General features: G+C 44.7%; 4 protein-coding genes and 1 long non-coding RNA gene across 9 annotated transcripts; 2 read left to right on the plus strand and 3 right to left on the minus strand.

Moving 5' to 3' along the window:
• Positions 1-50,373: 50,373 nt before the first annotated feature.
• Positions 50,374-75,467, minus strand: LOC146348309 (uncharacterized). Of its 2 annotated transcripts, XR_014789924.1 has the most exons (4): positions 75,173-75,463; positions 64,404-64,523; positions 57,135-57,228; positions 50,503-51,566 (listed from the first exon to the last, which is right to left on the minus strand). It is a non-coding gene; the product is annotated as an uncharacterized LOC146348309 (long non-coding RNA). The 2 variants fall into 2 exon arrangements; XR_014789923.1 differs by lacking the exon at positions 64,404-64,523 and having other exon boundaries at positions 50,374-51,566; positions 75,173-75,467.
• A 76-nt stretch (positions 75,468-75,543) lies between these two features.
• KCNA10 (potassium voltage-gated channel subfamily A member 10) lies at positions 75,544-91,340 on the plus strand. Of its 3 annotated transcripts, XM_084848296.1 has the most exons (3): positions 75,544-75,588; positions 84,912-84,993; positions 89,531-91,340. In XM_084848296.1, the coding sequence occupies exon 3, from the start codon at positions 89,608-89,610 to the stop codon at positions 91,153-91,155; it is 1,548 nt and encodes a 515-aa protein (XP_084704422.1). In that variant the 5' UTR covers positions 75,544-75,588; positions 84,912-84,993; positions 89,531-89,607; the 3' UTR covers positions 91,156-91,340. The 3 variants fall into 3 exon arrangements, with proteins under 3 accessions (XP_084704422.1, XP_084704423.1, XP_084704425.1); XM_084848297.1 differs by lacking the exon at positions 84,912-84,993; XM_084848299.1 differs by lacking the exons at positions 75,544-75,588; positions 84,912-84,993 and adding an exon at positions 88,862-88,975 and having other exon boundaries at positions 89,531-91,333.
• An 8,949-nt stretch (positions 91,341-100,289) lies between these two features.
• Positions 100,290-156,297, plus strand: LOC146348311 (adhesion G protein-coupled receptor E3-like). Of its 2 annotated transcripts, none has more exons than XM_084852826.1 (20): positions 100,290-100,654; positions 108,541-108,576; positions 109,986-110,045; positions 117,616-117,759; positions 126,534-126,686; positions 128,240-128,323; positions 130,680-130,823; positions 131,979-132,055; positions 133,895-133,978; positions 136,853-137,030; positions 144,251-144,370; positions 145,226-145,422; positions 145,925-146,095; positions 146,951-147,145; positions 148,162-148,397; positions 149,772-149,838; positions 151,422-151,513; positions 152,539-152,707; positions 154,342-154,440; positions 156,088-156,295. In XM_084852826.1, exons 2-20 carry the CDS (start codon positions 108,555-108,557, stop codon positions 156,169-156,171), a joined length of 2,376 nt encoding a protein of 791 aa, XP_084708952.1. In that variant the 5' UTR covers positions 100,290-100,654; positions 108,541-108,554; the 3' UTR covers positions 156,172-156,295. The 2 variants fall into 2 exon arrangements, with proteins under 2 accessions (XP_084708952.1, XP_084708950.1); XM_084852824.1 differs by lacking the exon at positions 100,290-100,654 and adding an exon at positions 107,324-107,406 and having other exon boundaries at positions 156,088-156,297.
• A 3,424-nt stretch (positions 156,298-159,721) lies between these two features.
• On the minus strand, positions 159,722-170,466 carry LOC146348312 (embryonic pepsinogen-like). Its single transcript, XM_084851650.1, has 9 exons — positions 170,411-170,466; positions 169,472-169,628; positions 168,906-169,023; positions 167,807-167,925; positions 165,775-165,974; positions 165,237-165,350; positions 164,392-164,536; positions 161,871-161,969; positions 159,722-159,859 (listed from the first exon to the last, which is right to left on the minus strand). The coding sequence occupies exons 1-9, from the start codon at positions 170,464-170,466 to the stop codon at positions 159,722-159,724; spliced, it is 1,146 nt and encodes a 381-aa protein (XP_084707776.1).
• A 10,019-nt stretch (positions 170,467-180,485) lies between these two features.
• On the minus strand, positions 180,486-193,126 carry PROK1 (prokineticin 1). Its single transcript, XM_084848300.1, has 3 exons — positions 193,055-193,126; positions 183,640-183,765; positions 180,486-180,659 (listed from the first exon to the last, which is right to left on the minus strand). Exons 1-3 carry the CDS (start codon positions 193,124-193,126, stop codon positions 180,540-180,542), a joined length of 318 nt encoding a protein of 105 aa, XP_084704426.1. The 3' UTR covers positions 180,486-180,539.
• Between the last annotated feature and the right edge of the window lie 30,670 nt (positions 193,127-223,796).

The raw sequence follows: 223,796 nt of genomic DNA on the forward strand, positions 1-223,796 counted from the left end.
GTCTTTGCACAAAAGGTTCCCTTGAGATCTCTGATTTTCTTGAAGAGATCTCTAGTCTTTCCCATTCTATTGTTTGCCTCGATTTCTTTGCATTGTTCATTTAAGAAGGCCTTCTTGTCTCTCCTTGCTATTCTCTGGAACTCTGCATTCAGTTGGATATATCTTCCCCTTTCTCCCTTGCTTTTCGCTTCCCTTCTTTCCTCAGCTACTTGTCAAGCCTCATCAGACAGCCACTTGGCTTTCTTGCATTTCTTTTTCTTTGGGATGGATTTCGTTGCTGCCTCCTGAACAATGTTACGGACCTCTGTCCATAGTTCCTCAGGTACTCTGTCTATCAGGTCTAATCCCTGAAATCTATTCCTCACCTCCACTGTATATTCATAAGGGATATGATTTAGGTCATACCGGAATGGTTTAGTGGTTTTCCCTACGTTCTTCAATTTAAGCCGAAATTTTGCAACAAGAAGCTCATGATCTGAGCCACAGTCAGCTCCAGGTCTTGTTTTGACTGACTGTATAGAGCTTCTTCATCTTTGGCTGCAAAGGACATAATCAATCTGATTTCGATATTGACCATCTGGTGATGTCCATGTGTAGAGTCGCCTCTTGTGCTGTTGGAAAAGAGTGTTTGCTATGATCAGCGTGTTCTCTTGGCAAAACTCTATTAGCTTTTGTCCTGCTTCATTTTGTACACCAAGGCCATGCTTGCCTGTTATCCCAGTGATTTCTTGACTTCCTACTTTAGCATTCCAATCCCCTATGATGAAGAGGACATCTTTTTTTGGTGTTAGTTCCAGAAGGTGTTGTAGGTCTTCACAGAACCGATCAAGCTCAGCTTCTTCGGCCTCAGTGGTTGGGGCATAGACTTGAATTACTGTGATGTTGAATGGTTTGCCTTGGATTCGTACTGAGATCACTCTATCATTTTTGAGATTGTACCCCAGTACTGCTTTTCCCACCCTTTTGTTGACTATGAGTGCTACTCCTGTTTAAAAGAGTAGTATATTGCTTTTTGTTGTAGATTTTGTTGTTGTTGTTTATTCAGTCAGTCGCTTCCGACTCTTCGTGACTTCATGGACCAGCCCATTCCAGAGCTTCCTGTCAGCCATCACCACCCCCAGCTCCCCCAAGGTCGAGCCCATCACCTCCAGGATATCATCCATCCACCTTGCCCTTGGTCGGCCCCTCTTCCTCTTCCTTTTGCCTTCCACTTTCCCTAGCATCAGCATCTTCTCCAGGGTATCGTGTCTTCTCATGATGTGGCCAAAGTACTTCAGTTTTGCCTTTAACTTCATTCTCTCAAGTGAACAGACTGGCTTTATTTCCTGGAGTATGGACTGGTTTGATCTTCTTGCAGTCCAAGGCACTCTCAGAATTTTCCTCCAGCATCACAGTTCAAAAGCATCGATCTTCCTTCACTCAGCCTTCCTTATGGTCCAGCTCTCACAGCCATCCATTACTACGGGGAATACCATTGCTTTAACTATGCAGATCTTTGTTGTCAGTGTGATGTCTCTGCTCTTAACTATTTTATCAAGATTTGTCATTGCTGTCCTCCCAAGAAGTAAACGTCTTCTGATTTCCTGGCTGCAGTCAGCGTCTGCAGTCATCTTTGCGCCTAGAAAGACAAAGTCTGTCACTGCCTCCACTTTATCTCCCTCTATTTGCCAGTTATCAATCAAGCTGGTTGCCATAATCTTGGTTTTTTTTTGAGGTTTAACTGCAACCCAGCTTTTGCACTTTCTTCTTTCACCTTCGTCATCAGGTTCCTCAGCTCCTCCTCACTTTCAGCCATCAAAGTGGTATCATCTGCATATCAGAGATTGTTAATGTTTCTTTCAGCGATTTTAACTCCAGCCTTGGCTTCATCAAGGCCAGCACATTGCATGATGTGTTCTGCGTACAGGTTGAATAGGTAGGGTGAGAGTATACAACCCTGCCGTACTCCTTTCCCAATCTTAAACCAGTCCGTTGTTCCGTGGTCTGTTCTTACCGTTGCTACTTGGTCATTATACAGATTCCTCAGGAGGCAGACAAGATGACTTGGTAACCCCATAACACCAAGAACTTGCCACAATTTGTTATGATCCACACAGTCAAAGGCTTTAGAATAGTCAATAAAACAGAAATAGATGTTTTTCTGAAACTCCCTGGCTTTCTCCATTATCCAGCGGATATTGGCAATTTGGTCTCTAGTTCCTCTGCCTTTTCTAAACCCAGCTTGTACATCTGGCAATTCTCATTCCATGAATTGCTGGAGTCTACCTTGCAAGATCTTGAGCATTACCTTACTGGCATGTGAAATAAGTGCCACTGTTTGATAGTCTGAACATCCTTTGCTGCTTCCCTTTTTTGGTATGGGGATATAGGTTGATTTTTTCCAATCTGTTGGCCATTCTTGTGTTTTCCAAATTTGCTGGCATATGGCATTGTAGATTTGCAAAGTACTATATATAAAACACACACACACAAATACACACACGTGCATAGATGTGTAAAATATGGGATAGGTAGACTGCCAGGAGTCAGGCTACTCCCAGTGGAGTCTGGTGGCTCCAATGTCAGTGGGGCAATAAATCTGCTTTGGGTTTCAGTCAGAACCAATCAGAACTCTAAAGGGGCTATCCAAGGTGCTTCCCCAAACTTTTCCACCCATCATGGTGACTGGGATCATTAAGACCATGGGACACACTGAAGAAATTTAAGCAGTGTCTGATTTTCTACTGGAGAAAGCAGCTGTTGCTTATTCCCAGGAGCACATGATTCCATGTACAGTTGGGAATAAACATGGGCTGAACTTCTGCTACGCCATTCAAACAGGAGGACACACATTTTATATCACGAAGAAGCACACAGAAAACTTAGCTTTCAGTGGCACCTAATACTAAGCACACCACAAAAGCCTTCTTAACGCATTCAGCAGAGCTCCAGATGGTGGAGGCTCCAGGTTTCAGTCAGAACTCTGAAGGAGCAAAGCACTTTGGATAGCTCCTTTAGAGTTCTGACTGGTTCTGCCTGAAACCCCACTGATATTGGAGTCACCAGCCACCACTGGCTCCAGAGGGCCTTGTTTTTTGCCTTTCTGCCTTTCTTGTACCTTTGTTATTTTAGGAAGGGGTTAAGTATGTTGTGCTGCACTGCAGCCTGCCACTGCAGTCAGCGACGTTCAGGAACCCTCCTCCCTTTGCTCTCATCAATACCAGTCCTGCCACCTGCTCAGCATAATGCAAAGTCATGGCTTGCAAATGAGATGCTCCCTTCCCATAAAAAGAGAAGTGCAATAAATAAGATTTCACAATACCACTGGGGTGAGTTAGCATCGATAAGATTGTTTACGCCATTCACTCTCTTTAGTGCTTTCCTCATTGGCCAAAATAGGCTGTTGCTTCTTAGGTCCCATCTGATGAATCTGGAGAAGAGAGATTTCTTCATGCTGTGGTGAATGGTCACTGTGAATGGTCACTGTGTTTATTTGCTTATGTTGTACATTATTTTGTTCATTTTAATATGCATTAAATGAATTGTTGTAGACTGTACTTCTGCATGTCTTCACCACTTTAACCTGCTGTTTACATTCTCTCTCCCCGCCGCCTTACAGCCATGCATCTCTCTCTCACAAATGAGGATAACACACAGTTCATGCAGCTGATGAAGGGGACTCTTTGTCTTTAGGGAGCTACAGGACTCTGTTGGTTTTGCTGCAACAGATTCATATGGCTACCCCTCTGGAAGTTGTACTTTTAAGAGTTGCACGGAAAGAACGTTTCCAGCACTTGTGGCTTTTTATTAAGTTCTACCACAGCATGTTCCATTCCTTTCTAGTGGTGGGAAAAGGCACCGATGGTAGAATAATCCCATCTGTTCAACTCTGAAAAGTACAGGAGCTGACAAGCACTTCAACATCTGGGCTTCCAGCTCCCCTTGTCTGTGGGTAATGCAGGCTTAAGCATGGATACCTCTCTTACTGGAAACAACCAGAAGACTTGTGGCACCTTAGAGATGGACACACTTATTCTGGTATAAGTTTTTGTGGACTATAGCCCACATCATCAGATGCTTGGAGTATTATGGGGTATCTTTTACTTAAAAAATGGATCAATTGCTCATTCTAAGTTTGCCTATGATTAGCTGAGCAGGATTTGCATAACACAAGCAGGATTTAGGAATGTGATCTCCCCCTATGCCAGAGGGAGGCTCATCTGACTACAGAGAATTTGCTTGTGCACCATTTCACATCTGTGTCCTTGTTCCTGGCCTCCACTAGGAGGTGAATGCCACACCCTCTGCATCCCATCCCTCTGCTAGGTGTGATATGGATTGGATTACAGAGCTGCAGATTCTTGTGGATGTTTTCTTTTGGGATTCATGCCCTAAACACACACATTTACTGTTGGCATGTTACTTTTTGGCTTTCCACATTTCCAGTCATCTGTTAAAATGGCATTGTGCCCAGTCACACTTTTGAAAGTTGCAGTGGAAACTCTCCAAATATACACAGTCATTCAGACCAGCAAGGAAAAAACAGGAAAAGACAGAAGGTCATGTGTCTTGGTGGATTTGGAGCCTGGCATATGGGGGACAGAAGTACATTTGCAACTGGAGTTTGGATATATCTTATGGCATAGCCTAGGAGGCAAAAAGTAAGAAATACAATTCACATATAGCTTTACCAAAATGATACCCAGAACACAAGATATGGACTTGATATAGAAATATATCTTGTTATTTTCAGTATTATTTCCAGTCCCTTCCTAAGAAACCCATATATTCTGTTTGCCTTTTTATTTGTCATAACTTGCTTCCCCCACTCCTTTTTTCCTTGTGTGTCAAGTCTTTTAGATTGTAAACCTGATGGCAGGGACTGTCTTACTACTGGACTTTCTAAGCTGGGGGGGTGGGCTAAAGAGTGGGGTAAAAAAATGCTTTCAATAAATTAATCCCACCTCCACCCCAGAAACCCATCCACATTGATTCCAAGGTCTCCATCATAAATAGCAACAGCCAATTCAAACTTTCAGTCACTGAGGAGGGATACATTTCTTTCAAAGATATATCCCATCTCAATTTTCACATGAAGAGCGGCTTGTTTGTGAAAGGCAGCATATATGGCTTAAGAACATTAGAAGAGCCATGCTGGAGCAGACCAAAGGTCCATGTCATCCAGCATGCTGTTCACTCAGTGACCAACTGTGAACTCCCCAAGTAGGACAAGAGTGTAATAGCACCCTCCTGGTTGTGTTCCCCAGCAACTGTTGTACAGAAGCATATAACTTCTGATACTGGAGATAGGATACAGCCATCAGAACTTGTAGCCACTGATAGCCTTCTCCTCCACGAATTTGTTTAACCCAGTTTTAAAGCCATCCAAATTGGTGGTCATCACTACAAATTGTGGTAGTGAATTCTATAGTTTAACTATGCCTCATGTGAAGAAGTACTTCTTTTTATCCTGTCCTATAGTTTAACTATGCCTCATGTGAAGAAGTACTTCTTTTTATCCTGTCCTGAATCTTCCACTAATCAGTTTCATGGGATGACCCCAGGTTCGACTATTATAAGAGAGGGAGAAAAATGTCACCATGTCCACCCTCTCCACACCATGCATAATTTTGTACAGTTCTATGATGTCTCCCCTCACTTCCTTTTCTCTCAGCTAAACAGTCCCAGACACTGTAACATATCTTCATAGGGGAGTTGCTCCAGCCCCTTAATGGTGTTACATTGGCAATCACACCCCATGTCAGAACTTACTAGTATATAGAGAAATCTTGAAAGAAAACCTAAATCCAGAGCCAAATAGATTGTAAATCAGTGGTGGGCAACTTGTGGTCCTCCAGATGTTTTGGCCTACAAGTTCCATCATCCCTCACCATTGGCTATGCTGGCTAAGGCCTAAGACATTTTAACCAAAACATCTGGAGGGTCACAGGTTGCCCATCCCTGCTGTAAATAAAAAGGTTCTTTCTCTTTCAGTGTCTACTCCTCTCCCCAAGCTTCTAGGATAATACAATCTTTCTGCAGGTTTTCACAAGTCTTTTTCAAAATCATGGCAAATTCCTATATGAAATGACCAGATGCACCCTCCTTGGATGAATGTGTGGTTTGGAACCCAAGCTATCCAGCGGATTTTGCACTTCTCCAAAAACTGTGATGCAGTTCTTGGCACTTTAAATATAGTATGTGTGTGTGTGTATTTAAAATGGAATTATGACTGAACACATGCAAAAATGACATGGACTAGAAACAGACCATCCCAACTGACATGTTTGCTGTTCCCTTTCTTTTCCAAGCCAGGAACAAACATGTCAGATCTTTCAGTAATGTATCTGTATCGCAATGTCACACATTGCAGACTTAATTGTTTCAATATTTGTAAACTGTTTTGAAGACTTGACAGTGGATATACAGGTTTCAAATAAAATAAGCATTGAATAAATAACTATGTATTCCAATCTTAATATTTAAAATAATATCTATATTAAAAATAAATAAATAATCAGTCCCACTTCAAACCATTGGGGAACTCCACTGACTGAGCTGATATGGCACTTCATGTACACCGGTCTCTCACACTGACCACAGTAAAGTGAGAAGGGGACATGGTTGGCTCTGAAGATGCTGGGAAACACAGTAGGCAGTGGCATACACAGGATATTGACAACTGGATGTGTTTCCCTGGCACATGACCACTGCGTATTTACAAGCAGACATCTCCTCTCATGCTTTTTATGGTGTCTGGCAAACAGTGATGTGTGCATTTTCACAAGGCATCTCTGTCCAGGCATATAGGAGAAAGTTGTTTCACTTTGGTTTTGACCAGATTTTACTCAGTTTGCACCCCGCGGAACTGAACGTGGACCCAAACTCAATCTGCAGTTGAATTTAGCAAAACCACAACAATAAATGTGTTAAAAAATGTGTACATTAGAAAAATGCACATGAGAAAATGTGTACTTTTGAAAAATGTGCACAAATTTGCTTTAACCAATGGGAGAAAATGTGTACATTTCAAAGATGGGTACAATTGATGCATACATCTGGAAAAAAATACGCATAAAAATATGCACCATAAACAATGCTCACCATCTGATACAAACATAGAATCATAGAATAGTAGGGTTGGAAGGGGCCTATAAGACCACTGAGTCCAACCCCTGACATGAGTCGGAACAAGCTTCGAGGTAGAATTCAGAGATCCTTGACAAGAGTTTTGCTGATGTGCACATTCCTATCTCTGCCATGAAGTGGGAATCTGCCCTTTACTCCTCTGGTCCGTGAGAACTGAGTCATGTTTGTCTGCGCTGTTTCTTTGCAACCAGTTGCTAATTCATGAAGGCTTCCCCACTTACATGATTATGATACTATTTCAAAAGGTATGGGGATGGAAGCCCTTATTACAGTCTTCCTGAATGCACAAATGCATTCAATATTCTCTTAAATGTGGTATCCTGCCAATATCCCACTCCTGAGCAATACTGTTTCCTAATAGCAGCTTCTTTTTTGCTGTGTGGATAATGCAAGGTGGATTATGTGGTATGGGAGATGCCACATAAGTGATGGGGTGAAGTTGTCTGGCCTGAAAAAAACATAGTGAAGAAATAATTAAGCCCTGAGGGAATCCAAGCTGCAGCAAGCATATATAGATGTAATCCAAGCAATATGCATGGCTCTTCTGAGCTGAATACCTGCTCAAACAGGCAAGGCAGATCTGATTGTCTGCAATGCAGCTTTCAGACTCTGCTGCGGAGTATCACATCAAGAAATAAGAACAAGTTCAGAAGGCAGGGGAAGCAACAGAGGAGTCAACATGCTTTCTCTCCATATGCATAGTGGCATAGACTTTTTTCCTACAATTTTAGCCATAAGAAGCCATTATTTCGTACAGCTTCCAGTCATGCTCATATGTGGCTGGTTCATGGCATATAAATGTTTAAAAAGTGCTTTCTGGATCGAGGGGATACATGTACAATTAAAATCTGCTTGCTGCTCACCCCTCTGAGCAACTTGAACTTGGCTGTTTCACTTGAAGCCAGCATGGTGAAGGCAGACATGATGGAAAAAGAGGACTCCAAGGACATCTCTCAACTGCAGCATGAGGCTAGCTTCCTCCTGGCTTTGCAACTGAAAGAATAGATGTTCATCCCAGTGTAGTAAAAATGTAACCTAAAAGCCATTGTATGTGTCTTAAGCAGCACATAGTACTGTAAGAGCTGCGCATGCCTGGAATGAGCAGACAGTAACCCTAAGATAAGGTTGCTAAGCAAACCGCTGGCAACCAATCAAAAGTAACACGCTGGCTGAGGAATGCAAGCTAAGTGATAAAACTGTAGCGCGGAGGTTGCCCAGGGTCGACTCTGCTTTGAGCGTGAGCTCCTTTGTCGAACTGTTTGCAAACAATAAAATCGAGTTGGACCCAGCCTGAAGTTGACTCTCCTCTTTGGGGCAAATTGGACTAGCCTCCAGGGGGCGAAACTAGCATTTTGTGCAACAAACTGGCGAGTCAGTCAAGAGTCCCTTGGACCACCCTGGGGTCAAACGACAGAACCGGCGAAGGTGCCTGTGGGGCGCGCCGGACCGCCTTTGAGGTCTGCCACGGCACCAGAGAACGGGGGTCGGGACACCCAGGAGGTTAAAGGCGTGGACTCCATTGATTGAGTCAACCAGGCTGAATGGGTCTGAAGAGACGGCACTAGGGTGCTGGGCAGAGTAAGTACTTGATTTCCCTTCTGTCTTTCTGTTTGAGTTGCCTTCGGAGCGTCTGAGGTTTGTCAGACTCTGTGTGAACGTCTGAGGTTTGTCAGACTCCGTGTCAGTGTCGGAGGTTTGTCAGGCTCCGTGTATGGTTTCAAATAGAGGTAGGCACAATGGAGGCGGGTAGCTCCCGTTTAGAAAGCTCTGCCACTCCCTTGGGATGCATGCTAAAGAACTTTAGCAAAGTCAAGCGTCTGAGGTTTGTCAGACTCCGTGTACTAAGATGTCGAAAGGCAAGCTGGTTACACTGTCAATTGGACTGGCCAGCATTTGGAATTAGTTGGCCAGACATAGGATCCTTTGGTGTAAATCTTGTAAATGCTGTATATAAAAATGTGGTGAATAATGGGCAATGGGATCAATTCGCCTATATTGATGGGTGGTTGAATTGGTGCGGAAAGAATCCCCCTTAGTTACAGAAGTGTAAATGTGTAAATGTGTTACTGGCAAAGGACCACAGGGGCAAGAGACCCCGGGTGGTGTCTGAATCAAGTAGTAAGAGATAAATTTGCCTCAGGGAAGGTGAGGTTATCAGCATTTGGATGAGTGCCAACCAAAATCCACTGAAGGTGAGAAAAGGTTGAATATAAAGTTCAATATTGTAAAGTCATGATGGTATGCTCCGAGGTGAAGCCCAAAGCCCCTGTTCCCCCCGATTCAAGCCCCACGGAAGGAGCTTGAAGACTGGGAGACCCTGCCCAAGGTGCCCTGAGCTCCCCCCGGTCTGATTTGGCCTGTTAGGTTGGGAGGAGAGGTTGTTGGGGGGAGGGAGGGGGCCCTCCAGAGACAGTTTGTCTGCCACCGTATCCAAGTTTGTTAGAAGAAGCAAAAGCAGTTGAAAAAGTTGCAACTTCTGAAGAAAGAGATTTGTTTGACGACTTAAAGACTGTGGCAAAATCAAGAAACAAAGACAGAGCAAGTTCTTAAAATATCAGGGTCTGTGTAAGCTTATCTCTGTCAGCCTGCTCAGAGCAGAGCCAAGGGGGACTTGCCTAACCCCCCTTCGCCGCGGCTGGTTTAGCCTTAGCAAGCAGAGAGGCTGGAAGGTGTCTGTGAGGACCTGACAAAAGAGTGAGATTTGCAAAAAAAAAAAAAAAAAAAAGCATCACAGCTGGAAAGCTGAGCAGCACTGCTCTGTTCTTATCTGTGGAGGAATCTAGAAGAGGTGTAAGGTTACACCTTCCCCATTCGAACTGATGAAGAGACACAGAGCTTTTGTTAAAACGCATCCCTTCTTTATGGCCCAAAGCCTTCTTTGTTAGAGGCACTCTGCACATGGACTGGAACTTTGGCCAGTTAAAGACTTGCCGTAAAAAGTACTGTGAGGCTTGTCATAGCCTTAAACTCCCGTTGTTGTAGATTGTGTGTTTGTTTGTGATCAGCTCAGTGTACAGTTTGATTTGTGATTTCAACACTCAGATAAAAAGCTGCATTTGACTGAAAGAACTGGGTATATTTAGCCTTGAAAAGAGAAGACTGAGAGGAGATCTGATAGCACTCTTCAAGTACTTAAAAGGTTGTCCCAGAGAGGAAGGCCAGGATCTCTTCTCAATAATCCCAGAGTGCAGGACACGGAATAATGGGCTCAAGTGACAGGAAGCTGGATTCCGGCTGAACATCAGGAGAAACGTCCTAACTGTTAGAGCAATACGACAATGGAACCAATTACCTGGGGAGGTGGTGGGCTCTCCCACCCTGGAGGCATTCAAGACGAGGCTAGACAGCCATCTGTCAGGGATGCTCTGATTTGGATTCCTGCAGTAAGCAAGGGGTTGGACTCGATGGCCTTGTAAGCCCCTTCCAACCCTACTATTCTATGATTCTATGATTTCCAAGGCTTTGATTTCATTTACCCTAATGAAGCATACAGACACAAATTTCTAGAGATTCATAGACTACAAAGGAAACAGCCTTCAAAAAGTTCAAAGAGAAACTACGAAAGTTAGTTTCCCTTTAAAAAGGGGGCAGCAAATTCTCTTAACTTAAGAGGTGAGAGAGAGAGAGTCCCCCACTCTCCCGTGATACTTCTAAGCCCAGCTGTGTTTCTGAAGCCTAAGAAAGTTCCTGCCCCATGTGTTCCAGCTCTTTCTCAAAATCTGAACTGTTCTGACGTTCCATTTGCTCAGAGGCAAACCTGACACTCTGCCAAAACTCATGCAGTGTGGAGTTGCCGATGCAAAAATGGTGGCTTGGAACTCTTTCCACATATGAGAACGCCCTTCCCTTAATTTTGATGGGCCCTGACCATGCAGTCAGAGGAGCAGTATAATGGTTAGATCTGCTCCACCATGCCCTACTATACAAAACAAATGTTTTCCAGTCATGGTGTTAGATTTTAATGATATGAAAAAGGTATAAAAGAAGGCAGAAGAAAGTAGCAGACAAAAAGGCTTAAAAAAAGAAAGAAAGCTTATTCCAAATTTGTGTCGTTGAAATTAGTAAGATCTAAGCAAGCAAGTCTCTGTCGAAGCAATGGCAAACAGCCTAACTTGCAGAGAAAACAAAGAGTTAAAACTGGTGCATGGCACAGAGAATTTAAAACATGATTTGCAGAACAGGCAAGCCAAAAGATAAGTGTGCCTGTTACAAGAGGGAGGCTATAGTAGCCATAAAAAGGGGTGAAGCCCCCATATGAAGCTTTAACAAAAATATTACCCACTAGAAGTGGACAATTAAAATAAAAAAAGGCTTTTCTTAAATTGAAGCAAGCCTTAATATCACTGCCTGCTTTAGCCTTATCAGACCCCAGATCATGAAGTTTTTAGAGCTATGGTGCACATGAGAGCACATAAAAAAGTGCCATTCCTGGAAAAAGGAAAAGGCAATGCTGGCAGCCACCATGGGCGGAGATATAAACAGCAGCTTGAGAGCACAGAAGCGACCAGAGGGGGGGGGGGGGGCAGAAAAGGAAAGGGCCGACCGAGGCTCAATAAATGTGCGTATTGCCGAGAGAAGAGACATTAAAAGAAAGATTGTCCAGAGCTGAAAGAAAAAAGAAAAGAGACTCACCCTGAAGGCTGCCAAATGCTGGCAGGGTCCTCCAGTGGGGGGGAGTCTAGCTGAAGGGCTACCACCCTACGAACAAATGCTCGGGAGAATCCCAAGGTAAAAGTAAGGGTTGGTGGCGAGGACTGTAAAGCCCTAGTAGATACTGGAGCCACATTTTCTATGATCCCTGTGTAAGCCCCTCCTCACGAAGACTGGAAATAACATACTGGAACATGCCTTTGTAGTTTCATCTGCATACCTGGTTGCCCTCATGGAGCGGGACTTGTTAACAAAACTGCAAGCTAAAATCTTCTTCAGTGATAATCAGATTGTAGTACAGCTGCCAGCAATGCAGGGCTCAAATTATCAAATGGCCTTTCAAGCAATCAAGATTGTGTCAGAGGCCAAAGAGACTGAGATTTTAGAGAATGTTGATCCATGTGTGTGGGCAGACAGAACCCCTGCCCAAGCAAATGCATGACACCAGTTAAAATCTTCTTTAAAAAGGGAGAGCCCTGTGTGCGTGAGGCAGTATCCTCTGAAAAAAGCCACCTGTGCAGGCTTGAAGCCGCTCATTGAAAAGTTCAAAAATTATGGTTAGCTAATAAAGGGATCGTCCCCCTTTAACACCCCAATTTTAGGTGCGCCCGAGGCAAATAGCACCTCCTTCAGGTTAGACCAAGACCTGAGAACAGTGGCTGATTGCCCTTTGTGCCTCAAAAATGATTCAAAGATGTTTGAGCCCCCAGCTCAAATGAGAAGTCGCCCATGTGCTTACTATCCTTTTCAGAGATTTCAAATTGACTTTTCAGAGTTGCCCCAGACTCATGGCTATCGGTACCTGCTAGTAATGATAAAAGCAATTGACTGCACCGCTCAGACAGTAGCCAAGTTCCTGCTAAAAAGTAATCCCTAAGCTCTTGTTACCTAAAGAGAGTGAATCAAATCAGGGGCCCCATTTTGTTGGACAAGTGACGCAAGTAGTGGCCCAGGCATAACAAACTAACTAGAAGCTACACCCCCCTTGGAAACCTCAATCTACAAGTCAAGTTGAGAAGATGAACCGCACCTTAAAGACAATGCTCATTAGAATTTGTTGAAAGATTAAGTTGAAAGGCCACAGGCCTTGCCAATCACCTTGACTCGAGTATGGTGCGCCCCCAAGGGAAGTATTAAATTGACACCTTTTAAACGTTCCATAAGTGCCCACCTCGAATATTACCTATGGCTGATAGCTTAAATGTGAATTTAAAAGTAAAAGTTTTAAGATTCAAGGTTATGTTACTGCTTTGCAGTCTGTTTTGTTTTCACAGGTTTGCGACACCGCACCAATCCTGGCCTTTAGATGCTCCAGTGCATAATCTCAATCCCAGCGATTGGGTGCTAATCCAGTCCTAGAAAGATGAACCACCTACCAAGAAGCAGAAGGGTCTGTTTCAGATCCTACTTACCACTCCCATTGCTATGAAAGTCGCCAAAGAAAAGAAGTGGATTCATCACACTGAATAAAGGCATCACCTGCACCAGAGAGGGTCACACCGGAAGCTGACCCACCTGAAGGTCACCGTTGGAATAATGAACCCCTGAAAGGACTCAAGTAGCTCTACAGAAAGAGGGTGCTCTCGTCTCAAGGGTTCCTGATGAACGGAACAATACTGAGTTCCAAAAGTTCAAAAAAAAAAGTGTTTTTGTTGTCAGCATTCTAGTAGCTAGAACAAAGGCGTCCCAGGCCTCACTTGCTGTTTAGAGAAAACCGTCAATGCCACAGCAATAATAGTTTGCGCCTTTAAGTGCGTAGTCCACCGCTGGACCAAAGAGAGTATAAATTTGAGAAAAGCCTTTTGAGGGGGGAATTGTAGTAAAAATGTAACCTAAAAGCCATTGTATGTGTCTTAAGCAGCACATAGTACTGTAAGAGCTGCGCATGCCTGGAATGAGCAGACAGTAACCCTAAGATAAGGTTGCTAAGCAAACTGCTGGCAACCAATCAAAAGTAACACGCTGGCTGAGGAATGCAAGCTAAGTGATAAAACTGTAGCGCGGAGGTTGCCCAGGGTCGACTCTGCTTTGAGCGTGAGCTCCTTTGTCGAACTGTTTGCAAACAATAAAATCGAGTTGGACCCAGCCTGAAGTTGACTCTCCTCTTTGGGGCAAATTGGACTAGCCTCCAGGGGGCGAAACTAGCATTTTGTGCAACACCAGCAAGTAAGACTCTGGCTTAGCCCCTCCCTCAAGGCTGCCCTCCCTCTTTTGTTATTCACAGTTTTTTAAAAAAGCTTGAATTATCATGGTACAAGAAAAGATCTTGTATTTCAAAAAAAAAGTCACCAATGGGGGCTTTCCCACCAATGCAAAGAGCAGCTTCAGAAGAGGGATTTTTGGCAGCACTGCAGCAAGGGAGGGAGGAGTTAAATTCTCTCCCCACCCTGTGGTGTCTGCTAAAATCCCAATAATGGTAAAACTTCCCAGAGGCTATTTACATTTTTAAATGCGAAGATGTGCATGAGGTGCATGTTTACTTGGAAGTGAGTTCCACTGATTTCAGTGGGACTTACTCTCTACTAAGTGTGCATAGGATTGTAGCCTTACTGTCTAGACTAGTTTGACCCTTGTTGTTGTTGTTGTTCAGTCGTTCAGTCGTGTCCGACTCTTCGTGACCCCATGGACCATAGCACGCCAGGCCTTCCTGTCCTGCGCTCTCTCCCGGAGCGTGCTCAAGTCCATATTCATTGCATCAGTGATGCTATCTAGCCATCTCATCCTTTGCCGTCCCCTTCTCCTTTTGTCTTCAGTCTTTCCCAGCATCGAGGTCTTTTCCAGAGAGTTTTCTCTTTGCATTAGGTGGCCAAAATATTTGAGCTTCAGCTTCAGTATCTGTCCTTCCAATGAGCAGTCAGGGTTGATTTCCTTTAGTATGGACTGATCTGACCTCCTTGCAGTCCAGGGGACTCGTAAGAGTCTTCTCCAGCACCACAGTTCGAAAGCATCAATTCTTCGGCGCTCAGCCTTCCTTATAGTCCAGCTCTCACAGCCATACATTACTACTGGGAAAACCATAGCTTTGATTAGATGGACCTTTGTCAGCAAGGTGATGTCTCTGCTTCTTACTATGCTGTCTAGGTTTGCCATAGCTTTCCTCCCAAGGAGCAAGCGTCTTTTAATTTCATGGCTACAGTCACCGTCTGCAGTGATCTTGGAGCCCAAGAAAGTAAAATCTGTCACTGCTGCCATTTCTTCCCCTTCCATATGCCAGGAAGTGATGGGGCCAGATGCCATGATCTTAGTTTTTTTAATGTTGAGTTTCAAACCAGCTTTTGCACTCTCCTCTTTCACCCTCAACAAGAGGCTGTTTAGATCCTTTTCGCTTTCTGCCATTAGGGTGGTATCATCTGCGTATCAGAGGTTGTTGATAATTCTCCCGGCGATCTTAATTCCGACCTGTGATTCATCCAACCCGGTGTTTCTCATGATGTACTCTGCATATAAGTTAAATAAGCAGGGCGACAGTATACAGCCTTGTCATACTCCTTTCCCAATTTGGAACCAATCGGTTGTTCCATGTCTGGTTCTTACTGTTACTTCTTGACCCTCGTACAGGTTACTCAGGAGACAGGTAAGGTGGTCTGGTACCCCCATCTCTTTCAGAATTTGCCAGAGTTTGTTGTGATCCACACAATCAAAGGCTTTAGTGTAGTCAATGAAGCAGAAATAGACATTTTTCTGGAATTCTCTTGCTTTCTCCATGATCCAGCAAACGTTGGCGATTTGATCTCTAGTTCCTCTGCCTCTTTGAAGCCCAGCTTGTACTTCCGGTAGTTCTCGGTTCGCATACTGCTGAAGCCTAGCTTGTAGGATTTTGAGCATCACCTTGCTGGCATGTGAAATGAGCGCAATTGTACGGTAGTTTAAATGCTCTTTGGCATTATCCTTCTTTGGAATTGGAATGTAAACTGACCTTTTCCAGTCTTGTGGCCACTGTTGAGTGTTCCAAATTTGTTGGCATATTGAGTGCAGCACTTTAACAGCATCATCTTTTAGGATTTTAAATAGCTCAGCTGGAATACTGTCATCTCCACTAGCTTTGTTGTTACTAATGCTTCCTAAGGCCCACTTGACTTCACTCTCTAGGATGTCTGGCTCAAGTTCAGTGACCACACTATCATAGCTATCAGGGACATTCAGATCTTTCGTGTATAGTTCTTCTGTGTATTCTTTCCACCTCTTCTTAATCTCATCTGCTTCTGTTAGGTCCCGGCCTTCTTTGTCCTTTATCATACCTGTCTTTGCACAAAACGTTCCCTTGAGATCTCTGATTTTCTTGAAGAGATCTCTAGTCTTTCCCATTCTGTTGTTTTCCTCGATTTCTTTGCATTGTTAGGCAAGCCTTAGTCCATCCACCCACATGTGTAATAGATATGATAATACTGGCCTATCTTGCAGAGTTGTGATAAGAATTGTGGAGATAATGTGAAGCTCTTTGAACACTACACACACACACACACACACACACTATTCTCACCACTTTACGTAGCACATCTCTATATCGGCTAGAGGGCTGTTGTGCCACTCTGGCAGGGGGAGTACAGGGTCAGGTCAGGGTTTTGCTCTTCTGCCTATAGAACCTGCAAAGCAAACATGCAGCTGCCTTTGTGTGTCATAAGGGATATGGCCAGCAGGGCAGAGCCATCAGGCATAAGATCTTTGTCTCTAGCAGTCCAAATCACTGCTTGTACATCTGTGGCTGATGCTAAAACATCGCATCAAGCTGGTGTCCAGATTCCATAGGTGTTTGATAGCAGTGTAGGAACACTGGTAGAGTCACTGGTGCCTCTTTTGTTTGCAGCACACTTCAGTTGAGAGCAAGTAACATTTTAGAACAGAAGACTATACACATTGCCATCCTGTATTAAAACAACAGTCCATTTAGCTCAGCAATCATTCCCCAACAGTGGCTCACAGCATCAGCAGTCTCTGATATTCTCATGTGGGAACTTCTATGTTATACAGTTCTAGCAACGGGAGGACTAATATACTCCACATACTTTCTGTTTGAAAACATACAGATTCTTTTTGGTGCTCCTTCCAGTCTTTCATCTGTATTGACAAGAAGTCCCCCCAAAAGCACATGGAACAAATATTTACCAAATGCGTTTGAGCAGTTGAAAAGTAGTCTGTAGTGCAGAGCAGGACTGAGTGCACTTTGCTGTGTTTTAAGGCTAGGCACTTCCTGAGTTCTGGCTGTTCTGTCATCCCATCTCAGTCCAAAGCAGCGATGACTGTGAGCAAACCATTTGGTTTATGCCAAATTTATCCTTTGTAAACATTCTGTATTAATGTATAGAAAAAGAGAAAGGTTCTGATAGATCGTAGGAGATGTTATAGCCCCCCCCCAGAGCCCTTTTCTCATTGATCCAAGTGAGCACAAATAATCTGTGAAGTGCATCATCATCCAAAAGCTATTGTTGTCTTTCTCCACCCCCACCCCACCCCACCCCACCCACTGATCTGTTCAATTTAGGGCCAAAATAGATGTTACCACAAACAAATATGAACAAAAATACAATGACAATAAATACAGGCCTCAGCAAGAAACTATTTATGCCAATCCACTGTCATGAGCAATCAAACAACCAATCAAGAGGTCATTTATTGGAATAGAAGGAAGGGACTGCCTGTAATCAATTCTGATACAAACTATAAGAATAGCGGTTGATGGATATATGATCCAGCTTGCCAATGGCAACTTTCAGGGTTAATTATATAGGAAAGTAAAGGCCAGACAAGATGTTCCATAAGAACATAAGAAGGGCCATGCTGGATCAGACCAAGGATCCATCTAGTTCAGCATTCTGCTGCTCACACAAGTGCTGTGCTGAAAATTTATTTCATCCTTTTTTACCATTCTCATTCAATTTGATAGAAAAGAAATGGCTTTCGAAAACAAATTCGAAGGAGAAGAAAACTTTGGAGAAATTCTCATGGGTTGGGTTTGGGTTTCTTGTGCTTATCTTATTTATGAGGGGGCTGAGGAGTGTGTGCAAGTTCATTGTACAATCATATGTCTGGCAGCCCGTAGCCTCCTTGGCTTCCTACACTTCTATTAAAGCCCTGGGGAAGACATCATGATGAGGTAATTCCTCCCACAGGGTTTTTTCAGATCAGGAAGCACAGGCAGCCTGGGAGACTGCAGAGCAAGAAAGAGATGTATAATAGAAAGATAAAACTCACACAGTGCCCTCAGCCACCTCACAGTGATTAGGTAAGCTCAAGAACACCACCAAAATAAATTCAAAGTAAATTATAAAATTTTCCCCAGATTTTCTTCACCATTTTTTTGTGATGGCCTCTTCCTCCCTCCCCCCACACATTGTAGCCCCTTCCCTGAGGATTATTTTTGTAATCAAAATCAACCTCCCCAAGCTGAACCAAGTGAGTGAGACTTATTTCAAAGTAAAAACAAATAGGACTAGCCGGCAAATTATTATTGTTGTTGTTGTATGTATGTATCAGAATTACTAGCCTTGTATATATCAGTACCATATAGGGAGTGTTTCAGACATGTGTTGCCCACCAAAAGCGGATAATAAAGAATTGAAATGGCTCATCTTACTGGTAAAACAAGGCAACCAAGTCTTCACGAGAAACCAGAAGATTGGAAATAGCACCTCTCAAAATGTAGCCTTCTCTCTCACACAAATACTCAATCAACAAATATTTATTTGGCATAATTACAATACAAGTAGAGTTAGTACGTCTTCAGGTCCTCACTCATGGTGGGAAGGAAAGTCTACATCCCAGTTCACTCATAGAATCATAGAATAGTAGGGTTGGAAGGGGCCTACAAGGCCATCGAGTCCAACCCGCTGCTCAATGCAGGAATCCAAGTCAGAGCATCCCTGACAGATGGCTGTCCAGCCTCATCTTGAACGCCTCCAGTGTGGGAGAGCCCACCACCTCCCTAGGGAATTGGTTCTATTGTCATATTGCTCTAACAGTCAGGAAGTTTTTCCTGATGTTCAGCCGGAATCTGGCTTCCTGTAACTTGAGCCCATTCTTCCGAGTCCTGCACTCTGGGATGATCGAGAAGAGATCCTGGCCTTCCTCTCTGTGACAACTTTTCAAGTACTTGAAGAGCACTATCCTATCTCCCCTCAGTCTTCTCTTCTCAAGGCTAAACATGCCCAGTTCTTTCAGTCTCTCTTCATAGGGCTTTGTTTCCAGTCCCTGGATCATCTTTGTTGCCCTCCTCTGAAACTTCTCCAGTTCGTCTGCATCCTTCTTAAAGTGTGGTGCCCAGAAATGGACACAGTGCTCCAGGTGAGGCCTAACTAGTACTGAGTAGAGGGGAACTAGTACTTCACGGGATTTGGAAGCTATACTTCTATTAACGCAGCCCAAAATAGCATTCGCCTTTTTTGCAGCCACATCACATTGTTGGCTCATATTCAGCTTGTGATCTACAACAATTCCAAGATCCTTCTTGCTTGTAGTGTTGTTGAGCCATGTATCCCCCATCTTGTAACTGTGCATTTGGTTTCTTTTCCTAGGTGCAGAACTTGGCATTTATCCCTATTAAATGTCATTCTGTGGTTTTCTGCCCAGCACTCCAGTCTACCAAGTTCACTTTGAATTTTGTTTCTGTCTTCCAAAGTATTAGCTACCCTGCCCAATTTTGTGTCATCTGCAAATTTGATCAGCATTCCCTGCACCTCCTCCTCCAGGTCATTAATAAAAATGTTGAAGAGCACTGGGCCCAGGACTGAGCCCTGCTGTACCCCGCTCATTCCCTCTCCCCAGTTTGAGAAGATCCCATTGATAAGCACTCTTTGAGTCCGATTCTGTAGCCTACTGTGGATCCACCAGATGGTTGTTTCATCTAGCCCACTTTGAGCTAGTTTGCTCATCAGGATATCACGGGGCACTTTGTCGAAAGCTTTGCTGAAGTCGAGGTAGCTTTGCTGAAGTTGAGGTAGTCATCACCCAAGTTTGAGGGGGGGCAGGGGAAGCATCCGGGGAGGACACTTTTGAGCAGAAAAAGATGGCCAGAGGTTCTGCTACTCCTCTACCCAAATTTGTTGCTTCCTGCAGCTGCTTTTCCTTTCAAAACAAACAAGGAAACAAATGCATAGCCAACTGTTAAACACATCTAGCTTGGTCCATACTTCCCTATATAATGAACATTGTCAGTTGCCATTGGCAATCTCGAATCATTCTTCCACTGCTGTTCTTAGAAATAAACAGTACCAGGATTGAATGATACATAAACCCTTCCTTCCATTCCCATCTATGATCTCTTGATTGGCTGCATTATTGCTCCCGACAGTGAATTGGCATTGATGGAGATGTTTCTTTCTCATGTACTGCAGTTTATTTTAACTGTATTTTGCATTGTGTTTATATAAAGCAAAACTAAGGATATATTAAGATAACCTGGTTTCAGGATCCCATCACCACCTCCACCTCCCACAAATCTGTACTGAACTGAAGTTGTTATCCTCTGCTGGGATTCGAATGGAACTTAGCTTGTTGGAAGGGATCCAGCTCGTAACAAATTCCACTACCAGTGCTTATTGGACAAACTCTGGAAGACCTCCCCAACAACCCCTCCCCCACTGACTTGTCTAATGAGCATTAGCTATAGATACCATTGTGAACCATCTTTAAACCATCTGTGACTACTTGATTCCCACCATGCAGCAACTACAGAAGTTAGTGCATATTTATTAAAATGGGTTGTTTGAATCTGTACCAGTTAATATTTTATATTGCATTTTTGCCCAGTTTTGAAGCATCCTCCAAATGTACTTATCTAGCTGGTATAATAGCGCCTCATGTTTTGCACAATTATGCTAGGAAATAATGGAAATTGCAGTATTGGAAGTTACCACAAATAAATGTTAAAGAATAAGTGTTGTCTAGGTGATAGGGAAACATTCATTTTGAAATCAATATGAATGTGACTGAACGTGGTATTAGGCTCATGTTAAGACCTATTCCATGGCAGTGACAGCGGCGAATAAATTATATTTCTCTGCCCCCACTGCATCCACACACTGTCATCCTGTGGTGAAGGTGTTATTACATCCTAGACCTCAGAGTCATGAGTTGGAACCCTTGGAGATGAAATGCTGTGATGAGTTTGCAAAACACTGATAAAAATCACTCACATTCGCTCCGGCTTGGACTCCACATTAACAGCAGGTTCTGTGGTGAGAACCGAAGCATTTCCTTGTCCAGTTTTGATGGATGAGGTCCATTTTGTTTGGCCTGAGGATGTGGACAAGTTGCTTGGAAGGGTGAGGCCAATCATTTGCTTGTATTAATCTTGGCTGCCAAATGCTGCCAAAAGGCAACTGGCCAGATGGTTGGTAGAGACTGTAAATGCTTCCCTGAAAGAAGGCTGTATTCCTATATTTTTAAAGAGAGCAGCTGTATGACCTTTGTTGAGGTCATACAACAAAGTCCATCATTGGATCCCACCACTCTGTCCATCATCAGATCCCACCATCCTAGATAATTATCAGCCAGTTTCCGATCTCTCTTTCTTGAATACTATCCTGGCTGGTGGCGACAACTCAACTCAAGGCCTGCTTGGATGGAGGTGATTATTTGGATCCTTTCTGATCTGGGTTCAGGCCCAGTAGTGGGATTGAAACAGCCTTGGTTGTCTTGGTGGATGACCTAAATTGGGAGCTAGACAGGGGAAGTGCATCCCTGTGGGTTCTACTGGACCACTCGACAGCATTTGATAGCATTGACAGTGGTATCCTTCTGGGATGTTTGGCTGGGATGGGACTTGGAGCACCATTTTGCAGTGTTTCTGGGCCTATTTGGCTGAACACTCCCAGAAGGTGATGCTGGGAGATTGTTGCTTGGCCTCATTGGCTGTTGGCCTATAGTTCCTCAGGGCTCTACTTTATCCCCTTTGCTTTTTAACATCTACATGAAGTCTCTGGAAGAAGTCATCTGGAGCTCTGAGGTTGGGTCTCATCATGATCTCTCCTTTTCAACTGATGACAAAAGAGGTGGTGGAAGTCCTGACCTGGCATCTGGGCATGATGAGCCACTGGACGTGGGGAACATACTGAGACTCAATCCAGAAAAGACAAGAGGTTCTGGGGGTCAGGAAACCATCTAACCTGGGAGTGGGGCTATAGCCTGTATTGGATGAAGTTGCACTTCCCCTGAGGGACCAGGGTTGCAGCTTGAGGGTGCTCCTAGATTCAGCAATGCACTTGGATTTTCAGGTGGCTGCTGTCTGAGGCCACAGGGATACATGCCTTGGTCAGTTCCCATGTAGATTACTGCAATGCAATCTATGTGGGATGGCCTTGAAGAGTGTTCAGAAACTGCAGCTGTAAAACCGTAAAGGAGTTGATTAGAAAGATGCTGTGAATCTCCACTGGCCCTCTCCTCCACAGGAAACTGTCGTAGAAACAGTGTCCTCACTGCTTGGGAAGCAATGATGTAGGAGTAAATTTTGGAGTGCAGGTGCTCATCCTGACAGTCTCCATAGCCACACCCCCAAGGAGAGTCCAAAAATTCAGGCAGCTGTGTTGTTCTGGCCATATCAACAAACCAGTTCTAGCAGTTTCCATCACCAGGGGCAGGTCTTTTGTAAAATTAATGGGTCTAAATTGCTCATTCAAGACCAAGCCACCCCAAAAGACTTTTCATTGCAACAGGGAACAATATATTGTTGCTGGGAACAACCATCCCCCCTGCCCTTGCCAGCTGCTGTAAGAATTGCAGCTAAGCTGCCTGTGAGCCCTGGCCCCGCTATGCCACTGTTGGGAAACAGGAGCACAATAACATCTAAAACCAAGGTGCCCCTTGCCACATGTCAAACAAACTGTGGAGAGCATGAGTGTATGTCCATGCACACCCTGATTTCCAAGCTGGAAGATTCGCCGGAGGCCTACCTCAATAACAGCTGTCCAGTTTCTGAATGTATAGCTGACCAAAGATTCAACCCATCCCATTTGAAAGCTGGCATCAAAGATGAAAAGCCTTTGTGCAGGACACATGGATTGCAAAGAGCAGCCGAGACTCTCTGAACACAATCACGCCGGTAAGCAAGACAAAGGCCGACTACCCTCCCATGACTTGCCATGTGAGCAGGCAGAAAGAGATGGACATGGGATGGAATCTGGGAGGGACCATGCAGCAGCAGCAGCGGGAGCTGGTGGCTCCAATGTCAGTGGGGCAGTGAATCTGCTCCGGGTTTTAGTCAGAACCGGTCAAAAATCCAAAGGAGCTATCCAAGGTGCGAAGCCCGGAGCAGAATCCTGCCCCACTGACATCGGAACCACCAGCCTCTATTAGACAGCAGCTTCCTCCAAGGATGCAGTAAGAGCTGACCACTGGGGGGGACTCAGGCCTGAGTCAAGATACTGTCATCAGAGCTGTGGATGAAAGGAGAAGGCACAGCTGTAGCTTCTCCCCTGCCTCCCTGAGATATCCAGAAGGATTTCCCTGGAAGATTTCTACCACACACACACACACACACACACACACACAACATATTGGGGCTGGGGAGGGGAGCTGGGGAAGTAGCAAGGGTTATATTGAATCATTAGTATGTACAGTAGGTTGACCACTGGGGCATTGCCAAAAGAAAAGAAAAGAGAAAAGAAAGAAAAGAAAAGAAAAGAAAAGGAAGAGAAAATGTGACTCGAAACTCTAAGAGCATTTCACAAAGCTTTTATTGCATGCTCGTGATTGGTCACTCATGGAAGTTTGCAGGTCCTTTACACAATGTTATCAACCTCCAGGGCATCTCCCACACTTTCTGACCTTTATCCTGCTTTTAAAAAGATGAGAGATAACCCAATGACAGAGGTTAATCCAATATATATCAGCAGTGTGTGTAATTGCGCAGTTCCAGTATAACCACAGCACCATCTAGTGGCTGTAAAATGAAACATATAGAACTTGCTGAGAAAGGAATTCTCTGATTCAAAGCATGTGTTCACCCGTGTAAGGGAACCGATCTTAATCCTGCAAAGAATCTGGGAGCAGAAGCTCTGGTAAGGATGTGGGATTTTAGCCTCATGTGGTGAAGCTCTAAGTCAACCCTGCTGTCTAATGTACCAAGTCATCTTGTTAATTACCATGAGAGCTGAGCTGGAATCAGTGGTGCAGCTAGGTAACTTTAGACTCTGGACTTCATAGTCGGGGGGGGGGGCTTTAGGGGCCATGTGTACAACCTCAGTTGTGAAGCACACAGCTAACATTTATCTTTCCTTCCCCTCCAGCTGCCTTTCCAGGCTTTAAAACTGCTTCTACATCCCTGCTATGTTAGAACAACAACAAAACTGTTTGCCCACCCTGATTTAAAAAACCACCACCACACTCTGAGCACTTGCAGTTTTGCAATTTAAATTCACTTAAATCATAGCATCATTGGGACTAGAGGAATAAACTGGAATTTGCTTCTGCACCAGCTGCTTTCTGGGTATTCATTTGGGAGCCCACTGGGATGCAGGACCCTGGTCCCTGGCCCCATGGTCTAGCCCTAGCTGCACCCCTGGCTGGGGTAAAACTCTCTTGAGTAGGTATTTAGCACTTCATGGCATTTGCCCTGGCCAAGGGTTCTTGTTGCTTTGTAGTCTGAATACAATGTATTCACTGAGAATGCTCTTTTGTTCTACAAATTCCATCTTCTGCCAATCAGTAAACTACAACAGCAGACTCACTGTTTATGTTGTGAACGAAATCTAGGCTGCTGAGCTGATGTATCTCTTTGTAAATTTGCCCATAAATAGGTTGCACCTATCTCTACCCCCTATTGCTTGTAAATGGATGGGCCTTTCCCAGATATCCCCACATCAGTAGTGTTATTATCCATCTATGAGTGGGAATCTATAAATCCTTTAGTGCATGGATAAACAACCAGTCTTTAGAAAAGCTGTCTTCAGAAAATTGATCATATGTTTTCCTCTTTCTCCATTTGTTTTGTCTTTCTGAGGTCTCTTGATGATCTATAAGAGGCTACTTCTAATCTAGACGAAGAAGAGCTAATGTAACAATAAAATGAAACAGAATTCCAGAACAGCTTTAAGTGCTTGGAAGACGAGCTGCTCAAGGTAATGGGGCTAATATTCATCTTTCTTCTTCTGTCTTTATTTATTTTATTTTTTTGGATTAGTGGATTACTTTATGAAGCTGCAGCCAACACCTTAAATATACCCTATAATAGGGGTGGGCAGAAGGTAGATCTGGATCTACTGGTAGAGCTCTGGGTGATTTACAGTAGATCCGCAATGATTTTCTGATTCCCAGTTGTTTAACAATGATATATAGATTCACTTAATGAAGTTGCAGAATTACAGGGCTGAAAAAGATTGTGAAGCCTTCTAGTTTAATTTCCTGGGCAATTCAGGATCCTTAGTGTACAACTTCCCTAAAAACCTGAACAGAAAAAAGACCACCAGATTCAAGCTGGGTCCAAGGATCTCTTAAGGAAACTGAGCTGGCAACGGCATTTGAACTCCTTCCTGCAGGACCAGCACCAGTGGGTCGGCATCACAGGCTGCCTGCTGAGGCCCACAGCCTTGCCAACCTATGGAGCTCCCTGGCACTGTTGCTCCTCCTTACTGTCACTGCCTCTGAGCATATAAGCCAAGACAAGAGTGAGGAGGCTCCCTCTGGGCCATTATGCAGATTTTGCAGGAGTTTTGCAAAGTGTATTATAGTCCTCAGACTCTGGGCCATCTCAGCTCTGCCATTTGCCACGACTGTCTCAACCGCCTCCTCTTGAAGAAGCGTCCACAAAGAATATCTGTAATTTTAGGCAGAGAGCAGTTTTGCCACAGCAGCTGGCTCTCTTTGGCATGGACTCTTGAGTCTGCACTGCATTATTTCTAAGGAAGGGGTGAACACTTTGAGCACATGTACACCCGACACTTTAGTCAGCTTAGTCAATCTTTCACTGATTTCCTAGAATTCTGTCTGAGATATTTCCTCCTTGTCTTTGGTGAAGTATGAAAGCCAACTTCATATTGATGATTCCTCCTGCTAGAATGGCCCTTCTCCCAGTGATGAGTCCAGTTCCTTGGAATTCATTCTGTGCTTTCTCAGCATTGCCCTAACTGCCCATATTTTATTTTATTTTGTGCCAATTTCACATTGCTCAATAAGCCTTACATATTCCATATAACAACAACAACAACTCTGTCTTTTGTCCTTCCTAGAGATGTGTGAGAAACTTGCTCCATTGAGGGTTTTCTTCTTTTTTACAGATTGACCCAATTCACACCTCCTGGACCTGAACGCAGACCCAAACACAATTTGCAGTCAGGAATCCTGAACTTGCGATGCATTCTGCAAAACAAAATGAAAAAGATATGTTTGGCAACATGCACATGTTTGAGAAATGCACAAAGAAAAATGTGTACATTCCCAAGGTGTGCACAAACACACTTTAGTCAAGGGATCCAGAAATTCTTTCAGCCTGAGGGCCAAATTCCATTTCAGAGAAGCTCACAGGGGCTGCATTCCAGTGGTGGGCGGAGCTGAAGGCAAAAGGGGGTGGGGTCAAAACACCAAAAAATGCCAGTATATTGTAGCTTAAAGCTCTTACTGCCAGTAAGTGGAGAGGCATCTCTTAGGAGAGAGATGCCTTAGTAGATGCCTTAGGAGAGGCATAGCATCTTAGGGAAAGGCATTCCAACTTTTTGGGGGCGGGGGAAGCTGCACAAAAACTGGGAAACCACCAAACCATCCATGGTCAGGGCAAAGTGGGTGGGGACAGGAGAAGGGAGGTGGCCAGCTGGGGAACCCCAGAGGGCCAGATGGGGAGCCTGGGCCTGAAGTTGTGCACCCCTGCGCGAGGCAATGGACTCATGTGTCCCAAAATGCATACAGTTAAAAATGCATGCAGAAATGTGCACATTAATGCATCTATTACAAAAATGTGTACACATTTCTGTAGGTATTTAAAAAGAACAATAATCATGTGGAAATGGGATGAAACAAGTGTGACCTTCAAAAAACCAGCCATCTTGGTGAGGCCGAGATTGACAGATCTGTCTATCCCAAGTCTTCCCCTTTCCATGTTGGGCCAATGCAGCCTCTTATACCCTGACCCAGTATGGGCCAAGGATGTGCATGACAACCCCCCCCCCTCCGTGTTTGTGTCTCTCTGGGCTGGGGCCTTGAGGCTTCCATGAAGGCTGTCATTTTGGGGTGTGTTGCATCAAAGCAGTTGGAGTGAGCTTGCTGGGAGCCTAGCCCATCTGAGGAGAAGAAACTGGAGCCATACACATTTTTATTAAAGAGAAGGCTGAGAATTGTTTAAACACAATGATCGGACACCTGAGGAAGAAGCAACATGTCCTAATCTACACTGTCAAAACAGTGAGAGGCCCCAAGTCTAAATACCTCAAATATGAAGGTAGGAAGCAAGGCTGTCATACCTGGTAATAAGCAAATGGTGTCTCTGATGGCCTACATTCACACATATTGTTACATGCTCCCTGCTTTGCTGAGCAGTGAAGAGGTTTCAGGAGTAGCTCTGTTGGGTTTAGTTGGCAATTCTAAACACATTTACAAGGGAGCAGGCCCCATTGAACACAGAGGGACTTACTTCTGAGTAAAACATGCATGGTTACGGCACAACCCTACACTTGAAGATCCACCAGCTGAGAGGCCAGAGGGTTGGTGGAAGCCCCACTATGCTGGTGAGGGGCTGTCACCATGACAGATACGCCAGTTGACTGTGCAGCTGGTGGGCCTATTCGACCAACAAAGAGATCCCAGTGGGACGAATAAAATGGGGCAGAGTCCTGGGCAGGATGTGGGTGGCACAGGGGAGGCGCACACTTAGGCTGCATCCTACACCCCTGCCATCCATGGCTAAATGCCATCAGTGGCACAACTTTACACCAGACCTGGAGCAAATGATTTCCCAGAGATTGACTTCCATGGGAGGAAAACAAAAACAAGAGAACAGCCACACCCATATTGATAACCATTCAGCCCACCCTGCCATACGGTGTAACTCAGCAACCAATCACAGCACACAGTCACCAGTATGCAATGCAGGTAGTACAGCCTGCCCCAACCTGGTGCCCTCCAGAGGTGTTGGGCTACAATTCCCATCACCCCCAGCCAGCCATGCTGGGAGTTGTAGTCCAACACATCTGGAGGATGCCAGCTTGGGGGAGGCTGATGTAGCGCATCCCCTAGAAGCCCAGCTTGGTGCTGGGCATCCTGCCCCAGTTGCTTCTGGGAAGTAGGTTCAGAGGTTCTGTGCATCCACCGCCTTCTCTGCTTCAAAGGTAGTATAACGTGCCATCCGAAATGTTCTCCATGTGCGGCATGTGCTGCCAGACATATCACCATATCCCGTCTTGTAGATAATCTAAACTTCATCCATCGTCTTGTCTCCAGTGGGAAGTTCAGATCTGGTTTCTCTGAGGGATGCTGGTCACGCCAGGGAGTTTATCTAGTGATTCTGTTGAGCAAGATTACCCAGGATTCTAGTGCAGGAATCCTCCATGCTAAATAAAGTCACCATTGCCAAGATAAAAGGAAAGGCATGAATAATTCAAGCCTCAGTCTTTTTTATCCAGCCAGCCCCGCTGTAAATATTTTAATAGTTCTGTGCTAAGGCATGATTAGTTCTGTGCTAAAGCACAGATACACAATCTGGAAGTGAATGAAGGTGAAGGCGTCTTCAGCCACAACAGGGTGGAAGCACAGCTGCTTTCATTAGCTTCTTTCACATCCCTATAGTGGGTTTTGGGGGGCCAGGGGTGGTTCTGAAAAGAATGAATTTCAGATAAATTATATCAATGTCAACTCTTTTACCACATTACTCCATTTATATTACACCTGTCCCTTGATTTGCCCATGCTATTTTTCTGGGGAGAGGAAGAAAGAAATAGCAAGACATGAGGATGCAGCTGGAATTATATCTGTCAAGAACTTGCATCAGTTTTCTAATGGACTTTTCTACATGAGGCATTTGTTGTGCACTCGTCATTCCCTACTCACAGTTGTTTATGGGTTCTTTATATGATGTCATGATCCTCCAGTTTTGCTTCTGTTTGTAAACAGCATTTTCTGCAATTTTTTTTAGAGCAGGGAAAATGGGGCATTATTTTTGATGGCAGAAGAAATAGCCATTTCCTCTTGTGTATTTGTGCTACACAATTTGTCCATTATACCACAGTTCCATCTAGAGGTTATGCAGCAGCAAAGCAGAAACGGAAATGCTCAGTGCTCAGTGTAGTGTAGTGCTCAGATCTCAATTCTGCGAGGAAACAAGAATCATTGAATCATAGGGTTGGAAGGGGCCTACAAGGCCATTGAGTCCAACCCCCTGCTCAGTGCAGGAAGCCTGATTCCCAGGTGGTCTCCCATCCAAGTACTAACCAGGGCTGACCCTTCTTACCTTCTGAGATCAGATGAGATTACCTCTCTCTGCAGAACTAATAGGGATGTTAGAGAATTCTACCACGGATCCCAGAGAGGCTGAATTCCAGTGAATTCAGCCCCCTGGAATCTGTGGCGGAATGGAGCAACCCGCCCCACCACCCTGCGAAAGCCCTGCGAAACGAAGCCTACCTGGTTGTGGCTCTGGCTGCAGCGGCAGCTCTGGCAGCAGCTCCAGCGGCGGATGAAATGGCTGTGGCAGCAGCGGCAGCAGCTCCGGCCACGGCCAGGCTGCTGAGGCCACAAATGGTGGCGGTAGTAGCGGTCGCCATTTGTGTCCCTACGCCAGCCCGTGATAGGCTACATATATATTTACGTAGCCTATCACGGCTAAAGCAGGGATGCAAATGGTGTAGGGGACACCATTTGCGTCCCTGCTTTAGCCATGATAGGCTACGTAAATATATATGTAGCCTATCATGGGCCGGCGTAGGGACACAAATGGCGTCCCCTATGCAGGACGACATTTGCGTCCGCAGCATCCCGGCAGCAGCTGAAGGCCCTGTTGCGAGTTGGCCCGGCCGGTGGCTCTGCAGACTGGCTGCGGAGCAGAGCCGGCTGGGCAGGATTCCGGGGGAGGAACGGATCGCCTCCCATTCCCGTTGAGGATTCCGGGGGGAGGAACGGATCACCTCCCCCCACCTGCGGAACCCAGCGGAGCCAGGTAAATGGGGTTTCATACACCCCTAAGAACTAAGCAGCAGCAGCAGCTGTGCTACAATCCTGCCAATGGTGAGCCCTGCCTGTGAGAAACCATTGAGAATTTCTCCTCCACAGGAGAAATTTGGGGAAATTGTTTCCCCAGTTTCTCTGCCCACAAAAAGGGTGGAGAAGAATTTTCAGAGGCCATTTGCTCACAGCTCTAGTTCTGACAGCTAAGAGAGCCATCCTAAATTTTGAGGGGAGAGATGTGGTGGATGATTCACAACATCCAAAGTCCTGTTGGCTCATACCAGCTCGAGTGAGAGGTGGGAAGCAGTGGGGGGGGGGAGGTGACTTTGGATCCAGATCTGTGACTTTGGATTGCTCTGTCTGTCCTTTGCATTGTGGTGAATGAGCACAGCAAAGGGAGAGTAGAAGAAGTGCATGCACGAGTCTAGGAGGGTACCTTTCTCCTTCTCTCAGGAGATCAGGATAATTCTTTTTACTACACTTTCTTTCACTTGCCCCAAACCAACAGCAGCACAATAAGAATGAACAAAAGTTATCTCTTCACTCAAGTAGCTTGATGTTTTGATAGCATCCTCCACATCCACAACCACTTCATATACAGTATATCTACACAGGATTCACATACATCTGCTAGTTACTATTACCACCTCATGTCTCAAAAGCGTTGGAATCCAGTGACACATAGTCTTCTCTGTGATCAAAATATGACTACATCCGCCCTTTGCAAAATCTGGAAAAGAAATGTAAGAATTGCAAATGTTCAGTACATCTGTGCATCTCCTCCCCTCCAAAATCAACATCCATAAAAGCACTGCATAAAAAGCATTTAGACAGTCTCAAAGCTAAGAAATGACAAAATATCATTTCAAAACCTTATCGAGCCATGTTCTGAAGAAGTTTTGGCTTGAAAAAGGAAACTAGGTATATTTCCATTTAATGCCACCAGCACATTTGACATCTGTCCCCAATGTAATTCAGGAAGAGTGTGTGCAATTAGGAAGTGTAAGACGTTACTATGTAATTATAGAGTACAAAACAGACATGTCCAAAGAATGGACATTAGATTCAGAACAGAGATCGGCACCCGTACAGGAATCACCAGCTTGTGGAGTGGGGGAGTGAATAACAGAAATAGGATTACTAAATGTTCTGCAGAGCATGGCTATAGCAACGTATCCTCAAACTATGATGTAATATGCAAAATGGAGGCAAACACAGACCCAGTGCCCACAAACATGGGAGACAGTGTACAACTGACATCTTTTCTGTAATGATGCTGTAACATTACAGTGATGCAGGAGTGTGAAAATGGGCACCGGCTAGAATTCTCACATCTACACAACTGGTAAGGGCAGAGGAGCCCTAATGTTCAAAACAGCCTGGCTATAGTAGTTATAGGACAATTTGACTTGTGAATTGTTTTCTGGCCTTCAGAATTATCCATATTTTGTTTTTGTTTTTAACGCCCCCCCCCAATCATTCTTTTATCTTGATCTAACATGGCTGGTAGCCATAAAACCTGACACAATGTTGCTGCAAGGGTAGTTATAATACCTTGTTGAAAGTATTTCCTAGGAGTAAGTAAATTCTACAATAAAAATGGTCTCACATCCTACTGCTGAACTTTATCTCCAAAAGCCTTTGCTTTATGAGCATCTGTAGACAGCCAATGTTGAAGTCTGCTAAATATTCACTCATGTTTGCGGCAATCCTCTACCCACTTACATGGGAGTAACCCCCCACTAAATGCAATGGGACATACTTCTGAGTAAACTTGTATAGGCTTGCATTATTCATTTAATACAGAAATCCAGGGGTAGTTTGCTACTGCTTCCCCCTCCCCTCCACAACTCTAAATAGTGTGGCCAGGTATCCTACTTTACTGTCAGAGGACAGCCCTCTATTTGAAGGCCTCCTCTATTTGAAGGGCTGTTCATTCCAAGTCCAGTTTAAAGTTCAAGAACCGTGAGAAAGGAGAACAAGGGCCTTGAAGTTGCCCATCAACAGTTAGTGCCTGGGCATCACACAGCTCACCTGGGGTGCTTCCTGACAAACACCTTCTGTTCTGATGGATAGCTCAAGAAGTCCTGTGCCTGGCAGCACCTTTGGTCACAGTCTTTCCCCAGTGTCGTAAGATGTATTGTATTTCTATTTACATTAGGGCAATTCTTTCTAAATTTACATCTCTTTGTATAAATTAGCATATGCAGATTTATGCAAATCTATGCCCTCATTTTTCTTCTGTTTCATGATGTATTTCTTCTTTTTGGTGAAGATATGAACATACGAAGAGCTATGCTGGATCAGACGAAAGGCCCAGATTTCTAGTCCAGATTTCTGTTTGCAAAGAGGCCAACGAGTTGTGTGCGGGAAGCCCACAAACAAGTCAGAATTGCAACCGTTCATGTTCTCCAGGTACTGGCAATGTGTAAGTGATGTGTAAGTGGCCACCCTAGTTCCAGAGATCTGTTAAAGACACACCTTCTGCACTATCTATATCTGCAAAGACCTAGCATGCAGGTATGCCCACACCATGGTCCTGATAAAAATCATCCCTCCATTGTGGTGGTTATCAGCCATAAAAAAGAAAAGAAAAAAGCTACAATGGCAAGTGACACATTTAGCATCATGTGTACTTTGGCTCTTTAAAAGCATTGTCTGCCTCCAGCCTGAACTGCAGGGAGAGTGGAAATGTGTCATACAGCAGCCTTCCTCCCCGCTCCGTCCTCTTGCGGCTAGACAGCCACAATTGGCTGTCTAGCCAAAAAAGCAGGGCAGGAGAAGAGCGGAGGGAACGATCCCCGCCGTGCTTCTCCTGCCCTGCTTTGGATAGGCGGTCACCTCTGAGTTTGGAGGCAGCCACCTATCTAGATAGGATTGCTCCCTTAATCTCTGAGCATGTGCAGATGTACTCATGCTATGTAAAGAAAAGAACATAACCTCATGGGATGTGGCAATGGGGTGTGTTCTCTTGCCAAGGCTTCAGACCACCACACAGCTGTATTGCTTTGGGAATAAACCAGACTTTGAGAGAGAATTGAAGTGTCATGTTTTCAATTCCTCCACAATTACAACAACAAAAATATTATTGCTGAGAAAATTCATTTCCCTGCAGCTGCTGTCAGGATTGCATGGAAGTTCAGAGGGTACAGGAAAGTCTGAAGTGGGTGGTGGTGGTAGATGATGTCAGCATGCATGCTAATTAAAAAGTGCCAGTACTGCATCCCTGTGAACACCGCTACACCACTGCTGACATGCAGGGTGTTTCCCTTACCCCCAATGTCAGCTTCAAAGCAGCTCTTGGACAAGCTCCTACCAAATGAAACCAATGGAAGATCAAGTGAAGCCTTTGATGAAAGACACTGTCCTCTTTATTTCAAATGTGTACCCTTCCCAGTGAAAGCTCGGGATGAAACAATGCAACCCAATGGAATCAGGTAAAATGAATCCAACATGCCTTCTTGCATCCCAGGCTGAGGTCCCATTGTTCTCATTTGTCATCATTAGTCATGCTGCTATGTAACAAACCAGAACATCTCTGACAGATCAGGATGTGATGGGTCATAACAATGATTCACCGCAGTAGGAGAATTCACAGGAGATTGGGTTTTATTTTGAGCGCTGAAGTTGGGGAAGAAATATTATTTAACACAATTCTTTAAATGTCACCTCTTGGGGATCGCCTGAGATGACAGCCCAAGAGTTACGCTGTTTATTCATGATGGTGATATAACTGATAAGGGAAATTAGGTTAAATTCCTATGCAGTCATTCCCATCCGAATGTGACAATGAGGTGTCAGGCTTAGATGCCTGCAGTAAGGTCATGCCCAGCCTAATGACTGCATGTTTTTCTCCTGCCCCAGTTTCTGCACTTTCAATGTGGCTGCATTTGACTTTATTTGGTGTAAGTGAAAACAACAACGTATGAGCAGTGTGGAGACTCCAGAGGGACGGTGCTGACCTATGTTTAGTTTCCTTGGCAGGAACAGATCACCGGAGCCTCACAGCGTTTCTGTAATATTTTAATTTATTTACAAACAGGTTGAGCATAAGTAGAGGTACAGCTTAACACACTACCACCAGCAGCAGAACCCACTGCTCCCATATCAGATCTCAAGAGAGAGGCACCTCTGCACCTCCAGATGTTCTAAGAGCTCGAAAACCCAGCTCAGCCCTTTGGGCTTTTTTCTCCATCTCTCTCGAGAAGCTGACTCAAGCTGCAGTTTCGTTTGTGCCTTTTCTCACACACAGACTGAGATTGCATCTTCCTTAGCTGGGGCCGAGGGAGAAAGGTATGCTCCCATTCAGAACAGAGTCTTCCAGCTACGCCCTTGCATTGAGAGAGTATCTAGTGCAGGGATGGGAGACCTGTGGCCCTTGTTGGACTACAACTCCCATCATCCCTGACCATTGGCCATGCTGGTGGAGAATGATGGGATCTGGAGTAGAGCATGTCTGGAGGGCCACACACACTCCATCCCTATTCTAGTGGCCATTTAGTCAGCTATTCCCCCCACCCCCACAAAATGAAGGTATATCCAGTGGAGGCTGGTGACTCCAGTGTCAGTGGGGTTTCAGTCAGAACCAGTCAGAACTCTAAAGGACCTATCCAAGGTGCAGAGCACCACTGACATTGGAGCCACCAGCCTCCACTGGGTATAACCAGACCTAGCCAGCAGGTCTGACCAATTTTAAGATGACCGTCTGGCTTCCTTAACCCTCTCCTGTCCACAACACCATTATGCTATGCTTTTCTTTCCCAAAGGTCATCCTGCCATTTATGCATGGGACTGTTTGCTCAGGGACACTTTAAAAGTTCATATGATACTCTTTCCCATAAATTTAAGGCAGGTAACAACATGCAACATGCAACAGGTAACAACATTTCCCCTTCATGGATCACTGCCTTGTTGTGGCGAAGGGGCTTGCATAACTCAGTGAAGCCATAAGCTATGCCGTGCAGGGCCACCCAAGACCGACCGGTCATGGCGGAGAGTTCTGACAAAATGTGGTCCACTGGAGAAGGAAATGGCAACCCACTCCAGTATTCTTGCCAAGAAAACCCCATGGAACGTATCACAAGGCTAAAAGAGATGACGCCGGAAGATGAGCCCCTCAGGTCGGAAGGTGTCCAATATACTACTGGGGAAGAGCAGAGGGTATTTCCAAGAAGCGCCAGAAAGAGTGAAGCGGCTGGGCCAAAGCCGAAAGGACACTCAGCTGTGGATGTGTCTGGTGGTGAAAAGAAAATCCGATGCTGTAAAGAACAATATTGTTTAGGAACCTGGAATGTCAGATCAATGAATCAAGGTAAGCTGGAGGTGGTCAAACATGAGATGGCAAGATTGAACATCGACATCTGGGGAATCAGCGAACTAAAATGGACAAGCATGGGCGAATTTAATTCAGGTGACCATCATATCTACTACTGTGGGCAAGAATCCCTTAGAAGAAATGGAGTAGCACTCATAGTCAACAAAAGGGTGGGAAAAGCAGTACTGGGGTACAATCTCAAAAACGATAGAATGATCTCAGTACGAATCCAAGGCAAACCATTCAACATCACAGTAATTCAAGTCTATGCCCCAACCACTGAGGCCGAAGAAGCTGAGGTTGATCGGTTCTATGAAGACCTACAACACCTTCTAGAACTAACACCACAAAAAGATGTCCTTTTCATCATAGGGGATTGGAATGCTAAAGTAGGAAGTCAGGAAATAACCAGGATAACAGGCAAGCATGGCCTTGGTGTACAAAATGAAGCAGGACAAAGGCTAATAGAGTTTTGCAAAGAGAACATGCTGATCATAGCAAACACTCTTTTCCAACAGCACAAGAGGCGACTCTACACATGGACATCACCAGATGGTCAATATCGAAATCAGATTGATTATGTCCTTTGCAGTCAAAGATGGAGAAGCTCTATACAGTCAGTCAAAACAAGACCTGGAGCGGACTGTGGCTCAGATCATGAGCTTCGTATTGCAAAATTTTGGCTTAAATTGAAGAACATAGGGAAAACCACTAAACCATTCCGGTATGACCTAAATCATATCCCTTATGAATATACAGTGGAGGTGAGGAATAGATTTAAGGGATTAGACCTGATAGACAGAGTGCCTGAGGAACTATGGACAGAGGTCCGTAACATTGTTCAGGAGGCAGCAACGAAATCCATCCCAAAGAAAAAGAAATGCAAGAAAGCCAAGTGGCTGTCTGATGAGGCTTGACAAGTAGCTGAGGAAAGAAGGGAAGCGAAAAGCAAGGGAGAAAGGGGAAGATATATCCAACTGAATGCAGAGTTCCAGAGAATAGCAAGGAGAGACAAGAAGACCTTGTTAAATTAACAATGCAAAGAAATCGAGGAAAACAACAGAATGGGAAAGACTAGAGATCTTTTCAAGAAAATTGGAGATCTCAAGGGAACATTTTGTGCAAAGATGGGCATGATAAAGGACAAAGAAGGCAGGGACCTAACAGAAGCAGATGAGATTAAGAAGAGGTGGAAAGAATACACAGAATAACTATACAGGAAAGATCTGAATGTCCCTGAAAGCCATGATAGTGCGGTCACTGAACTTGAGCCGGACATCCTCGAGAGTGAAGTCAAGTGGGCCTTAGGAAGCATTAGTAACAACAAAGCTAGCGGAGATGACAGTATTCCAGCTGAGCTATTTAAAATCCTAAAAGATGATGCTGTGAAAGTGCTGCACTCAATATGCCAACAAATTTGGAACACTCAACAGTGGCCACAAGACTGGAAAAGGTCAGTTTACATTCCAATTCCAAAGAAGGGCAATGCCAAAGAGTGTTCAAACTACTGTACCGTTGCTCTCATTTTGCATGTCAGCAAGGTGATGCTCAAAATCCTACAAGCTAGGCTTCAGCAGTATGTGAACCGAGAACTACCAGAAGTACAAGCTGGGTTCCAAAGAGGCAGAGGAACTAGAGATCAAATCGCCAACATTCGCTGGATCATGGGGAAAGCAAGAGAATTCCAGAAAAACATCTATTTCTGCTTCATTGACTACGCTAAAGCCTTTGATTGTGTGGATCACAACAAACTGTGGCAAATTCTGAAAGAGATGGGAGTACCAGACTACCTTACCTGTCTCCTGAGAAACCTGTACGAGGGTCAAGAAGCAACAATAAGAACCAGACATGGAACAACCGATTGGTTCCAAATTGGGAAAGGAGTACGACAAGGCTGTATATTGTCGCCCTGCTTATTTAATTTATATGCAGAGTACATCATGAGAAACTCCGGGTTGGATGAATCACAGGTCGGAATTAAGATTGCCAGGAGAATTATCAACAACCTCAGATATGCAGACGATACCACCCGAACGGCAGAAAGCGAAGAGGATCTAAAGAGCCTCTTGTTGAGGGTGAAAGAGGAGAGTGCAAAAGCTGGTTTGAAACTCAACATTAAAAAAACGAAGATCATGGCATCTGGCCCCATCACTTCCTTGCATATAGACGGGGAAGAAATGGCAGCAGTGACAGATTTTATTTTCTTGGGCTCCAAGATCACCACAAACGGTGACTGTAGCCATGAAATTAAAAGATGCTTGCTCCCTGGGAGGAAAGCTATGGCACACCTAGACAGAATAGTAAAAAGCAGAGACATCACCTTGCTGACAAAGGTCCGCATAATGAGAGCTATGGTTTTCCCAGTAGCAATGTATGGCTGTGAGAGTAGGGATGTACGAAACTCCCCTTACCTGGCTCCTCCGGGTTCCGCTGGGGGGGGGAGGTGCTCCGTCCCTCCCTTCGGAATCCTGGCCGGGGGGGAGGTGCTCTGCACCTCCCCCCCAGAATCCTGGCCGACCGGCTCCGCTCCATGGGGATTTACGTAAATATTTACGTAGACTAAGACAGCCAAAAATAAGGAACACAAATGGCGGCGGTCGTAGCTGACGCCATTTGCGTCCCTGTAGTCAGCCATGATAGGCTACGTAAAGTCTTACGTGGCCTATCACGTCTGGCTTAAAAAACAAAAAAAACCACGCGCGTACGCAAATGGCGGCAGCTACGGCCGCCGCCATTTGTTTTCCTTATTTTTGGCCGTCTTAGTCTACGTAAATATTTACGTAGACTAAGATGGCGAAAATAAGGGGGAACGCAAATAGCGTCTGCTACGCCATTTGCGTTCCCCTTATTTTCGCCGTCTTAGTCTACGTAAATATTTACTTAGACTAAGACGGCCAAAAATAAGGAACACAAATGGCAGCAGACATAGCTGCTGCCATTTGCGTATGCGGATTTTTTTTTTTTGAGCCAGATGTGATAGGCTACATAAGTGTTTACGTAGCCTATCACGTCTTGTAAAAAAAAAAAACCCTGAGAAGACTGAAAATGGCGGCGGCAGCAGCCGGTCGGAAGACCAGTCACCGGAGCCGCTGTCGGAGCCGCCGCCGCCTGGAAGATCCACCCCAGGTAAGTCTCGTCCTGGGGGGATCCGCGGGGGTGGCGGGGGGTGGCAGGCCGTTCCGCCACAGATTTCGAGGGGCTGAATGCACTGGCATTCGGCCTCACCGAGATCCGTGGCGGAATTCTCTGCCATCCCTATGTGAGAGTAGGAATGGGGGAGAATTTCTCCCCGAAACTTTGGGGGGCCGAGCGCCAACGCATTCGGTCCTCGGAAGGTTGTTCGGGGAGAACTTCTCCGCCCCCCCCCCCCCCGTGATGGGACTTACCTTTCACGAATGTCCCTCCCGGCGGCGGGTCCCGGCGGCGGTTCAGCAGGTCTTCGTCAGGGGCGGGGGCGGCAGCCGGTCTTTTGACCGGCTGCCGCCACCACCATTACAAGCAAAGTAAAAAAAAAAACCCGCCCCTGTGATAGGCTACGTAACGATTAACATTGCCTATCATGGCTAGATTTGCAAAGTCAGCCGTGATAGGCTACGTTAATCGTTACGTAGCCTATCACGGGTGACTTAAAAAAAAAAGCGCGTACGGCTAATGGCGGCCCCCATAGGGAGCCGCCATTCGCGTTCCTTATTTGGTCCCTGTAGTCTACGTAAAGGTTTACGTAGACTACGGCAAAAATAAGGGCAACGCAAATAGTCTACGTAAATCTTTACGTAGACTACAGGGACCAAATAAGGAATGCGAATGGCGGCTCCCTATGGGGGCTGCCATTTGCGTACGCGCTTTTTTTTTTCAAAGTCACCCGTGATAGGCTACGTGACGATTAACGTAGCCTATCACGGCTGACTTTGCAGATCTAGCCGTGATAGGCTACGTTAATCGTTACGTAGCCTATCACAGGGGCGGTTTTTTGTTTTTGTTTTCTTTTGAAGTTCGCGGCCGGGGAGACGGGGCGCTTCTCCCCGGCCTGAATTTCGGCCGGGCGAGGCGGGAAGCCTCCCCCCCAGCCTGAATTTTGGCCGGGCGAGGAGGGAAGCCTCCCCCCCCGGCCTGAACTTCGGGGGGGAGCAGCGAAGCGCCTCCCCCCCACCACGAAGCAAGCTGTGAGACCAGGTAAGTGACTTTCGTGCACCCCTATGTGAGAGCTGGACTATAAGGAAGGCTGAGCGCCGAAGAATTGATGCTTTCGAACTGTGGTGCTGGAGAAGACTCTTACGAGTCCCCTAGACTGCAAGGAGGTCAGATCAGTCAATCTTAAAGGAAATCAACCCTGAGAGCTCCTTGGAAGGACAGATACTGAAGCTGAAGCTCAAATATTTTGGCCACCTAATGCGAAGAGAAAACTCCCTGGAAAAGACCCTGATGCTGGGAAAGATTGAAGGCAAAAGGAGAAGGGGACGGCAGAGGATGAGATGGCTAGATAGCATCACCGATGCAATGAATATGAACTTGAGCACGCTCCGGGAGAGAGTGGAGGACAGGAAGGCCTGGCATGCTATGGTCCATGGGGTCACAAAGAGTCGGACATGACTTAATGACTGAACAACAACAACAAGAACAACATGCAAAAATATATGGCACAGTCCAAGGAAAATTAAGCACATTTCACTTCTATTGGCTTCACTTGGAATGTTAAGTACGCACCCTGCTAATCCTGAAAAACCTGGGAAAATAAATACCGACATGGAGATGACATACACTGACAGTAAAATACACACATGATAATCACACTCTGAATTTATCACAAAATGCGTGGTTAGATCCAAAAGAGAAGATTTTTCCTGTTTGCTAAATACTTGCTGGCCTCTGTGGCAAACATCTTACAGAAGGAGGCCCATAAAACTACTGCTGTAATTAAGAAGATGTTGCTTCTCACCCTTATTCAGACTTCCCCAGCCTGATGCCCTCCAAATGTGTCAGACTACAAATCCCATCATCCATATATATATATATATATATATATGGAGCCACCTTCCCTAACCTGGTCTGTCCAGATGTGTTGGACTACAACTCCCATTAACCCAAGCCAGGATGTCATGGCTTGGGTCAATGGGAGTTGTAGTCCAACACATCTGGAGGGCACCTGATTGGGGAAGGCTGATATGGAGAGGTGTCTTCCCTTGGATATATATGTGGGATCCTGGTCCTTCAAGAGCTTTTGCCACTGCATTGAACTGTTCCCAGAAGCTGAACAGTAACCAGTGAGCATATCTGCACAGGATATCCTGGGCTCCCAATTAGATGCTGTAAAGGAAGGCGGGACCCCCGGGCTCTACTAGCCCACTCCGGTCCCCTGCCACCAACTCTCTAAGCCAGCCCTGCCAGACCCAAGAGGACTCCCCAACTTCCTCCCCACTTGGTGGAGGAGACAGTAGCCACTGAATTTAGCACTGACCCAGGAAAGAAATACCAGCAATAGTTTCAGGTAGATATTTATTTACAATTAGGGGTGAGGGAATGGGAAGAGAAACCAGACAAAAGTGCAATTTAGAATTCCTCCAAGTACCAATTCCCCATTTGGAAACCCAACATAGACTAAAACAATAAAAGACTACATAACCCTAGTCTACTCACACCTCCGAGTAGGATCCTTTGTTAATGCCAGCACTCCAACACCTTCCACTCAGACCAGATGGAAACCAAAGGACAAAGAAGGATGGCTGCTGGTCTCTTTTTATCCTATTCCTTACCCAGTTCCTAGCTCTTTCATCCCCCCTCCCTTCCCTCAGGGAGGATGAGCTGGGCTTTTCACATGTCTTCAGCTGCGCTGGCCCCTTGGCAGGCTGAGCTGGTTTATGACCTTGAGTCCCTGATAAGGCCTCTGTCCTGGTGCCTTCCATCCTGGCATGGCCCACATCTCTTCCTCCCTCCAAGTGGCCTGACCTGTAAATCTTCTTGCAGGATCCCACTCCTTCCTACATAAACCACTAAAACACAATCTAAAACTATGCAAAGTAAAATTAACTCTTTCCCACCACATCTTTGGCCTCGTGAGGCCTCTTCCTTGACAGATGCCCCAACATGAAGCTGGAGATCCAGAAGCACCACCTGACCTCCCATTGCTCCAGGTGTGAGATTTTGCATGCCGCCATTTTTCCTTCCAAAAATAGAGCATTATTCAGACAGTGCACAGCCTATAATATTGGCCAGGTGGAGAGGCAGGGAAAGGGGGTGTAGTTGCAGCGATTGGAGGCACTTCCCTCTTTGTTCTGAAAAAGACAGATATGTGATAACCCTTCTGTGCATATTTCATCTTCATCAACATCTTTGAGGCAGAAACACAGAAAGGAGCCCAAGAGACAAAGGGCAGAATCCAACGGGGTGCTTACGCCTCCACTGATTCTCTTGCACCCTGCCACAAGTGGCGCCCCCTGTTTGCGGAATGAAGATTTAGTGCTTCCAAGGCAACTGGAAATGAGGTAAAACGCTCATTTCTGGAACAAGGCAGGTCATTGGAGTGCACATATGGGAGCTCTGCTGACTTGTCCCAACTGAGAAACGAGTAGTTCTGCTCATTTCAGGGATTCCTTTGGGAAGCGCTAAATCTCCGATGTGCAAACCGTGGGTCCCGCTTGTGCTATGGAATCTGTGTGTCGCAAGAGAATCGGCGGGGGCTTAAGCACCCTGTTGGATTCTGCCTAAGGATACCCAAATATATGTAGCCCCAGCCAAAATTCTCATTTATAAAAGTATTCAATCTCAGACACTGTCTTCAGGTACAAAAAATACTTAGGGTGGATCCTGATTAAGTCATACTTACAGTAGACCCATTGAATTCATGGGGCATAAGTTAATCATGACTAAATTACATTCCACTGATTGGGTCCATTCTAAGTATGACTAAGTCTACATCCAATCCTTTGAAAAGGGAATGAGACAATATTAACAAAAATCACAATATATACTATGATCTTTCTTTGAATTTTTAAACCAGGAGATAGTATTTGTGACTGAATACAATTGTAGCTGATTTTTTTTTTAACTAAATACATTTGTGCATCTTTGTCTTTGGGTCCACCCCCACCTTTTGGGGGTTTTGAAAGTGTTCTTCCAACAGGCTTTTGCAGTGGCTGTCTAAATCCACCCTATTTGGGGCTAGTTTTTTTTCCCTGTGACACACTGACTGGTATCATTGCAGCTTGTGCTGGGTCATTGTTTCCTTGCTTGCTCCATGTCACTGGATGAATTGCAGTGGAGGAATTTACATAGGATTGTGTAGGAATGGAATAGTTCTCACGATTTTTTTTTAAAAAACAACAACCACCCTTACATGCACTACTAAAAGCATAAGCATTGATCTTTCTCTCCCCATCAACAGATGTGCCACTAGAGGTCGCCACACTCCCATCAGAAAGCACACGCGAGCCTAAGGATGTAGGAAAGTCATTTACCTTTTCACCGATCTTCTTCGCAGTGGGGGGGAGCCGCTCCGTCCCTCCCCCCTGAGTCCTGCCCAGCCAGCTGTGCTCCACAGGGATTCCGCGGAGCCGCCGGTCGGCTCCGCCAGCAGCCGAACATCTGGCCACTGGGTAGCAGGGACGCAAATGCCTGTATTCAAACATGATAGGCTACGTAAAGACTTAAGTAGTCTATCACGTCTGGGTTAAAAAAAAACAAAAAGTGTACGCAAATGGCGGTGGCTATGGCCGCCGCCATTTGCGTTCCTTATTTTTCACCATCTTAGTCTATGTAAATATTTACGTAGACTATTACGACGAAAATAAAGGGGAACGCAAATAGCGTAATGGGCGCTATTTGCGTTCCTTTTTGATTCGCCGTTTTAGCCTATGTAAATATTTACGTAGACTAAGACGGTGAAAAATAAGGAACACAAATGGCGGCAGCCGTAGCCGCTGCCATTTGCATACGCATTTTTTTTTTTAACCCAGACGTGATAGGCTACATAAGTCTTTACGTAGCCTATCACGTCTATGTAAAAAACAAACAAACACACAAACGGCCAGACTGCAAATGGTGGTGGCGGCAGCCGGTCGGAAGACCAGCTGCCGCCGCCGCTGCCGCCACCGCTGCCGCCGCCGCTGCTGCCGCCGCTGCCGCCGGAGCTGCCGCCGTCCGGAACATCCGGCCCAGGTAAGTCTCGTCCCAGGGGGGGATCTGTGGGGGGGGCAGGGGGCAGGCCGTTCCACCACGGATTTCGGGGGGCTGAATGCACTGGCATTCGGCCTCACCGAGATTCATGGCAGAATTCTCTGACATCCCTATGCGAACCAGTATCCGGTATGAGCCAGAAGCATTCAGTTTTGATTAATCACATTAACGCCAGAAGCATTCAGTTTTGATTAATCACATTAACGCCAACATCCTCTTTTGTGACTGGTTGGCTTTTTTTTCTTTTTAGAGGAGGGCCTTAACACCACAGTTCATTCTGAACTTTGAGATTATTATTTTTTAAGGTTCATATGAAAATCTTTGTTCATATTTCTCCTAATACACACATTTTGTACGCAATTGTGCCTAAACCACGTGTGTGTTTTTGCAAGCAGTTTCCCTAATGTAATACTTTTATGTTATTTTCACTAATATATGAATTTTTTAATTGGAGAACTCCACTGCAAATCTATGAGATACTTCTAGGGATGGCAGGGGGTGGGGTGGGATTACCAACAGGTAGCACCTCTGTTTATTTTGTTAATCTATTTCAAGGTGTTTTATGCAATATAAATATTTCCAGGGCAGCAGTCAAAATGATATAACAGTAGAATCATATAACAATAAAATCTCCTTCACTGGAGGTATTTAAACAAAGGCTGGAGAACCATCTGTCAGGGATGTTGTAGTGGCAGATTCCTGCACTGGACAGGAACTTGGATTAGATAAGGAGTAGGAAGAAAGTCAACCTCCAGATGTTTCTGATGTCAACTTCCAGCTTTCCTGACCATTGGCCATGCTGGCAGGGGCCTCTGGGAATTGAAGTCCAAAACATCTGGAGATCTACCTTCTGCCTGCCCCTGGACTAAATGACCTCCAAGATCCCTTCCAACTCCAAAATTCTTTGATTCTTAATAAGAAGGCCCTCTCCTTCATCGTCACCTACCACACCTCAGATGTGGGGAAACCCAAAAGAGGACCTCTGAAGATGACTGCACAGCATGGGAAAGTTGATGTGGGAGTAGGCATTCCTTCAGGGGCCTGGCTCCCAAACTGTGGAGGCCTTGAAGAACTGAGCACCAGCACTTTGAACTGTGCTTGGAAATGGATTGAGAGTTTTGTTTTGAGTATTGCTGAGGTATTTCCCCAATAAACATTTCAGGTGAGTAGCCTGACCCTAGCAACTGTGTTATCCTTCCATGTGCTTCTTGGAAGACTTCCTCAAGCACCTGTAGGCCCTGACCAGCCAAAACAGGAAAGGTGTCTCCCTTCTAGAAGTCTGATCAGCATTATATGGGATCTTAGGACACAAACTGTGTCATAAGGATGTGTTAGAATATCCCCACCCCCTTCCCCAAGCTCCTGGCCCACCATTCTTCTGGACTTGGACTCAGCAGGAGAAACACTTTTGTGGGGAGGAACTGTGGGGTGGAAACAGGGCCAGCGCATATTGCTGCCTGAGCTGAAGAACAAGATGGTGTCCCCTCCCATTCCACATATAAAAGACAACTGGTCTGACAGTTGAATCTTTCTTCAGCACCGGCAGTGGGACAGTATCTTCCATCACACCTGAAGGAAGCAGGCTACCTAAGGGGGTGCAGGGTAGGTCATGTGGCCCACAGCTCTCACCACCTGTGATGTTGCTGCTGCCTCCCAGCATCTGCCACCTGAGGCAACTGCCTTAGTCTGCCTAATGGCAGGGCTGGCCCTGGGTGGAAAGTGGAGATTTACAGACGGTGCACACTTCAACAAAGGTCCTAATAAGGAAACTTATCCCACTTTTTACAGTAAATGTTATCTGGCATAGCCAAAGGCTATAGCAACAATATCAGAGTATAAACATATAAAAATCAAGTCATGTATTACCACTAATGATTAGTATCACTGTGCAAAAACAACATTATTACATAATCCCCACATCATCTAACAGTAAGACTATGAGAACAGGTTACAGTAAATGCTCAGATTACAACGAGGCAGGTATCAGCATTGCAGTCAATCAAGTTCCTTTAATAATAATTTTAAAAGGTGCCCCTGTGGTGCCTCAAATGCAACTGTAAACAAAGCCCCCCTTGTTGCTATATATATTGCATTTCAATGGACTTTGATCTAGCATAAAGTAGGCAGAATATTTTTTAAACTCTAAACAAGAATTCTAGCAAATACTTTAAAATTTCTTGGGCTCTTTCAAGCTAATAAACTATGTGGGAGGTTCTCTACTACTTAGCGTGGAAACATCACCCACCACCACTGTACACAGGGATACAAAGGAAAAAAGAAAACATTTATCCCACAACAGAAGTGATGTTGAGGGGTGATTTAAAGCAAAGGGGCGGTGGGCAGGAGGAAAATGAATGTTGACTGTGGTGGAAACAGAAGGTGGTGGATGGAATGGCATTTCTGGAAGAGGGCCTGGCTGACTGGCTGGCTGGTGGGAATCCTGAACAGGAGTGCTCCACACTGAAACATTTTGCTGCAGGTCCCACTTGTCATGTTTTAATATTGGCTTGTAAGGGTGGAATAGAAATATTACTCTCTGTCCCCCATCCACATAAGCAGATCAGAAATATATAGTATGGTCAAAAGCCACTGGCCTTTTTTTTTTTGAGGAGGAGGAGGAATCATGATTCTTTTGGCATTGAACAGATTATATGAGATCTCCATCACCTGGAAATCTCAGCCTGCAACTTCTTCCTGGGACATTTTCCTCAAATCATTTTTCTAAATAAAACCTGTAAGGAGGAAAAGAGACTTTTGCATTCCTGGTACGGAATTGCTTGATGACAGCCAGGCAGCTCGACACTAAGTTTTTTATGCAGGAAACCAGAGAGACGTGGCAAGACCACAAGAAGTTTACAAGGTGGTCCTTCAAGCAAGAACAGTGTAATTATTAATGACACCATATCAACTTGGGGAGAGTCACAGCTGGGTCCAGTATTAATTACTATATTTTGAAATGAAGCAGAGGATGGAGAGGAGGAGAGGAGATTTAGTTTCCCTGGTGATACCAAGCAGAGTGGATAGCATAGCAGATCTTTCAGACTGAGAATCATTACTGAAATACAGCTTCAGAGAGATTGGCTGTCACTACTAAAATAAGGTCCAGTAAGGATAAAGGCTAAGTGAGGTGGAGGGGGAAACAGCAAACCATCATAGTGGCAGGATGTTAAACAGGGGTGGGGAATATGTGGCTCTCCAGACACTGGTGGACTACAACTCCCATCAGCACCAGCCAGCATAGCCAAATGTGAGGAATGGGAGTTGCAATCCAACAGGCGGAGGGCAACACAGTCCCTGTTTTAGAGAAAGGGGCTATATTAGTTAATGGGGGCAATCCATGCTGTTTTGGCAGTAGAATTTAATGGGACATGGATCATACCCACAGTGCATATTTAAAATTCTCCACAATTGTCCCTTTAAAGCTGCGGCAAGTCCAAACTGGTTGACAGTGAACTGTGTTCGGGAACAGAAAATGGCATAACTGGTTCCTTAGTAAAATAGCCTTGAACACAAGGCCATTGATGATTCTCAAACTATGTTTGTTCATTTGTATTTCATTCAGTACTTCAGATGTTCAAGGGTTTCTGCCCTGGCATTTAAAAAACTGGTTCTGGGGCTGTGCCCTCGCTCAGGTTAAGCCCGGGTAACTGTCCCAGGGAAGGTGAAACAATTAGCTAAATGAACTTTGAAAATCTATCCCCCCTATCAGTACAGGGGGCTGATCTGTCCTGACCATTCTTCCTCCATGATCCGTTTGCACTGCTGACCCCAGTCCACGCTTGAATAACTGATTTTAGTTTCTAGCACTGATAGCATGACAGTGGCAGGCATAATACAAGGATGGTGAGGGAGCAGCACTATTAGACTGACTTGCCATCACAGCCCATCATGGCAGGCCTGGCCCTGCACAGCCATCAAGACAGGCAGCCAAAAAATGCCTAGCAAAGGCAAGCTTCTCTTCCAGACCAGTTCCTCCCTCTGGCTGTTTTTGTGTGTTTAAAGGTGGTGGCTCCAATGTCAGTGGGGCAGTGAATCCTCTCCAGGTTTCAGTCAGAACCATTCAGAACTCTAAAAGAGCACCTTAGACAGCTCCTTTAGAGTTCTGACTGGTTCTGACTGAAACTCAGCCCACTGACATTGGAGCCACCAGACTCTATTGGTGTGTGTGTGTGTGTGTGCGTGCGTGTGTGTGTGTGTGTGCGCGCATCTATGTCTGTCTGTCTGTTTGTCTGTCTGTCTGTATGACTAAACATATCCCATTTTCCTTCTGCTGATGACAGACAAAGAAAAGAAACAATCTAGGCAATGACATAAACACCACTGCCCCTGGGGTAACCCCATGCCTAAAGACCTGTCAGGAGGGGGAAATCCCATCTCTTCTCCAAGGTTCGGTGAAATCCAGTTTACCCATAGTAATGCAGCTTTACAAATTGTTCCACCAAAGTGACTAGCTCACAGCAGTTTCTACTAGCCCATCAGCCCACGAAGTCATTTGCGTCCTCACCAGAAAAGAAAGACACTCACCTGGTTGCCTGATTCTTAGAGCATCTCTACACCAGCCTAACATCCCGCATTTAAAACGGAGCATTCTGCTTCCGTTTTCAATGCAGGATCACAACGGACTCCCTTTACATGTGCTTCCTTCCCCCGCTTCCCGCCTCCTTTTCCCCCTTATCTGAGTCTTCGATATGTTTCATTATACAGCCACTTATTGCAAGATTTCCTCTTTTCACAGAAGGAACTCAAGCGGAAGTCATGCACTGTAGTTTGATAGCTCATTATCACCGATCTTTTTAACAATGGAATAAAGGTCATTCAGGGCGGGAGACGGCCCGGAGGGTAACAATGTCAGCTAAAGGACCTGCAAAAATCCGTGAGCAACCAATCGCAATAGCAGGATAAAAGCTCTGTGTGAAGAAGCCCTTAATCCCGGGGGGGGGGGGGACTAGATGTGTGGCTGCATGGAATCTACCGATCAAAAGGCTGTGTCCTTCCTGATCCTGAGGGCACTCAGTGTTGCTTCCCGGGCAGATTCCTGGGCACCCAGCCCCCATTGGCCTTCCTGAAGGTGTGGCCCTTCTGGAGTGTTGGGCTGCAAGTCCCATCGTTCCCAGCCAGCCTGGTTAAAAGCTGGGACTTGTCCAAAGGTCTTGCTGGCTGGGAATGATGGGAGTTGTGGTCCAACACAACTGGAGGGCAGCAGCTTGAGGGAAGGCTGCCCTCCATCACTGTCTGATTTCCATTCCGTTTCCACGGTGTTGCTGTGAGACAGCTGTCAGTTCACTACAACAGTAGCCTGCCGTTAAAATGCTACACTTGAGACAATAGTAGCTTCCCCTCCTTGCCTGTTGCATTGCAATTGCTACCTGTAGTCATCACAGCTCCTTCAAGAGAAAGTTTCTTCAGTGCTGGCTCAAGACATTTTGCTGCTTGAAGCAGACCCCAAATGGTGCTTTCTTTGCTAGGGGCAACATTTTTAAAAGCCTTGTGGCACCATTCAGGCACCATTTCCTGTCTTCAGCTCTGCCTTTCCCCTTCACCCTATAGCCTGGCAGGGCCAGCAGCTCTAGATTTCTTAATCTTTGATTCTTTAAAAAGGTCTCAAGTTCCAGTTAGGCTGCTCACTGACTCATTGTCCAAAAAGAGGCAAAAGAGAGGAGACAGATGTACGTATGCAAATTTTATGCAAATCTCCATGTATAGGTGCAAATTTGGAAATAGTTACTATAACCTAAGTAGAAGTACAGTACATCTCACCCTAGCGAGGAAGACTGTGACCTGTGTATCTGTTCCATCTGCTGTCCAGGTGCTAACTCTTGATGGGAAACTTCAGGGCCCCTGCTCTCCCTCAGGGTTTTTCATCATGAAACCAGACTTGGACTGGCACTTCAAATGGATGACTGTCCTCTGTAAAGTAGGACGTATGGCCACTCGGGTTTGTAGGGGTCTCTCTTCAGGATGCAAAATCAGGACAGTCTCATTCAATTATCTCTCCCCATACCTGGCTGCTAAAGAGAAAGAAAGTGGTTCTAAACCAATTCCCAGTGCTTTTCACTTCCAGATGACAGTGGTGTAGTGGAGCCAGGAGGGCTCACAGGGATGCAGTGCCAGAAGTGTTTTATTAGCAGGGATACTATCATCTGCCACCCTCCCCCCCTCCCCCAAATTCCTCCTCTGAGCTTAGCTCCAGTCCTCACAGTAGCTGATTTTTCCCAGCAACAATATATATTTTCCCTGTTGTAATGCAAAGTATTTTGGGGTGGCCTGGCCTCAAATGGGCAATTAAAACCCATTAGCTTTACAAAAGACCTACTTCTGGTGGAGATGAAAACTGCTAAAACTGGTTTGTTGATATGGATCAAAACAGCTGCTTGAATTTTTGGACTCTTCCTGGAGGCGTGGCTCAGGGGACTGTCACGATGAGTGCCTGCACTTCAAAATTTACCACTACACCACTGCTGGTAGACTGGCAGGGAAAGAGAATCCCGTCACTCCAAACCTACAGGCTTTCTCCTTGTGTATGATGGAAGGACAGCCCTTCCCCCTTAGAGCCAATTTGCACTGGGGTTTAGAAAGTGAAGGATTAGTCATCTATGCAACTTTTCCAGGCCTCAGAGAGAAATCTAGGCTCCTGGTCACAGATCTATCGGGTAAATGTTACAGCCCCCACATTATCCTTCCGAGTGGACACTTTAGAAGGTCAATCCATGAGCCCAGAGTGCTACACTGACAATTATTCAAGATCAGTATTGGAAAGAATAATAGTTTCAGTATTTTCGTGGGTATCAGAGAACACACATGGCCTCTCTGAACATAGTTCCGACATGTTGATGTGCTATGAATAATAGGGTGGGGCAATTCCCACTTGCCAGAGCCGAGGACACATGATGACCATGTGGAGGTTGAGAGAAAGAGTAGCAGGAACCATTCAAACTGTTCCTGAAGACATTCATTGGTTGCCTGAATAGCACTAGAGAAGGAGGCAGGCATACACACACATTCATACACAAAGACACTCCTACGCACGCCACCTGTTTTGTGAATGGCCACTGTGTTAATAAGTTAATCATCACCACCTGTATTATTTCCCTCTGACCTCATGGCTTACGATTGCCACCACCACCACCCATGTGTATATATACTTGTAACTCAACATAACCTCAGGTGCTTCCACAAAATCTTATGCCATAGTAGGTTTATTAGACTTTGTTGTTTATACGCACAGATCATGCAATAATTAATTCTGTTCACCTTTTCATGGCTAGGAAATGAATCTAAGATCAAACATTTGAAACAGCTTTCCCTTTATACAAAATTCTCAGATTTTTACAGCATCTGGATCCGGCAAATTCTGTGCTAGTCCTAATTTGACCTGGGGCTAAGGAGAGCAAACAGCTCTCGTTCTAAGTTGCCATCCTTCTTTGGCTCTGCTCATGCAGAAATGAAAGAGGTGAACTTTTTCTTGGCATGGCAGTAAAGAAATGAGGGAAGTTTCACCAGCTTCATTGCTGTTGTCGTTAGGCTACTGGAAAAGGCACAGGAGCTGGGCCAGAAAAGACAGTGACAGCACTACTCTCCCCTCTCTATGACCCTGCAAGTGAGCACCTTCCTAGTAGAGGACTGACTAACCTAACCTCTGAGGTCAGCCGCTACTTGCCTGGCTGAAAAACACAACTCATGGCTATTGGCAACCATCTCTTACCAGCACCTGCAGCCTGCCCTCTTTGCCAGATGGCAGGCAGGACACTGGCACAGCCAGTAAACAGGGAGAACATCATCCTAGGAGGCTTTTGTTTCCATCCAAAGGCTCTCCTTTCACATTTTGTGGATTTTGCCCTCCTCTCTCCGTGGCATTTGGGGGGCAACTACTGACTGGAGACCTGTTAACAAACACAATTGGGGCATGGATGGCAGATGACTTAATCAGCACAGAAGATGCTGAAAATTCCTGCCGATGCCCCGTGCTTGCCATTGCATATGATACATTATTTCAACCCCATTCTGGTTCTTCATTCTATTATTGCTAGAAATGACTCCCTTTTGCCCTGCTTGGTTTCAAAGCAATACCTCACTCCCCATCCCAAGAAAAAAGAAATAAGTAAATCAATTCTTGATCACGATTGATGTGATGATCTGTTGTGATCACCCGGTATCAGTCTTCCCGGATCTGTTGTGATCTGTTGTGTTGTGATCACCCAGTATCAGTCTTTCCCAGTGCTTTTCCACAAAGCTGTAAGGGAATAACAAGCCATTGGGGTAAAGTCTGCATAGATGCATTTTGTGAGTTAACAACAACAACCAGGATTCCTTCCAGATTTCATCAATTATTGGTTTGGTGGTGGTGTGGTCACAAAACTAACTTAAAACAGCACTAGGATGGAAAATACTGAGGGCAGTGATCAAAACTATTTGAAGGAAAAATGGTTTGGGGGCAAGTTTCTACTGGCGTTCTCTCTGCTTGAGGTACTTTGAAGAGACTCCAGGAAGGTTGGTTGATTAACTTTTACAGATACTGATAACCTGGTACAGTTCATGGGGTCATTTGTATTTATGGCACAGTTGAGCAATAGGTCTGCCACAGAAGTATAGACAGTGACAAGGGGCCAATTAGCTGTTGGGGAGGGGCGCGTAAGCACACACCTATATGCTGGACTATAGCCATGGGCCATAATACAGAGCACAGTTGATTGCGATGGGCTAAAGTAAACTTAAGACTCTATTTGATTGTAGCCAAGTGTGTGCAACAGAGAGATTGTTTTAGGTTTTCTGTACCATACACCCTCATCTGAAACATGCTGTTTAGAAGAAAGCATGCTGAAATCACTAGAACTAATTGTGTCCAATTCTTGAATAGAATCTAGAGGAAACAAGTGGGATCCACAACAAACCATTGCAACACCAAGTGTTCCTCTTGAGGGTTCCAGCCAGCCAGCCAGCCAGCCAGCCAGCCAGCCAGCCAGCCAGCCAGCCCCTTTTCCAGGATACTCTGTTCCATTCCTACCTCCTTGTTTTCCATTTCCCATTCGAAAAGTGAGTCACCATTCTGTGGCCACTGAGCATGTTCGATCCTCATTTGTGCAATTTTGGATCTTCCCCCTGCCACCTTTGAGTTGTTTTCTGAAGATTTTTTTTGTACTTCTGCAAACTTTGGTTTTTCCCTGAGTCTGCTCATGCCTCCTTCTTGTATGTGGGTGATGCTGATTTTAGCTACTTATGGGCCAACACTGAGAGAATGAATTATAACTGAGTCCCACTGAAATCAGTAGCACTTAATCATGCTACTATAATCCTGATACACTTACTCTGAGAGGAAAGTGGCAACCCTGTGCACACTTTCCTGGGAATACGTCCCATGGAAGTCATTGGGATTGAATTCCATGAAGATGTGCTTGAGATCCAGCTGCGCATCTCACTGGAAATCAGCGGTACTTACTTTCAACTAAATATACATAGGATTGAGTTGTTAGGGTCAGGCTTGTCTTACCTATTTTTTTATACCTATAGGAATCTGGGGTGATGAATTCACTGAAAGTATAAAGACTAATCAATATATCAAGGGTCAGGATAATTTCCCTACCTAGGTGCAGTGGTACATTTTGAAGTGCAGGCACTCATCATGACAATCCCCATAGCCAGGCCCCCAAGGAGAGTCCGAAACTGTCAGCAGCTGCATTGATCCATCTCTCTCTTTGTCTCGCTCTCCCTATATATTATATATGTCTTTTCTAGGTCTTTTGTAAAGCGAGTGGGTCTTAATTACTCACTCAGAAGCAAGCCACCCTAAAATATTTTACATTATTATAACAGGGATAGTTCACAACAATATACTGGGTGGAATCCAATGGAGCGCTTACGCTCCCATCAATTCTCTTGCACCCCATGGATCTTGCTGTGCAACTGGTGGATCCCACCGATTCTGTTGCACAGCCAGGACCTACCACTTGTGCAACAGAGACTTGGCACTTCCCAGAGGATGACCAGTTAGACTGAAAGAACTGGGCATGTTTAGCCTTGAGAAGAGAAGACTGAGGGGAGATATGATAGCGCTCTTCAAGTACTTGAAAGGTTGTCACAGAGAGGAAGGCCAGGATCTCTTCTCGATCATCCCAGAGTGCAGGACACGGAATAATGGGCTCAAGTTGCAGGAGGCCAGATTCCGGCTGAACATCAGGAAAAACTTCCTGAGTGTCAGAGCAATACGGCAATGGAACCAATTACCTGGGGAGGTGGTGGGCTCCTCCACACTGGAGGCCTTCAAGACGAGGCTGGACAGCCATCTGTCAGGGATGCTCTGACTTGGATTCCTGCATTGAGCAGGGGGTTGGACTCGATGGCCTTGTAGGCCCCTTCCAACCCTACTATTCTATGATTCTATGACCTGAAACGAGTGGAAATGCCCATTTCTGGATCAGGGTAGGCTGGCAGAGCTCCCTCATGCCAGCTCCGCTGAACTGCCCCATTCCAGAACCATGCATTTTTGACCATGTCCAGTTGCCCCTGAAGTGCTAAATCTTCTTCCTGCAAGCGGTGGGCACCACTTGCGGACGGGAATTGGCAGAAGCATACGTGACCCACTGGGTTCTGCCCATTGTTTCTGGGAAAATTCATTCCATGCCCCCAGCTACTATCAGGATTGCAGCTAAGCTCAGAAGAAACAGGCAATTCTGAGGGTGATGGGGGTGACAGATGACATAATGGTCCCTGCTAATCAAACGGTTCCAGCACTTTGACCCTGTGAGTCCTGGCTCCACTATACCACTGCCTTGATTGAGATTTTATACAGATATACAATTTATTTCCCGACATGGGCTGAATACAGTGGAGGCTGGTGGCTCCGATGTCACTGGAGTGGTGAATCCACTCCGGGTTTCAGTCAGAACCAGTCAGAACCCTAAAGGAGCTATCCAAGGTGCTCCTTGGATAGCTCCTTTAGAGTTCTGAGTAGTTCTGACTGAAACCCAGAGTAGACTCACCAGCCCACTGGCATTGGAACCACCATCCTCCACCGGCTGAATCCACAAGTGATCAGTTTAATATTGCATTCATTGTGCTTCCTATTGAATCCCCTTGACTTCAGTAGGATTCACCAGGTGTTGGTGCAATTATACTGGTTTAAGTAATTTGTGGATCACATCGCCTGTCACTTAAGCACACAAGAACACCCAGCCTCTGTTTGAGGCTGCAACGTTTGGAGAACAATTCCTTTTAAAGCCTATGACAACAAGAAGATAAGATTTCACCCATGTATAGGATTTCTGAATCTGAGTCTTAGCCAAGGAAAACCCTTTCGAATGCTTATCTTTGTATCAGAGAGAACAAGCAAGACACCTATTACATCTGGGACAATTGGGGATCTTAGCCGTTCCTGTGCTCTTTGCTGCCCCTCAAAAGACCAGCTGAGTTATATTCAAAGTGAGTTGCTGAATATTGCATCTACTTTGTTAAGAAGAGCTTATTTGGGAGGAATGATGTGGCAGAAATGTAAAAAGATTATAACAGACAATGCACAATAGGTGTAGTAAAACAATCCCTCATGGGAGTAATGTAATTATTTTAAATGGAATGAATGCGGGAGTGGCTTTCAGTCTACTTCTTAGGTTTAACTTTTCTAGATTCAATATCATACAAATGCAGTGAACCCCAATTTACGAAAATCCACTGTTTTAAATAGCCTTTCTTTTCAGATGTAGATGATCTCAGTGTTGGTGTTTATTGCTTCCTTTGCTTTACGAGGCTTTCAATAACTTGCATTTAATTTAAAATGGTTGGCATTTACCAAATGATTGCTATTCACTCTTGTTCAGGTAAGGAAGGAAAGAGGTAGGATAACTTTTGCTGTCTTGTGGTTCAAAAAGACCTGGGAGGGTCTTAAAATTTCCTTGTATCTCAGTGTGTTCTTTAAGACCAGAGATATGAACTTCTGTAGTCTCAGATGCCACTCTGTTGCCCTCTGTATGCATTACAAGCCAGTGATGTATTTTGCTATACATTTTGCTGAACGTCTTATAGATCTGACTCTATAAGTAAGATAGGGTCACCCAGCTGTAAGGGTCTGGCTGCAACATTATATGAGACAGAGAGAGAGAGAGAGAGAGAGAGAGAGAGAGAGAGAGAACTAACCATCTCATCCAACTTTTGGAAACCAATTTCTTTTCCTTGTCTTTATATCATTGAAATTGTGGACAGTGGCTTTCCTAGGTTTCCTGCAGTAAGAATAGACGAATCTGTCATTGTCGGTTTCTCTCAGTTTATCATTTTTCTGATCTTAAGTTCAGTCTATTTGGGACTTTCAGAATTTCCCCAGTCTTAAGTTCAGTTCATCCCAAACTTTGAGAATTAATGCCTACACATGAACATTCATAGGCATTATTGTGTGCATTTCTCCTACTGCATGCATTTTTGGACACTTTTTTGCCTAATATACAGATATTTTTGCAAGCAATTTCCCTAATAGAATGCATTTCTAAAGATTATTTGCCCTAATATATGCATTTTTGTATGCATTACTTGATTGGATAATTCCACTGCAAAATTCGGAAAAGTGCACCTTTGGAAGGATAACTGAGTTTCGCTTTCAGTTCAGGCCAACCAGCTGCCCGTTGGAAGTGCACACGCACAAGCAGGAAATGAGTGCAATATCATAAGCATGAGGACATGTTTATCTAGGGACTCCCAATCATCCCTTACAGGATGAGAATTTGCCCAATGCTCCGTGATTGCACATTGCAGAGGAAAAGCAGTAACGACGTGTGGACTGTATTTCAGAGACGCTTGTCTGCTGTGACAGGTTTTCCTGAAAATCAAAGTGTTCCTCAGAGCACGGTTTGAAAACCCCTACCCTTGTGTCATCTTGGCTTTAAAATAAGCTGAGCTACTTCCTCCCCGTTCCCCAAATCAGGAAATAAGATCCAAACAAAATGTGACTTTTTCACATAGATAGGTGTGGGTGGGGGAAATGGACCATGTGTAGGGTAGGGGGGGTGTAACTCTTTGTCTCCCAATCTGGAATGCGGGGGGTGTTGTCCCCTACTTTGTCTGCATTGGAGAAAATGCTGCATTGGAAGAAAAGCAATGCAGGTAGTAGTGTGGGGGTGGGGTGGGGGTCCTGATCCAGATTGGGGCCAAAGTGGAGGGGCCAAGGTGACTCAATCCTCCATGCCATGATTCTGATATCCACACCCCCCCTCTCCAAGGCTGGCTATTGGTTAAAGAAAAAAAACAGTATGCAAACCCAAACTATGTGATAAAATTTGCATCTATTTTTGCCCTAAGTTCTGAATCATCCCGAATCAGCCTGAATTTACCCACTCCTCTTGAGCTCCCAAACCTGCTCCCTCCCACTGACCCAGCTTCCACAATCCTCCAAACCCCCTCTGACTGGGTTCCACCCCACTAACTGGGTTGCAGTGGCAGCAGCAAAACCATGGCAAACTGCAGGGAGAGGGAAGGGAGGGAGGTCTCCCTCCCACCCTCAGATAATAGCTGGTGTGCCTACTGTGCAGCGGTGCCTAAGGCCACACTGAAGTATCCCCTGGGAAACATAGTACAATGTCAGCAGCCCTTAGAATTACGTTTCCCAGGGGCTACTTTTGCCCTGTGACCTGGTGACTCTCTTTTCCTCCTCCACGCATCTTTCCACCACTGCCAAACGACTGCTGGCAATTGGGGTGAAAGAGGAGGGGTTTGGGGATGAGTGGGTGTGTTGGAAGGAGGCTGGCTGGCTGGGAGGGAGAGAGAGAGGGAACCAGTTTGGGGGCTGGCTGAGAGGAGTGTGGGGGGAATTTGGGGGTCATAATACTTTCCTGTAGTTGAGATATTACAAGTCCCTCGAAGCCCAGAAGTATCACTTTGGTGTCATCACTAACTCGGTTGCATTTGGTCAGCCTCGATATCTGTGAAAATCATGCTCCAAATCAATTACTGTTTTAAAGCCCTCTGAATATGAATTCTTGCAATAGAAGGATTTTGAGAAGCAAACACATGGAATATACAAGGAATCCTAAATGCGTAGAGTGTCAGTGCCCATGTTTCACCAAAAGAAATGAAAACACCTCCATTGGCTAGGTCTGATGTCACGTGGTACAGCAATTAGAACAGTAATTAGGCTTTCAGGTGTCATAGAACAGAAAATGACAAAAGCTCAGAGTGTGCTGCCTTAGAAGTGTACTGGGGATACATTAACGTTCATCAGCCAGTTCACTCTCTGGTTTTTGGGTGTGTGGGGATGTTCTCTTCAGTTAGAAATGTTCATCCAAACGACATGAGCTCCAGAGAAGTTTTATTGATATCACTGGACTGTGTGTCCTGATAAGAAAATATATTACTTGTAATGACTGTTAGCATCCTGATAATGCTCTCCTGTTTTACCATTTTTCTTTCCGAATTCTGCTGCCCCCAACACTCCGCCTCTCTGCCTCCCTCAAAACATCATCTCTTCAGGGCAAAGTATTGAGAGTAGTCTCCTTTTCGTGTTTTCTGGAGTGTGAGGATCCCGATGAATGGAAACCGTGTGGTTGCGGTTTAAACGCCTATGGTGCAGTGCCCACAGTGGCAATAGGCAGTACTGGGAATGCTTCCTGCTGTGGACTTAGCCACATTAGAAGGGAGGACAACTGGCTCCCCACCCATTTAGAGGTACCATGCGCCAAGCTTTTAAGCAGGGGTGGCTCCAGGACTTGAGGGGGAGGGGGTGGGGGCCGAGAAAGGCCCCCTCCTTGTTTAGTCCCATCTTCTCTTCATCACTGTTGCAGTTGCCCATTTGGTTGCCTTGATCTTCTGGGCCCAGTCTGCACCACTGCCCAGAGGAAGGGGGAAAGGCAGAGGCAGGATGCTGCTCTTGCTCCTGCCACTGCTCACTTCCTTTCCTTGAACAGGACAGCTGAACAACAGACAGCAACAGCAAAGATGAGGAATAGCAGGATCAGGGAGCTCTGGGGGTGGGCATCAAGCCCCCGGTTGGGTCATGGGACACGACAGATGCCCACGGCAGATGCCCAACACATCCAAAGGGCACCAGGTTGGGGAAGGCTGTTTGAGATATTGAGGAACCTGAGAATGTATTTCTACAACAAAGATGGCAGGTGGCCTACTTTACAGAGGACAGTCCTCTATTTGAAGGTGTCCCCTATTTAATGGGCTGCCCAGTCTAAGTCTGGTGTAAAGTTGAAGAACCCTAAGAAGGGAGAGCAGCAGAGGCCTTGAAGTTGACCATTGAGAGTTAGCACCTGGTGAGCAGACTGAGGAGGCACACAGGTCACCTGGTCAGTCTTCCTCACTGCAGTGAGATGGATTGTATTTCTGTTTACATTATAGTTATTATTTCTGAATGTGCATTTATACATATACATCAGCATATGCAAACGTTATGCAGATCGGTGTCCTCTTTTGTCCCCTTTTTTGGCACAGTGTAAGTGGCCACCCTCGGCAACGATAGCAGCGTAGCCATCGGTGTGTGCGCGTGTGCCTCTAATAGTCTATCAATAATTATTTGCTTAATATATTTAACCCTCCCTTTTAATAAAGTTATTAAAGCTTAAAGTTATTAAAGCTTACAAATGAAAAACAAAAACACCCACAGAATTGCAAACTAAAAAACTGTAAAAGCAATAAAACCATAACAAAGCAGCAGAGTGAAGAGCAGATGCCCAAGAAAACACCTCAAACAGCTATCAAATTAAATATAACACCCTGTAATTACTTATTAAAAGGCCTGGGCAAATAAAACTGTTTTGTCTTGGCACCTAAAACTGATGGGAGTAGATGCCAGCTGGTGCACAGAACTGGGGAACGTGTTCCAGACATGGGATGCCACCCAACCCCCATTCACCATCTGCCAAGCTCAATGGTTTAAGATGACCTTAATGAATAGGCAGGCCTTAAGAGTCAATGCTGCCAGATGTCAGGTGGTCAATGTAATATTTTCTGGTTAATAGCCAACATTACATCCATAGAAACATAATCTCAAGTGATGAGAAATAAGATTCCAAAATCCATATAGTGTAATACCTTTATTAGGCCAACTCAGAGATCACAAAAAATGTGCAAGCTTTTGAGATCTCCAGATCTCTCCATCAGCCAAAATGTTACAAAAAGCAGGTTGACCGGGGTGGGGGTGGAGAATAGAGTCTGCCTTTGTTTTTTGTATGACTTGGAGAAATATGATGGTATTCAATAAGACTGATGAAGAACTGTACCCCACGTGCTCTGTATATTAAAATAGTCAAAACAGTTTTTAAAAGTCTGTTATGTGCCACTCTGGTACCTCATGATCATGTCTCAAGCCATGCCACGCAGGCCACTGCAAGCAGTGAGAAAGCAGTCATTCTTTGTACTTCAGAAAAGAGATAGCAATGTTGTAGGGCAAGCAAGCTTCCTCCCCCCCCCCCCAACCCAAAGAGATTTGTGCCCATGGAATTCATACATAGTGCATAGAGCAATGTAATTGTTTATGAGACTAGCCCCTCCGTATGCCAAACCGGTGAGCAGGCTAGAGGCCTAGCACCCGCCAGATATATTGGACTGCCCCATGATCCTGCAGCCAGGTGGCTGGGGATTATAGGAATTGTAGTCCAACATATCTGGAGGGCACTAGATTGGGTAAGGCTGAATTAAAGTATCATCCTCTTAATACAAATGATGCCACTAGGTGGCTCCCTTCCCTTAATAGGGTATCACTCTGGAGCTAGGGATGGCGGAGAATTCCGCCACGGATCTCGGTGAAGCCGAATGCCAGTGCATTCGGCACCCCGAAACCCAGGGCAGAACGAAGCCCCCCCGCCCCCGGCCCCATGAAAGGCGTGCAAAACGGATCACTTACCTGCTGCCATTCGCTTCACCATTTTAGCCGTGATAAGCTATGTAAATACTTACATAGCCTATCACGGCTAATGCAGGGAAGCCATTTGCATCCCTGCGGAGGCGGTGATAGGCTACGTAAATATTTATGTCTAAAAAAGGGAACGCAAATGGCAGCCACCGTAGCTGCCGCCATTTGCGTTCCCTTTTTTTTTTTTGCCGTGATAGGCTACGTAAATATTTATGTAGCCTATCACGGCAAAAAAAGGGACGCAAATGGTGGCGGCTACGGCGGCCACCATTTGTGTCCCTGCGCAGCCCAGCAGCGGCCGGATGTCGCTGCGGGCTGCCCCGGCTGGCGGCTCTGCGGAGTCGCTGTGGAGCAGAGCCTGCCGTCGAGGATTTCGGGGGGAGGGACAGAGCGCCTCCCCCCCCACCGCGGATGTACGAAATGAAACAGGTAAGTTGTTTCGTACATCCCTATCTGGAGCTCTGCTCTGGAGCTCCGCAGGATCTTCAGACCATCAGCATTTAGTCTCAGCCTGACTAAAAGCATACACTGACTCATTTGAATCAAACCTTTCCTACAGCTACATATTGTCATGGTGTTTCTTTGTTAACCAATTTCTAAAAATGCCTTAAAAAAAAAAAAAAAGAACACAGATCCCAAAGTGGTATTGTTGATCTGATTCAATAGACAGCAGGAATCTGGCAGGGGACTTGACATCCTACCCCCAAGGCCGGGGGGACAGAATTCATTCATGCCAGGCTGACTAAATGTCCAATGGGCTCACATAGGTTCAAGTGGTTCCTCCTAGCCACACTTCAGCACAAGACTTTTTCCTGTCTGGACTGGAGTTCAAATACCTCCGCTAGGGTCAACACTGGGAAACATCTGGCTGCACCACTGAGACACCAATTTCTGTTGTCATCTCTTCCCCCTTCATGGTGCTGCCTGAAGCAGGTCACTTAATGCTGATCTATGGCATGGCAGAGCTGGTCCAGGCCAGCACCAGCATTTGGTATCCTTGGGCAGCTGCTGTGGACCCAGCATTCCAGCAAGGCCCCTGCTGATGCCTGTGCTGGAATAAGAGGGTGGGGGGTGTAATCTGGTTTGGCACTCTGGACAGTGTGGCACAGTTGAGTCTCGCCATATCCATTTCCCACAATTCCCCTTAAGTAACATCGCCTTGGGCTTTGTGGGAAATTAAAATGGCAGCTGTCACCCAGTGCTGCTTGTAGCACTGCATAGAGAACTGCTGCTGCCTGCCACCCACTGAAACATGAAGCCCACCCTCCCTTTAGGTCTGGAGGTGGCTCTGGCCAGACTCTTGTCATCATCTCACCTCCATTAGGGAATTATCCCACAAAACCTGGATACCTTCTCAGAAGGCACTGCCTGTGCCAGAAACAGAGGAGTGAAGAAGAAGAAGGGCTATGTTCACAGCTATGCAGAAACCTTGGCCAACTCTGACCAACTCTTGACCAGCTCAGCAGTAACTTCTGCAGAACAAATTCCCCCTTTCTTGCTGGTGAGATATATGTAAGGAGATTCCTGTGTGTGACAGAGTATCTCAAATGGGCAGAGATGGTATGAAACAAAACCTAGTCCAAGAAACCTTGTTTACAGATCTGCCACATGTAATGATATATTGCTGATAAATAACTTTGAGAAGTGCACTAAAATATTTGCAATAAAACAGGGTTTTTCCAGGGCAAGCCCACATGTCATTGTGAAACCACATGTAGTCCCGCTTAACTGATATCAGCCTCCAATGGCTGCTGGTTTTTAGCTGCTTTTTATATGTCAAAATTCTGCCTTTTATTTTTGATCCGTGATCTCTCTCATTATTAAATTACAGGCTGACCCAGTTAATTCAAGGTTGATTAATACGCACTGACTGTCTGGTTATCAGAAATATTTTATCTGTCTCATGGTGTGTACCAAGTTATTTTTTCATCTGATTTTTATTTATAAAGCAAAACTCTGAATACGGTATGCAGACTGCAGAAGGATTAAATAGGTTTGGCTGTCACTGCTCACACAACAAGACAATTTTCAGTGCCCGGGACTTCAGGTTGAAGCGGTTTGGGCAAGCATTGCCAATACTGGGTGAGAATCTGAGTCACAGTACGATTCTTCTACACTGTGTTCTGGCAGTGCAAGAAGACTAAGAGCCAGTTCAGTTGTTCATAAAGGTCAAATGTTTCTAATCATGCAGGAGCTGCAATCCTGCCTGAGTTCCCTCCTCTGATATTGTACCGCTCATATGAATTGATTCATAGGTTACAAGGGATATACCGGCCAATGCTGATGGTGAGTCAGGTTATGCTCTTGTAGGTTGTCTCCTGCTGAACCTTGGCTATTGATTCAAGCTCCACACAGATATTGGTAATGGAAGACAGGTTTATTAAACAGGGTTATATACAGCTTTCTGTCAGGCCTCTCAGCACAGGCCTGCAACAGGATTTCTCCTAGACCGAGGAAAAAGAGAGAAGTGACCCTCTGGAGGCTACATTGTACCTAAATCAGGGATGGGCAACTTGTGTCCCTCTAGATTTTTGGCCTACAACTCCCATCAACCCGTCATTGTTGGCTGTGCTGGCTAGGGCTGATGGGAGTTGTAGGCTAAAATATCTGGAGGGCCACAAATTGCCCACCCTGACTTAACGACCGTTAATTCACTGTGCCTGGCTACAGTTAGGATTGGGTGAATCTATCAGTTTCACTTTCTCCCACGTTTGCTTTTTAAAATCTCAAGTTTGTTCTCTCCCAGATATGAAGAACTTTGATAAATTCTTTTTTTAAAAAAAAACCCAAGTTGAAATTTTCACCTATTTGCATCAGTCAAATTCAAATGGTACAACTCTTCCCAGCACAGAGAGGGCCATGGTGTACTTGCCTGCCATATAGTTGTAAAAGATGAGGAGCTTGCCAGAAAAAAAGAGGCAGCAACCCTAATGAAGCACTGACATGACTGAATACACAGGGATTCAAACCCAGACTTTAAAGAGAAAGGCACTCAGAGCCCTGGACCTGGATGGACAAATCTTCAGTCTCCCTTTCTCCCACATTTAATTTCTTTAAAAAAAAATCTCAAGTTGTTTTTGGCCAGAATATGGTGAACATTGTGGATTTCAGTAAATGCTTATCAAAACTGAACTGAAACGAACTTCTCACCCATCCCTAGCTACAGCACACGTATGATGTAGGTAAAGCCTCAGACTACCTTGCACAGTTGCAAGTATTGTGACAGTTGCACATGATTTAGCTTCAGATGCCATCTTTAGTGCTGGATGGGCAGAGAACAAAAAACTAAATGTATCCCTATGCTGGCACTGAATCATATACATGTCCATGTGCCCCTTCTTTCATGAGCACACCCTTCCTTGTACACTGCCACTTAGGACATGCACATATAAGACTGGCCAAAACATTTTGCTGCCTTGAAAGACAAAATGGCTGTCTCCCTCCCCAACTGCACATATAGAACAGGGCTGGCAGTTAAATCTCACTGAAATTCTCATCCTGAGACACTGTCCTCCACTATACCTGGGGGCAACAGGCTATCTTAGGGGGCACAGGGCAGGCCGTGTGGTACAGACAGCATTGCCCTCCAAGTCTTCACGCCCACTTCACAAACCCTAGCATCTGCTGCCTGAGGCAACAGCCTCATTCTGCTTAATGGCAGGGCTGGACCTGCGTACATGTGCTCTACAGCAGGATGGGCAGGTTTGGAGTATCCAGGGGCCGATTTCCCACCCGCAGAACACACCAAAGGCCACACTGCTGAAATTGCCACTGTCCAATTGCCACTGGAATTTAGCAGCTACTCAGCAGAGGCAGAGAAGCTGCTTTTCACCTTAAAACAGGTGCGCAGGGAGTGCGCACCTTACTTTCACACCTAATTGTGCTCCCAAAAGCCCCAGGGGAATGCAGATTTGCTTTAAAACAAGATGCGCACTTCCACGTACCTAGCTTCAATGCGAAAAAGCAGCATTTTTGTTGCCACCGCCACCACTGCATCACCAGCACTTGGCAGCAAAGTGTTGGCAGTGACCTAGGGGCTGCAGGAGCTGCAAAGAAGGCCAGGGGCCACATGTGGTCCATTTGTTCCCCATCCCTGCTCTACAGACATCTGGCACACAGAAGGCCTGCATTCCCCAGTTGTGCTATGTAACAGACACTTAGATGGGGATATAGGGAGCATTCTGAAAAGCAGAGATCTTTCCCCGTAGGATTCCCCCCCCCATTTCACATAAAGATACTTACAGTGGGAAGGTAGACATGAAGAATGGATATGGCTTTGCATGTTTCACATTTTTCCTCATCAATTCTATCGATTGGCCTAGGATCTGTCTGCAGTGAGCTGAAGCATCCTGCATGTGTACACTGCGGGAGAAATAATGGAACAGCCAGGATTGCTAGATCTCAACCCAAGGATCCTGTTGGTACTTTAAAAGTTTTCAGAGAGTGGCACAGGAAGAAACCACTACATCTCCCATCTTGTTTCTCCACTGGTCCTTTCGCCTACACTAAGCTCTTATCTGGGCTGGCCCTAACATCAGGCAGAGTGAAGTGGCAGATGTCAGGGATGGGGAATGTCGGCAATATATTGGAGGACAGAACTACACATGCCACACAGCCTGCCCTACTCCCCCCTAAGCTAGCCTGTTGCCCTTGGGTACAGCCTTTTGTTGCGCCCATTTGATGGCGTGCCCCATCAAGTGCTGAAGTAAGATTCACTTGCTAGTTTGGTTAGTTTCTGTACATGGAAATTGGGGGATCTTGTCTGTCATCTCAAGTAGCAAAATGTCTTGGCATGGCCTTGGCTCTTCTCTCTGCATGAGATTCAATGCAGTTATGAAGGTATACCAAATATTTATTATCATTTATTTATTACATTTCTATACCGCCCCAACAGCCAAAGCTGTCTGGGTGGTTCGCAACAATTAAAACCATAAAATACAACATGATAAAATATGATCATTTTTTTTGAAGTTTAACTCTATAGTATAAAATAAAAATAAAAACCAAAATATGATAGTGCCTTTGTTCAACTTACTTCTTCTGAACATTTAGAAGCAATCACACTGTAAAGACCTCTGAAGTTCCCCTAACTCCCATAACAGCCATAAACAAACACAAATCAACAGTGCACAAGTCAACAGTGCAACAGTGTGTGTGTGAGTGTGAGTGTGTGTGTATAAGAGTGTGTCTTATTCCTTGCTCTGTTGCATCAGACCAAGTTTCCATCTCTGTGGAGGCTAGTGGCTCTGATGTCAGTGGGGCAGTAAATCTGCTCTGGGTGTCAGTCAGAACCAGTCAGAACTCTAAGGGAACTATCCTAGGTGCCTCACACCAGTTCTGAGTGGTCCTGACTGAAACCCAGAGTGGATTCACCACCCCACTGACATCAGAGCCACCAGCCTCCACTGATCCACCTAGCTGAGGATTGGGTCTTGACCAGAGGGAGGACTGCAAGCAAGATATGAAGGAGGAAGCTGCTTCTTGTTGTTTGCCCCCAGTACTTGGTAGTCAGAGATATACTTCTCCTGTACACAGAGGTTTCATTCATGGCTATCATGGCTAATAAGTATTGGTGGGCCAATCCTCCATGGACTTTGTCTAATACTCCTTCGAAGCTAGCTAAACTAGCGTCCCTCACCATACCTTGTAGTAATGAATTCCGTATGCGTTGCAGGAAGTGCTTCCTTATGCATGACTTGAACTTGCTACCAATCAATTAATTGCTACCAATCAATTGCAGCAGACGTGAAGCTGGGTACCCCTGTCTTTCGTGATTCCTTCTTGTGTCGTGAGAGACTCTAGGAGTTCCTTTGTGTCATCCAAGCAAACGCTGCACAGTGGTTGACTTGCTGACACAGAGTAGCAGTGACCTAATCGACTACAAAGCCATAGTCTTTAAACTGCTGACATGCTTGGCGCTACCCACTGTAGGTTTACTGAGAGATGATCATTGTCCTTTCGACAATGAGGTATAATCTGTTTTGCTTCTTCACGCAACAGAAGCTCTCTCAAGGACAAGATAACATGCACACTCTTCTGTCAAACATCTTTGTTGCTTGTGTCCTGGAACGGAAGAAGTGTAATTATATTCAAAGAATTTTCAGTAACTAAACTGAAGCTCAAAATGGGATGGGATGAGGAAAGCAGCAAAATCTATCCTAGCATGGAGCTTACATTCCTTCCAGATTTTTTTTTTTTTTTTAGCAAATTCCAATTAATGCCTGTGCTTAACTTCAGATGCTCACCCAATTCTCTTTCTCCCCAAAATAGTATGGTCAACAAATGTTGAAAAATACAGCCAGAGGCCAAAACTCCTCACTGACTGCTTCAAACAAGAAGCAAGAGTCAATACAGTAAAAAAATAAGAATGTTCATGGATGAAGTTTCTTTAAGGCAACAACCATTTGTTCCAAATAAGATCTGACGTGCTCTAGCAAGTGGCACTGCATCTTTGCTGCTGGTGGCCTTCTGGTCAGTGTCAGGGATGTGCATGCATGACCGAAGGCTGGGCAGAGCTCCTATTTTTTTTCTGTAGACATACTCAGATTGGGTTCAGAGCACACAGGAACCCAACTGATGTCAGCCCATATGCCTCATTGATGAGAGAGAGAAATGCTAACAGTGGCACTGGCAGCTGATAGAAATACATCTATACAGCACTCACACTTCTCTGTTTTCCTTTCTGGGGCTTCCCGCTCCACCCCAGTCCAATGGACAACTACATATAGCAAGACTACCAGAGGTTTGAGTGTGTGCGTGTGCATGTGCGTGTGCATGTGCGTGTGTATATATATATATATATATATATGTGTGTGTGTATATATATGTGTGTGTGTGTGTATATATTCATTCATTCATTCATTCTGCTTCTTGATTTAGTTCATTTGATTTTTTAAAACACATACGGGAAAAAACTCATTAATATAAGAGAGGAAGTAGAGGGTTAGGGAGTGGGGGATGAGGGAAGGGTTAGAGTATTGGTCACATAGTTTTGAAGTTGGCATACACATACAGCATTCTGCATGTCAGTGCACTGTCCTATTTTCAGGTGAGTATCAACATGTGCCTATCTGTGACAGGTCATATGCTCAAAATTGGACAGAGCTGTCGAGTCCTCAGTCTATTGGTGCACTAAAGGTGGTGGTCAGTCGTTCTGGTGTTCCAAGCTGAGTCTCTTGCCACAATCGGCACTCAGAAGAACTTCCATGTCCATCTGATAGGCCCCAACCAGCACAGCTACAATTCAATAGCACGAGGGTATCCACAAAGCAGAGTGGTTTTTCCATGACCAGGTTGAAATGGATACAATCATTTGAAGAGGAAAGGGCTCTTATTGGACAGCACCATATCACATTACCAAGGACCCAACGTCTACTCTACAGAGCAAACACAGTCTGCAAGCTTCCTTCATTGCAGTCCGAAGGGTGTCAGATACATTCAATTTTGCTGGATTAAAAGAATGCCAGAAGTTAACAAACGTTAGCAAATGAAGAATAAATCTTCACATACACATACTGGGGGGGGGGGGGTCATAGAATCATAGCATCATAGAATAGTAGGGTTGGAAGGGGCCTACAAGGCCATCGAGTCCAACCCCCTGCTCAATGCAGGAATCCAAGTCAGAGCATCCCTGACAGATCGCTGTCCAGCCTCATCTTGAACGCCTCCAGTGTGGGAGAGCCCATACCTCCCTAGGTAATTGGTTCCATTGTCGTATTGCTCTAACAGTCAGGAAGTTTTTCCTGATGTTCAGCCGGAATCTGGCTTCCTGTAACTTGAGCCCATTATTCCGTGTACTGCACTCTGGGATGATCGAGAAGAGATCCTGGCCTTCCTCTCTGTGACAACCTTTCAAGGACTTGAAGAGTGCTCTCATATCTCCCCTCAGTCTTCTCTTCTCAAGGCTAAACATGCCCAGTTCTTTAAGTCTATCCTCGTAGGGCTTTGTTTCCAGTCCCCTGATCATCTTCATTGCCCTCCTCTGAACCCTCTCCAGTTTGTCTGCATCCTTCTTAAAGTGTGGTGCCCAGAACTGGACACAGTATTCCAGATGAGGCCTAACCAGTGCCGAGTAGAGGGGAACTAGTACTTCACAGGATTTGGAAGCTATGCTTCTATTAATGCAGCCCAAAATAGTATTTGCCTTTTTTACAGCCACATCATGTTGTTGGCTCGTATTCAGCTTGTGATCGACAACAATTCCAAGATCCTTCTCACTTGTAGTGTTGTTGAGCCATGCATCCCCCATCTTGTAACTGTGCATTTGGTTTCTTTTTCCTAGGTGCAGAACTTGGCATTTATCCCTATTAAATGTCATTCTGTTGTTTTCTGCCCAGCACTCCAGTCTACCAAGTTCACTTTGAATTTTGTTTCTGTCTTCCAAAGTATTAGCTATCCCGCCCAATTTTGTGTCATCTGCAAATTTGATCAGCATTCCCTGCACCTCCTCCTCCTCCTCCAAGTAATTAATAAAAATGTTGAAGAGCACTGGGCCCAGGACTGAGCCCTGCGGTACCCCACTTGTTACCTCTCCCCAGTTGGAGAAGGTCCCATTGATAAGCACTTTTTGAGTCCGATTCTGTAGCCAACTGTGGATCCACCGGAACGTTGTTTCATCTAGCCCACTTTGAGCTAGTTTGCTCATCAGGATATCATGGGGCACTTTGTCGAAAGCTTTGCTGAAGTCAAGGTATATGATGTCTACAGCATTCCCACGGTCCACAAGGGAGGTTACTTAATCAAAAAATGAGATCAGATTCATCTGGCAGGACTTGTTTTTGACAAATCCATGTTGGCTTGGAGTAATCACTGCATTGTTTTCAAGGTGCTTCCAGATGGATTGCTTTATCATCTGCTCCAGAATTTTCCCAGGGATTGATGTCAGACTGACTGGTCTGTAGTTCCCAGGTTCCTCCTTTTTACCCTTTTTGAAGATAGGGACAACATTAGCCCTCCTCCAGTCATCTGGCACTTCCCCCGTCCTCCATGATTTCTCAAAGAGAATAGACAGCAGTTCTGAGAGTTCTTCTGCCAGTTCCTTTATTACTCTAGGATGCAGTTCATCTGGCCCTGGAGATTTGAACTCGTTCAAAGTAATTAGGTGTTCCTTGACCATATGCCTATCGATCTCAAGCTGCAAGCCTGCCCCTTCAGCCTGTACTTCGCCTTTCCCAGGGGGGTCATAGACCCTCTTTTGGGAGAAGACTGAGCCAAAGTAGGAATTGAGCACCTCTGCCTTTTCTTTGTCATCTGTTTTTGTTTTGCCATCCTTATTTAATAGCTGAACAACCATTTCTTTCCTCTGCCTTTTACTATGCATGTAGCTGAAGAAAGACTTTTTGTTTTTAGCATCCCTCGCTAACCTCAGCTCGTTCTCAGCTTTAGCCTTCCTGACGCCATCCCTGCAATTCTGTGCTACCTGCCTGTACTCTTCCTTTGTTACTTGGCCTTCTTTCCACTTCCTATATGTGTCCTTTTTTGTTTTCAGGTCATCTCTAAGCTTTTTGTGAAGCCACATTGGCTTCTTCTGTTGTCTTCCACCTTTTCTTCTTGTTGGAATTGTTTGTAATTGTGCCTTGAGAATTTCCTTTTTTAAAAGCTCCCACCCATCTTGGACTCCTTTTCTCGTTAGCGTCGCTTGCCATGGGACCTTCCTGACCATTGTTCTGAGTTTTTTTAAATCAGCTTTCCTAAAATCCAGGGTACGCGTTTGACTATACTTGGCTTTGCTTCCCTTAGAACCAAGAACTCAGGTACAAAATGGTCGCTTTCCCCCAGAGTTCCTGTAACTGCTACTTTATCCACTAAGTCATCTCTGTTGGTTAGGATCAAGTCAAGGATAGCCAATCCTCTAGTTCCTTCCTCTACTTTCTATAGGAGGAAATTATCCACCACACAAGTCAGGAATTTCCTGGAGGGGCCATGTTTTGCAGAATTTGTCTCCCAACAAATATTGGGGAAATTGAAGTCCCCCATTACTACTACATCATGCTGCCTTGAAACATTGGCTATTTGCTTTTCAAAAGTTTCATCCTCGTCTTCTCCTTGGTTGGGTGGCCGGTAGTAGACTCCGACCACCAGGTTCCTTTTATTCTTTGCTCCATTTATTGTGATCCAGATGCTCTCGATGGGTCTACCAAACTCATCCTCCTGTATTTCTGTGCAGAGATATGTATTTTTCACATACAGTGCAACCCCACCTCCCTTTCTGTTCCTCCTGTTCTTTTTGAACAAGTTATATCCTTCAATTGCTGTATTTCAGTCATGAGAGTCATCCCACCAAGTCTCAGTTATGTCTATCAAGTCATAATTTCCCTCCTGTATTAAGAGTTCAAGTTCGTTCTGTTTGTTTCCCATACTCTGGGCATTAGTATATAGACATCGAAGACCATGTGCTTCATAGTCTGGCTTTCTTCCTACATGTTTCTGAAGACTATTATTGGGCGCTATCAGAGCTGTTCTCTCCGTTGCAGTGCATGCACCTACGTCCATTGTTACCCCGAACATTACATCTCCCTTCCCCGTAGGATTCAGTTTAAAGCCCTCCTGATGAAGTTCTTCATGCTGTGGCCAAACACATTCTTCCCATCCTTTGTGAGGTGCAACCCGTCCCTTGCCAACAGTCCATCTTCCAGAAAGTATAGCCCATGGTCCCAGAATCCAAATCTCTCTCGTTGGCACCACCTTCGTAGCCAGTAATTCACCCAGAGTATTTTTCGTTCCCTTTCTATCCCTCTTCTAACTACTGGAAGGATGGATGAGAAAACTATCTGAGCCCCAAAGTTCTTGAGTTTCCTTCCCAAAGCTTCAAAGTCTGACGTGATTTCTTCGTAGCTCCACTTGGCGGTATCATTTGTTCCCACATGGATGAGAAGAAAGGGATACCTGTCAGTGGGCTTTATGAGTGCAGGCAACCTTTCAGTCACGTCTCTAATTCGTCCTACCAGGAGACAACATACCTGGTGAGTCCACGGGTCTTCACGACATACTTGGGTCTCGATCCCACGCAGCAAGGAGTCTCCCACTACTACCACTCTTCTCTTCTTGTTGTTGTAGGCCTGGGTTTCATCACCTCTGTTTGACTGACCTTCAGCCTCTTGCTCACTCTCATGTAGGTTCCCCTGTGATTCTTCCTCTGCAGGCTGTCCTCCAGTCTCATCCGCAAGTACCTGGAATCGGTTCCACAGCTCCACTGCTTCCACTAGTGCAGAGTGGTGTCTAGTTCTTCTTCTCCTAACTGTCACCCTTTTCCAAGGAGTATCCTCTACTCCATTTTTCTTCACCTCAGCATTTCCCACTGCCTTATCTTGCTGTTGCTCTTCAAGCTTCTGGTCTTCCCTTTGCTGCTGTAGTTCCCCCATTCTGTCCAAGAACTCTTCGTGTTCTCTTATTCCCCAGAGGGTCGACAGTCACCGCTCCAGTCCACTTACTTTTTCTTCCAGCAGCGTGATCAACTTGCACTTGTTGCAGGTGTAGGCCATATTGTTCTCAGGCAAGAAAACAAACACTGCACACACCTTGCAAGTCACCACCACTGGAGAGTCCTGTCCTTCCATTGCCTCTTTTCCCTTTTTGTGTCTAGCTTTGTGATTGTTCTAGACTAGCCTGTGCCTGCTCCTCTACTCAGTAGAGGTTAAAAGCAGAGTCCCACTGGTGTGGAAGTGTGTTACAAGACAAATAAATGAAAAAAAGTTAGTTAAAAAATAAAATAAAATGAAAAAATGAAAAAAAATGTTAGGGGCCTCCCCCTTGACCTCCCCTGCAGAACTGCCCTGGCCAACTCCTGTTTGTTCCCCCTGTCTGCTAGCTCTGGTCACTTGCTCTCCGGTCGCTTGCTTACTTCTGTAGTCCCTGGACCAGCTGGAGCAGCTTGCTCTGCTCTGCTCTGCTCAGCTGGGAGGCGGGAAACAGACTGAAGCTTCCCGCCCACTCAGCTGCTGGGAGTACTCAGGCCACCCCCCCCCAATTCAGTTGGAGCTCTCAGAAGCACCTGGTGAGCTCACAGCCACTCAGAAGGATAAGGGGGAGCCCCCTGGGCTTCCTGCAGCCTCCTTACCTCTTAGCCTCTGTCTCCTTTGTCTCCTTTGTCTCTTCTACCACTGCAACTCCCCTGGCCAACTCCTGTTTGCTCACCCTGGTCGCTCGCTCTGGTTGCTCGCTCTCTGGGAGCTTGCTTGCTTCTGTAGTCCCTGGACCAGCTGGAGCAGCTTGTTCTGCTCTGCTCTGCTCTGCTCAGCTAGGAGGTGGGAAACAGACTGAGGCTGGGAGGCGGGAAACAGGTGCTCCATTAACTGCACCTATCTGCATAGGAGTAAGATTGTAGCCTGAGGATGCAGAACCTCTTTCAGCCCTACGGCCAAACTCCATTTAGGAGACGCTCTCAGGGGCTGCATTCCTGTGGTAGGTGGACTGAAGGCAAAAGGGGTGGGGCCAAAACCCCCACATAGCACCCTATTGTAGCTTAAAGCTCTTCCTGCCAGTATCTAAGCCTTAGGAGAGGCATTTTAACCATTTAGAACCAGGAGAAATGCTCAAAACCTGGGAAACCACCAAACAGTCAGTGGCTGGGGTAGCAGCAACGTTAAGCAGAAGAAACAACCAACCATACAATAAAAACAACGCAACAGCAAATCACACAATAACGACCCCCACAAAAACAAAACAAAAAGCAGAAGTGGAGAATAAAAAGAACAACATGCATCCCACACCGACATTCAGGCCTCTCCGAATAGCCAGGCCTTAACTTGGTGTCTGAAATTCATTGCTGAGGCTAGGTGGGTCTCCCTAGGAAAAGCGTCACCCAAGATTGGCATCACAACACTAGTCATGAATGTACTTCTGCATTCCTGCCTCTACCCCCCGCTTTTTTCCCTTTTCCCTCCCTGCTCATTTTGCATTTTCTGAAAATCAATAAAAGCAGTTTGCAAAAAAGAAATAAAGGAAGCAAGCTCCTGTTTCTTATAGATACCAATTGTACTTTACTTCGTCAAGGAATCCAAAAAGAACTTCGATGCTGAACAAAGCATTCAGGGAGGAAGGTGGCCCTTAAGATATTACAGCCAAAAGATATATAGATCTTAATGGTTTCATTAGTGAAATGGTCTGTTGTAGCTGTGAAAATGCTGATGAGTATGAGCACAGCGAAAAGCAGCATTCTATAATTAGTATTCCTCATTAAAACACCCATTATTGCCACTGCATTATTGTTTCATAAGTTCTGTAAATTCTGGTAACGTATCCAATTTTTGTGACCATTTTATCACCATACGGTAGAAGACCTGCCATGAATATGAAATATGCAAAGCCTACAATACACGATTGATATATTCTGATAGCTTGTGTTACTTGGTGGGGTTTTAGAAGCAGAGCATCAGTATACAGAAACCCATTCCTTTTTATTTTATTTTTTTGCTTTGACATTGCAACAAACATGTCTAACTTGTGGAGCTCACTGCTACAGGAAGTATTGGGGCAAAGAACTTAACATGATTAAGAGAAAATAAATACTGGCTAAGTAGATAAATGGTGAGCTAATCCAAATCCACAGCTTCATTATAGAAGCTTGTCCATTCATTCATTCATTCATTCATTTATTTATAGGATATAAGCCCTCACAATGTTATGACTTGAGCCATGCATGCTGAATGAAAGGCAATCAAAAGCTGTTCTTGGAAGCAGATTATTCCACCATCTACCCACAGGGTTTCTTCTCAACTTTTTCTGAGACAGCCAGCACTGGCTATGGTCTGAGCCAGGATCCTGGATTAAAATGAGCTGCTGTTGGATCCAGAGTGGCTATGGTTACCTCAAAGTGAGTGTAAGCGCACCGCAGTTAATGGAGCATGCCATCCTTGGGGTCTCAGGCAAGGGGCTGGTGCAGCATCTAATTGAGTGTCTTTTCAGATCGTGTTCATTCATCTTTGCTTTTGTTCTTCTTGCTTAAAGCAGGTCTTTAGGTTGAAGTGCCTTTTAGAAATGGAAAGCCAGTGAGCACAGGTTCCTGCCTGGTAGCCTCTCCATTGTGAAATACTGAGTAGCATCAGGGATTATCTGCAAATATCTGAGCAAAGGGCCTCAGAGGGTAACATCCAACCTAAGTCCTACTTAGAGAAGACCCATTGAAATGAATGGGACTGAAGTTAGTCATGACTAACTTAAGTCCTCTTCATTTTAATGGGTCTACTCTAAGTGGGACTTAGGTTGGATTTTACCAAGAGTGACCCAGTGTCATTTTGAAGGCCACTTCACACATTACGCTGCTCAGGTGTACCTGCAAAGGGTTTACTGTTGGCTAATGTGTTAGGTGCCACTGTTCCTCTGAATAGGGTTGCCAGGTCTTCTTCACTTTTAAGGCTCTGAACTTAGCACCAGGATAGGAGGATGCAGCCACCGGGCCTGACACGTATTACTCATCTCAGTGCCAACTGAGCCAAAGCATAAATATGTGCAGCTGCATTTCTTCACATGTGTTACCTTTACCTCTTGCTTTCCTCTTCCCTCCCATCCATTTGTTGTCTCCATCAGCAAAGTAAGTGTAAGTGCCTTGGGGCAGGGATCTCATTTTGTTGTTGTTGTTGTTTGCTTGGGATACTCTTCTTAAAGTGTAATGTATGTTAATGCTGCTATATATACTGATGATGCTACATGACAATTTGTGTCGTATTAGTGGCTAAGAAGGGTGCAAACAATAAGCTGGTTCAAATCTTATTTTAGCAACTCACTAGGTAACCTTAGGCAAGCTACAATATCCTCAGCTTTAGTCTCCACCTGCCATATCTGGATAATAATACACCTTATCTATCCTGCTGGGTTGTTGTGACCCTTTTTTATTTATATGCCACCAGATCCTGCTTAAGTCAATTCTCAGTTACAGAGATGCAAAGACCTTTGTACACTTAAAATCTCTGATAAAATGCTGATTAAAATGCTGATGATTCTATAAGCAGCAGGGAGATGATATTAAAGGAATGGAATAAGAGACGAGATTACTCATGGAGGATATTTGGTCTTACCTGCCACTTTCACCTAGCCAGCCTTCTTCTTCATCAACATCTTTTGATGGCAAGTTTGCTGGGTCCTGAGCAGTAACTGTACTTCTCCACTTCCCTTCCTAAAGCCAGCCAGGCAATACAATAAAAGTCTTCTTTTAATGGAAAAACAGAGTACGGGGGTGGGGTGGGGATTCTGGACTCCAGCGCCATGTGTTACCACATCCTCCTAGTACAAGCTGTCTGGATGAAACGTTAACAAAATAGAGGGAGAGAGCCTTGTCAGTTACCCTGTCTGTTCACTCTTTTTATCCTGTCCAGAAAAACTTCTCAAGGGCAGAAGTGAACTAACTTTTTCCCCCCCTCTACATTTTTTCTTCTTATTAAATTGTTTCATAGGATAGATGCATAGAGCTTTGGTGGGACTCAACCTTGTGCTGGTAAGTCCTGAGGCTAAGTATGTTTCAGAGGATTACTTTAAAAAACAACTCGCTACTCATCTTGACTAAGCAACTGGAGGAGGGGGAAAGAGAAGATGCATTGCTGCATCTGTTCTGTGCTTTTTGTTGTTGCTTCTGCTTTTTTTCATTTACCGTGAGCGTAACAGTCATTGACAAAACCCCAAACCTCCTTGTCTAAAGCTTAACCAGTTTTATGTAACTGCATTTTGAGATGGGACAAGGGCAGGGCGGGGGGGAGGGAGAAAGCACAGCATAAATAAACTCATTTACAAATAGAACATGATGGAAAAATCACCCTAACTCCTAAAATGACCTTTAATTTTTTCCAGTGGAGAATTTAAGATGTAGAATATTAGTTAATCAGATTTTCGAAGCAGATGTTAGGTGATTTATAGAGACAAGTAAATGAGACAACGTTCTATTTAAAAGCATCACTAAAAACTAAGTAACATATTGCACGTTTCCATGTTTCTTTGCAGCTTTGGAAAGACATTGTAACTTTGGGGGTTGGACTCGATGGCCTTGTAGGACCCTTCCAACCCTACTATTCTATGATTCTATGATTTCTGAAAGGGATGCCAACAAATACTATCAAATAGACTATGGGTAGGATCAGGAGGCTTCCAGGAGCCTTAGCTTTGTCTGGTTTTTGTATTTAGCCATGAGTAAAGCTTTACAGTAAAGGAGTGCATTTCCTTACTTTAGTAACAGGGAACATGTAGTGAAAAATAAGAGCACTGATCCATGCTGATACTCTGATAATCTGCCCAGCAGCTGCAAATGGCACAGGAGGATGATCCATTGAGATGCTCTCCTCTGGAAACCCCACTGATATGAATGGGAGTCACTCAAGAGCATGGTTGCTTCCCCACTAGAGTCCTCTAATGCTGCTGAGGTATTGCTTTTCTACAATTACCTGGAAGCAGAAGGAAAATGGAGGTTCCACACAGCACTTAATGCAGCGCTGTTTTATCCAGCAATATCCATCCCTATTGCCAATAATGTTCCTGTAATGTATACTCAACATGTAAATCCCATTCAGCAAAGCGTCCGGTGATGTTAATTAAGAATGTTCTCCTTGTAGTTTCTTCCCTACAAAGAAGAACCTGCAAGGTTCCTTGGGGGTTGGACTCGATGGCCTTGTAGGCCCCTTCCAACCCTACTATTCTATGATTCCCATGTTATTGCTTCCTGTTCAGGGCAGTTAGAGGGGTTCATGATGATTTGCCCCTTAATTAATCAGCTTCTAATCCCTATATGTGTGTGCAGTTAATTACTGGTTTCTTTGCATTATTTGAAATTGTGCTATTTTGCTATACACGAAACAAAGAAAAATAATGTAATGAAACCACTAATTAAAACATGTGTATACCATAGGGAACAAGGTGATTAATTGATTAATTAAGGGGAAATTCATCACTAATGCACTAAACAGAAATAAATAAATGGGCAGAACCTGGAAACAGGAAGCTTTTAATTAAAGGCATTTTGTTCAGTCGTTCAGTTGTGTCCGACTCTTCGTGACCCCATTGACCACAGCACGCCAGACCTTCCTGTCCTGCGCTTTCTCCCAGAGTGTGCTCAAGTCCATGTTCATTGCATCGGTGATGCTATCTAGCCATCTCATCCTCCGCCGTCCCCTTCTCCTTTTGCCTTCAATCTTTCCCAGCATCAGGGCCTTTTCCAGTGACTTTTCGCATTAGGTGGCCAAAATATTTGAGCTTCAGCTTCAGTATCTGTACTTCCAATGAGCAGTCAGGGTTGATTTCCTTTAGGGTGGACTGATTTGACCTCCTTGCAGTCCAGGGGACTTGTAAGAGGCTTCCCCAGCACCACAGTTCGAAAGCATCAATTCTTTGGCGCTCAGCCTTCCTCATAGTCCAGCTCTCACAGCCATACATTGCTATTGGGAAAACCATAGCTTTGATTATACGAACCTTTGTCGGCAAGGTGATGTCTCTGCTTCTTACTATGCTGTCTAGTTGTGCCATAGCTTTCCTCCCCAGGAGCAAGCATCTTTTAATTTCATGCCTACAGTCACCGTCTGAGGTGATCCTGGAGCCCAAGAAAATAAAATCTGTCCCTGCTTCCATTTCTTCCCCTTCTATATGCCAGGAAGTGATGGGGCCAGATGCCATGATCTTAGTTTTTCTCCCGGCAATCTTAATTCCAACCTGTGATTCATCCAACCCAGCGTTTCTCATGATGTACTCTGCATATAAAATTAAATAAGCAGGGCAACAATATACTAGGGATGTACAAAATTGGCCTTACCTGGCTCTGCCGGGTTCCGCTGGGGGGGGGAGGTGCTCCGTCCCTCCCCCCAGAATCCTCGTTCCGCGCCTCCCCCCCGGAATCCTGGCCAGCCGGCTCCGCTCCGTGGGGATTCCGCGGAGCCGCCAGCCGGCTCCGCCAGCAGCCGGACATCCAGCCGCTGGCTAGTAGGGATACAAATGGCAGCGGCCATAGCCGCCACCTTTTGCGTCCCTGTAGTCAGCCGTGATAGGCTACGTAAATCTTTACGTAGCCTATAACGTCTGACTTTAAAAAACAAACAAACGTGTGTATGCAAATGGCGGCGGCTACGGCCGCCGCTATTTGCGTTCCCCCTTATTTTCTCTGTCTTAGTCTATGTAAATATTTACGTAGACTAAGACGGGCCAAAATAAGGAACGCAAATGGTGGCGGCCGTAGCCTCTGCTATTTGCGTACGCGCGTTGTTTTTTTAAAGTCAGACGTGAAAACTATCACATCGTTTGTTTGTTTTTTAACACTGGAAATGGCGGCGGCGGTGGCCAGTCAGAAGACCGGCCACCGCAGCTGCCGCCACCGAACCGCCGCCAGAGCCGCCACCGGAGCCGCCACCGGAGCCGCTGCCACCCGGAAGATCCGCCCCAGGTAAGTCTCGTCCCGGGGAGGATCCGCGGGGGTGGCGGGGGGGTGGCAGGCCGTTCCGCCACGGAGTTCGGGGGGCCGAATGCACTGGCATTTGGCCTTACCAAGATCTGTGGCGGAATTCTCTGCCATCCCTACAATATACAGCCTTGTCGTACTCCTTTCCCAATTTGGAACCAATCGGTTGTTCCATGTCTGGTTCTTACTGTTGCTTCTTGACCCTCGTACAGGTTTCTCAGGAGACACAGGTAAGGTGGTCTGGTACTCCCATCTCTTTAAGAATTTGCCACAGTTTGTTGTGATCCACACAATCAAAGGATTTAGCATAGTCAATGAAGCAGAAATAGACGTTTTTCTGGAATTCTCTTGCTTTCTCCATGATCCAGCAAATGTTGGCGATTTGATCTCTAGTTCCCCTGCCTCTTTGGAACCCAGCTTGTACTTCCGGTAGTTCTCAGTTCACATGCTGCTGAAGCCTAGCTTGTAGGATTTTGAGCATAACCTTGCTGGCATGTGAAATGAGCACAACTATGCGGTAGTTTGAACACTCTTTGGCGTTGCCCTTCTTTGGAATTGGAATGTAAACTGACCTTTTCCAGTCTTGTGGCCACTGTTGAGTGTTCCAAATTTGTTGGCATATTGAGTGCAGCACTTTAACAGCATCATCTTTTAGGATTTTAAGTAGCTCAGCTGGAAGACTGTCATCTCCGCTAGATTTGTTGTTAGTAATGCTTCCTAAGGCCCACTTGACCTCACTCTCTACTAGGATGTCCGGCTCAAGTTCAGTGACTGCACTATCATGGTTATCAGGGACATTAAGATCTTTCGTGTATAGTTCTTCTGTGTATTCTTTCCACCTCTTCTTAATCTCATCTGCTTCTGTTAGGTCCCTGTCTTCTTTGTCCTTTATCATGCCCGTCTTGGCACAAAACGTTCCCTTGAGATCTCCGATTTTCTTGAAGAGATCTCTAGTCTTTCCCATTCTATTGTTTTCTTCGAGCTTCTCCATCTTTGGCTGCAAAGGACATAATCAATCTGATTTTGATATTGACCATCTGGTGATGTCCATGTGTAGAGTCGCCTCTTGTGCTGTTGGAAAAGAATGTTTGCTATGATCAGCGTGTTCTCTTGGCAAAACTCTATTAGCCTTTGTCCTGCTTCATTTTGTACACCAAGGCCATGCTTGCCTGTTATCCTGGTTATTTCTTGATTTCCTACTTTAGCATTCCAATCCCCTATGATGAAGAGGACATCTTTTTTTGGTGTTAGTTCTAGAAGGTGTTGTAGCTCTTCATAAAACCAATCAACCTCAGCTTCTTCAGCATCCATGGTTGGGGCATAGACTTGAATTACTTTGATGTTGAATGGTTTGCCTTGGATTCGTACTGAGATCATTCTATCATTTTTGAGATTGTACCCCAGTACTGCTTTCCCCACCCTTTTATTGACTATGAGTGCTACTCCATTTCTTCTAAGGGATTCTTGCCCACAGTAGTAGATATGATGGTCACCTGAATTAAATTCGCCCATGCTTGTGCATTTTAGTTCGCTGATTCCCAAGATGTCGATGTTCAATCTTGCCATCTCATGTTTGACCACCTCCAGCTTACCTTGATTCATTGATCTGACATTCCAGGTTCCTAAACAATATTGTTCTTTACAGCATCGGATTTTCTTTTCACCACCAGACACATCCACAGCTGAGTGTCCTTTCGGCTTTGGCCCAGCCGCTTCACTCTTTCTGGCGCTTCTTGGAAATTCCCTCTGCTCTTCCCCAGTAGTATACTGGACACCTTCCGACCTGAGGGGCTCATCTTCTGGCGTCATCTCTTTTAGCCTTGTGATACGTTCCATGGGGTTTTCTTGGCAAGAATACTGGAGTGGGTTGCCATTTCCTTCTCCAGTGGACCACATTTTGTCAGAACTCTCTGCCATGACCTGTCCATCTCGGGTGGCCCTGCATGGCATAGCTTATGGCTTCACTGAGTTATGCAAGCCCCTTCGCCACAACAAGGCAGTGATCCATGAAGGGGAACTAAAGGCATACTAGCCTGTAATTGCTTCAGTAGCACTTTGCATGTGCCCACAGACAGGGCTAGGGTGGAAGCAACCCACGACTGTGCTCTTGAAATAGCTTCCATTCATTTCAATGGGGCTTGAGCAAGGTAACTTCCTAGTATTGTGGCTGGGGGAAAACACAAGATGGTACCTTCCCTCTACCACCCCTAGCCATGTACTGCTTCCAGTGTTGCACTAGAACAGGGAAGACTGAGCTTTCAAAAAGCACTGAGAATAGGCTGATTTGATCTCCTGCCTCCCCTGTTTTGCAGTGAAGCAAGGCATCAGAGAGGTTACATTTGTTGTGAAGGATGAGCAAGAGGAAAGCCACATCCACTGTGTCCTTGGGCCCCAGAAAGCTCCTGAATATTCCCCAGTATAACAGCCAGTGTGCTTTCCATGAATGGCTGTAAAGCACCTGAAGGCTGTTTTGCTCAGTTATATAGAAAAGGTGGCCTGATGACCTTTAATGGGAAAACAAATTGTTGTTGTGTTGTGTCATTTTACGGAACAAACACCACTGCAGATGCCAGGTTAGAAACAGAGTTTCATACACAGGGCTTTACTGGCCTGTGGGTCTGTCCGTGCTAGAACGTTATCTGCCTTTGGCCATTCTCAGACAACGATATATTGTATTACTATCTTGAGTGTGTGCATTGAGCGATCATACTGCAAACCAGAACAGACAGTGATGGTGGCAACTGCAAATTGTAACCAATACATACAGATAAGGCTCATCAGCAATTTGTACCTACACAGGCTGAACAAGCAGTACTTTCCTCCATTAGGGGGAAGATCTGTGACTAATTTGGTGTTGCACTGAAACGTCACAATCATCATAAAAGTATCGACTCCTATACATACTGAGGGAAGGAAACACGAGCCCTGTGGTATATGCTTAAGGTTATCAGTTCATTGCTTTCAGCAGCAGTAGTTTTGCCCTTGGTGTTGTCTGGCTTTTGGTATTGCCCTGCCTGCGGGTAGTATAATGTGGCCATCTCAGGCAGCATGCAGCAGATTTTGGAAACCGTTAAATGGTTGGAAATATGTTAACATTTTATATTTAATACACCATCTCTCTCTCTCCTGCAATGTAATGTTTGAGAGCGTGCCTTCTCCCTTGCCCACCTGCCTGATCACTGAGCTCATCAGATGAGGAACTCCTGTGGTTCTGCATGGACCTGAGGTCTGTTTGGAGTCCGCTCGGAGTTGAGCCTTCAGTGTACTGGTTCCCTCTCTGTGGACCTCCCTGCGTGTTGATGTCACTGACACTGTGTTGTATTCAGCACCTGCTGAAGACATTTTTATTTCAACAAGCCTTACGTGCTTGACCAGCCACCGTTTCATTAACATATAATCAGATTTAAAATATTTTAATTCTACATCTTGATTCTTTTTTACTATCTTTTATTGTACACCACTTGGGAATTTTGTTAGATACAGAGCAGTAATATAGATTTTGTAAATAAATGAAGAGGGGGGGGGTATTCTATCCTCCCTCGCGCCTCCGGTACAAGTGTCTCTTGAACCAGGCCTGGCCTGCTTCGCTTGTTGTCTTGAGTGTATCATATGTGAGGCTTAGAGTGAGTTAAATACATTGAAATGGGTCTCGAATGTAAACTTGCATTTGTGAGAATGAACATTTGAATTCTCTTCTACACTCCGTCCTGCAGTAATAACATTGACACATGGCACAAATCGTGAAAGGGAGCCTCAGAGGATTTTTTTCACATCCTGCATGAAAACAGTAAAAAATATTCAGCCTTTGGTCAAAATGGTCTGTAACTCACTAGCTACAAAAACAACAAAAGAGTCTAGTGGCACAAGGTGCCTTGATTTCTCTTTTATGTACTGCCTGCATTAACAACTACAGGAACAAATAGAGGAGAGGTTCAGTTACACTGGGTGCGTGTGCGCGAGTGTGTGTGTGCGTGTGTGTGTTTGCGAATCGAAATAGCTTTACTTGAAAGGGTACCATTTCAGACAGTAATACCAGGCGCACCCCCTAGTGGCCTTGTTGCTTCATATGAATGAACACACCTTCAGTAAATGCTAAACTGACCATTAACAGCATTTCCCCTAGGCCTTTTTTTAGTGGGAGGAGGGGGGAATGGGGGAAATAGTCCCTGACCTCACACATGGAGGGTGCTACATCAACACTGACAAACAGTCTACTCTCCAACTAAGAAAACGGAATGGGAAGTCAAATGAAAAATTAGTAGCTGGGCCAGTTTGAGTCTTAAAAAGGACCTGGACCTCCTCCAGTGGTGACCAGTGCAAAATGACTAGTGTGCAAATTTCAATGGTGTGTGAATTCCTCCAGTGGTGACTAGTGGAAAATAACTAGTGTGCAAATTCATGGGATTTGTTTCCCTCAGCTCTATACTGGGCAGGGGAGTATTGGGCCCCATCTACACGGGCCCCTTATTCCAGGGCGGCTGAGAGTCCATGTCCCTCGGGACAGATGACATAGTCACTACTTCTCAGCCATCCATGTTTTTTTCCTAGGAAATGCAGATTTCCAAGGAGGCGTTTTGCTGCAATGTTTTTCATTTGCTGTGGGTTTCCCGCAGTTGGGAGCCGTCTGTCCCTTCCCCAAACCGACTTCGTATTTTGCAGCAGGCATGTTGTAGGCATGCAGAGTGCTTGCGCCACTCTGTGATGCCCCTTTACTCCCCCTGTCCCTTTGCAGCTGTGCAGTTACAGAGGCACAGAGAGGCGTTTTCATTTATTTAATCACACTTTTGCACATTCTTGCAGCTTTGTATCTTCGCAATGGTTGTTTTAGACTCAGTGCCCGAGGGCTGGGGGGGGATGTCTTGGGGGAGGACCAGCTTCACTCCAGCCAACATTTTGGAGTGATGGGTAGGCATGTACTGCTCATGCAAACCATCGCAAGAGTCTCAAGCTGGGGAACTGACAGACAGATGGTGTGGAAATGAAGGGACACAGAACACCCACTTTTTACCTAACGAAGGACGGAAAGACACAACACAGAACCCATAAAATACAAAATAGCCATGGCAGTGTCACACCCCCACGCTCATGGGACTGCACAGCTGCACATTAAAGTATAATGGCAAAAAGAAGGGGCACAGCGGAGTCTGTTAGGGAAGCATGCAGTACATCGCGAATGTATCACAGCAGAAGCTAATTCAAAGCTGCAATGCCGCACTGTTGTGACAGGGTGTGGGGCGAAAGCAGTGCCATGTAGATGGGGCCTTGGTAGAGGATTTAAACAAATATCTCCCCTGGAAAGAATTCTGATTAGGGTTCTTGAGATCAAACTCTTTTTAAGAGAGCTGCAGATATTTGTTATATATAATCAAGGTGGGAGAGGAAATCACTCACATGCTGTCTGTGACAAAGCTGCTGTAACCCAGTTCCCCACATCTGGACAGAGTAATTTGTATTGTATGCAAATTGCTTGGTTTGTATGCAAACCAAGCACAGTAATTTGGACATGGTCACAATGCTCAGCTATCAGCAGCTTTATATTTCTTCCTGCAACACACCACGAATGTTAGGCAAGGAGCAGTGGGAAAATACCTGACTATTCTTCTCAGCATCTGAGAGCATAACAAGGCATGTCTGAGAAAGACGTCGCAAGATGCTGTGCACTGCTATCCCTGTTTCTGCTGCTCCAAAAATACATGACTTGGTCCTTGCTCCAGGGGAGCAAGCTTCTTAAACCCTTGGCTGTTTTGTACTAAATTCAGAGCACCTTGATTAGAAATGGCCTCATAAGCATCAGAGGTCAGATTCACAGTGCAACCTAAAGCATGTTTACTTAGACATTTACTCTGCTCAGTAGGCTTTCTCTCTAGCAAGTGTGTTTAGGAATGGGAAGGGACTACATCACGTTTGGTTCATAATTATTTTGGAACCATACTGAAATTGGTCGTCTTTTCAGATTCCTTTGACAGGAATACATGATCTGACTCTGGGTGCTTGCAGCCAAGGCTGTTATTGTGCAATCACATTGCTTCGCTCATGGAATTTTACAGGGGGTTGAAACAACATCGTCTTCAACTTATAGCCCTCCCATGTTTTCACATCTCTTTTTCTTAGCAGAAAAAATCCATTAAGGAAGAAAAGATGGAACGACTATAGAATGTTTTTTGGTTGTTAGCGCTGGCAGCCCTCTGTCCGTAAGCACTCAATGTCTGCTGTACAGAGCTGGCAACCTGGGAGTGCCATCTTCCTTTCTGACAGCTGCTTGGCTTGCAGAAATTTAGCATGGCACGATGGAAATGATGAGGAAAATGCCAGTGACTGCATTTGTACATATCAGACAATGTTGAAAGATCACCTGCACTGATCCTCCTGCCCTGCCACCTTCAACCTAGGAAGTCTCTGAATTTGGGTGCTTCTGAGCAGCAAGGGCACAGTCCTTGGGATGGCATCTGGAGTCTCTCAGTTCTTGTACAGGTAAGCCAACTAGTCCATAGCAGAATCTGAGCCTCAGTCAAATGTCTGCCTGCTAGGGGTAGGTAAGAATTTCTTTTCAGTTCAGTTTTGATAAGATGTTCCCCCAAATCACGATTTTTTCACAACTTCATGTTTAAAAAAATGAATGTGAAAGAAACCAAAACTGAGAGATTCATTCATCCATCTAGCCCCAGGACTTTAAGCTAGATGACGTTGTTGTTAAAAGTCTGAATTCCTGTGTATTCAATCATGTTAGTGGTTAATTAGGGTTGCCACATCTTTTTTCTGACAGGCTCCTTGTCTTTAACAGCTATATGGCAGGCAAGCACATCATAGCCCTCTCCATGCTGGGAATAGCTGTATCTGTTGCATTCGGCTGGTGCAGACGGATGAGAATTTCATTTCTGTTCATTTATTTTATTTACCAAAATTTGCAAAAGTTCTTCATATCTGAGAAAGAATTTGAGGTTTTAAAAGTACAAATGTGGGAGAAAACAAAACTGACGGGTTCACTATTTCTACTTCCCCCCATCTCACCCCAGGCTACCTCTCAGGCAGGCAGCACAGCATCTGTGGGGCCATTGTTACCCTAGATGCATAGGCTGAGGTTGACACACAGGACACTAGTTTCTACAATACTCCCAGACAGGGAAGGAAACATTTCCTTTACAAAGGGAAGGCACTCTGCCCATGCTCAGGAGCAGGTGTAGGTCTCAGAAAAAGGTGGCAACCCTATCCGCGTTTTAGAAGACCCAGATCCATAGCTCTCTAAGGTTCAAGTGGTACACTTGAAGACCCCTACATAATAGCTACATAATCTGAAATTTTGTTTTGCAGATTAGTAAAAGATGTACTCTGACAGGATTATGGCTACATACAGAATATTATCAGTTGCAGAGTTTAAGGCTGAAGATTGGAATGTTATCACCACTGTGTTTAGACTGTCAGAAAAATCAGTTGTACTTTGGAGTTAGTATTGATAATGAGAACACTACACTGAACAAGAGTGTCTACAAATTTGGGGGGAGGCTTGAAGTTATTTGCTTTCCCTTCTCTCCCCAAAAACATGTTTTTGGGACAATTTGTATGAAAAAGGCAGACATCATGGAGGTGTCTCCAGGCAATACACTTGCACAGTTTCAGAAGGATAGCTGTAGGGGCTTGGAAGTTATGATGATTGGAAACCAGTTCATGGCTTTTTCATAGTGATGCCTAGTGGCACTGGAAGAATGGCCACCCCTGGGTCCCATCCTTGCCCTCCCCCAAAGCACAGTGTTTGGAGGTCCTGGTAAAACGTACCCTAGGATTAGAAGTTGGACCTGTCAGTCACTCAACCACATTCCCTCCCTTTGCTCAAATTCAGTGTTTAGAGCAGGGGTACAAAAAGTGTGGCCTGCAGGCCACATGCAGCCTGCCAAGCCATTTCTGGCAGCCTGCCAGACATCCCCCTGCGTCTGCGACTATAGTGGCGCTGCCTGGGCTTTCCCATGCTAGCAAGGGAACTGAGTTCTCAGTTATCTCTGATAAGAGATTAGAGAATGCTTAGGCTTGTGTGTGCGGGTGTGCACACATGTGTGAGCATGTGTGGCCCCTTGACATTGCCTGTTGGGACCCTCAGGGCCAAAAGGTTGTGCATCCCTGGTTTAGAGAAATGAAACTAACAGACCCTATTTACAGGATGCCAGTGGAGGCTGGTGACTCTTTTGGTGGGGCTGTGAATCCATCCAGGTTTCAGTCAGAACCAACCAGAACTCTAAAGGAGGTATCCAAGGTGCTGAATCTATTGGAGGATACGGTTCATCACCTTGGGTAGCTCCTTTAGCATTCTGGCTGGTTCTGACTGAAACTGCAATGGATTCACAGCCCCACTGAAATCGGAGCCACCAGCCTCCACTGGTCCTGCATCTTCCTCTCTCTGAAGCAAGTCAGAAATGAAGCCTCATTTAGCTTCAGTTCCGTTAGGTTTGGAGAGAAACCTGCTTCACCTCAGGAAGCAACAGAACTGGACTGAAGTGGCCAAATTTTGCTCAGGCTTTGGGCTTTGTTTGAATCCAACAACATCCCTACCAGATATTCTGTAAATTGTCCCGGCATCCTCTCTTAAGATAAGACACCTTTCCTTTGGACAGTCACAGAAGTCCCAAACCCATTGCTCAGCTTCTTGGATGGAGCTGGCCTTCTAGTGCAATAACATTGGCTTCTTAGGGTGCAATCCTATGCACATTTAGATGGAAAAAAGGCCTACAACTCCCAGCTGGCTGGGGCATGCTGGGAGTTGTAGGCCTTTTTCCCGTCTAAATGTGCATAGGATTGCACCCTTAGTCACTGGAGTTACACATAGATTAGAAACCAAGTATTAAACATTCTTATTTAGCCCACATATATGAAGGCCAGGGGACAGGAGCTATGACCAACACTTTGAATAGTGTTCATTCTTCATACCTATTTCTATGTACCTTTGTAGGGAAGGAATCAGAGGGAGGAGTTGGGGACGGACAGACAGACTAGGTTCTGTATTTTGACTATATCAAAATAAATATAGTTAATAATAAAAAATACCATTCACATTCTTTGGGGTATTAGGGATTGTGCCTGCAAGGGCTAGGATGTTTTGTCCTCTTTCCCTAGGGAGTATCAAGGACTAAGTTCCACAGTTAAAACAGAATTCCACTTCACATGTTATGCTTTACACAAAATGTTGCTGGTACTCAAGGAAGAGACTTGTGTTTGGGATTAAACCATATGCTGAAGCACAATCATATTCCACATGGCAATCATAACATAATTGGATGTATTGTCTGGAGGAAGAATGCATTTCCCAAGGGGAAAATGCACTGCATTCAGTGCTGGGAAATGTCAATATTCCTTCAAGGACAATGCCCAGGCTGTGCACACCACAACAAATGGTAACAACTGTGAAGTTATTGCACAAAAAAACCAGTGCAGAAATGCCCTCCATGTCTAGCTTTTACTTCAGGTCCAACGTATGACTATATTTAGGGATCAGAAGAATATGTACAACTGGTCTGACTGGCTTGTGTTGGTTGCTATTCTGCACTTCTTTTTTAAGGCTAGAGAACTCTCTCATTTGGGAGTGGAACAGTAGAGGAAAGCATAGCCATTCTAAAGCATCAAAATAAATACTCATAAAATCATGCAGATATGGAATGAAGAGGTTGTGTAAAATTCATATATAACTTACAACTTTGGATATCAAATTCCAAATTCAGATTTTTTAAAAAACTTCGGATAGCTACATGCAAATTCAGAATGGGAACATCTCACGGAAAATTTCCATGTGCAAAAAATCTCTCCCTCTCTCGCACACACACATTTATTTCAGCTCCTCTAACACATTTGTCCCTTCCTTTTACCTCAGCAGGGAGAGTACCCTGCTTAGTGATTAATAATGCAATCCTATATATATCTTCAGAGACATAAGTCCCGTTGCTGTCAATGGGGCTTACTCCCAGGCAAGTGTGCATAGGATTGCAACCTAACCTAGCATAAATTTGCATAATTTGCATAAATTATTTTCTCAGAAGTGTCCATATCTCATTTTAATGCTCCAATGTTTCCATACAATTGTTTACAGACTACTCAGATACTAGCTTCACTGGGGTGCCATGAGCTTAAAGCCTAGTTTACGTGATTTTGCACTAGAACTGCTCTTCTTAAATTTGTTGTGTTGAAAAGTTCTGTGTATGTTGAGATTGCGGTCCAGTGCCCACAACTACATTGGCTTGTAGCTGCTGCTTTTTATAGAACCTACGGTGACAGCTCTATGTCCATGGGAAATAAACTGTCTGATTTTGCAACAAGCAGAAACTTCTGCAACTTCCTTCTCAGCAACTTGTGATGTGGAAATATGCAAAATAGCAACTTCTGCTTGTGATGAAGAAGCTAGAGAAGTGTGTTTCCCATAAGCTCGGGAGCAGACACTGTGGCTTATATTTAAAAAGTGGCTACGATAATAAGCAAGGTAAATTTAAACTTATCCAGACTAACCATGAAGGTTGTTGGTGCTCACAGCAGCCTGAGGTTTTTTGTTTTGACCCCATCAAAAAAAATTTACCCTGCCCTTGCTCTACTCAAAAAGAAAATGTCTAGGGTGAATTCGGGGTGCTAAAACAAACTGTGAGATTGAAGCAAAAATTAAAAATATGCCAATGACCCCTCCTCAACATCTTCACTTTGAAGTTCTCCTTTGAAGCAACTGTCTATGGTGCCAGGGAAAAGAGCAGAGGCTATGGATTTCTGGGAACCATCTAAGACACTGCCCATGTAAAACCCTATAACCTTGGGCACTATAAACTGTGCTGGGAGTTGTTGCTGTTATAATGAGTACATGTAAAACACCTACTAGAATCCTCCCTTGGAGGGATAATAGCAGCAGTGCTAATTAATAGCATTAACAGCAATTATTCTGTTTGTTTAAAGAAGAGTTATCCTAGACCCAGATTTTTTTATTCTTTGCAAGCAAGCGAGTGACACATACACATAAATCCTCTCTGTCTCTCTGTCTGTTCACTTGCAGATCATCATAGTGTGGGAAAGACGCACGCTGCTGATATCTAACCTGGGGGTTCATGCTGCTAATGTGATTACCCCTGTATGATGGACGTGTCCTCTTGGAAGGAAATGGAGGTGGCACTGGTTAGTTTTGACAACACTGACGAGGTAGTGGAAGATCCCTGTTTTGACCTTAGTGCTGCTGGCCAGTCACCCAAAGGGCATTCCAGCTGTGCCAGCCTCCTGTCCAACTGGAAAATTCTCATCAATAGTGAGAACACAAACCATGAGACAATATTCTCCAAATTGTCTGCTGAATTCTGTGACCACCTGGTGGCAGAGAATGTGGCAATGGATGAGGGCGACCAGAGAGTCATCATCAATATTGCTGGGCTGAGGTTTGAGACACAGCTCAAGACTCTTAATCAGTTTCCAGAAACCCTACTTGGAGACCCTGAGAAGAGGATACATTATTTTGATTCAATGAGGAACGAGTACTTCTTTGACAGGAACAGGCCCAGTTTTGATGGTATACTGTACTACTATCAATCTGGGGGGAAAATTCGGCGTCCGGCCAATGTCCCTATAGATGTCTTCGCAGATGAAATCACTTTCTATGAGCTTGGTGAAGAAGCCATGGACCAGTTCAGAGAAGATGAAGGCTTTATTAAGGATCCCATCACTCTTCTGCCAACCAATGACTTTCACAGACAGTTCTGGCTACTGTTTGAGTACCCTGAAAGCTCTAGTGCAGCCAGGGGTGTGGCTTTGGTCTCAGTCCTGGTTATTGTCATATCTATTATCATTTTCTGTATAGAGACCTTACCTGAGTTCAGAGATGAGAGGGAGATCAAGGACCTGAAGGATGAAGCTAACAACCTAACCAAAGCCATCGAGGCCCCTAATACTTTCACAGACCCTTTCTTTGTGATAGAAACTGCTTGCATCATCTGGTTCTCCTTTGAGTTGTTTGTCAGATTCATTGTTTGCCCCAGCAAGGCTGAGTTCTTCAAGAATATTATGAACATCATTGATATTGTATCCATCATTCCTTATTTTGTGACCCTCACCACTGAGCTAATTCAGCACAGTGAGCTAAATGGCCAACAGAACATGTCCTTGGCCATCCTCAGGATTATACGTCTTGTCAGGGTCTTCCGTATCTTCAAGCTTTCCCGGCACTCCAAGGGGCTACAAATCTTGGGACAGACCCTCAAGGCCAGCATGAGGGAGCTGGGCTTGCTCATCTTTTTCCTTTTCATTGGGGTCATACTGTTTTCTAGTGCCATCTACTTTGCAGAGGTGGACGAACCACAGTCACATTTCTCCAGCATACCTGATGGCTTCTGGTGGGCTGTGGTCACCATGACGACTGTTGGCTATGGAGACATGTGTCCAACCACCGTGGGGGGAAAGATAGTGGGGACTCTATGTGCTATTGCAGGGGTGCTCACCATTGCACTCCCTGTGCCAGTTATTGTCTCCAACTTTAACTATTTCTACCACAGGGAGACAGAGAATGAAGAGAGAGAAATATTACCTAGGGAGGTAGAGAGAATATTAACCAGTGTGGTTACAGGGAATGGGAGTACGGACTCCCTGAACAACACAAATGAAAATTACTCTCAAGACAAGACAAAAAAATATTGAGCAGTCACAGAAGATAGGAGTCTTGAGAAGTCTGAGGGGCTGTGACTGATATACCATGGGCACACTGTGTAATTCCCTCCCCCAGCTTTTTTGAAAACATAAACTTCATTTTGCTTTTTCAGTCTCATTTTTGCTATCTGATTTCTTGTGGCTTTTCAAATAAACAGAGTATTTCTTCTATCTCCTCCCTGCTCATCTGTCTCTTTTTATAATCAAACTCTAGGCTGTCTAATATTTTGTTTCTTTGCACTGATATCAATATTTGTTTCCTAATGTGAGAATGTATGATACACATTTAATTGCTTTTAAACACACACACACACACACACACACTGCCTGGAAGCTCTTTCCCCTAATCTTAGATCTGTGGTTGGCTGTAGATACTTTTGGTGCCTCCACATAAATTGGTTTATGGCTGATTGCCCGCAAGTTACAAATTCAGGGGTGAACCTTGTTTTAATTGCTGCTATTCCGGATGGACTAGCAGGAATGGCATAGAAGGACGAGCTACCATTCTGCCAAAATGGAGGTGCTAGCAACAACTCTCTGCAACAGGAAGTACCTTTTCAATGAAATACTTCCTACCGTGTTTCCTGTTGGCCTGCCGCTGTTGCTTATCCCAGCAATGTTTGGAGGTGTCCTTAGGAGTAAGGGGAGGCATTCTGCATATGCTCAGAAGTATTCTCTATTTCACAGGTTTCAAAGCTGAATCCTGCTATTAAATTATAACTGTCACTGAAGCCATCCCCAAAACGACAAAAAAATGGCCATATTACCAAGAGAAGAATTTTTGCACATTCTCGTCAGTAATTAAGAATGATCCATGTTAATATTTTCATTGTGACTGAGAAATGAGGCTCAAAAATGGGAATGAGGATAAAATACCTATATAATTATGACAACAATTTCTGTATAATTATAACTGCATAAATATCCTCCCATGATGCATTATGAGTCACTTGGTAATCATGAAAGCCTGTGAGAAGACATCCCGCTGTAAAAATGTTTCATTCAGCTCTATAACTGTCAGTTAATTTATTCTGTAGGTTTCTATTTTCTTTTTATTCTTTTGCTCTAAGAAATTAACAATTATATCAGCATTCATAATATTAATCTGAATCTATAGTAGTGAATTGTTAAGGTACATTTTAAAAATTGCAGGGTAAATCTACAAAGTAATTCTGAAACTTTTTAAAGGGGGTTATGTTGGATTGCCCTCCTGAGAGTAGACCCATTAAAATGAATGGGACTTAAGTTAGACTACCATTGGCTACAAACCCAGTATAATAACAAACAGGAAGGAACTCGGGTCAATAGGTTAGATCCAGACATAGTCATGCTTAGACATGACTATGGAACACATTGGAATCAATGGGACAAGATATTCATAACTAATACAAGACTTAATGATCACAATGGATCTACTCAAAGCATGACTAAGTCTGGATACAACCTAATATGCTTTGATGACCCAGACTTTCTTTCACCACCCAGTCTTATACTTCTACTGGAGTCCATGAGAAGGTGCTAATTTACAGCATTATCCAACCTGCCATATGGTATATATGATTTTAGGTCATATTAATTGCTGTGGTAAATTATTTTTTATTTATTAAATTTCTTAATCGCCCATCTGGCTGGTCATCCAGCCACTCTGGGCGACGTACAATAATACAAACAGTTTAAAAATAAAATTACACATTAGAACATCATTTTCTAAAATTTCCCTAGCCCACCACAAATGCTTGCCTGAACAACCAAGTTTTCAATGAGTGGCAGAAGCTCATTAAAGAGGGGGCATGGCAGATTTCCCTAGGGAGGGAGTTTCACAGAGTGGGGGCCACCACAGAGGAGGCCCTCTCCCTCGTCCTCACCAGCCTAGTTGTCCTGGCTGATGGGACAGAGAGAAGGCTATCCAAGGCTGATCTTGTTGAGTGGCCTGTCTGGTGTTGCTGGAGGCACTCCTTGAGATAGGCTGGGCCATATAGGGTTTTAAAGGTCAAAACCAACACCTTGAATTTGGCCTGGAAAACAACTGGTAACCAGTGCAACTCCTTCAGCACTGGAGTAATGTGATCACGCCAGTGGCTGCCTTTAATCAGGCGAGCCGCTGCGTTCTGCACCAGCTGCAGCTTCCGAACCATCTTCAAGGGTAACCCCACGTAGAGCGCATTACAGTAGTCTAGACGAGAGGAGACCAGGGCATGTACTACCTATGGGAGCAGATGGTTGGGAAGGTAGGGGCGCAGCCGCTGTATCAGATGGAGTTGGTACAGCACTGTCCAGCTCACAGCTGACACTTGAGCCTCCATGGACAGCTGGGAGTCCAAAATGACCCCCAGGCTGCGGACCTGGTCTTTCAAGTGTAACTGTACCCCATTGAACACCAGGTCAACATCCCCCAACCTCCTCTTGTCTCCCACCAAAAGTACCTCGGTCTTGTCAGGGTTCAGCTTCAGCTTATTCCTCCCCATCCAGCCACCCACCATCTCCAGACATTTGGACAGGGATTTTACGGCCAACCTTGGTGAAGTTTTAAATGAGAGGTAGAGCTGCGTGTCATCCGCATATTGATGACACCACACCCCAAACCTCCTGATGATAGCCCCCAGCAGCTTCACATAGATGTTAAATAGCATCGGGGGGAGGATGAAACCCTGTGGCACCCCACAAGTGAGTGGCCACGGGTCCGAAACCTCCTCTCCAAGTGCTACCCTCTGATACCTGCCAGAGAGGAAGGACCGGAACCACCATAATACGGTGTCTCCAATGCCCAACTCCTCCAGGCGGTCCAGGAGGATACTGTGGTCAACAGTATCAAAAGCCGCTAAGAGGTCGAGGAGAACAAGGAAGGAGCATTCACCCCTATCCAAACCCCTCCTCATTTCATCCACCAAGGCGACCAAGGCCGTTTCTGTCTCATGCCCAGGCCTGAAGCCCAATTGAAATGGATCGAGATTGATGCTGCTAAATTAATGCTGCTTCATTGTCTTTTCTGATGGATTTCTCACTCCATTTGATTTGAAACACATATGATTATTCTACAGGATCACCAATATCTCTGGTTATTATGAGGTATTAAAGAGAAACTATGTGTCGTCCAGCAGCTGCTTCCCCCACTCCACCTTCCTGGGAGTAGACAGCTGAAATCGGTTGTCTAGCTGCAAATGCAGGACAGCTGAAGCATGGAGGGGACAATCCCCTCTGTGCTTCTCCTGCCCTGCATTGGATAGGCGGTCACCTCCAAGTTTGGAGGCAGCTACCTATCCCGATAGGATTGCACCCTAAGATTAGAATATATTTGAATAGATATATCAAATCTCTCTTTCTCATAGAAGATATTATTTTAGGCTTGCTGTGAATTCACCACCACCACTGAAATCTCTCTGTTGCCCCTCCACTAAAACCTGAAACGACTTCCCTGTTTTCACTGTTTATAGCAAATTCAGGTTCTAGTACAATGGGCTTTTAGTTCTTTCAAAGTAGAATCTGTTTCCAAGATAATGAGCTACAGAGAAGCAGAAAGAGGAAACATGCAGAAAACTAGATTATGGTTACCAGCTATTCATACTGACCTAGGAGTAAGCTCAACCAAACACAATAGGACTTCCTTCTGAGTAGACATGTATAGGATTGCACTTGAGTTTTAACAAGCAAAATCCACAGCAGTAATTTCAGACAGATACTGAATATACAAATTCTGCCAGCTGAGCATCTAAGTATGCATTGTTTTGTTTTTTTTTAAATCTATTTTACTTTAGCAACAAGACTACAGTGATTACAGAAAAAAGAACCTGTAAGATCCAATTAGCAGGTGCCTCTTTTGTATTTCATTCTTGGATAAGGTTCTTCTTCTCCAGTATTTCTAGGCTTACTCCTGCCAACAATTTACCTAATAACTCGTGCATTTCCAGTCGCATTCTCCCTGCTTTTCCCAGCCCCTCTTTCATCTCTACTCTTGACTCTTTTCACCTGGCTCAGCTCAGTTTCCCAACTCACCTGATCTTGCTTTCTCAAGCTGCAATCCTAAACATACTTACCTCTGGGATTAAGTCCCATTGTGCTCAATGGGACTTACTTTAGAATAACCTTTGTAAACTGCCCAGAGAGCTTCGGCTATGGGGCAGTACAGAAATGTTGATAATTATAATAATTATAATAATAATAATTTAAAGTAGACATGTATAGGATTGCACTGTCAGTCACTTGCGGTCCCTCACTCATGCTTTGTAATTTCCTCCTTCAGGTAGACTAATGCTTGTTGCACTACATTTCATTTCACTTCTTTCCTCTCCCTCACTTGGCACTCATTCATACATTTTCCATGAATATGAACTTTTTCTGAGACATCGGACTGATGATACAAGAGCATATAATGTTTTTTTGCAACCCCTTCCCCAAACAGTGATTGATACACTTAACTGCACCAGCTCCTTGCATAACTGTTGAAGTAGCACAGTCCCTGTCTTCCTTTGCATCTGGTCAAAGAGTATTAGTATTTTTCTAGGAATTTTTCAAGAGTGTTTACATTACTTCTGAACCATTCACATTCACGCTTGATATACATGAGTACATTCCCCACTTCTTGCTTACAAGGAACAACATGTTCAGTGAAGTCAGATGAGCACATATCATAGAACAAGTGAGGAAGAAGTTCCCTGTGAAGGCCAGATACATCCTCCGAAGTGGTGAGGAAAAAGCTCTTAGAGGAGGAAAAAAACGTTTCAGGAATAGAAGTACTGGCTCCTCTCTGAAGAGGTTTCCACATGCCTGCTCTCTCCTTGCTTTAACTCCTCTCTTTGGCCACGTTCACATGAATATTTATTTCAGTTCAACGAACAATGTGTTTTAATGCAGTCAGTTCTTATTCGGACCCAGTTCACATAATCATTGGGATGCCTGGGAGCTTCCTGAAATTCTGTGCATGCTGGTTCTTCCCTGCGCAGAGGTAGCTAGTCATCTGCATCTGTGATTATGCATGGTACTGAACTGCTTGCACATTGCTGCAAGTGCCTTTAAAAGAACAAAACAAAAACCAGACTCGTGCAGTATGGTTGTTGTTCAGTCGTTCAGTCGTGTCCGACTCTTTGTGACCCCATGGACCATAGCATGCCAGGCCTTCCTGTCCTCTGCTTTCTCCCGGAGTGTGCTCAAGTTCATATTCATTGCATCGGTGATGCTATCTAGCCGTCTCATCCTCTGCCGTCCCCTTCTCCTTTTGCTTTCAATCTTTCTCAGCGTCAGGGTCTTTTCCAGGGAGTTTTCTCTTCGCATTAGGTAGCCAAAATATTTGAGCTTCAGTATCTGTCCTTCCAATTGAGCATTCAGGGTTGATTTCCCTTAGGATGGACTGATTTGACCTCCTTGCAGTCCAGGGGACTCGCAAGAGTCTTCTCCAGCACCACAGTTCAAAAGCATCAATTCTTTGGCACTCAGACTTCCTTATAGTCCAGCTCTCACAGCCATACATTACTACTGGGAAAACCATAGCTTTGATTAGATGGACCTTTGTTGGCAAGGTGATGTCTCTGCTTCTTACTATGCTGTCTAGGTGTGCCATAGCTTTCCTCCCAAGGAGCAAGCGTCTTTTAATTTCATGGCTACAGTCACCGTCTGCGGTGATCTTGGAGCCCAAGAAAGAAAAATCTGTCACTGCTTCTATTTCTTCCCCTTCTATATGCCAGGAAGTGATGGGGCCAGATGCCATGATCTTAGTTTTTTTAATGTTGACTTTCAAACCAACTTTTGCACTCTCCACTTTCACCCTCAACAAGCAGTATGGTACAAAAAGCTAAATCCAGCACATGAGGGTGGCTGCAAGTTACCAGATGGCTGTGAGCAGCCAGCCAGTAGGTGATGGATTTTCAGGTGGTCACTACACACCCAAAGATCCCGTGAACCGACCTGAGAGAGGAGTTAAAATGGAGGGAGTAGGAATATGGATTCCTCTTTAAAGGAGCGAGCATACCTCTAGTCCTGAAATGTGAGTCTGGAAAATAGAGCTGGAGGCTGGAACATGCAAACACACCTTAGGCTGTTATCAAAAAAGAAGACATATAGATGGCCATGGCTCCCAAGTCCATCTGTCTCCTATGAAGAACTGAACAGGGGTGTAGGCTCTGGCTTGCCTCTTCAGCACCTCCTCTTTCATTGCTGACTATAGCCAGAAAACCTCTCATCTCCATATGATATCTTTTTTCCTCCAGTTTTCTAGGAATCCTTCCCCCTCCCCAGTTGCTGTGACAACCATGAGAAGGTCAATTAGATAACGGATGTGTATCTAGGGATTAGATGTCAGATGGTTAGCAGCCTGGCTTGATGACAGGCAGATTTTCCTCAATTTTTACAAGTTTACTGCCACAGTAACTAATTACACTCAGTTGTAAATCATCACCATCATCACAGCCTTCTATAATTCAGCTCCCTTCAGAAGTACTGTTTTATGCTTGTGCTCATTCAAACTATTTAACACGCTCCTAAATTACAAAAATGTGTATCATAACTAATGTTTTTAAGTAAAAAAAAAAAAAAACACTCCTGACTGAATGCCAAGTTTCTGCTGAAAGCAAATACACAAAGGTCAGACTAACGCTGAAAGCTGAATGGGTATCTTTAAAAGCAAGGGTGGCAAATGCAGTGCCCCCTTTACTATTTTGGGATCTTGAATTTAAGCTGCTCCGCTGATTACAGAATTCTAGGAGTGGAGCCCAATCAGATCCCACCACCAGCCATAAAGACAGTGGACATTTATGTCATGTACATACACAGCGCATAGTCATAGTGTTACATTAATTAATCCATGGAAGTGTATTTCTAAGGCCCTAAAAGGAATGGATGCACCTCCTCCTTTCACTGAAATAGCAACCCCAGACACCCCATCCAAATTTAAAATGTCAGTGGCAGCATTTATTATTCTTATTACCCCCTCCCTACTCCGTGGATGCCTCACTCACTGTCTCACCACCAAGTAGGGTGACCACTTGCACATTGTCCCCAAAGAGTAAATGCATCACCCACCCAAAAAAGAGGACAAAAGAGGACACTAATTTGCATAATATTTCATATGCATATATATATATATATATATATATGCACATAAATGTAGAAATAATAACTATAATATAAATAGAAATACAATACATCTCACCATAGTGAGGGAAACTGACCAGGTGACCTGTGTGCCTGCCAGGTGCTAACTTCTGATGGGCAACTTCAAGGCCCCTGCTGCTCTCCCTTCTTAGGGTTCTTTGTCTTTAAACTGGACTTGGACTAGATAGCCATCAAATAGAGGACACCTTCAAACAGAGGCCTGTCCTCCGACAGCTCTTCAAATAGAAGATGGTCCTCTATAAAGTAAGACACCTGGTCACCCTGCCACCAAGAGTTAAGAAGTGTGGCAGTATAAGCTCTAAGGGTGGTGTTGGTGTAACAGCTATCTGACTCTTTGACCACCACCTGGGTCTATTCTAATTATATGCATATAGCCCACCAATATCACAAAACAGAAAGGCAGAATTAATGAAAATATTGCAAACCTAATGGCAGTGGTAATAATATATCCATAATCATAAATGAACCAAGAGCTGCAATTCGCATACAGAATATCTATAAGATAATTATTAATATTTGATTGAAGGGACAAAATGTAGTAGGACAACTGGAGTGGAAAGTAAACAAGTGATCAAGAGGAGGAAAGGGCTAAAAAAGGGTCCCACAGTCTTTCAGCCCTGGGCTTGTTGACATGCTTTCCAGGCAGCAGTAGTGATGGTGGCCTCAGCCTCAGTTTGGAGGAAGAATTTGAAAATCAAGTGAGAGGAGAGCAAGATGGTCTCACAGATCAGGTTGTTGAACATTGTCCGCCTAGTTGTTGCCCTCACACTTTCTCCCTCAGACAGGTAAGAACAGCTGTCTCTTTTTGAAGGTTTCTTCTCACTGGACTTGGCTGCTGGTTGTCCTTCAGGCCTCGCTTCAGAAATACAGTAGGCTTCTGGACTGAATACAGGTCGACTTCAATCCCTGACTGGGAGAATCTGATGGTATGACCAGGTATGGAATAATGGCACAGTGTTAGTGGTAAACTATAAGCTTTAAACATTTCATCTTTGACCTGGGTTGTTACCACTGGTGCACCTGCTAGGACCATTTCCTTGACTCCATCTGACCTTTGCCGCAGCCTCTGGCATGGCATTAATGCTACCACATCCCAGCTGGCTGCTGCTGTTCTTGAATTAGCTGGCTAAGGAGTGGCACTGGCACAGATGAGGCTTAGGCCTGCATGGGAGTTATGACATCTGCCCTAGAATGCCCCCTTTTTAATTACATGAGAGGGTACAGGCTGCAATTGCTCAGTGGTGAGGCAAAAGCACTCAGCACATGCTTAGAGGCACTTTTTAGACATACATTCCACAGTTTAGCTCTCGTACAGAACACAAATTCTGGATAATTCCTGCCATAAATTTTCCCTGTGGTTTGGGCTCACTGCACGGCACCACTCTCCCTATGTTTTGGAGTTATCAATATCATTATAAATTATATCGATAACTCAGTATAGATTAAATTATCTGTTTCTTTAATGAATGAGCAAAACCAAGGATGAGAGGGGACAGTGGTGATGGAAGTGAGTTAGATAGCACTTGATAAGGTCAATTTAAACGTATGCTGACTTTCCAAATTTTGCATTTCAAAAGTTTACTTAAGCTAAGCCTCAAGCAAAATGGTGGCCAAATAATATTGCCAACCACTTCATATCTCTTGTGCCTGAAATACACCACTGGAAATGAAAAACGTGTGCTATAATCCTGAAAGCCTCTTAAATAAATTATTGTGGTAGTATGCTATTAGAACTGTAAACTTCTTTGTTTACAGGGCTTGTAAATGGCCTGCTGTGTAGTGACCTGGGATTAGAGTTTGAAACTGAAACACTCAGGGTTTAAACCAATTCATAAAACAAGTAACTTCCCTTCAATATATGACAACTAAAGAATCTCATATTCCTCTCAATGCAATATGCTGACGCTTCAGTTCTCTCTGTTAGCCAAGTCCTGTGCAGTGTTCCGGAAGTGCCCACATGCTGATGCTCCCATAATGACTCTGCATTGCCCGCTGCCGCTTCCCCTGCTCCTCTCTCCGTTTCTGTCCCTCGAGTTTCCTTTAGCCCACCAACATGCCCTAGAAACAAGGGCCCTCATTGCCCTCAAGGTGGCAAGAAATCCTTGCCCTCATTCCATGTTCAGCTGGAATGAGGGCAATGGACAGCTGACCATTACTGTGGTCAGCTGTCCTTTACAAAGGACAGTCATCTGTTTTGGAGAGCTGAAAGAGAACTGTCCTCTAACTGAGGCTGTCCTCTGTTTGAAGAGGTGTTCTGTCCAAGTCTGGTTTAAAGTCAAAGAACCATAAGGAGGGAGAGCAGCAGGGGCCTTGAAATTTTCCATCAAGTTAGCACCTGGACGGCAGACTAAGTAGGCACTCAAGTCACCAGACAATCTTCTCCACTATGGTGAGATGTATTTCTATTTAAATTCTAAGATTTATTTCTAAATTTGCACCTATAATATTCATTTGCATATGTAATTGTTATGTAAATTGGTATTCTCTTTTATCCTCTTTTTTGATGATGCATATGTAGCCACCCTACCCACAAACTGTAAAACTCACAGCCAAACTGTGCTGCCCATTACTTCATCTTTAAAATAGACTTAGGGTGCAATCCTATGGCCGCTAGTCAGCAGCTAGAGGGTCATAGGATAGGTCGGTTCCCAGAGAACTAACCCCCACCCCCTCCCATGCCACCTCGTAGGCAGCGCGGATTGGCCTCGCACTCTGCGCTCGGAAGAGCAGTGCAGAGCAGTCAAAACAGGGTGTTCCCGGGGGCGGGGCGGGGCGGGGTGGTTGGAAATACTGCTACGACACATCCTATGGGTTGTCTGGCCGCCGCTTCCCACACTCCTGCGGCTAGGCAGCCAAAATTGGCTGTCTAGCCATGAAAGCAGGACGAGGGAAGTGAGGAGGAGATCCGCTCCTCACCACTCCTCCTGCCCTGCACAGGATAGGTGGTTGCCCCCAGGCTTGGAGGTGACCGTCGATCCAGATAGGATTGCTCCCTTAGTCTGGAAAGTTCTTCAGATAGAGAAGGCCTCCAAACAGAGGACTGCCCTCAGACAGCTCTTCACGTAGAGGACTGTAAAGCAGGACACATGGCCACCCTACACTCCCCTCCTGCTCCATAATTTTTAACTATCAACCTCCTTCCATCCAGTATTCCAGACTCCTTGGCAACAGTTGCCTGGAATTATGATCTCCTGACCACTCTTTTCCTTCACCCCATCATGGGCATGGGATCAAGAGAGCATCTTCTTAACAAGATTAAAAATAATGCATTTATCTTCTTGTAGCAAAACAAATTATGTAAACGAAACTAATCATGGAAAAGGCTGTCTGAATTCTGATTTATTATAATATAGATATGTGCAATCTAAGTCGATGTACAGTTTGTTTCACTGTTGTGGGGACTTAGGGGGAATTTCCCTTACTATCTTTGCTCAGACATGTGCATATCAACCATCAGCAGTGACAGTGATTTCCTACTTTTGTAACTGCCAAATCCACACAACCGAACAGAGGTCTGTGCTGCTCAGAAAAGTGCCCAGGCTACAATATGATGTGGCCAGAGGCTGCAATTTCTTGCACAAAAGGGAGCTGCTGGCAATGTTCTTAATTTACAGGCAATGCACACCATTGCAGAAATCTCCACTTTTATTAACAGTTAACTGCTGTAAAATAAAGGAAGGTCTAGTGTAAAATCCCCCTAATTTGAGTACTTTACTAAAAATGTGCTGACCTGTGGTTCAGACTGGTGTCCAGTCTTGTATAAGGAAGGAAATGAAGAATTTTACAGAACTCCTATCTTTAACAAGAAAATACTCCTTATACTAGACATCCTTTTGTATAGTTTGGCAAGTCGTCCTCTGAATAGCTTCTTTATTACAAGACTTACCTTACTGGGAGGGAGATGGCCTAGGCTGATACTGTTTTTCTGCCAGGAAGAGGTTTTGAAAATAAAAAGAATGGGCTCTGAATGTTCTGACTTGTCAGAGATATTATATGACAGAACAAGTTTAACCGACGTTGTATCTAATACATCATCTTAATCTGTCTGCTCTGTACTACAAATCTAAATTGATTTGAAATTGAGTAATTTCTTTTCCCAAAGAACTGTGGGAACACTGGTTTTGTAAAGGAATTTTTGTCAGAGGTCCCTAACCCCTTCATAAAATGAAGAATCCCCAGGTCTCCTTGTTTGGGAGTTATGACAATGAAATAGGCTTAAAACTGGTTTAAATCTGTAGTGATGATGATGATGAGAATAACTACTGTTCTGGTTTGCCTCTGTCATGGTGAGGGCTGAGTGTCGTTGGGCACTGGTGAGGACTGGTTTACAAGGTGCCACTTTGGATCAGGTTTTCACACCAAGGTCGCAGTTAAGCTTCCCAAGGAGGCAGAAATGGGAAGAGGGTGGCACTACAGAGAGCTGCAAATTATGTTGGGACTGGAAGCCAGGCAAGCTTGTCTGTATGTTGCTCCAACAAGCAGCAGATCATGACTGAACCTTAAGTAGGGGTTTGGCTTCCTTTAGGCTGGTTAGGCCTGCCTTCACATTGACTAAGGCCTTTTCCCTTACAGGGGCCTGGTCTGTTATAGCAGCTTCAGGCTATGCTGATGCGGGGGTGGCTGTGGTGTGCTGGTGTCTTCATGACTGGAGTCCTCAGAGTCCTTCTCTGGACGCAGGGTGCTGGTCCCTGAGGTCTTCCTGGAGAACTGAGTCCTGAGCAGGTGGAAGCCTCATAATGCCTTTCTATAACTGGGTCCTCTCCTGAACAGTTAACTCATGAGCCTCTTCTGAGGACAAGAGGTCAGGATCCTCTGAAGATGAGGGTTCAGGGTCCTGGTCTCTGACAATTACTCTGTCAGTATGCATGGCACTTTTCAGAGCATAAAAGGACAGGCCCCTGCGCTAATGAGTTTACACTCTAAAATTCAACATGGGGAAACAACAGAGGAAGGGGAGGAAAGTGGAATCAGGGAAGCAATGTCCAGCTGTTTTAGTTAAGCTGAACAAGCTGAGTTACAGATGGGCAGCTTTCTCCAACCTGGTGCCCTCCAGATGTGGTGGACTACAACTCCCATCATTTCCTGCTAGCATGGCCATTGAGGTTGGGGAAGGCTGCAGTAGGGCATGGGAACTAGGGGGCTCTGCCAAAGGCTGCTAACTCTTAAATACAGTAGCAAGGAACCTTCATTTTTCTGGATTCATAAACATTTAGATAGAATCAGATGAATTACCCCTTCTAGCCTAAAAGTGTCAAAGTCTGATATGCGTGTTTCTTAACATGGTGAAGGCAATGTCAGGAATACATGGTAAATGCACATTATATAAATGGCTATGGTAGCACAAAACATGATGCCTGTCTCCTATATACTACAGTAGCCCATCCAACACCCCTCATTTCGTGGTGCCTTGTCACTGATAATAACTCAGCCTGCTTCTGGATGAGACTTTGGGTAGTATCCAGTGTTAGTCCTACCTGGAGTACACTTATTGAAATGAATGGGACTTAAGTTAGTCATGACTAACTTAAGTCCCATTCATTTTATGTGTTTACTCCAAGTAGGACTGATCCCCAACAAATATTAGGCTTAGATTTGTCCAAAGCTAAAGAAATACTGAAACAGCATCTACTGGACACTGAATGACAAAATAGTTTGTTCATAATGAGGAAACTGAGCCCTTACCTTAGACAGTCCTCACTTAGTCCCTTTGATAAGTCATCACTATATTTACAGCAGCTTTCATACCCTAAACATAGAACAGCTTTTCCAAGCGCATGTTTTAACGTGCTTCCCTCTGCGGTACTTGAAGGCTGCTATAGGAGAATTTCATTTCAAAATCATATATGTGTTTGTGGAGATGGAATATCGAAACCGTAGCCCATGTGCTGCTGTTTTGCTCTTTGTATAGAAACTCCCATGAAGAGTGAATGATCCCTTTATTACTGGTCTATTCAGGGCGGCCAGTTGATTATTATGTGAACTCTGTTCTTGAGGACTGCGACAAGTTAGTCACAGCAAAAACTGTGAAACGTTTAGCAATTTCTATTAAAGTGAGGGCCGCAAAGGCATCCTGAGTTTTAAATTGCATAATGCTAGTTTTAATTGTATTTAATGTTTTTATTTTTTTGGTAAACCTTTGGTAGATTTTTATGGACACTGGACAGCATTACTGTTTGTTTTATGTTTGATTATATATACCTATATGAATATTGTCACAGATTGCACTGGCCATTGGCTTGGTGAAAATAAAATAAAATTTGATTTGGTTTGATTTGATTTGATAAGTAGGACTAACATGGGATACTACAGTTTATTGTGCAATTGCCCTACCTCATTCATGGAATTTTACAGAGGGTCCAGATGTCATCTTCCTCCTGTAACTCTCCCATGTTTTCCCACTGCTTCTTCTGTCTTTTTTCTTTCTATTAAAAAAAATCTCTTAAGGAGGAAAATTTAGAATAGCTGCACAATGTATATTTTCACTGGTAGCACTGAGTGTCATCCATCTGGGCATACCCTCTTGTGGGCTTTGCCCCCTCATTTTAGAGGCCATGACGTTTAGAGGCATGTGCATTACGAAGCCCTTTCTTATCCCCAAATATTTCTCCTGTTAGATACGACTCTGATTATGACTATTGGCCACTAGAGGCCCCTGCAGTGTCTATTAATATACATACAGATGCAATGACAAAAACTTTAGGTAGCTCTGCTGGGGCCCATCTACACCGGGGTTTTACTCCGGGGCAGGTGCGAGTAGAGGTCACTCATGATAGATGACATAGTCACGACTTCACAGCCATCTGTGGTTTTCGCCTGGAAAATGAAGAGTTCCAAGGAGTCGTTTTACTGAAATTTTGGGGGTTTGTTGCAGGTCTGTTCCTTCCCCAAACCGACTTCACATTTTACAGTGGGCATGTTGTAGGTGTGCGTAGTGCCTGCGTCACTCTGTGGCGCCCCTTTATTCCCCTGATCCCTTCGCAGCTGCGCAGTTACAGAGGGGTGTTTTCATCTACTTAATCACACTTTCACACAGCTTTGCAGCTTCATATCTTCGCAACCGTTGTAGACTCAGTACCCAAGGGCCGAGGGGGGGGTGTCTTGGGGAAGGACCAACATTGCTCCAGCCACCATTTCGGAGCGATGGCTAGGCACGTAGCACTCACGCTTGTGAGTGCGAACCATTGCGAGAGTCTTGGGCTGGGGAACTGACAAACTGATGGTGTGGAAATGAAGGAGCATAAAACACTCACTTTTTACCTTAAAAGGGACAGAAAGACACAAGACCCTCAAATACAAAACAGACACTGAAGTGTTGCACCCCCACGCTCACGGGACTGCACAGCTGCACATTTCAGTAAAGGGGGGGAGGGCACGGCGAGTCTGTAAGGGAAGCGCGCAGTACATCGCGAGGGTATTGCAGGGTATGCTGACTCAAAGCCACATTGCTGTGCAGTTGCAATGGGGGGGGGGTCAAAGCCCTGCCATATAGATGAGGCCCTGGTGTGTTAGTGTGGGGGGGGGACCAACAACAACTAAAACAACTAAATTAAGGGGAAAAGGTGTGTGAGCAGTGTGAGAACTACATGTTTCAGGGCATGATAGAAAAGCCCCCAAACCTGTAGTATGTGGTGGTAGTCTTAAGATAAGAGTATAAACTTCATGAAGTGCAAATGTAATTAGGTTAGACTTAATTTGTTGCAAAACAAATTTCAGATTACACCAGGGCCTACTGAGAAAGAGCAGTGTGGATATTCTTTCTTGAATACATGCCAGAAGTTATTGGGGTCCCCCTCTTGCTCTGACTTGAACACATTTGTAAGACAGCACAAGAAAAGAAAAATATGGTAGTTCTCATATGCAGGGGGGGGGGAGGAAAGGTTCCTCCTGTGCAAGCACCGGGTCATTACTGACCCCTAGAGGGACGCCGCTTTTGCTGGCGTTTTCCTGGCAGACTGTAGCGGGGTGGTTTGCCATTGCCTTCCCCAGTCGTGACTACCTTTCCCCCAGCAAGCTGGGTACTCATTTTACCGACCTCAGAAGGATGGAAGGCTGAGTCGACCTGAGCCGGCTACCTGAGACCCAGCTTCCGCTGGGGTCGAACTCAGGTCGTGGGGAGAGTCTCGGTTGCAATACTGCCGCCTCCCACTCTGTGCCACACAAGGCTCCTCATATGAGAAAGCTGGAGATTAATTTTGGGTGGTCGCTAAGGGTGCTTCCAGACAGAGGGATCCTTGTGCTGCCAATCAAAAGGCATTGTGCAGCTATTCTGCCTTTCCCCCCTTAACAGATTTTTGTGGTAAGAAAAAAGACAGAAGAAATGGTGGGAAAATACAGGAAGGTTATGAGTAGAAGATAATGTTACTTGGACACACACACACACACACACCCCGCTCACAAATTCCATGAATGAGACAGGGCAATTGCATATAAAAGCCTGGCCTGGAAGCATTCTGGGTAAAAAAAAAAAAAAGCAACGAAACCAACAAAAGCCAAATTGAGTAGTACTAACTAATGGCTGACGTGCATGTACCAACCCACCCGCCACCAAGCAAAGTCCCATCCTTAGGTGGCCAAAGCTTCCTATAATTACGGAGGTAATATTAATGACAATCTGCATTCACCTATCTTTCCTTCTCAAATCTGCAGGATAGGTAAAATTTGCACCTGAAATTTTATAGCAGAGAGGAGTACTTCTGGTTGTTTTGTGGTGGAGTACATACTTGGTATGCATAAAGGCCTAGGTTCAGTTCTCGGCATGTCCAGTTAAAAAGCCTGGTAGGCAGCAGCACTGGAAAGATGCATTGCCTATAGCCTTGGAGGGTCACTGACAGTTAGAATAGGTAACATTGGACCAGAGGGGCCAATGCTCTCAGACTCAAGATGAGGTGGTTTCCTATGTTTTCAAGCAGGGCTATAAGGGTAGAAGCTGCATAAGAAGGCAGCATTCTTCTAATGAATATTAATTCCTCCTGCCCCAGATTTTGGGAAGTGTAAAAAAAGTTATGTCATGTTCCAAGAAGTTGCTCTCAGCACTCTGTAGTTCCGTTATGCTTTAACTCTGAGTCATTGGTATAAAATAAACGTTTCATTAGCTCTGTATAAACAGGACCATGAGGGATATACTCAGCTGCCTTATTCTGGGTGAGTACGAAATTTCCAGGCGAAACAAATGCAAGGCAAGAAGGGACAATAGCTCAGGGGTAGAACATATGCATTGCACGTAGAAGGTTCTTGGCTCAACCCCAGGTGTTTCCAGTTTAAAAGGAACAGGTAGCCAGTAACAGGAAATACCTCTGCTGGCTGAGACCCTGGACGGTTACTGCCAGCCAGAGTAGGCAATACTGGCCTAGATGGACAGGTTCTAGCAGTTTCCTATGAACTGTGTAGGCATACCAGAGTGAGCAACCCATGGGTAAGCAGCCCACATCCCAGTCCCAGAGGATATTGTAGGGAGCAATAATAGAGCAAAAAAAATTATAAAGGGCACGGCAATCTGGTGCTCTGAAATCTGATGCAGAAGATTTTGTAGCTGTATCATCATCCTCATCCTCATCATCAGAATATGTTTGTTCATATTAGAACTGGTCCTAACATTTTATATGGAAGTAGGTTATAGGCGCAGTGAGCTTTGGGGTGGGCAAAACAGATGCACTCACCTAATGCATTCTGATCCCTGGAAGCCACCCAACACCTTGAGATTGCCTCTGTCAGATCATCGTGGGGCCAGTACAGGAACTGTATGCACTGTCTGGAAAACTTCCTCTAACTTCTAAGGGGGCAGGAGAAATTCACAGGTACATATGAAACCAGTATGACTGATTTTAAGATAGCGCCCATTAGGAGTGGGCTGTTTGGAAACTTTCAGTCCATGTCAAACCCTGTTCCTTGTGACACAAGAAGCTGCTCTGGGAACCATTTGTCTCATCCGGTTTCCAGCGCAAGTGGCAGACCCTGATGTTTTGTAATGATGATTGCAAATATTATTAATAATAACTGATAAATTAAGAAAAGAAGTAGCAGACAGAAGCCCATTCCAGAACAACCAGAGCATAATAGGGGAAATGTATTTCAGCTAAAAGGTAGACAGGCGTGTCTGCTATTTTAAAGATCAATGCCATGAGGTTTTGTAAGGAATAATGTCTTGCTTTGGATGTCTTTTTGCTTAATTCCCAGTGTTTGCAGCCTCAGCAATATGTCTTTAAATAATGAATAAGGGGGGTTATATCACGGCAAAGAGCTCATTTTAACATAATTTTGTATCGTTATTTATCCTAGGCCTTGGATTTCTTATGTTCTACATAGATGGAACAGGTAGAAATTATTTATCTTCTGTGGGATGGGGTAGGGAGGCAATTCTCAGCAAGCAGTGGCTCAGTTTTATCCATGCCGGCTCATTTTCATTGCAGCAGAAGTCTGTTTTCCATCATGTCCTCCCTTTCCTATATTCATCCATGACTCCTTTTACATTCTTAAAAGGAGACATCTATCTAAAGGGCTCAGCCTGGGAAGCTAGTTGTTCCAACACTGCACAGAGCTCACATAAACGCAATGAGACTGGCAGTGCACTCGTAACCATGTTTACTCTGAAGTAAGTCCCTCTGAGTTTGATAGGACATTTCCTTATAAGTGTGCACAGGACTGTGGCCTTAGGTTGGAATCATATGCACAGTTTCGGTGAGCAAAGCCCATTGAACACAGCGAGACTTACTTTCCAGTAAATGTATGCTGCAGAGGCCAGTTTGGACATAGGTGTTCCAAGTAAGAGCTTACACATGGTGGGGAATGGGCCTTGGTATTATACAGACTTACCAGCGTGCATCAGAAGACATATGTGTAACCCATCTGTCTGTCCAAACAGATGGGGCAGAAAGCATGCAGGGTGGAAGGAGAGCAGAAATCAGGAAAATGGCATGTATATTTGCATGCATGGATGCTCAGGTGATGCATGACTCCTTCTCCATGGAGTAGCACATGCACACAACCTGAGGCGCACTACCCATCTTCATTGAGTGTCTACTAGTACAGAGAAGGCAAACATCTGCACTGGCTTTTTGTGCAGTGGTATCCATGTAGGGCTGCTGGATTCCATAGGGGACAGTGTTTATCTACCATTAATAAAAGTGTAAAAGAACAGTGATCGGTAGGCAAACTTTTCCTATCACCCCTTAGGTTTAAGAGAATCTGCACCTCCCAGAGTTTTTCCATCCACAAGACTATCCAAACCATGTCCTATACTGAATCTTAGAATGCTGCATATGAGAACCTCATCCAAAATCCATTGAAATTATTGCGCAATTGGTATGAGCCTATAGCTGTGTTTTGAGGCCCAAGTGTTGCTGATCTGCGGGGTTGAAGCTGGGTGGGACTGGTGAACTCCAACTCAAATATTTGCCAAATATCCAGATGCATGATCCTCCTCCTCTCCATTTTATCCTCACAACAGCAGCCCCGTGAGGTAGGTTAGGCCGAGAGTCAGTGACTGGCCCAGTGTCACCCAGAGGGCTTCATGGCTGAGTGGGGACTTGAACCCAGGTCTCCCCAGTCCTAGTCCAACGCTCTAACCACTACACCACACTGACTCTCTTGGGTTGTTCCATGGGTGTGACCTGTGTTCTAGTGCACCTGAATTTCAGTTTAATGGAGAGAATTCCTAAAGTTAATTCCAGAACCAGAGCATGCGCATTTGGTTCATTCAGCTCATACTCATCTCTATGTGACAGGCACTCAGTACAGCAGCTACAATGGATTTGAGAAAATACAAGACTGGGAAGCAGATAGAGGTAAGTTGGAAACAGGCTGAAGACAAGCAGGCTGGAAACACCTGGGCTGAGAGAAAGGGAACCTCTCTAAGCAACGTTACCCAGACTGAGGGAAGTCAGCAAGTCTTTAAATCTTTTGCAGCTGCAGGTGGCAAAAATGGTGTCATTTTGGCGATTTCTCCAAAGGAGGACCTTACCCACAGCAGTGGTGCCAGTCCTCCCGGTGGCTACTGGCTGGGGGCTGCTGTTTCCCCCCAGAATGCCTCTGTGAACAGCACCACATTATCACCAAGGGAGGCTTTCTAATTCGCCAGCTTCCTCTTTTTGCCACTGCCAATTTTGTATAACGCATGAACGCAAGTAAACACTGCATGTAAAGAATCATGATGCAATTATATGCATAACTGCATCACGATCGCTTTTTATACTGTTAGATCGACGTGCATTGGTAACATGGGGGGGATTTTTTTGTGACGGGGGGAGGAGAGAATGCCAACGAGCTGAAGGAATTCAAAGCTGTGGCAAACTGCAGCTGCCTGGTGCTCTGTACCAAATCTGGAAATAAAATTAAATGCATGAGTTTCCCTTCCAAAATCCTGGCAGAAATTCATGTGGGGAAAATTGGGGAAGCAGCCCTTCCATATCTGCCATAATACAGGCATCACTCACCTCCTTCGTTGAAGCCCTTGGACAAAGGTAATTCTTCTTGCTTTCCTTCTAGCTCTGCTAAGTAGCCCACAGTATCTATACTATGGAGATCTGTGCTGCTAATCCGATCCACATGTGCACAAGGAAGGGCTATAATATAAATTAGTCTTGCTCAGCTAGACTCTTGGATACTTAACAGGAATTGCTTCTTCCCTGGAGAACCAGGTAGTCAAGAGCAAACAGTGCATGATAAAGTTCTGAAGTGGCCATTCTCAGGGCTTCTCCACATGGAGCTTTTACCCTGTGATCGAGATTGGAAGTTTGCGGGACCTTTACATGACATAGTCATCCTCCAGGGCCTCTCCCATGCTTTGTAACCATTATCGCGCGTTTTTTCATAACAAGGAAAGTCTGGTATTTTCTCTCTATCCTGCTATATCCCGCCATAGAAGCCTCGTGAAAATGCGCAATTCTGCTATAACACAGCACCATCTAGTGGCTGTATAATAAAATAATATAGAACTTGCAGAGAAAAAACGCCCCCAGAAAACAGTTCCTGTCAGCCCATGTAAAGGAGCTGATCTTAGTCCCACAAGCACCTTCTCCCCTCGTCTGGCTTGCCTGGCTGTGGGAAGGATTTTGTGGGGTGGGGGGAAGCAGAGATGAAGGGAACTCCATTGGCATGCAGAAATGGGGAGAGGCTTACCAGTTATTTTAGGCTGCGGAGCCCCTCACCTCACCCTCTTTGAAGCCCAATTGCAAAGCGACGAGCATGCACTTCTGCAGCTGGGGATGAAGCAACCGCGTGGGCATCATCAGAAGGGTGGCCTTTCAGGCATTTTTGTTGGTGCGGATTTTCCAGCTTGTCCCGGCAGCTTCTCCACATGCCGCTCCGATTGGCGCAAAGATGGGAGGTGCAGCTGATTCAGCTTGGCTTAGCAGGCCAGAGGTTTGGTGGGAAGGCCGATAGGGCCATTCCCTATTGGGACATGGGCTCCGGGGCAGTGCGAGGGGATCGGACGAGTGGCACAGTGGCTCTGATGGGGCCTATCAGGCCTCTAGACAGGCAGGCTGATCTGGGCCTGACCCTTTGGTTTGTGGGGTGTGAGGTGCCTCTTCCTCCCCACCTGGCCACTGTACTGCTCGAGTGGGTGGCTTGTCGTTCCTTGCCCAGCACGTGGGTTAGGGCCCTTGGGCGCAGCGGTGCCTTTCTTCTAGTCTCTCCTTCTGTTGGCTTTGGGCTGCGGGTTCACGTTTGTTCTTCCCTGCACATGGGGGGTTGTGCCTTAACAGACAGGTGGGGGGGGCAGAGTGGGAGATGCAGAGTCCCTCCTGCTGCAGACCCAAAGCTCCCTTGTTTGCCCCCCGGTCCCATATGGGCAGCTTGTTTGTCAGGCAAAAAGGGGCAAGGGAGGAAGAAGGGAAAGGTGCCCAGCCCCCCATTCAAGCAGCCTTGGCGAAGGCATGATTCCCCATCTGGGGCAGAGGTGGGGCTGGATGTTTGAGGGGCTGTGGCTCAGTGGCAGAGCACCAGCTTTGCCTGCAGAAGGCCCCGGGTTCAATCCCCGGCATCTCCAGGTAAGGCTGAAAAAATCCCTGCCTGAAACCCGAAAGAGCTGCTGCCTGTCAGTGTTGACAATACCGGGCTGGATGGCCCAAGGGTCTGACTCAGCATAAGGCAGCTTCCTATGTTCCTATAGACAGAGAAGCGTGTTTCCACAGGAGCCGGGTGGGGTAGGGGGATATTCTCAGCCTAGGGAAACTTGGCTGCAGGTCCAGCGTAAATTTTGGCTCTCTGTTTCAGCACACCTTGGCCCTATGGAAGCCTCTTCTAGCTACACACCTACCCAGGGGGCTGGGTCAACTTCAGCCTCAGCACCTGCTGGAGCGACTCTCTCCCCTACACCAGCCATCTCCCAGGCATCTGCAGCAGTGGAACCATGCCAGGCTCCTGATGCCACTGCTGCAGTAACTCAGGGTTGAGGCAAGAAGGGTCCTGGGCCTGCATTACCTGGAGTTGATGCTGCCTGTACTCCACCTGTGGCGCCTCACATGAGGCCATGGTAGAGCAGGGGTGGGCAGGCCTTGGCCCAATGGCGCAATTCCACTCGACCGCAGGGAGCGATGACCCGTATGTCAAGGCTAATGAAGATGCAATTCCAGCTGGTGGTACGCCCACTTTTGTGATGCCATCTACTGCTAGCCACTAGAGGGAAGATACCGAGGGGTGAGTTTGTAGATGTCTTTTCCCTCCGTGTTCCATGAACCAGAATTAAAAGACAAAGATAAGGAACAGGACAGGGTGAGATGGAAGAAGGTGTCCCGTACATGGGCTAATTGGTGCCTGGTTTCCTCATTTACACGGGCATCCTCCAACAGAAATTTCTGTAACAGGGGTGGATCAGCCTGTGACCCCTCCATTCATTGGGATCTCAAGGACCAGGACCGCTGGCTGCAGTTCTTGACTCCATCCAGGCCAGGTTTTAGAGATAGGTGGCCACATCCTGGCCACACAACAACCCACCTCGGCTCCTCAGGCAAGGGCAGGGCAGGCAGTCCAACACCGCCTGCTTTGCTGGGAATTAATTCCTGAGGTTCCTGCTCCCGGACCTGCATATTCTGCTATGAAGTTTCAATCTGTGGCAGAGAACATGCTTGCTCCAGCTGCCCCCAAATTTAAGGGTTGGCAGGGCCTTAGTCTGAATAAACAGAAGCAGAAGTCTATCCACAGCATGGAACATTGGGTTAAAACAAATATTGATAAGGAGGTGCAGCAGGCAAGATTCTAGGCCTGTTTGCAGCCCTGCCTGTTCTTAATCTGAGAGTCTCTTCCTGAGGGATAGTGCCTAAAAAGGCACTGGGGGAATACAGGTTGACCCACAACCTGTCCTTCCCTAAAGGTGGATCCATGAACAATGACAGTTCCAGAGCAGCTGTGTTCTGTGTGCTACACGTCTTTTGATTCAGTGGTGGCAATAGTAACAGCTTGTGAACATGGAGCTTTTATCGGAAAGTACAAGATAAAATTTGCTTGCCGCGTCCTACCCATCAATCCCTCAGATTGTGGCCTTCTAGGGCCAACTTACATTGATACATCCCTCCCTATGAGGTGCTCTATTTCCTACTCCACGTCTGAGAACTTTAGCACCTTCTTGGAACAGGTTTTGTTCCCTTACATCACTGGATTGGATGGGAATCAGTGTGTGTGTGCGCTCATACATGGGCACAGCAGGGTACAGCATGGGCACAGCAGGCTGTGGAGCCCCTCACTTCACCCTCTTTGAAGCCCAATTGCAAAGTGACGAGCACGCACTTCTGCAGCCGGGGATGAAGCAACCATGTGGGCATCATCAGAAGAGGGCTTCCAGGTCAAGCTGTGGAGCCAGCTCGTACTCAGCCAGTGTGTCCAGTTGTTGGGCAGACAGAGCATGCAGTGGGAGCACCTCCTGCCACGTTATTCCATCAAGGCTGGTTTGCGTCCCCCCACAGGTATGGTATGGCACCTGGGGGAACAACCTGGGTGTTGAAGGGGAAAGCCCTTCTCTTTGGGTTTGTTTAAGGGCAAGGCCTGTCTTTTGCAGGCTTTGGCTGACATGCAAGTTATCCAGTGAAGTTGGCTGGGAATTTTTATTAATTAGTTGTGTTTATTGCCTCGGTTGGTATGCAGGGATGGGCTGAATCCTTGGGTGCTTGACAGGGCCCATAAAAGGTGAATAGAGAAATAGGCAATTGCTTATCCAAACAGGGGATGGGGTTATAGTGCATCCTGTTATTTCCCCTGTGCAGAGGGAGCTCTATAGGCAGGATGGGGGCCATTTGTCTGACAAATGGGCAACTATTTGTTTTTGTCTGAACTGCGAAGTGTCTGCTGGAATTAACTTGGCGCAGGTGGTGGTGCTGGTGGAATGACTAAGCAGAGGCTTGTCATCCTCCCGTGGAAGGTATGTGTGGGCTCCTTTGGTGGGGAATGGGGTTGGTGAGCATTCGGAGGCACTGTTTCTGGTGGACCGGTAAGGCCTGAGGCTTCCAGCTCAGGGTTTTGTGGCTCCAGTTGGAAGATAAGGATTACCTTTGAGGCCAACCCACCTCACTCACTCAGAGTTTCGCGGCCCGGGGGGAGCAGTGACAGGGGAAGGCCTCCCATCCCAAAATTGGGCAGTCCTGAGGGGTGGCGATCACGAATGCCACTCTACAGGCATCAAATGTTTTGCCTGATAAAATGCCAGGTTAGTCACTGGCTTAGAGAAGTTGCCCATTTAGGTTTCCCTTCGCAGATCTGATCAATCTCAATAAATGTGGCCCAAATGTTATACGAACTACTTGTGTCTCATCTCTTTATTTCCCCCCTTGCCTCCTTTCACCAGCAAATAATCCGAAAGCAGAAGCCCTGGTAAGGGTGCGGGATTTTACCCTTGTGTAGAGAAGCCCTCAGGTATGTTTTAGGCCAGGCATACAGAACCTGAGGCCTGCAGGCCAAATCCTGTCCTCAGGGGTTCCCCAGATGGCCGCATCTCAAAAGGCATTTCCCAGCTTCTGTGCAGTTTTTCTCTCATTCTCAAAGGCTGAAATTTCTCTCCTAAGGCTTAGGCCAGATCTACCCCTCGTGCCGTATCATTACGATCCCATCATGGTCATGCTATATTCCTCTTGTGTATTTATACCTCGTAGGACACACACTGACATTTGTTGCAGCATTTTGGATAATGTGGAAGAGAAAGCAGGAAATAACACTACAAAAGCGGTATAACAAATGTGTAGTGTGCCCCAACAGTTATCGGTGCACTTCAGTGCCGCTATAAAGCAGCAGTGTAGATCTAGCCCCAGTTACTGGCAATAAGAGCTTTCAGCTAAAATATGCTGGTACTTTGGCCCTGCCCCTTTCCCTTTGGCCCTGCCCCCTTTGCTTTCAGCCCTGCCCCCACTGGATTGCAGCCCCTGAAAGCTTCTCCAAAATGGTTTTTGGGCTGAAAGGGGGTTCTCCACCCCTGTGTTAGGCCACGTCTGCATCATTAGTATCTATAATCTCACGGTACACAAACTGAAGGGAAGAAACATCTCAGTACATGTTGTTCCGTGGGGTGGGGCAGGATTATTTACTGCCATTCCCTGACAGTGGACAGGTGCCAACACAGCAATTGTACCTATTATGAATCAGTGTATAAACCATGTACAAGTGATTCTATAGCACAGTGCAGCCTGCATGGATTAGCTGAACACTAGCATGCATTTGATTGTCACAGAACCAACCACACAAAGTAAAGTCATTATTAGGCTCCTGTTTTGGCAAAGGCTAAGCAACACTTAAAACATACCCGAAACCAGGGTAGGAACAATAGTTTACAATCTAGTACCTCAGCCTAAAGCAGGGGTGTTGAACCTCCTTCAGCCTGAGCACTGACTCCGCTTCAGAGAAGCTCTCAGCTGCAACATCCCAGTGCTGGGTGGGGCTGAAGACAAAAGGGCATAGCTGAAGGGGAAAGGGGCAGGGCCAAACTAAAGGCATTCTAGAGGGTGTTGGAGGCAAGGAACAGATGCATCAAAACTGTACAGGCACATGACTGCTGACTGGCAAGCACCACCAAGTGCAGGCAGGGCCCACTAATTTCATTGGCCCATACTGGGTGCGGCTGGCCAGTCTGACTCTAATGCCACCATGTGACATGTCCTAATATAACGGTGTGGGGCCCTGTCCCCTCAATCGTGGCTCAGCGGTGGTGGTCACCTGCCACCCTTTGCCCCGCATCCTTGGCCACTTTTGTTCCTCACGGTGTCTCTACATTAAGCACCCCCCCACCCCGCATCCTTTCCGGGGCTTTCTCCTTTTGCTTTCTTTGTAGATTAGGATGAGCTCCTTTATACAGCGGACATGTGGCTTGCATAGAGGAAGTGCCTCCCCCCTGCCTCCCTGGCTTGTGTGCAAAGGAGCGGGGGGCTTTTGTGGCTTAACTTGTGCTGTAGTGCTTTCTCGCAGCCCTAGGCACACTTACTTGGGAGTAAGCCCCATTGAAGTCAATGGGACTTAGTTCTAAGTAGACATAAGATCATGCTGTAAGTCTGTAACCCTCGGCACACTTACTTGGGAGTGAGCCCCACTGAACTTAATGGGTTGCTCTGAATCATATTATCATAGGGTTGGAAGGGGCCTACAAGACCATCGAGTCCAACCCCCTGCTCAGTGTAGGAAGCCTGATTCCCAGGCAGTCTCCCATCCAAGTACTAACCAGGGCTGACCCGGCTTAGCTTCCGAGATCAGATGAGATCAGACGCATCCAGCCCTTTCAATAGAGGATGTTAATCTGAGCTTGGTGGGGTGGGGGATCAGATCTGTCTCGCTTCATTTCAGGGAGGCATAATCCTCTCTTCTCCATCCGATCAGCAAGCGGGAGACACGTGGTTTGAATCGAGGGAAGTCCTTTCTTGGCAGGATCATGGTGCTAAGTCAGCCTTACACACTGCTGATATGGCACCATTAACTTTTATTACTAGTTTATCTCCAATCCTTTTGAAAGCGCGATAAAGGGGAAAATGTGCGCAAGGCGTCCTGGAGGTTGACAACGTCATGTAAAAGTCCTGCAAAATTCTGTGAGTGACCAATCACGAGTGTGCAATAAATCACTCATGTAGAGACACCCTTAGTCAAAAGTTCACATTCATTCAGGGAATCATGCCAAGATAAAATATAGATGGTTTGAAAATATTACATAGCTAACTAATTTCTCTTCTCTTACTAGAAGTCACTGTTGTAGTTGGTACTGTTGTAGAGCAAATCAAGAACACATTTCGTAATATTTTAAATTTTTTAAATATTTCTGATCATCTACACCTTCCTAAGAACCTCCATTTCTTCTCTGCAAAATGGCCCTGGATGGAAAACATTGTCACGTGTTGTGTATTTCGCTTGATCTGAATTTTTTTCACTTAAATACCCTATTTATTTTCCCAGGACAACATGACAATAGTTTCGGTAGTACTGGAAGCAAAGGTGACATAAACTGTGGTCCTAATGCTATTCAGAATACTGTATCCAGCTGTGTCTGTCAAGGAGGAGTCAGGGTGGTAGTATCATCAGATAAGATCTGTTGTGAGAGTAAGTGTATTCATTCTCAGCTCCTTTAAACTGCATCTTCTTGAACTAAATTACAGAGCAGAAATGTCATTTTCAGCCATTCCTCATGCAGTACTGCTATGTGTATTTTGTCAAAACTCAACCAGGTTTTCAGATACACCACATAGGTGGGAAACATACCAATATATCAGGGGTGGGGAACCTGTGGCCTTCCAGATGTTCATGGACAACACCTCCCATCATCCCTGACCACTGACCATGCTGTGGTTAATGGGAGTCAGAGTCCAAGAACATCCGGAAGGCCACGGGTTCTCCATCCCTGCAACATATAAACGGAATTCTAATTCTGTCGAGGGGAAGTGGGGAAGCAGCCTATTTATTTATTTATTGCATTTATACCCCGCCTTTTTTCCTCTTACAAGGAACCCAAGGCGGCTTACGTTATCCTCCTCCTCTCCATTTTATCCTCACAACAACAACCCTGTGAGATGGGTTAGGCTGAGAGTCTGTGACTGGTCCAAAGTCACCCAGTGAGCTTCCATGGCCGAGTGGGGACTAGAACCCGGATCTCCCAGCTCCTAGTCCAACACTCTTGCCACTACACCACACTGGCTAGAACGGCAGCTGAAGCTCTGTGGATGTGGGCTAGCAGGGGACTGCTGCAACACTTGGGCGAGGGAGGGCTGCACGTTCTTCTTCACCCAACACCTTCTTCTCTTAAAGGTATCAAAGGGTATACAGTGTAAACTCTTGGAAACCTAGGTAAGGTTGATACAGACGAGAAATGCAGTAGAGTAGTTTAATTGCATGTGTTTTCTGCAGAAGAGTAGAATCCAGACTGCATTCCATCTAGCCCAGGGGGATGAAAGGCTTATTTTGGCCTCTGTACACAAATCTGTTCTTGCATATTAATGATTTTGGCTAACATCCTAAACATCCTAAACAAGGGAGAAAGCCTCATTGAATGAAATGGGACTTACTTCTGAGTAAACATGCATAGGATTGTGCTGCATGTGCCTCCAATCCAATCTCAGTAAAGTAATAAGCCTAAACACCTTAAATCAGCCTTCCTCAACCTGGTGCCCTCTAGATGTGTAGGATCTCTCATCATCCCCCAGCAGGGGAACCATTTCTAGTTTAAATATTTCTGGTCATCTACAGCTTCCTAAGAACCTCCAGTTCTTCTCTGCTAAAAGGCCCTGGATGGAGAGCACTGTCACATGTTGTTTAATTTAGCCTGAGCTGAGTTCATTATTATTATTATCATCACCATCATCATCATTTACATTTCTATACCGCCCCGTAGCTGAACCTCTCTGGGAGGTTTACGCAAAAGTTAAAACATTAAAATACAATATACAAAGTTTAAAAACCATTTACATAAGAGCATAGGGACAGTATATACAAACAACATATAACTAAAAACAACTTTGAACTAAAAACAATTTTAAAAAATCCAACAATAAAACAACACAGCTTACAACAATGCAGCTTAAAAACAGTATATAGAACTCAGCAAAAGGAACAAGAGTTCTAAAAAGGGAAGGCCTGCCGGATAATAGAGTCTTTAATGACTGCTTAAAAACCTCCAAAGAGGTCAGCAGGTGCATTTCAACTGGCAGGTCATTCCACAACTGAGGGGCGGCAAAGGAAAAGGTCCTCCTTTGTGTGGCTGCCAATCTCACATTAGGCAGCCACAGCAGATAGCCTTCAGAGGACCTTAAGTGGCATAGGCGAGAAGGTGCTCCCTAAGGTACCTTCTCCCTAAGGTACCTTGGACCTAGACCATGTAAGGTTTTAAAGGTAACAACCAGCACTTTATATTTTGCTCGGAAACAAACTGGCAGCCAGTGTTAAGATTTTAAAACCAGCATAATATGGTCTCCATGGGATGTCCCAGAGACCAACTTGGCTGCCATATTTTGTACCAGTTGAAGTTTCTGAATGAAATATACAGGCAGCCCCAAGTAAAGTGCATTACAGAAATCAAGCCTAGAGGTTATCAGCATGTGCACCACCGTTACCAGGTCCACACGTCCAGGAATGGGCATAGCTGACATATCAGCCGAAGTTGATAACAGGCACTTCTCACTGTTGCCTCCACCTGAGTTGCCAGGAGTAGGGTTGGGCCAAGAAGCACCCCCAAGCCATGAACGTGCTCCCTCAGGGGGAGTGCAACCCCATCCAGAATTGATTGACATACCTCAATACCTGAATTTGTTTTATTTATTTATTAAATTTATTAATCGCCCATCTGGCTGGTCACCCAGCCACTCTGGGCGATGCACAACACACCATAAAACAATTTAAAACAATAAAATTCTACCATAAATTTTTTTTTAAAATACCCTAACCCACCCCAAATGCCTGCCTGAACAACCACGTTTTTAATGCACGACGGAAGCTCATTAAAGAGGGGGCATGACGGAGTTCCCTAGGGAGGGAGTTCCACAGAGTGGGGGCCACCACAGAAAAGGCCCTCTCCCTCATCCCCACCAGTCTAGCTGTCCTGGCTGATGGGACAGAGAGAAGGCCATCCGAGGCTGATCTTGTTAAGCGACCTGTCTGGTGTTGCTGGAGGCGCTCCTTAAGATAGGCTGGGCCGGAACCATATAGGGTTTTAAAGGTCAAAACCAACACCTTGAATTTGGCCCAGAAAACAACTGGTAACCAGTGCAACTCCTTCAGCACTGGAGTGATGTGATCTCGCCGGCGGCTGCCTTTAATCAGGCGAGCCGCCACATTCTGTACCAGCTGCAGCTTCCGAACCGTCTTCAAGGGTAACCCCATGTAGAGCGCATTACAGTAGTCTAAACGAGAGGAGACCAGGGCATGTACTACCGATGGGAGCAGATGGTCGGGAAGGAAGGGGCGCAGCCGCCGTATCAGATGGAGTTGATACAGCGCTGTCCGGCTCACAGCTGACACCTGAGCCTCCATGGACAGCTGGGAGTCCAAAATGACCCCCAGGCTGCGGACCTGGTCTTTCAAGGGTAGCCATACCCCATTCAACACCAGGTCAACATCCCCCAACCTCCTCTTGTCTCCCACCAAAAGTACCTCGGTCTTGTCAGGGTTCAGCTTCAGCTTATTCCTCCCCATCCAGCCACTCACCGTCTCCAGACATTTGGACAGGGATTCTACGGCCAACCTTGGTGAAGATTTGAATGAGAGGTAGAGCTGCGTGTCATCCGCATATTGATGACACTGCACCCCAAACCTCCTGATGATAGTCCCCAGCGGCTTCACATAGATGTTAAATAGCATTGGGGAGAGGATGGAACCCTGTGGCACCCCACAAGTAAGTGGCCACGGGTCCGAAACCTCTTCTCCCAGTGCTACCCTCTGGTACCTGCCAGAGAGGAAGGACCGGAACCACCGCAATACGGTGTCTCCAATGCCCAACCCCTCCAGGCGGTCCAGGAGGATACCGTGGTCAAAGGTATCAAAAGCCGCTGAGAGGTCGAGGAGAACAAGGAAGAAGCATTCACCCCTATCCAGAGCCCTCCTCATATCATCCACCAAGGCGACCAAGGCCGTTTCTGTCCCATGCCCAGGCCTGAAGCCCGACTGAAATGGGTCTAGATAATCAGGTTCTTCCAAGTGTGCCTTCAACTGCACCGCCACCACCCGCTCAATCACCTTGCCCAAAAATGGCAGATTTGAGATTGGGCGAAAGTTGTTCAGAACTTGAGGATCCAAGGAGGGCTTCTTTAAGAGCGGTCTTATCACTGCCTCCTTGAGGGCTGATGGCATCACTCCCTCCTCGAGGGAGGCGTTCACCACCGCCTTGATCCCCTCACCCAATCTCTCTCTGCAGCTCATAATGAGCCAAGATGGGCAAGGATCAAGTAAGCAGGTGGTCGGCCTTACAGATGAAAGCACCTTGTCCACTTCATCAGGAGGAAGAAGCTGGAACCGATCCAATTTGTTGTTGTTCAGTCATTCAGTCATGTCCGACTCTTCGTGACCCCATGGACCATAGCACGCCAGGCCTTCCTGTCCTACACTCTCTCCCGGAGCGTGCTCAAGTTCATATTCATTGCATCGGTGATGCTATCTAGCCATCTCATCTTCTGCCGTCCCCTTCTCCTTTTGCCTTCAGTCTTTCCCAGTATCAGGGTCTTTTCCAGAGAGTTTTCTCGTCGCATTAGGTGGCCAAAATATTTGAGCTTCAGCTTCACTCTTTCTGGCGCTACTTGGAAATACCCTCTGCTCTTCCCCAGTAGTATATTGGACACCTTCCGACCTGAGGGTCTCATCTTCCGGCGTCATCTCTTTTAGCCTTGTGATACGTTCCATGGGGTTTTCTTGGCAAGAATACTGGAGTGGGTTGCCATTTCCTTCTCCAGTGGACCACATTTTGTCAGAACTCTCTGCCATGACCTGTCCGTCTTGGGTGGCCCTGCATGGCATAGCTTATGGCTTCACTGAGTTACACAAGCCCCTTCACCACAACAAGGCAGTGATCCATGAAGGGGAATACCTGAATTAGGACCCTTCATAATGAGCACCTCTGTCTTGCCTGGATTCAACTTCAGCTTGTTCTCCCTCATCCAGCCCATTACCGACTTGTTGTTGTTGTTCAGTCGTTAAGTCGTGTCTGACTCTTCATGACCCCATGGACCATAGCACGCCAGGCGTTCCTGTCCTCCACTCTCTCCCGGAGTGTGCTCAAGTTCATATTCATTGCATCGGTGATGCTGTCAGGAGCGCCCTAGCTGCCTCTTGCAGTCCCCACAAATAGCCAACTCAGGACACAGATGACGAGGAATTATTTCTGAGACTTTATTCCTTTATTACTTTATGACTCTTTCAGAATACTAATCGGTAGCGCCAAAGCAAGGAACAGCACTGGGGAAAGATAGCTGAGTAGCCTAAGCTCCAGGTAAGGCAGTTGGTCCCCGTTTGAAGGAGAATCACAGGAAGACCCTGAACTTATGGGCTAGGGAGAGATCCTCCCTCTTTCACTTGGGTCCTCGGGACGCGACCGTTGTTTGCGCGCCAAACGAGCGCTACGCCTCCTTTCCACACCCTCCATCTGTCGTCGCTCCCTGCGTCTGCGCCGAGCATCCAGCAAGCCTCCCTCCAGTGCTCTCTCACTGCCAGGGTCACTATCTATCCCAGGAATGCTGGCAGGAGGAATCTCTGCCAGCTGCTGTGCTTGTGAGAGATGAGCGATCTCCTCTCCCACGGATTGCTGTTCCTCCTCAGAATCAGAACTGCTCTGGGGCTCTATTGGCTCAGTTTCCACCCTGACATATGCTATCTAGCCATCTCATCCTCTGCCGTCCCCTTCTCCTTTTGCCTTCAATCTTTCCCAGCATCAGGGTCTTTTCCAGAGAGTTTTCTCTTCGCATTAGGGGGCCAAAGTATTTGAGCTTCAGCTTCAGTATCTGTCCTTCCAATGAGCAGTCAGGGTTGATTTCCTTTAGGATGGACTAATTTGACCTCCTTGCAGTCCAGGGGACTTCTAAGAGTCTTCTCCAGCACCACAGTTCGAAAGCATCAATTCTTCGGCGCTCAGCCTTCCTTATAGTCCAGCTCTCACAGCCATACATTACTACTGGGAAAACCATAGCTTTGATTAGATGGACCTTTGTTGGCAAGGTGATGTCTCTGCTTCTTACTATGCTGTCTAGGTTTGCCATAGCTTTCCTCCCAAAGAGCAAGCGTCTTTTAATTTCATGGCTACAGTCACCATCTGCGGTGATCTTGAAGCCCAAGAAAGTAAAATCTGTTACTGCTTCCATTTCTTCCCCTTCTATATGCCAGGAAGTGATGGGGCCAGGTGCTATGATCTTAGTTTTTTTAATGTTGAGTTTCAGACCAGCATTTGCACTCTCCTCTTTCACCCTCAACAAGAGGCTCTTTAGATCCTCTTCACTTTCTGCCATTAGGGTGGTATCGTCTGCGTATCTGAGGTTGTTGATAATTCTCCCGGCAATCTTAATTCTGACCTGTGATTCATCTAACCTGACGTTTGTCATGATGTGCTCTGCATATAAGTTAAATAAGCAGGGTGACAATATGCAGCCTTGTCGTACTCCTTTCCCAATTTTGAACCATTCGGTTGTTCCATGTCCGGTTCTTACTGTTGCTTCTTGACCCTCGTACAGGTTTCTCAGAAGACAAGTAAGGTGGTCTGGTACCCCCATCTCTTTCAGAATTTGCCAGAGTTTGTTGTGATCCACACAATCAAAGGCTTTAGCGTAGTCAATGAAGCAGAAATAGACATTTTTCTGGAATTCTCTTGCTTTCTCCATGATGCAGCGAATGTTGGCGATTTGATCTCTAGTTCTTATGCCTCTTCGAAACCCTGCTTGTACTTCCAGTAGTTCTCGGTTCACATACTGCTGAAGCCTAGCTTGTAGGATTTTGAGCATCACCTTGCTGGCATGTGAAATGAGCACAATTGTCCGGTAGTTTGAACACTCTTTGGCATTGCCCTTCTTTGGAACTGGAATGTAAACTGACCTTTTCCAGTCTTGTGGCCACTGTTGAGTGTTCCAAATGTGTTGGCATATTGAGTGCAGCACTTTAACAGCATCATCTTTTAGGATTTTAAATAGCTCAGCTGGAATACTGTCATCTCTGCTAGCTTTGTTGTTACTAATGCTTCCTAAGGCCCATTTGACTTCACTCTCTAGGATGTCCGGCTCAAGTTCAGTGACCGCACTATCATGGCTATCAGGGACATTGAAATCTTTCCTTATAGTTCTTCTGTGTATTCTTTCCACCTCTTCTTAAGCTCATCTGCTTCTGTTAGTTCCCGGCCTTCTTTGTCCTTTATCATGCCCATCTTTGCACAAAACGTTCCCTTGAGATCTCCGATTTTCTTGAAGAGATCTCTAGTCTTTCCCATTCTGTTGTTTTCCTCGATTTCTTTGCATTGTTCATTTAAGAAGGCCTTCTTGTCTCTCCTTGCTATTCTCTGGAACTCTGCATTCAGTTGGGTATATCTTCCCCTTTCTCCCTTCCTTTTCGCTTTTCTTCTTTCTTCAGCTACTTGTCAAGCCTCATCAGACAGCCACTTTGCTTTCTTGCATTTCTTTTTCTTTGGGATGGATTGAGTTGCTGCCTCCTGAACAATGTTACGGACCTCCATCCATAGTTCCTCAGGCACTCTGTCTATCAGGTCTAATCCCTTACATCTATTCCTCACCTCCACTGTATATTCATAAGGGATATGATTTAGGTCATACCTGAATGGTTTAGTGGTTTTCCCTACATTCTTCAATTTAAGCCAAAATTTTGCAATAAGAAGCTCATGATCTGAGCCACAGTCAGCTCCAGGTCTTGTTTTTACTGACTGTATAGAGCTTCTCCATCTTTGGCTGCAAAGGACATAATCAATCTGATTTCGATATTGACCATCTGGTGATGTCCATGTGTAGAGTCGCCTCCTGTGCTGTTGGAAAAGAGTGTTTGCTATGATCACCGTGTTCTCTTGGCAAAACTCTATTAGCCTTTGTCCTGCTTCATTTTGTACACCAAGGCCATGCTTGCCTGTTATCCCGGTGATTTCTTGACTTCCTACTTTAGCATTCCAATCCTCTATGATGAAAAGGACATCTTTTTTTTGGTGTTAGTTCTAGAAGGTGTTGTAGGTCTTCATAGAACCGATCAATCTCAGCTTCTTCGGCCTCAGTGGTTGGGGCATAGACTTGAATTACTGTGATGTTGAATGGTTTGCCTTGGATTCGTACTGAGATGATTCTATCATTTTTGAGATTGTACCCCAGTACTGCTTTTCCCACCCTTTTGTTGACTATGAGTGCTACTCCATTTCTTCTAAGGGATTCTTGCCCACAGTAGTAGGTATGATGGTCACTATTTATTCACTGAATTAAATTTGCCCATGCTTGTCCATTTGAGTTCACTGATTCCCAAGATGTCGATGTTCAATCTTGTCATCTCATGTTTGACCACCTCCAGCTTACCTTGATTCATTGATCTGACATTCCAGGTTCCCAAACAATATTGTTCTTTACAGCATCGGATTTTCTTTTCACCACCAGACACATCCACAGCTGAGTGTCCTTTCGGCTTTGGCCCAGCCGCTTCACTCTTTCTGGCGCTATTTGGAAATACCCTCTGCTCTTCCCCAGTAGTATATTAGACACCTTCCGACCTGAGGGGCTCATCTTCCAGCATCATATCTTTTAGCCTTGTGATACGTTCCATGGGGTTTTCTTGGCAAGAATCCTGGAGTGGGTTGCCATTTCCTTCTCCAGTGGACCACATTTTGTCAGAACTCTCCACCATGACCTGTCCATCTTGGGTGGCCCTGCACAGCATAGCTTATAGCTTCACTGAGTTACGCAAGCCCCTTCACCACAACAAGGCAGTGATCCATGAAGGGGCCATTACCGACTGCAGGCAGTCATTCAGAGGCGTCATACCTTCCTTGGATAAAGATGTTAAGGAGAAATAGATTTGGGTGTCATCAGCATACTGATAACACTCCACCTCAAACCTCCTGATGATCTCTCCCAGTGGTTTCATGTAGATGTTGTACAGCATTGGGGATAGAATGGAGCCCTGAGAGACTCCACATAATAGTTCTTTTTTTGAGGAGCAACTATCCCCAAGCGACACCATCTGGAATCGTCCTGAAAGGAGCGGAACCACTGCAGAGCAGTGCCCCCAACCTCCAACTCCCTCAGGCTATCCAGAAGGATACCATGTTCAATGGTATCAAATACTGCTGAGAGATCCAAAAGAATCAACAGGGATGCACTCTCTCTAGCAATTCAGTTTTTGTCACTGAAATACCCTGTTTATTTTCCCAGGACAAAATGGCAATATAAGCAATAGTTTCATTCGTAAAGGCTGTGGAGATTATGTAGACTGTGGTCCCAATGCTGTTGGTTATATTGAATCCAGCTGTGACTGTCACAGAGGATACATGGTGGTATCGCGATCTAATGAGATCTATTGTGAGAGTAAGTGTATTCCTTCTTCTCTTCTTTAAACTGCATCTTTTTGAGCTAAATTTTAGGGTGGAAACGTGATTTTCAGCCACAGCTAATGTCGTACTGCCATCTGTATTTTTTCAAAACTACTGATACAGATAAGAAGTACAGTAGAATTTAATTGCATAGGATAGAACTGCATGTCCCTTTAATTTCAGTAAACTAACAAGAATAAATAAGTACCTTAACTAGCTGGGGAATCAACTTTAATTGGGCTATGTCTGTCAACAAAAAAATGACTGTTTCTAGGTAAAACCTATCATATGTGTTTTCAATTCCATGCTAAAAGCAATGGATTGGATCCAGACATTCTTAGACAGAGTAGACCCATTAAAATCAATGGGACAAGTTAGTCATGACTAACTTTGGTCCCATTGGTTTTAGTGGGTCTGTTCTAACATGACTAAATCTAGACCCAACCCAGTGAGGACTGAGAAATTTAAACACATTTAGGCTACAGTCCAATACACTCAAAAGTAACTGGTGGAGCTACATCCAACATCCTTGAACTTTGGATCAGACAAGAACAATGGGGCGAAATGTAAAGAATCATGATGCAGTTCTAGGTATGACTGCATCATCTTTATAATGTTATCTCGATGTGCACTGGTAATGTGTTGAAGAAGGAATGCACGAATTAGGAAAGAGAATGTTTATGGTGCTTGATAATGGCAGTAGTCTTTATTTAATGCTCTATGCCAGGGGTGGAGAACCCATTCCATTTCAGAGAAACTCTAAGGGGCTGCATTCCAGTAGGGGGTAGGGCCAAAGGCAAGAGGAGTGGGCCAAAACTCCAAAATCACCCCCAAATACCAGCATATTTTAGCTTAAAGTTCTTTCTGCCAGTAACTTAGTTTTAGGAGAGGCATTTCAACCTTGTAGAATGGGTAGAAAAGTGCACTAAAGTTGGGAAACCACCAAACAATTGGTGATTGAGGGAAAGAGGGTGGGGCTACGTGAAATGGGTGTGGCCTTGTGGGGAGCTCAGGTGGTCCCCTGGGGCCCCCAGAGGGCCAGATTTGGCCCCCAGCCTGAGGTTCAGCACCCCTGTTGAGAGTCCAAAGCTCTGTCATAAGGAGCTTTAAAAAGTACAAAGGACCACACTAAATATATCATAAACTCATAGGAAACTTGAAAGATATTAAAGCAGAATACCAAGATTAGAACCACAATCCTGAGAGATCTTACTCTATAATAATGGACAGTTTGGAATATAAACACTAGAAGAGTCGAGTATTAAACAACCATCACCATCTAACCTTAAAAAACCAAATTACCTAACGTATACTCACTTAAAACGCAACATTCAGTTATGGCCCAACTGTTTACACTGAAAAACAGAATATATAATAGTGCTGTACTGAGATGGACAACGAGGCAACAGAAGATTTAGACCTTTATAGGAGACTTTCTAGGGGCTGAATAGCCTATTTGCAACAACACCAGCACTTTAATGTGTCTTTAATATGTGCATTTGGTGCATCTTTCAGTCCCTCCATCTCATATTCACCCTCATATGACAGGCACTCAGCACAGCTGGTACAGTAGAAATAGCCGGCGCGCTTTGAAAATGCCAATGTGGGAAGCAGACATGGAAGACGATGAAGGTAAGCTGGAAGCAGGCTGAAGACAAGCAGGCTGGAAACACGCAGGCTGACAGCACAGAGAGAGACTCAGCAACATTATCGAGACTGAGGGAAGTCGGCAACTCTACGAGTGTTTACAGCTGAACTAAAATCCCCCCCCCCATGCCACCCCTGCTCACTATTCCATTTTGCTACCCCATCTGCAGGTGGGAAAAATAGTGTCATTTTGGTGATTTCTCTAGATGTCGGGGGGGGGGGGAGCTTATTGGTGGCTGTCCTCCTGGTGACTACAGCCTGACGGCTGCTGTTTTCCCTCCAGAATGCCTCTGTGATCAATACTACATTATCAGCAAGGGAGGCTTCCTAATTTGCCTGCTTCCCGTTTTTGATACTACCACTTTGGTAAAATACAAGTTTATAATGAACAAACTGCACGCAAAGAACCATGATGCAATAGAGAATTCCTAATGCATGAGTTTCACATCTAAATCCAGACAGAAATTCAGATGGGGAGAATTTAGCAAGCAACCCTTCCCATATCTACCATAGCACAGACATCATTCACCTCCTTAGCTGAAGCTGAAAATGTTCAACATTTTATTTCTAGGCCAGTTTAAGTGTGGGACCATCTCAAGGTGGTATACAAGATAAAAACCACACAAAGTGGATACAATAATAATATTTTTTAAAACCTCTGCTAAATAGCCCACAGAGTTTATAATGTGGAGATCTCTGATGTTGATCCCATCACATACGCACAAGGAAGGTCTATCGTATAAACCAGTCTTGTTCCACAAGACTAGTTTAGAATAGGCACTTAGCAGGAATTGCTTCTTACCTGTAGGACCAAGTAGTCGAGAACAAACATGGCTTGGAACAGGTTTGGACTGGCTCTTCCTATGTTTGTTTTAGGCCATGTCTGCTTCATTAGAATCTATAATTCCATGCTCCAGACTAGAAACTGTGATAATTGTGCCATGGAATGGTTCAGGATTATTTATTGCCACCCCTTGACGCCACACCAGTGCCAACACACCAACTGCATCTATTATGAATCTGCATATAAATCAGGGGTGGGGAACCAATTTCGGCTCAAAGGCTGGACACATACATCCGGGGCTGCATGCCAGCAGTGGGCCTGCGCTCTGACATGTATGTGCCCCTAAACACACACACACACACACACACACACACACACATGTCCCCACATGCGCACACACCAATCAGGGAAGGCAAAGGCGGGGTAAAGCAGACTCAGATGGCGCCTCAAGCAGCCGCTCCTCAAGGCTCTGGCTGAGCTGCTTGCTGGCATCGCTCCTGCATCCCCCTCCATGATCAGGGAAGGTGAGGGAGAAGTGAGGTCTACTGTGGCCTCAAGGAGTGCTCCTCACGGCTGTGGCTCAGTCATTCTCCTCCTTTCCTCCTATCTCTGAGGGGGCAGGTTTTCAGGGAGGGAGGGAGGGAGGCATGGCCTGAAGCCTCTGAAGGCCGGACTGGGGGTAGGACTGGGGGGCCAAGTTCAGCCTGCAGACTGGAGGTTCCTCATCTCTGCTATAAACCAACCATAAGTGACCCATGGCACATTGGAGGTTGCGTGGATTAGTTGAGCACTAGCATTCATTTGACTGTCACCGAACCAGCTGCACAAAGTCATCCTCATTAGACTCCTCTTTTGGCATGGGCTAAACAACACTGAAATCATACCAACACCAGGATAGGATCAATAGTTTAGAGTCTAGTAGCTGACATCCCTTTACCAGATATTCAGGGCAAGTGGGGTAAGCATATCTGGGAACATCCACTTTTGCTACCCGTCTAGCAAAAAAGTAGGGTGGCTAGAGCACAGAGGCAAGGATCATCTCTGTAATCTGGCCACCCTGCATTAGAATACTTGGCAGCCTCTGATTTTGGAGGCCGCTGACTATCAACATAGGATTGCACCCTATATGTGTTAATTGGCTTACCCAGTGCCAGGATGTTTGTTATCAGCAACAGCTGCAGTGTAAATGACCACTGTTAATAAGTGCTTACTGCACTGAATTTCCTTCTGACCTCATTGTTTACAATTTTTACCACCACTTGTATATGTGGCGGTAAAACTCTCTATAACTGCCCATGAAACTCTCTAATAGTCAACCTCAAACTCTCCATAATAGTCCATGCATCTGATGAAGTGGAGTATATTCCATGAAAGCTTATGGTAGAACATTTTTTTTAGTCTTTAAGGTGCCACGAGACTCTTAGTTGTATTTACATCTTCTTGAGACCCCCCGTTTCCTCTCTACTGAATGGCCCTGGATAGAGAGCACAGACACAGGTTGTTTAATTTAGCTTGAGCTAAATTTTTGTCACTGAAATACTCTGTTCCTTTTCCCAGACTTGAATAGCACTAGTTCCAGTGACAGCGGTAGCAGCAGTGATACAGAATGTGGTCCTAACGCTTCTCGTTATACTATATCCACATGTGCCTGCCTGGAAGGATACAGGGCGGCATATCAATTTGATGAGCCCCATTGTGAGCGTAAGTGTATTCATTCTCAGCTCCTTTGAGTTACATCTTCTTGAACTAAATTACAGAGCAGAAATGTCATTTTCAGCCATTCCTCATGCAGTACTGCTATGTGTATTTTGTCAAAACTCAACCAGGTTTTCAGATATACCACATAGGTGGGAAACATACCAATATATCAGGGGTGAGGAACCTGTGGCCTTCTGGATGTTCATGGACAACAACTCCCATCATCCCTGACCACTGGCCATGCTGGCTGTGGTTGATGGGAGTCAGAGTCCAAGAACATCCGGAAGGCCATGGGTTCTCCATCCCTGCAACATATAAACGGAATTCTAATTCTGTCGAGGGGAAGTGGGGAAGCAGCCTAGAACAGGCAGCAGCTGAAGCTCTGTGGATGTGGGCTAGCAGGGGACTGCTGCAACACTTGGGCGAGGGAGGGCTGCACGTTCTTCTTCACCCAACACCTTCTTCTTTTACAGGGTATACAGAGTAAACTCTTGGGAAACCTAGGTAAGGTTGATACAGATGAGAAATGCAGTAGGGTTTAACTGCATGTGTTTTCTGCAGAAGATTAGAATCCAGACTGCATTCCAACTAGCCCAGGGGGATGAAAGGCTTATTCTGGCCTCTGTACACAAATCTGTTTTTGCACATTAATTGAGGCTGACATCCTAAATTACTTACGAGGGAGTGAGTCTGCATAGTATTGCACTGCATGTCACTCCAGTTTCAGAAGACGAGGACACCTAAATAAGTAACTTAACTAATTGGAGAATCAGCTTTCAATGGGCTATGCCTGTCAACAAAAAAAATGTTTCTATATGAACCTTGTAATGTGTGTTTTCAATTCTATGCTCAAAACAATAGGTTGGATCCAGGCTCAGTCATGCTTAGACTAAAGTCCCATTGATTTCAATGGGTCTGCTCTAACATGACTAGGCTGGTTCCAACGCAATGAGTATAGAGAAGTCTAAACACATCTATACCCCAGTCCAGTACACTCATAAATGACTGGTGGAGCTACATCCAACATCCTTGAACTTTGGATCAGACAATAATAATGGAACCAAACGCATCTGTGAAGGTCTGTCTGTCATATGTACAAACTCATACATCTTAGATTTACATAGACAATTTACATTCCGTTATGATTTTCCTTCACAGAAATTCCGTACCACTGCCGACCAGATATAGCGAGAGAAAATAACAATGTAAAGATGTGTTTGAATGCAACAAAGTCCGTAAGTGTGTTGTGCAATATCTGAGCACAGGAAATAGTTGATATGATACCTGTTATTCAGGTAAATGGTATTTAGAAATACTACAACCATTTCAGCCTGAAAGCAGTGTTACCAGATACGGATATTCATTATTCTCCAGTTGTTTGAATTCAGCTAGGACAGTCATGAATTTCAGAGTTCTGTCCACAGCAGGCACTATAGTCCCTCACTTTTTTCTTTGCACTACATGCTGGTGTGACAAATGGAAGTTTGAATTCCAACCCTGCAAGGTAGGACAGGCTGCAAGACACCCTTGATTGCATATTTCGGAGGCAGAGTACTCCGCCCCACCCACAGTGTGATTATTATTCTTAGTGTGGACACTTGGGTATCCGGTCCTATAGCTTGCACCCGTGGAGAAGGATGTACCCCTTTTTCAGAGCTGCCTTTAATCTCCTTGAATCCATGGTAGAATGTACCAAGTGGTATAGCATTTGAGTAAGACCAACCTCATTCTAGGCAAAAGAACTAAATCAACTTTACATTAGAGAAACTGCAGAACATCAAAGGAGCACAACATCATAATAGCAATAGCAATTTAAGAGAGCATCAGAGAAGCGAAAGAGTGCTTTAGGGCAAGTTACTAAAACCTTTAACCCTTTAATGCATTAGTGCTTTAGTGAAATACCCTGGCTCCGAATGCATGGAGATATATTGAAGATTCACTGCAGGGGAACAAGATTTATTTCTTACTTCTGAATAAACATGCACAGAAAGCGGGGGGGGGGATATGTTAAAGATTAAAAGCAGGCTACCTAAGGCGTCCCCATTATTGCAGTAATGTGAGGGGTCGCTGCTGAGCTCCTGGTGATTTTCTCAATAGGAAAAGCTACTTTGCTTGGGGAAACAAGAGGGAATGGGGCATCCCACCCCCTTGACCACATCACTTCCAGGTCACAGAGGTACACCCAGGATTTAATGTGTGTGTGTGGGGGGGGCATGGCATACTGTGAGAAAATCGCCAGGGAGCCACTTTCAGTAAAAAAAATAGGAGTAGAAGGAGTTTCAGAAAATGCGGCTTTTCAAGAGGGAAGCGTCTGGTTGGCAGTACATTGGTAACAATGTCATCTGTCATGAGGGAACTCAGACTGCTGTAACTTTGCACCAAATCCCTCGTGAAGACAGCCCCCTGGAAGAAACTCTTTCCTTCTTTTCTTGCCCGCTGAACAGCTGATCAGTGGCAGGTTCACAAACGGGGAGCAGAACCTTGTACCCTAACATTTTTCAAAGTTGTTTTTTTTTTTTAATTAAAAACAATTTTTTGAAGGGAGCAGAAAGTGAAGAGCCTTGTGGGTGCCATTAGAACCATATTCCCAGAAATGTAAACAAATACATGTTTCCCTCAGCAAACATTTATGCCTGGGAGAGTACTAGCAGGATTAGAACACTGGCAGAAGTTTTGCAGCAGTAGATTTGTTTGTGTTTGTTTGTTTGTTGCATTTATATCCCAGCTTCCCTCCAAGCAGCTCAAGGAGAACTTTGTGGTTCTCCCCTCCATTTTATCCTCACGAGACCCTGTGAGGTAAGTTTGGCTAAAGGATAGTGACTGGCCCAAGCTCTCCAAGTGAACTTCATAGCTGAGTGGGGATTTAAACCAGGGTCTGTCCAGCCATCATTTAACCCTTTAATAACCATATTACAAGTTGGCCCAGCGAAAGAGTTTCTGCTCCTGCATGTGATGATATCAAACCTTCACGAAGCCCATCCAGTGCCAATTTTGACAACAATGGATAGTTTCCTTTTCTCTTTGCCAGCTGGTCTCTGCCAGGGACCCAGGATTCCTTTTTTCTCTTCTTTTAGGATTACTGCTCCGTGGTAGAGTCCACCTTCCGCTTCTTGAAATCTGTCTGTGACAATAACAGCTCAACCACAACTTCGTTGGAGGTGAGACTTCCTGAAAACTTCAGAAAAATATTTGACCACAGCTTCCCTTCTCTTTCCTGAGAAGCCATGGTGCTTTCCTATGTACCACAATCAGAAACCATTAGTTTTAGGAGACATTCGTTTTAGGAATCAGGGTTTAAAACAATTTACTCAAATGAGGTTTCCAAGGCATTTTCAATTACAGAGATAGCTGCCTTAAAACAGGTCAGGCTATGGGTCCATTCTAGCTCAGTATTGTCTCTTTGGTCACATCTGCCCAAGGTCTCAAGCAGAAATCTTGTTCATCATCAGCTACCTGAACCTTTTGGATAAAATCCAGCGTAAGTCCTACTTAGAGTTTGTTGTTTATTCAGTCAGTCGCTTCCGACTCTTTGTGACTTCATGGACCAGCCCACGCCAGAGCTTCCTGTCGGCCGTCGCCACCCCCAGCGACGGCCAACAGACTTGACCTTGGGGGACAAGGTCGAGTCTGTCATCTCCAGAATATCATCCATCCATCTTGCCCTTGGTTGGCCCCTCTTCCTCTTCCTTTTGCCTTCCATTTTCCCTAGCATCAGCATCTTCTCCAGGGTGTCCTGTCTTCTCATTATGTGGCCAAAGTACTTCAGTTTTGCCTACTTAGAGTACATCCACTGAAATGAATGGGACTTACATTAGTCATGACTAACCTAAGTCCCATTTATTTCAATGGGTCTACTGTAAGTAGGACTTATGTTGGATTTTACCCTTTAACTGGAAACCAATGGTGCAGCTAGATAATTTTAGACCAAAACTGAATGGTCTTATGGGTGGGTTGGGGGCTTTAGACAGCCATGTTGTATTGCTTCAGTTGTGAAGCACACCATTAACATGTGGAAACACACCATTCCTCCCCCCTATTCCATGCTTTACAACTTTCTGCATTTCTGATACTATTGAGCAAAAATCCAAACATGAACAGCTATTTGGCCATCCTAATTTTTTTTTTAAAGAAATTGTACAAGCATGTGCAGTTTTGCAGTTTAAACTTATTTAAACCATGCCACCATCATGACTACAGGAATAAAGTGGAGTTTTTGCATCTGCTGGCCTGATGCTAAACACATTTACTTGGGTATAAACACCACTTTGTTATAGAAAAGGATAATATATTTTTAAGGTACAAATAATAAAATGAGCATCTGTGTGCATGCATATGGGCAGCCAGCTGTCTCCTCACCAAGCAACGTTTTTGAAAATAAGAAGAAAGGGTGTTGCGGTGAGCAGCATCAGCCCCAGTGGGCCCTGGCATGCCAATGCTGACCCTGTTTGCCACTGCTCCTGTCTCTTGCTGATCTCTGGGTGTTCATATTTGGAGTTTCTGTGCCAGTGGAGGCTGGTGGCTCCGATATTACCGGGGTGGTGAATCTGTTCTGGGATTCCGTCAGAACCAGTCAGAACTCGAAAGGAGCTATTCAAGATGCTTCTGCTTCCACAGCTTGGATAGCTCCTTTAGAGTTCTGTCTGATTCTGACTGAAACCTGGAGCAGATGCACTGCCCCACTGACATCAGAGCCACCAGCCTCCACTCCTCTGTGCTGTGGGGCACTGAACTTTAGCCCCATGGTGCAGCAGTAGCTGCACCGCTGCTGGAAACACAGCAGGGATTGAACCAAAGACCATCAACATATGAAGCACACGCTCTACCTATGAGCAATTTTGTCTACTGATTAGGTGCGACAGTGATCTGATTTGAACAGAACATACCAGTGATAGACGAGCAGGTGAAACTTTTCTGTGGCAGTGAATAATAAGAGAATATCTTTAAAATAGCCACCCAGCAGCATTTGTCAACTTGGAAAATGTATAAGCTTGACAAAATAGGGCAAGGAAAATTTGTCACAACTGAAAGGATACTTTTTCAATATTGGAGAGTGGAATGGAAAATGGTGATGGAGGTAATTAAAGAAATCTTTCAAGCTGATATGTTGCTAGATCCTATTTTTTCCCTATTAAATTTTGTGAAACACTGCTTCTTTTGATAAGCAGAATTAAGTTTTATACTTACAATATTAAGCATTTCATACACAAAAACATGGAAAAATAATCAAAGACCAAGCTATAAATAGTACCTCTTTTTATCTACATACATACACGCACGCACACACACACACACAGTGATAACCACGTTGAAGTCCACAATGTGTACTATAGAAGGTAGATCAGGATCTTCTGATAGATCTTCAGGTGATTTCCAGACAATTTTCAGTAGATCAACAAGGGTTCCCAACTCCCAAAGGTTTAGAAATAGCAACAACAACACTTCTTGCTTCTAAATTTGGCAAGAAAGCTTGGGGGAAAACTGGGCCAGATCTACACCTTGTGTGATATCGATACGATCTTATCATGGTGACGCTATATCCTTCTTGCTCATTTATACATTGTAGCATGCACAATGACAGATGTTGCAGTATTTTGGAAAATACGGAATAAAAAGCAGGAAATAATGCTAGAAAAGTGGCATATGGAACGTGTAATGTGCCCCAACAGTTATCAGTGCACTTCAATACCAATTAAAAGTACTAGTGTGGGTCTAGCCCTGGACTAGATTTGTGTGCAAAAAGATTTGTGTGTGAGCTCCAGTTCTGGTACTGAAAACAAATTCCTGGGCTGAGCTGAACATGTATTTGGAGGTACAGCTTGTTCTGCAATTCTGTCAGCCTTCCTGAGCCACTAGTTTGTAACTGGTACCAGCTGGTGGACCTTAGTGAAAAACAAAGTAGATCTTGCAAGTCTTAAGTCTGCCCACCTTTACTATCCATATTCTGAGAATGCCTCTCTTAATGAAATGCTTGTGAAAAGTCCAGCAAAAATTTGGATTGTTCTGAGCTCTGTTTGCTTCTTGTAATGCTGCAGGACACAGCAGAGTCCTTTGAAAACCATTTTGTCAACAGTTCCCTCCAGAGTATCAAAGTAAAAGAGGATCTTGTATCAGCTGTGACTTTGGTTCTGCAAGGACTAGGCTCAAGCGCAGTCACAGCAGCTCTTGCATCTCCAGAGAAACAACCCCAGACTGTGGTGACTGAGGCAATAGGTAAGGAAGGAAAAGAGGGCTTTCATTTTATCTTTTCGAAGGAAAGAAAGATGTTTACTTTGCCTGCATTTTATGCTGGTGAAACCCAGGGTGTCTCTACATGAGGGATTTATTGCATGCTCATGATTGGTCACTTATGGAATTTTGCAAGTCTTTTACACGACATCTTCACCCTCCAGGATGCCTCGTGCACATTTTCCCCTTTATCATGCTTTCAAAAGATCAGAGATAAACTAGCAATAAAAGTTAATGACGCCATATCAGACGTGTGTAATGCCAACTTAGCGCCATGAACTTGCCGAGGAAGGACTTTCCTCGATTCAAACCACATGTCTCTCATTTGCCGATTGGAGGGAGAAAAGAGTAAAATGCCTCCCTGCCACAAAGGGAGACACATATGATCCCCCACCCCACCAAGCTCAGAAGCAACGTCCTCTGTTGATTCAGAGCACCCCATTAAGTTCAGTGGGGCTTACGCCCAAGTAAGTGTGTGGAGGGTTGCAGACTTATAGCGTGACCTTATGTCTACTCAGAAGTAAATCCCATTGACTTCAATGGGGCTTACTCCCAAGTAAGTGTGCCTAGGGCTGTGGGGAAACAGTATAGCACAAGTTAAGTGATGAAAGCAAGACTCCCCCCCCACCCTTTGCACACATGCCAGGGAGGGAGGGAGGTACGTCCTCTATGCAAACCATGTGTCTGCTGTGTAAAGAAGCCCATCCTAATCCCACAAAGAATGTGAATGCAGAAAGTCCCAGGAAGGATGTGGGCTTTTTGCTTAATATTGAGATACCCCAGTGATTTGTGCTCTATTTCTCCTTTCTTTCCTCACATCTGTCACCATTTATTTATGTTGTGAATGTGATGCATATGGCAGGCCACACATTAGACTTGTTTGTGATGGACTGGATGAAGGTGATCAGAGATTACCTTGATACCCTTTTCATGGACTAAATATTACATAGTAAAGGCTCAGATTCTTCTGGCTCATTAACTCTGCCAGGGTGGGGTAGCAGTTAAGAATGGTAGAAGTTTGGAGATTGATGAATCCATTTGGTCTCCAAAACCCCTGGCATTCATATTTTCATTGATGATACACTATTAGATCTTGAGAACAGAGTTCAGTTTGGTAAATGGACTGACAGGTGTCGTTTCCTGTGATTTAGACACGTTACGTTTACTGGGGGCTAAGCAGAAGGCTAGGGTACAACTGACAGAAAGTTCATGCAAAATCTGATGGACAATGCTGTGGTTGTGGGCAGGCAAAAAAAAAAGGGAGTGGAGTTTTCTTCCACTATTTTGACTGTCCATTACGGTACAGCAGAGTTGTTTCTGTTTCTGGTTGCAAATAGTTTCTCAGTGCAGCTGTTTGTGACCCCTGCAACTGTTTGAGAGTTAGTTTGCAAATAAAATTGCCCATATCCAGTTCAATATCACAGCTGAAGTTGGATCAGTTCTGGTCTGGCTTATTTTTTGCATGGATGGAGACAGGGTGGCTCAGAGAGCTCTAATCGACTACATGTAGATCCCTGCTGCTCATGATTGGTCTTCTTTTCACCCATTTGTGGCAGCTATTGTGGCTGCTGACTTACCATGCTAATTCAACATCTAAGGTAGATGCTACCCAAAGGGGAAGCTCACCAACAGATCCAATAGAAGATTCTCCTTTGTTGGGGGCTGGGGAATAGTGGGCGGTGTCTGGTCACTTAGTTCACAGCAGTCAAGAAGAACTTGATTGAAAGTAAGTGGTTAGCATTCAAGAATGCCTGTGTGTGCATGTCTATAAAGCAAATGGCTTTGTCACCTGGTAGGGTCAGAATTTCATTTAAAATCCCAAACATGGAAAATGATTTCTTGGAGAAATTATGCTTGACTCAAAATGCAGCTGAGCATTACAAGATGGACAAATTCATATGCCAAATCAAGTAGTTTTGAATTTTGGCAGCATCGCTAGTCACATCCTTGTGTCTTCAGAGCTTTGCTTGTCAATATGATCGGACTTGGCCGCACTGGTCTTGGTTCTGGATCAGTGGAGGCCACAGTAAACTGGATGAGAACTAGGCTAGCAGACTGAAAGTGGATCCAGACAAGACAGGAGTTTCGATGGTCTGAGGCCTATGTGGCCAGGGGGTTGGGGGTTGAGGTGGACCTTACTGTCTTTGAAAAAGCAGTTTGCAGCCTGCATGCTTTTGGAGTTGCTTCTGGATTTCCAACTGGTGTTGTGGCAAAAAACATTTTTAATAGCCAACATTACAGCTTCCTGCAAGGAAAGCTAAACATATACTTGTATTAAACAGGCCTTCAATTATTTTTGTGATTGTATTTTTATATTATTCTTGGTATTTTATTGCATTGCTTTAATGCAATGGTGGGGGACCTCTGGATGGTGGGCCAGCTGCAGACCGCCAGGCCTCTATATCTGACCAGCAGGCCTTTCCCCAAGTCCTGCCCCCTGTTCTTTATCCTGCCCCCTCTGCAGCCCCATTTCTCCCATTTCCTCACATACTAGCTGACCAGCACTGTAGGAGGGAGAGATTGCAGGGAAAGTGAGGTTTCAACCTCCCCTCCCCATGGCCTCCTGCCCTATTGCTCAGCTGATTAAAGTTTAATACTTTTGAGGATCTCAAAGGATACTTTAAATTGGACTGTAAACACTTTTAAAATATCTTGTTTTTTTAATATGGCTTTATTTATTTTTTAAGAGAAAAACAAAACACAACAACAACAGAAACACAACAATAATACACATACACTAAAATATCTCTTAAGATTGTAAGATATTTACCTTTTTTTACCCCTTACAAAACAAATGCTTATTATTATTCTCTAGTTCTTGTCTTAGTTGTTTATCATACGTTGAGTTCACAGACGTTATCTCCTTTCTAATTTTAACAACAACAGAAAAAAAGAGAATCAACCATCTCAAAGTTCAAAATCCACATAAAAAGATATCATTTTTCTCTATTTCTTGTACAAATCCTATAAAAGGTTTCCAGTCTAACATAAATTTGGTTGTTGACCCTTCTTTAATTATAATAGTAAGTTTTGCCATCTTTGCCAGCTCCATCATGTTCATGATCCACTCGCTCACAGTTGGTATTGTTTCATTCTTCCACTTTTGTGCATACAATAACCTTGCAGCCGTTGTCATGTAGAGAAAGAGGGTTACCCCCTTCTCTTCTACATATTTATCTGTTAGTTCCAATAAAAAAGTTTCTGGCTATAGTTCTATAGTAGTCTTTAATATTCTTTGAGCTGAAGACTGTATTCGTTTCCAAAATGTTTTAGCTTTTTTACAAGTCCACCATAAATTATAAAACGTTCCCTCTTGGTCTCCACATTTCCAACATTTTCCAGAAGCACCTTTATACATTTTAGACAATTTAATTGGTGACATATACCATCTATACATCATCTTATAAAAGTTATCTTTAAGGCTTGTACATAAAGTAAATTTTAAATCTTTTCCCCACATATTTTCCCACTCTTCCATTGATATATTATGACCAACATTTTGTGCCCATTTTATCATACAATCTTTTACTTGTTCATCCTCTGTCTCATACCGTAACAGTAATTTATACAGTAAGATCTATGAGCCAGGGCAAATTGGATGTGGTTATTGGGGAGATGTCAAGATTAAATATAGACATTTTGGGTGTCAGTGAACTGAAATGGACTGGAATGGGCCACTTCACATCAAATGACCACCAGATCTACTACTGTGGGCAAGAGGACCACAGAAGAAATGGAGTAGCCTTCATAATTAATAATAAAGTGGCCAAAGCAGTGCTTGGATACAATCCAAAAAATGACAGAATGATCTCAATTCGAATTCAAGGTAAGCCATTTAACATCACAGTGATCCAAATATACGCCCCAACCACAGATGCTGAAAAAGCAGAAGTAGATCAGTTCTATGAGGATCTGCAGCACCTACTGGATAGTACGCCAAAAAAAGATGTTATTTTCATTATAGGAGACTGGAATGCTAAGGTGGGTAGTCAAACGACACCTGGAATTACAGGCAAGCATGGTCTGGGAGATCAAAATGAAGCAGGACATAGGCTGATAGAATTTTGCCAAGACAACTCACTGTGCATAACAAACACTCTCTTCCAACAGCCTAAGAGACGACTTTATACATGGACTTCACCAGACGGTCGACACCGAAATCAGATTGACTACATCCTTTGTAGCCAAAGGTGGCGGACATCTATACAGTCAGTAAAAACAAGACCTGGAGCTGACTGTAGTTCAGATCACGAACTTCTTATTGCACGATTTAGAATCAGGTTAAAGAGAATAGGGAAGACCCACAGATCAGTTAGATATGAGCTCATGAATATTCCTAATGAATATGCAGTGGAGGTAAAGAATAGATTTAAGGGACTAGATTTAGTAGATAGGGTCCCGGAAGAACTATGGACAGAAGTTCACAACATTGTTCAGGAGGCGGCAACAAAAAACATCCCAAAGAAAAAGAAAACCAAGAAGGCAAGATGGCTGTCTGCTGAGACACTGGAAGCGGCCCAAGAAAGAAGGAAAGCAAAAGGCAACAGTGATAGGGGGAGATATGCCCAATTAAATGCAAAATTCCAGAGGTTAGCCAGAAGAGATAAGGCATTATTTTTAAACAAGCAATGCACGGAAGTGGAAGAAGATAATAGAATAGGAAGGACAAGAGACCTCTTCCAGAAAATTAGAAACATCGGAGGTAAATTCCAGGCAAAAATGGGTACGATCAAAAACAAAGATGGCAAGGACCTAATAGAAGCAGAAGAGATCAAGAAAAGGTGGCAAGAATATATGGAAGACCTGTATAGGAAGGATAATAATATCAGGGATAGATTTGATGGTGTGGTCAGTGAGGTAGAGCCAGACATCCTGAAGAGTGAGGTTGAATGGGCCTTAAGAAGCATTGCTAATAACAAGGCAGCAGGAGATGACGGTATCCCAGCGGAACTGTTTAAAATCTTGCCAGATGATGCTGTCAAGGTGATGCATGCCATATGCCAGCAAATTTGGAAAACACAAGAATGGCCAACAGATTGGAAAAAATCAACTTATATCCCCATACCAAAAAAGGGACACACCAAAGAATGTTCAAACTATCGAACAGTGGCACTTATTTCACATGCCAGTAAGGTAATGCTCAAGATCTTGCAAGGTAGACTCCAGCAATTCATGGAATGAGAATTGCCAGATGTACAAGCTGGGTTTAGAAAAGGCAGAGGAACTAGAGACCAAATTGCCAATATCCGCTGGATAATGGAGAAAGCCAGGGAGTTTCAGAAAAACATCTATTTCTGTTTTATTGACTATTCTAAAGCCTTTGACTGTGTGGATCATAACAAATTGTGGCAAGTTCTTGGTGGTATGGGGTTACCAAGTCATCTTGTCTGCCTCCTGAGGAATCTGTATAATGACCAAGTAGCAACGGTAAGAACAGACCACGGAACAACGGACTGGTTTCAGATTGGGAAAGGAGTACGGCAGGGTTGTATACTCTCACCCTACATATTCAACCTGCATGCAGAACACATCATGCAACGTGCTGGGCTTGATGAAGCCAAGGCTGGAGTTAAAATCGCTGGAAGAAGATTGATGCTTTTGAACTGTGGTGCTGGAGGAAAATTCTGAGAGTGCCTTGGACTGCAAGAAGATCAAACCAGTCCATACTCCAGGAAATAAAGCCAGACTGCTCACTTGAGGGAATGATCTTAATGGCAAAACTGAAGTACTTTGGCCACATAATGAGAAGACAGGATACCCTGGAGAAGATGCTGATGCTAGGGAAAGTGGAAGGCAAAAGGAAGAGGGGCCGAACAAGGGCAAGATGGATGGATGATATTCTGGAGGTGACCGACTCGACCTTGGGGGAGCTGGGGGTGGCGATGGCCGACAGGAAGCTCTGGCGTGGGCTGGTCCATGAAGTCACGAAGAGTTGGAAGAGACTGACCAAATAAACAACAAAAAGCAATAACATGTTCATCATTTGTTCACAGTGCTGTTTCAAACTCAGATTCTGTTTGTTCAAATCCACCATTTTTCTCATCTATTTTAAACCTTTCTTTAAGTTGCAAATATGAAAACCACTGACATACATGCCCTTCTTCCAATAAGCTTTCCCTTGATTTTAACTTATATTCACCTTGTGACAGTTCCAGTAAATCATTATATCTTATCCATTTATGCGTACTATCAAATTCTCTTCTGTGCATTGCTTCTTGTGAAGATATCCAGCATGGTATTTTTTGATAGAACCTTAATTTATATTTATTCCAGATTGTTAATACAGCCCTCCTTATATAGTGATTATTAAAATCTACATTCACATATGTTTTATCATACCACAAATAACCATGCCACCTGTATCTTAATTCATGCCCTTCTAGTTCTAAAAGTCTTCTATTTTTCAACGTCACCCATTCCTTCATCCACATCAAGCAGCAGGCAGAAAAATAGGTTTTAAAATCTGGTAATCCCAAGCCACGTATTTCCTTTGCATCTTGTAAAATTTTTATTTTAATTCTTGGTTTTTTTGCTTGCCATATAAACTTTGTTATATCTCGCTGCTGCTGCTTAAATGGTAAATCCGATGTAATAATGGGTACCATTTGAAACAAAAATAACGTTCTAGGTATTTTAAAAATCTTGTTAGCTGTCATGTTTTTGCTTTATAAAAGAAAAGCCGGATATAAATACCATGGGTAGTATCCAATACTGCCATTGGGCCTCTGCTCATTCTGTTGTGCCCACAGGACAAGCTGCCAGTGCAACAGGAAGGGACATGTCAGTGGAGCTCCCTTCTGAGAGCTCCGCTGACCTGCCCCATTCCATAAACAAGTGTTTTGGCTTATTTCCAGCTGTTTTAGGAGCTGCTAGATTCCCTGCACTAGCAGTGAATCCAACTGGCACACAAGCAGTGTTGGATATTGCCCCATGAACAGCTAAATTAAACTCCACAGAGAGCTTATTATAATTGGCTGGGGAGAAGTGGTGCTTTCTTGGTGATTTTCCCATCAGTTAGGAATGCTGGGGAAATATGATCTCTCTTCAAGAGAAGTGCTACCTTGAGGAAAGCTGTCTGGCTCCAGCATAACGAATGAGTAAAGACTGCTTATTTATTGTGGTATAAACTCAGCAACTGGTAAAAATCATAGTTAGCAATCGTTATATGTATCCAGGAATTCAAGGCCTTCTTTTGCTCGTTTTAGCAATCCAAACAAATCTCATCAGTGAAGAATCCCTTTCAAAAAATGAAACTTTCAGGCTAGAAGCCCGAGGAGACCAAATGGCCATTCATCCCAGAGCAGTGACTGATGGGACCAACAAAGGTATGCTTTTTAAGTATCTTAATAGTAAAATGATATAATTAGTAGTAGTCATCATTGGTGCTGTCCAGGAGATGCAGATAAGGTCAGTTCATATTGGAATTTGCAAAGATGGAATTCCTGAAGCGTATCTCTGCTTTCATCCTCATCTCTCATTTAGACAGATGAAAGGCTCGTACCATGTTTGCAAGGGATGGATGCACTTGACCCACGAAGATAATTTCTAAAGGAGGCTCATGCAAATATGTGTGCTTTGTGGTGATTGCAGCACTTGGAGCAGACAAATGTGCTTCTCAGGCTGATTCCACTTTAATTCTGCTAGCCTGGAGGAGCCATGCACAGAGAGTTGCCAAGGCTGCATCTTCTTTAGGGATGTATGAGAAATTAGTTTCAGTTTGCTTTTGATCAGGATTTACCCAATTCACACCTTCCGGATCAAACACTGACTCTGATGCAATCTACGGTCAAAGTCCGTACATTCCTGAGCGGGGAATGTGATTCGCAGGCCAAAGAAAATGTGTTCGACAGCACATGCGTACATTTGAAAAATGCTCATGAAAAAAGATTGGAGATAGGAGAGGGAGAAGTACACGTGCAGGGTAAGGCCCAAGGGATGAGAAGCTTGTCAGTCCTGTAGCACCTATTTTAGCAAAGGCAAGTACATGGATGGACTTGCACTAGCCTTCCCTAACCTGGTGCCCATGCTGGCTGGGAATGATGGGGGTTGCAGTCCAACACAACTGGAGGGTGTCAGGTTGGGGAAGGGTAACCTACACCAATCTTTATCAAGATGTAGCCAAGGTTTGGGAAATAACCTTCCTTGTTTTCTGCCCCTGATCTTCCTTCTGTCTCTGGCAGGCCCTCTTGCTGTGGCTTTTATATCATACAGTGGGCTGAAATCACTCCTGGGAGAGAATTTCCTGCAGAATGAGACTCTGCTCAGCAATGAAACACTGCAAAGTGTTCGCGTGAACTCTCGGGTGGTAAGTGCTTCCACCAGCAACACCGTGAAGAATATTTCCAGCCTGGTCAACCTCACTTTCCATCACCTTGAGGTATGTAAATGAAAACTGTAGAGGAGATCTGGGAAATGACAAACATCTTTTCTCTATCCATCTTGTGATGACATGATAAAGAACTAGAATGCTGTGGAAAATTTAGAGCTGGACCAATGGCCTCAGTTTACCTCCCTGCCTTGGTCCAAGCTTTGCTCCCTGCCTGCCAGAGCTGTAGTGGACATAGGCTGGCATACTTACCTATCTGAAATGTAGTTATATATGTAGTTCCTTTTGCTTATCTTACATTTGTTGCCTATTCGTTTTATTAAGTAGCCTCTAATGCAGCCTTCCCCCAACCTGTTGCTCTCCAGATGTTTTGGACCTCAATGCCCATCAGGGCCAGCCAGCATGGCCAATGATCAGGAGTGCTGGGCATTGTGGTCCAAAACATCTAGAGGGCACCAGGTTGGGGAAGGTAGCCCAAATGTATGTACTGGAGGAAAGCATAAGTACGCAGATGTTCTACACACCCCTGTCCAGCCCTTTTGCTTTCTTGCAGAATAATGTTCCCCAGGAAGAGGTTATTTGTGTCCACTGGAACTCTGCAAGCAGGGTTGGTGCCTGGTCCCGTGAAGGCTGCCAGCATCTCCGTTCTAACGGCACTCATTCAACATGTAGCTGTCGGTTCTTGCCCAACTTTGCTGTGTTGATGGCCGTCACTCCTAAAGAGGTATGCGAGACTTAGTTTTGATTATATCTCCATTCCCTATTGTAGGAAACAAGGGACCCTGAGCCATTGGTAATCCATTATTTTATTTTTTTTACATGCTAAACTCACATTGAATATTCTGTGGCTTTGTCCTGCAGTTCTCATACCAATAATGTGCTTCATCATTGAAGCTAGTAGTGGAGAAGCATATTCATAGAACAGCCAATAAAATGCTGCGGGCTTCTTTGCCATCATTAACGGTTAAGTCTCTTTCTATGGAATGTAGGAGAACTGGACTGAAAAAAATGTTTGGGTCCCTTGAGATTTCATTAAAAATCAGCAGATCAGAGGAACTTCTGTTCTGTTCAATATAATAAGGATGGATGTGTGAAATGTTATGAGAAATGTCCCTAATCTACCAGATCTCATTTGGTTTAAAAATTCCTCAGTTGTGGCTCCTGAGGTAGAACCCACCTAGTGCTACTTGGGGAAACCAAGTGGCACTAGGGATGTACAGAACGTGGAGTTAATTAACGATGCTAGCAAATTTTTAAACTCATTCTGACACCATGCGTGACGGCGTCAGGAGGCTGGGGCTTCTGAAAATCAGCTTGACGTCTTGACATTAAATTCTGCCATTTTACATTGTATTTCATACATAAATACTAAATTTATAATACGTTTTTAACATTTTGGCAAGTTGCTTAGCACTTTATCTCCAACCAGTGCCACTCAAGCCAGTGGACCGAGGGAGATTTAGAGCAGCTGAGGATTTGTTCCCTTATAGCTAAGCTAAGTTGGCTAGACCAAGGTTAAAAATAACTTGCTTGTCAAAAGGCAATTTTTGGTCCTGAGAGCAACTGTCCTGTGTTCCAGGGAGATCTAATCCTCTTCATTATTGGCTACGTTGGATTGATCGTCTCGCTCATCTGCCTCTTCCTGACTATTGTCACATTTCTCCTCTGCCGCTCAAGCCAGAACCGGAGCACCTTCATCCACCTGCAGCTGAGCTTGTGCCTCTTCTTTGCTGACCTCCTCTTCATAGCTGGATCAGACAAAACACACAACAAGGTATCTCTCTGCATCCTGGAAGGGTGTGTGCGATGTGCTGCTCGCCTGAGAGTTCAGGACCGATGATGTGTCCTTAGTCCGATTATACTTCCTATTAGAGTTAGGCTTGGTTCTTTCTTACCATTGACTTAATGAACTCAGTCTTGTCTGCAAGACCACTTTTTGTCCTAATTCTTCTCTTGGGTAACTCTGCTGAATTCACTACAATTGATCTGGATTTACATGTAGTTATGTAGGAGGGAGTACAAACCTCCTTCTCCCTTACACTTATGCTGAAGCCAGGAGTGGGGGGCGGGGAGGGAGGGCTACCCACAGGACTTTTGTTGGGGTCAAATCTATTGTGTGGACATGCATGAATTGGCAAGCCACAAATACCTTGGGCTGAGCCTGCCTTGACCTTCAGAACAGGAAAGAAGGACATTAAAGCAGTGGAGCTTCCCTGTTCTAGTGACTCAAGATACAATGTTAGTACAAAGTTCGTTATGCCATTTGTTACTTCTTTGGGGGGCTCCTTCTCCCATCTTCCCAATTAAGCACTAAGTTGCTGACTCATGACTACAGAAAATTCTCATACACATATGATACTGGTGCATTCCCCACCCCCTTATCAATCTGTATTAATTGCTAATAGCACATTATATTGTTATGTCCACTACTGAATGGAGAATAGAAATGGCAAGGTCCTTTATGCAACCTAGGGGGATCCAGGCCATGATACGTTCTTCTGATAGTATTGAAAGGGCAGTAACAAGAATTTCCATCAAGTCTGATCTGATTTTGTTGCTATTACCATTTATGTTGTTTCTTAACTTGAAAGGAAAGTGGGGTTAGTCTGCTCTGATTTAGATTTGTTGATGGTCCCATGGCTCTGGCTGGCATGTTGAATTTCTCTATTGCAGCGCTGTTTGGTAGAACTCTAGCAGCCAATCACAGCCCATTTCTGATTCTTATCCAAAGCAAATAGTGCAAAACAATGCAAGTAACCAACAATTAATGACTTCTTATTTCTGATCCAGATCCTGTGCTCAGTCATAGCTGGAATGCTGCAGTATCTCTTTCTGGCCTGTTTTGTGTGGATGTTCTTTGAGGGTGTGAATCTCTACCTCATCGTCAGGAATCTGAAAGTTGCAAATTACTCTGGTGCCAGCAAGTATGTGAAGATATCCATGTACGTTTGTAGTTATGGGATTCCTGCCATGATAGTGGCCATTTCTGCAGCAATTGATCCCAGGGCCTATGGGACTCCTTCTCAGTAAGTGCCTGTTTTAATGGAAGTTTTTAATGAGGGAGAAATTAACACCAAACTCTTAAAAGATTTCTCTTAAAATCCCACTGTTTAAAGCAGGGGCAGGCAATGTAGTGTGTACCAACACACACACTCCCGACACCTTTCTTGGTGCTCGCCAAGGTGCTCTACCCTCCCACTTTAATGATGATGATGATGATGATAATACATGTTCTTACTGGCAGCTGGGATTGCTGTGAAATAGTTTTCTGTTGGTGCTGAAAACTGTGGGTTCAAAGAAGTTGTTCAGTGTGTTGGAGCTCAAACCCACCTCTGTCTTATACTTGGCCTGTGGGGCAGGTTACTTGTCCTTTGGTACATTTCCCATAGCAGCCATTTTGTGGTAGAACCCCAGACAGTTTATCAAATTCCCATATGTGCCTATGGCCCCAAAAGTTCACCTACCTCTGCTTTAAAGCATTTGGAGAGCATATGTAACATACTTCACAGACACCCCTATTTAGATCCGTTCTCAGCTGTACAATGACTATAATCAGAACCATAAAGGGTCCTTTACCACAGTAATTCCCAAATGATGATATTCATCCATGGGACGAAGGCTCTCATGGTGGGTGACCAGGATACAGGAAGGCATTGCTGAAGTAAAGCTACACAATTGGATTACATGCAACTGCCAGATCAAAATCTCAATAATTAAGCATATTTTTATGTTGTGTTGTTCATTCTTTGGAGGCTAAAGAGCTATGATAATCTGATGTTTAGTATTATTATTCATTCAACATGTTCAATGAAGCTTCAAGCTCTAAAATTATGTTCTATCAAAATAATGGGCGCCTGTGGCTCAATTGACACCAAGGTGTCAAGGACTAATTTTCAGGTCAATGGGAGAGACAGAGGGGTCCAGACCATAGATAACATTCCGTTATTTTGAAATCAAAACTGTGTTTCCCATTAATATTAACCCTGTCTTCCTTCCATCCATTAAGCTGGATTTTTGGCTTCAAAATTCAGCCTCCCACAACTTCGATGCTTGAAAAGGCTATATCAAGATATCTCATTGGGCAACCATGGGCTACTTTCCAATCCTGTTACGTTCTGCTAAGGACATGAAATGCCTAGAAATATTGCCTGCTCCAAAACCTAGAATTTGGTCTTCATCAAGCCTTCAGATATACATTTTCTCCTAATCTGCATCCAGGCTAGGAATTCCTGTTCTCATTTTTTACTAGAATTCCTCCAACTTCCTATAATCGGAATGGAAAGACAGTGCCAGTCTACATGAACACATGTGCTAGACACACTCAAGGAAAACTGTTCTATAGGTTGAGTGTGTGTGTTTTCCTAAAGTTCTGTTGATGGTATTTCTTTCTTTCTCTTTAGGTGCTGGCTTAACTCAGAAAAGGGTTTTATCTGGAGCTTCCTAGGACCTGTCTGTGCTATAATTGTGGTGAGTAAAAAGCAGCTCTCATTCTCTAAGAACAGCAAAATGGAAAAAAAAGGATTTTATATAATCTACTCTGGGGTAAGAAATTAAAGAAAATACAGGCCCTAATACGAATCCCAGTAAAATCAATTAGTCATTCTTTGGGGGATGGTATCTTTCACAATTAGCAGGCTGGAAGAATTTCTTCAGAAGCAATGGTTGTAAAAAAACAAGCCAACAGGAAAAGGCTATAATTTCCTCTGTACAATTAGTCAGTTCCAACTTCTACTCACAGCTAGAATTTTACAGGGGCAGGGTGGAAGGAGGGGAGACACAGACAGCATTTTGTTCTGTGGTAGTCCATCCTGGGCTTGCTGAAGATCTCCCTGCTATATAACTGGCTAGAGTGGGGCCAGGCAGAAGGTCGATCGAGATCTACCAGTAAATCTCCAGGTGATGTACAGTAGATCAGCAAGGATTTCCAACTCCCAGTGGTTTAACAATAGTGAAAACAAGAAAGCCTTTCCCCCTCCTAAATTAGGGTGATAAAAAATTGGGATCCATTTACTAATCCATTAGGGAATGTATCCCAATTTCCAAGCTAGCTGGGGATGGATGCTAGCTTCCAAAGCTGTTGGATCAGAAACCCACTTTGTTTCCTTTTACTTCAGAACTGGAGTTCATCTTATCCTAGAACAATGGCAGACAACTTCAGACTCAAGTCTCCCTCAGGACCCCCAAGTGTCAGTTTCATATTTTCTCTAGTCCGTGGGTGGGCAACATAAGAACATCAGAAGAGCCCTGCTGGATCAGACCAAGGGTCCATCCAGTCCAGCATTCCAATCACACAGCAGCCAACCAGCTGTCGACCAGGAACCCACAAACAGGACACGAGTGCAACAGTACCCTCCTGCCCATGTTCCCCAGCAACTGGTGTACACAGGCCCACTGCCTCTGGTACTGGAGGTAGCACACAGCCATCAGGACCAATAGCCATTGATAGCCTTCTCCTCCAGGAATTTGTCTAACTCCCTTTTAAAGCCATCCAAACTGGTGGCCATCACAGCACGCGCCCTGTGGCCTCATGCAGCCCCCTGCCCCACCCGCTGTCCCCCAAATTCATCTTTTAAAATGTCCTCTGTAGAGGCTATGGAGCACCAAAAGGGTCAACATTAGCTTTCAAATAAGCTAATTTTGTTATTTTTGGCACTCCGTAGCCCCTACAGATGCCATTTTCTTTCTTTTTTTAATTTTAGCACCCATGGGATATGGCCCATGGTGGGGAGTCTGGGGGCTAAAATGGCCCCTGGACCTCCCAAAATTGCCCACCTGTTCTAGACAGTTTTATATTTACTTTAGAGCAAACAGATCCATCTTTTTATCCATCTTGTGCAAGATTTCTTTTTTCGTTACACTGATATGGGCTAGAAATAATTATGCTGATGTCACTGGAAAATCTGTGAAGCTGATTTTCACCTTTCTACATGATGATTCATCTGCATGACTCCACTAAAAGCTGAACCATTTTAATAATTAAGAATTTTGCTCTACAATTTCCACTGGATTTTTAAAAACCCATTCATCAAATTATTATTTTCTTTTATCAGATCAACTTAGTGTTTTACTGCCTTATTCTGAAGAATTTGCATGAGAAGCTTGCATCTCTCAATTCAGATATAAGTGCTGTCAGAAGTATCAGGTAAGACCAACCAGAAAGCTGGATGTGCATAAATCCCAGTGTCCGTTTACCTCTAGTAATTTAAAAATTGGATGTAGAAACTGGCATCAGAACATTAAGATGAGCCATTCTGGATCAGACTGAAGACCTATCTAGTCCAGCATTCTGTTAGCACAATCAGTGACCAACCAGATGCCCATGGGAAGCCCACAAACAGAAGCTTAGCTCTGGAATATATGAAATAGTAGTAATAAGAAGCGTGTCTGTGAGCATATGCAGAATGCTTTTCCATAACTCACGAAGTCATCACAACCAGCAGTCATTTTTTGGAGGAAGGGCTCTCCTCAAAGTGTTGTTGCTATTAGGAGGACTGTCCCAGTAATGCGAAAACTCCCAAGTGCTTGCAGAGAGTCTGTCACTAAGCTGGATCTTAAATGTGATTCTGCTACATTCTTCCCCAGAGACTATCCTTCTTTTGTCAGTGTCAAGAATCAATTGTAATCATCTCCACCAGTCACCATGTCTTGTCTCCTGTTTAGTGAAGTCTCTAGTTTCTTTCCATCAAACATGAGTGAGGACATAATAGAGTTTTTCTACATGACACACTTATTGTGTGCTCATCATTCCCTACTCAACGGTTGTTTACAGGTTCTTTAGATGATGTCATGACCCTCCAGTTTTGCTTCTGTTTTTAAAGGCGCTTTTGGCGAGTTTTTTTAGAGTAGGGAAAATGTGGTTATTTCTGAAAGCAAAAGAAAACGCTTTTTCCACTTGCGTATTTGCACTATTCTGTGATACCACAGTGCCACCTAGAGGTATGTAGCAGAAAAGCAGGAAAGGAAGTGGTCTTTGTGTAGTGCTTGGATCTCAATTTCCCAACAATATCGAAAATAGATACAGCGGATTAACAGCCTTGTGTAGAAAAGCTCATAGTTTCAAAGGTTGTCACCGAGAAGGAGAGGGCAGTCTCAGATTGGCTCAGATGCTGTCTCTCAAGCACTACCTTTTCCTGTTGAGATCCACATTGTCGCCTTTCTCTGTTGTAGGTTACTGACATTTAAGGCCATAGCCCATGTGTTCATCCTGGGCGTGACTTGGTGCCTAGGCCTCTTTCAGTTTGGTCCGGTGGCTGAAGTTATGGCATACCTGTTCACCCTCACCAACAGTGTGCAGGGAGTCTTCATCTTCCTGGTGCACTGCTTGCTCAGCAAAAAGGTGATGTATAGAACAAGTGAGGGCATCACTTAGAGCAAGCAACGTCCAATATGATGTGGAGTTATAGGTTACAAGATAAGGCCTAGTGAAGGATACAGTCCACATTTTCAGGGGCTCGTGGGTCCCTGACCAAGAGAGGGTCAGTGCTTCCCCTCCTCCCCCAAATCATACCATCTTTCCCAAGAAACACAGTGAGAATGTCGCTCCTTTCCCACCAAGTTACCCTGAACACATCAGCTTCAGAGTCCAGGGCATCCTTCTTCCCCCTCCCCCTATGGGTTACAGATAATTTATATTGCAAGATCTTTAATTATAATTTAATTGGATTTAAACTCTGCAACCTCACTGTGATTGTATTTATCCTCTTGCCCCCGTTAACTCGGGGCAAGAGGAAATGGTTGTGGCAAGGAGAGTGGTTGTTAGTTCAATCTAATTACTAGTGTATAAATCACGTCATCTGTCTCTGTTTGGCTGGCCATTACATGCAATGCAGGTGACTCTGTGATTGCAAGTCCACTGTGGGTTAGTAAAGGGCGACTAGACTTAGAAACTAGGAGAAGGAGTGGAAAACATGGATGGTTTGGAGTACGTGACTGTACTCCAGGAGAGGAGACTGAACAGGGGCCAGGTGAGGGAAATGAGACATCCTGCCAAAAGCAAGAGGCAGCATAACGTGTTAAAAGAAAATGTGGAGAAGAGAATAGCAAGGAGAGCAGGAGAGAACTGAATGTTGTTCATGTACTAGAAAACATACAAGTGTTGTGTGGTGGAGTGAGAAGGTAATAGAAAGAACAGAAGAATAACAGTAGGTTGAATCACCATGTGGTGGGACATTAAGCAAAGTGTTTTCAAGCAATGTTCTAGTTGTGTAAACCACCTCTCTGCAAAGGTCAAGGACAGGTCCAGAATGGTGTATAGCTGGGGTGCAGAACCTCAGGCCTGTGGGCCAAATCTGGCCCCTTGGGATCCCAATTTGGCCTCCTGGGATTCCCCAGACAGCCACGCCCTCTTCCCCTGGTCCCACCCACAACCAATAGTTTCCCAGATTTTGTGCAATTTTCCCTCATTCTGAAAGGACAAAATGCCTCTCCTCAGGCTTCGTTACTGGCAATAAGAGCTTTAAGCCACAACGTGCTGATATTTTTGGCCCCACCCCTTTTGCCTTCTGCTCCACCCACCACTGGAATGTGGCCCTCGAGAACTTCTCCAAAATGGAATTTGGCCCTTGGGCTGAATGAGGTTCTGCACTCTTGGTGTAAAGTGGAGAGGGGTATCGATGAAGGCAGTATGAGATGGGAGTCTCAAGTTCATCAGTGTGAATATGGAAATAGTCAAGAATAAGGGTAGGAAACTGGGAAGAAGGAAAGCTATACATCCAAATATAAGAGAAACTATGTAATTATAATAGCAGGGAGAAAAGAAATGAATGGGACTTAAGTCAAGGGAAGAGCAAACAGTAGAAGAGCAAACAGTGGAAAGAAGTGTGACACAGAGCAATAAAATGGGCGCAGGAGAAAGGTTATCACCAAGTCCCCCAGAAACGTGTGAGGAGGAGAGGCAATTATGCAAGGGAGCATTTACAGTGGCAGAGTAGAGAGAGTTCTTACTGGTGGCTTTGTATTTTGGATCCTCAGGTGAGAGAGACATACTGGCGTTGGATTTCTTGCAGCAAAGATATCAAGCCTCCTGTTACTGAGATGACTTTGAGTTCTGTTCCCATCAGCAGTCCCATGGTAAGTCTGTTGCATGATCCAAATATTTTATTAAACTTGCAGTGATATGGATAACTTGCCTCTGTCAGCCCTAATATTCATGTAGTCCTCAGGATTGATTTGATTTAAATCAAATTGATTTAAAGCATGATTGAAAGTATGATTTAATCACTTCTCTGAAGGACACAATTTTAATGATTTACAACACAATTTAAATCACTAGTAAGGAAGATTCTATTTAATCATAATTTTTAGTAGAAATACATCATTGTTTAATATAATGGAGGATACACACAGCAGAAGTTTCCTCGGAAGTCAGGACTGCATGAATATGTTCTGTTCACTTTGGTTTCACTTTCTATTCCCTTCCTCTATCCCTTGCATTTATATCCAGACTCCTCCTCCTTGTTCAGATCTACCCCATCTCCCCAAATTCTTTATTCATTGACCTTCTCTATCTTTGCTCTTAAAGAGAGGCAAGGCCTTGACAGACAGAGACAGAGACGGAGAGCAAGCATGCACTTCTGTACCCCACCTGCAGTGCCGAATAGGACTGATCCAGTTATCTCCCATCTCCATAAACTGCTGTTAACATAGTCATAGAATATAATTAGAAGTTGTATAATTACTATTCATGATGATATCTTTGGTCTAGACTCATTTTTTACTAATTGTTTTAAGAAAATTTCAAAATCTGATTTAAATTTTAAAAATCAATTTGTTTAATCACTGATTTTTTATCAACCCTGGGTTCAGTATTATTAGGATATGTCTGCCCAGAACACCTTTTAGGGGTCAGATTTGCACCTCTAGCGCTTTTGATCCTCATAATACTAACACCGTCTATCCACAGATTATAAATGGGAGGAGATACCGGGCCATCATTGGGTTATCATATGCAGAGCCAGAAAGAGATGCTGGTGGACTTTGTTGTACTTCTCTCTCTGGGGACGTCTTTCCACCTTTCTAGTTCAGCAGTAAAATGCTCAGCCAGGAGCACAAGGAACTCCAAGGTCAGTATCCAATGGAATGCAACCACAAATGTAAATTATGTTGCACTAGCATAAACTACTCTAGTGCAATGCCAATAGTGTTAGCTGATGCATCACTTTCCCTGGGAAATCAGTGCACCAGCTAATGCTATTGGTATTGCACTAGAGTAATTTGCACTAGTGTAATATAATTTATGTTAGCAGTTGCACCCCATTAGATACTGCCGCATGTGAGTCTACCCTCGCTGAAGTCAGAATTCAGCACTACAGGGCTGAACTAAGCCATCATAAGTGTTCCCATCATAAAACCATTTCACATTCACCATTTCACGCTCACAGAACTACACATTTCATGGAAGTGTTTTAGAGAGTGTGGTCCATGAAAAGTTCTGTTCTATTTGCAGATGGAATCCAGGGCAGTTCTAAAAAGTGTATTTTTACATTAGAGTTGTAGGTCGTCGTGGGTGTTGCAGAAATGTCTCTCCTCACAATATGATTGCTTCAGTTAAATGCTGAAAACATCTAGGTAGCTTTGTAAAGGTTAGGTGGCTGATAAAATTTTATGCTAGAGCCAGGCAGGGTCCCCTACCTAAATGTTACACCATGTGTTGCTTACACATCCAACTCATGGCCTATTTCAAGCATTAAGGAATGTATTTTTTCTTTTCTTTTCCAGAAAAATGAACAAAGCGCTCCTTCAGTGCAGCAACAGACAGTAGGGTGGAGGAAAGAACCATCATCCAATGTGCCTTCTGATTAATTTCCAGCATTAGTCTCTTTCTCCTGTGTCCCAAATCCAACAGAATGAAACTAGAGAGTTCACCTATTTTCATATTCTGGCAGTTGTTTTGCCGGTTTGTTCCTATTCTTTAAATCAGGATTGGGGAACATGTGTGGGTTGTGGATTTCACATTATGGTACTTGATAGTTCGAAACACCAGAACCATGGTCCAGGGCCATGGGGATGCTGCTTTTCAAGCCATCCCCTGTTCAATAGTGCCTATTGCTGGTTCCTCTCTGGAACCTAAAAACAATACAGAGTTCATCTTCAACACTCCTCTTGCACATTCCATTTTAAGGGAAGAGAATGTGTGCTCGGAACAAAACACTGGACGTGGACTGAACAAATCCAGAGGAGAGGACACTGGCTTTGTTCTTCTCTTGGGCCTATATGATAGTGTCCTGACAACAGTATCCCTATTGGCAGTAACTACTTTCTCTAGCATTGATTGAATCTGTACCCGTACGTTCACATTCTGGCTGAAGCATTTGAGGCCCAAGGAGTGATACTATCTTTCCATATACCCAGGGTCCCACAACCATGGCCAGATCTACATGGCAACGGCATGTGAAGCGCTGTCATGTTTAATGCGGATTTCATGAACCCAGCTTTGGTCCGTCAGGGGCACGGGTAGCCAGAAAAGTGGAGTATGCGGTACCTTAAAACACACTTTCGCAGGTCAGACTGCACATCAATCCTCCTTACTTTGGTGTCATGTGGGCATAGTCCCGCCACTCGCATTGAACGTCATCAAACACATCAATGCTGCTGAGCAAATGAGAGGCTTGTTCCCTGCCCCTGTCCACATGCCCCTGCTCAGGGAAGTTTGGAAGCGCTGAATTAAGTCCCTGTAGTTTAACCTCACACCTCTCCCCCCTCATCCACCACTGGGATATTGTGAATGAGTAAAGATTACAACTGCGCATTTAATGAATGGAGAGAGCAGGCCGCATTCTCTGAATGGGTCAAGCCGCTGTCCTGACACATCAGAACTGCAAGATTGCGCCTTTACGAAGGGGGAGAACAGGCCGCATTCTGTGAATGAGTCAAGCCCCTAATGGGAAAGCAGCCCTGGGGCGGGACAGGGGGGAAGGGCTCCGATTTCCTTAATGGGAAAAAGACGCTGCAGAGGCAGTGCGGAGGGCAGGCGTCGGCAGAACAGCAGCTCCTTACGGTGCCCCTTGGCCACCCCTTTGGCTCACTTTCTCGCCTCTGCTCCCTACATCTGCGTAGACCTCACGGGCTGTTCCCCCAACCCCTCTCTCCCGACCAGGCACAGCCAGGCACAGACACACCCCTAGGCATGACCAGCATACAGGATGTAATTCGGGGGAAAGGGGCAGACTGCAGCAGATGTGCGCAGAGCTGCATTTGAGGTAAAATACACACTACAACGACTTTCAGAACGTGCGCATTTTGCAGGGGGAGCAGAGGGATGGCTGCAGAGTGGCCACAACGTCATGTGTCCCAAATGACCCTGAAGTGCTTTCCCTCTGCAGTAAGTCACGCATGTGGGTTGGCTCCATGCTAGTACTGAAGGTATCGCATATCAGGTGGCAGCAGGTGAAACTATCCATTGAACTCGACTAATGATTTCACCGGCCGCCACCAGTTGACATGAAATATACACCTGCGCACGCATGTGATGGTCTTTGAGGCCGAGCTAAGTTACTGTGGGTTTTAAAACAACCACAACTTGCGGGTGCTTCCAGACGGGCTACTTATTGAAAGGCATTGTGCAGCAAATTCCAACTTTTCTTCCTTAATTATCTTTTTCTGGTAAGAAAAAGGATGGAAGACACTGTGGGAAAACACAGGAGGGCTACAAGTGGAAAACAACATTGTCTGGACCCCCTATTAAATTCAGTGTTTGAGGGAGGACGATTGCCGAATAAAACCTGTGTCTGGAAGCACTCTTGGAATGGGAGGTGCAATGACAGGGGCAAATGAAGACTGTGGAGGGGATATTTCTTGACTTCAGCGGTCATTCCCTTCCATCTAATGAGCTATTCCCATGGCTTGTTCAGAGTGTCAGTTGTGGGTTGGCCTGGGCCCGTAGGCATGTGGTGAGTCTTCTTGTAGATTCAAATGTGTTTCAGTTGCAATTCATGCAAATGGATTATCCTGAGTACCAACTGATTGCAGACTTTTCAAATCACACTGACTGACCTTACAGGGTTGTTGTAAGGATAATCAAGCTAATGGATGGGCATCACTTGGAATGTACAAAATAATGACACTACTTAGCACGTGTCATCACCATCATCACCATTGCTTTTTTATGATATATAAATTTGGAGCTCATGGTTCAAATTGCAGTTAGGGATGGAAAGAAGAGGTGGCTGTCCGATGACAACCTGCCCACTGGTCTGAGCCAGTGCTGAAGCAGCTGGAAGATTCCTTCAGCAGGAGCCACACTGCAATAAGGTTGGAGGCTCAACTCACATCCCAGCCTATTGAAAAGACTTTGTAAACTGGCCTTTAAACAATGATACATTTCAGTTTCATAGAGAGTGAAACTGGGCAGAGGGAGAGAAAAGAGCATTCATTCCAGGGAAACCATAGGGGCAGTAGGGGGCAGCCCTCTTCCCTCCCCCTCCCTATTTAGGACACAATACAATGATGCATTAGGAGCACCTAGGCCCCTTCCAAAACCAGGTCCCTTCCAGATGTGCTGGGGCCAGTCGAGGCTGGTGTCTCTGATGTCACTGGGGCTCAAGTTACAGGAAGCCAGATTCTGGATGAGCATCAGGAAAAACTTCCTGACTGTTAGAGGAATACGACAATGGAACCAATTACCTAGGGAGGTGGTGGGCTCTCCCACACTGGAGGCATTCAAGATGAGGCTGGACAGCCACCTGTCAGGGATGCGCCGCTGACTTGGATTCCTACACTGAGCAGGGAGTTGGACTCGATGGCCCTGTAGGCTCCTTCCAACCCAACTATTCTATGATTCTATGCTCTCCAGTCAGCATACCAGCAGCCACATTGGCTGGGGATAGTCCAACACATCTGGAGGCCACCATATTGGGAAAGGCTGCCCTGTATCTCTGGCAAAGTCTCCTATGCTGCACATTGCATAGCTGTTGAGTACTGTGATAAGGCATAAAACAGAAGGAAAAGAGCACAACAAATGCTTGTCTTGAACTGCAGTCTGCCTGAGAGTGGGCTCTTGGGCCTTGCTGGATCTGATTTTTTTCCCTTCCCACCCCTATGCTGAATTCTGAAATGGCACCCCAACGTCACTCACGTTAACTATAAGCTTTTGCACATGAATAAAGACAAACAACTTAGCTTTGGAGCAGTTTATTGAATTGCTTGGGCACAAATGTGAAATTAATCATTTTCTGATCAGATTCACTGCAATAATGCTACCAACTGCAGGTTGTCTTCAAAGACATCAGACTGATACTATGTTTAGAAGGACATAATATTGCTATGATTCACAATACATTGCTATGAAGTTAAAATGCAATTTGAGTAGGTCGAGTAGATGAACAATTTGCTGTTGTTGAAAGGTGCAGTTATTCTACCTTGCCTTTGCCAGTCCGACCTGGTTGTTTGCCCTGTCAAAAATGCTGTAGTATTCTCTTATGAACACATCTCCTAGGATCCAGGGGCCCCCACCGGAGACTTGGAAACCACTACTGCAATATCCTGAGTCCATCTAGAAGGAAAGAAAAAGATAACCATCTTTGGGTGATTCTGCATATGTATCCTCCAAGAAATTAATTTTGGTAAAAATGCATTCAGTGACATTCAAGTGCCAAAAGGGGGAATGGTATTCCTTGAAAACAAAAGCACAAAAGAGAAGGAAGAGGGAAATAACCGAGATTCAACAATAAAGTAAATGCTTGTGTTTACCATTGCATCGCTTCTTCCCCCTGGCTATCTCCTGGTGTTGCCTCCTTCGCCATGCTTCTTGTGCGTCTTTTTCCTTGACCATGTGTCCCTCCCCCCTCCCTTGCAAAAAGTTTGTTTTCCTTAAACCAGAGGTGGGGAAGTTGGGGTTCTCCAGAACTCCAACTCCCGTCCTTCTCAGCCAACATGGCCAGTGATCCGGGATTATGGGAATTGTAGTCCAGCAACATCTGGAGGGCCAAAGGTTCCTCACCCCTGCCTTAAACAGGCATCAATACAAATGGGTTGTGTGCACAGTTCTCATCATTGTGTGCGTGGACTACGTGGAACTATGAGATACCTGATGAGAACGGTCAAGCCCTGACATTATATGCTTTTAGGCACATGGTTTAAACTTGGCTGTTAAGAAGAAACCCACTACTGCAATATCCTGGGCTCACCTAGAAGGAAGCTTTTTTCTTCTCTTGTTATATGTGTTTTGCGAATGCTGTTCCAATTTGGATTGTTGTATTCCGTATAGTTCTAGCTGTTCAATTGAATTCTTGGCTTGTTATGTTCATGCTGTACTCCCACAACTGTTATTTTATGTACATGCTGATGCATGTATTTTATATATTGTTTGATGTTTCATTATTGTAAGCTGTCTTGAGTTATTTTTGAAGAAAAGATGGCATATAAGTTTTAGAAAATAAATACTGCAAGAAGTCTCAAGCCCTTCTCCTGGGAGGGCTGTCACCTCTGGCTTTCACATGTCCATTGAGCCATGGGCAGATCTAATCGAGGAGACACTGTGAGCAGTTTATGGCAACCTGCTTATGCATTGGATGTAGGAAGGGTAGGATTGATCCTGTGATGTCACCTTGGTGTTCTGGCTGTTGCCACATATTGATTGGGACCTTCAATGCATACATAACATAGAGCATTATCAGCAAGCATGATCATGGTTGATAGGACCCTGGCAGGGATGCTGAAACATGGCTGTCAGTGTTACATTATCTTATGTTTCTCCTGCTGTTCTTGCGCTGTTGATTTGCTGTGAATTCATGACTATATTATGCTGGCACAGTCCTGGTACAGAACTGGTGTCATACTTTAAATACAGGCAAGCTGGTGCCCTCCAGATGTTTGTGACTACAACTCTTATAAGCCTTAACCAACAAGGCCAATGGTCCGAGATTATGGGGGGGCATAGTCTGAAACATCTGGAGGGGCCAGTGGGCACCGTGGGCTGCATTCGAGGTATTAGGCGGATGCAGAGAGGGAGGCTTTGCAACCCTCTCTAGTTGTGTCATCCCTGCAAAGAGGAACTGAGGGGAGAGAAACATTATTTGCTTCCACATTCTGCCTGCTCTAGAAAAGCCGAGCAAACACTTGCAAGACCTGAAATCTGCACATCGACTTTGAGTGCAGGTTGTAGCTTTTTGAAGAAGGCGCAATATGAGTCCTCTTGGTGATGAGAAGGCCCCCAGGTTTTGCGCCGTGACAGGGCACATCACTCAGAAAAACACCCCGCAGTCATCTGTGGTCAGAGATGCACGCAATGACCATAGTTCTCTTTTTAGTGGAGCTCTGCTGCCTCCTCAACAAGAGCAGCAGCATCTTCTGAATCTGATTTGGCCTTTCTCTTATGAAGCCGGCAGGGTCAACACAGCTGTTGTGATCTTGTCTGCATATGGAATGTGATTACTTCCCAAAGAATGTTTCCATTTCTCTGTTTGTCAGCCCAGGTGTTCGTAAAGATTTTGCACTTCCAACCTTCACAGAGCCCTTTGAACCTGCATGCAAGTGAGGAGCACCATCCCAGATCCATTACGTACCTGGAGCGTATAGGCTGACGGGGGCAGATGGAAGTGTCGTCCGTGGATCACAAACACAACGTCAGGCATGTTGGGGAGGTTACTGCAGTTGATTACTTGCTGCAAGAGACAAAGAAGAGCATTCTTGGGTTAATTTCGTCACAAACGAAATACACTAGCAAAACCCATGTGGCCAGGAAAGGCTGTGGTTTTGTCCTAGAACTGCCACCTTAACGGTGCAATCCTATGCACTCTTACTGGGGAGGAAGTCCCGTGGAGCTCAATGGGACTTATTCCCTGGAATGTGCATGTGGGGTTGCAGCCGAAGTGAACATTCTGGAGTTTAATTCTGATAACTATCCAGGGCTGGCTCCAGACATCTGCTGCCTGAGGCAGAACAGCAAATTCCACCCCTCCCCCCAAGTCAAGGTACATATTACCCAAAGCCAGCTGAGTTATTTTGGCATCTGAGGCAGAAAATCCCAGAAGCTCCTTTCTTCCCTCCCTGACAGTGAAATAATAACCAATAGTAGCAGTAGAAATGGTGAGGATGATGATGGATGATGGTGATTATGATGATTTGCTGCCCTTTCGTGATACCCAAAATCAGCTGTGTGAGGCAGCCACCTCGCTTTGTCTCATGATAGGGCCAGCCCTGTATCCAGTGTAATGCTCAGATCTGAGCCACACAGAACGAAGCCCCCGCCCCCCCAACCCATGAAAGGCACGCGAAACGGAGCACTTACCTGCTCCCGTCCACGCTACTTTGCGAATGGCAGCTGTCCTGCGGCCGCTATTCGCTTCGTCTTCATAGCCGTGATAGGCTACGTAAGTATTTACGTAGCCTATCACATATCACGGCTAATGCAGGGATGCCATTTGCATCCCTGCGGAGGCTGTGATAGGTTACGTAAGTATTTACGTAGCCTATCATGGCAGGGGGGAAAAAACCCAGCATACGCAAATGGCGGTGGCTACCACCATTTGCGTACACTGGGTTTTTTTTTCCCCTGCCGTGATAGGCTATGTAAGTATTTACGTAGCCTACCACAGCTCAATACAGGGACGCAAATGGTGGCAGCTACGACAGCCGCCATTTATGTCCCTGCAGGGCTGCCCAGCGGCTGGATGTCTGGCTGCGGGAGGCCGGAGCCGGCCGGCGGCTCCGTGGCTTGGCAGGATTCTGGGGTAGAGGACCGGATCACCTCCCCCCCCCATCGAGGATTCCAGAGGGAGGGACGAAGCGCCTCCCCCCCACCATGTATTGCCCGGCGCGGAGCCAGGTAGGTGTTTTGTACATCCCTAGGAGTTGAAGAGGGTTGTTTGGAGAAAATAAAACCTTATTTTCAGATGTTAATAGAACTACTTTAAAGAGAAACAATAACATGGAAATACATAAAAGTTTATCTTCCTTCCTTCCTTCCTTCCTTCCTTCCTTCCTCTCTCTCTCTCTCTTCCTCTCTCTCTGTGTGCATGGTAAATCCTTCTGAGAACTCTGCACATAGCAAAGGATACTTAGGGCATTTCTACATCAGCCTAAAGTCCTGCATTTAAAACGGGGCTTTCTGCTTCCGTTTTACATGCAGGATCACAACTGACTCCCTTCACAAGCATTTCCTTTCCCCCCTCCTTCTCTCCATAGTTGAGTTTTCCATTATCTTTCATTGATCTCACTCCTCTTCTTGACACTTTAACTCTTTTCGTGGGGGAAACTGAAGTGGAACACATCAGGGTAATTTAATAGCTCATTATCCACAATCTATTTAAAAACAGAACAAAAGGCATTTAGAGCAGGAGAGTCACGGCAGGGTCACGGCATCATGTAAAGAGCCCGTAAACTTCCGTGAAGGAGCAATCTCAATAGCAGGATAAAAGCTTTGTGTGAAGGAGCCCACAGAAAGCCCCAAACACACACAACAGTGCAATAGACTCATGGACAATTCTCACACTATGTTTATCACATGAAAATTGGAGGGATCACAGGAAGATTTTCCCCAGTGGAATTTCCATCAGTCAGAGAGCAGCTGTCATCATTCTCTCATCTCATTAGGACCTAACCGTGGCAGCAGGCAAGCTGCTAAGAGCCAATCCACCCATAAAAATGAATGCCCCAATGATCAGTTAATGTTATGAATTCAGCCTTAGGCCTACTGGAGCAATTTTCATCAGGAGGGGTCATCTTGGCTCAACCAAACTTCTGCTTGTTTCCTTTTGTAGTCATGACCATTGCCCCTCTCCTTTCTGCACCAAAACTCTAGATACTCCCAGTAGTTTAGTACCCCCATCTTGCATATCACATTTCCTTACGATCTGGCACACAAATGTACGCATGTACAATAACATGAAGAAACACGAAGCCAGGGTGGGGTGCTACCAGCTACACTCGAAGAAAAAACTGAGATGAACCCTAACTCTAACCACCTCCTATCATGTCCATCTGCAACTTCAACCTTTACCAGGGATCAAAGTGTGGCATGTGGACACCAGGATGATAAGGATGATTTGGGAAGATAATGGCAAAGAATAACGGATTTGATCTTACCTGACCATACTGCCCTGTAGTAGCTCCAATGGCATTTTGGATGTTGGCTATGCCAGATGATGGGCCAGCCAAAAGGGAGGTACCTGTGTCAACAATTGCTTGACAGCCACCAGTGCAGGCAATCTCCTGGCCATACACTAAAACACTGAGAAATTGGAAATCATGAGATTGAAACAAAATGCAGCCTAGTGGGATATAATATCACTGCCCCTTAGGAAGACATCCATTCCCATTCTGCATCTTGTTGTAGGTAAAGTTCTCAGGTGTATTATGAGCCAATGTTAAATCATGACCCTGTTAAATCGTGTAGAAGGCAATAAAAATGCACACAGTACAGATCGTAAGTTCTTCAGGGCATGAACATAGGAACATAGGAAGCTGCCTCATACTGAGAGAGCCCAGTGGTCCATCAGGGCCAGTATTGCCAACACTCACTGGCAGCAGCACCCCAGAGTTTCAGGCAGGAGTTTACCAGCCCTACCTGGAACCTTCTGCATGCCAAGCATGTGTTCTACCACTGAGCTCTGGCCCTTCCCTGGCACACACACTTCCCTGGCAGCATTAAATATATAAATAAATAAATAAATAAATAAATAAATAAATAAGAACCATTTTTCCTCTCAATCACCAGCTAGCAAACAACAAAATAAACAGTACACTTGTTTTTGCATTTTATTTGCTCTCCATCTCTTCCTTTCTCTTTGCTTCTCATCTTTGCATCTAGCAACTCTTAAAATTACTTGGTAAAACTGTCCAGTTTTATTGTATAGCACCTAATATAAATTGAAGCACTCAATAAGATAAGAATATTGTTAATACAAATACTACCAATAATTCCTGCTTACCTGTCCATTGCAATCTGCCAGTAGCCTTGCTGAGTGACAGGTATCCAGTGAATAGAACCACTGTAGCGGGAGTGATCGATTCCCCCAAAAGTGATCATGCTCCCAGATGATTTCCTGAAATGTGAATATTTGATGCATAGTTGGCAAACTGATCTTTCAGCAGAAAGCTGGACTGCACATCACAAAGTGAGTATATCGTATTCCTGTGCATCTATCCAAATTTTCCCATTAACGGAGTTTATACAATGGGTTTATAATATCTCACATAGGATCAGTATCTCCTGGTGGAGGAGCTCAGCCCATCCAGGCAATCTTGGGGAGGGTCTTTGCTACCCATTCCTGTGTTTCCCAATTAAGAGGCCTGGCCCTTGCACCTGTGTGAACCAAGCACAGTAGCAGCCATCTTACTCAGCGGATGGATTTTAGCTGCCCGTCTTAGCTAACATGTAAAGCGGTCTCAGGACATTCTCCTTCGATGGTTCCTCCATCCGCACGCACACACCACGTAATCTTACCAGTAGAGCAAAATACTATTTACCGGCTGAGATAAACGGAAAACAGGTTTTTCTGCACCAAGCCTTCGTTCACCAAGTTATCAAAGACGGGAGTTGCTTGGTCAACAGCAATGGTGGGGTAACCTAAGCCCAAGATCCCATCAAATTTAGCAAACACGAAGACGGACCCAGGCTCTCTGGTGCTCAAGCCAAATGGCTGATTGGTATCGGCAAGACTGGACACCTAGGGGAGAGACAAAATATTCCTTTACTTCTGTATCAAGCTGGTGAGTCACACAGCAAACTTTTACTAGTGACACAGTAAGGTGACTATCCTCTGCACGTTTGCTTGAGAGCACAAGGAAAAGGTGAAATACGGAGCCTTCCAGATAGTACTAGGCCTACCCTTTCAAGTAACCAGGTAGCAGGGTGGCCCGGACAGAGGACAGTCCTCTATTTCAAGGCGCCCTCTGTTTGAAAGGCTGTCCTGCCCTTTTCAGTTTATACGTAAGAACAGTTGCCCATCACCACTCAGCACCTGGGCAGCAGACTGAACAGGCAGGCACACAGGTCACCTGGTCACAGTCTTCCACGCTATAGTGAGATGTATTGTATTTCTATTTAGCTCATAGTTATTATTTCTAAATCTGCATCTATACATATAAATCTGCATATGCACGTTTTATGAAAATGTGTGTCCTCCATCTGGCATCACATCCAGAACTCAGTGGTAGACCAGCATTTTGCATGCCATTTCAGCCATGACTTTTCTGCCATGTGCAGAAAGAGTCATGAGATTTGACCCTGCTGCCCCTGACCTGTACTGTTAGTATGAGGGGGGCGGGTGGAGTTTGCTTCCTTTTAGCATAGTATGAAAGCTGGATCTGTAAAAAGGGCACAGAATGTCTAGAGCCAAGTATGCCCCTTCTCTTGAATCTTCCATTTTGTTTTGTTCTCTTGAGGACGCTCCTTCATTAGAGGGACCAGTTGTGGCTTGAAAACCCATTACACTTTGCGTATGGATCAATAATTTGTCCTCTGACTGTACCCTTTCATGGATTATTTTTGTACTGAGCTCATTTTGGAAGTTTCTTCTCTGGCAGATTACTTCCACGTAGCAGAGGTCTTATATTTATGTGTGATTATTTTGTTCTATTTAATACATCCCGGTGTTGAACCTCTAGTAAGTCCCATCAAATTCAATGGAATTTACTTCCACACAAGGATCTTTAAGACTGCAGCTTTAAATGTTCTACTACTTTCACTCAAACGAAGACCATTAAAAATAGCCTGTTTGGTTAAAAGTATTTTCTTCTGAATTAATTCCCTAACACACATACGTCCCTATAGACATACAGATATCTCCAAGGGCAATAATGTTACTGGGCTGTGGTTTTTGCCACTTTAGGCTGACAGTTTAAACGTAAAGTTTACACGTTAAGTTAAGCATGTGGCTAGCAGCTACATCAGGGTTGTGGTCTTTTATTGAATGCTAGACACAGGGGCCCCTGATTTCCATTGGGACTGCAGCATGTGCAGAGGGGTGGCTGTAGGTAGCATTAGAAAAAGGTTTCCATTGGTGCCAGTGTGAGTTCCCCCCACCTGCCCAGACTAACTGCAGGGCAAGGTGGGTTAGGACTGCAGTGGCGGAGGGAAGGGTTAAATCTCCCCGTCCTGATGAAAACCGGGGGAGGGGGAGGGGCGGGCTGGATCTAGGAATTTTCCCCCTTCAACTGTTTTCCCCTGTGCGGTAGCCACACAGTTGACCTTGGAGATGCACACAGTAGAGAGCTGCTTACAACCTGGGGTGCTTCCAGATGGGGTTTTTAGTGCACAATCATCCTGCCTCATTCATGGAATTTTATGGGCGTCTTTCATTTGTTACCCTCCCATTTTCCCATTGATTCTTCCATCTTCTTTCTTAACACATGCACACAAACACACACCCATTAAGGATGGAGGAAAAGACAGAATAGCTGCCTAATGCCTTTTGATTGGAAGTGCTAGGAGCCCTCTTTCTGGAAGCACCCCTCATTTGTTCCTCTTGTCCTGTTTTATGTAACACTATTGGCTTACCATCACTGTATCGTATCCTAACATGCCTTCCATGTATCCTGTGCCATACTGAATTGACAGAGTCTGTTGCGTGCTCTGGTAGGTAGAAGACTGAGATGGGTTATACCTCTTATGTTTTTCTAAAAGTTAAAAAGAAACAGCATTTAATTAATATAAAAACAGCTTTTAATTGGTGGTAGATATCAAGCAGGCTTCAGGCTACAATATAAATTTACTGCCGGAAGAAAACTATTGCAACAATTCAAAATACAGGGCATTTGGGAAATAGTAATGTACTGGGACTTTTGTTAGTTTACCAAAAGGCAACCTTTAGATAAGGGTAGATATATTATTACTTTACTACAGAAATTTCATGTAATATAAAAAGAAACCCTGATACTGGAAAAATCCATTTTTAAAGATATATGGAAATATTCAAAGGAGCAAATTGGTTTTAACAATACCACTTTGGTACCTAGTGCTAAAAATTATCCTGTGCAAAAATGGGAATTGGGTTTTACAAAGCTAGATGAGCATGATTTGCTGTACAGGTTCAAGTCCCATTGAATTCAATGCAATTTACTCCCTGGAAAATCATTATGAGATTGCAGTCCCATAGTCTAATTCTATGAATATTTATTTTTAGAAGTAAGTCCCACTGAGTTCAGAGCCTCGTGTGGCGCAGAGTGGTAGGCAGCAGTATTGCAACCAAAACTCTCCCCACAACCTGAGTTCAATCCCAGCGGAAGCTGGGTCTTGGGTAGCTGGCTCAGATCGACTCAGCCTTCCATCCTTCCGAGGTCGGTAAAATGAGTACCCAGCTTGCTGGGGGAAAGGTAGTCACGACTGGGGAAGGCAATGGCAAACCACCCCGCTACAGTCTGCCATGAAAATGCCAGCGTAAGTGGCGCCCCTCTAGGGGTCAGCAGTGACTCAATGCTTGCACAGGAGGAGCCTTTCCTTTCCCACTGAGTTCAGTGGACTTTAATCCACAGTAAATAGAACTGTGGCCTCAGTCAAGCCCATATCCTTTATGCCATCTCTCATTTTCCCCATCAGTAACATGATTTATTACATCTGGATGTGCTTGAACTACTTTGAGATAGACTCAGTTACTTACGACATGCTAAACTTTGGCAGTAGATAGAGGGTACCCAGAGATTGGAGGATCCAGTGTCAAACACAACAGTGAACTTCTGTGGTGGGGTTCCAATGTAGATTGTTCCATAGTATTCTGTCTGTTGATTCATAAAAGAAATACACTTTGCAAGGCTTTCTTTTGATAGATTTTTGAACATTTTAGCTCATCAATGATGCACGTGTGATAATCACAGTAAACCTGAGTGCTATTGAACTGAAATTAAAAAGAAAGAAAAGGAGAAAATGAATTCCGCCCCCCGCCCCCTGGCATGGGTTTTGTTGAAAAGAAGGGGAATCACCCAAATGCATGCAGCTTTAATAAACAGCAGGTGTAAAGGTGCATATATTAAAATGTAAGCCATATATGAGAGCAACAGAGCACTAGGTCTGTCATGATTTCCCACTCTAGAATAAACTTTTATTCATGGTAGATATATATCATCTCTTGCCATATATGAGGTTCACTCAAACACAGCGCTTATCTCAAGAAATCAGTAAGGTAAAATTCTGGCACTGCAAATCAATAAGAGTAAAGCACCAACTCACGTCTAAGTAGTTCATAAGTGGTTCGTCAGCAAACTGGGCAACTTTAGACAAATGATATTTGGTACCAATGTCATAATGATGTTTCCGAAAAAGATCTCCCAGCAAATTCTCCTCCCTGAGAATGTCTCTCAGTTTCTTCCCTCTCTCCAATGGAACACTGGTACACAAGAAACGAAATGACTAAGTTTAGGTTTTTCCAACCCCTGCTACTGCATATGTGCTCATTTTATAATCAGACTTCCCTCTGTATAACCAAAAATGTAATAGCCGTAGGTTTTACGACATCGCACTATCCCACCTATTCACTACTAGATCTAAGCTCCTCCAAAATTAAAGCATTTAATTTTGCATTTATGGGGCAATCTGATGCATGTTTAGACAGAAAAAAAAGTCCTGCAATTCACCACATTCCCCAGCCAGCATGGGAGTTGACTCCTTAGGGAGTCAAACTGAAAGATCGCACCCACTGGACTTGACCAAAGTCAACTTCAGCATCAAGAAATACTAATATAGTTCACAATCCTGCACACAGTCATTCACACATATGTTCCCCTGACATCAGTGGGACTTGCGCCGCTGTAATGGATGGCAGGATTGCACCAAAGGTGAAGTTCCATGTTGATCTGCTTCAGCTCTCAAGAATTTAAATAAAATTAGTTGAACGAAAAACAACAACTGTCGGTGTACAGATGTTTAATCTTTGACTGACGCAAAATGAATTCTTCCCAACAAAATTAAGGTGTCTTTGGTGTCTCAGTTAGTGTGATCCATGCTTTAAAGGTCAATGCTAGGTGTATATGGTTTAAATGCAATCCTAGATTGGAAGACGCTATTCACAGACTCTCTTTAATTGCTTGATATATTACTTAGAAATTGGAAGTAGAAATTACTTAGAACTGCTGTAAGTGAAGCAAATGTCAGCAACAAAATCATACTTACTTAACAAGACACTCCGAGAGAGCGACAACAGCGAAGAGAATTGCTAGGCACTTCATCCTGCGTATTCCACGGGGGCTGCTCCGGGTGCTCTGGTGCTTGTTCCACACAACTTCATGGCTTTTATAGCTGCTTGAGAAGAACCTGCCGTTATCTGAAAAACAGATTATCATATATCAACAGAGAAAGTCCAGCCCATTCCTGGAAGCAGGAAAGGGAGATGACCGATTAGTCATGTTGCTTGCCAACACCTTGAAATCCTACCTAAGGCATGTCTCCAGCATCCAATCTTGTAAATATCAATAAATCCAGTGATGCCCTGCAAGTAGTGGCCTGATCCTAAGTTTTTTAGGGTGCAGTCCTATGGATGTTTGGACAGAAAAAAGTCCTACAATTCCCAGCATGCCCTTGGGGCATGCTGGGGGTTGTAGGACTTTTTTCTGTCTAATCATGTGTAGGTTTGCGCCCTAAGGTGGGTTCTTCCATCCACTTGCCCAGTGCAACATCACAAACCATGCTTTTAGACCAATATTGCATAAAGGTCTAACTGGATTACAGTTAGACATGCTGACAGAGATGCTTAGGACTCAGGTGCAATTCCATGCCTGAGGAGGTATGCCCGCACCCTGTACCCTTTCCTTTTGCAGTTTGTTCGGAGAAGTTACTTACATTTTCTCCTTTGCCCATACTATTTCTCTTGACTCACACGACACAAGTAACTTGGGGAATGATCATTAGTGCAAAAAACTCAACTGCTAGTCCAAAGAGTTCTACTTTTGCCAAACTTTGTGTCATCAAACCTACCATGATTAATAACTTGAGGACAGAATCTCTCTCTCTCTCTCGATTTAGATCTAGATATGTTCATACAGCCATATATCTATACTGACAGATAGATGATAGAAAGATTTAAATAGTTTTTATTATGTTTTATATTGTATTTTAAGGCTTTTATCTTTTGTAAATTGCCCAGAGAGCTTTGGCTATTGGGTGGTGTAGAAATGTGAAGAAGAAGAAGAAGAAGAAGAAGAAGAAGAAGAAGAAGAAGAAGAAGAAGAAGAAGAAGGCATTTTAGGATCCTATTTTAGGATCCCATTTTTAAACAATGGGTTGCTAGAAAATGCTTCTAGCCTGCTGTTTTATGGTTTGATCATTTTATTTCACTGTATATTTAAATAGATGTATTAGTTTGTTACTGTAGTGATTATTATTGGGTTGGCTCCAGGCTTAGTCATGCTTAGAGAAGTCACATTGATTTTAATGGGTCTACTCTAAACATGACTAAATCTGGACTCTAGATCCAGCCCATTGTGTTTTAAATTGTACTGTTAACCACCCTGGGATGAGGTTTTATAAAAGGTGGCATCTAAATAACTTTAATTAATCTGCATAACTGGTCAGATGAAGTGACCTGAGACCTTTTTGGCATCACAGGGAGTTGTCTGATTTGGCTCTATGGCAGCCTTGTCCAACCTGGGGTGCTCCAGATGTGTTCAACTGCAACTCTTATAACTCCCATCCCACATGTCCAGTGGTCATGCGGGCTGGAAATTATGGAAGATGCAGTCAAACACATCTGGAGGTCTCCAGGTTGGGGAAGGCTGGTCTATGGTTTAGCTAGTCCTATTGCTGGATAAGGGTGAGCATCTATAAAATAAGTATCTGTTTATAGCAAGATTTCTCTGTGCATTGCCTAGGTTATTATTTATTTGCAGATCACTTGCAGGTAGTTTGCACTTAGGTAGTAACTCCCATGGAATTCAATAGGACTTAGTCCCTGGTAAGTGTGCATTGGGTTGCAGCCTTAATCTGTCATAATTACAAAGAGTATGACTTGGGGAAGAAATGGAAAATCAAATGGAAAAAATGGGGGGAAATGGCCAATGTTCTGCATGCCCTTGGTGGGTTTCTCCAGGCACTATTTGTCCAAAGTGATACCACTGTTATCTGCATGTGCGACTCTTATCTGTATCTTTTCAGCACAATCACTGAGGAACTTTGAGGTCTTATTAAAATGAATATGCATGCATAATATTGGTATTGGTAAAAGCCTTTAATGGAAATGTGATAAGATTCGCAAAATGGAATTGGCCCATTAAACACTTGTGCAAATATAAGTTAAGGTATGTTTGAACCAACTGTTTCTCATGGCTTCTATCTGAATGCACTGGAAAGAGCTTCTGCACAGCATCCTGAATTCTGCCTATTTGTGCTCTGCTTCCAAGGTTTCTAGTGGGAAAGTTAATATTCGATTAACATGGCCTTCAGGATTGTGTCTTTCATCTCAGCCATTGTCCCTCTCCACTATCTGTCTGTTTCTATTGTATATTCGGAATAACATAAATGTTTCCACCTATTTACTCATCCAGTCCCAACAATCATCATCTCATTTGGTTTGTGTTTGGTTATTTGTGATTTTACCTGACATTGCAGTACTTCAGCTACTTGTGTATTCCATTCAGCCTGACCAACCATGGCTAGCTGGAGGATGCTGGGAGTTGTAGTCCAATACATCTGGAGGGCACCAGTTGGGGGAAAGCAGGACTAAGCATTAACCCAAGCTTTGACTACTTGTTACATTTGCAACCAAGTTGCATGACGTCAGACTTTTCCAAGGGTCCATCCAATACACTTTTCTTTCTCTGGACATTTTAGAGATATAACTTCACAGAAGTTCTATCTATAAAATGCTTTCATTGTAATGCTGTCGGTAAAAATTTTCCCCTTAACGTTTTTGTTCAGTCGTTCAGTCATGTCCGACTCTTCGTGACCCCATGGACCATAGCACGCCAGGCCTTCCTGTCCTCCGCTCTCTCCCGGAGTGTGCTCAAGTCCATATTCATTGCATCGGTGATGCTATCTAGCCATCTCATCCTCTGCCGTCCCCTTCTCCTTTTGCCTTCAATCTTTCCCAGCATCAGGGTCTTTTCCAGAGAGTTTTCTCTTCGCATTAGGTGGCCAAAATATTTGAGCTTCAACTTCAGTATCTGTTCTTCCAATGAGCAGTCAGGGTTGATTTCCTTTAGGATGGACTGATTTGACCTCCTTGCAGCCCTGGAGCAGTTCATTCTGAGGGAGGGGTGGGATGGAAGTGTCTTTGGATCGTGAGGGACGTCAGGATTGGACCCCTCAGCTACACTAGCCTGGAACAGGCATAGCTAATTCCCAGCCACTCCGGTTTCGAGGAGAAGTCTTATCGGTTGTGGTGCCTCTTTATGGAATGACCGCCCAAGGAGTCTTGCCTGTCACAAACACTGTTATCTTGGCAGCATGAGGCACAGACATTTCTCTTCTCCCAGGCATTTTAACGATACATTAAATATGTAGCATGCCCCTGACCCTCTCTTCCTATTTACTCTAAAGTAAGCCTGTGGGGCTCCAATCTAGATTGGGACCATGACATCCATGTAGGGGAAGTTTAACCTCCCACCACCACCACATGTTTTCTGAAATATCCCCCGCCCCAAAGTGGGCTGAAAAAGGGGGGAGCCTCTATTGGGACCAATAGAGGCTTTTGTTTTTTTAACCCTTGCTGAGGGATTGTTAAAAAAACAAGTGTCTGGGGTGTGGGTGGGGAAGAGTTAAACCTCTCCTATCCATGTGTGATGGTCTCCATGGAGATTGGGCCCCTGCACACTTACTTTGGAGTATGTCAGTTGCATGCTTTGTATTTAATATATTGTGAATTTTGTCTCTGATTTTTAGATTTTTATTCTGGTGTTTGTTGTTTTAACCTGTTTGTAACCTGTTGTATTGTGTGAACCACCCTGAAAACCCTTTGTTATAGGGAAGCATCTAAATATCACAAATGCATAAATAAAGCTACACACGCACGCACCCCCTCCCTTGCCTCAAGCAGATGACGTTGGGTGTCATGAAAGGGCAGAAAGTTGTTAGTTAGTTATTTAAGATTTAAATCCAATGTACGTTTAGATAGAAAAGAAGCCCTACAACTCCCAGCATTCCCCAGCCAGCATGACTGGCTGAAGAATGCTGGGGGTTGTAGAATGTTTTCTGGCTAAACATGCATAGGAGGTTGGCTGGGGAATAGTGGGAATTGTAGGACTTTTTTCTGTCTAAACATGCATAAGATTGTTCCCTAAAGTACTGTTACTGTATTTTTCTTGCCATTTTGTGTTTCCAGACAGAAGGCTCCTAGCACTGTCAGAAACTTTGTAGCAATTCCATATTTTGTTTTCCTTAATGGATTTCCTGCAGTAAGAAAAAAGACAGGAGAAGTGGTGGGAATTATGCTTGGAAGATGACAGCATCCATAACATCCCACAAATGTGCCAGGGTGGCGGCACAATAAAAGTCTTGTCTGGAAGCATCAAGGGAGAGGCGTTTGTGGCATTTTCTGCCAAAATAACTTCATCAGACTTGGGTATATAGACTCCACTTGGGCAGGGCTATCTTTGGCTTTGCCCTAGCAATACATGATATTCATTATAAAATCCCAGCTAATGGGCACTTAACCTGTGCATAACTTGCCATGATACAAAAGGACATTTGAATTTGATATTGATGTACTTACATGAGCCAAATCACATTTGTTGCAAACTTTATCTTAGCGAATAAACAAAGAATTAAACAAGACCTCTCTTATGTTGAAGGTCACCTTTCCTATCAACATTGTTATGAGAATATTGTGTGGCAAGTACTAATTCATTTAGCAGGCCATCTCCCCCAGCTCTGACCATTTGTGGGGACATAAAATTGCAAGTATGTATCATTTGCCTGGTGTTTTAAATTGGCAAAATGTTCACACTCAACAATCCTGCAAGGAACATCACAGTTGTTCCCATTTTGCAGATGAGGATCTGGGACTGAGAAATAGAAACTTACCCAGGCCTGCCAGAGGGATGTGCTGCAGTCAGCCAGACCACAAGACAGGCAAATGGACCACTTTCCTGCTTCTTGTACAGCAGACAATAACAGACAACTTCTCAGCACCAATTTATCTGCGTCATTGCTGCAGTCTGCATGCTGGCAGGAATTCTGTTGGAATGATATCGGTCCACGTTGGCATTTTGTTTTCTCCTGACATTGAAGCAGCAACAGAAGATGCAGGCCAGCCAGCCAGTTGAGGATGCTGTGGAGACAGCAATTGCCTGTATGTGATCTGTCACCACTGTACTACCCCTGGGCAGTTTCGTCTCCACAGATCGTGGAACCCCCTTTTGTACTGTGGGATTCTAGCCTTCCTACTGTTGCTCTTTGGTGTTTCCTTCTCATGAAAATGTCCTTTTAGAATGTCATGGTGTGTGGCAGGGCCCTTTGCTGTAGCTCCCGGAATATAGTGATGCCTATTTATGTTACCTGATAGCAACATAATCCCAGAATTGTAGTTGTCTGATACATGTGGACTCTTTCTCCCTTTCAGACATGCACACACATGCACACACACACATGCATGGACACGTGAGTTTCAAGACCCTTCAAACCAGGAATAGGCCTATACAGCTCTTCACTAGATTCTGCCAGTCTGCTTCCTCCATCGATGGCCTGACAATTATTCCTGCCTCTTCACAGAGCGAGCAAGCAAGCAAGCAAGCAAGCAAGCATGAGACCGACCTGTCTGCCTCTATCTCACTAAGAAATGAAAAGGCAAGCAGAAACGATTAACTGTAACCATAATTTACTTTAAACAGATCTATCTAAATTGCCCTTCTGGATAGTCACTAATCATAGAGGATGACAAACCATGACTGATTATGGGAAAGAACAAAGAGATGGCAGGAATGCGTAGTGTGATACATGAAGCCACCTGCCAGCAGATCAGGAATAGACTGAAGCTGACAAACTATTGATATAGGTTTGGGGCTGGTCTGAATGATCTATCATAGATTCCCCCACCCGCACCCCCACTGCCTCCACCAACTCTGTGGGTCTGGCTGTGAAAGGAGATTGTTAGACTGTGTCAAAATGATTGGGGAAGTTTGGCCTGGCAGATTCCCTACTGTTCTGGAGATTAGCTGAGGGATGGGTCTCCTCAGAGAGAGTCATAGTTAAACTGTTCTGGAAGGGCGCTCACTTTTCTCTCTCCACTCCCTAAGGAAAGTGTTAATTCAGAGGTCTGTGAGAACAATAGAAGTAAGCTGTATTTATTTATTGTGAGAACAATAGAAGTAAGCTGCAGTCAGTGGCCTGGTTCACATGTCAGGGCTTAAACAAATCCTGGGTAGCCGTGAACAAGTGGGAATTGTTCCCACCAACTGTTCCCGCTGAGTTAAACAGCCCATGGATGCTCTTTCCCTGGGTTGTTTATCATGATGTCCAAACCCAGAATTGGCGGTTGTTGGGATGGGGGGGGAACAACCCAGACTTGTGACCCATGGTTTGTTCTTGGGTTACAAGTCTGGCTTGTTCCTCCCAAAAACTCTGGGTTTTGGCAATCACAAAAAACAACCAGGGATGGAACAACAGAAACACAGAATGTGCCTAGGTTGTTTAACTCAGTGGGAGTGGGCAGGCAGGCCAGAGCTGGCACATTCACTGCAGGCACCATGGCACCTGGGGGCACTTCTGATGGCACCCACGAAGGGGTCCCCAGTGCAGAGTCCAGAAAGCAAGGATCAGTTGCATGCTTGTGCTCAGCCACGGTTGACCTGTGTGTCTGCCAGTATGCACGGCCCCAAAGGCTGGAGAAAGCAAGGCAATTGTTTTTCAGAGAGTTGAAAATGGTTAGGGAGAGGAGTCGCATCCCATAGTATATATAAACACTGTGTATGTATGAAAAATACAAAGATAACAGAGTAATTTGTTTTCTAAATGACTCTGTTGTTAGTCTATCTCTCTCATATATATATATATATATATATATATATATATATATATATTTCATATATATATATATATATATATATATATATATATATATCTTTCATATATATATATATATATATATATATATATATCTTTCATATATATATATATATATATATATATATATGTATATATATATATAATTACACTATGGTGGGACATGGGAGAGTGCCTTCTCTGTAGTGGCACCCTGGTTTTGGAATGCCCTCCCTGTGGAGGCCTGATTGGCCCAGACATTGATTTCATTTCGGCGACAAGTGAAAACATGGCTTTTTTACCAAAGCCTTTGAGGGCTAAATGCATTCCCTAAAGTAGCACACTGTTTTAACTGTTTTATTGTTTTAGATTTTAATTGGTATTAGATTGTTTAATGGTTTAATATGCTTTTAGCTGTTTAAATTATTTATTGTTTTATACTGTTGAAATTGATTTTAGCTGTATGCCACCCTGAGATCTAATTGATATTGGGTGGGATATAAATGTTTTAAATAAAGAAAGAAATTTATACACACACTTTTTTCTTTTGACCTACTCTCACCTTTGGTCAAATAGGTTTTGAAAGAAAAACGGCAAAACCTGCTTATCAGTGGTAAAATTGAGGTGAATGTCCATGCCTTGGGAAGAGATCTCTCTTTCAAGAAAAGCCTAGCATCTTCTGCCTCCAGCCAACAGTTTCCAAACAACAATTACATGATAAGACAGACATTCAGTACCTATATAGTTTTATGATAATCAACAGGAAAATAATTCATATTACAATACTGTACACATGACAATAAAGTAAACATATCTGCACATTAGATGCATTCCATATTATGGTACAGTACATATTCAGGCCCTATAGTTCTGGGCTTCTAGCCAAACATTCAAGGCAATGTTCTTGAGGCTGCATTATAGACATACATATCTTGAGCAGTGAGCCCGCTACGGTCAGCCTGTTTTGTATAGACATACAAACTTCCAAACTGAATCAAATCAAGAGCAATTGTTTCTTCTTGTTTCTAGCATGAACTGGCTGGGTACAAAGCTGATTGGCTGTCCCTTGTGGCGATCATGAAACCACTTCCATTTCTCTTCTCCCACCCTCACTCACCCCTGAGCAATTTTTTAAGTGTTTTTTTTTAAGGTTTGCTGAATACTTGAAAAATAAAATTTTGTTAAAATAATAGTAACAACAAAAGCCTGCCTGAAGCATGGGGGAAGATGGAAATCTGCATTGAAAGGATTCAGATCCGGGTACACATGTCAGTAGAAGGATGAAGCTGGAGGGAGGAAACAGCTCACTCTGCAGCAGAAAAAAATCATACTGGTTGCCCTAGCATTGCTATGCACCCACATTTTCATAAAGTAAGTGATTCGGATAGTATGTTACATGGTATTAGAGCTACTTGGAGCTCCATGTCTGTCATTTATATCAAGACCATTGGTAACTTCAGCACAATTATGATTATTTAGACCTGAGTACTAAATATCAGGGCCAAAGTAGAGGTGACTTTCAACTTCAGAAGTTAAATAGCAACCATGGCCAGGGAGGGAGGTAAATTAATCAAGACCACAGTGCTGAGGGAAGTTATCTATACGTTTTGCCCAGCACAGCAGGGCAGGATCAGCCAGCCCTACCATTAGTCAGAATGCAGCAGTTGCCTCAGGCAGCAAATGCTGGGAGGTGGCAGCAAGGTGTTGGAAGAGAGACCTGCATGCCATGTGGCCTGCTCTGTGCTTTCTAAGTTTGCCTGCTGCCTTCAGGAGCAGTGGAGGATGCTGTCCCATCATCAGTATAGGAGACAGATTAATCTGCCAGTCCAATAGGCTTTTGTACATGGAATGGGAGGAGGCACCATCTTGTCCTTCTCCTCAGGCAGCAAACAGTCTTGAGTCACCCCTGCCACAGGTCACCTAGCAGGTAGGGTGGGGTTTCATTGGGAAAATGGTGTAAGGGAAAAGGGTTAAACTCCTTGCCCCAAGCACTACCACCCTGATGGGATTTCCTCCCTCTCTGCCAATAGCTCTGATTAAAATTTTAGTAGGAAATCTGATCATGGATCTCCTGATGTCATGTCTAGTTGTGCCTTCAGGGACTCCTTGACTTTCTATGAACCTCCAGTACTGCAGGAGACGTTGAGCATTTGGCTGGTTCTCATTTCAACCAGCAGACTGGAATGTTGCCACTGATTGTCCTAACAGTATCAGAGCTGCTAAAAGAAAAGTTAACAAACTCCTCCATGCATCATCTGTTTGTTTCCCCCCTGAGTCCTCATCCGTATGAATCCATAATGAGAGGTATAATATCTGGAGTAAAGACTGAAAGGAACTGACACCTCAAAATGTAATGAGGTTCCTTGTCATTGTTTTGGCCCCAGGCCCTGGTTTGATGGATGTGAAATTAAAATTTGTCAAGGCCATTCTAAAGAAATATAGTGGCATAGGCCACTGGCGCCATTGTTTGTGCTGATGCCAGCCACTGCTACCTGCTCAGCAGCCACCTGTGTTTCCACTGCCACCTTGTGACAAATCCCGTAAGGGAATTGGCTCCCTCTCCTGCACGCAGCAGAGTTCACTGATGGAAGCCAACGTTCTGCCAGTGAACTGCTGCATGCACCACAGCTGGGGAAATCCCTTTCTCCATCCGCAGCCAGACTCAAAAATGTTGCCATGGGGTTCCCTGGTCAGAATGTGACAGGGGAAAAAGGCGCTGCACAATTTATTCTACCTCCATAAGATGAAACAAATCACATAAGGCAACACTTTTACCTTATATGGATTGAGCAGTTGGTGTACTAGACTGTCTGATCTGTGTACATGCAATAAGAAAAACGCACTGCACACCATACATAGCAGTGTACAACTTGTTTTTCACATCAAGATTAACCTCTGAGTAGGAAATTGTAATGTATGATGGTTGTCCTCAAGAGGACACGTTGAAGGCCATCACTCTTTAATATGTTTGGAAAGAAATACTGGTGACAGCCACCTAGTTTAAATTCAAAAGAGATTTTTAAAAAGTATATATGGAGGAGACTTCTACAAATGCAAAAACATACTCAGCTCACACTGACAGTTACTCCCCAACCTTATTTTAATGGTTAATGAACAATGTGTATTTGCAGCTCTGGAATCCCCCCTAATTTGTTGGTAAGCACAATTCTTGTAAGTTGATTAATCACTGACTGCTGAATGTCAAAGGACAACATTTGTGTAAAATAAATGGACAATTAATTGTCCTTATAGGATGTTGAAGACAGAATAGTGTGTTTGACATGCGCTGCAATAATTTGTGGGTAGTAAGGATCATGAAACTCTTGCTTCTTTAAAAGTCCATGTTCTTGAAGTCTATTGAACATCGGTATCGGCCATCATTGAATTTGGAACATAAGAAGTTTGGCAAACATGGGCAGGTGTGATGTTGCCGTTTTCCAAAGAAAGGAACCTTTAAGAGAACAGAAAACATACAAAACGTTAATAATATGCAAACATTAATAATATGCAAAATAGTAGGCAAAATTTAGTGTGACCTGAAAGTCAGGTGAGGACAGTGTTCTTTAGCAAGGAATAGCAATGATCCTGCCCCCAACTCCATCCCACCCCCCCACTAACATCTTCTAACATGCTTTGATCTTTTCTGATATCTAGAACAATAGAGGTTCATTTCTACTTTATGAAATCTCCATTTGCTGACCTTTCACACCCAAGAGGATCAATCTTCTAGGCCCAATGAGATGGCTGTAGAAAGTGGGATTTGCATTGCACATGAAGGTCTGCAGGATTACAGAAATGGCTGTTGACCACTATGACCTGATTCCGTGTACAGGTCAGTTCACACTATCATGTAGCCATAGAGGTTTCTCCTCAAGATCCCATACTTGATGGGAGGGCTCGCATAATGTGCCATGTAGGGTGGCCAGGTGTCCTCTTTTCTACCTCTTTTCTTCACTTGCTATTTTAAGGGCTGCCCACAAAAGCATCTGGATTTGATATGTCTGGAACCAGACAAAAAGGAAGGTGGCTGCAGCCAAAGACAAGGTGCTGCAACTGGAGAGCTGTTCAGAGCTGCCTATTGCGTAGCATGAACTGGAATTTCAAATGCCTCTGGGTAGGAAGGAAAAGGAAATGACATAATTTCCATTTCCTTTACAGCTGATGAGGAAAACCACTTTTGGTCTGGGGGGCTGGATTGCACCCCTGGACCAAGCCGGTAGGCTGGATGCCATCAAGGGGGTTAGGGTCTGACCTTGAAGCCCTACCACCTCCCACAACATCACCCACCCACCCTCGCCCACTTCCCTCCATCCCGTGTCGGGTGTCCAAGGGCATCTCTACGCCTGCAACTTATCACACATTCATGATTGGCCACTCATAGAAGTTTGCAGGTCCATTACACAACGCCATAATCCTCCAGTGATTTTCCCTCCATTTCCCCCTGCCTATCCTGTGTTTTCCCCAAATGCAAAAAAAATCAGTATTTTTTCAGCCCACACAACAGGAGCTCCATGACTTCCCCGTGTATTTTTTCCATAGCATGAAGAAACCACTCTGTGTGTGCGGTTGTGGGCAGTCGTTTTGGTTTGTTGGCAGTGCAGCCGTGAGGACAATGGCAGTGGCGTTGGGGTGGTGGGCGTGTCAGTATACCGACCTGGCTTGCTGCCATGCCATGACTAAATGCGATACACCAACTTTTGTTCCCGACTTTGGCTGCTTACTCCAAACACAGAATGGCCAGCGTGCTGGCATTCCAGCAGTTCACCGGGAAGCTGGTGTCTATGGGGACGGGGTTTGGGCAGTTCAGTGGAGGTTGCTGTCCATCCACACTGCGTGTCCATCACAGCCAAACCACCATAATCTGTGAGGGGAGGAAAGGCAGCAGGAACCGGAGAGGAAATTCTGCAATGTCCCCAGCGTGTGTAATGGCTTTTCATGGGAAAGAAAAGGTAAGGAATGGAATATAATGAGATAGAAACAACTGTGTAAAGGAGCCCGATCTAATCCCGTGATGAAATCGGATGGAGACAGCCTCAGTATTGATGCAGATTTCTGCCCCCGTGTGTTGAACCTCCAAGGGCTCCTTCAGATGGAGCTTTTATCCTGTGATTGAGATTGCTCCCTCAAGGAAGTTTGTGGGCTCTTTACATGACGCCATGATCATTCAAGGTGTCTCCTGCACTAAATGCCCTTTGTTCCATTTTTAAATAGATTGCAGATAATGAGCTATCAAATTACCTCATTGCGTTCCACTTCAGTTTATTTATTTATTTATTAAATTTATTAATCGCCCATCTGGCTGGTCACCCAGCCACTCTGGGCGATGTACAACATATAATAAAACAGTTTAAAACAGTTTCCTCCATGAAAAGTGTAAAGCGGCAAGAAGAGGAGTGAGATCAGTGAAAGATGATGGAAGACTCAGATACGGGAAGAAGGAGTGCAGAAGGGGAGAGGGGAAAGAACCACGTATTACGGTGGTTCCAGTCCTTCCTCTCCGGCAGGTACCAGAGGGTAGCACTGGGAGAGGAGGTTTCGGACCCGTGGCCGCTCACTTGTGGGGTGCCACAGGGTTCCATCCTCTCCCCGATGCTATTTAACATCTATGTGAAGCCGCTGGGAGCTATCATCAGGAGGTTTGGGATGCGGTGTCATCAGAATGCGGATGACACGCAGCTCTACCTCTCATTCAAATCTTCACCAAGGTTGGCCGTAGAATCCCTGTCCAGATGTCTGGAGACGGTGAGTGGCTGGATGGGGAGGAATAAGCTGAAGCTGAACCCTGACAAGACCGAGGTACTTTTGGTGGGAGACAAGAGGAGGTTGGGGGATGTTGACCTGGTGTTGAATGGGGTACAGTACAGTTACCCTTGAAAGACCAGGTCTGCAGCTTGGGGGTCATCTGAGACTCCCAGCTGTCAATGGAGGTTCAGGTGTCAGCTGTGAGCTGGACAGCGCTGTACCAACTCCATCTGATACGGCGGCTGCGCCTCTACCTTCCCAGCCATCTGCTCCCATAGGTAGTACATGCCCTGGTCTCCTCTTGTCTAGACTACTGTAATGCGCTCTACATGGGGTTACCCTTGAAGATGGTTCGGAAGCTGCAGCTGGCACAGAATGTGGCGGCTCGCCTGAATTACATCTACATCATCAAGGGAACAGCAGAGATATTTATGAGAGCCTATATACTAATTTTGTGGGGTTCATGGACTCTGATAAGATTTGCTCACTGCCATCTGACGAGGACAGTTATGTAGCCTATAGAACCGTGTTATTTGCCACAGCAGCTAATCTCGAAAGCTTGCACATTTTTTGTGATCTTTTGGCTGGCCTAAAGGTATTACACCAATATGTTAAAAAATGTGCATCATTATAATAACAGCTACTACTGGTTAGTGGGCCGCCAAAGAGTTGAGGTCACCTGCAAATACCTTATGACTAATGGGGTGGCATTCGTCTCCTTCTTGCCCTAATGGAGTGCACATCCGGAGCCCACGTAGCCACAGGCTGATGGCGCAGCATGTCCCACCTCCACACTGGAGATCCCTTTCACAGGCCTGGAAGGAAGCAGCACAGTGGTATGAATTAGCCACATGGAGTGTACAAGAAAGAAAATGCTGTTCCTGGTAACAAACCGACACTGGTGGTGTGTGTAAGTGTACTGGGAGAATTCAAAGCTGCACGCAGAAGAGCTTCATAGGTTAGGAAGAAACCAATTATGGCTGAGAAACATTGAGACAAGAGGTGGGGAAACAGTGATGTGTCTAAGATCTTAGTGGCATCCGTGATGAACAAGCTTCTGTGTAATTAGTAGTAACATCTAGACAAGGCTGGCACCAGCTATGAGGGCCCCTCTGGTAGAGCGTCTTCCAGTGCCCCCCTCAACATCAGTGCTCTCCCCCATCCCCCAGCCAGTGGGATTATTGGTGGTGGCGCTAAGCAGCAGCAGCACAATCTGTGATGGGTGCATGTGAGGAAATATACAAAATGTACCATTTTGATGTTCCCACATCTCTCAATGTCGCATTCCTACAGGACTTTATGGGGATGACAAAATGGTGGCTTCCCAACCACTTGGTCCTGCTGCCAGTAGGCCTGAGCCTGGGGAGACAGGTGGTAGTGGTGGGATGGCCCAACCTAAGCTGATCATTCGGGATGGTGGGCACTGCCAGCCCTGCGTTTAGATAAATACAACACCCAATGTCTACTTTATCACCTGACTGGGTAATATGACAGTAAGTGTGGTATGAAAAAGATCATCTTGCTAATGCAGGCCACAGCCTAGAGAACCACAAAATGAACCCTACATCTTGCAAGGTTCCTCATTTTTAAAAGCCCCACTAGCACTGCTGCTGCCTCCCTGTCTCACAAGCCCCTTCTAGCAACTCTCACAAGCTTCTAGAGAAGTTTGCAATATCCCAATGCATCCAAGCCTTTGGGCACACCTTAAGCAGATCTCTGGATTGTAGGGGTGAGCAAAAACTGCTGTCACAGTGCAGCAGGAGTGTTGAGCCTCAGGCCCATGGGTGACATTCGGCCCTGCAGGACTTCCCAGGTGGCCATGGCCTCTTGCCTTGGCTCCACCCTCTTTCCCCCAACCACTGATAGTTTGGTGGTTTTCAGCTTTTGTACAGGTTTTTTTTGCATATTTAGACAGAAAAAAGTCCTACAACTCCCAGCATGCCCCAGCCATGCTGGGAGTTGCAGGAGATTTTTCTGTCTAAGCATGCATAGGATTGTGCCCTAAATGGTTGGAATGCCTCTCCTGAGGCTTAGTGACTGCCAGCAAGACTTTTAAGCTACAATATGCTTGAGTTGTGGGTCTTTTTGGTATTTTGGCCACACGTGTTTTGCCATGGCCCGGCCTCTTTTGCCTTTGGCCCTGCCCACCACTGTGATGTGGCCCCTGAGAGCTTCTTCAAATCCGAATTTGGCCCTTGTGCTGAACGAGGTTTGACATCTGAGCCATACAGGCTTGCTATTGGTTTAATGGATGTGAGGTTTTATCAGCAGTGGTCTACTTTAGGAAGAACTTGACTAGAATTAAGATGAATTAAGAGGGACTGAGATATGTTAGAAAATAAACCAAGTTCAACCAGAGGTGTTGGAAATACATCATGATTGTAGTCCATCTTTCTTGGCATATACCATTTCTATTCACGGTTGTCAAGATGATGATCTCTGGGAGGCATTTGATGGAGCTTAATTTACTAAAGAAGCCTGTAGGGTCAAGAAAATAGCTTTGGGCGTTGATCTGAAGTCAAGAGTCTGAACGGTCATATTTGCCTTCCCACTACCGTAGATCCTATTAGGATTGCATTGATCATATTTGATTGGATTTATGCCCTCAGTAGAGGAAAGAAGCCTCAATTTGCTTCTTTAACCAACATGGAATTTGGGCAACAAATGAAAAGTAGGGAATGGTGACAAAGTAAAAATACAATAAACAGCAATGCTCATGGCTGATATGAAAGCTGTTGAGTCCTGTCAAGAATGCAGAAATTGGTCAGCAAATACAGCAGGGGTGTTGAACTTCTTTCAGCCAGTGAGTCGAATTCAATTTCAGAGAAGCTCTCAGAGGCTGCATTCCAGTGGTGGGTAGGGCCACAGGAAAAAAATTAGCTTCAAGCTCTTACTGGAAGTAGCTCTGCCTTAGGAGAGGCATTTCAAGCTTTTAAAATTGGGGAGAAAGCATGCAAAAGCCGGGAAACCACTTCTAAACAATCAAAAGCTGGGGGGAAATTTGAACAACCGTTGCATCTATGGAGCTCCTGAAAAATCTCTTGGGAATCCTGTGCATTCCAGATGACCCCAGGTAGGAGTTTCAAGTGGCTTCCCTGCACCCAGTTGACTTATGAGTTCGTCCGGAGTTACCCACTAAAGACTCGATCAACCCAGCAACATGGCAAAATTGCTTACACAGTAGAGGACATCCATCAAAGAACAGAGGTGTATAACAGGCTTGCAGTAAGATGAAGTGAGAAAAATGTGATGGCAAGCAAAACAAAGCACAACTTCTTATGCCTAATATAAGCATTTATTATAGAAAGAACAAAATTACAGACGTCATGACGACATGAAATAATGTTTTTATGGAACTATTTTTGTAGTATGCTGGAAGGAAAAATGGTGCATCTTAAAATAAGAATATTTATGTTACTTTTCAAGAGAAAAAAAATGAAGCCAGTCACTATTGTCCTTCAGGTCTGTCTCATTGGGAAAACTGAGCATGTGTAATATATAAAGGAGCACATCGCTGCTATTATGTTGAAGTTGTGCTGATAAAGAAATCTGTGGCAGTTGCTAGTTGTTCATCTTTGTGCCTTCCAGAAGGCCATCGGGGTCATGAGAAGTGAACTGGTAACTGCGTTAACAAAGAAATGGTTGCTTCTACTGATCTGGTGTGAATTCTAAGCATTTGCCAATAACTGGAGGTCAGCCAGTTAACATGGCAATTTACGTAGCATAGTCTGGGTCACAGAATCAAGAAATATAATACCCTCAAGGCTGAAGCACCATGACTGCAATATATTTCCAAGGATTTGGAAACAACGAGGCTTTCTTAGGGCTGAGAAAACTGTTAATGGAGAAAGGGATCTTATAGCAGGGAGGTCAAATTATATTTTATGGCCTCCAGTAGTTGTTTACTTAATTTCATGCCAGTTCTGGATGGAGAAATGTTTACAGTGAGTAAGTGATTTGAGACTCAAATCAGGAGTGAGGCCATTAAAAAAAAAAAAAGTCCTTCCTATGCCTCATGGACCTCATAGAGCAAGGATGGTGAACCCCAGGCCTGAGGGCTAAATCCAGCCCTCCTGGGGTCACAGTCCAGCTCTCCAGCATTCCCCAGCTGACCGCACCGCTTTCCCACGACCACTGAGAGTTGGGCAGTTTCCCAGTTTTTGCAGTTTTCCCCACCCCCATTCTAAAAGGTTGAGATGCCTCCCCTGACGCTTAGTTACTTCCAATAAGAGCTTGAAGCTAAAATATGCTGGTAATTTTTTTTGTATTTTTGGCTCCGCCCCTTTTGCCTTCAGCCCCATCCACCACAGGCATGAGGCCCCCGAGAGCTTTCCCAAAACTGAATTCAGCCCTCAGACTGAAAGAGGTCCCCCACCCCCACAAAAGGGTCAGGGCCAAAAGTACTAGCTTATTTTAGTTTAAAGGTGTTACCGCCAGAAATGAAGCCCTAGGAAAGATGTTTCAACCATTTTGGGGGGAGGGGGACTGTGCAAAAGCCAGGAAACCACCAAATGATTGGTGGCTGGGGGGAAGGGGGTGGAGCCAGGGGAGGAGGCTGTGGCCATTTGGGAAACCCCAAAGGGCCAGATTTCCCACACACACACACACAGCCTGGGATTCCCCACCCTTGGTGTGGAGTATAGTAGAGCTACTGTGGGCCATGTGGGGGACTCCAATGGACCTGATCAGGCTCCAAGAGCCTACATTTTACGCCCCTGTCCTACCTCATGACCCCAGATTATGATAGTTGGTCATGATTACTCAAGTGAGAGTTCACGTGTTAAGTCTTACACCAAAGTTAAGTCTTACACCAGATCTACACTTTTGTGTCATATTGATAAAATCTCATCATGGTGACACTATATCCCTCTCACTCACTTATATCTCATCGCACACACAATGACATTGAGGAGACTAAGGGGAGACCGAGGGGAGATAGGATAGCGCTCTTCCAGTATCTGAAAGGTTGCCACAGAGAGGAAGGCCAAGATCTCTTATCGATCATCCCAGAGTGCAGGACACGGAATAATGGGCTCAAGTTCCAGGAAGCCAGATTCTGGCTGGACATCAGGAAAAACTTCCTGACTGTTAGAGCAATACGACAATGGAACCAATTCCCTAGGGAGGTGGTGGGCTCTCCCACACTGGAGGCGTTCAAGACGAGGCTGGACAGCCATCTGTCAGGGATGCTCTGACTTGGATTCCTGCATTTGATGGTCTTATAGGCCACTTCCAACCCTACTATTCTACGATTCTATGATCTCTTGAGGAATTTTGGATAATATGGAATAAAAAGTGGGAAATGAACCTAGAAAAGCAGTATACAGTATTTCGTAATGTGCCCCAACTGTTATCAGTGCACGTCAATACTGATAAAAACCACTAGTGTAGATCGATCCCTGGTCACTCTTGACCTTTTCTTGTGATGATCTGGTGAATTGGCTACTCCGTCTATTCTGTAAAATGTGGAGAGGTAAATATAATGCATCCTGCCTTTGATGAATGAGTTAGAGGATATGTCATAATGTCACTTCTAACCATATATTTCTTTTATTATAATTTTTTCCCAATTAGCGGTTTCTGGTTGTAACACTAAACAGGCTTGATCCTTTAAAAATATCTGCTTCCACCGTCATTCAAAAATTTTCTGACTCACTTATGCACCACAGCTGTGACAATTTAAATAGATAAAAGTCAGGGCACATACGTAATAATGCAATTTCCTGCATCTGTTAAAATTCAAATAGTTTAAAATTAAGTAAAGATGGGGGAAATAAGCATCAGTCTTATTCATGGAAATGCTAAACAAATAAAAATCAAGTTCTGTCAAGCCTATTCATGAGTTGTTACACTGAAGAAATTAGAATTATTTAGGGAACAGGAAGTAACCCATCAAGAATGAAGTGATCAGCACCCCGTTATTAGAATACAAGATTTGACAGTTTCATTCTTGTTTGATTTTGCCTGTTCGTTTGAGGACACAGCATGGATGAGATCGTTGTTCAAATACTTGTGCTTGATTTATGATTAATGTTGCTTCTGTTTTAAATCTCTATAAAATATCCAAATAAGTTCTTTTTACAATTAGGAACAACTTTATTTTGAACAGAGAATACTTAGTTTCTCAAAAGAACAGACTAACCTTGAAAGACTCCAACCTGGGTAATGTTCACATTAGAGAGAATGGAAATATTATTGGTTTGGGTTTTAAATATATGTTGAACATACTGAATTTTTTTCTAATATAAAGGACTATTGACAAAGTAACACATGACCCCCATGAGCACACCCATGGAAAAATTACAGCATAACAGATTTATCAGAACATGTTTCCACTGCAATCCAATAAGAAGGATCTGAACATAAGAACATAGGAAGCTGCCTTATAAATGAGTCAGACGGACCATTGTTCCAACTAGCTCAGTGTTGTCGACACTGAATGGCAGTGGCTCTCCAGGGTTTCAGGCAGGAATTTTTCCAGCCCTGTCTGGAGACTGATTTCTCAGTTGGTGGGGCCCCAGCTTTGGAATGCCCTCCCAAACGAGATGTGATTGGCACCAACTTTATTTTCTTTCCATGCCAAATTAAAATGTTCCTTCTTGCCCAGGCATTTGAACATTTTATCTTTATTTTATAATCTTTCAGTTTAATGGGTTGCTGTGTTTGTTTGGTTTGATTGTTGAAGAGTTTTTGCTTCTTCACTTGTAATTGCATGGTTTTATATTGAGGTTTTTAAAATGTATATATTCCAAGGGGATCCCTTGTAGGATACAGGGTGGCTTGTAAGTTTGGTAAATAAATATAATATCAGCTTCAATTCTAAAATCTAGAGCAAGGGCAATTCATGAAGCTGTCAGGACTACTGCGCTAGAAGGCTTTTTGCCTGTCATTCAGGAACATAAGGCTGCAACCTTAAACACACTTACTCAGGGTAAGTCCAACTGAACAGAATGTGGCTTACTTCTGAGTAAACATGCATAGGATTGTACTGTTAATTATAATAACATCTTCAATTTGGGGAGTGGGGGAGATGCTTAATGACACCTTCCTCTTTAACCTAGTAACTATCTCACAGGTTCTTTTCTTAGAAAAGAAGAATCCAACCCAGCTATGAAGTAGAGTACCATATATTTTGCATCCTCTCATAAAATCTTCCTTCTTCAGACTGCAGGTGAACTATCACATGTTTGAATATTCTACCAAGTGAAAACTATCTACATTAGGATGGCCAGATGCCAAAGCAGACAGGGCTCCTGCACTTTTAATAGCTGAATGGAAGAAGGAATTTCAGCAGGAATAGACAGCATGACAAACTGCAGTCACAGAAATTCCTTCTTCCATACCACTATTAAAGGTGCAAGAGCGCTGTCCTCTTTGGCCTCTGGCCACCCTACTACACATATGAAAATTGCACTTCAGAGAGACATTAGAGCCTTTCTCCTTGACATATTAAATTTTCACTGGCCATGTGTTTCTGACACGTATCATTGAAACGTACTATCTCGTTTACCCTGGAAATCTTAACACTTCCGACCTTTACACCTTCATTGAAACAACTACTTTCCACATATGTATGGAAACAATTGGGGCCAATTGAGAAGAACAAAAAGAATGATAAGTTGGAAAGCAGTGTGCAAATAACCCCACTTAATCCCATTCTTTGTTTCATCTTGCAGTCCATGTAATCATAACCTCTAGTCTAATGCCTTGAGTTTTCAGTAGATTTTTGAATCAATAGCTGAAGACTGGCCAGGGCTGCCCCTCTATAAGCAGAAATGTTAGGCATCTATTAGCAACTGGCTCTGAAAGCTCACCATATGGATGTTATCAATCTAGATCCATCAATGTGAGATTTAAGCATTTACTTAAGTCTTTCCTTCTGAAATCAATGGGACTTCAACGTGCTCAATTTCGTTGGTTTGTGCCAGTTACTTTTTAACATGAAACTCTGCTTTAAACTATGTCAGCATCAAACAGGAAGACCAGCCTGCATGGTGGCTTCCCAGAAACATCACACTGTGTCTAGACCAGCTTCCAGAATTTGCATCTTGGCTGGGAAACAGGCATTACTTTATTTGCATGTTTGCAGCTACCTATGAGGTGCCATAATACACTGAAGTCAGCTGTTGTCATAGAAGTCAAGAAATAATTATCACCCTGAACTGAGTAAAAACAGACACATGGAACTGACCTCTTCTTATGTGACCAGAGGCTGGCCCTAGCAGAGGGCAGAATGAAGCAACCCACCCCAGACAGCAGATCTGCAGGTCCTGTTAAAGGGCAGCAGCATAGGGTCAACTATGTGCAGCTAGATCCTATGTCTGTTGCCTCAAAAGTAAATCCCAATGGGGCTTGCTCCCAAGTAAGTATACAAAGAACTGCAGCCTCCTTTTGTAAGCCTAAGCATGTCTACTCAGAAATCAGTCTCACTGAGTTCAATGGGATTTACTTCCAGATAATCGTGTATAGGATTCCAGTGTGCAAACTCAGTGTATTACTATTAAGGTTGTGAAATCATTTTCTTCTATCTCTGTGTATAACACACATATTTTAAGCACTTGTGTCTTTAAGAAGTCCCACTGTAAACAGCCTTCAAATTAAGGAGAGTTTTGCCACCAAGTCACAGACAGAATTTCACCGTAGCTGATGCAGAAGGGGCTGTCATATTCAGCTGATGTGTGCAAGTAATTGCTCACGCAAGCAGTCCTCTTACAAGAGCAGTGTAACGTGTGATGTGGGGACTCCTAGAATGTATCTGGGGCTATTCTGGTCATAAAAAAAAATTAAAGATGAAACATCTGCACCAGCTCAGGGTTGATAACCAGAGTTATTTGTATAAGCTGCTTTAAATAGGACAAGGCAGCATAAGACATTTTAAACAAATATGTAAGTTGATGTCTTCTGGTTTTATGTAGGAAGTCTTGGAAATGAGCTAATTTGATAGAATTACTATCAAGGTCAATAGAACATTTCTATGAATAAGGGTATATTTACAGAGAAAAATAAAAGAACAATTATGCATCACAGACAACTAAGCCACTTTTGCTGGTCAACCTCCCCCTCTTTTTAAAAAGAATTAAAAATAATTGAGCATTCTTTTAACTTGCATACTAAACTCCTGAAACTTGACATAAACTTACAGTGCAATCCTGGACATTTGTACTCAGAAGTAAGTCCCATTGAGTTCATGGTACTTCTAGGTAAATGTGCAAACAATTGCAACTTCAGGTCACACTTTGAATCCCCCCCCCCCCCGCAGTCATGAGTGTTAAAGACATTTTCTGAAATAAAGTAACCCAAAGTTTTGCGCCCAGTTCCATGACTTAGGACTTTGTGCAAAGCATAAGATACTGAAGATCAGCCTTCCCCAACCTGGCACCCTCCAGATGTATTGGACTACAACTCCCATCATTCTGAGCCAGCATGGCCAGTGGCCGTGCTGGCTGGGAATAATAGGAATTGTAGTCCCACACATCTGGAGGGTACCAGGTTGGGAAAGCCTGCCCTAGGTCTTAAAAATAAATAATTCAAATAGCTGGTGACACTGCTGTTGAGTTTTTAATCATGTGTGGGGGGGATAATTTTGTAGGATAAGCTATTTTTTTCAAATCCTGAAGCTACAAAAGATTTACACATTTCCTTAGTTAAGAAAGGTAACCATTTTACTTCCATATTCAAAATGAAATTCCTCCCTTCATTCCTTATAGTTAATTTTCTTACACCTTGGCTCTAAAAACACATTAACATGCAAATCAGTTGGACTTTCAGAGCATTAACTTTACCACTGGAGTGGTTAGATCTAAATATTCAAGTCCAGAGGTGGCCATTTGTGTCAGCTCTCAGTATAAGGAAATAGTTCTGTAATTGCTACTGAAAGTATTGCAGTGATGTAGGCAAACGAAACCAAGTCTAGCTTTTAAAATGCACGGATCCTCATGTTGGGCTTCTGCCAATAAGACCTTTGATCTGGGAATCAAGCTGCTTCTTTGCGTCTGCCCCTTACTTGCCAAAATCATAGCAAATGGAGCCCAAATCGACAACACATGTTGGAGAGACTTTTTCCACAATTACAATTAGACAAGCAAGGTTTCAAAAATAACTTACCCCAGTGATCACTGCACACTTGTACAAGGTTATTAACAGAAAGAAACACAAGATTTGTATAATTATTTTCATGATGCTTGAGAAAATGATTAAATCCTTGTCTTTTTCCTCCTTTCTCACGCTCCCTCTTTCATGTCACAGTTGCAGCGTGATGTTGCGAGTCCCTCTTCTCCCTCCTGCCTTGCCAGGTTCTCAATGAGATCTGATCACATCCCCCTCTCCTGGCTCTCTATTTAACATCTTCTCAGCCCCTTTCAATCTATTTTGCTGATGTGATACTTACTATGATGATCCCAGCTACCACAGATGAGGCTTGAATCTATAACATAGTAAAACAGGAGGAGCAGCAGCAGCAGCAGCAGCTTTGGGGTCTTTGAAAAATATAATTCATGTGGAATTTGGACTTGCATAATTTTTCAGTTTGTTTCATTTTTAATCTAAGGTTGGTAGACTTACACATAATACAGGAGCTATCATTTTAATAGGAGGCAGTTCTACATTGGGGGGAAAGTGGGGCAGTAACCCTCCACCTGTGCCCCATCCACTTGTGGCAGAGACAACCGGGTACATGTGCGGCTGCAGAGTGCCACACATTACCTTATCCGGGCCTCCTCTGGCAATCTCAAAAGAATGTTGAACATCTGCCCCATCCTCTGCCCTACCAGCCCCAATGGGCACCAGCCGCTGCCGCCGATGATGAGGAGGAGGAGTGAATTGACCTATTATGTGCATGTGCCTTTTAGCCTTTGGGGAGCTGGGGGTGCTTCCCCCCCCCTTTTTTTTAATGGTCACTAAAAATACCTACTCCCTCCAGATACAACAATAACAACTCTCTGTTAATGATCCACAATGGCAGAGCTGGCACAAATGAGGCAAGCAATATACCTGGCAAGGGAGACTGAGCCTTCATCTAGTCTTACTCTACTAGTGCCAGGCCAGTCCTCTTTCTGATCTTTATTTCCAGCTGAGGTCAGCACAGGCCTGGGGACACAGAAAACTGCCTTCATCCAGGTCAGAACATTTGTCCATCTAGCTTAGCATGACCGACTCTGGCAGTAGCCCTTCAGGGCCTCAGGCTTTTCTGCCCCCTGCTACCTGATTCTTTTCACTGGAGATGCTTGGGATGGAACCTGAGACCTCCTGTAGGCACAGCCGGTGCTTTACTGCCATCACCCTCTGAGGTTCCTATGCACCTCAAAGGTCCCTAGGCAGGGATGGGCAACTTGTGGTCCTCCAGATGTTCTGTGATTGCAGCTCACCACTGGCTATAATGGCTAGGGCTGATGGTTGAGTTCCAGTCCAACAACATCTGGAGGGCCACAAGTTGCCCAACCCAGATGCAAGAGTATCAGAGGGCACTATGACCCCCCTGACATGCCGGCAGTAGAGAGTAAATGTCCCTCTGCAGTGCATACTGGTTGCTAGGGAAAACAGTAGGAAAGAGCAGTTGCCTTCATGCCCTACCTGTGAGTTTCTTTGAAGCATCTAGCTCAGCCTTCCCCAAGCTGGTGACCTCTAGATACGTTGGATTGCAACTCCATCATCCCCAGCCAGCATGGCCATTGGCCTTCCCTGACTTGGTGTCCTCCAGATGGGTTAGACTGCCACTCCCATCATCTTAGCCAGCATGGCAATAGCCTTTCCCCAACTCTCATCAGCCTCAGCCAGCATGGGAGTTATAGTACAACACACCTGGAGGTCACCAGGTTGAGGGAAGCTTTATGTGGATACCCATCTAGCAGAGGGCAGACATTGCTCCCGCCGAGCACTGGACAACCATCTGCAGAAAGCACAGCTTTGCCACTACGATAAGCCTTTCAAATGTACACTGAACAGTGGAAAGCCAAACTGCAACTTCTTTTCAAGGCAAATGAACATGGCACAAATGCCAAGAGCAGGATTTTAAAAAAGGAATCTGCCACAAGCAGGGCCATCTCCTGCAATTGTTCCACCAAACAGATTGCACCATAATAGGAACAGGACAGCCTGCCTGTGTGCAAGAGCATCCCAAGCCTGAATTAGTTCACTGTGGAAAGAATTGTTTCCATTTCATTAGGATGAGGCATTTGCAAGTATCCACCCATCTGCTTTAGTCAGAATCTGTAATAAATAAACCACTGAGGTGTTTGTATGGCAGTGTCCGGATGCATCCAGAATTATAATGAATCAACTACTAGACCCATTGTATTCATCCTCTTAGCATGACATTTAATCTTGGATAAATTTAGTTGCTTTGCCTGAGCAGTGACTTTCTCAGGCCTGGTCCTAGACCTATTGCTGCTGTCAGCCTTCCCCAACCTGGTGCCTTCCAGCTGTTGTTGGACTACAAACCCCATCATCTCTGGCCATGCTGAAAGGGGCTGATGGGAATTATAGTCTAAAACAGCTGAGAGGCACCAGGTTGGCTAAGACTGGCGGCTGTTGTTACCATCTCCCCATCCCCACCATTGCCATCACTGTTGCACTAAAATCCTGTCCCTCTATTACAAATGGTGGGGGAACCATGCTGGACTCCATCAGCCCCAGCCAGCATGCCCATTGGCCAGGGATGCTGGGAGATGTCGTCCAACAATGTCTGGAGGGTGCAGGTTCTGCTGTATTACATTAGATCTCAACTTTTTCAACACCCGCCTTTTATACCCATGTGCAAGAAGATCAAACCAGTCCATACTCCAGGAAAAAAAGCCAGACTGCTCACTTGAGGGAATGATATTAAAGGCAAAACTGAAGTACTTTGGCCACATAATGAGAAGACAGGATACCCTGGAGAAGATGCTGATGCTAGGGAAAATGGAAGGCAAAAGGAAGAGGGGCCGACCGAGGGCAAGATGGATGGATGATATTCTGGAGGTAACAGACTCGACCTTGGGGGAGCTGGGGGTGGCGACAGCTGACAGGAAGCTCTGGCGTGGGCTGGTCCATGAAGTCACGAAGAGTCGTAAGCGATTGACCGAATAAGCAACAACAACAAACACCAAGGGAGCCACTTTAAATATTTTAAGCATACATTATTGTCTTTCTTCTTCTCTTCTCCCACCTTCCCTCTTTCTCCCCTTCTCTCTTTCTCCTGCTCTATCTTCCTCTCTTTCCCTCTTTCAGCTTTCTCCTCTCTTTTTTTTAAAGTCCCTAAACAAACAAACCAAGGAAATGGTTGGTATGTACCTGCCTACTTAGATCATGACACACTTATGGGCCTGACCCACCAGTCAAAGGCTAAAGGTGCAATTCTCTGAATATTTAGACAGAAAAAAGGCCTAAAACTCCCAGCAAGTCCCAGCCATACTGGGAATGCATAGGATTGTGCTCTCTTATGACCAACACTATGCAAGAATGCATAGGATTGTGCTCTCTTATGACCAACACTGCATGTACATGTGGAGTTTTGGGAGTCTTTCCTCCATGGGGGTTGTGTTTGTTTGTTTTAAATACAAAGCAGCCTGGGGGCAGCTCCTCCTGAATGAAAAAAGCATGGTTGGGAAGAGGCCAGTTAACCCTTTTCCCAGTTAACCCTTTTCCCATGGTGTAATTTTTCAGCTTAAAATCTCCCTCCCCGTGTTGCTTTTTTACCAGTGAGGAAGAAGGTACTTGGAGGATATGGGGATCCCCTACCTTCATGCTGTCAGTGCAAAAGCATTCGGGGGGTGGGGGGTGCTTTTGAACTGTTTTTCAACAGCCTCTCCTGTTTCTCCCTAGGAACACAGAAAAGAGACTCAGGGACAATGGACAGAAAAAAGATGGCCGTTGTCCATGTAGCCCAGTATTGTCAGCACTGACAGTCAGTGGGGCAGCTAGGTAATTTTAGACCCCAGATGTAATGATCGGGGGGAGGGGTTAGATGTCCATGTGTATTACTTCCGGTGTGAAGCACATAACTAGCATTGCTCCCCTCACCCATCTTATAACATGTTTTACAGCTGCTTCTATATTCCTGATATGTTAGAACAACAACAAAGCTGTGTGAACCATGATTTAAAACAAAAACAACCAATATCCTGAGCATTTTAAAACCACTGAACTTCATCTTGACCACAGGTAAAAAATTGAGTTTGCTTCTGTTGCTCTGACGTCCTCATTACCTGTTGCTTTCTGGGGCTAGATGTACGCTAGTATTTTTTTTTTTTTACTGGTATTGAAGTGTGCTGATAACTGTTGGGGGATATTATGCATTCTGTATACCACTTTTCTAGTGTCATTTCCTGCTTTTCATTCCATGTTATCCAAAACACTGCAACAGATGACACTGTGTACACTACAAGGTATAAATGCACAAGAGGGATATAGCATGACCATGATGAGATCATATCGATATGATACGAGGTGCAGATCTGGCCCCAGGGTGTTGTGGGGGCCCTGGGCTGTGAGGCCTTGGAGCATTTCTACACCAGGCTAAATCACGCAACTTTGCTGGGGCTTTCTGCTTCCATTTTCTTTGCAGGATTAGAACTGGGCTCCTCTAGACAGTGAGCACATGATGTGGAATTGAAAACTTCCTTTCTCAGCAATGCTCTATATGTTCAATGAAACAGTGCCATCTAGTGGCTGAATTATAGTGCTACATCGGCATTACACACTGGCGATATCCTGTGTTGTTTTTGTTTAATTCCAGCTTATCTCTGATCTTTTTGAAAGCAGGATATGTGGGGGGGGGAAGCATGGGAGATGTCCTGGAGGTGCATAAAGGACCTGCAGGCATCCATGAGTGGCCAATCACGAGCATGCAATAAATTGCTCATGTAGAGAAGCTCTTGGACTTGAGCTCCAAGGCCCAGCCCTAGCTGCACACTGCTGACTGGCAGTGGCTCTCCCAAGGTTTCAGGCAGGATTCTTTCCTAGCCCTACCTGGAGTTGTCAGAGATTGACACTGGGATCTTCTGTAGGCAAAGCAGGTGCTCTACCACTGAGTTGCTGCCTGCCACAGGCTACCTTAATAAATTAGATTACATCAAGAGTGCTATGACATTAAAGACTCACCTAGGTTCAAGCTCTATGTTATATGGTGTTCCATGATTCCTCCCTCCACGTTTTTTAAAACTATCTGTGGTGCTCAAATGCCAGCTGCTCAACTTAACTGACTTGTGGCTCACGGTGTCCATAAGGTGAGCTACATCCATTATTAAAGGATAGAGAAATAGCCTTCTGAACTGTATCCCAAACAATGAAGATCTGGAATCAAGATATCACCAACTTAGGTTTTCAGCTCACAAGGTCTATGCAGAACTGCCTTTTGCATTCTTTCTGAGTGTAGTGCATGTCCCACATCTGAACCAGAATAAAATCAAAGACTTTCCTCAACTAAATCAGCGAACTGCCTCCCCATCTCCTGAGACACATGGCAATTCACACATGGAATCATAGAATAATAGGGTTGGAAGGGGCCGACAAGGCCATTGAGTCCAACCCCTGCTCAGTGCAGGAATCCTAGTCAGAGCATCCCTGACAGATGGCTGTCCAGCCTTGTCTTGAACGCTTGGTAGTACCCACCTAAAATTCCTACCTGAGTTTGCTCCCTGCTCCCTAGCTAGCACTTGTGTGCAATAATTGCCACCGTGTTCAGAAGTAATTTTTTGGCACAGCGCTACAACCATCATTTTGAGCATTTTCCAGAGGTATATAAAAGGGTTACCCTCACTTGTGGTAGGAACTACCCATGATTTGCGGGCCACAGGCAGGACCCAATCATGCTCAGGAGTTTGAAGCACTTAGTATGGGCCCAAAGGTCCTGTGAACTGAATCCAACAGTTTCAACTATATACACCAGGTGTGTTTCTGAAAAAGCAAAATCGTTTGATACATCTCTGCCTTATTTGTTTATTTATTTGTTATATTTATATCCTGCCTTTTCTTCCAGGGAAACATTTTATCCTCACAACCCTGTGGGGCAGATTAAGCTGAAAATAAGAGACTGCCCCAAAGTCACCCGGTGAGCTTCATGGCCAAGTGGGGACTTGAACCAGGGGCTCCCCAGTCCTAGACCAACACTCTAACCACGACACCACACTTTTGTTCTTTATAACCTTTATTAAGGATATACGCATGCATTCTGATGAGGAGGGAAACTTGTAACTTCTTTACCGAAAGTTGTAAGAGTCAAAGTTACAGTGTAATCCTATGAATGTCCACTCAGAGGTAAGTGCCATTGAATTCAATGGGGCTTACTCCCAGGTAATTGTGTATAGGACTGCGGCCTTAATCCAGTTTGTATCTCTTTGTATTGGTGTGGGATAGACTTGCATAAATAAATAACATTTATTCATTTAATAAATAAATAAATATCTATTCATTAATATAAATATTATATTAATATAATTAATAAATAAAATATTATTATATTATTATATTATATTATATTATATATATTATAATATATATAATATAATATAATATAATATATATAATATAATATATATATTATATATTATATATATAATATATATTATATATATAATATATATTATATATTATATATATATTATATATATAATATAATATATATAATATATTATATTATATTATATTATATTATAATATTATTATATTATATTATATATTATATTATATTATATTATATTATATTATATTATTATTATATTAATATTATTAATATAATATTATAATTTATTATTATAAATATTATAATTAATAAAATAAAATATTATTTTATTTATAATAAAATAAATATTGGAAATCACACAAAAATGTTCCAGTATGCGAGACTTCACAGAACGTCACCAGACATTGTGTAATATTGTGTATGACTCAGTTTGTGATTAATAAAATAGGATTCGATTCTTACAAGTAATCAGGAAAATGTAATGTTAGAAAAAGAGAGCTTCAGCTATTGGGCAGTATAGAAATGAAATGAAATGAAATAAATAAATAAATAATCCTGGTTTAATACCCTTACCAGAGCAGATATACAGCTTCTGGGGCATGAAGCAGTCTGATGGATTCAGCAACATTCTTTAGACATAATTCACTTGAAACTGATGTGTTTTAATGCTAACATGCATTATTTATTGGAGCCTTAAAAAAAATAGGCCCTTAAGAAAATATGTCCCGTCCAAATAGCCTTACACTCTAATATAAACAACAAAAAATGAAATACAACAGAATTAAGAACTAGAGTGTTCATCATCTGGCAGCTAGGGTGGGGGGAGATCACTTTGGCCTCACTCACGATCTTCATTCAATTTACACACCCATGGGGGTGGGGGCGTGAGGGGACTAGGTTGTGCTTTGTTTCAGCAAGTGTCTGTGGAGGGCGAATTAAACACAGTCTTTGTCCATAATGATGAGCTGGTGAGGGCTACGGGGATGATGGTGCCATAGAATTTGAGGCGGGCTCTGTAGAGAGGGGGGGCAGATGGTGGCGCTCCTCTGTGCGCTGGTGCAGCTGCAGAGACAGATGGCTGGGGAGGAGCCATAGAGGCCTCTTCCCAGACTTCCTACGAGAGATGGGGTCACCGTACTCACTGAGCCAGCCCCCACCACCAAACACAGGGCAGGCAGTCTGGGGGTGGCAGCATGTAGGCCCCCCGCCCCTGGGCCCACTGTGCTAGGCAGTGACTGGTTTCCCCAGCGTCCTCAGTCCTGTATCCTTCTGCCCTTATGTGCCACTTCCTGCAGCTGTAGTGATGTGTGCACATATCCTTCCCTTCCCCAGCCACCAGGGAGAAGGTAGTATGTTCCTGTGTGTGTGTGTGTGTGTGTGTGAGAGAGAGAGAGAGAGAGAGAGAGAGAAAGAGAGAGAGAGAGAGATTGCCTTAGTATGGCTTCTGTTGCTCAAGAGTTGTGCTTTTTACAAATTATACACACGCGCACGCACGCGCGTGCGCGCACACACACACACACGGCCCCACCCCTTTGTCAGTTGTGGAGCGTTGGAGTGGTGTGCAATGCTTCCTCCTCTGTGGTTCAGCCCAGGGAGGGGGATGCTTTCCCAAGATGCGGGTTCTTCTGCTTGATGACTGTGTTCTTACCCCATTTATCCTCCCCCCGCCCGCTGTTCTCCTGAACCTTCCATGCCAATATTGGGAGGAGGGGAGTTTTCTCCTTGGCGGTATTTGGGCCAGTGACTCTGGGAGCATGTGGTCATTCATTTGTCTGTCCCTCCCTCCCTCCTGGTCATTCCCCAGTCTTGTAATTCCCTTCCAAGCTTTTCAGTCAGCAATTTGGACCACAGTTCTGTAAGCATGTGTACATGGCAGGCCTGGCCCTGCTAGTACTACATTCATCATCTAAGGCCCTCTTCCAAGGGCCTACCCTGAGGGAGGCTCAGAAGGCAGCAACAAGGGAGAGGGCCTTCTTGGTGGTGGCCCCCAATTATGGAATAATCTCCTCAACAAGGCTTGCCTGGAGCCAACATTGTTATCATTTCAGCACCAGGTTAAGATAACCATTGTTATCTTTTCAGCACCAGGCTTCCTCTTCTCTCAGGCATTTGGCAGAATATGATGAGGTTTTAATCAAGTCCTGAATCTTTCTTATTGATTGTTTAAAATTGTTTAGATATATGTGTGCCTCTCTGTGTGCTGTCTGTTTATATGTTTGCATGCAAATGATTTTTCTGCTAGGTTTATGTTTTTAAGGTTTGTAAAGGGCCCAGAGAGGTTCAGCTATTGGGCAGCATAGAAATGAAATGAATGACATTGGGTAGAATGAGGCAGCCGCCTCAGGTGGTAGATGCTGGGGGGGGGGCACAACAGCAAGCACTAGGCAGAGCAGTGAATGAGTTGGTGAGGTGTTGGGGGAAAGAGTTGTGTGTGCCCTGCACTCCCTAAGTGAGCCCGCTGCCCTCAGGAGCAGTGGAGGATGCTGTCCCAATGTCAGTGCTGAAGTAAGATTCAACTGCCGCAGTCCCCGCAGTACATGGAATGGGATGGGGCCGCCATCTTGTCCTTTGCCTCAGGCAGCACAGTGTCTTTGGCCAGCCCTGTGTGTGTGCTTTAGTGGATAATGCGACCGAGGTCCCTTGGCGACTGCAGCTCCCTATTTATGTGTGTTTCTTCCAGTGGAGGGTGGAGTGGAGGGAAGTAAAAATAGTTTGTCAATGCGGAGATTTGAACCAGCCACTCCTCAGAGCATGTGTGTGTGTGTGTCTGTGTTTCAGCAGAGCACACCAGCGTTCCCTTATGTGGCTGCTGCCTCTGGGTGTCTGCGTTCTTCCATGGTGGGGGCATGGTGACTTGAGAGCCACGCCCTCAGCTCTGCCTGTTTGGATTGGCTCCCTCCGTGTACACGTGGCATGTTGGTCTCATGACCATCTCAGCCCTGAGGGGGCTGGGCAGGTGATGCTTGACAAGTCCATCATTTTTATCATATTTTTGTGTTTATGAGTTGTATATCCCCACCCCAACCCACAGGCAGACCCTGCATTGGATACTGTGGCCCTTCTGCCAGTGTAGTGCCAGCATAACTCCCCCGACCCTGGTGTAATATGAGTGTAGGATTGCTCTGCTGGCTGTCTTCCTATACCTGCTTACCTTAGACTAAGTCCCATTGAACTCAGCGAGACTTACATTTGAGTAGATATGTATAGCATTGTGCTGTAAAACAGCACAAAATCACAATAATCCAAAATGAGGAAAAATAAGAAAGTGAACCAAACTAAAGGTAAAATAACCTTCCTGTGATGGTTAACAAATGAAAAGGACATCTATTAATGTAATCTGAAAAAGAGAAAGAAAGCAAAGTATCAAAATAAGCAAACACCAAGATCTCTAGCTTGAGAAGAAGGGGAAATATCAGATTGGAGCTTGAATCCAAGTCTTCTCCTATTTACTGCAATTATGATATGAATGGAAAATAATGTAAAACATAGCAAGAAATAGATACACCAATGGAACACATGCTAGATATCTGGATCATACATCTGGAATCAGAATTTCTGTTCCTTATTTAGAAACTCACATGCCCATATTTAATTGTCCAGGAGTCCTCTAGAAGTACATCAGCAACTTTCTCTGCTGGGAACCAGTAATTATTTAGAGGACTGGGCTCTTTAGATTGCCCGAGTGCTTCAATACCATCCCAGCAGGCATAGCTGTGAGTTAATTATCCCGAACCACCAAAGAGACCAAGCATATAAGGACTTATCCCAGCAAGTCACCAGAAATCAAACGTGACAATAAAAAGACACATCCTGTGAGGCACTGCAGACCAGCCACCACCTAGGTTGTGTCTTGTGGTTAGGGCTTCTCACCACTCTACCTTCATTTAATCTCAGAGGCAGGGTCAATGAACTGTGAAGGCGCATGACTACTTCCTTAGATATTGCATTCTAATCATTCACAAATGGGGTAATCCATATGTGTGCATGCACACACACCATCTATCTGATCCATGAGGTTCACCAGGTTAAAAGTCTGTAGGATGTAGTGCTGACTACATTATTCTTCCCATTGTTTATAGTAAAAAAAAAGAAATGGATTCACTCTATCTAGTCCATAAAAGCACAAGAAGAGCTCTGCTGGATTAGACCAATGTTCCATGTAGTCTAGCATCCTGTTTCCAATAGTGGCTGGCCAGCTACTGCTGGAAAGCCCAGAAGAAGGGGCATGAAAGCAAAGACATCCCCCATGTTTTGCTCCCAAGCAAATGGTATTCAGGGACATACAGCATCTGAGGGCTAAACTACACAATATGTTAGATTCATAGTATGCAGCTTAGCCTCTTTCATTTTTACTTACAAGTAAGTGCAAACCAGCTCCAGACATTCTTGGATGAGACTGATTATCTGGATCCATTTCAGTCAAGGTTCAGGTCAGGTTTTGGCACAGAAACAGCCTTGGTCACCCTGTATGGTGACCTATGTCAGGAGAGAAACAGGGGGAGTGTGACCATGTCGATTCACCTTGATCTCTTGGCAGCTTTCGATACTATTGACCATGGTACCCTTCTGGGATGACTGTCTGAGTTGGGAGTGGGAGGCGCTGCATTGCAGTGGTTTTGCTCCTGCTTGGAGGGTCAGCTCTAGAAGGTGGTGCTTGAGGAACATTGCTTGGTGCCATGGATTCTCCAGTATGGGGTTCTGCAGGGGTTGATTTTGATCCCCATGCTATTCAGCATCTACATGAAACCACTGAGTACGGTCAACTGGAGTTTTGGAGTGCATTGCCATCATTATGCTGATGACACATAGCTCTATTTTCCTTTTCGTCTTCATCAGGTGAGGCTGTGGATGTGCTAGATCAGTGCCTGGCTGCGACAATGGGCTAGATGAGGCTAATAAATAGTGTTGTGCTGAAAATTTCTATTCTTCCATTTTTGGCATTTTCATGGGGGTGGGAGGGGGTGAAATGAAAACTCTGGTGAAAGAGCCTGGGAGGGCTGAGAATTTTGAATATCTTTCTTCTTGGGGAGGAGGACAGGATTTCAGCTTGCCTTTTTAAATGTAGGCTGAGGGGTGTTCTTTCTTCTTTTTTTTAAACACCCCCTGCACTTGCAGGAACCCAGGACTCTTTTCCAGCCTTCTTTCTGAACCCCCAGGAGACCACATGACCTCCCCCTCTCCAATAGGCATTCAGGAAAAGCTCTGGGGCTGCAGAAGCTGCTTTGCAAAGTATGAATAATTGGGGATTTTAGAGTTTTAGAAAAATTCTGCTCTTCCTTGTAGCAACACAGAGCAAGCAAGATAAGCATTTTTCTAGAGCTCCAAAAGTCTCATTTGTTCTTTGGAAAGAAGGTTTTTGCAAAGAAGCTTCTGCAACCTGGGAGTTCTTCCTGAATGCCCGAGAGCGAGGTCACATGGTCTCATGGAAGTTCAAGAAGTGCTGCCGGGGTGGAGAAGGGTCTTGTGCTGGTGGCGTTTTTCAAGTGAAGAGGAAGAGGAAGAAGAAGATCCTTCAGCCACCTCCCAAACTTCAAAAGGTATGTGGAAATCCTGGCCCCTTCCCAAGGTAAAACATTCTCCCCCTCCCTGCAAAAGAGGCAGAAAAAAACAATGCTTCTTTTGCAGGGAGAGAAAAAATTCCCAAAACTGTGGGGCAAGATTTGGCACAACACTACTAATACATTGAAACTCAATCCAGACCAGACTAAGATGCTGTTCTTCTGACCAGATGGAGGGTGCTCAATGTGGTACACTCCCCTGAAGGAGCAGGTTTGCAGCTTGGGGATTCTCCTGGAGCCATCTTTGTCACTTGAGGCTCAAATAGCCTCAGTGGCACAGAGTGCCTTCTACCAACTTCAGTTGGTGGCCCAGCTACACCCCTGTCTGGACAGGGATAATCTGGCTTCAGTTCTCTATGCTCTGGTAATCACCAAGTTAGATTATTGCAATGCACTCTGCATGGGGCTGCCTTTGAAGACAGTTCAGAAGCTGCAGCTTGTGCAAAATGCGGCAGCCAGATTGTTAACAGGGACAAGAAAGTCCAAACGTATAACACCAATTCTGGCCCACTAGCACTGGCTGCCTGCATGTTTCCAAGCCTGATACAAGGTACTGGTTTTAACCTAAAAAGCCTTACACAGCTGAGGACCACAACACGTGATGGAGCGCCTCTCCTGACATGAACCTACCCATATACTACGTTCAGCATCTAAGGCCCTCCTGCAGGTGCCCCCTCTGAGGGAAGCTCAGAGGATGGCAACAAGGGAGAGGGCCTTCTCAGTGGTGGCCGCCCCAATTATGGAATTATCTCCTCGATGAGGCCCACCTGATGCCAACGCTTATCTTTTCGGTGCCAGGTTAAGACCTTTCTCTTCTCTCAGGCATTTGGCAGCATATGATGAGGTTAATTTGGTCCTGGATTTGTCTTATTGTTGATTTTTTGAAATTGTTTTAGTTAGACAGTCAGGGCCAGAAATATCGGAAACTGCCAAAACAGTTATCCTTGTTCCAATATTTCTGGCCCTGACTGTATGTTGTCTGTGCTTGTGCTGTCTGTTTATATGTTGTCTGTAAATGGCTTTTAAACTTTGTATAAATGTATTTTAATGGTTTTAATCTTTGTAAACCTCCCAAAGAGCTTCGGCTACTAGGCGGTATAGGAATGTAATCAGTGAAATGAATGAAGTGCACAGGGCTCCGATCTGGATCAAGACCACCATGGATGGGTAGGGGAGGTTTAAACCTTCCCCTCCCAGCTTCTTGTTTTCCTAAATTCAACTCCACCCTCCACACAAGGAACTGAAGAAAGAAAACCTCCATTGGTATCTTTTAACCTCCGTTTGACTTAGCTCTTCAGACTTCCCCACAAAAAGTGGTTCGGACATGGGTTTCTATCCAAAATCTTCTGCAGTGAAGAGTGATACAAAGAATTCACTCAGCTTATCTGAAATCCTCCTATCTCCCTTCAGCAATCCTTTTATTTTTATTTATTTATTACATTTCTATCCTGCTTTTTTCCCTCCTTAAGGAACCCAAGACGGCATACAGAGTCCTTCTCCTCTCCATTTTATCCTCACAACAACGCTGTGAGGTAGGCTGGGCTGAGAGTCTGTGACTGGCCCAAAGTCACCCAGTGAGCTTCCATGGCCAAGTGTGGACTAGAACCCAGATCTCCCAACTCCCAGTCTAATTTTGTTATCTAATTATCCAACTGCTTCCTTGGCTTGCTTCTTCTTCTGATATATTGAAAGAAATGTTTGTTATTTGCCAGTGTTTTTAGCAATACGCTCATCAGCTGTATTAATTAACCACTGGCAGGACATGTTTGTACCTTTCCTAATATGTGGCATACATTCTGTCTGAGATTCTATTATTATGGTTCCAAGTCACCTACAAGGCCCCTGAAGAGACACTCTTGACTTCCCTTTGACTTCTTTTTAATGAATCCCATCATTTATTTATTTATTTATTTTAGAAGTTTCCTGTTTTGAAATTAATTTTGACAATGTTGGACTTTCTAGGCCACTTACGACTTACATTTTATTTCTTTGCTTGCATCGTTTCTAGCCCATCTTTCTACCTGAATTTGAGGCTCAGAGGTAGCTTACTACAAATCTGAAAACAATCTAAGATACAAATAGAATCAATTTCAAGCAAAGGAAACATTTTTTAAAACTAGTGTAAATAAATAATACAGATACTTCCGAGGCCCCTATTTGTGGCCTGCATCAAGGTCTATTCTGGCTGAAGAACATTTGATAGCGAATGATGAGACTGAAATGATGTTGGTGAGCAGGACTTTCTGCCCTAGGAAGCACTAGGATTCTTGTTGCCTGTTGCTGGGGTTCAGTGATCAGGTGAAGCTTCCTTCACCATGCAGGTTCACATCCTTGCTGTGCTCCCCAATTTTTTTTACTGAATCTGATGTAGGCAGACCTTTAGATTTGCAGGTATTTATTTATTTACTGGATTTCTTAAGTTGCCTTCCTCTTTAACAAGACCAAGCGACTTGCAACAAAATTATTAAAACATACAAAATAGAGAATGGCTAAAACCAATTTCCATTAAAATACAAAAACATAATAAAACAACTAAAACTGCAAACGCCTGGGAATAGAGAGCTGTGGATGATCATGGAAAAGCTAAGGCTGTTGTTCTTCGTGGAAGGGAATGCTACAAAAGGCCAGTGGAGGCTGGTGGCTCCGATGTCAGTGGGGCAGTAAATCCACTCCAGGTTTCAGTCAGAAACAGTCAGATCTCTAAAGGAGCTTGCCAAGGTATGAAGCAAATCCATCACCCCACTGACATCGGAGTCACCAGCCTCCACTGAGAAAGGCATGTGTGGAATAAGATCACCTGCCCTGGAGATGGTATTTGCCATATTGAGCTAGTCAGTCCTGACAGTGCTGTTCATTCGAAAGCACACACAGGTCTGGCATCAGCACCCAGCATGGCTGGACAAATGCTGGGCGCCATGTTTTCAAATACTTTTTTTTTTTTACTTTAAAACCTTTGTTTCAGGACACAGTGTGCTGAAGAAAAAGTATTTGGCAGGGCAGTGGCAGATTCCACTATCTGAATTTCCCCAGAATGCCTCTGGGTCCTGATGCAGGGCCCAGTGGCATTCCGAGTGTGCTGAAGAAAAAGTATTTGGCAGGGCAGTGGCAGATTCCACTATCTGAATTTCCCCAGAATGCCTCTGGGTCCTGATGCAGGGCCCAGTGGCATTCCGAGGAAATTTAGATGGTGGCAGCCACTGCAGCCACTTCAGCAAACACTTCTCTTTTCATTACAGCTTGCCCACTGCCACCCATCTCTACTGCTGCCTGCTGTGGATACCACCACACACCCTGCCTCTGGGTAAGGCCACTGGGGATGGCCCATGAGGGTGATGCTAGGGGCACCTGGAGGGCACCTTGCTCAGGGCCCCCTCAAACCTGGGACCAGCCCAGGAAAGACAGCACAGGAGACAAGCTGGGCAGGTAGCATTTTCCAAGCAAAGAGTCTTTCAAAAGCTTTGCTTAACTTCCCCAATCAATATTTTAATTTTCTCATCTGACAAGCCGGAATCTATTGACACAAGATGGGTGAATTTATTGTAGCAAGCAACCTATTTGTATCTATCTGAGTCTTTCCAAATTTACTTTCTGAGAATAGCAGTCTTACTTAGTTCCAGTGATTTCTGAGTGTGTCTTCTGAAAATCTGCTGGGTCTGTGGGAAGCTGAAAAGTTTCATTTTCCTTGATTCAGAGAGATTGAATCCACTACTACTAAACATTTGAAATGCATGGAATCAGACAGTCCTCTCATCTAGAAAAAGGGCTGGGCACAATCCCCTAGGAAGCTATCCCGCACAAGCCCCACTGGAATAAATGAGAGAGATACAGCAGGTGGCTACTGGGGGAAAGGGGCTTTTTGGTGGGGGCACTACAACTGTGGCATGTTCTCTCCAGAGAGACTCACCTGGGTTCCACTTTGATGACATTTCAGCACTAGGTGAGGATCTTTTTATTTCCCCAAGTCTTTTAATCTTATCTCTCTCTCCTGCTATTTTTAAGCTGTTCTCTTTAGATGTGATGCTTTTAGTATACAGCTAGTATGTTTTAAATTGTTTTTATTATATTTCTGTCTTTTTGTAAATGCCCTGGGAATTTGTTTCAAGGGTGGGGTAGAAATACCTATAATAGGATTACGTAGTATGTATAGGATTGTAGCCTGAACCTCCCTATTCAGCATGTAAATTCCACCCATACTGTAGGTTTTTCAGACAAAAGCCATGGGACAGCAGCTCTAGGGAACACAACTTTGGGGTAATTTAGATTGGCAAAGGATTGAATCTCTTCAAAATCAGTATTTGAGGATGATATTCCAGCTACCTCACGTACACCGTCCTCCGCATTATGAGTCAAAGAGTGATGATCTATGGAACTTGGCATCTCTAATAAATAGTAGTATGACTATTTAGGATTAAGCTATCATATGGAAAGGAAACAACCAGAAACTTTCAAAGCATTGATTAGTGCCTTGGATGGTGAATAGGTTAAATCAGCCACTAAATTGGTAGCCATAATAGGATTTTCATCTGATTTATTGTTAAAGAGGAAAGAAAGCTTTGGATTTGGTGAGGCAGCATGTTTTGGATTCAGATATTCATGAGTTGTTGGCAAAGATTAATACCCTAAAAACATCCCCTTTTGTAGCCAAGACTAAACGTCATGAGCTCTCTTCTGCCATATATAACCAAACCTATGTACCCAAACTGCTGAAAGGTAATTACTTTGGCTAGACTGAATAGTTTCCCCTCTGTGGTTACTTTAGGACAGTTCAGAGGGATTCCTCTGGAGTTCAGAGTATTCCTCTGGTGTGTGTGTGGGGCGGGGGAGGGGGGGACAAACCTGCAGTGGAAACTCCGGAACACGTGGTGTTGTAGTGTAGTTTATATAGTTCCCCTCTAGACAGAAATGTATAGCAAAGTGGTTGGGGGACAAAATGGACTGGGTAGGAGAGGTTGTACTGACATACATATTTTTGCTGACAAACTAGACCCATAGGGTTATATTTGATCTACCTAGTTTTTTAGTTGTGGTTTTGTCTATTAAAAAGGAACAGGCTAAATTTCATGATTGACTGCCAGTATGATACAGAACAATGAAAGAGGATGGAGAATATCTAATAGGAGGGGACTGTCAGTTATCAGTGGGAAGTGACCTGTTTTAGCTATTTATGTAATGTTATAGTTTTTTTCATTATTGTAAAAGATAGTAGATATACATTGAATATAGTAATAGATTATGTTATTAGGTTATGTTTTAATGATATTCTGAGCAGTATGTCCTACTTTTTAATTGTATTATCAAATTACTGGAGATAGCCTTTAGCTAAGCAATAAAGATTTATTTTGACTATCCAGCATCCAATCCACTATATCACACCACCTGTCAAAAGGGATGCTTCATTCCTTAGCAGGTTCTGTTACAGCGATGTTCTCCTCACAGTGATTGATACAGCTGTAAAGAAAGGTCTTATTTTAGTGCAGCATCAACATATCTGAAGCACTTTGCCTCTGGTTTATCAAAGTGAATTACAGGAAGCAGCCTTAACAGCTCAGGCTCTATCTAGCAGCACCCATAAGTCATCTGCATTGGATAAATCAATGAAAATGTATTTTCCATCACGAAGAGATGACGGGAGCAAAAGGCCAATTTACACAGCTCATATAAGCAAATGTGTTTTCATAAAAGCAGTATTAGTCCCAGTCAAACTAGATACAACAGCAACAGGACCAGCTTTTTAAATGCAGGCCTATCCCAACTGCATACAGAGCAGGAGTGGGGGCTCAATTTTAAGGGGGTACATGGGTGAGGGAGGGGAACTAAACCCTCCTTCCTCTTGTGGTTTACCTCCCCACAGTCTGCTGCCTCAGGCACTTTCCTCACAGATGGCCTCACTTCAGGTCTCATTGGGCCAGGGTGAGAGAAGAGAACCTTGAGGGACAAACTGCAGTGAAGTAAGCCAAGGGAGCAGGGAGGTATCATGAATGGACCAACACCCTAAACCCTTGTTTCCAGAGGATCCTCATGCCTCATCTGCAGAAGAGCAGGCTCCTGAGTTAACCATTCAGAGGGAGGACCTGGTTACAGAAAGGCCTCCCAAGACTTCCACCCAGTGGAGGCTGGTGGCTCTGATGTCAGTGGGGCGTTGAATCCGCTCCGGGTTTCAGTCAGAACTAGTCAGAATTCTAATGGAGCTATTCAAGGAGCTATCTGAGCCCAAGCCCTGCTGATGGCTTATTTTATTTAGAGTAACTTTGCAAGTGGCCTAATTTTATTTTTGTCCAATCCAGAGGGTTTTGAAAACCATGTTATAGGTCATAAGCTTTCTACCTCCAAGAACTGTTTTTCACATTAATTTGTCTGCTGCAGAGTCCATATACATTACCGAAGGTTTTAGAGCATTCTAGAAAGCGCAGTTCACATGGATTGCTTCCTAGGCCCACGTGGCCTCACTGTAAACCAGTGATGCGTCATTCCTTGGGGCGTGATTCCACGCTATCGACTTCTCCTTTTCCTGTTTCCACAGCCCTTAAAGACCCAGCTTATCATCGCTATAGCCCCAGGCTCTGTACTGTTTCCACTGAGCTCTAACTGAATTATTTTCTTGATGGCTGAGTGGAGTCTGGGTTGGGTTTGATTACCTCATGAGTTTTCCTGCCACCTCGGCCATGTTTCCAGGACAACAGAAGGAGAAGCTAATGGAGGAGTACCGGATTTTTAAAAAGGAATCAGCTTTGCTGTGAAGAGAGGCTTCCCCCCTCTCCCCCCCCTTTCTCCTTTCCCCTGAAAGTCCAAATGCACCTGCATTTCAGAAGCAAGCCTCATTGAGCACAATGGGAGTTACTTCTGAGTAGACACACATATGCATGTGCTGGGAAGAGGGGGGACACAAAGAGGGAAACCAGCCCCCATTTTAACCCAGAGGACCTCATTGACCACAATAGGAGTTAATTGTGATGAAACAGTAATGGGTTTGTTGGGGGAAAGAGAATAGTAAACACAAAGATGGAAACCAGCCCCCATTGTAACCCGCAGGTAGGGATGTCAGAGAAATCTGCCATGGACCTGAATGAGGTCGGATTCCGTGGACTCCGGAGCACTCCGTGAGTGCTCCGGAGTCCGTGGCAGAAAGGATCCCTTACCTCCGCCTCCCTGTGGAATCCTCCCTGGCCAGATCCTCCCCACCAGTAGCTCCGGAGCACTAGTGATGTGGCCGCCATTGCCATGCTGTATCGCTGGCTGAGGCTGACTCCAGACACAAATGGCATCCACTACGCCATTTGCAACCATAAAGATCTTAGATTAAGCTAAATGCAGCCGTAAATGGCTGCATGTAGCTTAAACTAAGGGCTTTACGGCCGCAAATGGCATCTGCATTTAGCTTAATCTAAGAGCTTTACAGCTGCAAGTGGTGTAGTGGACGTCATTTGCATCCGGAGTCAGACTCAGCCAGTGATATGGCATGCCAATGGCGGCCGTATCGCTGGCACTCCGGAGCCAGCTGGTGGCTCCACAGAATTGCCATGGAGTGGAGCCGGCCAGCGAGGATTCCGGGGGGAGGGACGGATTTATTTATTTATTTATTTATTTACTATTAAATTTATTAATCGCCCATCTGGCTGGTCACCCAGCCACTCTAGGCGATGTACAACATACAATAAAACAGTTTAAAACAATAAAATTCTACAATAAAAACATTTTCTAAAATACCCTAACCCACCCCAAATGCCTGCCTGAACAACCACGTTTTAATGCACGACGGAAGCTCATTAAAGAGGGGGCATGACGGAGTTCCCTAGGGAGGGAGTTCCACAGAGTGGGGGACACCACAGAAAAGGCCTTCTCCCTCGTCCCCACCAGTCTAGCTGTCCTGGCTGATGGGACAGAGAGAAGGCCATCTGAGGCTGATCTTGTTAAGCGGCCTGTCTGGTGCTGCTGGAGGCGCTCCTTAAGATAGGCTGGGCCGGAACCATATAGGGTTTTAAAGGTCAAAACCAACACCTTGAATTTGGCCCGGAAAACAACTGGTAACCAGTGCAACTCCTTCAGCACTGGAGTGATGTGATCTCGCCGGCGGCTGCCTTTAATCAGGCGAGCTACCGCGTTCTGTACCAGCTGCAGTTTCCGAACCGTCTTCAAGGGTAACCCCACGTAGAGCGCATTACAGTAGTCTAAACGAGAGGAGACCAGGGCATGTACTACCGATGGGAGCAGATGGTTGGGAAGGAAGGGGCACAGCCGCCGTATCAGATGGAGTTGATACAGTGCTCTCCAGCTCACAGCTGACACCCATTTTAATGGGTCCTCCACCCCTGCGGAGGTGTTGTGGAACCGAGAAGTCCAACGTCACCAGATAGTGATCTGACCATGACAAGGGCATGGTGGATATACCCCCGACTTCCAGATCACTCCCCGCTTCTCCAGAAACAAACACAAGGTCTAGTGCATGACCGGCTACATGGGTGGGCCCAGTTAGAATATGGTGCAGCTCCCAGGAAGCCATGGTCTCCATGAAGTCCCGAGGTGCTCCTGTGAGGATGGCCTCCGAATATACATCGAAGTTCCCCAGCACCAATAAGTTAGGGGACTGTACACGCACATCAGAGACCACCTCAAGCACCTCGGCCAGGGAGTCAGTCATGCAGTGGGGTGGACGGTACACGAGCAGAATCCCCAGACTGCCCTTCGGGCCCAACCTCCAGTACATGCACTCAGCAACCTTGGTCTCCCGGAGAGGGGGTCTGGTGAAGACCAAGGACTCTCGGTAGATAACAGCCACTCCCCCTCCCCGATCCCCAGCCCTCGGCTGCTGTGCATACGAAAATCCAGCTGGACACATGGCTGCAAGGGTTGGAGCAGCAGCCTCGGCCAGCCAGGTCTCCGTAATACATGCCAGGTCTGCACCCTCATCCAGGATCATGTCATGGATGAGGGAGGTTTTCTGGGTAACAGACCTGGCATTGCAGAGCTGCAAACGAAGGCCAGAAGATGGGGTCATGCCTCCCCCAACCATCCTTTGGCTCTGGACAGGCCCAGAGCAGGGGACAGATATTACACATCTCTCCCTTGTTCCCCTTACCTGATATGGCCTGCCCCTAGCGCTCCGCCAGTGCCTGCCGCCAAGCCTCGGTATGTTCTGGCCCCCAACACTCCCCCCACTGCCTCCATCAGGTGGACACATGCCCCCTCGCTCCCGCCTATCAGGCAGGCTGCCCACCCCTAAAAACACAACAAAATCCCCCAGAAAAAAAAAAAATTAAAAATCCCCTTAAAAATAATGCCAGGCAGGAGTCCACAGGGAAGGCCTGGTGGTGGTGGCAGCGGTGGCGGCGGCGGCGGCGGCGGCAGCGGCGGCGGCAGCAGCAGCAGCAGCAGCAGGCCCGCCTCTTCCCCGGTGGTGGTGGCTTCTCCTGCAGGCCCTGGCTCTCCCAGGCCACCTCAGCCAGCCAGCTTATGTAGCCCCTCCAGGGACAGGCAGGTGGAGCAGCACAGCTGGCTCGGTACCTGGGGGCCTGGTCCTGCAGGGACTGGTGGTCTGCCAGGCAGAAGTCTACAGGGAAGGCGTGGTGGTGGTGGCGGTGGTGGCGGCGGCGGCGGCGGCAGCAACAGCAGCAGGCCCAGCAGCAGCAGGCACTCCTCTTCCCCGGTGGTGGTGGCTTCTCCTGCAGGCCCAGGCCACAAGGGCAGATTCCTCACAGGAGAAGCAGGTAGGGAATCCACCCATCCCTACCTGCAGGATCTCTATAACAAAGCTGTGAAGTACTTTCTTCCTAAGGCAATTCATCGGAGTCTCGTAATCCCACTTGGTTGCTTAATTGCACTTATGGAATTGGGCTTTAACTTGTGCCGTTTCAATTGAGGGGGAATCTCTCTACATTCTGATGTGGCCATTCAAAGGGAATGGCCACTTCATCGACCGCAAAGGGAGTTACTTCTGAGAAGACACTAATGGGTTTCTTATGGGAAAGAGATGGAAACCAGCCCCCATTCTAACTCACAGGATCTCTACATGGAAGCTGTGAAGAACTTGCGTCCTAAGGCAACGGACCGGAGTCTGGAGATCGAGATTAATCGCACTTAAGAAATTGGGCTTTGATATGTGCTGTCAGTTGAGGGGCTTCTCTGTCATTTCTGTGGTCATTGAGAGGACAAGCCTCATTCAGCACAATGGGAGAAAACACCCCTCGACCTGGGTCATGGGCTGAGTTCTGGTGCTTATTTTCAGTGATGTTTTAAAAGTTGGTCCCTCGGCATCCTGCTCCAAAACAGCTATGAAATGTCTGGAAAACATGGATTGTCACTGAGGTCAGAGCGACACACCCATCACAAAGGCCGGGCTGCTCACCCCATGAGCAGAACTATGATACCGGACCCAGTGCGGTTGTGGAAACAGGTCAGTAATGGAGCTGAAATAAGCTGGAAAAGTCAGACTATAACCAGTCTCAGAAGAAGCGGGTTTTCTGCATTAAAATGAGGGGCTGGTGCTGAAAGGCCACGACATCATGGAAACACAGAGACCTCACCGTGCAGCCAGGTTGAAGTAATTTACTGGTGGAAACACTAAAGAACAGGATTTTATCAAAAAAATCAAGTAGGAGAGCAAACTCTTTGTCCTCTCTCAGACCCTTTTTCCTAGACCACATCAGATGCCAATATCTTAATCTGAGATAGCTGAATATTAGTTGTTGTTGTTCAGTCACTAAGTCGTATCCGACTCTTCGTGACCCCATGGACCATAGCATGCCAGGCCTTCCTGTCCTCCGCTCTCTCCCAGAGTGTGCTCAAGTTCATATTCATTGCATCGGTGATGCTATCTAGCCATCTCATCCTCTGCCGTCCCCTTCTCCTTTTGCCTTCCCAGTCTTTCCCAGCATCAGGGTCTTTTCCAGTGAGTTTTCTCTTCGCTTTAGGTGGCCAAAATATTTGAGCTTCAGCTTCCAATGAGCACTCATGGTTGATTTCCTTTAGGACTGACTGATTTGACCTCCTTGCAGTCCAGGGGACTCGTAAGAGTCTTCTCCAGCACCACAGTTCGAAAGCATCAATTCTTCGGCGCTCAGCTTTCCTTATAGTCCAGCTCTCACAGCCATACGTTACTACTGGGAAAACCATAGCTTTGATTATACGAACCTTTGTCGGCAAGGTGATGTCTCTGCTTCTCACTATGCTGTCTAGGTTTGCCATAGCTTTCCTCCCAAGAAGCAAGCATCTTTTAATTTCATGGCTACAGTCACAGTCTGCGGTGATCTTTGAGCCCAAGAAAATAAAATCTGTCACTGCTTCCATTTCTTCCCCTTCTATAAGCCAGGAAGTGATGGGGCCAGATGCCATGATCTTCGTTTTTTTAATGTTGAGTTTCAAACCAGCTTTTGCACTCTCCACTTTCACCCTCAACAAGAGGCTCTTTAGATCCTCTTTGCTTTCTGCCATGAGGGTAGTATCGTCTGCGTATCTGAGGTTGTTGATAATTCTCCTGGCAATCTTAATTCCGACCTGTGATTCATCCAACCTGGCGTTTCTCATGATGTACTCTGCATATAAGTTAAATAAGCAGGGCGACAATATACAGCCTTGTCGTACTCCTTTCCCAATTTTGAACCAATCGGTTGTTCAATGTCCGGTTCTTACTGTTGCTTCTTGACCCTCATACAGGTTTCTCAGGAGACAGGTAAGGTGGTCTGGTACTCCCATCTCTTGAAGAATTTGCCACAGTTCATTGTGATCCACACAATCAAAGGCTTTAGCGTAGTCAATGAAGCAGAAATAGACGTTTTTCTGGAATTCTCTTGCTTTCTCCATGATCCAGCAAATGTTGGCGATTTGATCTCTAGTTCCTCTGCCTCTTCGGAACCCAGCTTGTACTTCCGGTAGTTCTCTGTTCACATACTGATGAAGCCTAGCCTTATAAAAACAATTATTTCTTGACAACATCTTCCCCAGCAACATACAATTCCAGCATTAGTGTTATAAGGTATTGTAATGAAATACTACTCTCAGCTAGAGCTGCAGCTCCAAGTAAGAGAATCTTTCTGTGGTCATCTCTAGCTATTCTTACTGTAAAATAAAAGGTGCTATCATATTGTCTCCTGCCAACCTAGCAGTTCGAAAGCAAGAAATTGCAAGTAGATAAATAGGTACCGCCTCGGTGGGAAAGGTAACAGCATTCCGTGCACCTCGGTGTTCAGTCATGCCGGCCACATGACCACAGAAGCGTCTTCGGACAGTGCTGGCTCTTCGGCTTAGAAACGGGGATGAGCACCATACCCTAGAGTCGGACACGACTGGTTGGGGACACCTTTACCTTTTTATCATATTGTTGGTTTTCTGTGTTCCTGCAGCCCTTACTATAACTCCTTTTGGTCATGTGGGGCTCAGCTGCAACATAATGTAATTAAATAAGGTGACTTTGTCATCTCACAATATAAGGTGAACAATACCTTCTCTATCAGAGATATGCAATCATGAGTTCATCTCCTTGGATGGGTCTATGTCTCCGGTAGTCATTTTAAGAGCTGCATTGTAAGGGGAAGCACATTAGCTGCAACTTGAAGAGTCAATCCAGTGATGGTTCCAGCAGATCGGAAAGGTCGGAGTTTGAATGGCAAGAATAATAGTTTCCTTTGTGTTGCCTCTGGGGAAATTAGGTCGTTGATGCAGCTGTATTCACAGAACAAACATAGCGATTACATTAGCAGTTGTAATCAACATGCCTGCAAAGCAAACATATTGTTTCCACCATATTGAAGATTGCTGCTAGACGCTGTTAAGGAGACTCAAAATGGACTAGATGAAGGTGAGTAAACTTAAGCTTGATGCAGACAAAACAGAGATGATCATGGTGGGAGACCCACAAAACCAGTTGCCTGGGGAAAATGTCTGTTTTGGGTGGAATTGGAACCTAAAGGAGCAGATCCACAGCTTGCAGGTACCCTTGAACCCAGCTTTGCTTTTGGACTCTGAGATAGTAAATCTGGCCCAGAGTGCCTTTTTTCAGCTTCATCTGATTTACTATCTGTGCCCACTTGTTGGAATATAAAGACATCTCCTTGGTGACTTCAGGATTGAACTGTTGCAATGTGCTGTATGTGGGGTTGCACTTGAAGACTGTCCTGAAACTTCACTTTGAACAAAATGCTGCCGCCTGCCTTTTGATTGGCACAGGTTTGTGGCAACATATTATAATACTATCTTACATCCATTTTATAAGCTACCACTATGTTTCTGGGTACAATTCAAGGAAAAGTGTTGGATTTGACCTTTAAAGTCCTAAATGGCCTGGGTTTGGAGTACCTCAAGGAGCATCTTCTCCTGTGTTAAACACTCACGCCCTTGTGCTTTGATCTGCTAATGAGGCTCTGCTCTGGGATTTTATTTATTTAATTTATAAATAAATAAAATAAACAAAATCTGCACCCAGCTTTGCATAAAAATTGCATATGCTAATTTATATTTATATGGGTGAACATATAATTTAAATACAATGCATCTCATCATAGTGAGGAAGACTGGGACCAGGTGACCTGTGTGCCTGCTCAGTCTGCTGTCCATTGGCAATTGCAGTATTGGGAAGACGCTAAAGCCTCTGTTAGCAATGGCTACAAGGGAATTCTGCTTTAGCGAATGAGCATTACATCTCTATGAAGTTTGGCTTGATCCTGCAAACCTCCAGGATTTTATAGCCACCTTCGATTTTCACTGCTGTCAGTGCCAGGGTGTGGGTTTTGAGGGTGCATTGGGTGCCTCCTGACTAGGGGAGGCTGTGCGTCAAGTTTGGTCCCGATCCCCAAAGGTTTATAACCACATCCCCCTTTTTGCTGCACTCAGGATTTTTGTTGCTTGTTGAGTGATCGTTCAGGGTTTTGATGATGTATTGGGTGCCTCATGAGTAGGGGAGGCTGGCTATGAGGTTTGGTCCTGATCCTGCAAACCCACAAGGTATTATAGGCTTCTCTCCCTTTTTGGTGCACCTGGGATTTTCACTGCTGTCTGTGTCAGGGTGCTGTGTTTTGCTGAAGCATCAGGTGCCTCCTGAATAGGGGAGGTTGGCTATGAAGTTTGGTCCCAATCCTGCTCATCCCCACCCCACCACTACCATTTATCCTGCTGGCTTGGTCACTTTAACATGTTCCTAAGGGCTAAGCCAATGAAGAGCAGAGCAGCAGTGGTTTTGACCACACTTCCTGCACAGCTCTGTAGCCAGCCAAAATAACCCACGGTGATTGCCAGATGACACGATAACCCACAATGGGTTAAATAACTAAATAAACACATAAATAACATAAATACCTATGTGCAGACTGTGGGTTATCAGAGTGGATTATTTTGGCCAAATAAGCCATTGTGGGTTAAAAAAAAAAACTCCCACCAGATGACACAATAACCCAGGATGGATTAATTAAGACATTGTGGCTTAATAACCCATTGTGGGTTATTGTGATGTCCGAACCCAGTTTGTGGATGGCCAAATTCAAGGCCTCTCCCTGTTCTCCCTTCTTATGGTTCTTTACCTTTAAACCAGACTTGGACTGGTTAGTCCTTCAAATACAGGACTGTCCTCTGATAGCTCTTTAAATAGAGGACTGTCCTCTGCAAAGCAGGAGGCATGGCCACCCTATGGTAGGAACCCACTTTTAAGAATAAACAACTCTTGCCCCCCACCCCACCTAACAGCCTGCTACAACTCCTGCAGAGCAGGAGATTAATTCTTAGGTTATCTATTGGTGAAGTTTCCGTTTGTCAAGCCGGCACCCCCAGGAAAGGCAAAGCTAGGGTAATTCTGCGAAGCATATGAAAAGCATGCCATGCTTCATTCCACTCAGGTAAAGCTCGCCTGAAGGTTGAAAGAACAGAACTGCTTTATCTGTTTTTAGTCTTGACAATGGAAATTAAGTTTTGGAAAATATAAAGCGGTGCATGTAAGTGCAAAAAAGAGAACAACCTTTGGGTTCAAAAGAGGTAAAGTAGGCCTGTGACACTACAAGCCTGGATGTATATAAGATAAGAACAAAAATATACAAGATAAAAACAGAAATATACAAGATAAAAACAGAAATATACAAGATAAGAATAGCTGTTCTTATCTTATATACATTTGGGCTTTGCATAGAAATATCACAGAACTACTTTACCTCTTACATTCCTGGCCTTTTACTGCAGTGTTTGCATTTTTTCTCTGTACCTGTGATGAAAGGACAAGTGTTCTGACCTTCCTTGCAAGGTAGGACAGGCTGAGAGATGATTTCTTCTTGATCAACAGCTGCCATCACCACAGAGAACCTAAATCTGCCCATGTGGAAACCCAGACCTGTGGTATTAGGCGGGAGAAGGGACAAATTTAAGCTAGCTCTTCTATAATTAAGTAGCTTTAGAGTGCAATCCTATGCACGTTTAGACAGAAAAAGGCCCTACAATTCCCAGTATTCTCCAGCCAGCTTGGTGGCTGGGGAGTGCTGGGAGCTGTAGGACTTTTTTCTGTCTAAACATGCATAGGATTGCACCCTTAGGCATGAACAGCCAAGCACATAGGTGAGACCCAGCATGTAGCCAAGTCAACTCCAGACTTTCAAATACCAGGAGTCATTAAATTATTAAAGAGAAGCAAATAGAAGAATAAGAAGCAGCACAAAAGAAAATTAAACGAGTAACCAGAGATGGATACAGTCCCTGTTAGTTTCAGCAAGTTACTTGAAGTGCGGCATCCCTCTTTGCGCAGAGGTACACAGGACCCCTTTGGAGGCTGAGGAGAACAAGCAGGGTTCCTTGGGGCAAAGGGAGACAAAAGACATACCAGCTACCCCATCTGATGCTGTTGCCCAGGAGAGGTGATGACTAGCGGGGAGCAGGGGAGGGGAAGCATCCAATTAAAAAGTATTGATGTGCCTGTGAGGTGTTTGTGGGTAGATGTGTGCTTAGCACTTTGCAGGAAATGGGAGAACAGGCATGAATCTAGTTACAATTTCCCTTTCCTAGGGCTATATGGTTCTTCATCTTATGTGTATTAGACCAAGTACTTTGCTGGGTCTCTCTGATGGAGCAGGAATTCTTAAAGGGACAGAACCGTTGAAAAGGGACAATGCCCATGGGTATATTTGCATATATAATGCTATCTCACTTTGTGGATCTAGTCCACAAAAGCATACGCCACAATAAATCTATTCGCTTTTAAGGTACCCCTGGAATTTCTCACTACTTGGAAGTTTTGTAATGTGGGAGAAAGGGAAGGGTAAGTGAGGGTAGGTGGAGAGGCAGATGAGGGTAGAGTAGGCGAAGGTAGAGGCAGATGAGGATAGAAGCTAAGTGAGGGTAGGTGGAGAGGCAGATGTAGCAGGAAGCTGCCGATTTAGGCCCACTGTATATGACCGGAGACCACAGGATCAGAGCATGTTGGGGACTAGGTCAGGTTAGGACTACCTAATGTTATCATGGTATTTCTTGGAAATGTTGTGGTATCTTGGAACTTAGGAGGATGTTAGCGGCTATGCACGGGGTGCAGTGCCTTGTGTTAATTAAAGGGTCTGAAGAAAGGGGGAGGGAAGGAGTCATCAGTGGGAACAAAGTGATGTGAGGAGAAAATTCTGCAACCCCTGGAGTCCACATAAGGTATTCATAAATGGAAGAAGAGATTGGTGATAGTTTAACTGCCTCCCCTCTGCCCTAAGGCTCTGGCAAGGCAGGCCCAAGGTATTTTGCTGCCTGAAGCAAAGGACAAGATGGTGCTCCTCTCCATTCCATGCACAGAAGCTGACTGGATTGACACTAGACTCTTACTTCAACATTGGCAATGGAATAGCATCCTCCGTCACACCTGAGGCAACAGGCGAGTTTAGGGGGCCCAGGGCAGGTTGTGTGGTGTACACAGCTTTGTCCCTAGCAGAAGGGAAGTGTTAAGAGTGTTCATGAGGAATAGCCAGGAGGCTGCTACTGCTGTCCCCTAACATCTGCTGGCTGAGGCAGTCTCCTCACTCTGCCTAATGGCAGAGCTGGCTCTTGGGATGCCTTAGCAGTAGTCAGATTGAGAACAGAGGGATGTGCTGGCCACAACATGAAGCCCCATGTCTTCCTCTTTAAAAAAAAATCACCCCCTTTTGTGTTCTCCTTGTTCCTGTACAGACCAAATCTATGCATGTTTACCTGGGAGTAAATCCCACTGAATTCAATGCAGCTGAAATAAATCTCAAAGAGTTCATGGTAAGTGTATGTAGATTCGCAGCCTTAATCAAACAATGCAGACCAATATCCCACAACAATCTCATTGTCATTGTTGATGTCAAAGGAAGGACCAAAAATAGAAAGCTATGACTACTTCATGAATATCTGATGAAGATGAGTAGTTTATTTTTCACAATTTGTGTAGGATAGGATCCAGGTTTCCTGTTTGATTGTAAGAGCCAGCATTTTATTTTGAGCTGGAAATAAAGAACTTGAGTGTGTGTGTGTGTGTGTGTTGGGGTATATTTCTGGGAACTCTATCCCTTTCCTCCAAATAATGAGAAATGTGTTCTTTGGATCTTCTGGAAATCAGTCTCCAGGCATCTCACATTGCCTTTAATATTAAATGCAGCCAGTTCTGAAAACTCTAACACAAACTAGATGCACAATACTCCAGAGTTGCCAAGCAACCAGAATTGGGCTGTACAATGAAAGAGCCAACTATGGGTAACTTCTGGCATAGTGTTTATGTTTGTTCAAAGAAATCTCATGGTTTCACAGATGTGGAAAACATTTTCCCCTGCATGGTCGGCTTTGGAACTCTTTCACACTTGATCTTGAGAACACAGTGGTGCCATCAGGGAAAGACTCTGGGACAGAAGTCCAGGGCTCCACTAAACAGAATGAGCTGGAGGGCCCAAACACAGCAGGGCTGGCTTACCACATTCTGAAAGAAGTGGAGTAATACACATGACCACCTAAAGAGCCGTCCTCCCCACAATAAGACAATTAAGTCCAGAGTCTAAAATTGCCTAACTATATCACTGTGTGGTTGGAGTCCATAGGTACCTCTCTCATAATAGTAGAACCCAGGGTCACGTCATGAAGCTGATTGCTGGGAGATTCAGGACAGATAAAAGGAAGCACTTTTTCATACATCGCATAGTTAAACTATGGAACTCTCTTCCACAAGAGGTAGTGATGTCCCACAATTTGGATGGCTTTAAAAGGGGATTGGACACATTCATGGAGGATAAGGCTATCGATGGCTACTAGCCCTGATGGCTAGATGCTACCTCCAGTATCAGAGACAGCATACCTATGTACACTAGTTTCTGGGGAACATGGGTGGGAGGATGCTAATCCATTCATGCCCTATTGTGGGTTTCCAATGGGCAGCTGGTTGGCCACTGTGTGAACAGAATGCTGGACTAGATGGAACCTTGGTCTGATTCAGCATAGCTTTTCTTATGTTCTTAGGTACAGTTTATGGGAGCATACTGCAGAGATGACCCAACCTCTGCCATGCCCCTTCCCTCCCTCCCTGGTTCTCTGGTGACCTGCTGGATCCACAAGCCTAAGCTGAAAAGGCTCCTTGTAGGATCAGATAAATTCATGGAGGATAGGTGTATCAGCAGCTATTAGTTGCAAAAGCAAAATGGATACTCCATGTTCACAGGCAGAAACCACATACTGGGGAGGATTAGCCAGGGCTATGAGCTTTCCAGGGGCATCTGGTTGACTGCTTTTGGAGTTAAAAACTGAATGCTGGACTAGAGGGGCTTTGGTATGATTCAACAGGGAATAGAAATGGGAATGTTGGTGGCCTCAGAACAACCAAAAACCTGTGTAACGTTATTTGTCAGCTGCTTTGGATTCCTCCTTCTGAATCTGATCCTGCTAATCATCATACTAGAACCTGGTATCATGT

The sequence above is a fragment of the Heloderma suspectum genome, chromosome 4 (assembly GCF_057233095.1).
Source record: "Heloderma suspectum isolate Gila_16-S chromosome 4, 16-S_ref, whole genome shotgun sequence".
Taxonomy (NCBI): Eukaryota; Metazoa; Chordata; class Lepidosauria; order Squamata; family Helodermatidae; genus Heloderma; species Heloderma suspectum.

Coding starts and splice junctions, on each gene's coding strand:
- PROK1 (XM_084848300.1), bottom strand. CDS start 193,126: ATGAAAATAATTATACAAATCTTGTGTTTCTTTCTGTTAATAACCTTG. Junction 183,766..193,054: donor AGTGTGCAGTGATCACTGGG/GTAAGTTATTTT, acceptor GCTTCCTTCCAG/GCCTGTGAAAGGGATCTCCA. Junction 180,660..183,639: donor GCCACCCCATTAGTCATAAG/GTATTTGCAGGT, acceptor GTTCTCTTAAAG/GTTCCTTTCTTTGGAAAACG.
- LOC146348311 (XM_084852824.1), top strand. CDS start 107,376: ATGAGGGATATACTCAGCTGCCTTATTCTGG. Junction 107,407..108,540: donor ACTCAGCTGCCTTATTCTGG/GTGAGTACGAAA, acceptor TATTTATCCTAG/GCCTTGGATTTCTTATGTTC. Junction 148,398..149,771: donor GCCTATGGGACTCCTTCTCA/GTAAGTGCCTGT, acceptor CTTTCTCTTTAG/GTGCTGGCTTAACTCAGAAA.
- KCNA10 (XM_084848296.1), top strand. CDS start 89,608: ATGATGGACGTGTCCTCTTGGAAGGAAATGGAGGTGGCACTGGTTAGT.
- LOC146348312 (XM_084851650.1), bottom strand. CDS start 170,466: ATGAAGTGCCTAGCAATTCTCTTCGCTGTTGTCGCTCTCTCGGAGTGT. Junction 164,537..165,236: donor TGGCAGATTGCAATGGACAG/GTAAGCAGGAAT, acceptor CCAATTTCTCAG/TGTTTTAGTGTATGGCCAGG. Junction 159,860..161,870: donor CGTCAGCCTATACGCTCCAG/GTACGTAATGGA, acceptor CTTTCCTTCTAG/ATGGACTCAGGATATTGCAG.